This window comes from Coregonus clupeaformis, chromosome 13, assembly GCF_020615455.1.
Source record: "Coregonus clupeaformis isolate EN_2021a chromosome 13, ASM2061545v1, whole genome shotgun sequence".
NCBI classification, from domain to species: Eukaryota; Metazoa; Chordata; class Actinopteri; order Salmoniformes; family Salmonidae; genus Coregonus; species Coregonus clupeaformis.
Window position 1 is genome coordinate 17602050 of NC_059204.1, and position 276339 is coordinate 17878388.

At 43.4% G+C, this 276339-nt stretch overlaps 11 protein-coding genes and 1 non-coding gene across 28 annotated transcripts; 9 read left to right on the top strand and 3 right to left on the bottom strand.

Annotated features, from left to right (window-relative positions):
- The first annotated feature begins 12688 nt into the window (after positions 1–12688).
- On the top strand, positions 12689–31378 carry LOC123492245 (DNA-directed RNA polymerase II subunit RPB11-a-like). Its single transcript, XM_045224616.1, has 3 exons — positions 12689–12840; positions 31013–31102; positions 31192–31378. Exons 1-3 carry the CDS (start codon positions 12689–12691, stop codon positions 31376–31378), a joined length of 429 nt encoding a protein of 142 aa, XP_045080551.1.
- A 3274-nt stretch (positions 31379–34652) lies between these two features.
- On the top strand, positions 34653–37018 carry alkbh4 (alkB homolog 4, lysine demthylase). The gene is made up of 3 exons (XM_041893917.2): positions 34653–34898; positions 35171–35362; positions 35726–37018. Exons 1-3 carry the CDS (start codon positions 34791–34793, stop codon positions 36242–36244), a joined length of 819 nt encoding a protein of 272 aa, XP_041749851.1. The 5' UTR covers positions 34653–34790; the 3' UTR covers positions 36245–37018.
- An 89-nt stretch (positions 37019–37107) lies between these two features.
- Positions 37108–58281, top strand: lrwd1 (leucine-rich repeats and WD repeat domain containing 1). 2 transcript variants are annotated; one of them, XM_041893916.2, is made up of 16 exons: positions 37108–37899; positions 38418–38504; positions 38775–39009; positions 39254–39373; positions 39571–39717; positions 39894–39989; positions 40247–40618; positions 40839–40959; positions 41128–41234; positions 41415–41625; positions 43271–43343; positions 45435–45575; positions 45677–45780; positions 46074–46244; positions 46551–46657; positions 57453–58281. In XM_041893916.2, the coding sequence occupies exons 2-16, from the start codon at positions 38425–38427 to the stop codon at positions 57603–57605; spliced, it is 2238 nt and encodes a 745-aa protein (XP_041749850.2). In that variant the 5' UTR covers positions 37108–37899; positions 38418–38424; the 3' UTR covers positions 57606–58281. The 2 variants fall into 2 exon arrangements, with proteins under 2 accessions (XP_041749850.2, XP_041749848.2); XM_041893914.2 differs by lacking the exon at positions 37108–37899 and having other exon boundaries at positions 37925–38504.
- A 2619-nt stretch (positions 58282–60900) lies between these two features.
- On the top strand, positions 60901–98105 carry bckdk (branched chain ketoacid dehydrogenase kinase). Its single transcript, XM_041893925.2, has 11 exons — positions 60901–61316; positions 63194–63262; positions 63727–63837; positions 66180–66227; positions 68012–68131; positions 68344–68442; positions 72680–72753; positions 82442–82570; positions 84725–84814; positions 95457–95612; positions 96121–98105. Exons 1-11 carry the CDS (start codon positions 61062–61064, stop codon positions 96263–96265), a joined length of 1296 nt encoding a protein of 431 aa, XP_041749859.1. The 5' UTR covers positions 60901–61061; the 3' UTR covers positions 96266–98105.
- A 459-nt stretch (positions 98106–98564) lies between these two features.
- Positions 98565–102814, top strand: orai2 (ORAI calcium release-activated calcium modulator 2). Of its 4 annotated transcripts, none has more exons than XM_041893930.2 (4): positions 98565–98652; positions 100867–100910; positions 101084–101319; positions 101588–102814. In XM_041893930.2, exons 2-4 carry the CDS (start codon positions 100874–100876, stop codon positions 102191–102193), a joined length of 879 nt encoding a protein of 292 aa, XP_041749864.2. In that variant the 5' UTR covers positions 98565–98652; positions 100867–100873; the 3' UTR covers positions 102194–102814. The 4 variants fall into 4 exon arrangements, with proteins under 4 accessions (XP_041749864.2, XP_041749866.2, XP_041749863.2 ...); XM_041893929.2 differs by having other exon boundaries at positions 98608–98696; XM_041893932.2 differs by lacking the exon at positions 100867–100910 and having other exon boundaries at positions 98576–98652.
- On the top strand, positions 98622–204181 carry ap2b1 (adaptor related protein complex 2 subunit beta 1). 6 transcript variants are annotated; one of them, XM_041893920.1, is made up of 22 exons: positions 98622–98696; positions 125871–125925; positions 126224–126329; positions 126644–126779; positions 126904–127149; positions 127447–127637; positions 128325–128546; positions 136434–136554; positions 138531–138626; positions 138834–138949; positions 139345–139510; positions 140145–140243; positions 140361–140620; positions 140836–141031; positions 163767–163808; positions 164283–164429; positions 165339–165484; positions 170788–170917; positions 181670–181754; positions 181951–182037; positions 186044–186198; positions 201956–204181. In XM_041893920.1, exons 2-22 carry the CDS (start codon positions 125889–125891, stop codon positions 202028–202030), a joined length of 2859 nt encoding a protein of 952 aa, XP_041749854.1. In that variant the 5' UTR covers positions 98622–98696; positions 125871–125888; the 3' UTR covers positions 202031–204181. The 6 variants fall into 6 exon arrangements, with proteins under 6 accessions (XP_041749854.1, XP_041749857.1, XP_041749855.1 ...); XM_041893923.2 differs by lacking the exon at positions 98622–98696 and adding an exon at positions 101251–101319; XM_041893921.1 differs by lacking the exon at positions 98622–98696 and adding an exon at positions 125027–125112.
- On the top strand, positions 116249–116344 carry LOC121580394. Its single transcript, XR_006003051.1, has one exon. It is a non-coding gene; the product is annotated as a Z30 small nucleolar RNA (small nucleolar RNA).
- Positions 120259–124990, bottom strand: pex12 (peroxisomal biogenesis factor 12). 2 transcript variants are annotated; one of them, XM_041893927.1, is made up of 3 exons: positions 124591–124990; positions 121793–122331; positions 120259–121677 (listed from the first exon to the last, which is right to left on the bottom strand). In XM_041893927.1, exons 1-3 carry the CDS (start codon positions 124681–124683, stop codon positions 121287–121289), a joined length of 1023 nt encoding a protein of 340 aa, XP_041749861.1. In that variant the 5' UTR covers positions 124684–124990; the 3' UTR covers positions 120259–121286. The 2 variants fall into 2 exon arrangements, with proteins under 2 accessions (XP_041749861.1, XP_041749860.1); XM_041893926.1 differs by having other exon boundaries at positions 124561–124989.
- An 11444-nt stretch (positions 204182–215625) lies between the features above and the next one.
- On the top strand, positions 215626–229733 carry LOC121579380 (ras-like protein family member 10B). 3 transcript variants are annotated; one of them, XM_041893934.2, is made up of 4 exons: positions 215626–215997; positions 217346–217738; positions 224471–224595; positions 228069–229733. In XM_041893934.2, the coding sequence occupies exons 2-4, from the start codon at positions 217445–217447 to the stop codon at positions 228337–228339; spliced, it is 690 nt and encodes a 229-aa protein (XP_041749868.1). In that variant the 5' UTR covers positions 215626–215997; positions 217346–217444; the 3' UTR covers positions 228340–229733. The 3 variants fall into 3 exon arrangements, with proteins under 3 accessions (XP_041749868.1, XP_041749867.1, XP_041749869.1); XM_041893933.2 differs by having other exon boundaries at positions 215626–215989; XM_041893935.2 differs by having other exon boundaries at positions 215626–215980.
- An 824-nt stretch (positions 229734–230557) lies between these two features.
- On the bottom strand, positions 230558–246223 carry LOC121579381 (GAS2-like protein 2A). Its single transcript, XM_041893936.2, has 6 exons — positions 244983–246223; positions 243426–243667; positions 240040–240147; positions 239514–239610; positions 237479–237788; positions 230558–233846 (listed from the first exon to the last, which is right to left on the bottom strand). Exons 1-6 carry the CDS (start codon positions 245338–245340, stop codon positions 232004–232006), a joined length of 2958 nt encoding a protein of 985 aa, XP_041749870.2. The 5' UTR covers positions 245341–246223; the 3' UTR covers positions 230558–232003.
- Positions 246224–246314: 91 nt separating this feature from the next.
- On the bottom strand, positions 246315–252726 carry LOC121579383 (malate dehydrogenase, mitochondrial). The gene is made up of 9 exons (XM_041893940.1): positions 252545–252726; positions 249093–249261; positions 248889–248972; positions 248691–248800; positions 248162–248287; positions 247578–247655; positions 247063–247162; positions 246799–246950; positions 246315–246612 (listed from the first exon to the last, which is right to left on the bottom strand). Exons 1-9 carry the CDS (start codon positions 252608–252610, stop codon positions 246481–246483), a joined length of 1017 nt encoding a protein of 338 aa, XP_041749874.1. The 5' UTR covers positions 252611–252726; the 3' UTR covers positions 246315–246480.
- Positions 251495–265655, top strand: LOC121562618. Of its 5 annotated transcripts, XM_045224271.1 has the most exons (12): positions 251495–251635; positions 253727–253788; positions 261819–261880; positions 261957–262031; positions 262172–262210; positions 262346–262420; positions 262749–262853; positions 262937–263050; positions 263132–263224; positions 264528–264956; positions 265086–265222; positions 265389–265655. In XM_045224271.1, coding segments are annotated over exons 1-12 (1239 nt in total). In that variant the 5' UTR covers positions 251495–251633; the 3' UTR covers positions 265435–265655. The 5 variants fall into 5 exon arrangements, with proteins under 5 accessions (XP_045080206.1, XP_045080209.1, XP_045080207.1 ...); XM_045224274.1 differs by lacking the exon at positions 265086–265222 and having other exon boundaries at positions 251497–251635; XM_045224272.1 differs by lacking the exons at positions 251495–251635; positions 253727–253788 and adding an exon at positions 261369–261629.
- The last annotated feature ends 10684 nt before the right edge of the window (positions 265656–276339 follow it).

Consider the following 276339-nt stretch of genomic DNA (forward strand, 5'->3'; position numbering starts at 1 on the left):
AAACCCTTGAATGAGTAGGTGTGTCTAAACTTTTGACTGGTACTGTATAATTATCAATCAGTAAAGCAGAAGCCAAGAGATTAATAAGAACAATGGTTAAAAATAAGTGGCAAGAGTTGTGGAATAGGGAGAGGAAGGGAAGACACCTGTATAAGATCCAGGAAAAGGTGGGGGGCAGGGAGGTCCTTAGGCCGAGAGAGAAGAGAGGAAAGTGTAGTCACAAGGCTGAGACTGAGACACACAAGGTACATTGAAATTGGTGGGGAAACATCCGACTGGGTGGTGTGATCATTGTCAGGAGGCGATGGAGACAGTGGAACATGTTCTATTTCAGTGCCAGAAATATGTGAGAGAAAGGGAGTGATTGTTATTAGATTTGATGAGTAATGGGGATGAAGAGCCAGGATTAAGTGAACTGCTGGGGAAATCTTCAGGGGATGTAGTATTTAATTATGTATTTCATTTCCTTAGGGAGACGAGATTATTGGGTAGGATTTAGACTTTCACTGTCTCTGGTCCACACTTCAGTCCAGTTGGTGGCGGTAATGCACCTTAAAGTTGGTTGCCAACTGCCATATAAAATCCACAGAAGAAGAAGAAGGTCCCACCAGCTGTTTAGTCCCTCATTCAAGTACTGTGCAGTGTGTGTTCGCTGTTACTTAGTTTCTGCACTCTTGTCTGTAGATAGCTAGTTATCAAATATGAACGCGCCACCTGCATTTGAGTCATTTCTGTTGTTTGAAGGAGAAAATAAGTATGTTTATAAATATAGTTAGCTACTGTAACTTATTACGAGATTGCTTGCTGACGTTTCCCTCAGAACGTTTAGCTAGCTGGCATTAGCTATTGTTGTTACTGAAATCAAATAAAATAAAATTTTATTTGCCACATGCGCCGAATACAACAGGTGTAGACCTTACAGTGAAATGCTTACTTTCAAGCCCTTAACCAACAATGCAGTTTTAAGAAAATAAAAAATTAAGTGTTAAGTAACAAATAAAAATAGCAAATAATTAAAGAGCAGCAGTAAAATAAAATAATAGTAGGGAGGCTATATACAGGGGTTACCGGTACAGAGTCAATGTGCGGGGGCACTTTTGTCTTGATCACGTTGAGGGAGAGGTTGTTATCCTGGCACCACACGGCCAGGTCTCTGACCTCCTCCCTATAGGCTGTCTCATCGTTGTCGGTTATCAGGCCTACCACTGTTCTGTCATCGGCAAACTTAATGATGGTGTTGGAGTCGTGCCTGGCCATGCAGTCATGGGTGAACAGGGAGTACAGGAGGGGACTGAGCACGCACCCCTGAGGGGCCCCCGTGTTGAGGATCAGCGTGGCAGATGTGTTGTTACCTACCCTTACCACCTGGGGGCGGCCTGTCAGGAAGTCCAGGATCCAGTTGCAGAGGGAGGTGTTTAGTCCCAGGGTCCTTAGCTTAGTGATGAGCTTTGAGGGCACTATGGTGTTGAACGCTGAGCTATAGTCAATGAATAGCATTCTCACGTAGGTGTTCCTCTTGTCCAGGTGGGAAAGGGCAGTGTGGAGTGCAATAGAGATTGCATCATCTGTGGATCTGTTGGGGCGGTATGTAAATTGAAGTGGGTCTAGGGTTTCTGGGATAATGGTGTTGATGTGAGCCATGACCAGCCTTTCAAAGCACTTCATGGCTACAGACGTGAGTGCTACGGGTCGGTAGTCATTTAGGCAGGTTATCTTAGTGTTCTTTGTCACAGGGTCTATGGTGGTCTGCTTGAAACATGTTGGTATTACAGACTCAGTCAGGGACATGTTGAAAATGTCAGTGAAGACACTTGCCAGTTGGTCAGCGCATGCTTGGAGTACACGTCCTGGTAATCCGTCTGGCCCTGAGGCCTTGTGAATGTTGACCTGCTTAAAACTCTTACTCACATCGGCTACGGAGAGCGTGATCACATAGTCATCCGGAACAGCTGATGCTCTCATACATGCTTCAGTGTTGCTTGCCTCGAAGCGAGCATAGAAGTGATTTAGCTCGTCTGGTAGGCTTGTGTCACTGGGCAGCTCGTGGCTGTGCTTCCCTTAGTAGTCTGTAATAGTTTTCAAGCCCTGCCACATCCGACGAGCGTCGGAGCTGTGTAGTACGATTCAATCTTAATCCTGTATTGACTCTTTGCCTGTTTGATGATTCATCAGAGGGCATAGCGGGATTTCTTATAAGCGTCCAGGTTAGAGTCCTGCTCCTTGAAAGTGGCAGCTCTACCCTTTAGCTCAGTGCGGATGTTGCCTGTAATCCATGGCTTCTGGTTGGGGTATGTACGTACGGTCACTGTGGGGATGACATCATCGATGCACTTATTGATGAAGCCAGTGACTGATGTGGTGTACTCCTCAATGCTATCGGAAGAATCCCGGAACATATTCCAGTCTGTGCTAGCAAAACAGTCCTGTTGCTTAGCATCTGCGTCATCTGACCACTTCCTTATTAACCGAGTCACTGGTGCGTCCTGCTTTAGTTTTTGCTTATAAGCAGGAATCAGGAGGATAGAATTATGGTCAGATTTGCAAAATGGAGGGCGTGTGTGGAGTAAAGGTGGTCTAGAGTTTTTTTTCCCCTCTGGTTGCACATTTAACATGCTGCTAGAAATTAAGTAGAACAGATTTAAGTTTCCCTGCATTAAAGTCTCCGGCCACTAGGATCGCTGCCTCTGGATGAGCGTTTTCCTGTTTACTTATGACCTTATACAGCTCATTGAGTGCAATCTTAGTGCCAGCATCGGTTTGTGGTGGTAAATAGACAGCTACGAAAAATATAGATGATAAACTCTCTTGGTAAATAGTGCGGTCTACAGCTTATCATGAGATACTCTACCTCAGGCGAGCAAAACCTTGACACTTCCTTAGAGTTAGATTTTATGCACCAGCTGTTGTTTACAAATATACACAGACCGCCACCCCTTGTCTTACCGGAGTCAGCCGTTCTATCCTGCCGATGTAGCGTATATCCCGCCAGCTGCATAGCATGCTGTCAGGCTATGTTTGTGCTTTGCCAGTTATTCATAGCTTCACAGTAGCTAGAGACTCAAGACTAGTTAGTTTACTACTACTATAGCTAAATTCAGCATAAACTATCTAGCTAAGTAGCTGAGAATTCTCAACTCCACGATTATATAGCCGATTAAACCCAACTCCACTATTTACGATGAAGTTGATTAGCTACTAGTGGGCATACTGGAGCTCCGACGTTTTTATAATAAAAACGACTGATTTCAGCACACAAAGAATAGTCCACAACTACACACGACACTGTTATGTGTAATTGCGCACTATTCTTTGGGTGCTGAAAACAGTAGTTTTTATGAAAATGGCAGCTTGTGGTCAGGGAGAAATCCAAACCTGTCTTTAATGAATGGCAGTAGAGGCATAGGTAATGCATTTCTTGCTTTTAGGAAAATAAAAGTAAGGTGTGATATATTAGAAATTGTGTAATACAGTGGGGAGAACAAGTATTTGATACACTGCCGATTTTGCAGGTTTTCCTACTTACAAAGCATGTAGAGGTCTGTAATTTTTATCATAGGTACACTTCAACTGTGAGAGACGGAATCTAAAACAAAAATCCAGAAAAACACATTGTATGATCTTTAAGTAATTAATTTGCATTTTATTGCATGACATAAGTATTTGATACATCAGAAAAGCAGAACTTAATATTTGGTACAGAAACCTTTGTTTGCAATTACAGAGATCATAACGTTTCCTGTAGGTCTTGACCAGGTTTGCACACACTGCAGCAGGGATTTTGGCCCACTCCTCCATACAGACCTTCTCCAGATCCTTCAGGTTTCGGGGCTGTCGCTGGGCAATACAGACTTTCAGCTCCCTCCAAAGATTTTCTATTGGGTTCAGGTCTGGAGACTGGCTAGGCCACTCCAGGACCTTGAGATGCTTCTTACGGAGCCACTCCTTAGTTGCCCTGGCTGTGTGTTTCGGGTTGTTGTCATGCTGGAAGACCCAGCCACGACCCATCTTCAATGCTCTTACTGAGGGAAGGAGGTTGTTGGCCAAGATCTCGCGATACATGGCCCCATCCATCCTCCCCTCAATACGGTGCAGTCGTCCTGTCCCCTTTGCAGAAAAGCATCCCCAAAGAATGATGTTTCCACCTCCATGCTTCACAGTTGGGATGGTGTTCTTGGGGTTGTACTCATCCTTCTTCTTCCTCCAAACACGGCGAGTGGAGATTAGACCAAAAAGCTCTATTTTTGTCTCATCAGACCACATGACCTTCTCCCATTCCTCCTCTGGATCATCCAGATGGTCATTGGCAAACTTCAGACGGGCCTGGACATGCGCTGGCTTGAGCAGGGGGACCTTGCGTGCGCTGCAGGATTTTAATCCATGACGGCGTAGTGTATTACTAATGTTTTTCTTTGAGACTGTGGTCCCAGCTCTCTTCAGGTCATTGACCAGGTCCTGCCGTGTAGTTCTGGGCTGATCCCTCACCTTCCTCATGATCATTGATGCCCCACAAGGTGAGATCTTGCATGGAGCCCCAGACCGAGGGTGATTGACCGTCATCTTGAACTTCTTCCATTTTCTAATAATTGCGCCAACAGTTGTTGCCTTCTCACCAAGCTGCTTGCCTATTGTCCTGTAGCCCATCCAAGCCTTGTGCAGGTCTACAATTTTATCCCTGATGTCCTTACACAGCTCTCTGGTCTTGGCCATTGTGGAGAGATTGGAGTCTGTTTGATTGAGTGTGTGGATAGGTGTCTTTTATACAGGTAACGAGTTCAAACAGGTGCAGTTAATACAGGTAATGAGTGGAGAACAGGAGGGCTTCTTAAAGAAAAACTAACAGGTCTGTGAGAGCTGGAATTCTTACTGATTGGTAGGTGATCAAATACTTATGTCATGCAATAAAATGCAAATTAATTACTTAAAAATCATACAATGTGATTTTCTGGATTTTTGTTTTAGATTCCGTCTCTCACAGTTGAAGTGTACCTATGATAAAAAATGACAGACCTCTACATGCTTTGTAAGTAGGAAAACCAGAAAAATCGGCAGTGTATCAAATACTTGTTCTCAACCTAAAATATTGTCATACAATTCATTATAAATAGAGTTCATACAGGTTTTATAAAACAATAATATACTGTATAAATAGCCTCTAAAATAGTAGCTAGCTAGCACATCGTAACATGCTCATGTGATGGTCTATTAGCCATTACAGGCAAGGAACATACAGAGAAGGAACTGCCAGATTCTCATAATAGGCCGGAAGTAAAGCCGCACTGGGAGCCAAATTTGAAATGGAATACATGGAGCAGGTTGCAAAGAAATTGCATTAAAACACGATTTAAATGTATTTTCGGAAGGGCTGTGGTCACCATTCATGTAATACATTAAATATATACACTACATTACCAAAAGTATGTGGACACCTGCTCGTCGATCATCTCATTCCAAAATCATGGGCATTAATATGGAGTTGGTCCCCCCCTTTGCTGCTATAAAAGCCTCCACTCTTCTGGGAAGGCTTTTTCCACTTGATGTTGGAACATTGCTGCGTGGACTTGCTACCATTCAGCCACAAGAGAATTAGTGAGGTTGGGCACTGATGTTGAGCGATTAGGCCTGGCTCGCAGTTGGCGTTCCAATTCATCCCAAAGGTGTTAGATGGGGTTGAGGTCAGGGCTCTGTGCAGGCCAGTCAAGTTCTTCCACACTGATCTCGACAAACCATTTCTGTATGGACCTCGCTTTGTGCACGGGGGCATTGTCATGCTGAAACAGGAAAGGGCCTTCCCCAAACTGTTGCCACAAAGTTGGAAGCACAGAATCGTCTAGAATGTCATTGTATGCTGTAGCGTTAAGATTTCCCTTCAGTGGAACTAAGGGGCCTAGCCCGAACCATGAAAAACAGCCCCAGACCATTATTCCTCCTTCACCGAACTTTACAGTTGGCACTATGTAGTCGGGCAGGTAGCGTTTTCCTGGCATCCGCCAAACCCAGATTCGTCTGTTGGACTGCCAGATGGTTAAGCGTGATTTATCACTCCAGAGAACGCGTTTCCACTGCTCCAGAGTCCAATGGCGGCAAGCTTTACACCACTCCAGCCGACGCTTGGGCATTGCACATGGTGATCTTAGGCTTGTGTGCGGCTGCTCAGCCATCAAAACCCATTTCATGAAGCTCCCGACAAACAGTTATTGTGCTGATGTTGCTTCCAGAGGCAGTTTGGAACTCGGTAGTGAGTGTTGCAACCGAGGACAGACGATGTGTACGCACTTCAGCATTCGGCGGTCCAGTTCTGTGAGCTTGTGTGGCCTACCACTTCGGGGCTGAGGCGTTGTTGCTCCTAGATGTTTCCACTTTACAATAACGGCACTTACAGTTGACCGGGGAAGCTCTAGCAGGACAGAAATTTGACGAATTTACTTGTTGGAAAGGTGGCATCCTGTGACGGTGCCACGTTGAAAGTCACTGAGCCCATTCTATTGCCAATGTTTGTCTATGGAGATTGCATGGCTGTGTGCTAGATTGTATACACCTGACAGCAACGAGTGTGGCTGAAATAGCCGAATCCACTAATTTGAAGGGGCGTCCACATACTTTTGTATAAATAGTGTACATCAGACGGTATTGAGGAGCTATTTCATAGTTTTTTTTCACAGGTATATTTTCCCATTTCAATCTTATAGCAACCTTATGCTTGGCGTGACTGTTATGAGAAGAGCAGACCATCCATTATGCCTTTAAGTATTTTGATATGAAACCTGGAATAAACATTTAAGCGGACCAGTGCTTCTATAGTGAAGCAAATCTCACATCTGTGCAGTTTGTGAGTGATTTTGTTAGGCTACATTGTATCATTGTTTCTTCTTCAGAGCGCACTGGTGAGCAACAACATAATTTCACTACAGAGACATCGCAAGTCTCTGTATGTTCCTAGGTTACTGTCAGGTGTCAATGTGCAGCGGTAGGATGGAGTCAGCTGCAGGACACAGAACTGAGTAACAGACAAACTTTACTCGAAAAGAAACAATTCTAATTTCCACGCAGGGAAATACACCAGCTCACAGCAGTCATAAGCACAAAACAAAGAACAATCACGCACAAAACCATGAGGGAACCAGAGGGTTAAATAGGGAAATAATCATAACGTGATGGGAACCAGGTATGTACAATCAAGACAAAACAAATGGAAAACAGAAACTTAGATCGGTGGCAGCTAGAAGGCCGGTGACGACGACCACCGATAGCCGCCCGCACAAGGAGAGGCACCAACTTCGGCGGAAGTCGTGACAGTACCCCCCGCCCCCTTGACGCGCGGCTCCAGCTGCGCGCCGACCCCGGCCTCAGGGACGACCCGGAGGACGAGATGCAGGACGATCCGGGTGGAGACGGTAAAACCCCTGCAGTAAGGAAGGGTCCAGGATGTCCTCCACCGGCACCCAGCATCTCTCCTCCGGACCGTACCCCTCCCACTCCACGAGGTACTGAAGGCCCCTCGCCCGACGCCTTGAGACCATGATGGCTCGCACAGTATACGCCGGGGCCCCCTCGATGTCCAGCGGGGGCAGAGGAACCTCCCGTACCTCTGACTGCTGGAGCGGACCAGCCACCACCGGCCTGAGGAGAGACAAATGGAACGAGGGGTTAATACGGTAATCAGGGGGGAGCTGTAGCCTATAACATACCTCGTTCAGTCTCCTCAGGACTTGAAATGGCCCCACAAACCGCGGACCCAGCTTCCGGCAGGGCAGGCGAAGGGGCAGGTTTCAGGTCGAGAGCCAGACCCGGTCCTCACTGCGGTGGCGGTCGGCGCTCGCCTTCTGTCGCCTGATGGCCTGTTGCAGGCGCACATGGGCAGCGTCCCATGTCTCCTCCGAGCGCCGAAACCATTCCTCCACCGCAGGCGCCTCGATCTGGCTCTGATGCCACGGTGCCAGGACCGGCTGTGTCACGATCGTCGTAAAGGAGAGTAGACCAAGGCGCAGCGTGTGAAACGAACATGACTTTATTTAATTAAAGTACTAAATACAAACAAAACACGACTCGTGAAGTCCACGGTTACACTGACCGAATAAGGAACAAAAACCCACAACACCCAAGGGAAAACATACAGTTTAAATATGGCTCCCAATCAGAGACAACCAGCAAACAGCTGACACTCGTTGCCTCTGATTGGGAGTCACATCGTCAAACATAGAATAAAACAAACTAGAATACCCAACATAGAAAATGAACACATAGAAATGAACACACCCTGGCTCAACATATAGAGTCCCAGAGCCAGGGTGTGACAGTACCCCCCCCTAAAGGCGCGGACTGCGACCGCGCCTCAACAAAACCCCAAAACAGGGGAGGGCTGGGTGGGCATTCCTCCTCGGAGGCGGCTCCGGCCCCGGCCTTGACCACCACCCCTCCATAATTCCCCCGTAGCGCCCCTGGTCCGGTCTGACCCCGCTGGCAGGATCTGGACTGGACATTGACGGAGCGGATTGCTTACGCTCCATTGTGGAGCAGCTGACCAGTCTCACCAGGCTGACGACTCGCACCCCGGGCTTGGTGCGAGTAGCAGGAACGGGCTGACCCAGGCTGACGACTCGCACCCCTGGCTTGGTGCGAGTGGCAGGAACGGGCTGGACCAGGCTGACGACTCGCACCCCTGGCTTGGTGCGAGTGGCAGGAACGGGCTGGACCAGGCTGACGACGCACACCGTAGGCTTGGTGCGTGGAGCCGGGACAGGCCGGACAGGGCTGGCGACGCACCCCCTAGGCTTGGTGCGTGGAGCAGGGACAGGCCGGGCTGGCGACGCACACCGTAGGCTTGGTGCGTGGAGCAGGGACAGGCCGGACAGGGCTGGCGACGCACACCGTAGGCTTGGTGCGTGGAGCAGGGACAGGCCGGGCTGGGCTGGCGACGCACACCGTAGGCTTGGTGCGTGGAGCAGGGACAGGCCGGACAGGGCTGGCGACGCACACCGTAGGCTTGGTGCGTGGAGCAGGGACAGGCCGGACAGGGCTGGCGACGCACACCGTTGGCTTGGTGCGTGGAGCAGGAACAGGCCGGGCTGGGCTGGCGACGCACACCGTAGGTTTGGTGCGTGGAGCAGGGACAGGCCGGACCGTACTGGGAACACACACCACTGGCTTTAAACGGGGATCAGGAACGGGCCGGACCGGACTGGCAATACACCTCAGTCCCTCTCGCCGTGCCTCTACGACTTCCTTCCCTCCTCTCGCCAATGGCTCCCGTAACCCGGTGGCCTTCTCTCCTCTTCTCCTATTTCGCCCTGTGGCAGCCTCCTGCTGCCCAGTCGCCCATGCCGTGTGCCCCCCCCCTAAAAAATTCTTGGGGGTGCCTCTCGTCCGTCCGACGATGGCACTGCTGACGCCGCTGCTCCTCTCTCGCCAGGGCCTTGATCCTACCCCAAGGTCCCTTGCCCCCGAGCATGTCCTCCCAGGACCACACTTTGCCCACCTGGGCCATCGCCAGCCTCTCCATCTCCTTTCCTGGCGCTTCCTCCCATGACCAGGCTGCCTGCTCCTGGACACGCTGCTTGGTCCTTGTACGGTGGGTTTTTCTGTCACGATCGTCGTAAAGGAGAGTAGACCAAGGCGCAGCGTGTGAAACGAACATGACTTTATTTAATTAAAGTACTAAATACAAACAAAACACGACTCGTGAAGTCCACGGTTACACTGACCGAATAAGGAACAAAAACCCACAACACCCAAGGGAAAACATACAGTTTAAATATGGCTCCCAATCAGAGACAACCAGCAAACAGCTGACACTCGTTGCCTCTGATTGGGAGTCACATCGTCAAACATAGAATAAAACAAACTAGAATACCCAACATAGAAAATGAACACATAGAAATGAACACACCCTGGCTCAACATATAGAGTCCCAGAGCCAGGGTGTGACAGGCTGATAACCTAATACACACTGAAACGGAGACAGGTTAATGGAGGAGTGGCGGAGGGAGTTTTGGGCATCTCAGCCCAGGGGATGAAAGCCGCCCACTCCCCCGGCCGGTCCTGGCAATAGGACCGCAGAAATCTACCCACATCCTGGTTAACTCTCTCCACCTGCCCATTACTCTCGGGGTGAAAATCTGAGGTCAGGCTGACTGAGACCCCCAGACGTTCCATGAACGCCCTCCAGACCCTCGATGTGAACTGGGGACCCCGATCAGACACTATATCCTCAGGCACCCCGTAGTGCCGGAAGACGTGTGTAAACAGAGCCTCCGCAGTCTGTAGGGCCGTAGGGAGACCTGGCAAAGGAAGGAGACGGCAGGACTTAGAAAACCGATCCACAACGACCAGGATCATGGTGTTACCTTGTGACGGAGGAAGATCCGTCACGAAGTCCACCGATAGGTGTGACCACGGCCGTTGTGGAACGGGTAGGGGTTGTAATTTCCCTCTGGGCAGGTGTCTAGGTGCCTTGCACTGGGCGCACACCGAGCAGGAGGAAACATAAACCCTCACGTCCTTAGCTAAAGTGGGCCACCAGTACTTCCCACTAAGACAGCGCACTGTCCGACTGATGCCAGGATGACCAGAGGAGGGTGACATGTGGGCCCAACAGATCAATCGATCGCGGACATCAGACGGAACGTACAGACGCCCAACTGGACACTGGGTGGGAGTGGGCTCCGTACGTAACGCCCGCTTGATGTCTGTGTCAACCTCCCTTACCACCAGTGCCACCAGGCAAGAAGCCGGTAGTATGGGAGTGGGATCCGTGGACCGCTCCTCTGTGTCATACATCCGGGACAGAGCATCTGCCTTAGCGTTCTGGGAACCTGGTCTGTAGGATAGGGTGAAAACAAAACGGGTGAAAATCATGGCCCACCTTGCCTGGCGAGAGTTCAGTCTCCTCACCGCCCGGATGTACTCCAGATTGCGGTGGTCAGTCCAAATGAGGAAAGGGTGTTTAGCCCCCTCAAGCCAATGTCTCCACGTCTTCAGAGCCTTGACAACAGCTAACAGCTCCCGGTCCCCCACATCATAGTTTCGCTCTGCCGGGCTGAGCTTCTTCGAAAAGAAAACACAGGGGCGGAGCTTTGGTGGCATACCCAATCGCTGAGACAGCACAGCTCCTATCCCAGCCTCGGACACGTCCACCTCTACTATGAATGCCAAGGAAGGATCAGGATGAGCCAGCACGGGAGCCGAGGTAAACAGAGCCTTCAGGTGACCAAAAGCCCTGTCCGCCCCAGCTGACCATTGCAGTCGCACCGGTCCCCCCTTCAGCAAGGAGGTAATGGGAGCCGCTACCTGACCAAAGCCCCGGATAAACCTCCGGTAGTAGTTGGCAAACCCTAAGAACCGCTGCACCTCCTTTACCGTGGTTGGAGTCGGCCAATTACGCCCGGCTGAAATGCAGTCATTTTCCATCTCCACCCCTGATGCGGACAGACGGTACCCTAGGAAGCAGACGGACTGTTGGAAGAACAGACATTTCTCAGCCTTGACGTACAGGTCATGCTCCAACAGTCGACCAAGTACCTTGTGCACCAGGGACACATGCTCGGCGCGTGTAGCGGAGTATATTAGAATGTCATCTATATACACCACTACACCCTGCCCGTGCAGGTCCCTGAAAATCTTGTCTACAAAGGATTGGAAGACTGATGGAGCATTCATCAACCCGTACGGCATGATGAGGTACTCATAGTGCCCAAGGTGGTACTAAATGCTGTCTTCCACTCATCCCCCTCCCGGATACGCACCAGGTTGTACGCGCTCCTGAGATCCAATTTGGTGAAGAAGTGCGCCCCGTGCAATGACTCGGTCACACTGGCTATGAGAGGCAGCGGGTAACTGTACTTCACCGTGATCTGATTTATACCTCGATAGTCAATGCATGGGCGTAAACCTCCATCCTTCTTCACAAAAAAGAAACTTGAGGAGGCAGGTGAAGTGGAAGGCCGAATGTATCCCTGTCCCAGAGATTCTGAGACATATGTTTCCATAGCCGCCCTCTCCTCCTGTGACAGAGGATACATGTGACTCCTGGGAAGTGCTGCGTCTACCTGGAGATTTATCGCACAATCCCCCTGTCGATGGGGTGGTAATTGAGTCGCCTTCTTTTTACAGAAGGCGAGAGCCAAATCGGCATATTCGGGGGGGATGTGCATGGTGGAGACCTGGTTTGGACTCTCCACCGAAGTTGCACCTATGGAAACACCTACACACCTCCCTGAGCACTGATGTGACCATCCCTTCAGAGCCCTCTGTTGCCACAAAATAGTGGGGTCATGATAGGCCAACCAGGGAAGCCCCAACACCACAGGAAACGCAGGAGAATCGATCAGGAAGAGACTAATACTCTCCTCATGACCCTCCTGCGTTATCATACATAGTGGAGGTGTTACCTTCCTAATCAGGCCCGACCCTAAAGGACGACTATCTAAGGCATGTACAGGAAAGGGCACATCAACAGGAACAATAGGGACCCCTAATCTAAGTGCAAATGAACGGTCCATAAAGTTCACAGCTGCGCCTGAATCTACTAGCGCCTTATGCTGGGAATGCGGGGAAAACTCAGGAAACTCTACAGAGACACATGTGCGCAACAGGGAGCTCTGGGTGAGTCGGGTGCTTACTCACCTGTGATGATCCACCAGTGCCCTGCCTGCTGCCGCGACTCCCTGGGGAACCTCCCCAGCACCGACCAGCAATGTGCCCTCTGCGGCCACAGGTGGTGCAGGAAACGGTCCCCCCTCCGGTCACCCTTAGAGCAGCACCTCCGAGCTCCATAGGTGTAGACTCAGAGGTGCTGGGGGATGGAACGGACGGACCCCAATCCGAGCGTCCGCGGGTGGCCAACAGGTTATCCAGCCGGATGGATAAATCCTCCAGCTGGTCGAGGGTAAGGGTGGTGTCCCTGCATGCCAGCTCCCGACGAACGTCCTCCCGTAGACTACACCGGTAAGCCAGGGTCCTGAAGTCCAGTGCGAAGTCCTGTGCTCTCCTCTTCCCCTGTCTGAGATGGAACGAGCGTTACCTCGCCGCTCTTCCCTCAGGCGGATGATCGAAGACCGCCCGGAAGCGGCGGGTGAAATCCTCGTAGTGAACCAACGTTGCGTCTATCCCCCCCATTCGGCGTTGGCCCACTCCAGCGCTTTCCCCGACAAACAGGAGATGAGGGCGGACACTCTCTCGTATCCCGAGGGAGCCGGGTTTGGTGTGGCACAGATAATTTTCAACCAACCTTAACTTGCTGATATTATCGTCTTTCTCGATTCGGCCAAACGTGTATCTTCTAAAACAGGGATGGGCAACTGGCGGCCCGCGGGCTGCCCCTCTTTTGTAGGCCCGTGGACCAATTAAAAAAATAAAGAATACTTGATTTGATTTGTTTTGTTACTCAGTCAGGGTCTCAACTTACTGTTGAGAGTTAGAATAATAGAATACACAAGGTGCAATTTCGAAATTTCGTTGTGCATCAGCAGTCACTCAATTAGCCCATGTCAGCAAAACATTTTTAGATTGCTAAGTTAGTCTAGCGGCCAGCTATCTAAACTCGTAGTAAGCATGGTCAAAGGGTAAGTTATCATATTAAAAACTGCAAACATTTGCCTCCATCCCATGGGAAAATGTAGAATTGCAGGAAATTGACTGTAAAATGGCACATTTTTCTCTCCGCCCCATGGCAAAATGAGTAGAATTGCAGGAAATGTCTTATACAATTGCGACATCTTCTCTCCGCCACATGGCAGAATGTGTAGAATTGTAGCAAACTTGCTTTAAGACTGCAACATTTTCTCTACTCCCCATGGCCAAATGTGCAGAATTGCAGGGAAATAAGTATCTTCGCTGTTACAAGGGGGGCCGCTAAAATGTTTTGCTCGCAAGGTGGGGGGATGGACGCAGACCCTCAAGCCACTGCAGCCCCTCATGAGTTCCAATTGTTGTTGTTGTTGCCCCCACCCCCATCAAAGTTGCCTATCCCTGTTCTAAAATGTCCATGTCCAGTTGCAGGTGGTAGGTTTGAATTTAGAAAATGCTACGTTATTAAAATATATATTTTTGCTCCATGAAGTAATCCAACAATGTGTACGCTGCCATCTTGGCTATTTCAAATCTTCTCTCATTGATCGAGACAGGTGAGTGTTTTCATAACTTGCTGCACTTTGGGGTGGACGCACCTGTCTCAATCAATGAGAGATTTGAAATAGACAAGATGGCGGTGTACACTGTTGGATTACTTCATGGAGCAAAATCTATGATGTAATTTAAAGCTGCAATATGTGTTTTTGGGCGACCCGACCAAATTCACATAGAAATGTTAGTTATAGATCTGTCATTCTCATTGAAAGCAAGTCCTCTGTAGCTCAGCTGGTAGAGCACGGCGCTTGTAACGCCAAGGTAGTGGGTTCGATCCCCGGGACCACCCATACACAAAAAAAAATATGTATGCACGCATGACTGTAAGTCGCTTTGGATAAAAGCGTCTGCTAAATGGCATATTATTATTATTATTATTATTATTATTATAAGAAGTGGTAGATCTGTTCTATGTGCGCTATTTCTATGCTTCCCGTTAAGTTTATTTTCTGCTTACTTTCGGTTTTGTACACCAGCTGAAAATACAATATTTTTAGAATGGAAAATACATTTCTCAGCGGTTTAGATAGTACAATGATTCTCTTCACTATACTTGCTTGTTTTGTCACAAAAACTAAAATTAGGAGAACTATTAGAATTTTAGCAACGAGGAAATGGCAGATCGATTTCTGCATTAAGCACCTTTTTAATAATGGAGCATTTTCTAAATTCAAATGAACCCCCTTCAACTAGACATGGACGGTTAGAAGACATTGGTTGTCTTCCAAGTCGGAATTGAGAAAGTATTGCCAAGTTGAGGTTGGTAGAAAATTCTCTGTACTATACCAAACAGTACCTAACCTGTAACGGCTAATGGAACACCACATTGTAACCGGCTAATCTGCTCACTACTAAAATGTGTAAGCAGACAATAAATGTCTCAATGTTTGTTTTCTTTGAAAGCTGGGAGTGTTATATGATACAATATCAGTAGGCCTACTTGTTGCATTTACAACTTGTCTAAGTCCTATCAACTGATTTCAGCCAGTGTATGGCTGTGAATTGACTGCATTGTTTGTATGGAATGTTGGCATATTGGCAGTATATTATACTTTTTTTTGGAATCATTCCTCTTAAACTGGCTGGCTAGCTAACAAACATACTGTGCAGATACTCTTCAAATTAATTGTTTTACACTATCTTATCACAGCACTGGCTTACCAACTCCCTTACCAAAATGGCTGACCTTTTATACAGACATAAGAAGGTTAATGTCCTTTCTAGTATTCTAATTCCTAATTCAAATGAAATCAAATTGTATTCGTCACATACTTCATAAACAACAGGTATAGACTAACAGTGAAATGCTTACTTATGGGTCCTTTTTAAACAATGCATAGTAAAAAAATAAAAATAGTGAGATAGTGACACGAGGAATAAATACACAGTGAATAACGAATAACAATGACGAGTAAAAATAACATGGCTATCTATATACAGGGTGAACCAGTACCGAGTCAATGTGCAGGGGTACAAGGTAATTGAGGTAGCTATGTACAGTGAGGGGAAAAAAGTATTTGATCCCCTGCTGATTTTGTACGTTTGCCCACTGACAAAGACATGATCGGTCTATAATTTTAATGGTAGGTTTATTTTAACAGTGAGAGAAAAAAAATCCAGAAAAATGCATGTAAAAAATGTTAAAAATTTATTTGCATTTTAATGAGGGAAATAAGTATTTCACCCCTCTGCAAAACATGACTTAGTACTTGGTGGCAAAACCCTTGTTGGCAGTCACAGAGGTCAGACTTTTCTTGTAGTTGGCCACCAGGTTTGCACACATCTCAGGAGGGATTTTGTCCCACTCCTCTTTGCAGATCTTCTCCAAGTCATTAAGGTTTCGAGCCTGACGTTTGGCAACTCGAACCTTAAGCTCCCTCCACAGATGTTCTATGGGATTAAGGTCTGGAGACTGGCTAGGCCACTCCAGGACCTTAATGTGCTTCTTCTTGAGCCACTCCTTTGTTGCCTTGGCTGTGTGTTTTGGGTCATTGTCATGCTGGAATACCTATCCAGGGAAGGAGGTTCTCACCCAAGATTTGACGGTACATGGCCCCGTCCATCGTCCCTTTTGATGCGGTGAAGTTGTCCTGTCCCCTTAGCAGAAAAACACCCCCCAAAGCATAATGTTTCCCACCTCCATGTTTGACGGTGGGGATGGTGTTCTTGGGGTCATAGGCAGCATTCCTCCTCCTCCAAACACGGCGAGTTGAGTTGATGGCAAAGAGCTCCATTTTGGTCTCATCTGACCACAACACTTTCACCCAGTTCTCCTCTGAATCATTCAGATGTTCATTGGCAAACTTCAGACGGGCCTGTATATGTGCTTTCTTGAGCAGGGGGACCTTGCGGGCGCTGCAGGATTTCAGTCCTTCATGGCGTAGTGTGTTACCAATTGTTTCCTTGGTGACTATGGTCCCAGCTGCCTTGAGATCATTGACAATATCCTCCCGTGTAGTTCTGGGCTGATTCCTCACCGTTCTCATGATCATTGCAACTCCACGAGGTGAGATCTTGCATGGAGCCCCAGGCCGAGGGAGATTGACAGTTATTTTGTGTTTCTTCCATTTGCGAATAATCGCACCAACTGTTGTCACCTTCTCACCAAGCTGCTTGGCGATGGTCTTGTAGCCCATTCCAGCCTTGTGTAGGTCTACAATCTTGTCCCTGACATCCTTGGAGAGCTCTTTAGTCTTTGCCATGGTGGAGAGTTTGGAATCTGATTGATTGATTGCTTCTGTGGACAGGTGTCTTTTATACAGGTAACAAGCTGAGATTAGGAGCACTACCTTTAAGAGTGTGCTCCTAATCTCAGCTCGTTACCTGTATAAAAGACACCTGGGAGCCAGAAATCTTTCTGATTGAGAGGGGGTCAAATACTTATTTCCCTAATTAAAATGCAAATCAATTTATAACATTTTTGACATGCGTTTTTCTGGATTTTTTTGTTGTTATTCTGTCTCTCACTGTTCAAATAAATCTACCATTAAAATTATAGACTGATCATTTCTTTGTCAGTGGGCAAACGTACAAAATCAGCAGGGGATCAAATACTTTTTTCCATCACTGTACATTAGGGCTGTCCCAACAACAACAAAATCATGATAGACCGAGAGTCGTCTGTTCTTTCGACCAATCGATTGGTCGAAATGTTCAAACGTGCCTTTTTCTATATATAGACACATCCTATGTGTTTTAATCAAATCCACTATATGCAGTGAGCTTGTCTGATGCTTTAAGCGCACTGATTGAATAAATAATTAAGACACACAATTGACTAGAGGGAGTCCGACCGCAATTGATTTGATTGTGCCGGGCCGGGCTCAGACTTGCTGTGCTGTTTTATTATTTATGTGTGACTAGCAACCGTTGTCTCTCTCCTCCCTGCTGCAGCGACCACCACATAACATCAACAATGTTTATGGCGCTGTCCGTGTTGCTTAAGCTGCAACATAATTACAGCCATTTCTGACTGAGAAGTTATGTTACAGAAATACCTCATTTGTTTAGTAAAAACATTCCCTATTCCCTCAACCCTTGCTCTCTTTACGTGACACATGTATGCATTGCATGCACGTGACCAATAGGGCCTGACGTATAGCATATCATAATCATATAAATAAATTGGTTATAACAAACTCCAAACACCATAACACGTGACAGCAAAATGGATGCAGGGGACGTGACAAACTCGAAACGGGGGAATGTTTACTGGTTGCTCAGGAGGTAAAGGGGAAGTCAGATGTGTGGAATAAATTTGACTAGTTGTAGAAAATACTGGAGATCAAGAAAAATAAGGTAAGGAGCAAGCGCTTCGTGCATATTATGTGTACCAAACAGCTGCTGTTAGATTACAATATAATTTCTCTGACCGTTTGCAGCAATGTAAACAACACTATAAATTATAAGCGTACCAGAGAGTCTAACGTTTTTGTAATTCTTTTTTTGTAAAGCCTTTATTACAGCAAAGACTAAAACCAGTCGCATTCATTTGTGAATGCAATTTCCAAAATAAAATGGTTTATTTATTGCTTATGCTAATTATTCAAGGGTCGCTTTATTTTATTTTAAAACGCTTGATTGCATTTCAAATCATGAATGACTCGTATGCTGTGTGATGACATGAATGATTGATTGATACAGTACTGTAGCTTATATAAGTATTGAAATATAGGCCTAAGTAAGTTATGGTATTAAGACTAAACAGGATGCACTCTTAGGCCGACAGCTCGATGGTGGTTATACAAGGCTGCTATACTAAGCCTACTAATGATAATGACATTACTTATTATTATAATGATGATCATAACAATAATAGTAATAATTATTAAACAGTAAGGACATCAAGAATCAGTAGGCTATTAAACAAACACTCAAACAGGCAACAGAAGCAGGATCTGTCTTATTTCTGTAGATGTATATGGATGATTTATAAAACCAGGCACATTTAACAGTTAGGATATTGATTATAGAGTTAATTAAGTTGGTTTCCTCTCCTCACTTTTCTTAGACAATTAAGACAAAGGCTGTTTTATTGTCTACTAACTCCCCTGCTGCCTCCACCACATTGTTCTCAACACCAATGTGCTGGTTAAGGTTGCTATTATGCACATAGCAACATGGTATAGGAAAAGGCACCAATTCAACAGCGCACTGATGTGTTTCAGAACCGCTTACAGAGACCGCTATCCAATGCGGGAGAAAACGCATCTGTTATAAAATATTCGTTTTATTAGTTTTGCACCGTTGTTCTTACGTAATATAACCATATACAATTTCAGTAGCACGTCTTCGAGTGATGGACTGTGCCATCCCCATGGCCTCCACAATGGATTAGTCCACTCAGACAGACACAAATCATTTTACTGCAAGAAATGCTTAATTCTGCAGGAGTGTTATGATGTATTTTCATAGTGTTGTGGGAACAAGGTTAAATCTATTAGATTGGTGACTCTTGGTGCCGCAGAGTCTGAATGCCAAGGATTCCAGTATGTCGAGGGAGATTACTGGGGTTTATCTTAGAATGATTGATAGATGTAATATACTGACTTGGGGTACAAGTTAATAACATAAAAGAAGGGAGTGCCAACTGATGGTTACCAGATGTTGTTGAAGAAACGTGTAACATTAAGTATATGAACTGAGATATTTCCTTTGTCCAGAGTTCGGATGACAAGAGGCAAAGCACGTGCCGTTTGTTATACGAACCCGGGCAAAGCACGTGCCGTTTGTTATACGAACCCGGTACCGTGTCTATTAAATACTTTGTATTAACTCTCCATATAATTGTTTAAGTACACTGCTCAAAAAAATAAAGGGAACACTTAAACGACACAATGTAACTCCAAGTCAATCACACTTCTGTGAAATCAAACTGTCCATTTAGGAAGCAACACTGATTGACAATACATTTCACATGCTGTTGGGCAAATGGAATAGACAACAGGTGGAAATTATAGGCAATTAGCAAGACAATAAAGGACTGGTTTTGTAGGTGGTGACCACAGACCACTTCTCAGTTCCTATGCTTCCTGGCTGATGTTTTGGTCACTTTTGAATGCTGGCGGTGCTTTCACTCTAGTGGTAGCATGAGACGGAGTCTACAACCCACACAAGTGGCTCAGGTAGTGCAGCTCTTCCAGGATCGCACATCAATGCGAGCTGTGGCAAGAAGGTTTGCTGTGTCTGTCAGCGTAGTGTCCAGAGCATGGAGGCGCTACCAGGAGACAGGCCAGTACATCAGGAGACGTGGAGGAGGCCGTAGGAGGGCAACAACCCAGCAGCAGGACTGCTACCTCCGCCTTTGTGCAAGGAGGAGCAGGAGGAGCACTGCCAGAGCCCTGCAAAATGACCTCCAGCAGGCCACAAATGTGCATGTGTCTGCTCAAACGGTCAGAAACAGACTCCATGAGGGTGGTATGATGGCCCGACGTCCACAGGTGGGGGTTGTGCTTACAGCCCAACACCGTGCAGGACGTTTGGCATTTGCCAGAGAACACCAAGATTGGCAAATTCGCCACTGGCGCCCTGTGCTCTTCACAGATGAAAGCAGGTTCACACTGAGCACATGTGACAGACGTGACAGAGTCTGGAGACGCCGTGGAGAACGTTCTGCTGCCTGCAACATCCTCCAGCATGACCGGTTTGGCGGTGGGTCAGTCATGGTGTGGGGTGGCATTTCTTTGGGGGTCCGCACAGCCCTCCATATGCTCGCCAGAGGTAGCCTGACTGCCATTAGGTACCGAGATGAGATCCTCAGACCCCTTGTGAGACCATATGCTGGTGCGGTTGGCCCTGGGTTCCTCCTAATGCAAGACAATGCTAGACCTCATGTGGCTGGAGTGTGTCAGCAGTTCCTGCAAGAGGAAGGCATTGATGCTATGGACTGGCCCGCCCGTTCCCCAGACCTGAATCCAATTGAGCACATCTGGGACATCATGTCTCGCTCCATCCACCAACGCCATATTGCACCACAGACTGTCCAGGAGTTGGCGGATGCTTTAGTCCAGGTCTGGGAGGAGATCCCTCAGGAGACCATCCGCCACCTCATCAGGAGCATGCCCAGGCGTTGTAGGGAGGTCATACAGGCACGTGGAGGCCACACACACTACTGAGCCTCATTTTGACTTGTTTTAAGGACATTACATCAAAGTTGGATCAGCCTGTAGTGTGGTTTTCCACTTTAATTTTGAGGGTGACTCCAAATCCAGACCTCCATGGGTTGATAAATTTGATTTCCATTGATAATTTTTGTGTGATTTTGTTGTCAGCACATTCAACTATGTAAAGAAAAAAGTATTTAATAAGATTATTTCATTCATTCAGATCTAGGATGTGTTATTTTAGTGTTCCCTTTATTTTTTTGAGCAGTGTACAGTGAGGAAAAAAAGTATTTGATCCCCTGCTGGTTTTGTACGTTTGCCCACTGACAAAGACATGATCAGTCTATAATTTTAATGGTAGGTTTATTTCAACAGTGAGAGACATAATAACAACAAAATAATGTCCTCTGGATGTCCTTTGGGTGGTTAACCATTCTTGATACACATGGGAAACTGTTGAGCGTGAAAAACCCAGCAGCGTTGCAGTTCTTGACACACTCAAACCGATGAGCCTGGCACCTACTACCATACCCTGTTCAAAGGCACTTAAATATTTTGTCTTGCCCATTCACCCTCTGAATGGCACACATGCACAATCCATGTCTCAATTGTCTCAAGGCTTAACAATCCTTATTTAACCTGTCTCCTCCCCTTCATCAACACTGATTGAAGTAGATTTAACAAGTGATATCAATAAGGGATCATAGCTTTCACCTGGATTCAGTGTACATTCATGCTACACACACATCACAACTGCTGCTACCAGACTCTTATTATGATTCCTAAATACTGCACAATTTAAACACTTGCCCCCCAATCCTCCCTTCACGAAAACGTGTAAATATTGGACTATAAATTGTGCCTTCCTGTATTATACTTATGCTAAAATGTTTACTCTATTCTACTGAGCCATTTACTTTATGTTCCTACTTTTATATTTTCTTATTTCTTATTGTTGTTGCATTGTCAAGAAGGAACCTGCAAGTAAGCATTTCGTTGGATGTATACCATGTGTATCCCGTACAAATGACTAATACCACTTGAATCTTGAGATACTCAGCTCTGCACCTCTTTCTAAACCAGCTGGGAGTGTCAGATATTCCATTGTTTTTGCTAAAACATACATTGACAAATACACTGTTCATTTTCACTGTTCAGTGTGTGATGTCACGAGAGGCTGTGTCCTGGAGGGACGTTACATCCCCCTGAGGTGGCTGCAAACCCAGACAGCTATGGCTCCATCTGCTGGTATGGTCGGGAACTCCACCCCTCTATGGCCAATCTTCCCACGCAGCTGAAACAAATGAGGAGCTGATGAGCGGAAGGGTTGGGGAAGGGAAGAGACACAGTCTCCAACCTGGGCTCTCTGGATGACAAGAGTGCTGCACGTCCACTTCCATGAGGAATATAAGGATTTGGAGATACTTACCTTTGGGAAATACTCACCTTTGGATATATGCACCTGTGGAAATACGTGAGAGACATTTGGAAGGACTTTTTGCTGGGTTGGCCACTAGCTGCAACGTGGACTACAGTAAGGCTGGGGAAAAGTTATCTGAGCGAGTGAGAATTATGATTTTGGATGTGGAAGAGACATCCCTGAACTGTTAACCCTTAAAGAGCCACAAGAGAACAGAATTTTGTTATATTTTCGTTAATTTCCCAAGACCTATAATAAAATCCTTGTTTTGTTTGAACCTTGTCTCCTTGCACTACTTGAGCAATCCCGCTGAAAGCTGTGTAGCCTCTCGTGACGTCACAGATGGTGGAGAATACGGGCACGCTCAAGCGTTAATAGTGCATGTCAGAGGAGGATACCGAAGGTTTGATCACCCAGTTTTCCAAGTTGGCCGTAGGCTCCCCGCCGACTGAAATGGAGGACATATTGAAAGCCCTTGTTGCTGGCCAGCAAGCCCAGATGCAAGCAAACGTGGCTCTCTTGGAGGAGCAAAAGAAAGCCAACCTTCTGAAGGCAGAGGAATTGCAGTTGCAGAGACAGAGGGTGGTCCAAAATACCCGCCCAATAAAGGCAAGTGACTTTATATCTAAGATGGGAGCTACCGATGACATTGAGGCATACCTGCATGCATTTGAGGCCACGGCCACTAGGGAAGCCTGGCCCAAGCAACAGTGGGTTGGTCTGTTAGCCCCCTTTCTAACCGGGGAATCGCTGAATGCTGTCCGGGACCTGGGCCCTGACCAGGTTACTGACTATGATGCCCTGAAGTCTGAGATCCTCAGCAGATATGGACTCACAAAGTTTGGTATGGCCCAGCGCTTTCACAGCTGGACCTTCCAACCAGACCAACCTCCTCGGGCGCAGATGCATGAACTTGTCCGAATCGCAAGGAAATGGCTGGATCCGCAGAGGAATACAGCAGCGGCGGTGGTGGAGGCCGTTGTGGTGGATCGTTACCTACGCGCCCTGCCTTATGAGGCAAAACGGTTCATCAGTCAACAGGCCTTGACCACGGCTGATCTGACCGTGGAAGCTGTGGAAAAGTACCAGGCCACAGCGGAGATGCTGAATGCTTCCGAAAAGACCCCAGGAGGGCGGCCCCACCACAAATGGGAAGAACCCGTCCAAAGGACCCCAAGGTCTCGAACCCAGCCACGTCAGGACTTATCCCGGCTCCAGGGGGAGCCAGAAACCAGGCGGGTCCAAGAAGAGTACACCAGGAGGGGGGAAACTCGACAGTGTTACCGGTGTGGGGAGATGGGACATATCTCCTGGCAGTGTGGGAAACCAGCCGATGAACCTATGCCCACTGCGGAGTCCTCCAGCTCAGCACCCACACACCGTTTGCCTCGCTCTTGGGAGTCGTAGATGGCGGCCCAGATCGACCCCCCACCTGCCCGGTAACTGTGAATCACCATGATGTGGAGGCCTTACTGGATTCTGGTAGCCGGGCCACCCTGGTGCGTAAGGATTTGGTGGGCCCAACGTGTCTGACCCCGGGGAAAGTCCTCCCAGTTTCCTGTGTCCATGGGGACACCAGAGAATACCCCATTACTGAACTTACAATGACCAGCACACGGGGAACCATACACACGACGGCGGGGGTGGTTGATTCCCTCCCCGTCCCTGTCCTAATTGGACGAGACTGCCCAGCCTTTTACCCACTCTGGAGAGAGTCTCAGGAGAGGATAACCTGAGTACCTCGGAAACGGAGAGGCAAGACTCATCCTGGGAAGGCTCCGGTGCAATCCTCCGAATTACTCACTCCCGCCCGGGCTCTGATAGGGATGGCAGGTGCCCAGACCGACACAGAGACGGAGCTACAGAATCTGGACAAAGAACTGTCTGGTCTGAAGGGGACCGCTGAGAGGTATCGTTTGTTAAAGCAACAGTTAGACATGAAGACAGAAGAGTTAGATATCCTCCAGGCTAAACTCCAACAGAGCTCCTTCCATAAGCAACAGGAGGAGCTGGAGAGGCTGCGCAGGACCATCGAGGAGTGTGAGGAGACCCTGCGCAGTAGTAAGGAGGTCCAGAAGAAGGCAGAGGAGAAGTACAAGGTGTTGGAGAACAAGATGAAGAATGCGGAGGCAGAGAGAGAGAAGGAACTGAAAGCTGCTCAACAGAAGCTAAACTCTGCTAAAACCAAGGCTGATGCGTTCAGTAAGAAACTCAAGGAGAGACAACAGGAGGCTGAGTCCCTGGTCCTAGAGTTGGAGGAGTTGAAGAGAGAGCAGTCTGGCAAGCACCACGGCAATGCGGACGCCCTCTCCCGGCGTGATGCCTTCTTCGCTGCCTTTACCCCGACGAGGACGTCGGTCCCGAGGAGGGGGATGTGTGATGTCACGAGAGGCTGTGTCCTGGAGGGACGTTACATCCCCCTGAGGTGGCTGCAAACCCAGACAGCTATGGCTCCATCTGCTGGTATGGTCGGGAACTCCACCCCTCTATGGCCAATCTTCCCACGCAGCTGAAACAAATGAGGAGCTGATGAGCGGAAGGGTTGGGGAAGGGAAGAGACACAGTCTCCAACCTGGGCTCTCTGGATGACAAGAGTGCTGCACGTCCACTTCCATGAGGAATATAAGGATTTGGAGATACTTACCTTTGGGAAATACTCACCTTTGGATATATGCACCTGTGGAAATACGTGAGAGACATTTGGAAGGACTTTTTTGCTGGGTTGGCCACTAGCTGCAACGTGGACTACAGTAAGGCTGGGGAAAAGTTATCTGAGCGAGTGAGAATTATGATTTTGGATGTGGAAGAGACATCCCTGAACTGTTAACCCTTAAAGAGCCACAAGAGAACAGAATTTTGTTATATTTTCGTTAATTTCCCAAGACCTATAATAAAATCCTTGTTTTGTTTGAACCTTGTCTCCTTGCACTACTTGAGCAATCCCGCTGAAAGCTGTGTAGCCTCTCGTGACGTCACAAGTGCTACTACACTCTCAGATTTTTTTAAACTAAATGCTAGAATCCTTAGTTGCTACATCCGTTTTCAACTTTTAAATTAAGTATATATACAGTGGGGGAAAAAAGTATTTAGTCAGCCACCAATTGTGCAAGTTCTCCCACTTAAAAAGATGAGAGAGGCCTGTAATTGTCATCATAGATACACGTCAACTATGACAGACAAAATGAGAAAAAAAAATCCAGAAAATCACATTGTAGGATTTTTAATGAATTCTTTTGCAAATTATGGTGGAAAATAAGTATTTGGTCACCTACAAACAAGCAAGATCTCTGGCTCTCACAGACCTGTAACTTCTTCTTTAAGAGGCTCCTCTGTCCTCCACTCGTTACCTGTATTAATGGCACCTGTTTGAACTTGTTATCAGTATAAAAGACACCTGTCCACAACCTCAAACAGTCACACTCCAAACTCCACTATGGCCAAGACCAAAGAGCTGTCAAAGGACACCAGAAACAAAATTGTAGACCTGCACCAGGCTGGGAAGACTGAATCTGCAATAGGTAAGCAGCTTGGTTTGAAGAAATCAACTGTGGGAGCAATTATTAGGAAATGGAAGACATACAAGACCATACAGACATACAGATCTCCCTCGATCTGGTGCTCCACGCAAGATCTCACCCAGTGGAGTCAAAATGATCACAAGAATGGTGAGCAAAAATCCCAGAATCACACGGGGGGATCTAGTGAATGACCTGCAGAGAGCTGGGACCAAAGTAACAAAGCCTACCATCAGTAACACACTACGCCGCCGGGGACTCAAATTCTGCAGTGCCAGACGTGTCCCCCTGCTTAAGCCAGTACATGTCCAGGCCTGTCTGAAGTTGGCTAGAGTGCATTTGGATGATCCAGAAGAGGATTGGGAGAATGTCATATGGTCAGATGAAACCAAAATAGAACTTTTTGGTAAAAACTCAACTCGTCGTGTTTGGAGGACAAAGAATGCTGAGTTGCGTCCAAAGAACACCATACCTACTGTGAAGCATGGGGGTGGAAACATCATGCTTTGGGGCTGTTTTTCTGCAAAGGGACCAGGACGACTGATCTGTGTAAAGGAAAGAATGAATGGGGCCATGTATCGTGAGATTTTGAGTGAAAACCTCCTTCCATCAGCAAGGGCATTGAAGATGAAACGTGGCTGGGTCTTTCAGCATGACAATGATCCCAAACACACCACCCGGGCAACGAAGGAGTGGCTTCGTAAGAAGCATTTCAAGGTCCTGGAGTGGCCTAGCCAGTCTCCAGATCTCAACCCCATAGAAAATCTTTGGAGGGAGTTGAAAGTCCGTGTTGCCCAGCGACAGCCCCAAAACATCACTGCTCTAGAGGAGATCTGCATGGAGGAATGGGCCAAAATACCAGCAACAGTGTGTGAAAACCTTGTGAAGACTTACAGAAAACGTTTGACCTGTGTCATTGCCAACAAAGGGTATATAACAGAGTATTGAGAAACTTTTGTTATTGACCAAATACTTATTTTCCACCATAATTTGCAAATAAATTCATAAAAAATCCTACAATGTGATTTTCTGGATTCTTTTTTCTCATTTTGTCTGTCATAGTTGACGTGTACCTATGATGAAAATTACAGGCCTCTCTCATCTTTTTAAGTGGGAGAACTTGCACAATTGGTGGCTGACTAAATACTTTTTTTCCCCACTGTACCCATTGATTCTTGAAGAATATAACTTATAAATGCCTCATGAGCTTAGTTTAACTGTCGGTACGACCATCCGAACTCAAAATGTAAGCTTGTTTTACTCCAATGTTTGTAAACAATGTAAATGTAAACATACACATTTGATATCATGGATGGTCAGTCGTTGCATCCATAGCTCTGTCTATGAATTTGAGAGTGGTTACATTTCTCAAGCCCCATCTCTTCGTTTTTTTATCGAAACGGGCAGGGAAAACACTTTGTTATTGTTTCATTTAAGGATTCTAGCTTTAAACGGGTACAAACGCTTGTAACTGTAGTGGTACCCTGTAAGGTACGTCCATTGTACCATTAGTTGTAGGTAAATAGTTGTACCCTTGCAGTTCGTACCTTAAAAGAGCCAAAAGTGTACTATATAGTCCACAGGTACAAAACCGTACCTTTAGAAAAGGTACAAATGTGCATTTTAGGGTACCACCACAGTGACAAAGCACTTTTCCTTTTAAGTTGCAAAAAAAGTACTTCTTCTCCATATGAAGTCCCTCACTTGTACACACCATCCCACTTCTGACACCAATGGAGTGAATTCCGGGACAGTCCTGACCGGGACTCGAACCTGGGTCTAGTGATTGTCAAGCCAACATAACCATTACGCCAAGAGGTTTTACCTCCTGACAAGGTCTTTCAGTGTTGTGTGAAAGTCAGTACAAAAATAATTTAAACTCTTTATTGTCACATGCTCTTATGTAAGCCTTTATAAAGACTTCAGAACTGGCAGTGGACATGCTCAAACTTAAATTAACATAACCATAGACCACCTAAACTGGTACAACACTTAAACTCACGGGTGGCCAAAAATAACTAACTGAAAGCCACGCGGATTGGTATTATCTTCGTTGATAAAGGGGATAATAATAGTATAGTATAGGGTCGACGCACAGGGAAGCGAGTGTCTTATCTTAATGGAAAGTGAAGCAAGGAGACAAAGAGAATAAAAAGAGTAGTCAAAATACAACAGGGATTATGAAGCAGTGTTGGAAGGGAGCAGAGTATGAAAGATAACATTAACTGAGGAATATAGGAACTTGTAGCTGAGGTCACTACAGAAATATTACTGACACAATATCGTAACAGATAAACTGAACCATAAATGAAGCTACTACAGCAATTGATTGTTAATGTTGTTAAGTTAGTTTTTAAACCCTATGATAGAGGTAAATGCAGAAAGCTTTTTGAGAATGGTTTTTATTTGTTGTCGGGAGAATTTCCAGGTGTTGATCTGCGGGTGTTAGCAACTGGGGCTCGCTGAACGTGAGCGAGATATAAGTGTCATAATGGGTTAAATGTGGTGTACCCGGATCACTGGTTGCTGCGAAAAAGGAGGAAGTCAAAGGGGGGTGAATGTTACCGGTGTGGAAGGGCTAGCTAGTTAGTGGTGCGAACTAGTAGCATTTAGAGTGGTGACGTAACTTGCTCTGCGACCTGGAAGTAGTTGTTTGCCTTGCTCTGCAAGGGCCGCTGCTTTTGTGGACCGATGGATAACGGTGCTTCGAGGGTGACTGTTGTTGATGTGTGCAGAGGGTCCCTGGTTCCAGCCCATGTAGGGAAGGAAGCAAAACTGTTACATTGATGCTGTTGACCTGAATCACTGCTTTAATTGATAAGATTATATGAAAGAGATTGTTTTACCAACCCATGGCGGCATAGGATAACATAGTAATTAAAGTGGCATACCTGTGAATAGATGTTTTGTTTGTTTTGACTAGAACTTCACAATAAATTGTCACCTGCTAATGTACCGTTAGATGGAAAGTCAGCGGTAGAGGATAATAGATATTGTAGATGGTTTTTTGTATTAGAAGGAAAGTAGGTTAATTGGGAGATGAGAAATGTTGAATTGGATTGTTTGAAAAAGGAAAGTAGGTTAATTGGGAGATGAGAAATGTTGAATTGGATTGTTTGAGTAGACTGGTATTAAAATAATGCTTTCTAGTTATGTGAATGCAAATATGTTAGTAAGTAGTAGTGGTTGGTGGATAGAATTTACTAATGCCATGATTTAGTAAGAGAGTGAAAGAGAGTAGTGCTCGTTGGGCTATATTGGGATGTAAAGGATGCAGAGGGTCATGTGAAGCAGATGTCTGAATAGTGAAATATGGAACGTTCTTTGACAATTTTTAATTATTATTATTAAATTCTATAATTTGTTTAAACAACAGTAAGTTATGCAGACAGTTTATTAATTCTAAAAACGATAATCTGTTTCTGGTACGTTGAACAATGGGAGGTCGTTTTTACTATTAAGCTGATGAAGAAGTAAACATTATTTTGTAGCGAAATGGTTAGCGAAATGGTTAGCGAAATGGTTAGCGAAATGCTTGTGCTTCTAGTTCCGACAGTGCAGCAATATCTAGCAAGTAATATCTAACAGTTCCACAATAAAAACCTAATACACACAAATCTAAGTAAAGGAATGGAATAAGAATATATAAATATATGGATGAGCAATGTCATTATCACAGTGGCATAGGCTAATATGCAATAGATAGTATAGAATACAGTATATACACATATGAGATGGGTAATGCAAGATATATAAACATTATTAAAGTGACTAGTGTTCCATTTATTAAATTGGCCAGTGATTTTCAAGTCTGTATGTAGGCAGCAGCCTCTCTGTGCTAGTGATGGCTGTTTAACAGTCTGATGGCCTTGAGATAGAAGCTGTTTTTCAGTCTCTCGGTCCCAGCTTTGATGCACCTGTACTGACCTCGCCTTCTGGATGATAGCGTGGTGAACAGGCAATGGCTCGGGTGGTAGTTGTCCTTGGTTATCCTTTTGGCCTTCCTGTGACATCGGGTGCTGTAGTTGTCCTGGAGGGCAGGTAGTTTGTCCCCGGTGATGCGTTGTGCAGATCGCACCACCCTCTGGAGAGCCCTGCGGTTGTGGGCGGTGCAGTTGCCGTACCAGGCAGTGATACAGCCCGACAGGATGCTCTCAATTGTGCATCTGTAAAAGTCTGTGAGGGTTTTAGGTGACAGGCCAAATTTCTTCAGCCTCCTGAGGTTGAAGAGACGCTGTTGCGCCTTCTTCACCACACTGTCTGTGTGGGTGGACCATTTCAGTTTGTCAGTGATATGTACGCCGAGGAACTTAAAACTTTCCACCTTCTCCACTGCTGTCCCGTCGATGTGGATAGGGGGGTACTCCCTCTGCTGTTTCCTGAAGTCCACGATTATCTCCTTTGTTTTGCTGATGTTGAGTGAGAGGTTATTTTCCTGACACCAAACTCCGAGAGCCCTCACCTCCTCCCTGTAGGCTGTCTCATCGTTGTTGGTAATCAAGCCTACTACTGTTGTGTTGTCTCTGCAAACTTGATGATTGAGTTGGAGGTGTGCATTGCTACGCAGTCATGGGTGAACAGGTAGTACAGGAGGGGGCTGAGCATACACACTTGTGGGGCCCCAGTGTTAAGGATCAGTGAAGTGGAGATGTTGTATCCTACCTTTACCAACTGGGGGCAGCCCGTCAGGAAGTCCAGGACCCAATTGCACAGGGCTGGGTTGAGACCCAGGGCCTCAAGCTTAATGATGAGCTTGGAGGGTACTATGGTGTTGAATGCTGAGCTATAGTCAATGAACAGCATTCTTACATAGGTATTCGTCTTGTCCAGATGGGATAGGGCAGTGTGATGGTGATTGCATCGTCTGTGGACCTATTGTGGCGGTAAGCAAATTGAAGTGGGTCTAGGGTGACAGGTAAGGTGGAGGTGATATGATCCTTGACTAGTCTCTCAAAGCACTTCATGATGACAGAAGTGAGTGCTACGGGGCGAAAGTCATTTAGTTCAGTTACCTTTGCATTCTTGGGTACAGGAACAATGGTGGCCATCTTGATGCATGTGGGGACAGCAGACTGGGATATGGAGAGATGAATATGTCCGTAAACACACCAGCCAGCTGGTCTGCGCATGCTCTGAGGACGCGGTATGCATTAAAGAATGGTCATTTTTACAAGTATCGACTGATACCGACTCAATGTAGTCAGAGGTACACTCCGCCAAAACTCATCGCCTTTCAACTCTATTGAGTATCGTGGAGTTGAGAATTCTCAGCTACTAGCTAGATTGTGTACCTGCCATTGCCACTGAATATGAATCTGTAAGTGAAATACTCTTACTAAGAATGTTTTTGTTTCTAGAATCACAATCATCAAGGACACAAAAGTCCCTAACGCCTGCCTCTTCACGTTGAACAAAGAGGATCACACATTTGGTAACATCATCAGACAGTGAGTTCAACTATTACATTTCATTGGGTTTTTTGTGCAATAAATTATAATTGTAAACTCTTCATAACTTAATGTTCTTGTTTTTGCAGACAACTTCTGAAGGACCCCCAGGTGCTCTTTGCTGGCTATAAGGTCCCTCGTTCTCTGGAGCACAAGATTGTGATCCGTGTTCAGACCACACCAGACTACAGTCCTCAGGAGGCTTTCACTAATGCCATTACTGACCTCATCAGTGAGCTGTCGTTGTTGGAGGAGAGATTTAGGGTGAGTACATGATACATTGTCTGTGTATTTCGTGGAACAGTTCTAGTGTAGCGGACTGTCAATATATGATAACATTAAACAGTTGAAGTCGGAAGTTTATATACACTTAGGTTGGAGTCATTAAAACTCATTTTTCAACCACTCCAAAAATGTCTTGTTAACAAACTATAGTTTTGGTAAGTCTGTTAGGACATCTACTTTGTGCATGACAGAAGTAATTTTTCCAACATTTGTTTACAGACAGATTATTCCACTTATAATTCACTGTATCACAATTGCAGTTGGTCAGTAGTGTACATACACTAAGTTGACTGTGCCTTTAAACAGCTTGGAAAATTCCAGAAAATGCTGTCATGGCTTTAGAACAGGGGTGTCAAATGTAGGCCCGCAAACGGGTTTAATCCGGCCCGCGAGATGATTTAAAAATATATATATATAAAAATGCGCTGCAATTTTTCAATAAAACAAACTGCTGTTCCAATTGCGTCCACTGGATGGAGCAATAGCAATTGTGTTAAGCAAGCAAACTGTTTATACCGGGGCAGAGCAAGTAGGTCAAGCACGTGCAGCCAATGAGCTACTTTGTTTTGCCCGCGATATTTATTACGGCTTCTACTTTTAACATTATGTGCTTTGGCACCCTTATTGCCCCAATATGTCTCTGTCAAAAAAGAGAAAAGTGGACGTAGAGTGCAGAGTGTTCCAAGAAAAATGGTCATCCTATTTAATCACGGAATTGAATGGGAAAGCTGTATGTTTGGTGTGTTCAGAGCATGTTGCAGTGCTGAAAGAATATAACCTTCGTCGCCACTATGTGAGTCTTCATGCCGACAAATATGACAACTTTCAAGGACAGCGGAGATGAGAGAAGGTGAATGAACTGTTGGCGGGTCTGAAGAAACAGCAGTCTGTGTTTACTCACAGCCGAGACCTCAGTGACGCTGCAGTGAAAGCTAGCTACCTCATTGCTAATGAAATCGCAGTGGCTTCAAAACCATTTAGTGAGGGTGAATTTGTAAAAACATGCATGATGAAGGCAGCGGAGATTGTGTGCCCTGAAAAGCGGCAGGCTTTTGCAAATATCAGCCTGACAAGAAACACAGTTGCAGACAGGATTTCCGATCTTTCAGTGGATTTGGACAGCCAGTTGAAGCAAAAAGTAAAGTCATTTATTGCGTTTTCGGTTGCAGTTGATGAAAGCACGGACATTACAGATGTTGCACAACTGGCCATTTTTTCATCCGGCGGAGTTGATGACACATTGACCGTCACCGAGGAGTTCGTGGAGTTGGTGCCGATGACAGATACAACGACAGCAGCTGATATTTTTACCGCACTCGTCGGGCGCGCTGGACAGGGTCGGAGTGGACTGGTCCCGCGCTGTCAGCCTGGCTACAGATGGTGCGCCCTCAATGATCGGGGAAAAAAGCAGGCGTTGTGACAAAGTTCAGAGAGAAAGTGCAATCTGCAAATGGAGGACGTGATTTTTTGACTTTTCACTGTATTTTGCACCAGGAGGCTTTGTGTTGCAAGTCATTCAAGATGGATAACGTCATGAAGGTGGTCATCCAAACTGTTAATTTCATCCGATCCAGAAGCCTGAATCACCGTCAGTTTAACAGCCTTCTCAGAGAGAAAGACCACATCTATGGCCTGCCATACCACACTGAGGTAAGATGGTTAAGCCGAGGTGCTGTGCTGAGGCGTTTCTTTGATTTACGAGAAGAAATTGAACAGTTCATGGAAGAAAAGGGCAAACCAGTGTTAGAATTTCATTCCGCAGAATGGATGCCGGACCTTGCATTTATGGTGGATGTTACAGAGCACCTGAATAACTTGAACAAACAGCTGCAAGGGCGCAACAAAGTTGTATTATGACAGCATACGTTCTTTCAAGTTGAAGCTGTCATTGTGGGAGACGCAACTTGCCGGTGGTGATGCAGCTCACTTCCCCTGTCTGAAAAATGTGTGCGCGACCCAACATGTGGCAGACATGAAGCGGTTCAAAGATAAAATAACGGGACTGTTACGGGAGTTTGAGCAACGCTTTCAGATTTATGTTTATATGTTTTTATGTTGATGTGCTATTGTTTTTAATTGATTTTATTTTATTTGTATATTTAACCTATTCTTGACTCTGTGGTTCTTGCACTTGTTTGGGGAACAGGATTTCATTATTTTTATCTACATTTCTGCCTGAGAAATGACACCCTGATATAGTTCTGTGATCTGTGATATACTTCTGTGAATCACTGAGGCATTGTGTGTTTGTGTGTTCTTTGTCCTCAGAACTTTCAAATAACTTGAGGTGTTTTATGATTAATAGTGATGTTGTGCTTTTGGACACTGTCCTCAGGCTCCAGCTTTATGTTTATATGTTTTTATGTTGATGTGCTATTGTTTTTAATTGATTTTATTTTATTTGTATATTTAACCTATTCTTGACTCTGTGGTTCTTGCACTTGTTTGGGGAACAGGATTTCATTATTTTTATCTACATTTCTGCCTGAGAAATGACACCCTGATATAGTTCTGTGATCTGTGAAACAGTTCTGTTAATCACTGAGGCATTGTGTGTTTGTGTGTTCTTTTTCTTTAGAATTTTCAAATAAACTTGACGTGTTTTATGATTAATAGTGATGTTGTGCTTGTACTATTTTGGACACACTGTCCTCAGGCTCCAGCTTTATGTTGTATGTTGATCGTATTAAAACAAAGAAAACAATCTGAAGTTGTTGTTTTAAAGTTATATATACCATGATTTTTCCGGTCCGGCCCACTTGGGAATAGATTTTCCTCCATGTGGCCCCTGAGCTAAAATGAGTTTGACACCCCTGCTTTAGAAGCTTCTGGAAGGCTAATTGACAACATTTGAGTCAATTGGAGGTGTACCTGTGGATGTATTTCAAGGCCTACCTTCAAACTCAGTGTGATTTGAAACTGAGCTTCTGAGATCATACTGTGGTTTGGTTCATTCAAAACAGAAGCACATGTTGTTGAACTCATTCGAATCCAATACTGTACTGTAGTTATAACCAGCTAAAAGTTGACAAGCATGGTTTAAAACTATTTCATGGAAATATTTTGCATGATATTAATTGCTGTTAAATGTTTTCGTTTTGCAATGCCCAACATGCTGCTTATTTGGCCCTATATTGTCTGAGAATAATTGTTTGTTATGTACTGTAAGGTTTGTTTTTGTTTTTAAATAAATCATTTTTATAATATTTATTCATCCCTTTTACAGTCTTACAACGCCACTATAGCAAGCATTAGTGATTACAAAATGAGACACTATTGTGAAAAGAGCAAATCAACATTTTATTTATTCTACTGTATTTTATGCATTTTGCCTTGCGGAACTTAATGCATTTGATGTTTTTGCTACGTCCTGTTTTGGTGGGACACGTAACGTGATCTACTAATGGCGACGGAAATTGATAATGGGAACTGTGGTTGTAAGGGAATTCGAACTTGTTTATTATGTGAGACTGTGAATGGAAATGGACTATTATCGGAGAATGGTCAACCGGTAAGTCTGTGTTCACTGAAAAATAGATAATGTAAATAAGATCCTGTTCAGTTGCTAGACACAGAGCTCTGAAGCAAACGCCGGTAGCCAGCTAGCCCCCCTATCTGCTCTCCTCTGACTGAGCACTGTCAACAAATACATCATAAAATAGCTAAACAACAGTAATAAGAATTATTACGTATTACTGTTTAGCTTTATGATGTATTTGAAAAGCACTTATTACAGCACTGACTTCATGAATTCCCTTAAACAGATTTGTTGACTTTCTTTAGATACGACACGATTTTATTTACGACCCATTGCTGAGACGAGCTGTGCGCAATTATGGTGGGCAGCAGCTGTCTTTTCCCTTCCCTGGAATATTTTTATGGGACAACTTCATATCAGAAGAGGAGGAGAGTGAGTTGATAACCAATATGGACCTTAACGCCTGGAGAGAGTCACAGTCTGGTCGACGGAAACAGGTTTGTTGTCATCTTCCGTTTGCTGCAAGTTGTTAATAGCAAGATTACGCAATTTTGGCAAGTGAATAGGGTCTGGCAGCATGAGTTGCGCAATCATCTCTGACATTTACATTTTAGTCATTTAGCAGACGCTCTTATCCAGAGCGACTTACAGTTAGTGAGTGCATACATTTTCATACTGGCCCCCCGTGGGAAACGAACCCACAACCCTGGCGTTGCAAGCGCCATGCTCTACCAACTGAGCTACAGGGGACCCTGACAATGGCCAGTGTTTCACTCTTTATCATGGGAGGTACCCTTATTAGCAACCATTCACTCCTAACCAGAAAGAATAACCCACTTTAAAAATAAATGTCTTTACAGGACTTTGGGCCTAAAGTGAACTTCAAAAAACGTAAAGTGCGTCTTGGTGGCTTCTGCGGCCTGCCTGCGATCAGCCGTAATCTGGTGCTGCGGATGTCCCAGGAGCCGGTCCTAGCTGGGTTTCAACCAGTGGAGCAGTGCAACCTGGATTACCACCCCCAGCGTGGGTCTGCCATTGACCCCCACCTGGATGACAACTGGCTGTGGGGGGAGCGTCTGGTCACCGTCAACCTGCTCTCAGACACCACTCTCACAATGTCCCTGGAGGAGGGCCTGACAGAACTAGGAAAGGGGGAGGTCCGGGTGTCTGTTCAACTTCCCCGCAGATCCCTTGTGGTGGTATACAGCGAAGCACGTCACAGATGGAAACATGCCATCCATAGACATGACATCCATGAGCGCAGGGTGTGCAGTACCTACAGGGAGCTGTCTGCTGAGTTCTTGTCTGGGGGAGAGGAGCAAAATGTGGGCTCCCAACTGCTGGACATAGCTCTGAGCTTTGAGGGTACACCGATATAGAGAGAATGTAATAATCACAGTTTCAATTTTTTCTATCTTATGTCCTGCACCACCCACATTACAATGTGACTCGTTGGTTGACTGAAAGCAGCCTCTATGCACTCTATTTTGACATGCTTTGGCTAAGCATGGCAGAATACAGTTGGATTGTTTGATTAATTTAACCGTAAAACTCACAGTTCTTATAACTATGTAATAACACGATGACACGTTGTACTGCATTTCTTGCTTGGAATGTGTATTTGAGTGTATTTTGTAAAATACATCTCAGACCATTGAAATACTATGTATTGTAGTGATTGGCTATTGCATTTGTGGATACTCACACTGCTCTCAGGGCAGGTCTGCCGGTTTTGACTAGCAGAAGTGACTTTTCGTAACAGGTTAGGATAATTTATGTAGCAGGTTAGGAGAACTTACGGGTCAGGTTAGGAAAATAGTTATCTAAAATTGTCCCCTGACGTGACTCGAACATATCTAGCTACAACCAGGCCTGCCCTGAGAACAGTCTTGGTTTCCACTAATGCGATTCTGCGCGCATGTTATTCATGTGTGGTTCTCATCGCCCAGTTACAGTTTGGGAATGTTATAAAGTGTTGCACCCAGTGTTGGGGAGCTAGTAGACGACTCAAGGTTTATGACATGGACAACGTAATATTCAGTTTCTGCCAGAGCGTCCTATTCACAAGACTTAACTAATATTGCAAGTTACTGCATTGTATGAGTGTATGTTTCGGCTGTCAAATGAGGACATTAAACTTGACCATCTAGCTATCTTTGCAGCCCTTTCACTAGCCATTGGTCATGACTCAGTTCCATTACATTACACATAAGAGTCATTGGACGAAGGCGTCTTCTCCACGGGTAACTTTTGTTAAGAGCCCGGACGCTCAATCTGAACATTAACACGCTTCGCTTGCGGTACAGTTTTCGAAGCAAATTGACCTTATTTTTTAATATCAGCGAGAAATAATTTTCAAAAAAACAAAAGGTTAAATGTATACACCCCTTGATAGGGTTAGGGTTCCCACACGGCAATATCTTCGTGTTACAGCTCTTGTTTATGGAATGCGCCGAACACCTGTGTGTAAGCGTAACTCGGGAAGTGTAGTTTCATGGGATGGAGGCGCCCATAGTTGTATGGATCTGTGCATAACTGCTACAGTAAGTGTAAATTTTTTATTTTAACGATTCTTTCTCGTTGATGAAAGATCAGGGACATATGTTTCGAAAGCCGTATCGCAAGCAATGATTATTGACGTTTCTAAACGTTAAAACACAGCGTCGGGATTGTAGTTTACATGAGCCAGTCGTGGGCAAAGCTAATGGCTGAAAGCTGTGGTTAGAAGGCAGAATGCCGCCTACCCTTTCACCTTACTAAGTCAAACCATGACAGTACTAAGATCCTGATAACTACTAAGATCCTGATAACGGTGATGTTATCAGGATCTTCTCAGGTAAATTATTTTTTGGAGATTTTCTATTTTATTTACTACCTTAAATAGGTACTTCATTGTTTTTGTTTTTTAATCTACTTTGCCACACTCAATATGGCGGCCCTCCGGCTCCTACCGGATGGAACGTTGATGAATACCCATGTGACTGGCTTGTCAATTTTTTTCCCGGGTAAATTACGGAGATTCCTCTGTGCACAGGTACGTAGAGCTTATACTACTATATATAAATGATCTAGTTGAATTAACTGCTTTAGTCATAATTAAAACATAAAAAGAATGATAGTTATAACAGCAATTCCTGACATTATTTGAATAGCAATGAGCTTGAGTGAACGTGGCATGAGCGTAAATTGGCAGCTATCGTTTTCGATAGTATCATTGTGAAAAGTGTTCAGTTTCACATGAGTTTTTGTAACAAAACAAAAACATTTAATTAACTGTTAATGGATGCACGGCCTTTGTAAATTTTGGCACACCTAATTGTCTTTGCAAAGTACAGACGTCAAACAGTGATGCAAATATCTGTTGCTCGAACTTCCACAGTATCGTTCCACACCATTGTTCTATCTTGACTCATCGTGTGGTCTCTCACCAGTTGTTCCTCACGTTTAAGTTTCAATCACCTTTTACTGCAGATGATAGTCACGCCCCTAGATGTCTGCGACCATACATACTCTACATATGACCAAACTAGCTTTTACTCTTTGCTTGTACAGGCTAGACATGGAGAAAATAACAAAGAAACTATTGCTGGAGAAATGCACTCCAAAAACCACCAAACTGGAACAAATAAAGACACTAAAGTAAGTAAAGGCTGGTTCCTCTGTAGACTGGGGAATGTTATCAAACTAGGAGTGGAGAATGGCTTTGTCAAAGCAAAATGTATGTCTGAAGACCATGTTAAGTCGTTTTAATGGATCTGTATTTTGTCTCAATCCTATGGGAACCGTTTTTGAGAAAGAGCAGAACTACTTTAATACCTTGTTAGAGAAATTATGTTATTTAGGCCAGGCATGTCTATTTTACCATTTTGTCTGGTGTTGCTAGTACTGACCCAGTGCATCCCCATAAAGTCTCTCCAAGCTCGGTCTGAAGAGCAGTGACCTGCCTGTCCCCCTGCTTTCTCACCTTCGCTGTCTGGAACAGTTGGACCTGTCTGGGAACAGACTTCAGGAGATGCCCCCGGGGCTCTTCCTTCCCTCCCTACGCACTCTGGACCTGACCAACAATGAGATGGAGGACGTCACCACTCTGGACACACTGACCACCCTGGAGGAGCTGAGGACGGAGGACAACCTCTACGTCACTGTGAGGATCCACTGCTCTGTTTCTCTCCTTTTATTCTGCCTTCAGTCACTGTTGCTCTCATTCTCATTGTATGATGTTTGTTTTTCTCTGATAGTGTTGTAACGCTCAAACTCTGTTTCTTTGTTTACCAATTCCAACTGTAATTTCTGTCACCTTTTCAGTATGCTATTTGTCATTCTCATATCTCCATTTTACTAACAATGACTGCCCATTGGAACGCATTGCTAATGCTTGTGTCTCGCAGGTGAATGACGACTACAAGCTGATGATCCTCCTGCCAAAGTTGAGGATTTACAATGGGAAGGATATCAGCACTGCAGCCAACCACATACGCTATGTCAACAGTGAGAACCTCAGGAAGAGGGTATGAGCCACTGTGTTCAAATTCATTCCAAAACACTTTGCCCTTGATTTGTTTGCCATTTACCTGCTGTTCTTACCTGATAAAAATGGTAATTATATAATAAGCTTTTGTCTTTCATCAAACAAGCACTGTTATGCATCATTTGCGTAAAAGTAGTTACCAATTCCGTAGAATTCTTTGAAATATTTGGTTTCTAGGTGTTAGCAGTATGGGAGACCAGCTTCTCTCTCCCTGACCACCGAACAACAGAGAAACTAGCCACTGTGGAGAGGGATTTTGTCAATGCGGTGCGTCATAAGGTGAAATATGGCCCCAGCTCTCTGACTGACTACACAAAATGGAGGGTAGGTTTTAACTGCTTATTACATTTATCTTGTCCTCATAAGGACAATGATTTTAGTTTATCGGAGTACATACCCCAAACTGGAACCATGTATATTCTCTCACTGGTTTATGACATTGCCTCTTAGGTTTCTGGCATTGTCTCATTGGTTTCTGACATTCTATCACTGGCTTCTAGGTGGAGATGATAGCTAAAGAGCACCTTCGCTCTTTGACTGAGCCAAATGATGAGGACAGAGATACAGAGGAGCCTGCTGATACAAACAAGAACTGTGTAAGGATTTAGTAGTCATTACTATAAGCACCCTGCTCTGAATTATTTTCATAGAGTTTATGTTCAAATGGTTGTTATTATTTAAGCAGGTCTTGTTATAAGTGCTGTGTTTGGATCATAAATAAATATTTGTAATAGATGGTAAATAGCTAAATGTAGCTAAATAGCAAAAGTTTACGGACAAAGCTTTTACGTAACTGTTAGATTAATTGTGCACCTTTCCTTTATGATAAGATGCATTTCCCCATGTTTTTCAGAGTTTTCCTTTCCCAGCCAAGAGGAAGCGTTCCGCCTCGGCTGCCGAATGCGATGTAACCCTAACCCCTCAGAAAATAACCAGAGCGAGTGTTCAAGCGGTGTCCAGCCATCGAAGCACCCCTCACAAGGCAGAGTGGCCCACCAGCGCCACTGCAAGGCCCCATAAGGCAGCACAGACCCCAGCCACCCGCACCAGGGTCCAGTCCAAAGTTCTGGTGACCCCCAGGAAAGGCCTGAGAGAGCAGCAACATCAGTCCAAAGAAGACATGCCACAGGCCAAACAGACCCCCACCCCTACCAAGTCTGCCAGGCAACAGCGGTCCACAGAGGTCAACGAGACGCCTGGGAAAGTAATCTGCACCAAGTCTCAGGTATGATTTTCTAGTCTTGGTTTTTTGTTGGTATAGCACATGCTAGTACTATGCTCAATAAAGATTCGGTGTGACTTTAGCTGGAGACTTGATGGTTGCTCATTATGCGGACATTAACTCCTCATTGATTAACACAGGAACTCACCCATCAATCCATCCCCCACCCTGTCCACTGTACCCCCGTTATCCTCCCCTCCATCTCCCCTATCATTCATCACAGGAGCCAGTGAGTCTGCAGCCTCTTCATGTCCTGCAGTGTCACAGTAAACAGGACAGCCCTGATGACTTTAGCACCCAGCTGTGGGCCTGTTCCTTCCAGCCCCCGCTAGACCGCTATGGAGGTGAGTCCTGTCCTTCAATGGGGTCTGAGTGTGTTTGGAGGGGGGTGGTTACAAGGAAATTGAGAGTATAAGTTGGAGAAACATGCAAACATGATAAGCTCCACAGAAACGGCGTTAAAGAAAATCTGCTCTAGCAGACCCTGTGTTCTTCTCCCTGTCATGTTGCAGATGTGAATGGTGCGACTCGTATTGTGGCAACGTGTGGAGGAGAGTCTGTGTGCCTGATCGACTGTGAGACGGGACTAGTTATGAAGAAGTATAAGGTCCCTGGTGAGGTCAGTCCTGCTTCTGCGCATGTACCATTTTTCCTGATAGGGCCATTTAGCTTGGTAGAAAACATCATACTTTATCTCACTATTTTCTCGTTTATCATGCACATTCCATGTTAGAAAACTATAAAATAAATTGTGAATGAATGGGGATAAAAAATTCAGATGTATAATTCCACCCCTCAGGAGTTCTTCTCTCTGGCATGGTCAACTGTGCTGATGTCACGAGAGGGCAATGGTGGCATGCGGCCCTGCAGTATCCTGGCGGCAGGGGGGAAGCGAGGCCTTGTGAAACTGCTTCACCCCAGCGCCAACATGGCGTACGGAGAGTTCCGAGCCAGCCGCAAAGCCCTCTCCATCCTCCGCTTCAGCCCCCGCCAGGGCAACTTCCTCTTCAGTGAGTGGCCACTTCCTGTTTATCTTCTACACTGAACAAAAATATAAACGCAACAATTTAAAAGATTTCACTGAGTTACAGTTCATATAAGGAAATCAGTCAATTTAAATCAATTAATTAGGCCCTTATCTTTGGATTTCACATGACTGGGAATACAGATTTGCATCTGATCACAGATACCTTAAAAAAAAAGTAGGGGTCGTGGATCAGAAAACCTGTCAGTATCTGGTGTGCCCACCATTTTCCTCATGCAGTGCGACACATCTCCTTCACATAGAGTTGATCAGGCTGTCGATTGTGGCCTGTGGAAAGTTGTCCCACTCCTCTTCAATGGCTGTGCGAAGTTGCTGGATATTGGCGGGAACTGGAACACACTGTTGTACATGTCGATCCACAGCACTTCCAGGAATTGTGTACAGAACCTTGCGACATGGGGCCGTGCATTATCATGCTGAAACATGAGCCGATGGCAGCGGATGAATGGCACGTCAATGGGCCTCAGGATCGATACAATTCAATTGTGTTCGTTGTCCGTAGCTTATGCCTGCCCATACCATAACCCCACCGCCCCCATGGGGCACTCTGTGTACAACGTTAACATCAGCAAACCACTGGCCCACACGACACCACACACTCTGTCTGCCATCTGCCCAGTACAGTTGATACCAGGATTCATCTGTGAAGAGCACACTACTCGAGCGTGCCAGTGGCCATCGAAGGTGAGCATTTGCCCACTGAAGTCGGTTACGACGCAGAACTGCAGTCAGGTCAAGACCCTGGTGAGGATGACGAGCATGCAGATGAGCTTCCCTGAGACAGTTTCTGACAGTTTGTGTAGAAATTCTTTGGTTGTGCCATCACACAGTTTCATCAGCTGTCCGGGTGGCTGGTCTCAGACTATCCCGCAGGTGAAGAAGCCGGATGTGGAGGTCCTGGGCTGGCGTGGTTACAGTGGTCTGCGGTTGTAAGGCCGGTTGGATGTACTGCCAAAATCTCTAAAACAACGTTGAAGGCGGCTTATGGTAGAGAAATGAACATTCAATTCTCTGGTAACAGCTCTGGTGGACATTCCTGCAGTCAGCATGCCAATTGTATGCTCCCTCAATTTGAGACATCTGTGGCATTGTGTTGTGTGACAGAACTGCACATTTTAGTGTCCTTTTATTGTCCCCAGCACAAGGTGCACCTGTGTAAGGATCATGCTGTTTAATAAGCTTCTTGATATGCAACACCTGTCAGGTGGATGGATTATCTTGGCAAAGGAGAAATGCTTACCAACAGGGCTGTAAACAAATTTGTGCACAGCATTTGAAGAAAATACGCTTTTTGTGCGTATGGAAAATTTCGGGGAAGTTTTATTTCAGCTCATGAAACATGGGACCAACACTTTACATGTTGTGTTTATATTTTTGTTCAGTGTATTTTATCTAGTGGTCTTATAAGCTTAGTTGGTTAGAGCATAACATCATGGTTGTAGGTTCTATACCCCAATAGAAGGGTCAAAAGGCGCCAAACTGCACGTACTGAGGTGGTACAGTACCTGAACTCTGAAGTCCAATTGAAGTCCCTATGCTAAATAAGTGTGATGTATTGTGATATGTTGTATGTATGCTCCCTCGTTCAAACCTTCTATTTTTTCCCCCAGCTGGGTCGTATGATAAAAATATATTAATGTGGGACATTGGCGGAGTGGACAGCGAGTACAATTTCAAAGTCATGTGAGTTTACTCTGACAGTTGTTTATATCTGGGTTTTTGTTATTGTGGGCAAATTTATTTTGTTCACAAGTTTTGAGTCTAAATGTATCACAATGTTAACAAAGTGGACACACTTCAACATTGTCTGTGACATTATGCTCAATCAGAGTATAATGTTTACATATTTTTGCTTTACTCATCTCATATGTACAGTGCCTTGCAAAAGTATTCATCCCCCTTGGCGTTTTTCCTATTTTGTTGCATTACAACCTGTAATTTAAATGGATTTTTATTTGGATTTAATGTAATGGACATACACAAAATAGTCCAAATTGGTTAAGTGAAATTTAAAAAATAACTTGTTTCAAAAAATTCTAAAAAATAAATAGCGGAAAAGTGGTGCGTGCATATATATTCACCACCTTTGCTATGAAGCCCCTAAATAAGATCTGGTGCAACCAATTACCTTCAGAAGTCACATAATTAGTTAGATTGCACACAGGTGGACTTTATTTAAGTGTCACATGATCTCAGTGTGTATATATACACCTGTTCTGAAAGGCCCCAGAGTCTGCAACTCCACTAAGCAAGGGGCAACACCAAGCAAGCGGCACCATGAAGACCAAGGAGCTCTCCAAACTGGTCAGGGACAAAGTTGTGGAGAAGTACAGATCAGGGTTGGGTTATAAAAAAATATCTGAATCTTTGAACATCCCACGGAGCAACATTAAATCCATTATTTACAAAAATGGAAAGAATATGGCACCACAACAAACCTGCCAAGAGAGGGCCGCCCACCAAAACTCACGGACCAGGCAAGGAGGGCATTAATCAGAGAGGCAACAAAGAGACCAAAGATAACCCTGAAGGAGCTGCAAAGCTCCACAGCGGAGATTGTCCATAGGACCGCTTTAAGCCGTACACTTCACAGAGCTGGGCTTTACGGAAGAGTGGGCAGAAAAAAGCCATTGCTTAAGGAAAAAAATGAGCAAACATGTTTGGTGTTCGCCAAAAGGCATGTGGGAGACTCCCCAAACATATGGAAGAAGGTACTCTGGTAAGATGAGACTAAAATTTAGCTTTTTGGCCATCAAGGAAAACGCTATGTCTGGCGCAAACCCAACACCTCTCATCACCCCGAGAACACCATCCCCACAGTGACGTATGGTGGTGGCACCATCATGCTGTGGGGATGTTTTTCATCGGCAGGGACTGGGAAACTGGTCAGAATTGAAGGAATGATGGATGGCGCTAAATACAGGGAAATTCTTGAGGGAAACCTGTTTGTCTTCCAGAGATTTGAGACTGGGACGGAGGTTCACCTTCCAGCAGGACAATGACCCTAAGCATACTGCTAAAGCAACACTCGAGTGGTTTAAGGGGAAACATTTAAATGTCTTAGAATGGCCTAGTCAAAGCCCAGACCTCAATCCAATTGAGAATCTGTGGTATGATTTAAAGATTGCTGTACACCAGCGGAACCCATCCAACTTGAAGGAGCTGGAGTTTTGCCTTGAAGAATGGGCAAAAATCCCAGTGGCTAGATGTGCCAAGCTTATAGAGACATACCCCAACAGACTTGCAGCTGTAATTGCTGCAAAAGGTGTCTCTACAAAGTATTGACTTTGGGGGGGGATGAATAGTTATGCACGCTGAAGTTTTCCGTTTTTTTGTCTTATTTCTTGTTTGTTTCACACAAAATATTTTGCATCTTCAAAGTGGTAGGCATGTTGTGTAAATCAAATGATACAAACCCCACAAATCCATTTTAATTCCAGGTTGTACGGCAACAAAATAGGAAAAATGCCAAGGGGGGTGAATACTTTCGCAAGCCACTGTATATACTGTATTCTGTTCTACTGTATTTTAGACTATGCCACTCCGACATTGCTCATCCTAATATTTCTAATATTTATGTATTCCTTAATTCCATTATTTTACTTTTAGGTTGTGTGTATTGTTGTGAATTGTTAGATATACTGCACTGTTGGAGCTAGAAACACAAGCCTACACCCGCAATGACATCTGCTAAACATGTGTATTTGACAAATAAAATTTGATTTGATATCGGATGTCTCTGCCCTGGTGTTAACACATTTTATGGCCCAATAGTCAGCTGTTGGTGTTGGAGACTACCTCCACACCCCTGCACTTCTGCTTGCCCCCCGCCACCCCAGACACACACCTCATCGCTGCCTGTGAGGATGGGCTGCACAGCTACAACATCCAGCTCAACAAAGACACCAGGAAGAGGTGATCCATAGTGTGTGTCTGTGTCTGTGTGTGCCTGCATTGAGAGACATTGAAAGACTGCTGCCTGAGCGTCAACTCACGGTCTTCTTTCCCCTCCACAGGTCTGAGGAGATGGAGATCACATTCCCTGTGTATGAGAAGAAAGACAAGGACCATGACTACCACACCATCGATGGCTTGGGATTCCTCACAGACGACATCGTCGGTGAGTCAACTGCTCCTGTTTTGATCTGACACTGGCCCTGTTATTAGATTGTCTTTTAGGACTTTGGTCAATTTTATTTTACTTGACTGGAATTCAATAAACTTTATTGATCCCTAGTGCGGGAAATTGGGTTTGTAATTTGAATAAATCTAGTATGGGTCGATCCATTGACAAGCGCTAACCCTGTAAATCATCCCTCCCCCTCTCTTTACCCTCCACATCTCTCCTTTCCCACTGTCCCTTTCCTCCTCTTCACTTTCTGTCCATCTTTTCTATCCCTCTCTCCCTCTCAGCCTCTAAGAGCCACATGCAGGGCTCGATTTACCTGTGGAGCTGGAATGACACGCGAGCCCAGTGCCCCAATAATAATAATAATAATAAGAAGAAGAAGTGTGCTGTGATCCTGGCGGAGCTGCAGTGGTCCAGCACGGACATCCCCTACCTGTCCCTCAACACCTGCCCCAGTGAGTCACAACACGTCACAGCGTGTCACAACAACACGGCAACATGTCACAACACAGCATTTTATAGCATGTTCCAGCATGTAACTCTTTCAGTCAAGACCATACTGTGTATTGATCGAACCCACTGTCTTAAAATTCCTATACAGACATGATGACACAATTGAAGGAATCACCCCCACAACCGTTGACTATTCCTTTAAATTGTGGGACACAACACACAAAGAACACAGAAAAAAAGTTTTCATCAAGACCCTTACTGTATTAAACTGTTCAATGTGAATGAGAGTGTATGTTCTTCTTTACCAGGTAAAGGCTACGTGGTGTGTGGTGACGAAAGAGGGAGACTGTGGACGTACCATGTAACAGACCTCAAGGCCAACTTTAGGCGTGGCAAAACAATTCCTGCCACAGAGGTACTTATTAGTGAAACTACTTATTAAAGTGATAGTTTACTCCAAAATAAAAATGTGTCAGATAGGTTTCAGACCTTAAAAGTGGTCTACTGTTGAGATTAATCAAATCAAATTGTATTTATCACATCTGCAGAATACAACGGGTGTAGACCTTACCGTGAAATGCTTACTTACAAGCCCTTAACCAACAATGCAGTTCAAGAAATAGAGTTAAGAAAAGATTTGCAAAATAAATTAAAGAAAAACATAAAATTATAACACAAAATAACAATACTGAGGCTATATACAGGGGGTACCGGTACCAAGTCAATGTGCGGGGGTACAGGTTAGTCGAGGTAATTATCCATGTCCTAGCCATCTGTTGTGAAGATCCAGCTATATGACTCAATCCTAAATAAATGGGAAAGATGGTCACCATCTAACTTGAGCCATATTGAACAAAATATTGAGCCACTCCAGGGTTTCCGTTAACCGGTTAATTGTCCAGGAGAAGAAGAAAAAATCTCATTGCAAAATAATAATGCTTTTTAGCTTATTCATTAATGGAAATATCAGTCGATGGAAATACATTTGACTGGTAATGCTTATCGGTCTATAGTTACATTTGCATAATTTAGTGGAATTAAATTGGCACGTGGGTACAGTATATTTGTTATGTATATTATTTTTCACACGCGTACAGCATACAGAGAGCCTTTTGAGCAGAAAATCTGTCAGACAGTGAGAGAACTGATGCTACAGCATCTCAAACAGCAAATGCATAGGCAACGGAAGGCAGGCTTCATCAGCTTGTCACACACCACTTTGCAATAAGATGGAGGCAATATGTATTTTGAAAACATATACTTAACTGTTTGAAACCTGAAGGTTTTAATACATATTATGAGGCATGTCTTACCTTGCTTCAAAATAGCCTAGCTAAAATCAGATCATATCTGTGGAAGCAATTGTTTTATATCAAATGTATTTCAGTGTCCTGTAGCCAAAGGCACAATCCTTATTTTTTGGGGGGGTAGATCAGCTTTAATATTGCAGATTGTAGCTTCCATCAATGTCATTGTCTGCATAATTTCCAATCCCCCATATATTTTATTGGTGTATATACAGGTTTTTAGACATACTTGCTAATTTATAAAAAAAAAAAAAAAGCACCTTTAGCAGCGATTACAGCCTTGAGTCTTCTTGGGTATGACGCTACAAGTTTGGCACACCTGTATTTGGGGAGTTTCTCCCATTTTTCTCTGCAGATCCTCTCAAGCTCTGTCAGGTTGGATGGGGAGTGTTGCTGCACATCTATTTTCAGGTCTCCAGAGATGTTCGATCAGGTTCAAGTCCGTGCTCTGGCTGGGCCACTCAAGGACATTCAGAGACTTGTCCTTAAGTCGCTCCTGCGTTGTCTTGGCTGTGTGCTTATGGCCGTTGACTTGTTGGAAGGTGAACCTTCGCCCCAGTCTGAGGTACTGAGCGATCTGGAGCAGGTTTTCATAAAGGATCTTTATGTACTTTGCTCTGTACATCTTTGCCTCGATCCTGTCTAGTCTCCCAGTCCCTGCCGTTGAAAAACATCCCCACTGCATGATGCTGGCACTACCATGCTTCACCGTAGGGATGGTGCCAGGTTTCCTCCAGATGTGACACTTGGCATTCAGGCTAAAGAGTTCAATCTTGGTTTCAACAGACCAGAGAATCTTGTTTCTCATGGTCTGAGAGTCTGTAGGTGCCTTTTGGCAAACTCCAAGCTGGCTGTCGTGCCTTTTACTGAGGAGTGGCTTCCGTGTGGCCACTCTACCATAAAGGCCTGATTGGTGGAGTGCTGCAGAGATGGTTGTCCTTCTGGAAGGTTCTCCCATCTCCACAGAGGAACTGTAGAGCTCTGTCAGAGTGACCATCGGTTTCTTGGTCACCTCCCTGACCAAGGCCCTTCTCCCCGATTGCTCAGTTTGGCCGGGCGGCCAGCTCTAGGAAGAGTGTTGGTGGTTCCAAACTTCTTCCATTTAAGAATGATGGAGGCCACTGTGTTCTTGGGGACCTTCAATGCTGCAGAAATGTTTTGCTACCCTTCCCAGATCTGTGCCTTGACACAATCCTGTCTCGGAGCTCTACGGACAATTCCTTCGACCTCATGGCTTGGTTTTTGCTCTGACATGCACTGTCAACTGTGGGACCTTATATAGACAGCTGTGTGCCTTTCCAAATCAGGTCCAATCAATTGAATTGAATGTACCACAAATGGACTCCAATCAAGTTGTATTAACATCTCATGGATGATCAATGGAAACAGGATGCACCTGAGCTCAATTTAGAGTCTCTTAGCAAAGGGTCTGAATACTTATTTAAATAAGATATTTCTGTTTTTAATTTTTAATATATTTGCAAAAATGTCTACCAACCTGTTTTCGCTTTGTCATTATGGGGTATTGTGTGTAGATTGCTGAGGATAATTAAAAAAAAAAGATTTTAAAATAAGGCTGTAACGTAACAAAGTGGAAAAAGTCAAGGGGTCTGAATACTTTCCGAAGGCACTGTGTATGTATGTATGTACGTACAGTACCAGTCAAAACTCATTCAAGGGTTTTTCTTTATTTTTACTATTTTCTACATTGTAGAATAATAGTGAAGACATCAAAACTATGAATTAACGCATATGGAATCATGTAGTAACCCAAAAAGTGTTAAACAAATCAAAATATATTTTATATTTGAGATGCTTCAAATAGACACCCTTTGCCTTGATGACAGCTTTGCACACTCTTGGCATTCTCTCAACCAGCTTCACCTGGAATGCTTTTCCAACAGTCTTGAAGGAGTTCTCACATATGCTGAGCACTTGTTGGCTGCTTTTCCTTCACTCTGCGGTCCGACTCATCCCAAACCATCTCAATTTGGTAGAGGCCAGGTCATCTGATGCAGCACTCCATCACTCTCCTTCTTGGTCAAATAGCCCTTACACAGCCTGGAGGTGTGTTGGGTCATTGTCCTGTTGAAAAACAAATGATAGTCCCACTAAGGCCAAACCAGATGGGATGGCGTATCGCTGCAGACTGCTTTGGCAGCAATGCTGGTTAAGTGTGCCTCGAATTCTAAATAAATCACAGACCGTGTCACCAGCAAAGCTCCTCCACACTATAATACCACCTCCTCCATGCTTTACGGTGGGAAATACACATGCGGAGATCATCCGTTCACCCACACCGCGTCTCACAAAGACACGGCGGTTTGAACTAAAAATCTCAGATTTGGACTCCAGACCAAAGGACACATTTCCACCGGTCTGATGTCCATTGCTCGTGTTTCTTGGCCCAAGCAAGTTTCTTCTTCTCAAATCAAATCAAATGTTATTGGCCACATGTGCCGAATACAACAGGTGCAGACATTACAGTGAAATGCTTACTTACAGCCCTTAACCAACAGTGCATTTATTTTTTATTTGAAAAAAGTAAAATAAAACAACAACAAAAAAGTTTTGAGAAAAAAAGAGCAGAAGTAAAATAAAATAATAGTAGGGAGGCTATATATACAGGGGGGTACCGGTGCAGAGTCAATGTGCGGGGGAACTGGCTAAATGAGGTAGTTCAAGTAATATTTACATGTGGGTAGAGTTAAAGTGACTATGCATAAATCATTAACAGAGTAGCAGCAGCGTAAAAAGATGAGGTGGGGGGGCAGTGCAAATAGTCCGGGTAGCCATGATTAGCTGTTCAGGAGTCTTATGGCTCGGGGGTAGAAGCTGTTGAGAAGTATTTTGGACCTAGACTTGGCACTCCGGTACCGCTTGCCGTGCGGTAGCAGAGAGAACAGTCTATGACTAGGGTGGCTGGAGTCTTTGACAATTTTGAGGGCCTTCCTCTGACACCACCTTCTTATTGGTGTCCTTTAGTAGTGGTTTCATTGCAGCAATTCGACCATGAAGGCCTGATTCACACAGTCCCCTCTGAACAGTTGTTGATCTCTGTGAAGCATTTATTTGGGCTGCAATTTCTGAGGCTGGTAACTACTAATGAACTTATCCTCTGCAGCAGAGGTAACTCTGGGTCTTCCATTCATTTACATTTACATTTTAGTCATTTAGCAGACGCTCTTATCCAGAGCGACTTACAGGAGCAATTAGGGTTAAGTGCCTTGCTCAAGGGCACATTTACGTCATTTAGCAGACGCTCTTATCCAGAGCGACTTACAAATTGGTGCATTCACCCTATAGCCAGTGGGATAACCACTTTACAATTATTATTATTATTATAATTTTTTTTTGGGGGGGGGGGGGGTGGTAGGATTACTTTATCCTATCCCAGGTATTCCTTAAAGAGGTGGGGTTTCAAATGTCTCCGGAAGGTGGTGAGTGACTCCGCTGTCCTGGCGTCGTGAGGGAGCTTGTTCCACCATTGGGGTGCCAGAGCAGCGAACAGTTTTGACTGGGCTGAGCGGGAACTACAGTGGGGAAAAAAAGTATTTAGTCAGCCACCAATTGTGCATGTTCTCCCACTTAAAAAGATGAGAGAGGCCTGTAATTTTCATCATAGGTACACGTCAACTATGACAGACAAAATGAGGAAAAAAAATCCAGAAAATCACATTGTAGGATTTTTTATGAATTTATTTGCAAATTATGGTGGAAAATAAGTATTTGGTCAATAACAAAAGTTTCTCAATACTTTGTTATATACCCTTTGTTGGCAATGACACAGGTCAAACGTTTTCTGTAAGTCTTCACAAGGTTTTCACACGCTGTTGCTGGTATTTTGGCCCATTCCTCCATGCAGATCTCCTCTAGAGCAGTGATGTTTTTGGGGCTGTAGCTGGGCAACACAGACTTTCAACTCCCTCCAAAGATTTTCTATGGGGTTGAGATCTGGAGACTGGCTAGGCCACTCCAGGACCTTGAAATGCTTCTTACGAAGCCACTCCTTCGTTGCCCGGGCGGTGTGTTTGGGATCATTGTCATGCTGAAAGACCCAGCCACGTTTCATCTTCAATGCCCTTGCTGATGGAAGGAGGTTTTCACTCAAAATCTCACGATACATGGCCCCATTCATTCTTTCCTTTACACGGATCAGTCGTCCTGGTCCCTTTGCAGAAAAACAGCCCCAAAGCATGATGTTTCCACCCCCATGCTTCACAGTAGGTATGGTGTTCTTTGGAAGCAACTCAGCATTCTTTGTCCTCCAAACACGACGAGTTGAGTTTTTACCAAAAAGTTCTAGTTTGGTTTCATCTGACCATATGACATTCTCCCAATCCTCTTCTGGATCATCCAAATGGACTCTAGCAAACTTCAGACGGGCCTGGACATGTACTGGCTTAAGCAGAGGGACACTCAGGATTTGAGTCCCTGGCGGCGTAGTGTGTTACTGATGGTAGGCTTTGTTACTTTGGTCCCAGCTCTCTGCAGGTCATTCACTAGGTCCCCCTGTGTGGTTCTGGGATTTTTGCTCACCGTTCTTGTGACCATTTTGACCCCACGGGGTGAGATCTTGCGTGGAGCCCCAGATCGAGGGAGATTATCAGTGGTCTTGTATGTCTTCCATTTCCTAATAATTGCTCCTACAGTTGATTTCTTCAAACCAAGCTGCTTACCTATTGCAGATTCAGTCTTCCCAGCCTGGTGCAGGTCTACAATTTTGTTTCTGGTGTCCTTTGACAGCTCTTTGGTCTTGGCCATAGTGGAGTTTGGAGTGTGACTGTTTGAGGTTGTGGACAGGTGTCTTTTATACTGATAACAAGTTCAAACAGGTGCCATTAATACAGGTAACGAGTGGAGGACAGAGGAGCCTCTTAAAAAATAAGTTACAGGTCTGTGAGAGCCAGAAATCTTGCTTGTTTGTAGGTGACCAAATACTTATTTTCCACCATAATTTGCAAATAAATTCATTAAAAATCCTACAATGTGATTTTCTGGAATTTTTTTCTCAATTTGTCTGTCATAGTTGACGTGTACCTATGATGAAAAGTACAGGCCTCTCTCATCTTTTTAAGTGGGAGAACTTGCACAATTGGTGGCTGACTAAATACTTTTTTTTCCCCACTGTATGCTTCCGCAGAGGAAGGGAGCCAGCAGGCCAGAGGTGGATGAACGCAATGCCCTCGTTTGGGTGTAGGGACTGATCAGAGGCTGAAGGTACGGAGGTGCCGTTCCCCTCACTGCTCCATAGGCAAGCACCATGGTCTTGTAACGGATGCGAGCTTCAACTGGAAGCCAGTGGAGTGTGCGGAGGAGGGGGTGACGTGAGAGAACTTGGGAAGGTTGAACACCAGACGGGCTGCGGCATTCTGGATGAGTTGTAGGGGTTTAATGGCACAGGCAGGGAGGCCAGCCAACAGCGAGTTGCAGTAATCCAGACGGGAGATGACAAGTGCCTGGATTAGGACCTGTGCCGCTTCCTGTGTAAGGCAGGGTCGTACTCTTCGAATGTTGTAGAGCATGAACCTGCAGGATCGGGTCACCGCCTTGATGTTAGCGGAGAACGACAGGGTGTTGTCCAGGGTCACGCCAAGGCTCTTCGCACTCTGGGAGGAGGACACAACGGAGTTGTCAACCGTGATGGCGAGATCATGGAACGGGCAGTCCTTCCCCGGGAGGAAGAGCAGCTCCGTCTTGCCAGGGGTTCAGCTTGAGGTGGTGATCCGTCATCCATACTGATATGTCTGCCAGACATGCAGAGATGCGATTCGCCACCTGGTTATCAGAAGGGGGAAAGGAGAAGATTAGTTGTGTATCGTCAGCGTAGCAATGATAGGAGAGGCCATGTGAGGATATGACAGAGCCAAGTGACTTGGTGTATAGGGAGAATAGGAGAGGGCCTAGAACTGAGCCCTGGGGACACCAGTGGTGAGAGCACGTGGTGCGGAGACAGCTTCTCGCCACGCCACTTGGTAGGGAGCGACCGGTCAGGTAGGACGCAATCCAGGAGTGAGCCGCGCCGGAGATGCCCAACTCGGAGAGGGTGGAGAGGAGGATCTGATGGTTCACAGTATCAAAGGCAGCAGACAGGTCTAGAAGGACAAGAGCAGAGGAGAGAGAGTTAGCTTTAGCAGTGCGGAGAGCCTCCGTGACACAGAGAAGAGCAGTCTCAGTTGAATGACCAGTCCTGAAACCTGACTGGTTTGGATCAAGAAGGTCATTCTGAGAGAGATAGCAAGAGAGTTGGCTAAAGACGGCACGCTCATGAGAGCCAGTTTCATCATAGCACTTGATGGTTTTTGCGACTGCACTTGAAGAAACTTTCAAAGTTCTTGACATTTTACGTATTGACTGACCAAATAGGGCTGTCTTCTGTATACCCCCCCATACCTTGTCACAACACAACTGATTGGCTCAAACACATTAAGACGGAAATAAATTCCACAAGTTAACTTTTAAGAAGGAACACCTGTTAATTGAAATGCATTCCAGGTGACTATCTCATGAAGCTGGTTGAGAGAATGCCAACAGTGTGCAAAGCTGTCAAGGCAAAGGGTGGCTATTTGAAGAATCTCAAATAAAATATATATTGATTTGTTTAACACTTTTTTTGGTTACTACATGATTCCATATGTGTTATTTCATAGTGATGTCTTCACTATTATTATACAATGTAGAAAATAGTAAAAAATTCAGAGAAACCCTTGAATGAGTAGGTGTCAACTTTTGACTGGTAGTGTACATATAAATACATACAGTGGGGAGAACAAGTATTTGATACACTGCCGATTTTGCAGGTTGTCCTACTTACAAAGCATGTAGAGGTCTGTAATTTTTATCATAGGTACACTTCAACTGAGAGAGACGGAATCTAGAAAATCCAGAAAATCACATTGTATGATTTTTAAGTAATTAATTTGCATTTTATTGCATGACATAAGTATTTGATACATCAGAAAAGCAGAACTTAATATTTGGTACAGAAACCTTTGTTTGCAATTACAGAGATCATACGTTTCCTGTAGGTCTTGACCAGGTTTGCACACACTGCAGCAGGGATTTTGGCCCACTCCTCCATACAGACCATCTCCAGATCCTTCAGGTTTCGGGGCTGTCGCTGGGCAATAAGCACTCCAGGACCTTGAGATGCTTCTTACGGAGCCACTCCTTAGTTGCCCTGGCTGTGTGTTTCGGGTCGTTGTCATGCTGGAAGACCCAGCCACGACCCATCTTCAATGCTCTTACTGAGGGAAGGAGGTTGTTGGCCAAGATCTCGCGATACATGGCCCCATCCATCCTCCCCTCAATACGGTGCGGTCGTCCTATCCCCTTTGCAGAAAAGCATCCCCAAAGAATGATGTTTCCACCTCCATGCTTCACGGTTGGGATGGTGTTCTTGGGGTTGTACTCATCCTTCTTCTTCCTCCAAACACGGCGGGTGGAGTTTAGACCAAAAAGCGCTATTTTTGTCTCATCAGACCACATGACCTTCTCCCATTTCTCCTCTGGATCATCCAGATGGTCATTGGCAAACTTCAGACGGGCCTGTACATGCGCTGGCTTGAGCAGGGGGACCTTGCGTGCGCTGCAGGATTTTAATCAATGACGGCGTAGTGCAGGGTTCTTAAATTCCGGTCCTGGAGGGCCGAAACACTTCTGTTTTTTATTTCTACCTGGTAGTTAATTGCACTCACCTGGTGTCCTAGGTCTGAATTAGCCCCTGATTAGAAGGAGAGGATGAAAAACAGAGGTGTTTCGGCCCTCCAGGACCGGAATTGAAGAACCCTGGCGTAGTGTGTTACTAATGGTTTTCTTTGAGACTGTGGTCCCAGCTCTCTTCAGGTCATTGACCAGGTCCTGCCGTGTAGTTCTGGGCTGATCCCTCACCTTCCTCATGATCATTGATGCCCCACGAGGTGAGATCTTGCATGGAGCCCCAGACCGAGGGTGATTGACCGTCATCTTGAACTTCTTCCATTTTCTAATAATTGCGCCAACAGTTGTTGCCTTCTCACCAAGCTGCTTGCCTATTGTCCTGTAGCCCATCCCAGCCTTGTGCAGGTCTACAATTTTATCCCTGATGTCCTTACACAGCTCTCTGGTCTTGACCATTGTGGAGAGGTTGGAGTCTGTTTGATTGAGTGTGTGGACAGGTGTCTTTTTTATACAGGTAATGAGTTCAAACAGGTGCAGTTAATACAGGTAATGAGTGGAGAACAGGGGGGCTTCTTAAAGAAAAACTAACAGGTCTATGAGAGCCAGAATTCTTACCGGTTGGTAGGTGATCAAATACTTATGTCATGCAATAAAATGCAAATTAATTACTTAAAAATCATACAATGTGATTTTCTGGATTTTTGAAAATTACAGACCTCTACATGCTTTGTAAGTAGGAAAACCTGCAAAATCGGCAGTGTATCAAATACTTGTTCTCCCCACTGTACATGCATACATACACACGTGTGTATGTATACATGTATATATTTTTTTATTTATTTTCCACTAACCCTACCACTCCTCCCCTAATTGGAGTAAACTAATGAACAACAACACTTAGGCTTCCACATCAGCTTATACATACCATATACATTTTACGGACACAATCTATTTTACAATAGTTATTTTGATTTTAGTCCTACCCTCAACCTCTCATCTATTTCTGATGTCCATCCAGTTTGATTTCTGTTTGCCGTATTTTTTTTGCTGTGCTGTTTTACAAAAGTTCTGAGCCTATATACATTTTACGGACACAGTATATTTTACATGAGTTATCTTGTGCCAAAGGCACAATCCTAGGCATATTAGCAACCTATGGTAGTTGTTGCATATTCGATCTTCCCTCCTTTCCAAATTTCGAATGGATATATTAATCTGTCACATGAAACCACTCGCATGTTCGGTGACCTTTTGACAACGTTGTTTTCCCGCTAATTGTATTATGGAACAGACATTCACACATAGTCTACTGCCTTGTGCACATTGCTGCCCTTATAATGTGAAGAAATAATAGTTTATCAAAATTTTAAGCTAAATGTTCAGATCTGTTCCATCAGGCTCATTGCTTTTTAACGTTTGTTTTATGTAGCCTAGGCCTACTGGTTGTATGAATTTGGGATCTATCTTCTGTTTGGAATAGGCTTTTTCTTTCTCGACAAGCTGACCAATAGAATAGGTAAACTTTTCTACTATGGGGGATAGTAGATTTACATAGGCTAGTGATCTTTCTGTCTGTTCCTGGTCTTGTTGGCTGAGGAAAAGTAAATGTGGACAGTTATTCTAACGTCTTCAAAGTGGACATCAGAATTTGGTATGAAGCTCATCGTTGCATCCTCGACTTGCGTGTTCTGTTAATAAGGATTATCATAATCCAGCGTTTCCCAAACTCAGCCCTCGGGACCCCAAGGGGTGCACGTTTTGGTTTTTGCCCTTACACTACACAGCTGATTCAAATGATCAAAGCTTGATGATTAGTTGATTATTTGAATCGGCTGTGTAGTGCTAGGGCAAAAACCATAACGTGCACCCCTTTGGGTCCTGAGGACAAAGTTTGGAAAATCCTGCCATAATCTAAATGTGATTTCTGTCATTCTGAGCACCGTGGGTGGACGCCCTAATCAGGTTACGCACCCAATACATATGGGTCTGGTAAATTTCTCAAATGTCCGGTAAATTTAAAATGCTGCCGGTCAAATATCCAGCGCCACATTTTCCTAACGGAAACTCTGAGCCACTCGTAGTGGGCAATTGACAGGCGCTACTATGGCGCCCTTCATCTTTCCCACCAGTCTACAACCAGTCAGTCTTCAGTCATAATTTCTCACTGAAATGATATTCTGGGTGTCATCAAATGTTTTCCATGTAATTAGACTACCTTCTAATGAGCCGTTTGGGGCTTTGCAGATCCTGGAATGGCCGTTACCTGTGAGGAAAGGACAGGGCCCAGTGGAAGGTCCCGCTATCAACAGTGTGGTCATGGACCCCGAGCTCAGATACCTGGTGGCCCTCAGCGACAAGAACATGGCAGTGGTGTGGAGAAGAACGGAGTCTTCCTGAGGACCAAACACAACTTCTCCTGGGTTAATTTTTCTCATGTTCACTGATGGGTGTAAATACGGGTAGGTTTTGCTAGTATCACTTTAACCTATCAAGACTGGCCTTTCAGGGCAGTGATGATCAGTAAGGAAAGGAAGCTTATTCAATGCCATGGGAATTGGCTTGGACTTGCCCCTTTCTGGTTGACCTCGCTCTCTACTGTTGACTTCTCACCTTACCACTTGGCTGAAACGTACCAGCCCTAATTTCAACTCCCCTCCTCGCCAGCATCTATTAGATCTAGTCTATTTTGATGCAGAGATGAGAATGAGATATTAATTGTACTGAAGATTAATAAGAATATACATATACTGAAAGGCATGTGTGATGGCTGTACAGATTGTGGATGTATTTGCATTTTGTACGTTTTAAAAAATATATATAATTGTACTATTCATTTAGATTAAACATCTAATGTGAATTTTATAGTTTCATATTTTTTTAAAAACAAATTATACATATCAGTTTATCCACTGACATGGAAACGTATGATCAAAATGAAAACCTAATGTGTGTTTGACCTGTTTCAACCACAATGCATGATTGTACATGCAGATTTTAATGGCCTTTTTGAGGGTTGATGGATATGAGTTACATTAAGAACATCTGCCACATTAAATGTGATTGTTGTCCTAAATTTCAATTGTGTAGTGTGTTTTTGTATACGGCTGCAGCTATACAGGCAGCCCAATTCTGATATTTTGCCACTAATTGGACTTTTGACCAATATGATCAGATCTTTTGCTAATAATTTGGCACAAGATCAGAATTGAGCTGCCTGTGAAGACCAGCCTAATGCTGCGTTCATAACCAAGTGGAAAGGTGGTAATTGCCAGTTGTGAAATTGGATGCATTCGCATGCATGGAACTCCTTGATAAATGCTGTTTGGTTAAATAACAAACAAGCTGAGGCAACCATAAACTAAAAGTACAGCTATCGTGCTCGCAAAGAAATTATAGTTTTCAAAAAACATTAGATTGCTTTTGATAAATGTTTTGTTGCATTTAACTGCCGGAAATGCTATTATGTAGGGCTTTTCCTTAATATGTGATGTCAGAGTTCAGCATGTGGGAGAAGTCGGAGCTCAGGGATGATAGCCGTTCAACTGGATTTTTCCCAGTCTTATGTGGTACATACCACCTTCCCACTTGTAACTCCATTCTTGGAATACATTCTCCATTCTTGGTATATGTATATAGGCCAACACTTTTGTAATTTCAGTGTATCTATTCTAGGGGGAAACCTAAACCCGTTGACTGGTGCATGAGCAATTTCTTAAAGCACATATCCCCTTGTGGCGAAATGTGTCAAACTATTGAGATGAGACTATAAAAATATACCTCATTCAATTTACACTGCTCAAAAAAATAAAAGGGAACAATAAAATAACACATCCTAGATCTGAATGAATGAAATATACTTATTAAATACTTTTTTCTTTACATAGTTGAATGTGCTGACAACAAAATCACACAAAAATTATCCATGGAAATCAAATTTGTCAACCATGGAGGTCTGGATTTGGAGTCGCCCTCAAAATTAAAGTGGAAAACCACACTACAGGCTGATCCAACTTTGATGTATTGTCCTTAAAACAAGTCAAAATTAGGCTCAGTAGTGTGTGTGGCCTCCACGTGTCTATATGACATCCCTACAACGCCTGGGCATGCTCCTGATGAGGTGGCGGATGGTCTCCTGAGGGATCTCCTCCCAGACCTGGACTAAAGCATCCGCCAACTCCTGGACAGTCTGTGGTGCAACGTGGCGTTGGTGGATGGAGCGAGACATGATGTCCCAGATGTGCTCAATTGGATTCAGGTCTGTGGAACGGGCGGGCCAGTCCATAGCATCAATGCCTTCCTCTTGCAGGAACTGCTGACACACTCCAGCCACATGAGGTCTAGCATTGACTTGCATTAGGAGGAACCCAGGGCCAACCGCACCAGCATATGGTCTCACAAGGGGTCTGAGGATCTCATTTTGGTACCTAATGGCAGTCAGGCTACCTCTGGCGAGCACATGGAGGGCTGTGCGGCCCCCCAAAGAAATGCCACCCCACACCATGACTGACCCACCGCCAAACCGGTCATGCTGGAGGATGTTGCAGGCAGCAGAACGTTCTCCACGGCGTCTCCAGACTGTCACGTCTGTCACGTGCTCAGTGTGAACCTGCTTTCATCTGTGAAGAGCACAGGGCGCCAGTAGCGAATTTGCCAATCTTGGTGTTCTCTGGCAAATGCCAAACGTCCTGCACGGTGTTGGGCTGTAAGCACAACCCCCACCTGTGGACGTCGGGCCCTCATACCACCCTCATGGAGTCTGTTTCTGACCGTTTTAGCAGATACATGCACATTTGTGGCCTGCTGGAGGTCATTTAGCAGGGCTCTGGCAGTGCTCCTCCTTGCACAAAGGCGGAGGTAGCAGTCCTGCTGCTGGGTTGTTGCCCTCCTATGGCCTCCTCCATGTCTCCTGATGTACTGGCCTGTCTCCTGGTAGCGCCTCCATGCTCTGGACACTACGCTGACAGACACAGCAAACCTTCTTGCCACAGCTCGCATTGATGTGCGATCCTGGATGAGCTGCACTACCTGGGCCACTTGTGTGGGTTGTAGACTCCGTCTCATGCTACCACTAGAGTGAAAGCACCGCCAGCATTCAAAAGTGTCCAAAACATCAGCCAGGAAGCATAGGAACTGAGAAGTGGTCTGTGGTCACCACCTGCAGAACCATTCCTTTATTGGGGGTGTCTTGCTAATTGCCTATAATTTCCACCTGTTGTCTATTCCATTTGCACAACAGCATGTGAAATTTATTGTCAATCAGTGTTGCTTCCTAAGTGGACAGTTTGATTTCACAGAAGTGTGATTGACTTGGAGTTACATTGTGTTGTTTAAGTGTTCCCTTTGTTTTTTTGAGCAGTGTATATCCTCATGATACACTAATTACATGGAGAGAAACAGAAAGTAGAGGCTCTGCTATTTTCTTTTTTCTCTTTATTTTGCTCAACTGGGGACTTGTGGACTATGCCAAATTAATTCTGTATAAACAAGTATGCATTTGATACCTATTTATATATATATATAAAAATGTTATAAACCTATTTAATAAACATCCTTTGACATGGAAAAGAACATTGTGTACTCTTCTTGCTCCGTCAGTACCAGTAGGTTGTGGGAGTGGAAATACGCTATTCCCGCCTCTCGTCTCTGGGATTGGTTAAACCAGCACGTCTTCTGACAAACACTGTTGCAGACTGGTCAATCTCTTCGTAAAAAGACCATTCTGTACTCTTCATGAGACTATAAACGTGCCTTTGTGCACGATAGCAAGGGTAACCTAATATAATGGCCTGTTGAGACAGCAATAATTTTAACAATCTCAGAACAGGACTCTGTTCTTGTAAATTGATTTTCAAAATGCGTCGCAGAGTGACAGGTACAGTGTTGGATATGCTGGGCTGTGGTGGTGGTGGTAGTGGTACTATCACGAGCCCGAGGGTGAGCAGGCTTTTGCTTGCCCCCATCACGAAAACAATCACCCCCACCTCGACAGACAGCGAAAGATTTCGTTCTACATCTTCAATACAGGGATATACAGAACTGGCACGAGAGAGGTCCAAAACCGTTACGTCGTTTTACAACCAGTCTGCAATCGATGTCTCCGCAGAAAAGGTAAGGAAATTGTGTAAACCAAACTATGCCATTCTTGCCCAGGCAGTACTAAGCCGCAGCACTGCATGGCCTTAACAGCTAGCTAACTATTTGTAGCTAACGTTAGCTAGCTCAGCTAACCAGCGTAACTGGAACCTCTGTGTGTTTAGTGCTTTAACTAGCTTGCTACAGTAGCTGGTGAGAACACAGATGGTTAGCTAGAATCGTTGGTAAGAATGTTTGTAACGTATGTACACACTCATGTATTCCTTTGGGGTAGATATTCTGCTAGCTACAGTAGCAAGCAACTGTAACTACCACCATGTGAAATTATGACAGCAAAAGTGCCAGGTTTGCTTGCTTGTTAGCCTAATGAAGTATTATTAAAATATTGATTTGTTAATTTAACTACCTAGCTAGTAACGTTTGTGTTTAGTAGGAGTGAACAACACGGGTATTTGGACACACAAGGGTCAGTCCAAGGTCAGTAAATTGACCTAGACAGAAATTAGTCAGGGATGTAGACAGTAAATTATATGAGAGGGGAACTAGGCAGTACCCTACTTTTTCAAGTGCTTACCAGAGAAACTTAAATATTAAATATTTATAATTCACCAGATCATAAAACGACTGAGAAAATCCATAACAAGGTCATGTGGCTGCTGTATTAGTGTGTGACTGCAGCTAGCTACCTACATAGTTTTTATTCCTATTTGACTAGGTAGTGGGAAATCTGTAGGGCATTCATTCACGCAAATAGTGCCACCATTGTGCTGACAATTACCAATCCTTATGTAACTCATGTCCCAGACATTATTTGGCACCAACTGCCCAGGGCCCACATTTTTTATGATGGTTACAAACTATTTTTGTAATTAGTTGAAGCTCATTATTAAACCAGTGACACTGCCTCCTCTCAAAGGATTCCCTTTGTCTTGCTGTACTATGGAACATTTCATAATAAAATAAAACCTAAAAGATGGATTAGAAGTAGCATAAGCCAACTTAATGCTACAGATCAAATCGGCACATTTCAGACATGGAATGCAAAAACAATGATAATAAAACCTGAAATATTTACTACACAACAAACATAAGATAAGGAAACAAAAGAAGGACACAAACTGAACGACTAAAAAGCACCCTAAGGAAAAGCAAAGCTAAAAATATTGTGTTTTAAGGTCTCTTTTAAATATGTCCAGTTTCGTCCCCCCTCAGGTTCTCCGGTAGGCTATTCCAGAAGCTGATAGTTAAAAGGCCAGAGGACCTGAGGGACCTACTGGGTACATCACTTAAAAGCATGTCTGATATGTATTGGGGTGCACAATTGTGGATTGATTTAAAAACCAATAGAAGAATCTTAAAATGTAATTCTAAAACTCACAGGCAGCAAGTGCAGAGACCTTAAAACCTGCGTAATGTGTGCTCTCCGTCTGGTCTTGGTCAGTACCCGTGCTGCAGCATTCTGTATGTTTTGCAGTTGACCAATGGCTTTCTTGGGTATACCAGACAGGAAAGCTATTTTGGTCACATTCAACATTTTGTTCAGAATTTTTTAAATAACACCTAGATGTGATTACCATCATACTGAAGGTGACTTGGTAAGGGTTTCTCTCTCTCAGTAGCACACTGCAATCAGTCTCAGTTCCAGTTGAAGACTGGACATATTTTCTACTTTTGTCTGCTAAATGACTAAAATAGAAAAAATGTGATTGCATGCCAAAAGTAGAAAATATGTTGTTGGGGAAACTCATTGTTTTTGGGTGATTGGGTTCTTGTGTCCTTAATCCTTATCTCATGAATTCACACTAAAGAGTTGTCTGCTTGTGTCCACTGTATCAAATATTGTAGGCCTGGTTAAGTGGATTTCCTCAACTGTTTTTCTCCTCTCTCCGCAGGCCTCAGTCCGACTGACACCAGCCACCTTGCTCTACGCTGGGAAGTCTCCGGATGGACACCACATCCTGGTAACTGACCACTCTGTCCAGTCATTGTAGCATATTTTATGGTTATTTCTCGTTATAATAGGCCTTATACATGCTTTGTCTTTGGGATTGATGACTGCTTTGAAGATTACTTGAAAAGTGATACATCTTGATACACACTCTTTTAAGTGGTCTATAGAGAACACAATTTGTCCGATATCAGTCTTTTTACTGTATGCTGCTTTAGGAATGTCATCTTGAGAGAAAAGGTTTACGTGTAGCACTTTATCACTGGAAATATCATTTGATAAGACTATACTACTCTAAATAACCTGGGTCATGTCTGAAGATGTCTGATTTTTCTATGGTGTAAAACCGGTTTGACTGGTAGTGAAGTTCAAAATTCAAGGGGATTCCTTTATTAGCCTGGTCATTGAGATCACTTTGCCTTGCACTGTGTTGTCCACGTTGTCTATACGTCTCACCCTTCCACCCTGTGTCTGTAGAGCAGTGCCAAGTACCTGCACAAGGAGTTGCCTGTGCGAATCGCCCACCGTATCAAGGGCTTCCGCAGCCTGCCCTTCATCATTGGCTGCAACCCCACCATCCTGCAAGTGGTGAGTTCCTTCTGTTTTGTGTGTGGTTTTTTTCTCTCCGTTTCTCCCTCTTGATGTTGAGGTCTCTCTGTGATGCTTCTCTCTTTGTCAACATGTCTGGTTTACCTTTCTGGTGCAGTAACACGCCTGTGCGATTTGCCCAACTTTCGGGACAATCCTCTCATTCCAATCATTGGGCATGTATGGGAGAGGAGGGCGCCAGAAACGGCATTGAGTCCGTGCCAATGTGCTCATCAAAATACACTGAGTATACAAAACATTAAGAACACCTGCTCTTTCCATGACAGACTGACCAGGTGAATCCAGGTGAGTTATGATATATTATTGATGTCACTTGTTAAATCCACTTCAATCAGTGTAGATGAAGGGGAGGAGACAGGTTAAAGAAGGATTTTTAAGCCTTGAGACAATTGAGACATGGATTGTGTTTGTGTGCCATTCAGAGGGTGATTGGGCAAGACAAAGTAGGGTGTTAGGTGTCTGGCGCACCGGTTTGTCAAGAACTGCAATGCTGCTGGGTTCTTTCAGGCTCAACAGTTTCCCGTGTGTATCAAGAATGGCCCACCACCCAAAGGACATCCAGCCAACTTGACAACTGTGAGAATCATTGGCGTCAACATGGGCCAGCATTCCTGTGGAACACTTTCGACACCTTGTAGAGTCCATGCCCCGACACATTGAGGCTGTTCTAAGGGTAAGGGGGGGGTGAAACTCAATATTAGGAAGGTGTTCCTAATGTTTGGTATACTCAGTGTAGACTGAATCTTTGGTAGGTTCTGACAAATACCCAGTAAAAATGCACAGACTACTACGGAAAGCTCCAACCAAGTTTATTCACCCAGAGGGTCAAACAGCTAAAAAGACAAAAACATATTTACACAAGCACACACATTTATGGCTTCCTCCTATGCTGTGTCTCCTCCTTACACCTCTGGACAGCCAATACTTCTCTGTTGCTAGACAGGACTTTAGTGATGCCTGTTCTTTCTCACTTCATCTGACCTGACCTCAGCCCAAATTCCTCAGTCCTCCCCAACTCAAGGCTGTCCTGTTGACTTGTACCAGACTGTGGCCCTCCTCCTTTCCCTAGGATACCTGATGTCTAACCATAACATGTTCTGACACAATGTAAATCTCCTGCATTCCCCTCTCTCCCTTATTGACATGATTTAAAGATCTTTCAAGCTTATAAGTCCGAACGCATCACCTTGAACAGTCATTCATTGAGAATGCACTTGTTACAAAACAGTAGAGCAGGGCAATATGGACAACAATCCATATCTCAATAAATTGCTTGAATTGATGCGATAACTATAAATAGACCGTTAAGTTTATAACATTAATGTGCACCACAGTTTTTTTGTATTATTATCATTTAAACTACTACTACTTGTTTAATGGTTGTAGCCATCAATTGTCCCATTAACAATCACCCATATTGGCAAAATATTTTCTAGTATAGGCTACTTATCGTAATGAACGATATCAGCAAAATGCCTGCAATGTATGGTCGGTGTCGATCATTTCCGGTTTATTTTCCCAGCTCTACACAACACCCTGCTAGCATTTATTAGCTAAGCTGCATCTCTTAGCTTCCTACATTTGTGAGATGGGCTTCTTTATTATGTAACAAACGAAGCCCCCTCACTCTATGCCTATGGAACTGTAATCAATTCGATTAAGTCATTAGTCTATCAGCATACAACATTTCGGCCTGAGAACTAAGAGTTATCCTATAGAGCTAGAGTTGATAGGCCATCTGTGACATTGGAGGTTTTCCTTTGTTCTTTAGCTGCCATGTGCAGTGTTAAGCTTTTTCTACTCCTCCCTCTGTCCTCTTCTCTCTTCCCATGGCCTATTTACCTCATGTAAGCGTCTTTAAACTGGATGAACTTTTACCTAGATTTTTCTCCCACATCACGAGGTGCTCTTTTGTGCTAATGAAATGGTACCTGGAATGATCAGCCGTACAGAAGCATGTATTTTCTCAGAATATTCTCCTTCCAACTAATAAATAAGAATTGCAAACAAGTGTGTGGGAAATTTCATATTAGTAGTTGTTAGACTGTACTTATTTTTTATTTTTTAGATGTGGTAATATTATCCATTCACTTGAACATCTATTCAGAATTTAAGCAGTTGTGCATTTGATACATATTGGAAGACTAGGCTATAATCCTTTTAAGAAACATCCTCTGTTCTTGGACTACAGGCCAGGACACATGTACACCCATGGGATGTGTTGGGGCCCACTTATGGGAGGAGGGGTTCCTCCTCTTACCTAACCGAGTGCTCAGAGGGAATTCTAACCAATACCCCTTGTCTATTTCCCTCTCCTGCAGCATGAGCTCTACATTCGAGCCTACCACGTGTTGAGCGACTTCCCAGCAGTGAGTAGTCACAAACAGCCACACTGAGAGAGGGGTTGGGTTGGCCAAGTTCAAATGCTTGACCCCCAGGGCTTTCATATTTATCTCTGTCCCAGTCTCTGTGGAACTGGAGAGGCTGTCAGACTGGCCTGCACACAACTCCTCCAGGCTGACTAATGTATTTGTTTGTCTGAAAGTGTCATTGCTTGGATGAAAAGTATAGTATTTTGAATGGATCTTTTGATTCTATAAGAGTTATTTTTACAAGAATTGCAACAAATACAGCTGAGATAAAAATGACAACACCTTAGGGTGAACAAAACATAGGTCACTGTCATTTCCAAGAATTTCCCCTTTCCAAGAAAAGTAATAAATGGTATACGGAGGATCGCTACTTCTAGACTACATTGCCTTCGGAAATATTCAGACCACTTCCCTTTTTCCACATTCTGTTACGTTACAGCCTTAATCTAAAATAGATTTTATTTTTTTATTTTATTTATCCTCAGCAATCTACACACAATACCCCATAATGACAAAGCAAAAACAGGTTTTAGAAATGTTTGTATTCAGACCCTTTGCTATGAGACTTGAAATTGAGCTCAGGTGCATCCTGTTTCCATTGATTATCCTTGAGATGTTTCTACAACTTGATTGGAGTCCATCTGTGGTAAATTCAATTGATTGGACATGATTTGGAAAGGCACACACATGTCTATATAAGGTCCCACAGTTGACAGTGCATGTCAGAGCAAAAACCAAGCCATGAGGTCGAAGGAATTGTCCGTAGAGCTCCGAGACAGGATTGTGTCGAGGCACAGATATGGGGAAGGGTACCAAAAAATATCTGCAGCATTGAAGATCCCTAAGAACACAGTGGCCTCCATCATTCTTAAATGGAAGAAGTTTGGAACCACCAAGACTCTTCCTAGAGCTGGCCGCCCGGCCAAACTGAGCAATGGGGGGGGGGGGGCCGATGGTCACTCTGACAGAGCTCCAGAGTTCCTCTGTGGAGATGGGAGACCCTTCCAGAAGGACAGCCATCTCTGCAGCACTCTACAATCAGGTCTTTATGGTAGAGTGGCCAGATAGAAGCCACTCCTGAGTAAAAGGCACATAACAGCCTGCTTGGAGTTTGCCAAAAAGCACCTAAAGACTCCCAGACCATGAGAAACAAGATTCTCTGGTCTGATGAAACCAAGATTGAACTCTTTGTCCTGAATGGCAAGGGTCACGTCTGGAGGAAACCTGTCACCATCCCTACGGTGAAGCATGGTGGTGGCAGCATCATGCTGTGGGGATGTTTTTCAGACTAGTCAGGATCGAGGCAAAGATGTACGGAGCAATGTACATAGAAATCCTTGATGAAAACCTGCTCCAGAGTGCTCAGGTTTACCTTCCAACAGGACAACGACCCTAAGCACACAGCCAAGAAAACGCAGGAGTAGCTTCGGGACAAGTCTCTGAATGTCCTTGAGTGGCCCAGCAAGAGCCCGGACTTGAACCCGATCGTACATCTCTGGAGAGACCTGAAAACAGCTGTGCAGCAACGCTCCCCATCCAACCTGACAGAGCTTGGAAAAAGTGAAGGGGTCTGAATACTTTCCGATGCACTGTATATTTAGTTATATCTTTTTAATGGTTGTATGGGTGTGTATGTATATAAACAGTTGATTCCAGTCAGTTCTGTAAGTGAATTTTACTCTAGTGTCCAATTCATCTGATAGGAATGGAATTCATCCCAACTCTGATTTTGATAATGGTCAGATTCGATCTGATTTCACTCTGCATCGTCTGTTTGTCAGATCAAGGACCAGGAGATGGAGGCTCGCTACAGTAAGCTGGTGCAGCAGCTCCTGGACGACCACAAGGACGTAGTCACTCTGCTGGCCGAAGGCTTCAGGGAGTGTCGGAGGCACATTCAGGTAATGGCCATATGCACATATAACGTCAACAGATTCAACTCATTGACTTTCCCACATGAACTGCTGTTTTATCATCTTGCTGCTGGAATGGATCTTGATGTTGCAGATGTTACAAGTTGGTTGTTGGAACTATGTGTTTTGTAATGTGACCGTAGGATTTAAAGAATGGTGTATTCCTTGCCTTAAGAGTGTTGTTTGTATTTATGTTTCAGGATGAGACCCTGGTCCGTAACTTCCTGGACACCACCCTCACCTCCCGCCTGGGGATCCGGATGTTGGCCACACACCATCTTGCCCTGCATGAAGAAAACGTATGTCACTCATCCACCTTCTAGTCATTAATTGCTAACAGACTAAAAACTGTTATTACTGAGAAAAGGAACATGATATTATTACATTTTTGTTATAGGGCAGTATTATAATTTGAAGAGGCAAAGCATACTCAGAACTTGTTTATTTTCACACTATAAACAGGTGCCCACCAGTACATGAACCCAACGTTTCGGCCTGGAGCCATTGACAAGGGCGTGCTTGCATAAATCCAACCTGTCCGCCACCCATACTTTTAGTTTGGATTATAAGTATAGTTTCCTGGGTTCTCTCCAAATATCCATACACACACACTCTAGCATACAGCAACATGTGAACACTCTAGCCCCCCAGTGCATTGACATGCAGTGTAACTCCTGATTCCAGATCTTGCACCACTCATGCGAGCTAAAATAAAAACTAAACGCATGAACTGGACAAAGCCATTATTATCAGTGCAGCCTGCTGGCCCCATGACTTTTACTAGAGCCCAGTTTGTATCCTTATTTTAACCACTGATGTGCTGTATTGTCACGATCGTCTGAGGAAGCGGACCAATACGCAGCGTTGCGAGTGAACATAATGACTTTATTAAATAAAGCAACCACGAAAAAACAACAAATGACGATAGTGAAGTCCTCTGTAACACTGACAGAAACATGGAACAAAAACCCACAAACAAACAGTGAAACACAACAGTATATATATGGCTCCCAATCAGAGATAACGAGCCGACAGCTGACACTCGTTACCTCCGATTGGGAGTCATTGACCAATCACCACTAAACACAAACAAAATGAAACTCACCCAACCCCAACACCACCAAATGAAATACACCCTGGCTCTAACACACAGTCCTGGAGCCAGAGTGTGACAGTACCCCCCCCTAAAGGTGCGAACTCCGGGCGCACCAGCATACAGTCTAGGGGAGGGTCTGGGTGGGCGTCTGTCCACGGTGGCGGTTCTGCCCCTGGTCGTGGTCCCCATCCCACCTTAGTCACCACCCGCTTCCCTAGCCTCCTCCACATGACCACCCCCCAACTAAACCCCACTGGGTTAAGGGGCGGCACCGGACTAAGGGGCAGCACCGGACTAAGGGGCAGCACCGGACTAAGGGGCAGCACCGGACTAAGGGGCAGCACCGGACTAAGGGGCAGTACCGGACTAAGGGGCAGTACCAGGCTGAATGGCGGATACTGGCTGGAGCGGCTCTGGTGGCTCCCGGCTGGTCGGCTCTGGCGGATCCCGGCTGGACCGGCTCTGGCGGATCCCGGCTGGCGGCTCTGGCGGATCCCGGCTGGGCGGCTCTGGCGGATCCCGGCTGGGCCCGGCTCTGGCGGATCCCGGCTGGACGGCTCTGGCGGATCCCGGCTGGGCGGCTCTGGCGGGTCCCGGCTGGGCGGCACTGGCGGGTCCCGGCTGGGCGGCTCTGGCGGGTCCCGGCTGGGCGGCTCTGGCGGGTCCCGGCTGGGCGACTCTGGCGGATCCCGGCTGGGCGGCTCTGGCGGATCCCGGCTGGACGGCTCTGGCGGATCCCGGCTGGACGGCTCTGGCGGATCCCGGCTGGGCGGCTCTGGCGGATCCCGGCTGGCTGGCTCTGGCGGATCCCGGCTGGGCGGCTCTGGCGGATCCCGGCTGGGCGGCTCTGGCGGATCCCGGCTGGGCGGCTCTGGCGGATCCCGGCTGGGCGGCTCTGGCGGATCCCGGCTGGACGGCTCTGGCGGATCCCGGCTGGACGGCTCTGGCGGATCCCGGCTGGGCGGCTCTGGCGGATCCTGGCTGGGCGGCTCTGGCGGCTCATGGCTGGCTGACGGATCCTGGCTGGACGGCTCTGGCAGATCCTGGCTGGACCGGCTCTGGCGGATCCTGGCTGGGCCGGCTCTGGCGGATCCTGGCTGGACGGCTCTGGCGGATCCTGGCTGGACGGCTCTGGCGGATCCTGGCTGGGCGGCTCTGGCGGATCCTGGCTGGACGGCTCTGGCGGATCCTGGCTGGACGGCTCTGGCGGATCCTGGCTGGACCGGCTCATGGCTGGCTGACGGATCCTGGCTGGGCGGCTCTGGCAGATCCTGGCTGGACCGGCTCTGGCGGATCCTGGCTGGACGGCTCTGGCGGATCCTGGCTGGACGGCTCTGGCGGATCCTGGCTGGACGGCTCTGGCGGATCCTGGCTGGACGGCTCTGGCGGATCCTGGCTGGACGGCTCTGGCGGATCCTGGCTGGGCGGCTCATGGCTGGCTAACGGATCTGGCTGCTCATGGCTGGCTGACGGATCTGGCTGCTCATGGCTGGCTGACGGATCTGGCTGCTCATGGCTGGCTGACGGATCTGGCTGCTCATGGCTGGCTGACGGATCTGGCTGCTCATGGCTGGCTGACGGATCTGGCTGCTCATGGCTGACTGACGGATCTGGCTGCTCATGGCTGGCTGACGGATCTGGCTGCTCGTGACTGGCTGACGGATCTGGCTGCTCATGGCTGGCTGACGGATCTGGCTGCTCATGGCTGGTTGACGGATCTGGCTGCTCATGGCTGGCTGACGGATCTGGCTGCTCATGGCTGGCTGACGGATCTGGCTGCTCATGGCTGGCTGACGGGTCTGGCTGCTCATGGCTGGCTGGTGGTGCTGGCTGGGCGGCTAGCGGTGGAGGCGGACCCCAGCCTCGGATTGCAGTCATCACCTCCAGCAGGGCGGCTCCCATCCGCATGAGCCGCTCCTGCCCGTCACGAACCCGAGCCTCCAGTCCAGCATAGGCTGCGTCGGCTCCTGCTGATTCCATAGCAGGTGTATGATTCTGTCTGGCGGAAGGCTCTAGCGGCTCCCGGTCTGGCGGACGGCTCTGAAGGAACAGGCCGGGCTGGGCTGGTGACGCACCCCGTAGGATACGTGCTTGGAGCAGGAACAGGCCGGTCCGTGCGGAACACACACCACTGGCCTTAACTGGGGATCAGGAACGGGCCGGACCGGACTGGTAACACACTTCAGTCTCTCATGCCGTGCGACAACAACTTCCCTCCTCTACTCGCCAATGGCTCCCGTAATCCGATAGCCTTCTCTCCACATCTCCCTGTGGCAGCCTCCTGCTGCCCAGGCGCCCAAGCCATGTGCCCCCCCAAAAAAATTTTTGGGTAGTACTCCCCGGGCTTCCAGCCTTGCCTCCGTGCTGCCTCCTCATATCGCCTCCTCTCGGCTTTAGCTGCCTCCAGCTCTTCACGAGGGAGGCGATATTCTCCCGGTTGTGCCCAAGGACCCTTACCATCCAGTATCTCCTCCCATGTCCATGAATCCTTTATGGGTGGATATAAATCCTGTGTAGGTGGATCCTGTTGCCGCTTGACACGCTGCTTGGTCCTTTTTTGGTGGGTTTTTCTGTCACGATCGTCTGAGGAAGCGGACCAATACGCAGCGTTGCGAGTGAACATAATGACTTTATTAAATAAAGCAACCACGAAAAAACAACAAATGACGATAGTGAAGTCCTCTGTAACACTGACAGAAACATGGAACAAAAACCCACAAACAAACAGTGAAACACAACAGTATATATATGGCTCCCAATCAGAGATAACGAGCCGACAGCTGACACTCGTTACCTCCGATTGGGAGTCATTGACCAATCACCACTAAACACAAACAAAATGAAACTCACCCAACCCCAACACCACCAAATGAAATACACCCTGGCTCTAACACACAGTCCTGGAGCCAGAGTGTGACATGTATGTAGCCCATGCTGCCAAATAACTGGGTTGTCTCTGGCAGCAATAGGCTCCAGTGACGTAAGTGGCTGGTGTGAGTGCCCCAGTGGGCCTCAGAATATTTCCATATGACCCAGTTATAGGGTCTATATATAACATGGTGGTGGTCAGGATGATGAAGCATGTTTGACAGGTCTGGAGACTCCCTGACTCAGGGTAGCAGTGTGTTAGTTAGCCGCCTAATACCTGATACCGCTGCCAAGATTGATGGTTTTGTTACCCAACAACACTTAGGCCTAAATCACTCACGCTATTTGTTGTAATCAACTCCTTTCACGGCTCAGACTTGGATTCTTTCTGGAACATCGGTCAAATGACTGGCTACTAGTTTGTGAGATTACTCGTCCTATTGTGCTAATACATTCTGACTATAGGACTACATTGCACATTGACCCGAAATTTGGCAAACCATCCTCTGTTTAGCATGTCAGCAATAAAGCTTGTGCATCTCCTCTTATATACCTTTCATCTTTCTTTGCAGCCTGATTTTGTGGGCATCATCTGCAGGCGACTTTCCCCCAAAAAGATAATTGAGAAATGGGTTGATTTTGCAAGGTGAGTGGTGTGTTACGTTACGTTATTATATTGTTGGTTTAGAATAATCTCCCACTACTTCTGGATTAGAATATAGGTCACTCTTCTACACTGAATACAAATATAAACGCAACATGTAAAAGTGTTGGTCCCATGTTTCATGAGCTGAAATAAAGGATCCCAGAAATTTTCCATACGCACAAAAAGCGTATTTCTCTCAAATTATGTGCACAAATTTGTTTACATCCCTGTTAGTGAGCATTTCTCCTTTGCCAAGATAATCCATCCACCTGACAGGTGTGGTATATCAAGAAGCTGATTAAACAGCAAGATCATTACACATGTCCACCTTGTGCTGGGGACAATAAAAGGCCACTCTAAAATGTGCAGTTTTGTCACACAACACAATGCCACAGATGTCTCAAGTTTTGAGGGAGCGTGCAATTGGCATGCTGACTGCAGGACTGTCCGCCAGAGCTGGTGCAAGATAATTTAATGTTCATTTCTCTACCATAAGCCACCTCCAACGTCGCTTTAGAGAGTTTGGCAGAACAGCCAACCAGCCTCACAACCGCAAACCATATGTATGGCGTCGTGTGGGCGAGTGGTTTGTTGATGTCAACATTGTGAACAGAGTGCCCCATGGTGGGGTTATGGTATGGGCAGGCATAAGCTACGGACAACGAACACGATTGCGTTTTATTGATGGCAATTTGAATGCATAAAAATACTCTGACAAGATCCTGAGGCCCATTGTGAGGCCCATTCTTTTATTTTTATTTTTTATTTTAAGGTACGTGAGGGGAAAAAAGTATTTGAACCCCTGCTGATTTTGTACGTTTGCCCACTGACAAAGACGTGATCAGTCTATAATTTTAATGGTAGGTTTATTTGAACAGTGAGAGACAGAATAACAACAAAAATAATCCAGAAAAACGTGTGTCAAAAATGTTATAAATGGATTTGCATTTTAATGAGGGAAATAAGTATTTGACCCCTCTGCAAAACATGACTTAGGACTTGGTGGCAAAACCCTTGTTTGGGAAACAGAGGTCAGATGTTTCTTGTAGTTGGCCACCAGGTTTGCACACATCTCAGGAGGGATTTTGTCCCACTCCTCTTTGCAAATCTTCTCCAAGTCATTAAGGTTTCGAGCCTGACGTTTGGCAACTCGAACCTTCAGCTCCCTCCACAGATTTTCTATGGGATTAAGGTCTGGAGACTGGCTAGGCCACTCCAGGACTTTAATGTGCTTCTTCTTGAGCCACTCCTTTGTTGCCTTGGCCGTGTGTTTTGGGTCATTGTCATGCTGGAATACCCATCCACGACCCATTTTCAATGCCCTGGCTGAGGGAAGGAGGTTCTCACTCAAGATTTGACGGTACATGGCCCTGTCCATCGTCCCTTTTGATGCGGTGAAGTTGTCCTGTCCCCTTAGCAGAAAAACACCCCCAAACATAATGTTTCCACCTCCATGTTTGACAGTGGGGATGGTGTTCTTGGGGTCATAGGCAGCATTCCTCCTCCTCCAAACACAGTGAGTTGAGTTGATGGCAAAGAGCTCGATTTTGGTCTCATCTGACCACAACACTTTCACCCAGTTCTCCTCTGAATCATTCAGATGTTCATTGGCAAACTTCAGACGGGCCTGTATATGTGCTTTCTTGAGCAGGGGGACCTTGCGGGCGCTGCGGGATTTCAGTCCTTCACGGCGTAGTATGTTACCAATTGTTTTCTTGGTGACTATGGTCCCAGCTGCCTTGAGATCATTGACAAGATCCTCCCGTGTAGTTCTGGGCTGATTCCTCACCGTTCTCATGATCATTGCAACTCCACGAGGTGAGATCTTGCATGGAGCCCCAGGCTGAGGGAGATTTACAGTTATTTTGTGTTTCTTCCATTTGCGAATAATCGCACCAACTGTTGTCACCTTCTCACCAAGCTGCTTGGCAATGGTCTTGTAGCCCATTCCAGCCTTGTGTAGGTCTACAATCTTGTCCCTGACATCCTTGGAGAGCTATTTGGTCTTGGCCATGGTGGAGAGTTTGGAATCTGATTGATTGATTGCTTCTGTGGACAGGTGTCTTTTATACAGGTAACAAGCTGAGATTAGGAGCACTCCTTTTTAAGAGTGTGCTCCTAATCTCAGCTCGTTACCTGTATAAAAGACACCTGGGAGCCAGAAAGCTTTCTGATTGAGAGGGGGGTCAAATACTTATTTCTCTCATTAAAATGCAAATCAATTTATAACATTCTTGACATGTGTTTTTCTGGATTTTGTTGTTGTTGTTCTGTCTCTCACTGTTCAAATAAACCTACCATTAAAATTATAGACTGATCATGTCTTTGTCAGTGGGCAAATGTACAAAATCAGCAGGGGATCAAATACTTTTTTCCCTCACTGTATCTGTGACCAACAGATGCATACAGTGCCTTGCAAAAGTATTCATCCCCCTTGGCGTTTTTCCTATTTTGTAGCATTAGAACCTGTAATTTAAATGGATTTTTATTTGGATTTCATGTAATGGACATAAACAAAATAGTCCAAATTGGTGAAGTAAAAAAAAAAAAAAAAACTTGTTTCCAAAAATTCTAAAAAATAAATAACGGAAAAGTGGTGCGTGCATATGTATTCACCCCCTTTGCTACGAAGCCCCTAAATAAGATCTGGTACAACCAATTACCTTCAGAAGTCACATGATTACTTAAATCTTTTTACATTTTTAGTCATTTAGCAGACGTTCTTATCCAGAGCGACTTACAGGAGCAATTAGGGTTAAGTGCATTGCTCAAGGGTACATCGACAGATTTTTCACCTAGTCGGCTCGGGAATTAGAACCAGCGACCTTTCGGTTACTGGCACAACGCTCTTAACCACTAAGCTACCTGCCGCCCACATGTGTGCAATCTAAGTGTCACATGATCTCAGTATATCTACACATGTTCTGAAAGGCCCCAGAGTATGCAACACCACTAAGCAAGGGGCACCACCAAGCAAGCGGCACCATGAAGACCAAGGAGCTCTCCAAACAGGTCAGGGACAAAGTTGTGGAGAAGTACAGATCAGGGTTGGGTTATAAAAAAATATACAAAACTTTGAACATCCCACGGAGCACCATTTAAATCCATTATTAAAAAATGGAAAGAATATGGCACCACAACAAACCTGCCAAGAGAGGGCCGCCCACCAAAACTCACGGACCAGGCAAGGAGGGCGTTAATCAGCTTCATTAAATAGTACCCGCAAAACACCAGTCTCAACGTCAGCAGTGAAGAGGCGACTCCGGGATGCAGATCTTCTAGGCAGAATTGCAAAGAAAAAGCCATATCACAGACTGCCCATCTTAATTTTTTCTTTTTATTGGCCAGTCTGAGATATAGCTTTTTCTTTGCAAATCCTGCCTAGAAGGTCGGCATCCCGTAGTCGCCTCTTCACTGTTGACGTTGAGACTGGTGTTTTGCGGGTACTATTTAATGAAGCTGCCAGTTGAGGACTTGTGAGGCGCCTTTTCCTCAAACTAGACACTCTAATGTATTTGTCCTCTTGCTCAGTTGTGCACCGGGGCCTCCCACTCCTCTTTCTATTCTGGTTAGAGACAGTTTGCACTGTTCTGTGAAGGGAGTAGTACACAGTGTTGTACGAGATCTTCCGTTTCTTGGCAATATCTCGCATGGAATAGCCTTCATTTCTCAGAACAAGAATAGACTGATGAGTTTCAGAAGAAAGTTCTTTGTTTCTGGCCATTTTGATCCTGTAATCGAACCCACAATTCCTGATGCTCCAGATACTCAATTATTCTCAAGAAGGCCAGTTTTATTGCTTCTTTAATCAGCACAACAGTTTTCAGCTGTGCTAACATAATTGCAAAAGGGTTTTCTAGTGATCAATTAGCCTTTTTAAAATGATAAACTTAGCAAACACAACGTGCCATTGGACACAGGACTGATGGTTGCTGATAATGGTCCTCTGAACGCCTATGTAGATATTCCATTAAAAATCAGCAGTTTCCAGCTACAATAGCCATTTACAACATTAACAATGTCTACACTGTATTTCTGATTAATTTGATGTTATTTTAATGGACAAAAAAATTGCTTTTCTTTCGAAAACAAGGAATTTTCTAAACTTTTGAACGGTAGTGTAGATGGGCTTTTGTTCCACCTTATCTGTTAGCAATTGCATCAAAAGCAGATTTTGATTACATTTGAGTAGGAGACTCAAAGGGTGTTAAGTTGCTGAAATGTATGGACTTCTAACAAACATCCCAATGCCTACAATTTATTTAGCATTTTAGTTCCACTTGAGAGTTTTTGCAAACATAAACAACTGGAGAAGGGGCAAGGACAAAACCAAAACAAGAGATGGGATAGGCAGCCCAGCAGACAATCTAGCTACCCCTCTAGACAAATTGATTTGCACTGGAATTATTTTGGGGGGAAAAACCCACACCATTTACAGTACCCTGAGATGTCAATGCCGGCATCATAAAAAGTATATCTTGCCTTAAGAAAGACATGGTAGCAGTTCTATTGACAATATAAAGGTTGTCATAAAACATCATAGTAAGGTGCAGAGCGTTCGATTTGCCTGCTGGAGTGGCAGGGAGACCCCAGCTCTGCTAAAACCATTGACAACTGCATGCTGTTTTCAAGGGATTGCCAAATAAATGTAAAAGAATGTTGGTTGTAGTATGAGCACCTCTTGAAGAGCATATCAGAACTTCCGATTATTCCTTGCAAAACATTTGTGCAAATGTAAGTTCTGTCATAGTTATTTCTCTCGATTCTAAGATGTTGGGGGGGTTATAAGCTGACATAAATAATGGTTTTAAGATGGTCATACCATGGATCATTTAGCTATTTGATTTAGAATTTTAGGTCCACTTTAGATAGATATATAAAAAACATAATGTATACCAATTTTTATATATTTATATATAGTACCAGTCAAAAGTTTGGACACACCTACTCATTCAAGGGTTTTTCTTTATTTTTACTATTTTCTACATTGTAGAATAATAGTGAAGACATCAAAACTATGGAATAATGTAGTAACCAAAAAGGTGTTAAACAAATCAAAATATATTTGAGAACCTTCAAATAGCCACCCTTGTGCCTTGATGACAGCTTTGCACACTCTTGGCATTCTATCAACCAGCTTACCTGGAATGCTTTTCCAACAGTCTTGAAGGAGTTCCCACATATGCTGAACTGCTTTTCCTTCACTCTGCGGTCCGACTCATCCCAAACCATCTCAATTGGGTTGAGGTCGGGTGATTGTGGATGCCAGGTCATCTGATGCAGCACTCAATCACTCTTGTTCTTGGTAAAATAGCCCTTACACAGCCTGGAGGTGTGTTGGGTCATTGTCCTGTTGAAAAACAAATGATAGTCCCACTAAGCCCAAACCAGATGGGATGGCGTATCGCTGCAGAATGCTGTATTAGCCATGCTGGTTTAATGTGCCTTTTAATTTTAAATAAATCATAGACAGTGTGACCAGCAAAGCACCCCCACACCAGAACACCTCCTCCATGCTTTACGTTGGGAAATACACATGCGGAGATCATCCGTTCACCCACACCGCGTATCACAAAGCCACAGCGGTTGGAACCAAAAGTCTCCAATTTGGACTCTAGACCAAAGGCCACATTTCCACTGGTCTAATGTCCATTGCTTGTGTTTCTTGGCCCAGGCAAGTCTCTTCTTATTATTGGTGTCCTTTAGTAGTGGTTTCTTTGCAGCAATTAGACCATGAAGGCCTCACACAATCCCCTCTGAACAGTTGATGTTGAGATGTCTGTTACTTGAGCTCTGAAGCATTTATTTGGCTGCATTTTCTGAGGCTGGTAACTAATGAACTTATCCTCTACAGCAGAGGTAACTCTGGGTCTTCCATTCCTGTGGCGGTTTCAAAGTTTTTTAATTTTCCGTATTGACTGACCATCATGTCTTAAAGTAATGATGGAATGTTGTTTCTCTTTGCTTATTTGAGCTGTTCTTGACATATGGACTTCGTCATTTACCAAATAGGGCTATCATCTGTATACCCCCCTTTTCTTTGGGTAGGCACAAAACTATCTCCATACTTCCATTACATTTTTTCGTACCATTTACCTTCAGACGAGTCCTGTGACATTTGTGGGGGTCGTAGAGCAAAATGTGAGAATCTCCCTTTTTCACAGTTTGTAGCCCAAACGGTTTGGACGCTACAAATAGAAGTACCGACTTCAGACGAGTCCCGTGGGGGTCGTAGAGCAAAACATAGGCCAAACCGTTTGGCCGTTTTCGTGAGCAGACCGATTTTGGGGATGTCTCGTGGTCTGACAAACACCGCTGTAGCTCAGCCACCTTCCACCGCAGATGTGGAAGGCCACCATAGGAGGATGCATTGGATTGAGACGCAGCCCATGCACTTTTGAAAAGTGGTTGACATCTGCAAGTAGCCTATGTCTCTGAGTCTAAACTCATCCTGGTGAAGTTCTGTCTGATTAGGCCTACTGTCATTACTGCTATAGCTGACAAGCAACTCAAACAATTTAGAAAGAACTAGCTAGCTAGTTTATCCACTGAAAGTTAGATAACCTCATCCACAGGCTATTGCGCACAGCACATCTAAGCCTCCTACATCAGTGATTCAAAGTTGGCCTTAGTGGGCGTGACCATATAATTCTATGGGACTGACCTTACAGAGTAAAGTATTTGTTGTCATTTAATGTTAGCGAATCCCCCCCCCCATGACAACCCGGGGCACGCCCCACAGTTTGGGAACCACTGTGCTAATGTATGGGGTAGGGGTAGGTGGAAGGTGTTTTGGAAGGTAATTGGTTGGTAGATTAAACAGATTTAAGCCAATGCCAATGCGCCTGGAGTTTCTCCCAGTCTTTCTGTATTGGCTAACGAAGGCCAAGTTTGACACGTTGGTCCACCAGACTCTTCACGCAGTTAGGCGGAAGTGTCTGGGAACGAGATTAGCTGTTAGCTAGCCAAATTGACGTGATCTGTCAATGTCTGTATATAGGTGATTTTCAGAAGTAATCGTGATTAAACAGTCTTAAAATCAATTTTGAAAAGGGTATAATATTAGCTAGCTGAGGTATGTTGTTTGGGGAGGGAAAAAAAGTACATGACTTACCATAAGGTTTAGGTACTTTACAGAGTTTCAAGCTTGCAAACATTATTTCTAGCTGCGATACATGGGCAAATGTGTCCTTCTGCTGCTTGACAGGCAAAGCCCACAATGGATGGAAAATGTACCTAAACCACAGGTGCCTGTCAGGTATAGTACACTTTTTAAAATTCTTATTTTATTTAACTAAAATATCCAATTAAATGGTGGCCAATATTGAGAGATGGAGATGTACTCCACCTGTGTTTTACGCTGTAATGCATTGGAGCAGGCTGCATGCTTTCCACCCCCCCAGCTGGGAATGGAATGTTTGAAATCGACTGAAATATGATATTGATAACGGCCTATAAGCTACTAGGCTAACGCCACTGTTTTCCACTGGCTCTGTGTCAGGGTCTTCTCAAGGTCAAAGTCATAATCACAGTTCTGTGTGGCACAACGAACATACCCAAATAGTGTCCACTCATACTCACTCACATACAGAGGGAAGCACACTCTTCACAAGCCTCTATGTGCACTTGTTGTCCCAGTTCAGCCTCTCTAGGAATGTGCAGCTGCTCTCGCTCTCTCCATGTCTCACTCTTTCTCTCTCCTGGCCCTCTTCTCCCCCTCCCTCAACCTCTTTCCAGCCACTGGATTCTGGCTGCATCAGAACAAAGGCACTAATGCAGATTTTCCGAGTCAAAGGTGGCAGACCCTGATTCAGCAAGCTGTCCTTTTCCTCTACATGTAGCCCTGTGTTCAGAGACCCCCTGATTTTAAAGAGCAGACCAGTTATGAGTCTCCTTTTAGTACTGATCAGCACATTAGAGCAGACAGGATCTCTTTCCTTGAAATATGTGGTCAATAACTAAGATGCAGACCACATGTTGTTTAGGCACAGTGTGGACTGTCAGTGCGATATGGGTAAGAGAATATAGTGCAATTTTAAAATTGATTAAGTTTATATTTTTTGTCACTGGCCTACACATAATACCCCATAATGTCAAAGTGGAATTGTTTTTCGAAACTGTTACAAATTAATTAAAAAGGAAAAGCTGAAATGTCTTTAGTCAATAAGGATTCAATCCCTTTTGTTATGGCAAGCCTAAAGAAGAGTAAAAATGTGCTTAACAAGTCACATAAGTTGCATGGACTCACACTGTGTGCAATAATAGTATTTAACATTATTTTTGAATGACTACCTCATCTCTGTACCCCACACATACAATTATCTGTAAGGTCCCTCAGTCAAGCAGTGAATTCCAAACACAGATTCAACCACCATGGAGATTTTCCAATGCCTCGCAAAGAAGGGGATCTATTGGCAGATAGGTCAACAACAACAAAAAATACAGACATTGAATATCCCTTTGAGCATGGTGAAGTTATTAATTACACTTTGGATGGTATATCAATACACCCAATCACTACAAAGATACAGGCGTCCTTCCTAACTCATGTGCCTTCCTCTCGAAGGAAACCGCTCAGGGATTTCACCATGAGGCCAATGGTAACTTTAAAACATTTGGAGTTTAATGGCTGTGATGGGAGAACTGAGGATGGATCAATAACATTGTAATTACTCCACAATAAATGACAGAGTGAAAAGAAGGAAGCCTGTACGGAATATAAATATTCCAAAGCATACTTTCTGTTTGCAACAAGGCACTAAAGTAATACTGTAAAAAATGTGGCAAAGCAAGTAACTTTTGGTCCTGAATACAAAGTGTTATGTTTGGGGCAAATCCAATACAACACATTACTGAGTACCACTCCATGTTTTCAAGCATAGGGGTGGCTGCATCATGTTATGGGTATGCTTGTAATCGTTAAGGACTGGAAATTCTTTTCCAGGATAAAAAATTAACTGAATGGAGCTAAGCACAGGCAAAATCCTAGAGGCAAACCTGGTTGTCTGCTTTCCACCAGGCACTGAGAGATTAATTCCCCATTCAGCAGGACAATAACCTAAAACACAAGGCCAAATCTACACTGGAGTTGCTTACCAAGAAGACGGTAAATGTTCCTGAGTGGCCTAGTTTTGACTTAAATCTACTTGAAAATCTATGGCAAGACCTACAAATGGTTGTCTAGCAATGATTACTTCTACAAAGTATTGACGGAGGGGTGTGAATACTTATGTAAATTAGATAATTCTGTATTTCATTTTCAATAAATTTGCTGAAATGTCTAAACATTTTTTCACTTTATTATAGGGTAGTGTTTGTGTCGATGGGTGAGGAAAAAACAACAATTGAATCAAGTTCAGGCTGATACACAACAAAATGTGGAATAAGTCAAGGGGTATGAATACTTTCTGAAGGTATGAGAATTGCGAGAATTGCGAAATGATTCATTCGCTCAAACTACCCATGTGTAGGCCTATTCATACCTAGAAAGTCACATATGTAGTCCTCATCTTGCAAATCCCCCTCACGGTATAAATAAATGATAGGCTATACTTGTATAAATAATCTTTATGCAAATACAGTTGAGACCTAAAGGTTAGCATGTGTCTCCGTACACAATCGTGTGTGTGTAAATATGAACATACAGTATTATGCATGTTTCCTTATGGCTCCCTCATGTCTTTTGCAGGCGTCTGTGTGAACACCAGTACGGTAACTCCCCGCGGGTGCGTATCAACGGCCATGTGGCGGCCCGCTTCCCCTTCATCCCTCTGCCCCTAGACTACATCCTGCCAGAGCTGCTGAAGAACGCCATGAGGTACCAAAACACTTTCTCCTTCTAACCAACAAACTGACACCATCTCAGTCACATGAAATACACCTTGTGAGTTGTTCTTGTTCATCACCAAACAGAAATCTCACACAGAAATGTGTAATCAAACCAACATTGCATTTCAGACATGGTGTAGCCAACATTGTGACACGTCACAGTCGATGTAAAACAGGGCCTGCGACACGTCTGCTGTCCGTCACCTGTCAGTCCCCAAGCCTTCGTAACGGGGACTTTTAGAATGATCTATGACCTTATGTCATGACAATGGTCTGTAATAACTGAGCCAGCAGATGTAGGCCAGTAGTGTTTTTCTTGCATGGGAACATTGTATAGCCTAACAGGCCTAAGATGGAATCTTAGGGGGAGGGGCTCTGCTGGTTGTCATTAGTTGGTGTTATGTAAGAGTTCTGGTAGCTCCTCTGACTGGTTGTGTGTTCATAATTTTTTTTAGTGTGTGACTCCCATAGTGCTGCAACATGTACAATATATAGGTGATCTATCCCCCGTTTCCCTGCTTTTCTGCCTGTCTTCCGCTTTTATCTTGAAGTTCTTGGCTCAGCTGAAAGTAGGTCAAATGTATGTTGTTAAGGGATACTTCAGGATTTTGGCAATGAGGCCCTTTTATCTACTTCACCAGAGTCGGATGAACTTGTGGATACCATTTTTTATGTCTCTGTGTCCGGTATGAAGGAAGTTCGAGGTAGTTTCGGGAGCCAATGCTAACTATCAGATACCAATAGACTTCCAGTCAATGCACTAACGCTAATTAGCAATTGCGCTAACGAAGAGACATAAAAATGGTATCCATGATTTCATTTGGCTCTGGGGGGTAAAATATCCCTTGTATCCCTTTCGTGCTATTTGACTTTTCCTGGTAGTCAGCGGTGACAGCATCTGTGGGTCCAGCTAATATATGATCTGTGAATGGAAACATGAGGATCTATTCAATGTATAGGCCTAGTGGCACATTACAAGTCAGAGTTGGAACTCTTGCCCAGCCGGGTAGCCTACATTTTGTTACGTGTGCTTTCCTGAAGCACAAATCATTGTCTATTGTCTTCAATGGCAGGTATTCATCTTTCTTGTCTTAAATCATTATGATAAAACGGTATCTTGAAGCTTTTTGTACTCAAGACATGAACGAAAGTTGGGCATTTCATTTTATCAGGAAATGTTGATTGGCCACAACTTCAACCACATAGCTAGCAAACAAATATTGTCACAATGGCCCTTTTTTGGGGGGGGGTCACGCCTCCTCGAATCCCTCCCACTGGTAACTCAAGCCCCCTAGAACCCCCTGCCCATCCACCCCACTGTCCTTTCTCACCATGGCAGTGACCTGACTGTGCAGGCCCCAGACCCCATCTTTCTTCTGGAACATTGTGTCCTTGGCAGGAGGTCTTGGCCCAAACCCAACTGCGTTCCTTCTGGACTAATAGGGGTGAATCTGAACTTTGAATGCGAAAGGGACACTGTTGGTGGTGTTGCACAGCCAGAGAGAGCGCCCTTGAGAATTTAAAATGGAGTTTGTGGTTGTTCCCTGGTAGTTTTAAATAGCTTATTTCCCTCATCCCTTTTCCCTTATGACTTATTGTCTGACAGGACATCAGACTCCACGATAGCCATTTTACGACTATACATAACTAAATCCCTAGTATGACCTCTCCTCTAGTGAAGTATTAAGCAGTGTGCTACTGCTCTTGTAGCCTGGTTGCCTGTTTAGCTAACATTCCACTCCTTGTCATATACCACAGGCTACTGCTCTTGGTGGTCAAATGTTGCCCTGGCACTCTAACTTGTGAGAGGGTTGCTAGGTTGTGTGTGTGTGTGTGTGTGTGTGTGTGTGTGTGTTAGCAGACAGATGTGTGTTCAAATAAGATTCTAATCAGCCATTAAATCCAATGAGGAACATTTTCTATTCTTGGAGCCCTTTGCAGACAGACCATTCACTCTGACTCATGTTCCTCGTTCCCAGAAAGCTGTGTTTCAGTGTGCATGATCATTACACAAGTGTCATCTACCAGTGAATCCCTCAACAATCCTGCTAACAGATTCTGTGTCAGGTCACTTTAAAGTCCACAGAGGCTAATATCCTCACTCTGCCTGCCCTTGACCTCCCCTCTACTTGTGTCCCCACAGGGCCACCATGGAAAGCCACCTCGACACGCCTTACAATGTACCTGATGTCGGAGTCACCATCGCCAACAACGACGTGGACTTTATCATCAGGTGAGTGGGTTACCTTCGGCACACTACGTGGGGATCTTTTACCTCTATCTACTCAAGACTCTGGGCTTAGCTGTTTGAATGGGAAACCTGACACCTCATCAGGGGGAGTGTTTCTAAGCTGCACTCTTATAAGGGCCCAGTGTGGTCGCCATGGGAACAGGGGTTCCGGTCCACGGTGAAAGCACCATCAGGAGACTTCTGCTACTCTAGTGCCGTGTTTAAGAACCGTAAATGGATGTTAACACTGATTCTAGTATCCTGATGGCTAATGTCCAATCGCTGGAAAATAAACGTTGAACTCTGATCAAAGCTTTAATCGCAGAGGGACATCAGGGAATGATGTGTCTTTGTTTTTACTGAGACGTGGCTTACAGACAATACACTCGACTCAGCGATTCAACCAGACGACATCTCCATACTCCAAATGGCTTGAACGGCGGCTTCTGGTAAGTGGGGGGGTGGGGCTTTATGTTTCCTCAAACAATTCCTGGTGTACCGAAGATGGAAACATCGAGCTCCTGTTCCCCCCAGATCTGGAGTTTGTTGCTAAAAAACCCTGGATGAACAGAGATATCTGTACAATGTTGAGAGCCCGTACTGCAGCATTTAATGTCAGCAGAATGAACCCAGATGACTCGCGACACATAAAAGGCAAGCAGGTACGGGCTCCGCAAAGCCATTGGGGACGCAAAAAGACAATAGACTCAAACTTGAATTGATGTTCGATAACTCCAACTCGTGTTGCATGTGGCAAGGACTACAGACTATCACAGGCTACAAAGGAAAATCCAGCTGTGTGGTGCCCACCGACGCCTCCCTCCCAGACGAGCTTAACACCTTCTATGCTCTCTTCCGAGCCATCCAGGAAGACCAGATGCTTTCACTCTCTGAGGCTGACTTGAGGGAAAACTCTTGAGTGAATACTCACAAAGCCGCTGGTCCAGATGGCATCCCCTCAATGTGGGCTGACCAGCTTGCAGGCGTCATCTCGGACATCTGCAACCTGTCCCAGGCTGTAGTCTCACCTGTTTTAAGTGGACCACCATCATTGCCCAAGAAAAACAAGGTGACGTGCCCAAATGACTATCGCCCCGTCACGCTCACCTCTGTCATCATGAAGCACTTCGAGGCTGGTCATGACCCACATCAATTTGCCTACCGCTCCAACAGGTCCACGGAAGATGCCATTTCCATCGCTATTCCCAAGGCCGTAACACATCTGGACAAGAGGAACACCTATGTGAGAATTCTGTTCATTGACTACAGTTCAGCATTCAACACTATTTTTCCCTCCAAGCTTGACACCAAACTCCAGTCCTGGGTCTGGACACCACCCTCTGTAACTGGATCCTGGACTTCCTGACAGGCAGACCACAGGCTGTGAGGATTGGCAACAACACCTCCACACTTGTTCTTAACATGTGGGGCCCTCCAGGGGTGTGTCCTCAGTCCTCTGCTCTACTCCCTGTTCACCCACAACTGTGTGGCTTTGCACGACACCAACTCTATCATCAAGTTTGCTGACGACACCACGGTTGTAGATCTAATAACCAACAAAGACAAGTCAGCCTATAGGGAGGAGGTAAGTGAACTGGCATTGTGGTGTCAAGACAACAACCTCTCCCTCAACGTCAGCAAAACAAAGGAGTTGATTGTTGACTTCAGGAAGCAGAGGAGGAAACATGGCCCGATCCACATCAATGGGACTGCAGGAGAGAGAGAGAGAGAGAGTCACAAGTTAAGTTCCTCGGCGTCCACATCACCGAAGACTTGTCATGGACCAACAACACCACCACTCTTGTCAAGAGGGCGCATGCCTCCCTGGATCCTCTCCAAATACTACCTCTGCAGCACCGAGAGCGTCCTGACCGGATGCATCATGGCCTGCTACGGGAATTGCTCCGTCCACGACCGCAAGGCCCTCCAGCGGGTGGTGAAGACAGCCCATTACATCACTTGGACCGTGCTCCCACCCATTAAGGACTTTACTCAAAACGGTGCCTGAGGGAGGCACGCAGCATCAAGGACCCCACACACCCCAGCCACAAGCTGTTCTCTCCCTTACAGTCAGGCAGACGGTATCGTCGCGTTAGTTCTGATACCAACAGGCTCAGAGACAGTTTATATCTACAAGCCATCAGACTGCTGATCACTTGAACTGGACTGACCACCTGCTCTGATTCTCCGCACCTTAGCACACATGCACTCACTCATGCACACACACACACACGTGTGTGTATATGTATGTGTATATATTTATGTGTATACACATACAGTTGAAGTCAGAAATTTACATACACTTAGGTTGGAGTCATTTAAACTAGTTTTTCAACCACTCCACACATTTATTGTTAACAAACTATAGTTTTGGGAAGTTGGTTAGGACATCTACTTTGTGCATGACGACACAAGTAATTTTTCCAACAATTGTTTACAGACCGATTATTTCACTTATAATTCACTGTATCACAATTCCAGTGGGTCAGAAGTTTACAGACACTATGTTGACTGTGCCTTTAAACAGCTTGGAAAATTCCAGAAAATGATGGCTTTAGAAGCTTCTGATAGGCTAATTGACATAATTTGAGTCAATTGGAGGTGTACCTGTGGATGTATTTCAAAGCCTACCTTCAAACTCAGTGCCTCTTTGCTTGACATCATGGGAAAATGAAAAGAAATCTGCCAAGACCTCAGAAAAAAAATTGTAGATCTCCACAAGTCTGGTTCATCCTTGGGAGCAATTTCCAAATGCCTGAAGGTACCACGTTAATCTGTACAACAATAGTATGCGAGTATCAACACCATGGGACCACGCAGCCGTCATACCGCTCAGGAAGGAGAGACGTTCTGTCTCCTAGAGATGAACGTACTTTGGTGCGAAAAGTTCAAATCAATCCCAGAACAACAGCAAAGGACCTTGTACACGTTTCCTCCAGCATCTTCACAAGAGTATCTATATCCACAGTAAAACGAGTCCTATATCGACATAACCTGAAAGGCCGCTCAGCAAGGAAGATACCACTGCTCCAAATCCGCCATAAAAAAGCCAGACTACCATTTGCAACTGCACATTGGGACAAAGATCGTACTTTTTGGAGAAATGTCCTGTGGTCTGATGAAACAAAAATAGAACTGTTTGGCCATAATGACCATCGTTATGTTTGGAGGAAAAAGGGGGTGGCTTGCAAGCCGAAGAACACCATCCCAACCATGAAGCACGGGGGTGGCAGCATCATGCTGTGGAGGTGATTTGCTGCAGGAGGGACTTGTCACCCCCTTTGGCGTTTTTCCTATTTTGTTGCATTACAACCTGTAATTTAAATTGATTTTTATTTGGATTTCATGTAATGGACATTCACAAAATAGTCCAAATTGGTGAAGTGAAATGAAAAACATAACTTGTTTAAAAAAATTCAAAAAAATTAACTACGGAAAAGTGGTGCGTGCATATGTATTCACCCCCTTTGCTATGAAGCCCCTAAATAAGATCTGGTGCAACCAATTACCTTCAGAAGTCACATAATTAGTTACCTGTGTGCAATCTAATTGTCACATGATCTGTCATATGATCTCAGTGTATATACACCTGTTCTGAAAGGCCCCAGAGTCTGCAACACCACTAAGCAAGGGGCAACACCAAGCAAGCGGCACCATGAAGACCAAGGAGCTCTCCAAACAGGTCAGGGACAAAGTTGTTGAGAAGTACAGATCAGGGTTGGGTTATAAAAAAATATCAAACTTAATGTCTGGCGCAAACCCAACACCTCCCATCACCCAGAGAACACCATGTTTTTCATTGGCAGGGACTGGGAAACTGGTCAGAATTGAAGGAATGATGGATGGCGCTAAATACAAGGAAATTGAGGGAAACCTGTTTCAGTCCTCCAGAGATTTGAGACTGGGACGGAGGTTCACCTTCCAGCAGGACAATTACCCTAAGCATACTGCTAAAGCAACACTCGAGTTGTTTAAGGGGAAACATTTAAATGTCTTGGAATGGCCTAGTCAAAGCCCAGACCTCAATCAAATTGAGAATCTGTGGTATGATTTTAAAGATTGCTGTACACCAGCGGAACCCATTCAATTTGAAGGAGCTGGAGCAGTTTTGCCTTGAAGGATGGGAAAAGATCCCAGTGGCTAGATGTGCCAAGCTTATAGAGACATACCCCAAGAGACTTGCAGCTGTAATTGCTTATGCACGCTCAAGTTTTCAGTTTTTTTGTCTTATTTCTTGTTTGTTTCACAATAAAAAATATTTTGCATCTTCAAAGTGGTAGGCATGTTGTGAAAATCAAATGATACAAACCCCCAACAAAATAGAAAAAATGCCAAGGGGGGTGAATACTTTAGCAAGCCACTGTAGATGACATCATGAGGAAGGAAAATTGTGTGGATATCTTGAAGCAACATCTCAAGACATCAGTCAGGAAGTTAAAGCTTGGTCACAAGTTGGTCTTCCAAATGGACAATGACCCCAAGCATACTTCCAAAGTTGTGGCAAAATGGCTTAAGGACAACAAGGTAAAGGTATTGGAGTGGCCATCACAAAGCCCTGACCTCAATCCTATAGAAAATGTGTGGGCAGAACTGAAAAGGCATGTGCGAGCAAGGAGGCCTACAAACCTGACTCAGTTACACCAGCTCTGTCAGGAGGAATGGGCCAAAAATTCACCCAACTTATTGTGGGAAGCTTGTGGTAGGCTACCCAAACGTTTGACCCAAGTTAAACAATTTAAAGTCAATGCTACCAAATACTAATTGAGTGTATGTAAACTTCTGACCCACTGGGAATGTGATGAAAGAAATAAAAGCTGAAATAAATCATTTCACATTCTTAAAATACACTGGTGATCCGAACTGACCTAAGACTGGGAATCTTTACTAGATTAAATGTCAGGAATTGTGAAAAACTGAGTTTAAGATGTATGTAAACTTCCAACTTCAACTGTGTGTGTGTGTGTGTGTGTGTGTGTGTGTGTCTATATATATATATATATATATATATATATATATACACATACACACAGTATCTCACAAAAGTGAGTACACCCCTCACATTTTTGTAAATATTTGAGTATATCTTTTCATGTGACAACACTGAAGAAATTACACTTTGCTACAATGTAAAGTAGTGAGTGTACAGCTTGTATAACAGTGTACATTTGCTGTCCCCTCAAAATAACTCAACACACAGCCATTACTGTCTAAACCGCTGGCAACAAAAGTGAGTACACCCCTAAGTGAAAATGTCAAATTAGCCATTTTCCCTCCCCGGTGTCATGTGACTCGTTAGTGTTACAAGGTCTCAGGTGTGAATGGGGAGCAGGTGTGTTAAATTTGGTGTCATCGCTCTCACACTCCCTCATACTGGTCACTGGAAGTTCAACATGGCACCTCATGGCAAAGAACTCTCTGAGGATCTGAAAAAAATAATTGTTGCTCTACATAAAGATGGCCTGGGATATAAGAACATTGCCAAGACCCCGAAACTGAGCTGCAGCACGGTGGCCAAGACCATACAGTGGTTTAACAGGACAGGTTCCACTCTGAACAGGCCTCGTCTAAAGATGATGCACAAGAAAGGCCGCAAACAGTTTGCTGAAGACAAGCAGACTAAGGACATGGATTACTGGAACCATGTCCTGTGGTCTGATGAGACCAAGAAACTTATTTGGTTCAGATGGTGTCAAGCGTACAAGTACAAAGACAAGTGTGTCTTGCCTACAGTCAAGCATGGTGGTGGGAGTGTCATGGTCTGGGGCTGCATGAGTGCTGCCGGCACTGGGGAACTACAGTTCATTGAGGGAACCATGAATGCCAACGTGTACTGTGACATACTGAAGCAGAGCATGATCTCCTCCCTTCGGAGACTGGGCCGCAGGGCAGTATTCCAACATGATAACGACCCCAAACACACCTCCAAGACGACCACTGCCTTGCTAAAAAAGGTGAGGGTAAAGGTGATGGACTGGCCAAGCATGTCTCCAGACCTAAACATTTACAATTACATCATTTAGCAGACGCTCTTATCCAGAGCGACTTAAAAATTGGTGCATTCAACTTATGATAGCCAGTGGGACAACCACTTTTTATATATATATTTTAAAAAATGATGTGGGGGGGTAGAAGGATTACTTTATACTATTCCAGGTATTCCTTAAAGAGGTAGGGTTTCAAGTGTCTCCGGAAGGTGGTCAGTGACTCCGATGTCCTAGCGTCGTTGGGGAGCTTGTTCCACCATTGGGGTGCCAGAGCAGCAAATAGCTTTGACTGGGCTGAGCGGGAACTGTGCTTCCGTAGAGGTAGGGGAGCTAGCAGGCTAGAGGTGGATGAACGTAGTGCCCTCGTTTGGGTGTAGGGTCTGATCAGAGCCTGAAGGTAAGGAGGTGCCGTTCCGCTCACAGCTCCGTAGGCAAGCACCATGGTCTTGTAGTAGATGCGAGCCTCAACTGGAAGCCAGTGGAGTGTGCGGAGGAGCAGGGTGACATGAGAGAACTTGGGAAGGTCTAACACCAGACGGGCTGCTGCGTTCTGGATAAGTTGTAGGGGTTTAATGGCACAGGCAGGAAGCCCAGCCAACAGCGAGTTGCAGTTATCCAGACGGGAGATGACAAGTGCCTGGATTAGGAACTGTGCCGCTTTCTGTGTAAGGTAGGGTCGTACTCTGCAAATGTTGTAGAGCGTGAACCTGCAGGATCGGGTCACCGCTTTGATGTTAGCGGAGAACGACAGGGTGTTGTCCAGGGTCACGCCAAGGTTCTTTGCACTCTGGGAGGAGGACACAATGGAGTTGTCAACCGTGATGGCGAGATCATGGAGCGGGCAGTCCTTCCCCGGGAGGAAGAGCAGCTCCGTCTTGCCAAGGTTCAGCTTGAGGTGGTGATCCGACATCCACACTGATATGTCTGCCAGACATGCAGAGATGCGATTCGCCACCTGGTTTTCAGAAGGGGGAAAGGAGAAAATTAATTGTGTGTCGTCTGCGTAGCAATGATAGGAGAGACCATGTGAGGATATGACAGAGCCAAGTGACTTGGTGTATAGAGAGAATAGGAGAGGGCCTAGAACTGAGCCCTGGGGGACACCAGTGGTGAGAGCACGTGGTGCGGAGACAGATGCTCGCCACGACACCTAGTAGGAGCAACCTGTCCGGTAGGATGCAATCCAAGAGTGAGCAGCGCCGGAGATGCCCAACTCGGAGAGGGTGGAGAGGAGGATCTGATGGTTCACAGTATCAAAGGCAGCGGATAGGTCTAGAAGGATAAGAGCAGAGGAGAGAGAGTTCGCTTTAGCTGTGCGAGAGCTTCCGTGACACAGAGAAGATCAGTCTCAGTTGAATGACCAGTCTTGAAACCTGACTGGTTTGGATCAAGAAGGTAATTCTGAGAGAGATAGCAGGAGAGTTGGCTAGAGACGGCACTCTCAAGAGTTTTGGAGAGAAAAGAAAGAAGGGATACTGGTCTGTAGTTGACATCGGAGGGATCGAGTGTAGGTTTTTTGAGGAGGGGTGCAACTCTCGCTCTCTTGAAGACGGAAGGGACATGGCCAGCGGTCAAGGATGAGTTGATGAGCGAGGTGAGGTAGGGGAGAAGGTCTCCGGAAATGATCTGGAGAAGAGAGGAGGGGATAGGGTCAAGCGGGCAGGTTGTTGGGCGTCCGGCCGTCATAAGTCACAAGATTTCATCTGGAGAGAGAGGGGAGAAAGAAGTCAAAGCATAGGGTAGGGCAGTGTGAGCAGGACCAGCGGTGTCATTTGACTTAATAAATGAGGATCGGATGTCGTCAACCTTCTTTTCAAAATGGTTGGCGAAGTCATCCACAGAGGGAGGAGGAGGATTCAGCAGGGAGGCGTAGGTGGCAAAGAGCTTCCTATGGTTAGAGGCAGAGGCTTGAAATGTAGTGGTAGAAAGTGGCTTTAGCAGCGGAAACAGAGGAAGAGAATGTAGAGAGGAGGGAGTGAAAAGATGACAGTTCCGCAGGGAGTGTAGTTTTCCTCCATTTCCGCTCGGCTGCCCGGAGCCCTCTTCTGTGAGCTCGCAATGAGTCGTCAAGCCACGGAGCAGGAGGGGAGGACCGAGCCGGCCGGGAGGGTAGTGTACATAGAGAGTCAAAAGATGCAGAAAGGGAGGAGAGGAGGGTTGAGGAGGCAGAATCAGGAGATCGGAGGGAGAAGGATTTAGCAGAGGGAAGAGATGATGGGATGGAAGAGGAGAGAGTAGCGGGAGAGAGAGAGCGAAGGTTGCGACGGCACTTTACCATCTGAGTAGGGGCAGAGTGAGTAGTGTTGGAGGAGAGCGAGAGAGAAAAGGATACAAAGTAGTGGTCGGAGACTTGGAGGGGAGTTGCAGTGAGATTAGTAGAAGAACAGCATCTAGTAAAGATGAGGTCAAGCGTATTGCCTGCCTTGTGAGTAGGGGGGGACGGTGAGAGGGTTAGGTCAAAAGAGGAAAGGAGTGGAAAGAAGGAGGCAAAGAGAAATGAGTCAAAGGCAGACATAGGGAGGTTAAAGTCACCCAGAACTGTGAGGGGTGAGCCATCCTCAGGAAAGGAACTTATCAAGGCGTCAAGCTCATTGATTAACTCTCCAAGGGAACCTGGAGGGCGATAAATGACAAGGATGTTAAGCTTGAATGGGCTAGTGACTATGACAGCATGGAATTCAAATGAGGAGATAGACAGATGGGTCAGGGGAAAAAGAGAGAATGTCCACTTGGTAGAGATGAGGATTCCTGTGCCACCGCCGCGCTGACCAGATGCTCTCGGGGTATGCGAGAACACATGGTTAGACCAGGAAAGAGCAATAGGAGTAGCAGTGTTTTCTGTGGTAATCCATGTTTCCGTCAGCGCCAAGAAGTCGAGGGACTGGAGGGTAGCATAGGCTGAGATGAACTCTGCCTTGTTGGCCGCAGAACGGCAGATCCAGAGGCTGCCAGAGACCTGGAACTCCACGTGGGTCGTGCGCGCAGGGACCACCAGATTAGAGTGGCAACAGCCACGCGGTGTGAAGCGTTTGTATGGCCTGTGCAGAGAGGAGAGAACAGGGATAGACAGACACATAGTTGACAGGCTACAGAAAAAGGCTACAATAATGCAAAGGAGATCGGACTGAAGTGAACTAAACATCTGGGAAAGCGAGAGAGCGGGGCCTCCCTCACTTACGTTTCACTGAAACACTCAAATATAACTCTCCCAACTTCCACTTTAGAAATTATAATTGTTGTAAATTACAGCGGTTCAATGTTTTCTAGGAATAGACTCTAACTTAGTTTATTCAGCTAGCTAACTTCCGTGAAAACCGTCCAGGGCACCGAATCCTATGATGCCAACTAGCATGCCAGCCTCCAATAACACGGTTTAGCACCAATACTCGGTTACAACAAACCACCATTGTGTTAACACGCCAAGCAGATCATTCATGTCCGTGTCTAACGGACATCTGTGGGGCATCCTCAAACGGAAGATGGAGGAGTGCAAGGTCTCTAACATCCACCAGCTCCTTGATGTCGTCATGGAGGAGTGGAAGAGGACTCCAGTGGCAACCTGTGAAGCTCTGGTGAACTCCATGCCCAAGAGGGTTAAGGCAGTGCTGGAAAATGATGGTGGCCACACAAAATATTGACACTTTGGGCCCAATTTGGACATTTTCACTTAGGGGTGTACTCACTTTTGTTGCCAGCGGTTTAGACATTTAATGGCTGTGTGTTGTGTTATTTTGAGGGGACAGCAAATTTACACTGTTATACAAGCTGTACACTCACTACTTTACATTGTAGCAAAGTGTCATTTCTTCAGTGTTGTCACATGAAAAGATATACTCAAATATTTACAACAATGTGAGGGGTGTACTCACTTTTGTGAGATACTGTGTGTGTGTGTGTGTGTGTGTGTGTGTGTGTGTGTGTGTGTGTGTGTGTTATATATATATATATATATATATATATATATATATATATATATATATATATATATATTACACACACATTCATATACATTCATGCTACCAGAATCGTAATATACTGCTCAATTTATACACTTGCCCCCTATTCCCCCCTTCCACAATACACATGTAAATATTGGACTATAAATTGTGCCTTCCTGTATTTTACTGCTAAAATGTTTTCTATTCCACTGCCATTTACTTTGTTCTAATTGTTGCATTGTCAACGGAACCTGCAAGTAAGCATTTTGTTGGACAATGTATACCATGCATATCCCCGTACCTACGACTAATATAACTTGAAACTGAGCCTAAAATGTTTGACCACCACAGATTGCAGAACAGGTCAGTGTATTAAGTGCTTTTGTACTCTAGTCATTCCCAAATGTATTTACATAAGGTGGGCATATAGGGGAATACAAGACCAAAGGATGATACTGGCTTTTGACTAAGTCGTCTAGATGTGTGCTAGCGTTAGGTTTAAGTGATTAGTCAGTTTGCCATTCACCACCAAGAATGCACAGGGATGAAAAGAATTGCAATCACCAGAACATGCCAGAAATGTCTGCCCTCTCTTTCTTTGGTTTGAGTTGTCCTACTTTGAACAAATGTTCAGCATCATACTACTGTGTCAGGGATAGTGTTCATGTTCACAGTTCATGTTAGCTTGTTGTGTAACCCTGGGCTATCCTCCATCTTTGTCAGGATCTCAGACCGTGGCGGTGGAATCCCCCACAGGATCCTGGACAAGGTGACAGACTACCATTACAGCACAGCTGAAGAGAGCAACCAAGACCCTCGCATGAACAACCTCTTCAACACCATGACCAACAGCGGCCCTCAGTCCGGCCCCATGCACGGGTGAGTAAGACTGGAATACCCACTGTTTACTGCATCGGTTCTTACTCTCATAATGCAGGGTTGAATTGACTGCCTGTGTGCCATGGAATGCCAATGTAAAGTAAAATGGTCAATGGCACACACTTCTATTCCACTGATTCCATTCCTCTGATGTTTGCGAAGCAAGTGACAAATACAATTTAATTTGATTCACATGGGTTTACTTCATCTTATGAATTATTGAGACTTGGAGGGGAATGGATATGGAAGTAAAAACAGTTTTATTTGAACTGTTCTTTGCTGGTAAGTAGTCATGGAGTTGACACCTACGAAATACGTCCTTAGAGCAATTATTTATCTTGCGACTGTATGAGGGTAATGTTTACATAAGCGTTTAGCATCCCCAAACGATTTATACACCTTTTGCTTTCTCTAGAAGGAGGTCCTTGCATGTTGCAATTCATGTTAATGGCGCCAGTTTACAAAACTCCAGAATATTAACGTATAAGAAAATCTGTGTACCCGTCAGGTTTGGCTTCGGGCTGCCCACCTCCCGGGCGTACGCCGAGTACCTGGGTGGCTCCCTATCCATCCAGTCCATGCAGGGCATCGGCACCGATGTCTACCTGCGCCTGCGCCACATAGACGGCAAGGGAGAGAGCTTCCGCGTCTAAGATCACTTGCTGCTTAGCCCTGGAGACCATGGGGAGGGGGTGGCGATACAGTGAGTACAGAGGGCCTCAGCCATTTCAACATTAGCCTGGACTAGTCTACAGTGATATAAGTTGCCAGTTGGCTCCTCACAACTCACCTCTACAAGTTTCCTTTTTTCGCCTCAAGACATTAAATGGGCTAAGATGGTGGCCGAGTTGGCGGCTTGGCGCTCTCACCTTTTTTTGTTTTGCATTTCCCTGTGTCGCCCATCTTTTCAGCATTGTGAGTTTTTTAAAACTCTTGAGCATACAAGTCATAAACAGAGCATGCATGGTGGTTAATGTTGATGTTGTTACTGTGGTAGAAAGGAAATGGAAAAAAACTTCAGCCTTAAAGAAGTTAATTTGATCTGCCTGTAAGTTACTGGTGTTGCATATAGCCTCTGCAAATCTAAAGAGACTAAAGAAGCAGGGAAGAGAGGTCTCTATTTACACACTCCAGTGGCTACTATCGGAGTTTGGATGAAGCTGCCCTCAAAGACCTTCTCTTGAATCGCTTGTGGAGGACACCATGGAGGAAACTGCCAAAACACCAGTCGAACAACACTTGTGAATTGATTTGAAGAAAAAAAGCAGAAAGAACTGTTCAGTAAACTCTTGGTTCAGCGCCATTTTGTCAAGCGCTCAGGCAAGGTCACGAGTAGATGTTCAGTTGCCTTACTGTGTGTGTGATGCTGGTCCCTACGACGACGTGTTAACTTAACCATTAACACTGTTCAATATGATCTTTATCTGCAATGCAATTTCACACTCGTATCACGTTAGTCAATCTAATATAGAATGATTATAAATACTTTTTTTTGGGGGGGGGGGGGTCGCTCATCACTTGCTGTGTCATAAAATACCTGTACTAAAGTTTTTTTTGTTTGTTTTTGTTGTTTTTTTGCTTTCAATACACTGGAAGAAGTAATGTTTATATTCATGTTTTGCTTATTTATCTGCAGAGAAAGTGTTAAATAAGTCAATATTTCAGAAGTTGCTAATTTTCTTTTGAAGGCATTTGTTACTGAACACATTCCCAGAAGGGTCAATATGTTTTATCAAACTTTTGATACCTTACTTTGAGTATGGTGGACATTTAATGTGCATGAATTATCCAGATATATAACTTCACCTGCTGGCATAAGAATGCTGGGAATTGGCATTTAAATCCTTAAAAGTATACACATCAGTGAGGAACATTCGCAACGTTTCACCTCGCTAAATATACCTCTGGTGATTAACAGACGTTCCCTGTGATTTATACGTTTTGGGATGGGACTGGGTAGAGAATATTAGGCTCTTTCTAACATGAGAATTCCTATTGGCTAGACTTCAGTCACCTCATGAATGATGTGCCCTGTCCAAATCTGCCCCCTGCTTGCAAAGAGATGAAGCCTGACAAATAAAAATCAGCATAATAGATTGAGTTATGACTTGTATTAGCAGTAAAAAGTTATGTATAATTTAATGCTCATTTTACATGACTTTATTTTTGGAAGTATGACTTACTGAAGTGAACTGTCATCTTTATTTTAATTTTTTTTTTGGGGGGGGGACTTTTCTTGAAACATACTTGTCATACAGGTTTTGTGTTAATTTTATTTTGATCAACACTGTTTTATGGTCATGAAATGAAGGCTTCCACACCATATTAATGTTTAATTTCCTTCTTTAATACTTGGCCAAATTATGGAGTGGGGTTACTAGCAGTATGCACAGGTATAGATTACTTTGTCTGATTTTTTTATGTCTGTGTATTTGAACATTGTCATTGTTAATAGTTTTCTTGGGCATTATTAAAATCTCTTCATGGGTGGAATTGGACGTTTGTTTGTGTCTGTGTGTGTGTGTGAGAGAGAGAGAGAGAGAGAGAGAGAGAGAGAACGATATGACTGGATTGAAAGAGTGACTGACAGGTGCACCTGCATAGCCAGCCGCCGCCTCCTTTTGAGAGAACCATTTTGAATTCAATCAAATTTGTGACTGCGTCCAAACTGAATGAGGTGAGCAATACTAGAGAACCAGCGCCAGTCCACATAACGAAGACCACCTCATTTATCAAACTTTAATCCAGGGCAATTTACAATTATTGTAATTCATACATGTATCCTGTAGTCTCATTCATTGTATGTGAGGATCACATTTTGGGTTATTGAGGTGATCTAGTTAATTCCTAACGCCTTCTGTAAATTGTTTATATGGCTCCACTTTGTTAATTGTAGCCATGTTCTCCTCTTGGGATGCAGATGTCACGTGACCAGAAGGCTCCGGGCGGTGAGGGAACGATAGCGGTGAAGTCTGTCTAAGCAAGTTACCGCACTGCAAGGGTTTTCATCACCCTTTAATATTCACCGAAGTTCGTCAAGGTTTGTGGATGCATTAATAGGTCAAAGGACGTCTTGGCAAAAAGGTAAATATGTCAATCGTGTAGCTGTCTACTGAGATTGTCCATAATTTAGCCAACGCGATTCTAGCCAGAGTGCCCGGAAGTCGCATCGTCTTTATTTTCTGAGTAGCGGTAGCGACACCGGATTGCTGGACGATTGAATGACCAAGGAAATAAACATTTTGTTGACACTAGGTTGCACTTGTTTTCTTTTTCAGGTGGCTTGTTTGCTAGCTAGTTGACGTTCCACGCTTGGTTGATACTTGTTAACTAACCAGGTAGCTATCTCGACTAGTTAACTAACGTTTACGCGAGATATTTACCAAACCGGCTGGATTTTTAAAAATGTAGCTCCTACGTTGCACAAAACGCTGTCGATTGCGATACATTCATACGTTTTTTCTTTTTAGGTTTGCAAATATACTTGCTTGACTGTGGAACGGTAACGAACAACTGTAATTATCGCACATACTATTCTCAGTTACATTGTAACTTGAGCAGAACGCTAGCCCGTGACGTCAATTTGGCAAGATCATAATGCAGACTCCTTGAGTATCATGCACAAAATTAATTAGCTATTCATAATTTGACCAAGTTGTAAATAATTTACCTACGTAGGCATCAAGGTCGTATCAGGTTGAACTTTCCTGACAAGGATGTAGCAATATCTACACTCAAATGTAAACGCAACATGTAAAACAATGCCACATGTCTCAAGTTTTGAGTTAGTATGCAATTGGCATGCTGACTGCAGGAATGTCTACTAGAGAATTAAATGTTAATTTTTCTTCCATAAACTGCCACGTTTGAGAGAATTTGGTAATACGTCCAACCGGCCTCACAACCACGTGTAACCACGCCAGCCCAGGATCTCCATAAATCGGGCTGCTTCACCTGCTGGATCGTCTGAGACCAGCCACCTAGACAGCTGATGAAACAGTGGGTTTGCACAACCAAATAATTTCAGCACAAACTGTCAGAAACGGTTTCAGGGAAGCTCATCTGCGTGCTCGTCATCCTCACCACGGTCTTGACCTGACTGCAGGTTGAGAACTTCAAGTTCCTTGGTGTCCACATCACCAACAAACTAACATGGTCCAAGCACACCAAGACAGTCGTGAAGAGGGCACGACAGAACCTATTCCCCCTAACGAGACTGAAAAGATTTGGCATGGGACCTCAGATCCTCAAAAGGTTCTATAGCTGCACCATCGAGAGCATCCTGACTGGTTGCATCACTGCCTGGTATAGCAACTGCTCGGCCTCCGACCACAAGGCACTACAGAGGGTAGTGCGTACATCACTGGGGCCAAGCTTCCTGCCATCCAGGACCTCTATACCAGGCGGTGTCAGAGGAAGGCCCTAAAAATGGTCAAAGACTCCAGCCACCCTAGTCATAGACTGTTCTCTCTGCTACCGCACGGCAAGCGGTACCGGAGCGCCAAGTCTAGGTCCAAGAGGCTTCTAAACAGCTTATACCCCCAAGCCATAAGACTCCTGAACATCTCATCTAATAGCTACCCAGACTATTTGCATTGCCTCCCCCCCCTCTCTTTTACGCTGCTGCTACTCTCTTTATTATCTATGCATAGTCACTTTAATAACTCTACCTACATGTACATATTACCTCGACTAACCGGTGCCCCCGCACATTGACTCGGTACCAGGACCCCCTGTATATAGCCTCGCTATTGTTATTTTACTGCTGCTCTTTAATTATTTGTTAATTTTATTTCGTATTATTTTATTTTATATTCTATTTTATTTTTTTGTGTGTTGTTTCTTAAAACTGCATTGTTGGTTAAGGGCTTGTAAGTAAGCATTTCACTGTAAGGTCTACACCTGTTGTATTCGGCGCATGTGACAAATCAAATTTGATTTGATCTACTGAATTTTGCTCTTCCCGGAGTACTGCCTGTGCATTTTACCAGTAACCCTATGGTCTCATGGGTCTTCTTAAGTACCCCCTTGTGGATAGGCCAAGTACCCCCAGGGGTCCTAGTACCCCTGGTTGGGAACCACTATTCTAGTATGTATGTCTAACACTGGCATTAAACTCTTAGCTAACAAGGATGTAACCCTGGCACTTTTTGCTGCAGCAGGTATTATGGCACAACCAATATTTTCAAGCACTCACTGCTAAATATTTTGTGTAGCCAATGTTTTATTTCTATTTTTTTGCTCTCAACTGTAGATAGGTGATGAAAGCCACTCATAAAACAAGCAAAGCCCAGCCAAGTGAGTAGCCTAGGTTCAGATATATCTCCAGAATTCAGCTGTAGTGTCTCATGTTGGACCACACTGTCAAATTGGCCCACTGATGATAAACATGAAATCTGGGAAAAATCTAAAATCATTCTCTTTTTGTTTTATTTCCTTTATTAACATTTTAATCCGTTCTTGTACGCTAGTTGCCATGAGCAGTGAGCTGAACGTGCCCATGGGCTCCCCAGCCCCAGGGGGCTCTGAGCAGATGACGGAGGGTGGAGGGATGGACTACAGGGACTGGGTGCGCCGCAGCTACCTGGAGCTGGTCACCTCCAACCACCACTCTGTGCAGGCCCTGTCTTGGAGGAAGCTCTACTTGAGCCGGGCCAAACTGAAAGCCTCCAGCCGCACTTCTGCCCTGCTCTCTGGCTTCGCTATGGTGAGTCACCCAACAGTTTTTCAGGGATAATAGCAGGGCTAATCCCTTCAAAGTTGTTTTTAAACTCAATTTCCCTGGCAGTCTGTACGCTGTATCCCGTATCACTGGAGACAAACATTTCTCTGATAAACCTCTTGAGGAAAAACCTCACTCACTCCCAGGCTGCTATTAATAGCATGTTAACCAGTCTGAAAACCAGGTAGCAAGCCCTCTCACTGTGGACTGTGGTGGTGGACTGTGATAGTGATGGTGTTATGTGTCGTGCTAGGTGGCCATGGTGGAGGTCCAGCTGGAGATGCAGTACAACTACCCGCGCATGCTCCTTATGGCCTTTAGCGTGTGCACTACGGTGCTGGTGGCTGTGCACCTGTTCGCCCTGCTCATCAGCACATGCATCCTACCCAACGTGGAGGCAGTCAGCAATATCCACAACCTCAACTCAGTCAGCGAGTCACCCCACGAGCGCATGCACCACTACATCGAGCTGGCCTGGGGCTTCTCCACTGCCCTGGGCATCCTGCTTTTCCTGGCCGAGGTGGTGCTGCTCTGCTGGATCAAGTTCCTGCCTGTGGACTCTAGTTCCACCAACCAGGTGGCGGTGGCTGCCGCCGAGCTGGCACTATCCAAGCTGAACTGTAGCGGCCCCGCCGTGCCGCCCAAGCCCACCCCTCTCCATGGGCATAGTGGCTGGCAGGCAGCCCTGGCCTCCACCATCATCATGGTGCCGGTGGGGGTGATCTTTGTGGTATTCACCATCCACTTCTACCACTCGCTGGTGAGCCACAAGACAGAGCGCCACCACAAGGAGATCGAGGAACTGCACAATATTAAGGTGCAGCTGGACGGGTGCGAGAGAGGCCTACAGGCAGTGTGATCTCTTAAGCTTTTCTCTCTGTGCTCTTCCTGTCCACTCTCAATGCCTTCTCACATTGTTGAGAAGCACCAAAATTCCACTGAATAAGTGGGAGGATTAAGGATTTCCTTATCCCTTATTTATCAAGCACCCGTCCCTATTCAGCCTCTAGCCTGTTCATTGTTAGTGCCTTCCTTAAACTTTTTGGCAAAGAGCCCCAAAACTCCACTTAATGTGTGGGAAGTTTAAGGAATTCTCAACACTACTAAATTATGGAGGTCAAAGTTTATAGTATGTTTGTTTGATTTGGAAAAGAATATCTTGTCTCTGTGAGAGAATATCTTAAGTGCTATTTTGTTAGTTGTTCATTTGTGCCATCTCTCCACATTTCATAAAGGAAGTGGTGTCAACCCTCCCCTCATGTGCTTAACTTGTTCTCACAAGGCTGTTATTGTGGTCATGCTAGGCTATAATCAACACTGAGACCGGAGTTGTAAGTAGATGCAGAAGCTGGTGGAAACAGAAGTCCATTTACTTTTGAAGTTGTTCATGCTGCACCAAACAGTGTGTAATGTACACTCCCCTCCGTATGTACACTGAACAAAAATAACTGAACAGAAATATAAACACAACATGCAACAATTTCAAAGATTTTACTGAGTTACAATTATAAGGAAATCAGTCAATTGAAATAAATTCATTAGGCCCTAATCTATGGATTTCATATGACTGGGAATACGGAGATGCATCTGTTGGTCACAGATACCTTTTAAAAGAAAGTAGGGGCGTGGATCAGAAAACCAGTCAGTATCTGGTGTGACCACCGTTTGCCTCATGCAGCACGACATCTCCTTCGCATAGTTGATCAGGCTGTTGATTGTGGCCTGTGTAATAAAAAATAAATAAATATATATATATATTTTTTTTACCTTTATTTAACTAGGCAAGTCAGTTAAGAACAAATTCTTATTTACAATGACGGCCTACACCAGCCAAACCCGGACGACGCTGGGCCAATTGTGCACCGCCCTATGGGACTCCCAATCACGGCAGGTTGTGATACAGCCTGGAATTGAACCAGGGGGTCTGTAGTGACGCCTCAAGCACTGAGATGTAGTGCCTTAGACCGCTGCGCCACTCAGGAGCCCGTAATGTTGTCCCACTCCTCTTCAATGGCTCTGTGAAGTTGCTAGATATTGGCGGGAACTGGAACACGCTGTCTTATACGTCAATCCAGAGTATCCCGAACATGCTCAATGGGTGACATGTCTGGTGAGTATGCAGGCCATGGAAGAACTGGGACATTTTCAGCTTCCAGGAATTGTGCACAGGTCCTTGTGACGTGGGGCCATGCATTATCATGCTAAAACATGAGGTGATGGCGGCGAATGAATTGGACGACAATGGGCCTCAGGATCTCGTCACGGTATCTCTGTGCATTCAAATTGACATCGCTAAAATGCAATTGTGTTCGTTGTCCATAGCTTATGCCTGCCCATACCATAACCCCACTGCCACCATGGGGCACTCTGTTCACAATGTTGACATCAGCAAACCGCTCAGCCACACAAAGCCATACACGCGGTCTGCCATCTGCCCGGTACAGTTGAAACCAGGATTCATCTGTGACGAGCACACTTCTCCAGCGTGCCAGTGGCAATCGAAGGTGAGCATTTGCTCACTGAAGTCGGTTACGACGCAGAACTGCAGTCGGGTCAAGACCCTGGTGAGGACGACGAGCACGCAGTTGAGCTTCCCTGAGCCGGTTTCTGACAGTTTGTGCAGAAATTCTTTGGTTGTGCAGCTGTCCGGATGGCTGGTCTCAGACAATCTCGCAGGTGAAGAAGCCGGATGTGGAGGTCCTAGGCTGGCGTGGTGACACGTGGTCTGCGGTTGTGAGGCTGGTTGAACGTAATGCCAAATTCTCTAAAACGACGTTGGAGGGCGGCTTATGGTAGGGAAATTAACATTACATTCTCTGGCAACAGCTCTGGTGGATATTCCTGCAGTCATCATGCCAATTGCACGCTCCCTCAAAACTTGAAACATCTGTGGCATTGTGTGACAAAACTGCACATTTTAGTGGCCTTTTATTGTCCCCAGCACAATGTGCACCTGTGTAATGACCATGCTGTTTAATAAGCTTATTCATATGCCACACCTGTCAGGTGGATGGATTAACTTGGCAAAAGATAAATGCTCACTAACAGGGATGTAAACACATTTGTGAGAGAAATATGCTTTTTGTGCATATAGAACATTTCTGGGATCTCTTATTTTAGCTAATGCAGTGCTTCTCAATTATTTTCTGTTGCGCCCCCCCTAGGAATAAGTAAACATTTCGCGCCCCCCAACTCTCCGCCGCAACTGGAAATAGTATCATTTGTCTATGAAATTGTTCAAAGTACACCTCTGCATAACATTGTATCCTTATTAACATTAAAGAAAATAAAAATAAAATAAAGAAATATAGATCAACTTACAACAAATAATAACTTTATTAACATTGTTTTTTAGTCTGTAACAGAAAAGACTTAAAGTGCATCAATTAGCCTGAAATTTGCCTTATTTAAACTGTAAAAATTTTTTGACCATTTGATACTGAAAAATAAAATATAATCAATAAATAATAATAAATTCAAATTGATCAGCAACATGAACTCAGGAGCCCAATATATGAAACACTGACCTATAAAACAAAAATGAATAAAACCATTTGTGCTGATTTTTTTTTTAGCAAAATGAGGAAGTCAGGATTAATGGCAAAAGGCACGTTTGTCTTTGAGTTTATCTACCAGCTGTTCTTTAAGATCGTTAGCAATGTCATTTATACGCAGGGACGGCTTGTTCAATAGGGCGATATGGGCGACGCACTGCCAAACGGGAAAAGGAAGGGATTTTTTTTCTAATCAATTATAAAAAAATTAAAAAATTATTTAAAAAAATTATAAATTTATAAAAAATTATATCACGGCAACAGCAGTTATCAGTGTTCACGTCTGATCTGACAGCCACTAAATGTCAAATCAGGCTAAAGTCGTGCTTCAAATGGCCCCGCCCGTTTTTTGGGCGATTTCAGTCAGGTTGAAAATCGCCCAGAAGTCTCTCATAGCCTGTCATGTAAAATCTATTTGTTTCACATTTCAAAGCTTTCAATACATTCTCTATGGGTGTCTGTGGGCTTGCACTTACGCGCTTTCGTCATACATAACGTAACCACGAATGAACGTAACTAAGAAAAGACCAGGTAGCAGCCTCAATCAATTCACTACTACTATCAAAATGGCTAGGCTTCAGTCCAACTCGATTGTGTCTTTGAAAGAAGTTCCTTTTTGTCGGCGAACAAATGAAGATAAATTGGCAACGAAACAATTAGGACCTCCCAGACCAAATGTAATAATTCAACAGGTTTCTACTAAAGGCGGAAAGTCCTACACCCGAGGATTTTCCAAAAATTGGTACGAACGAAAAAAGACATTGCCACTCACTCAACTGGATGACGAGGGATACAGGCTAGCTGTCCGCCGCCACAACGATGAGGTTAGTGTTGATAATCACAAGTTTACTGGATGTGGATATGGTGTAATAAAGGCAGTTTATTCAGAGGTAAATATATCTGGAATCGCGTTCACGGACCCGTTCGTCAAACTCTTAGGGAGCTATAAATTAAGCCCCATTACTTACCATATCAGATAAGAGAAATTGCTGCAGCTACATATATTTTACATCCTGGCCCTACATAGTTCACTATTTGCATCACTTACCAAAATATTAGCGTTTGCTAGCGAAGAGATTTGTTGTGGCAAATGAACTTGGGCTGGGAATTGCCAGGAACCTCACGATAAGATATATGCATCAGCATTGCGAGTCTCATGATTCTATACGTATTGCGATTCGATACTGTGATTTTATTGCGCACCATATGTCTGTTGCAGAGGGATCAGAAAGCCATGAGAACGAGTTTTGATCAGTCATGGAAATAAAAGTGCTGAAAACTAATTGGCTCCCAATGTGAAAAGATTGAGAACAAGCTATGAAGGAACAATAATGGTGTTTTGGTGCAGGTACAGCCAACTAGCGCTAAAATATTGCGATATTGTCAATACAGTATATCGTAAAGTATCACTATGTAACTCGATTTATTTCACCCCAATCCCTCAAATTAACGGTAAATAACTGAATTGTTTGCCCCACATTTAGCTAAGATGATTAGCTAGCCAGCTAAAATGTTTTATTTAGTTAGCAGTCGCATCTACAATAGTTTACTGTCAATAACATGTCTCCAAAAATGACGTGGTGTCTCCAATTGTGTTGACATTTTACAATTGCAATGCGCATCCATGAGTATCCACTTTCTGTAGCTCAGCTGGTAGAGCATGGTGCTTGTAACGCCAAGGTAGTGGGTTCGATCCCCGGGACCACCCATACACAAAAATGTATGCACGCATGACTGTAAGTCGCTTTGGATAAAAGCGTCTGCTAAATGGCATATTATTATTATTATCTGAAGAGAGCCCCGAAACATTGTGTGCAGACATTTTATGCAATAAATGAAGTAGGTTCAATCTAGTAGTTCTGATCTTCTGATTGGTCCTGATGAGTTGGGCGAGGTCACCTCCAGGCTACTGTCACTGTTGCATTGGCTCTGAGTCGGGTTCTCTGTCTTCAAATGTTCAGCCTAAGAGAGGGGATTTTTGTGTGTGTGTGTGTGTGTGTTTAACAGTGATGATGTGTGTGTGTGTGTGTGTGTTTAACAGTGATGATGTGTGTGTGTGTGTGTGTGTTTGTGTGTGTGTGTGTGTCCTCAGAGCAAGAACTCGTGAGTTGGAAGAACTGAGAGGCCTATGGCGTGGGTGTTGTCCTTGGCCACCTGCTGACAAGGCTGACAAGATAGGACCCTTTTGTCCATTGTTATTGGATAGGAACAGAACTTATAACCAGCTCCTGACCTAAATAGATCTTAGCACAACATTTTACTCAACATATCATATTCCATATTCACTATAACAAATATATTTACTACGACATTAGCAAGAACCGCCACATCCTCAGCCGGCTAATCCAGTGTGTGAAGTTTTGCGGAGTGTTTGAGTTAGCTTTGCGAGGCAAAGATGAAACTGAGGGCTCCACCAACCCTGGTAAGCCAACACTTTTGAGATCAGTCAATAAATGCTTCTGGTATTGACTTATATGCTGCCCCTGTCTTCATGTTGTTGCTGGACATATCTTTTTTTTAAATGTGTGTAGGTCACCTAAATCATCAGAAAAATTGCCCCTCCTGAGAATTTTTTCAGGAGCCGCCACTGTTTATACGTCTGGCGACAGTGTCATTGGACAGAGGGATAGTTTTTATTTTTGCAGCACTTGCGTCATCCAGCATGACAGAGACCATGTCTAATGCTGCAGGCAGTATCAGCTCCTCTGCTTTGGAGTGTTTTTTTTTGCACTGAGCAATTTGTTACGCCACCTTATATGATGCTAACAGTGCTCGCTGGTTTCCTGAAGTAGCATTCACAAAGCGGGACGATTGTTGGCAATATTCGGCATGTTTTCGCTGAAAAAACTCAAGCGGCTTATCAGCGTGATTGGGGTGTAATGTATTTAAGTGACGCCTTAATTTATTTGCCTTCATGCTGTCCGCTGCCAACATTTTTAGACACAGTAAACATACCGGTCTTTCCTCTTCTCCCACCGTAGTCACAGTGAAGCCAAGCGCTACATACGCTTCGTCATATTTCCTCGTCTTAGCTTTCGGGAGACTTACGTTTGTCTCATTATCTCCGTCTCTCTCCGCCTTTCTTTTCATCCCTGTTAGATATGTTTCCATGGCGTCTCTTAAGGGTTTGTTATCTGCACTTCATATCTCCTACTCTGTGCTTTTGTTCGGTGCAAAAAAAAACTACTCCCTGCGGCAAAAAAAAGCATGTTCCCCAGGGTCACACGCGCCCCCCCGGCATCGCTCCGAGCCCCCCCAGGGGGGCGCGCCCCACTATTTGAGAAGGACTGAGCTAATGAAACATGGGACCATCACTTTACATGTTGCGTTTTATATTTTTGTTCAGTCTATTTGGAAAGTGAAGCAACTTTTTATTTGTGGGGGGGGATTTGTTTAGTATTTGGTCCCATAATCCTAGCACTCAATGATAACATCAAGCTTGTGAGACTACAAACTTGTTGGATGCATTTGCGGTTTGTTTTGGTTGTGTTTTCGATTTATGTTTTGCCCAATAGGAACTGAATGGTGAATAATGTATTTTCATTTTGGATTCACCTTTTATTGTAAATAAGAATAGGTGTTTCTGAACACTTCTACATTAACGTGGATGCTACCATGATACTGATAATCATGAATGAATCCTGAATAATGATGACCGTGCATGTTTTGTTGTAGCCTCTGAATGGCATCTTACTTGTCATTATTCATGATTCTTCTTAATCATGGCTTTATCAGGATTGAGATACAGTGAGATGTTTTTGAACACTTCTATCTACTCACTTTAGAAATACATTTACTCCAGTCATCATTCAAAACAACCCAAAACACACACAAAATACGAGTTTGTAGGATCACAAACTTGATGTAGTCATTGTGTGCTAGGATTATAGGACCAAATACTAAACTTTAGACTACTTTAAAACACTAAGTGAATTTTGTCCAAATACGTAGGACTTTGTCAAATGCGGGGACTAGATGCTTTCATTTATTTCTAAACAGTAAAACAGATATGCATGAATATACCCTTAAATAAAAGGTGGCATTCTGTTCTGTTGCCTCACATGAAACATTTGATCTCAAATCCAAAATTCTGGAGTATAGAGACAAATTTTAAATGTTAGCTTCACTGTCCAAATACATACGGAGGGGAGTGTATCGCCGTAGGTGACAGCAATAGGAGCACACATGCTGTGTGTGCAGACATGCTTTGGGGAATATGTTAATTTAATCTGCATTATAATCCATATCTTAAAGAAATCCCACCCAGGCCTATAAACTGTAAGTCAGTTCTTCGGCTACTCTATGGTGTCAAAGATGGTGCCACGGTGCCTCAACGTTAAGACTTGTAATCTCATATGAGTGAAAGACTGCTTATATTTATTTTAAGTTACTGTTAATGAATGTTAAAATAAAATACTACCTGCCCACACAGCAAATTAATATTGTAGTTACAATTCATTTGCTCAGCAAAGTATAGTTTAGTGAACTCACATTGGCTTATATAATGAGACAGCATAAAAATGGACAAATAATAGAATTGCTACATTAAATGCATATCCACTTTTATATCCATTATATTTTCTTTACTATGACATTGGCAAGCACAAAACATATGGAATTGCCTGGTTTGCTTCTGTTCTATTCCAAACAGTGACATTTTTATACTTATATGAACATATTTACAATAGGATTCTTGCAGCAGAGAGGGTGCTTATTGTTATTTTTACCATGACTTTTTATGGAACAGTGTCGACTAGGATTAAAATTAGGGTTATTAAATATATTGCATATGCAATGAACCAGGCACGGTGAGCATTGCTCAAAACGCTTATTGAATATTTGAAGTCTTCAAGCTTTTATTGGTGGGTTTGAGTGGTAAGCTATGTATGAAGAATGTAAATAGTCAACCGTTCCAATTCTCTTTAATAAATAAGATTGTCTCTGCTTGAAGGAAATAATTGTTAGAAATTAAGATAATATTTCAATGTTTTCTGACCAAGAATCTCATTTTTTCACTGTGGTGGGAAAAGACAAAAGTGCACTTGTAGCCCTGAAGTTTGTGTTGAATGTCTCTGGGTCAATACTATAAAATGAGTCTTGTATGTCAGGTGTCTGCAATCTTGTCAATTAACATGTTAAATAAAGACATCTTAGTTTGTTGATATTTCCTTGCCCTACTCTCTGCATACAGTGAGGGGAAAAAAGTATTTGATCCCCTGCTGATTTTGTACGTTTGCTGATGATCAGTCTATAATTTTAATGGTAGGTTTATTTGAACAGTGAGAGACAGAATAACAACAACAAAATCCAGAAAAACGCATGTCAAAAATGTTATGAATTGATTTGCATTTTAATGAGGGAAATAAGTATTTGACCCCTCTGCAAAACATGACTTAGGACTTGGTGGCAAAACCCTTGTTTGGGAAACAGAGGTCAGATGTTTCTTGTAGTTGGCCACCAGGTTTGCACACATCTCAGGAGGGATTTTGTCCCACTCCTCTTTGCAGATCTTCTCCAAGTCATTAAGGTTTCGAGGCTGACGTTTGGCAACTCGAACCTTCAGCTCCCTCCACAGATTTTCTATGGGATTAAGGTCTGGAGACTGGCTAGGCCACTCCAGGACCTTAATGTGCTTCTTCTTGAGCCACTCCTTTGTTGCCTTGGCCGTGTGTTTTGGGTCATTGTCATGCTGGAACACCTATCCACGACCCATTTTCAATGCCTTGGCTGAGGGAAGGAGGTTCTCACCCAAGATTTGACGGTACATGGCCCCGTCCATCGTCCCTTTGATGCGGTGAAGTTGTCCTGTCCCCTTAGCAGAAAAACAACCCCAAACATAATGTTTCCACCTCCATGTTTGACGGTGGGAATGGTGTTCTTGGGGTCATAGGCAGCATTCCTCCTCCTCCTCCAAACACGGCGAGTTGAGTTGATGGCAAAGAGCTCGATTTTGGTCTCATCTGACCACAACACTTTAACCCAGTTCTCCTCTGAATCATTCAGATGTTCATTGGCAAACTTCAGACGGGCCTGTATATGTGCTTTCTTGAGCAGGGGGACCTTGCGGGCGCTGCAGGATTTCAGTCCTTCACGGCGTAGTGTGTTACCAATAGTTTTCTTGGTGACTATGGTCCCAGCTGCCTTGAGATCATTGACAAGATCCTCCCGTGTAGTTCTGGGCTGATTCCTCACCGTTCTCATGATCATTGTAACTCCACGAGGTGAGATCTTGCATGGAGCCCCAGGCCGAGGGAGATTGACAGTGCTTTTGTGTTTCTTCCATTTGCGAATAATCGCACCAACTGTTGTCACCTTCTCACCAAGCTGCTTGGCGATGATCTTGTAGCCCATTCCAGCCTTGTGTAGGTCTACAATCTTGTCCCTGACATCCTTGGAGAGCTCTTTGGTCTTGGCCATGGTGGAGAGTTTGGAATCTGATTGATTGCTTCTGTGGACAGGTGTCTTTTATACAGGTAACATACTGAGATTAGGAGCACTCCCTTTAAGAGTGTGCTCCTAATCTCAGCTCGTTACCTATATAAAAGACACCTGGGAGCCAGACATCTTTCTGATTGAGAGGAGGTCAAATACTTATTTCTCTCATTAAAATGCAAATCAATTTATGACATTTTTGACATGCGTTTTTCTGGATTTTGTTGTTGTTATTCTGTCTCTCACTGTTCAAATAAACCTACCATTAAAAATATAGACTGATCATTTCTTTGTCAGTGGGCAAACGTATTATGAGCTGATTATATCTTGTGACGACCTAGGCTGTGTTTACACAGCCACCCTAGGAACCGAAATCAGATTTTATTTTGTCCACTGTTTTACATGTGCCCCATGTCAGATTTGCGCATTCACACTAATGTAGTCCCTGAAGTAGAACACGGGAGGATCGGGTTTGTATCAGGATTCAAATCCACATATGGAGGGCTGTGTTTACACAAGCAGCCCAATTCAGAGTCATGTGTTTTTTTTTGCTGTTTACACATTGGGGAAAAGATCAGATAGGTGTCAGATATGCAAATAATTGGCAATAGATATGAATTGGGCTGCCTGTGTAAACACTGCACTAGTTTACAAGTTATACAGATAAGCCAATTCTCAGATCCTTCAAGTTAAGACAGGCCATGCCCCATCTAATTTGACCATCTTCCCTTACATAAGAATATTTCTGATGAGCTGCCAACAAAATGTTCCACTTTGTTACTTCCAGAGCTACTTTAAAGGTTCCAGACAGTTTGGATATCTTAATAAGAATCAGACTTATTGTATAGGTGGCATCTCTCAAATTTCAAAAGGCACTTGCACATCTGAGCTATCTTTTTTGCAGGTGCATGGTAACAATTTGAATAAGATGAGAAAAAAAAGATGAGACAAAAAAAGATCCCAGCATACTGCTCTTGCTAGTATCAATTCTCTGTAATCTGCATCAATGGAAATTACTATCCTTGTATCCTTTTAAATGGGCTGTGTACTCCTAATAACCTCTGTCTTAAGATGTATTACTATAGTAAACACACATGACACTCACACTAAAGGTATGAATTATCCTTTTATATTTTCTTTCAGGAGTAAATTATTTCAACCACTATATGGTGTTAAATACCTCAATTTGAGAATACAGATAATGAATCAACAAGTTGTGCACAACCACTAAATTTGTCTAACCTAATACCTTTGGAGGATTTTACTTGCATGAAACAGTTCATCACTGATGAATTATTGCAGTCTGAGGTCCTTGATGTCCATGTAGCTATAGATGAGTAGGCCAGTTGAATCCCACAACAGAAGCTCCAACACAGGTGCCAAATCAAAATGTATTTGTCACATGCGCCGAATACAACAGGTGTAGACCTTACAGTGAAATGCTTACTTAAAGTCCTTAACCAACAATGCAGTTAAGAAAGAATACCCCCCAAAAAACACAAAAAAATACAATGTAAAATAATACGAAATAAAAGTTACAAATAATTAAAGAGCAGCAGTAGAAATAACAATAGCGAGGCTATACAGTGGGGGGAAAAAAGTATTTAGTCAGCCACCAATTGTGCAAGTTCTCCCACTTAAAAAGATGAGAGGCCTGTAATTGTCATCATAGGTACACGTCAACTATGACAGACAAATTGAGATTATTTTTTCCAGAAAATCACATTGTAGGATTTTTTATGAATTTATTTGCAAAATAAGTATTTAGTCACCTACAAACAAGCAAGATTTCTGGCTCTCACAGACCTGTAACTTCTTCTTTAAGAGGCTCCTCTGTCCTCCACTCGTTACCTGTATTAATGGCACCTGTTTGAACTTGTTATCAGTATAAAAGACACCTGTCCACAACCTCAAACAGTCACACTCCAAACTCCACTATGGCCAAGACCAAAGAGCTGTCAAAGGACACCAGAAACAAAATTGTAGACCTGCACCAGGCTGGGAAGACTGAATCTGCAATAGGTAAGCAGCTTGGTTTGAAGAAATCAAATGCACTCTAGCAAACTTCAGACGGGCCTGGACATGTACTGGCTTAAGCAGGGGGACACGTCTGGCACTGCAGGATTTGAGTCCCTGGCGGCGTAGTGTGTTACTGATGGTAGGCTTTGTTACTTTGGTCCCAGCTCTCTGCAGGTCATTCACTAGGTCCCCCCGTGTGGTTCTGGGATTTTTGCTCACCGTTCTTGTGATCATTTTGACCCCACGGGGTGAGATCTTGCGTGGAGCCCCAGATCGAGGGAGATTATCAGTGGTCTTGTATGTCTTCCATTTCCTAATAAATGCTCCCACAGTTGATTTCTTCAAACCAAGCTGCTTACCTATTGCAGATTCAGTCTTCCCAGCCTGGTGCAGGTCTACAATTTTGTTTCTGGTGTCCTTTGACAGCTCTTTGGTCTTGGCCATAGTGGAGTTTGGAGTGTGACTGTTTGAGGTTGTGGACAGGTGTCTTTTATACTGATAACAAGTTCAAATAGGTGCCATTAATACAGGTAACGAGTGGAGGACAGAGGAGCCTCTTAAAGAAGAAGTTACAGGTCTGTGAGAGCCAGAAATCTTGCTTGTTTGTAGGTGACCAAATACTTATTTTCCACCATAATTTGCAAATAAATTCATTAAAAATCCTACAATGTGATTTTCTGGAATTTTTTTCCTCAATTTGTCTGTCATAGTTGACGTGTACCTATGATGAAAATTACAGGCCTCTCATCTTTTTAAGTGGGAGAACTTGCACAATTGGTGGCTGACTAAATACTTTTTTCCCCTACTGTATACAGGGGGTACCGGTACCGAGTCAATGTGCGGGGGCACGGGTTAGTCAAGGTAATTGGGGTAATATGTACATGTAGGTAGAGTTATTAAAGTGACTATGCATAGATAATAAACAGAGTAGCAGCAGCGTAAAAATAAGTTAAACAATGCGAAAAAACACAAAATAGCACGGTTGGTTAAGAGTCCATAAAATGCCAGCCATCCCCTCCGGCGCCATTTCTCCTACGGACATTACGGCAGCCATCCCCTCCGGCGCCAAATCCTACTCCATAAATATTTCAGGTTACAGAGGTACATTGTGCTTGAACCTTTTAACACTTGTCTATAAACGTCAATATCAAACTGTACTTGACTTTACAACAACTTCATTTATTAACTGTAATATTATTACCGCTGCCCATCACGGAGCAGCATCCCTCAGGATGCACGTGAATGCTACCTGCCCTGTATAGCTAGCTACACCATGCAAGCTAGCTGCACAGACAAAAGTCAAATTCCCTTTGTGTACAATTCTCATATGACCTAAATGTCTGTGGCATATTGGTTATGTGAACGTCCAACATAATTTATAGTGTGTGGTATTTCATAACTTTTTCTTACCTAGCAAAGAATTAAGGCATTTTAGTGAGCTGGAGCGGTAGCTGTCTGACTCAACAGCATTTGCAGATTTCGTGAGCATAATGCCTGCATGCTAAAGTAAGATTAAAGAACTGGTCACGACATTCCGAGACCACCCTGCCTGTGATACACTGGACTGCTCATTTAGTTAGGGTTACACTTGCATGTCTCAAGAGGGCCAGATGATATATAAAACATCCAAATTGCTCTTCTGATGATGGGCAGGGAGGAAGAAGCGAAGCGAGAGGGATAACTAGGCCCAAAATCTGTCTTCTGCAACAGGTAGTGTTTTTTACGCTCACCACGTGAGTTTTTGTATGGGGGTCAATGAGTGTCGAATTTGGTTAACAAAAAAATGAGTTGCTTATATGCTCGAATAGACATTTCGTAATGCTTAAGTTGTTACGAGTGTACTGATATAGGGCACATGACATCCCGGCAACATTGAGAAAAAATTGGAGTTGTGCCTGTTGTTCACACGCGTATCTGCTCTCTCATTGGCTAGAATGGCCCCACCTGATCTTGCCTCCTCCCGACTGCCTTCCATTTTTGAAGACATGTCTTTTCATAGAGAGGTCACTTGAGTATCTGGTCAATATAATGGATAATCTGTGTGATGGGCTACATTCTCCTTAAAATTATTGTGATTGTCCAATCCTGGCCCTGGTTTGTTAAATTAAACAACATTTACAGCTGTTTAATCATTGCACGAATTTGACAAGTAATTAATTGTCTCAAGTGATAGCCAATAGAACACCCCAGCACACATGGAGATTACCTAGCTAATCAGGTTAGTTTACTTAAAATAATATTTCACAACTTGTATTCTTTCTCTTACTACAGGAAGGACAAGGCTCTATTTCTTGTCGTTTATTACAAGGCCTCTGATTATTAAGTCTTTGAAGTAGCAAAGAGGATGAGACTAACTGGGTGTTTTTATGTTTTTACTTTTGACAAAGCTGCCAGTAGATCTTCAACAATGGAGTGGTTAATGTTTTCTTGTAAAATGTGTCTAGAAACAGTTTATTTTGGCGTAATGTCTGCAATTAAGTTCCTGGTTTTTATCCTAATGAGAAAATCAACAGGCATATAGCATGGTCTTCTGAACCTATGCTGCAGCTTTGATGATGAAATGAAGAATTTCCTGACTCGGTATTGACACTCAACAGTGTCACTGACCAAAGTGTGATTGATTTTAATATTTTCTCTGAGCTGTTATATCTAAATGTGCGGTTTGTGACTTCCTACAAATACCTAAATGTGTGTAATGGCTGGTTTAATCTCATCCTGATGATATTCTGACTAGAACAGACTTGTTTTCTATTTTTTTAAATTGCAGAGGGATATTCGGGACTTGGAACGAGTTCCCAAATGTAACTTTGCAACCAATGGTATGTAGCCCACAGACTAGATCCTTAGTTTCCTGAAGTCACCCTGGCCCATTTATCCTCCGGATAATGTTCCCATTAGGCTTTGGTGGGACGCTATGATGAGATGAAGCATTTCCTGACTTGGTATTGTCACCCCAGGGTGTCACTGATCAAGGTGTGATTGGTTGTAATCTTCTCTCTGAGCTGTTAAATCTAAATGCCCTCTGAAAGCGTAACTGATGTGGGGTGAGCCTGGGGTGTATTAATTAGTCTGACAATGTTGCAAAATGTTTTGCAAAGGAAACAGTTTACTCCAAACTGAAAACATTTTGCTACAAAAAAGAGATTTCTATTGGACAAATTCAGGTAGGGATCCCTCCCAGTTTCGTTCTGTTTGGTTTCTAGTGAAAACAACCCTGGTGTGCCATCTTAGAATTGTATTTCCATATGTCCTACCATCCTACTACACAGTAGTGTGGATTTTATGGGTTGAACCAAAACAATGCAAAGTACTTTGAGACTTTGTACTCTGCACACTTGTTGCTCGGTTGACGCAAATCTTTTTTGGCATCGAAGGCCCCCACTTGTCTACCATTTGCATAGATGGGAATCAGTTTAACCCTTTACTGCCAGTTAACTGGTCGGTGGACATTTGGAATGGATGGCTGTATACTCTAATATGGTGTTGTCTTACGTTTCAGAAGTTGTATATATGTATAGCGGACGTTTTACAGGCTCCTTATCAATTATGCTCTGCATTGTTGGAAATTGACCCGTAAGTAAGCATTTCACTGTTAGTCTACGAAGCATGTAACAAATAAAATGTGTTTTGAGCTGGATCCATCTGACCTGAGGTGCATCACATTCTCAAGACTAGGCCAGCGTCCAAAGGAAATGGCCTTTGTCTCTACTCTAAACATAGACTGGGCCGGACTCCAGAAACTTTTGAGCTGATGTTTTAATGAGTGAGCTGGATGAGAGGCCATATCCCCTCTATCATATTAGCTGAACTCTCCAGCCAGACCGCAATCGATCACATTCACCTAAATCGGCATGTTGGTTGTGACCTGTTTCTAAATTTAATTTATTGCAGACGTTTAAAGGGATACTTCGGGATTTTGTCAATTAAGCCCTTTATCTACTTCTCCAGAGTCCGATGAATTCATCGATACCACTTTTATGTCTCTGCATCCAGTATGAAGGAAGTCAGAGTTAGTTTCACGAGCCAATGCTAACTAGCATTAGCACGATGACTGGAAGTTTATGGTATCTACTAGCAATTGCACTAAAGCTCGTTAGCAACTTCCTTCAAACTGCACGCAGAGACATACAAATGGTATCCACAAGTTTATCTGACTCTGGGGAAGTAGATAAACGGCTTCATTGCCAAAATCCTGAAGTATCACTTTAATGAAAAGTGCCTGTTTGAACACCAAGTAAATATATATATATACACACTGAAAAATATATAAAACTGTCACGAGAATTGTTCTCAATGATTGAAGTCAAACACTAATTAAATCTTTGAATAATTCCCAGAGGGGTAAATCTCTAGGTTAAATTAATTAAACAAAGACCCCTTAATTGCAATGGTCAGTAGGTTTATTCATTGAGAGCGCTCTGAAAATCATACAATGCACAACGTTTTTTTATACCTCTACTACGCCCCTAAGTGGGCCAATGAGAAAGCTCCTAGCCCATATTTAGGCAATTGTCACATTTCTCTGTAAGCTTGCACAGCAACCAGTTGTCTCTTCCTGTACTGGTTTCAGAAGACACAACTACTCTGTTGCTGGGCAGATATGCATCTTATACAGGCACATACGGTGGGGACATGCTTCTCAGTGTCTAGTTTTACATCCTGTTTTCTGTTATCGGTTTCAGTTGCTTTCCGCTTGCATAGATCTAAAGATAAGCCAAAGCCTTTGTTTTACTTCTAACTAAGCTTAACACATTATTAGATTATAGTCTTATTATTCTTAATACATTTCACAAAGTGGAGTGTAATAATTAGTAATTACCAAATTATTCTATCAAAAACGCAACATGCAACAATTTCAAAGATTTTACAGTTCATATGAGGAAATCAGTCAATTGAGAAATTCATTAGGAAGTAATCTATGTATTTCACATGGCTGGGAATACAGATACTGTACCGCCGAAAAAAAATGCTAAAAAGACCATTGGGCATCTTGCCAGAATTCAAACAAAATTAGCACAAGTAATAGAGAATTTCCATGGAGGCTGCTAGCTAAATATGCTAACGAGCGCAAATGAAAATAAACTAATTGCAAAGACAGACAATCCAGCTCAAAGTTATACATATAGGTAGGAGCTACCAAATGTTATTTTTGTTGAGTTTGGACATTTACAAGCGAATGTGAATGAGAGACATTGTGCAAATGAACAAAGTTTTGAGGCACGCTTGTCTGAATGAAGAACGGTACTGGCTCTGAAGCAGCATGCCTACACCTGTGTGGAGTCAGGGATTCGCTAGGGCAATGGGCCTGCCTGCTCTGTGTCGAGTCTGGGATTCGCTAGGGCAATGGGCCTGCCTGCTCTGTGTCGAGTCTGGGATTCGCTAGGGCAATGGGCCTGCCTGCTCTGCGAAGATTGTGGAGGAGCAGAGAGGAGAAAAAACCCAAGCAAATCAAAAGATAGCAGTGGTAGCTGTACAGATAACTCATCCAAAGGTCCTTGACTTCTAAAACACGACAGAAAGCTTACACAATATGATGCCCCGTCACCTTAGAGTAATTTGCTTAGATAACTAGCAAGTTAAACTTAGGGGTCACGTTAACGCAGAATTCTTCATTTTTCACACCGAAAAAATATATAAAATGCATAAGTCTCTTGCTGCGTTTTGTAAACGCAGATCTAAAATGCTTCTTATTGTAATTTTTGTTCTGCATCAGACTAATTTTGTGCTCAGTTGCACTTCTCCACTCCGATGACAATTCACGAACGGCATTCAATCAACAGACAGCACTGACAATGTGTAGTTACTTTTCTCGGTGTAGCCAGCCTACTTTTCTCAGGTAAAATGCAAGATTAACTTTAAGCAAAACATTAGGAAATGTAGCTGGCTACATTCTTTCTATGATACACATTGGAAATATGATGGCCATGCATCGGTTTTGCAAAAAAGACCTTGCTTTTTCATTGTAAGCTATTTTACTTGTGTGGCAGCCAGCCAAATAGCGTTGCACTTCTGTTGTCATCTGATGAAAATGAAGCTATTTTCTGCCGAATGTGTTGCACCAATGTATTTTATGTGAAGGAAAACTATAGTTGCACGTCCATGATCACTCTTGAAACAAATGACACTTGACTTTCAATATAAAACGCGACCCCTGTCAATACACAGCTGGACTCGCCTGCAATACATTAGGAAATAAAGCAGATCGCATTAATTTCACCTGTCACATTATTTTACAAGTTGACTGCAGGCATTTACTTAAAGTAGTGGGCGGCAGGTAGCTTGGTGGTTAAGAGCATTGTGCCAGTAACCGAAAGGTCGCTGGTTCTAATCCCCGAGCCGACTAGGTGAAACATCTGTCGATGTGCCCTTGAGCAAGGCACTTAACCCTAATTGCTCATGTAAGTCGCTCTGGATAAGAGCATCTGCTAAATGACTAAAATGTAAATGTAGTTACAAATATTAACATTTATTGAACAACTTAAAATAGTTTCAACGGTATTGGCGGCACTGAAAACCATCCCTTGGCTATTTCCAAATACCCCGGTATAACCCAAGCCTATTGGATGCACTGCCAAATTCTCTAAAATGACGGAGGCGGTTTATGGTAGAGAAATGAACATTCAATTATCTGGCAACAGCTCTGGTGGACATTTCTGCAGTCAGCATGCCAATTGCAGGCTCCCTCAAAACTTGAGACATCTGTGGCAAAACTGTACATTTTAGAGTGGCCTTTTATTGTCCCCAACACAAGATGCACCTGTGTAATGATTATGCTGTTTAATCAACTTGATATGTCACACCTGTCAGGTGGATCGATAATCTTGGCAATGGAGAAATGCGCACTAACAGGGATGCAAAAAAAATTGTGCACAAAATTTGAGAGAAATAAGCTTTTTGTGCGTATGGAACATTTCTGAGATCTTTTATTTCAGCTCATGAAACATGGGACCAACACTTTACATGTTGTGCTTATATTTTTGTTCAGTATATATTTGTCCAGGCCTCAATTGTGCCTTGACTAGCACCATTCATTCTCGCTGTCAATAATTCTGTTATAATAGGAACTGTATTCACTGGTTAAATGAGTATTCAAATGGTTGTTGCCATGTTAGAGAAAAAAGTATAATTGCAGCAGTGATGCCTGCCAGCAGTAATCTTCTCTGATTGAGAGATTTAAGGGGCTATCATCGTTAAGTAACATAGATGGAAAGCACTGAATATTTAAATGCATGCACTTCGAAATTAATTTTGTAACTTTACCCCAGAAGCATTTACCTCCCACATCATATGAAGGAATGCGCCTACCTGATTTAGGGGACACAGTGAACAGTTGGAAGTTGGCCAATTTCATTGTAAAGTGTTTCCTTGGTGTTAAATACAGCCTGTGAACAAACTTAAAATGTATAAATTGATGGTTCGGATTACGGGATGACAAGGTCATATTTTTCCCATACTCTGTTCCAGTTAAAGCATGGTTCAGATTCAATTAACTCTGTGGACCATACTTTTTTAATGGCTAGCTCAGAATGAGCTTTCCTAAAGTTGTTTATATATTATAGAGATCAGTCCTTTCAGGAGGCCTCATAATTGATTGATAAATCCCATCATTGGATGTTTCGGTAGTTGGGTTTCCCAAGGGGAATAGCTGACCTAAGTTGTAAATATAGGAAAAGGGAGTTGATATTGAGATAAAAACAGCTGCATTGGGCCTTTAAACTATCATAACTGCTAGGGATATGTTTACATTTACATTTTAGTCATTTAGCAGACGCTCTTATCCAGAGCGACTTACAGTTTTTTTTTTATACTGGCCCCCCGTTAGTGCCTTAAATTATTTACAAATGGTCATAAGGGATATAGTCAATAACTAACTAATCAGTTACAGTATAAATTGTCATTGTGACATGATTGTCAAAGTCCCTCATGGGAATGGAAATAAGATTCTCTCTAGCTCTCTGGTGAGTAAATCTTGATGAGATGATGAAGTTCAGTGGGGTACCCAGTCATCGGACATCTCTGGTTGGCTTTGATGTAGACATAAATACAGCGGTAACAGAAGACAAAACCAGAGGTGGAGAGAACGGTATCATTGGTGCGGACCTTGCAGCAGAGCGGACATACTTTGCTCTGTCTGGTCAGTGGTTGTTGGTCCTGGAGGTGGATGGGAGGGGGTGGTGTGGGATGGGAGGTCAGGGTCTTGATGGTGCTCTGGTTCTCTGAGGAGTACCACCACTCGAGGAACTGCAGGAAAAACACTCCCAAGGAGAGACTAGTGGAGAGGGACAGAGCCACACCCCCCACCACTGTCGACGTCAGCCTCCGCAGCCTCTCACCAACACTGGGAAGAAAGAACAACAGAGGGAAGTATGCTTATAGGCTAAATGCTTTAAAAGTGAATAAAGCTCTTTGAACTCGGGGTCCCTTGAGACAGGATGTCCCAATTTCATTCTTACCTTGAGCCGATGGCCGTGGAAGGGGTGGCTGGTTTGAGGTCCATATTTGTGATGTCATGTCCTGTGAGGTGAGCCAGCCTGACACCTGCCAGCCACAGAAATGGTGAGTGGGTCTTGGCTAGGCCAAACACATACAGCAGCTGCTGGCAGAAGACCCAGCTGTCCCAGCCCATGCTGACATAGGGGTAGGATGCCAGGAAGGCCCTGTACATCCTTTGCAAGGGCGTCTGTGGTAGGCGGATGGAAAAATCATCCTCGTCCCTCTGCTTGGCCAGTACCTGTTCCAGCTTGGCCCTCAGGTAAGGAACGAGGGCAAGCAGGATCAGCGAGCACCAGTGGTGTTTCCCATGCAGACCCAGGTGAGCTGGCCGCTCGCGCCCCGAAGCAGCAACGCGCTTTAGGCTGTAAAAGTTCTCAGAGAATGAGGCGCTAGTCCGTGACAGAAAATGGTGCTGAAGCAATACGTCGAGAACAGCGTGAATCTCGTCAAATCTCCGCCAGAGGAATCCGTAGCGAGAGGGGTTGGACTCAGCCAGAACCTGAGGTAATAGTTGAGAGAAGTTAGTTGCATCATATCAAACTTGAATCATACATTAATATCAGTGCAGCAAAGTCAGTATATGGACACCACGTATTAAAAAGTCATACAAGGTCTAATACAAACTATTTAACACATCAAGTGATCCAACATCATAATGCTATTTCTGTAGTTTAGTAGGATACCTTGATGGGCCAGCATTCTCCAACTCACCTGCACAAATACACTGCTCAAAAAAATTAAGGGAACACTAAAATAACATCCTAGATACGAATGAATGAAATAATCTTATTAAATACTTTTTTCTTTACATAGTTGAATGTGCTGACAACAAAATCACACAACAATTATCAACGGAAATCAAATGTATCAACCCATGGACGTCTGGATTTGGAGTCACCCTCAAAATTAAAGTGGAAAACCACACTACAGGCTGATCCAACTTTGATGTAATGTCCTTAAAACAAGTCAAAATGAGGCTCAGTAGTGTGTGTGGCCTCCACGTGCCTGTATGACCTCCCTACAACGCCTGGGCATGCTCCTGATGAGGTGGCGGATGGTCTCCTGAGGGATCTCCTCCCAGACCTGGACTAAAGCATCCGCCAACTCCTGGACAGTCTGTGGTGCAACGTGGCGTTGATGGATGGAGCGAGACATGTCCCAGATGTGCTCAATTGGATTCAGGTCTGGGGAACGGGCGGGCCAGTCCATAGCATCAATGCCTTCCTCTTGCAGGAACTGCTGACACACTCCAGCCACATGAGGTCTAGCATTGTCTTGCATTAGGAGGAACCCAGGGCCAACCGCACCAGCATATGGTCTCACAAGGGGTCTGAGGATCTCATCTCGGTACCTAATGGCAGTCAGGCTACCTCTGGCGAGCACATGGAGGGCTGTGCAGCCCCCCAAAGAAATGCCACCCCACACCATGACTGACCCACCGCCAAACCGGTCATGCTGGAGGATGTTGCAGGCAGCAGAACGTTCTCCACGGCGTCTCCAGACTCTGTCACATGTGCTCAGTGTGAACCTGCGTTCATCTGTGAAGAGCACAGTGCGCCAGTGGCGAATTTGCCAATCTTGGTGTTCTCTGGCAAATGCCAAACGTCCTGCACGGTGTTGGGCTGTAAGCACAACCCCCACCTGTGGACGTCGGGCCCTCATACCACCCTCATGGAGTCTGTTTCTGACCGTTTGAGCAGACACATGCACATTTGTGGCCTGCTGGAGGTCATTTTGCAGGGCTCTGGCAGTGCTCCTCCTTGCACAAAGGCGGAGGTAGCAGTCCTGCCGCTGGGTTGTTGCCCTCCTACGGCCTCCTCCACGTCTCCTGATGTACTGGCCTGTCTCCTGGTAGCGCCTCCATGCTCTGGACACTACGCTGACAGACACAGCAAACCTTCTTGCCACAGCTCGCATTGATGTGCCATCCTGGATGAGCTGCACTACCTGAGCCACTTGTGTGGGTTGTAGACTCCGTCTCATGCTACCACTAGAGTGAAAGCACCGCCAGCATTCAAAAGTGACCAAAACGTCAGCCAGGAAGCATAGGAACTGAGAAGTGGTCTGTGGTCACCACCTGCAAAACCAGTCCTTTATTGGGGGTGTCTTGCTAATTGCCTATAATTTCCACCTGTTGTCTATTCCATTTGCACAACAGCATGTGAAATGTATTGTCAATCAGTGTTGCTTCCTAAGTGGACAGTTTGATTTCACAGAAGTGTGATTGACTTGGAGTTACATTGTGTTGTTTAAGTGTTCCCTTTATTTTTTTGAGCAGTGTATATCAGCATGTGTGCAGGCTTTTGTTCCAGCCGTTTAAAATAATCAACCGTTGTTGGATAAACATGGTTTATAGTTTCTTACTGGGGTGTATTTATTACGTCTTTCTTCGGAAACAGTTTACCGTTTAAGAACCAAAAGGAACGGGGAAGGTCCTACCTGAATTTGTCCAATAGAAACTAATTTTGTTGCAAAATGTTTACCGTTTGGAGTAAACTGATTCTGTTGCAAAACGTTTTGCAACAGACGAAACGTTATGCAACAGACTCATTTTTACATTAAATTTTAGTCATTTAGCAGACACTCTTATCCAGAGCGACTTACAGTTAGTGAGTGCATACATTTTCATACTGGCCCCCCGTGGGAAACGAACCAACGGCGTAATGAATACACCTCAAGTGTCTGCTGATGTAGCAAAAATTACAGGGGTGAGAAAATATCGTCGAACCTTCACAGCGTGTCGCAAGGCGGGTCTTACCGCACCCATCAGGGAGTCCTGTGCCAAGACCTCGAATATCGACGGTCTGTCGTCTGCAGCTGCAGTTGTCAAATGTGCACCACGTTCCGCCATGGCTGGTGACTTCAAACACGGTTGGCAAAAGGCTTAATGACCTAAATAGTTAGCCAAGTTGGCTACAGTGACCGCGAGTGAAATTAGTAACGTAGTTCGCTTGCTTAGTAGTTTACCACTTTATACTACACAAGTTCAACAAATATAAATAGCTAGCTACATCAATTTCCACTGATGAAAATGGGACAGCCAAATCATAAAGAGGCATAGCTAGCTACCCTGATTTATTTAATTCAAACGTTACTGTTGAGCTGCTGGTGTTGTTTTCGTGTTTCTTTCACCTACTTCGTGCCCCTCTGTAAAGATAGTCCGGCTATTTCCGGTGGAAATGAAATGTAATCCGGTGTTACGCCTTTCTAGCTCCGACGCACTTCACTCATTTTGTTTTTCCGGGAGTGCTATCTTTCCACGGCTAGCTATTCCTCTGCGGTAATCAAGGAGTAAAAACATCTTTCCAATTGTGGAATAACGTCACATTTTCTTATTGAAATTACCACAAAACAAGTCTGTACCTTTCAATTTGTAATTATGATTTTTTTGTGTGTGCCGTTTTTACGTTAATGCTAACTAACGTTAGCTACCTAAATGTACAGAGGCCTCACATCCCTAGCCAGCTAACGATAGCTTAGTATGACAGATGTTTTCCCTCCTCCACTGGCCTGGGGTCACACGCAAGACAATATTTGCCTTGCCATTTAAAATACTTGGCTCTGTTGTTAGGTTAAGCTTGCTGCATTTATAATAGCTAGGCTATTGACCAACCTGTTTTTTCACTTTATTATAAAAGGCAGTAAACTGCCTTCAAAACTAGAAAGCTAGCTAGCTAGTCAGTTAGTTAGCTAGTGAAAGTGACGCTGATTGCTGCTGTCGTGACATCCAGCTATTGTCTGTCATGGGGTGCTGTAATATTTGTGCTTTGCTTGTTATGTCTCATTCAACTGTATAAAACATATTTAGAAGCCAAGATTATATATATATATATATAACTATAATTATTAGCAATGTGTCGTCGTAGCCTCTAGGCCAGAGGTGTCGCGTCAAACACACGCGCGGGGGTCCCCATCAAGCCCGCAGATGGTTCGAGTTAAAAAAACGTTGAGTTTTTTTATTTAAATCACTACTTCACTGAGGCCTATTATATGTGTCCTGTCCTGTGTCCTCTAATGCTGGATATTTCCCTGTAACAGATTTGAAGAACATCAACAATGACTGACTCAAAATATTTTACAACAAATAAAAAAGGTGAGTCTTAAAACGATTCTTGGTATTGTCTTCTTCAATGACACATAACCCCCTTGATCAAGAGTGCATGCCTATCATTAGGCTGGTGTGAACAATATTAAACAGTGCAACATAACTCTTGATGGAAATAGATTGGCTCCTACTCTCCTCACAGACAAAGAATGTATGAAATTACCACTAAACTGTTCATGATAAAACTGACAACTGAACTGACAGCTCTACCAGTGTTGCTGGATGAGAGTATCATTCTGTTGTCACACTGGACTGTCACTAACATTGCATCTGTATCCTGTTACAGGGGAGATCTTTGAGCTGAAGGCAGAGCTGAACAATGAGAAGAAGGAGAAGAGGAAGGAGGCAGTGAAGAAGGTCATTGCGGCTATGACTGTGGGCAAGGATGTCAGGTACAGTACAGCTGATTGCATCCTTTGACAGTTCTGTGTGTTGACCTATACATCCCTCTGACATTATCTAATGACATGGTGTCTGCAGCTTCTGCTCTCCAAACACTGTTCAGCAATTACTTTTACTTTAATGTAAAAGAGACTGCCTACTTGCTATAGTTAGCAAGTTATGTATGATAATCTCTATTATTAAAAATATTTAAATGCAAAATGTTCTAACTTGATATGTAGAGTTATAATTGCCTCCCTGTCAAAATATTGTGAGTTATAGTGATGAGCTAACATTGACGATGTCCTATCCCTCTGTCCTTTAGCTCCCTCTTCCCAGACGTGGTGAACTGCATGCAGACTGACAACCTGGAGCTGAAAAAGCTGGTCTACCTGTACCTGATGAACTACGCCAAGAGCCAGCCCGACATGGCCATCATGGCTGTCAATAGCTTTGTCAAGGCAAGGCCTTTTATTTTTTGATACATGGTTTTCCACTTGCTTTGGCTTTTAACATATTACACAGCCTAGCCATTACAATACTGCACTTCCCTACCCATAGATATCTTACCTCTCTCTCCCTCAGGACTGTGAGGACCCTAACCCCCTGATCCGGGCCCTGGCCGTGCGCACCATGGGCTGCATCCGCGTGGACAAGATTACAGAGTACCTGTGTGAGCCGCTGAGGAAGTGTCTGAAGGACGAGGACCCATACGTGAGAAAGACGGCAGCAGTGTGCGTGGCAAAGCTCCACGACATCAACGCCCAGATGGTGGAGGACCAGGGTTTCCTGGACTCCCTCAGGGACCTCATTGCCGACTCCAACCCCATGGTATGTAAGGCTGGCAGTAGGCCCCTAGGCACAACCCAGACTATGTACATATCTGTGTGTATATCATATCTATGTACATACATGTCAGGCGAAATTCTCAGACTTTTCTTATACACTTCATTCGTGGGCCTGGGGTAATTTAAAAACAGCCTGTAAGGGTGTTTTTCCAAGACCTGTTTCAACAGAGTTAGTCATGATTAATACTATTTCCCCTATGAAAGGCTTTGCTCACCATGCCAGACAAGACCGAGTACATCATGTTTTCCTAATCACTGGCCACTGTGTCTGAACCTCCAGGTGGTGGCCAACGCGGTGGCAGCTCTGTCTGAGATCAGTGAGTCCCACCCCAACAGCAACCTGCTGGACCTCAACCCACAGAACATCAACAAGCTGCTGACGGCCCTCAACGAGTGCACCGAGTGGGGCCAGATCTTCATCCTGGACTGCCTGTCCAACTACAACCCCAAAGACGAGCGCGAGGCCCAGAGGTACGCACACACGTTTTGTCGGCCCTTCAAACAAATAGATTAACTGAGTTAGTTCTGAAAACTTTTTGGATTTTCCATTTAAAAAAAATAGAAACTAAACTTAAAGCTGACTTAGTTGTCAGAGTAACATATTTGCAATACTCATCCAAGTTTTGTTTTGTGAGAACTTTTAAATGTTTGTTTGCAAATGTCTAAATCCTGCTTCATGGTACTATGCTGCCCAAAGGTCTTGTGAAATTTATATTTTCTTCTACTTTATGGTTGCCAGCCAATACATTTCTCGTCTTAGCCACACCAGTGCCACATACAAGGGAAACAAACTGAGACATTGCTGTGCTCCACTGTTTATATGCCCTTGCTGTTTGTTTAAATGTGGTTACACAGTATCACATCAATCATTCTAAATAGGGTCTAGAGATGCACAAACTTGCATATATTCATCCCAATATGTAAATAAACATACAGACCACCAGATCCGTATAATTGCCTTATCAAAAAATACAACAAGTAGTTATCTCCTGTGCTGGTAGTTGTGATAAATCTCCACAATAAGTCCTGTGGACTAAATCTTTATCAGCTGCTGCGTTTGTGCATACATTCACTTGTTATGGTGTTGTCAACTTTTAATGACTTTGTAATATATGGATTGCACTAATAAACCTGTCTGTCCTCCACTTTCTCTCCCAGCATCTGCGAGCGGGTCACGCCCCGTCTCTCCCACGCCAACTCGGCGGTGGTGCTGTCGGCTGTCAAGGTGCTGATGAAGTTCCTGGAGCTGCTGCCCAAGGAGTCGGACTACTACAACACCCTGCTGAAGAAGCTGTCCCCACCGCTGGTCACCCTTCTCTCTGGGGAGCCAGAGGTCCAGTATGTGGCCCTCAGGAATATCAACCTCATCGTCCAGAAAAGGTCAGGGGGCAACTTGCTGATAAATACTTTATTGTAGGGCTGGGCGATTTTACGATTGCATCGTCTATCGATGATGTTTGACAGCCATTGTCTATGGTGACGACATCGTGATGTTCAAACGATGTTGTAGCATATTTGAACTTGACTGCACAGCCGGTGTCTGGCAGCACACAACAGCACAGCGCAGTGAGCACACAGCAGGGCAACATGCCCAATGGCCCATTCCCTATTTGCCATATTTAGTATTTATTAGGATCCCCAATTAGCTGCCGCCGAGGCAGTGGTTACTTTTCCTGGGGTCCAAACAGGAAACAACATAACAAATCAAATACATAATATACATAGCACTACATTTACATCACAATTTAGCCATTCAGCAGACGCTCCCACCCAGAGCGACCCACAGCTAGTGCATTCATCTTAAGATAGCCAGGCGAGACAACCACATCTCACAGTCATATTCCAACCACGTATCACATACATAATGCAAAATACAATACAATACAATATGCATAAATATGTCAGTGTCTCTTCACAATCCCTGTCGTGCCGTAAGGTGTTCTTTTATCTGTTTTTTTAAATCTGTTTTCTTTTGCTAGCTTGAGTTACCTGGGGTGGCAGAGAGTTCCATTTAGTCATGGCTCTATTTAATACTGTGTGTTTCCCATCCTCTGTTCTGGACCTGGGGACTGTGAAGAGACCTCTGGTTGCATGTCTTGTGTGATACCGATGAGTGTCCGAACTGTGTGCCAACTGCTTGAACAGACAGCTTGGTACCTTCAATACATCAACACCTCGCACAAAGACCAATAGTGATGCAGTCAATCTCTCCTCAACTTTGAGCCAGGAGAGATTGACATGCATGTCATTGACATTAGCCCTCCGTGTACATCTAAGTGCAATACGTGCTGCTCTGTTTTGGACCAACTGCAATTTGCCTATGTCCTTCTTTGCCGCACCTGACCACACAACTGGACAGTAGTCCAGGTGAGACAAACTAGGGCCTGTAGTACCCGTCTGATTGACCTAGATATCAAGAAAGTAGAGCAACGCCTTATCATGGACAGACCTCTTCCCATTTTAGTAACCATTTGAGTCTATATGTTTTGACCATGATAGCTTGCTATCTAGGGTGACACCCAGCAGTTTAGTCTATTCAACTTGCTCAATAGGCACATTATTAAATAATAGATCCAGATGATGCTTTGAGTTTTTTAAATATTTTGCATCAGCCAATTGCTAGTTACCCATTCTAAAACTGACTGGAGCGCTATGTTAAGGGTGTCAGTTATTTATTTTACTGTTGCAGCCGACGTGTATTCTGCTGAGTCGTCAGTGTACATGGACACAGGCTTTATTCAAGGTCAGTGGAAAGTCATTAGTAAACACAGAAAACAATAATGGTCCAAGCCGGCTACCCTGCGGTACACCACACTCAACCGAATTTGCATTAGAGAGGCTTCCATTAAAGAAAACCCTCTGTGTTCTATTGACTAGGTAACTTTCCATCCATGATAAGGCAGAGGATGTTAATTCATAACACCTACGTTTTTCCAGCAATATGTTATGGTCAATGACATACACATACAAATGACAACATCATACAAACATCAACAACATCACACCAACCCAGACCCACTAGCACACATCCCCATCTCCAGCGCCCGCATCACTTTCCGACACATGGCCTGAAACGGCACCATTTTTTTCTTGCCGTAGCCCACACACTTTCAATATTTTAACAATAAATCATTAGATTTTTCCATCGTGTTAATGATGGCGGTTTGATTGATTTCCACGTTTTTAGTATACGTTTTTTCAAGATGAGTGATGAGAAGAGAATCGTCCAACCCATCGGGTATCTCACTACACCCATGTATGCCATGACTTGAAATATGCAGACAGACGGATTAAAAGTATGTTTACATTGTAATACTTCTGACAGCCAACTTTCTAGCTCCACCCACAACTTCTGGACTTTATAGCATTCCCAGAAAGCATGGATTATTGAGTCATTATTAGTATTACACTTAAGACATGACTCTGCCGTTGTGCTGTAGAATTTGTACATTTTGTCTCTTGTATAATAAATTCTACACATTAGCATATACTGGATTAAGTGTCCATTTTCATTAACTGTAATTTCGTTAGTTATGCTCCAACTTTCCCTCCATCTAGTGCCAACATCAGTTCTTTTTAAGTCTTGGCTCTAATAGTTTATATATTTTTTTCTAAGAGATTGTCAGTTGGATATGCTCTCTGCAATGTTTTGTATATTTCCCTTATCATATGAACATCCTTTTCTGACTCAAATAAGATTCCCTAAATTTGCTAATCTTGTCAACAAAAAAGTTTATGAAGTGGTTGGCAATATCAAAGGGTTTTGTTATGATGAAGGGTGGAGCTGAGTTAGCTGCCTAAAATTTCATTTAAGGTACTCCAGAGCTTTTTACTATCATTCTTTATATCATTTATCTTTGTTCCATAGCCTACATTTTCAGTACATACAGTACCAGTCAAAAGTTTGGACACACCTACTCATTCAAGGGTTTTTCTTAATTTTTACTATTTTCTACATTGTAGAATAATAGTGAAGACATCAAAACTATGAAATAACACATATGGAATTATGTAAACTCAGCAAAAAAAGAAACGTCCTCTCACTGTCAACTGCGTTTATTTTCAGCAAACTTAACATGTGAAAATATTGGTATGAATATAACAAGATTCAACAACTGAGACGTAAACTGAAGAAGTTCCACAGACATGTGACTAAAATAAATTGAATAATGTGTTCCTGAACAAAGGGGGGGTCAAAATTAAAGTGACACACCGCCCCAGACCATGACGGACCCTCCACCTCCAAATCGATCCCGCTCCAGAGTACAGGCCTCGGTGTAACGCTCATTCCTTCAACGATAAACACGAATCCGACCATCACCCCTGGTGAGACAAAACCGCGACTCGTCAGTGAAGAGCACTTTTTGCCAGTCCTGTCTGGTCCAGTGACAGTGGGTTTGTGCCCATTGGCGACGTTGTTTCCGGTGATGTCTGGTGAGGACCTGCCTTACAACAGGCCTACAAGCCCTAAGTCCAGCCTCTCTCAGCCTATTGCGGACAGTCTGAGCACTGATGGAGGGATTGTGCGTTCCTGGTGTAACTTGGGCAGTTGTTGTTGCCATCCTGTACCTGTCCCGCAGGTGTGATGTTCGGATGTACCGATCCTGTGCAGGTGTTGTTACACGTGGTCTGCCACTGCGAGGACGATCAGCTGTCCGTCCTGTCTTCCTGTAGCGCTGTCTTAGGCGTCTCACTGTACGGACATTGCAATTTATTGCCCTGGCCATATCTGCAGTCCTCATGCCTCCTTGCAGCATGCCTAAGGCACGTTCACGCAGATGAGCAGGGACCCTGGGCATCTTTCTTTTGGTGTTTTTCAGAGTCAGTAGAACGGCTTCTTTAGTGTCCTAAGTTTTCATAACTGTGACCTTAATTGCCTACCGTCTGTAAGCTGTTTGTGTCTTAATGACCGTTCCACAGGTGCATGTTCATTCATTGTTTATGGTTCATTGAAAAAGCATGAGAAACCCTTTAAACCCTTTAAAATTAAGATCTGTGTTTATTTTGATTTTTACGAATTATCTTTGAAAGACAGGGAAAAAGGAACATTTAGTAACCAAAGAAGTGTTAAACAAATCAAAATATATTTTATATTTGAGATTCTTCAAATAGCCACCCTTTGCCTTTATGACAGCTTTGCACACTCTTGGTATTCTCTCAACCAGCTTCACCTGGAATGCTTTTCCAACAGTGTTGAAGGAGTTCCCACATATGCTGAACACTTGTTGGCTGCTTTTCCTTCACTCTGCCGTCCGACTCATCCCAAACCATCTCAATTTGGTTGAGGTCGGGTGATTGTGGTGGCCAGGTCATCTGATGCAGCACTCCATCACTCTCTTTCTTGGTAAAATAGACCTTACACAGCCTGGAGGTGTTTTGGGTCATTGTCCTGTTGAAAAACAAATGATAGTCCCACTAAGCCCAAACCAGATAGGATGGCGTATCGCTGCAGAATGCTGTGTTAGTCATGCTGGTTAAGTGTGCCTGGAATTCTAAATAAATCACAGACAGTGTCACCAGCAAAGCACCCCCACACCATAACATCACCTCCTCCATGCTTTATGGTGGGAACTACACATGCAGAGATCATCCGTTCACCCACACCGCGTCTCACAAAGACACGGCGGTTGGAACCAAAAATCTCAAATTTGGACTCCAGACCAAAGGACACATTTCCACCGGTCTAATGTCCATTGCTGATGTTGAGATGTGTCTGTGACTTGAACTCTGAAGCATTTATTTGGGCTGCAATTTCTGAGGCTGGTAACTCTAATGAACTTATCCTCTGCAGCAGAGGTAACCCTGGGTCTTCCATTCCTGTGGCGGTCCTCATGAGAGCCAGTTTCATCATAGCGCTAGATGGTTTTTGCGACTGCACTTGAAGAAACTTTCAAAGTTCTTGAAATGTTCCGTATTGACTGACCTTCATGTCTTAAAGTAATGATGGACTGTTGTTTATCTTTGCTTATTTTAGCTGTTCTTGCCATAATATGGACTTGGTCTTTTACCAAAAAATGGCTATCATCTGTATACTCCCCTACCTTGTCACAACACAACTGGTTGGCTCAAACGCATTAAGAAGGGAAGAAGTTCCACAAATTAACTTTTTAGAAGGCACACCTGTTAATTGAAATGCATTCCAGGTGACTACCTCATGAAGCTGGTTGAGAGAATACCAAGAGTGTGCAAAGCTGTCATCAAGGCAAATGGTGTCTATTTGAAGAATCTCAAATATAAAATATATTTTGATTCATTTAACACTTTTTTGGTTACTACATGATTCCGTATGTGTTATTTCATAGTTTTGATGTCTTCACTATTATTCTACAATGTAAAAATAAAGAAAAACCCTTGAATGAGTAGGTGTGTCCAAACTTTTGACTGGTACTGTATGTGGTAGTTAGACTATTAACATAATGCAAGAGAACAATGTAGATTGTAGAAAGAGCAGCGAGCACCAAAGCAGCGCGAAATGTCAGATAGGGCCTAACATGTTTTTTTCCCCCCTCTCCAATGTCGGGTGATCATGGGCCTTTTCCGTTGTCTGGCTTATTGTTTTAATATCTTAATTTCCCTTTTTCTCCCCAATCCCCATTCAATTTTAACTTGGCATAGCATACTCTTTCATTATCAACCATCAAATGAATGTTTAGGCCTAACAGAGTTCCATCTCAGAAAGTTGTTTGCGAATAGCCTAAATAAAAACATAGTATAGTAATAATGAGAGAGAGAATAAACAATTGCAAGATAAACTAATCGAATAGGAAGTTGACCAAAGTGTAGGCAAAATAGATTGTGCTGTCAGAAACTTCCTCCATGCAAACCAAATAGCCAATAATATGCTATAGCCTACACATAGGCTACTTCAATAAAAGTTACAGTAGGCTAAATGTTACTTTTACAAGTTAAACTTATAAACTAATATTGTCAGTGTTTATTCGTGTCCTTGAATTGCGCTATGGGCAATCGAGCATAAGCTCCCACAGCAGCACTTTCAATAAGCGGGAACAAAACATAAATGAATGATGAGTCGGTGTCGTAGTTGTCTCACAAACAATTTTAGTTTGAATAGCTTACAAATTGTGCATTTATATAAAAGTCAACAATAGTCAGATAAAACAAATTATTATTTAGCCTATAACATTCTTTATAATACTTAGGCTAAGAACGAATAGGCCTATTATCCTTAGGCAATGCCTTTTGCCTATCGAAATGTAAAAATTCAAAATATACTATCCGATATAACAAATGATTATTAATACAATTCTTTATAACGCTTAAAAACGAATGAACATTGGCATAGGCTAAAATCTAATAGGACTATTAGGATATGCCTATCGAACTGTACACATCTTAAATATAGGCCTAGAAGTTACAAAATAAATAAATTAGCCTAAACAAAATAAGAATGAAAGTAACCTAAATGAGTGCAAAAAAACTAACAGTGCAAATAAGTCTTAGTAAAGTACAATGAGGAACCATTAGGTCTAGTTGTTTTTTACCATGTCTTAGTCCTACCTAAAGGTTTCTGGCAAGGAACACCAACATGTTCACCTTTTCTGCCCTAGAGAAGCAAACTCAGGAGGATGATGGACTTGTAAATGTTGACAGAGGTTTGTAGTTTGTCCATCCTTTGCCCATCCTTTGCCCTGATAATCTTTTTGCGTATTCTGCAAGTGACTTCGGTCAGAACTGCCAATAGGCAAAGAAATTATTTATTTCCCACCAGGTCAGCCATAATTTTTTTTCTGATTTAGCGCAAGGCAGGCTATACTATAGGTACTAAGTGAAATCCCATCCCATCCCTTTTTTTTTTTTTTTTGCAGACAAACTGTCAAAGTAGCCTAATGGAAGAATGTTGCAAATGCGCTTACCCAGATGATCAAGATTAAATAACAATAGCCTACACTTGATATGGCTATAATATTCATTTTTAATAGGTAGGCTAATATAACTGATATCTGAGTATTTTTATGGACAAGAGAGAAACATAGCCCTACCAATTTGAAAACCTAGACTAGCCTCCAAGGGATCAGGGCTGGAACAGAGCCATCCAAATGTAGTTTGCTGATGTCAACGTTGTGAACCCCATGGTGGCAGTGGGGTTATGGTATGGGCAGGCATAAGCTACGGACATGAAAACAATTGCATTTTATCGATGGCAATTTGAATGCACAGAGATACCGTGACGAGATCCTGAGGCCCATTGTCGTGCCATTCATCCGCCGCCATCACCTCATGTTTTAGCATGATAATACACGGCCCCATGTCGGAAGGATCTGTACACAATTCCTGGATGCTGAAAATGTCCCAGTTGTTCCATGGCCTGCAGACTCACCAGACATGTCACCCATTGAGCATGTTTGGGATGCTCTGGATCGACGTGTAGGACGGCATGTTCCAGTTCCCGCCAATATCCAGCAACTTCACAAAGCTATTGAAGAGGATTGGGACAACATTCCACAGGCCACAATCAACAGGCTGATTAACTCTATGTATTAGGAGATGTCGCGCTGCATGAGGCAAATGGTGGTCACACCAGATACTGACTGGTTTTCTGATTCACGCCCCTAACTTTTTTATTTTAGGGTATCTGTGACCAACAGATGCATATCTGTATTTCCAGTCATGTGCAATCCATAGATTAGGGCCTAATGAATTTAGTTAAATTGACTAATTTCCTTCTATGAACTGTAACTCAGTAAAATCTTAGAAATTGTTGCATGTTGCATTTTTTAATTTTTGTTCAGTGTATTTCTTTTAAATTGTTGGACATAAAAGACTGTAAAAACACCAGCAGGTCAGCTCCAAGTGATTTTAGTTTTGGAAATCTGTTCCAAAGTATTCCCACGCATAATAGAGATATATACTGTATGTGATCGTATACAAATGCAAGCAAGGTTTGAAATTATTATGTTTTAGTCAAATATTATATCTGTTTCGGCTTCTTACGGTCAATTTGCAGTCCTGACCATCCGCTCAAGAAAATATCAGCCCACGGCTGAATCTAGTTAATTATCCCTTGTTTAGCCCTTTCTAAATTAATCCTTCAGTGATGTGGAATGTTTGATGTTAGATAAGACTGTTTCGTTAAGATGTTTTGGCACAATGTTTTAGTTTTGTGCCATCCTCACTTCCTTGCCACTAGATGACAGCATGTATCTTCCTATGTACCCTTCCCCTCTCTCAGCTCTGTTGGTTCAGATTAGGACCAGATGGATAGATCGATGTTCTGTTCCTATAATAAATGTCATCTCTACTCTTTAGGCCTGAGATCCTGAAGCAGGAGATCAAGGTGTTCTTTGTCAAGTACAATGACCCCATCTACGTAAAACTTGAGAAACTGGACATCATGATTCGCCTGGCCTCCCAGGCCAACATAGCCCAGGTACCGCTCATGGAACCCCATACCTCAGTCAATGGAAGTCTACAATGAGTGTACAAAACATTATGAACACCTTCCTAATATTGAGTTGCACCCGCTTTTGCCCTCAGAACAGCCTCAATTCGTCAGGGCATGGACTCTACAAGGTGTCGAAAGCGTTCCACAGGGATGCTGGCCCATGTTGATGCCAGTGCTTCCCACAGTTGTGTCAAGTTGGCTGGATGTCCTTTGGGTGGTGGACCATTCTTGATACACAGGTGAAACTGTTGAGCGTGAAAAACCCAACAGTGTTGAAGTTCTTGACACACTCAAACCAGTGTGCCTGGCACCTACCAGGGTTCGTATTGTCATGAAAATCCTGAAAAAGTCATGGCATTTTTAAATGGTGTTTTCCAGGCCTGGAAAAGTTTTGGAGAATCTGAAATGTTTTGGAAAAGTCATGGAAATTGTTAATAATTTCTGTTGATGTAATTTATTTAGGCACAGTTAAATATTTTATCAATCAAATATAATCAACATATTAGCCAGGATCGGTATGTATAGTGCAAGACAAGTGGGCCGTTGCTCAAGGAGTGAGAGACAGTCGGACATTGCATCAGCAGGTAGGCCTATAAAATATAATAGAGAACAGATTACATCAATGATGGTCAACCATCCTCCAGGAGAGCTTATGGGTGTGCAGGTTTTTATTCCAGTCCCTCTCTGACAAACCACAGTTTAGAAATGAACTGCTCAACCGGACCTTGATAAACTGGCCCTGATGTGTTTGAGCAGGGCTTGATCAAAAGCCTGCACACCCAGTAGCTCTCCAGACTGAGGGCTGACCACGTGTTTTATACAGTTGCCTAACAGGTGTTCTACTTTGTGGGGGGGTTAAGTACCTTGTACAGTGACAGGAGATGGTACATGGGATCAGAGAGCAGCCTCCCAGTGTCGATACCACATTACGCTTTTTTATAAGTACATAGAGATGCCAACAATTGTTGGCCATGGACATTTGGTTAAAGGTCATGAAATTCCATCTGTCAAAATGTGTATAAACCCTGCTACTACCATTCAAAGGCACTTAAATATTTTCTTGCCCATTCACCCTCTGAATGGCACACATACACAATCCATGTCTCAATTGTCTCAAAGCTTAAAAATCCTTCTTTAACCTGTCTCCTCCCTTCATCTACGCTGATTGAAGTGACATCAATAAGGGATCATAGCTTTCACCTGGTCAGTCTGTCATGGAAAGAGCAGGTGTTCCTAATGTTTTGTTCACTCAGTGTATATTAGGGTGTTCATTTCTCATGATTTACTGTACATCATTATATACTTAGTCACTCTACACAGAAAACTATCGTTGTACCATTTTGGTGAAGCTAGCTCAGTACTGTGTATGTTTATTTTTTATACTGTATATGTTTGACTTATAATAATGGTATTGGCCCTCAGAAATATAAAGTTTTGTTAACATAACAACATGGCCCTCAGAAAGCATAGCTTATTCAAAACCCGACTTCCATCCATCTGTTCAGCCGCACCTCTATATCGAAGACTAATTTCAACAGATACGTTCATATCCCAATGCTTCACTCCTAATCAGTCTTAGCTGGTGCTCTGAGGGGCATCCTGTCAGACGATGCCTTAATGAACACATGTTTTAGATAGCGGATGTGTTCGCTTCCTTCGCGGTTAAGAGCCGAGATAGCTGTCAGCGTGATTGACAGCTAAGGCAGGCTCAGACAAGCTCGCTGTAAATGAGCCATTACAGTCCAACAGAGACACACTCCCTGGATAAACACTGTCTATGAGGGAGGCTTTGGTAGCTTCTCTGACTGGCCTTGGGTAGCTTAGCCTTGTCTGCGTACACAATTTACTAACCTCAACCTTATCTCCTCAACCTATTCGCTTACAGTGTCAAGATGTTTGCTTGTCCTCACAACGTGTGTTTGTGTCATGTTTTTCACTCATATGCCCTGCTCTCTCCCCAGGTGTTGGCTGAGCTGAAGGAGTACGCCACCGAGGTGGACGTTGACTTTGTGCGTAAGGCAGTGAGGGCCATCGGACGCTGTGCCATCAAAGTGGAGGTTGGAATCTGAGACACCATCATAGACGGACACACAGAGGATCTCTGATCAATGTCTATCTGAAATTCAGATTTTATAGCTGTTCCATAAAAGTGCCATCCAATCCTATAAAGTTGTTTGAAGGAGTTTAAACGAGGTACTTTGGCCACTGTGATTTTTAAAAATTTTGGGTCAGTGTTGACTCTGTTCCTGTTGTCTCCTTTTTAGCAATCTGCTGAGCGCTGTGTTAGCACCCTGCTGGACCTCATCCAGACCAAGGTGAACTATGTGGTGCAGGAGGCCATCGTGGTCATCAGGGACATCTTCCGCAAATACCCCAACAAGTAGGTGTCCTTTTTCCTCCGTTCCCGATAATTATCAATGAAGTTGGAGATTTCTTTCCTCATTCTTTTCTTTTGTTTTTCAGTAGGGGCTATACTGCCCCTGTCTGTCTATACAAGACCTTTTGTTTTTCAGTAGGGGCTATACTGCCCCTGTCTGTGTCTATACAAGACCTTTTGTTTTTCAGTAGGGGCTATACTGCCCCTGTCTGTCTATACAATACCTTTTGTTTTTCAGTAGGGGCTATACTGCCCCTGTCTGTCTATACAATACCTTTTGTTTTTCAGTAGGGGCTATACTGCCCCTGTCTGTGTCTATACAAGACCTTTGTACATCCCCAGGCCCAGACGGACACTAGTATATACCCTGACCCTTTGTATTCTTTCTCTCTCCTCAGGTATGAGAGCATCATCGCCACACTGTGTGAGAACCTGGACTCTCTGGACGAGCCAGATGCGCGCGCCGCCATGATCTGGATCGTGGGCGAGTACGCTGAGAGGATCGACAACGCCGACGAACTGCTGGAGAGCTTCCTGGAGGGCTTCCATGACGAGAGCACGCAGGTCAGTTGTCCCAGAGCACTCAGGTCAGTTGTCCCAGAGCAGATTACTCAGGTCAGTTGTCCCAAAGCACTCAGGTTAGTTATCCCAGAGCAGAGCACCCAGGTCAGTTGTCCCAGAGCACCCAGGTCAGTTGTCCCAGAGCACTCAGGTCAGTTGTCCCAAAGCACTCAGGTTAGTTATCCCAGAGCAGAGCACCCAGGTCAGTTGTCCCAGAGCAGAGCACCCAGGTCAGTTGAGGTCAGCAACCCTGGTCCTCTGCCCAGTTTCTAAGCTACCTCTACCCCCAGGACACTTAATATAAATCTGTTGGTTTCATTTTACAATCTTAATGCCAGATTGCCTGGATGATGCGTTTGGGACTTTTACACCCTGCCAGAAATTTAACTAGGGCAAAAACTGGATTGGATATGGTTATAGCTCCAACTTGCCCTTGTATGTAATTTCTGCTATATTGCTTTCATTAAAGTCATGTTTTCAGTTCTACACATGTGCCTTAGGGATAGGGGCTAGGAGTTGATTTGGTCCAGCCCTAACAGTAATAACCTTTTATCTGGGTTTGGCAGCTACTTTCACTATTTGAGCAGATATGAGGTTGGGTCAGACCATTCACAGCCTTGGGGGTGTGTTGTTTCAGGTCCAGCTCACTCTTCTCACAGCCATCGTTAAGCTTTTCCTCAAGAAGCCCTCTGAGACTCAGGAGCTGGTACAGCAGGTCCTCAGTCTGGCCACACAGGTGAGACACACACATACACACACCAACACGTCTCCCTCTTTTTCTTCAAACTGTCCCAAACTTAAACTCATCACTGTCTATTCTCAGCTGTGATTCCTCCCCCTTGTGTCCTCCTAGGACTCCGACAACCCTGACCTGCGTGACAGGGGTTACATCTACTGGCGCCTGCTGTCCACCGACCCGGTGACTGCCAAGGAGGTGGTCTTGTCCGAGAAGCCCCTGATCTCGGAGGAGACAGACCTGATTGAGCCCACCCTGCTGGACGAGCTCATTTGCCACATTGGCTCCCTGGCCTCCGTCTACCACAAGCCCCCCAACGCCTTCGTGGAGGGAAGCCACGGCATCCATCGCAAGCACCTGCCCATCCAGCACGGCAGGTGAGACACAGTTACCAGGAAGTTACTCAGTTACCAAAGTCCCAGGAAGACACACTCAGCTAACCTCCAAACAACACGTCCCTCCCCATCTAGCGCAACACATAGGCAATCATTGCTTACACACAAATACCAACATCTGCTCCCCCATATAAATGAAATAGAATATTCATTACGTACTGTATATCTATGTGACCTCCTCTCTTCCCACCTCTCAGCATTGACACAGGCGAGAGCCCTGTGAGCGCAGGGCCAGCAGCCCCTATTGAACAGGCCCAGTCAGTCATCCCCTCCCAGGGAGACCTGCTGGGAGACCTACTCAACCTGGACCTGGGTCCCCCCGTCAACGTGCCCCAGGTCTCCTCCATGCAGATGGGTGCTGTCGACTTGCTGGGCGGAGGCCTTGACAGCCTGGTGAGTGAGAGATACATACACACACAATTGCAAACAACATGCTCACGTAAAGGTTTATTTACAGTTGAAGTCAGAAGTTTACATACACCTTAGCCAAATACATTTAAACTCAGTTTTTCACAATTCCTGACATTTAATCCTAGTAAAAATTCCCTGTCTTAGGTCAGTTAGGATCACCACTTTATTTTAAGAATGTGAAATGTCAGAATAATAGTAGAGAGAATTATTTATTTAAGCTTTTATTTCTTTCATCACATTCCCAGTGGGTCAGAAGTTTACATACACTCAATTAGTATTTGGTAGCATTGCCTTTAAATTGTTTAATTTAGGTGAAACATTTTGGGTAGCCTTCCACAAGCTTCCCACAATAAAGTTGGGTGAATTTTGGCCGTTCCTCCTGACAGAGCTGGTGTAACTGAGTCAGGTTTGTAGGCCTCCTTGCTCACACACGCTTTTTCAGTTCGCCCACACATTTTCTATAGGATTGAGGTCAGTTCTTTGTGATGGCCACTCCAATACCTTGACTTTGTTGACCTTAAGCCATTTTGCCACAACTTTGGAAGTATGCTTGGGGTCATTGTCCATTTGGAAGACCCATTTGCGACCAAGCTTGACTGATGTCTTGAGATGTTGCTTCAATATATCCACATAATTGTCCTTCCTCATGATACCATCTATTTTGTGAAGTGCACCAGTCCCTCCTGCAGCAAAGCACCCCCACAGCATGATGCTGCCACCCCTGTGCTTCACGGTTGGGATGGTGTTCTTCGGCTTGCAAGCAACCCCCTTTTTCCTCCATACATAACGATGGTCATTATGGCCAAACAGTTCTATTTTTGTTTCATCAGACCAGAGGACATTTCTCCAAAAAGTAAGATCTTTGTCCCCATGTGCAGTTGCAAACCGTAGTCTGGCTTTTTTATGGCGGTTTTGGAGCAGTGGCTTCTTCCTTGCTGAGCGACCTTTCAGGTTATGTCGATATAGGACTTGTTTTACTGTGGATGTAGATACTTTTGTACCTGTTTCCTCCAGCATCTTCACAAGGTCCTTTGCTGTTGTTCTGGGATTGATTTGCACTTTTCTAGCCAAAGTTCGTTCATCTCTAGGAGACAGAACGCGTCTCCTTCCTGAGCGGTATGACGGCTGCGTAGTTCCATGGTGTTTATACTTGCGTGCTATTGTTTGTACAGATGAAAGTGGTACCTTCAGGCGTTTGGAAAATGCTCCCAAGGATGAACCAGACTTGTGGAGGTCTACCATTTTTTTTCTGAGGTCTTGGCTGATTTCTTTTGATTTTCCCATGATGTCAAGCAAAGAGGCACTGAGTTTGAAGGTAGGTCTTGAAATACATCCACAGGTACACCTCCAATTGACTCTAATGATGTCAATTAGCCTATCAGAAGCTTCTAAAGCCATGACTTCATTTTCTGGAATTTTCCAAGCTGTTGAAAGGCACAGTCAATTTAGTGTATGTACACTTCTGACCGACTGGAATTGTGATACAGTGAAATAATCTGTCTGTAAACAATTGTTCGAAAAATTACTTGTCATGCACAAAGTAGATGTCCTAACTGACTTGCCAAAACTATAGTTTGTTAACAAGAAATTTGTGGAGTGGTTGAAAAACAAGTTTTAATGACTCCAACCTAAGTGTATGTAAACTTCCGACTTCAACTGTATCTCTGCTGGGATGGTGGGATTGTAAATCTAGTCCATGAGGGATCAATAGGACAGCACTCTTCTTATGTTTTATTGTGCCATGAACAATGTGGACAGTATAGTCTCCTTTTAGCGTGGCTGTCAGTGTGCATTCCCCGGTCTGAGTTGAGCTGAGATGATGTAGGGCCTCCTGGCTGACATAGCGATGGTGGTGTATGCTGAGCTGTGGCCACAGAGATCCACTATGTCAGTGAGAAGCCTGTCTCCCTGTCCCTGATTGATCTGCCAGACACTGGTACAAAGAGGCAGGCAGGGCAGGGACGTCACGATGATTCACAGCTTCACACTGACATCTCAATACAGCAGAGACACGAGGCGAGGAAGTTTGGTCTTAATGGTACAGGGTGGTAGCGTCTTGTCAGGTTGTATGTTGCTAATATTATTGCACTGTCAAGATAGTTTTTGGCTTTATGCAGATTAGTTGTTTTGGTTGACAAGATGGTGCATATTAATTAACATTTCAGTTTTTACATCTAAAACGTCCTAGTTAGCCAGCTGTAAAAAGCAAATTTCCACCCATGGTGTAACAATGTGATAATGATTTGAGTGTGATTTGTCATGTGGGTCTTGTTGTTTTATGACTGCTCTGGAATGAGCAGCGGCTTTTTGGGAAGCTCTATTAATGTCTCTTATGTTTTAGGGAGACCTCCTCCTCTTGACAGACAAAGTCATTATAGCTTTTTAATGATATTAGCTGGTGATTGTGTTCTCAACCCTAGCCTGAAAGGACAGCCGCAGCTGTTGTTCTACTCTACTGATAGGGAAAGAAATGGTGTCAGACTGTATACATATACAAAATAGTGTTGTAGCTTGTAGTGTTGTTCAGAAAGGAAACACAATGTATTCATTTAACCATTTATTAGAAAGTAAATGACAATACATTAGGTCTTGGCATTAGGCTCTGCAGTTTAAGGGTAGCTCATTGCCATAGCAATTAGGGGTGTGAACGATTCAACGAAATTAGGACGTTAACGTTAAGGAAAAATCTCTAACCAAACAACTGTTTTCTTTCTTGTTTTTTTCCCCAAAAATTTAAATCACAGTGCAGTTATCACAAAACTACCACAAACAGGTCCCGATCATCATCATAAGGGAAAAACCTAAATTAAAAAAATACCCAACGCAACAGTGCTGTAACGTTAGTAGGAGATATGCATCTTTCAAATTATTTGCCACGAATATTAAGCACGTCATCGTGGTTAAATTGGAAAAATGACAGAGAAAGGCAAGCGACCGCGGCGAACAGCCTGCTCTGCCCGAGTCAGTACAGTATAATTGAGTCTGCTAAGCTGTGTTTTTAGCTGACCCAACAAGTACGGACTGACTGTTGGGAACATGTCTACAACTTCATCAGCAAGCTGTCAAACTATCGTAAATAAGTGACAAGCTACACTTAGTTTATCAGTGCAGTGACGAACATCCTTAACTAGCTAGCTAAAATTCCATCCCTGTGTTTGTCAGTGAAGCTAGTTAGAAGCAGGCAGGCTACAACAAGCTAAATCAGATGATGAAATCACTGACGGCCAATATACTTGCACATATTTTGTGCAGGAGTAGAGAGATGTTTTTGTTTTTACTACTGTAGTGTCGAGTTAATGTTGCTAATTATGCTGTGTGACCAAGGAGGACCCGCTGACGCTGTATTTTTATCATAAGGTTTATTCATAACAAAGGGTTACAGCGTCGATTTACAGATACCTGCAGATACCCGGAGAATAATTGCCCCATCTGTAATATGATTATTCTGTCATCCTTTCTCCCAACTGTGGTATATATGCTATGTAATCTGATATGGGTGTTCCCTACAGACCAATCCCAGGAGGACACCTAACAGACTTCCTATTCTATGGTGTGTCACTCTAAAACCGCTCCCTCTAAAACTGAATAAACATCCTCTCAGGTTCCACTTGAAAACATTAGGAAAGTCATAATTCTTCATACACTACATATTCCCCCCTTCGAGACTAACTAAAAGTCTCGAAACCAAAAAAGAATAGGATTATGACAAGTAACAATTTCTCTTATTGATTATCTTTAACAATAAACCCAAAACACTTTTCTATGGAGTGTAAATACCTTTCTATGAAATATGAACAAATCTCCATGGAGTGTGAATACATTACTATGAAATATGAACAAATCTCTATGAAGTGTGAGAGCGAAAAACCTGTCTGGCAGCCTTCTTTCCAAATATCCATCCATCAATCAAGACAGTAAAATTCTCTCACGGCCCCTCTGCCCCAGGCAACCACTTAAGTACTCCAGATCAATTCATAAATCTTTATCAATGCATTTGAAACTATGTTGCAATTAAATACACATGAAAGCCTCAGCAAACAAAATACTATCCAAAATGTCCACACTCAGGCTGGTCGACCCATCGGACCCTACTGTGGATTCTCTCTATCCCTGCCTAGACTCCATATCCCTAAGCATTCACGAAATAAACAAAAACATCTGAGATCCCCACATGTATCCAATAACAGCAAATATCATTCTACAAAAATTAATACCTAATACAGAAAGAATATGACACAAATTATGTATTACACATGCAAATATGTCTATATTTCATTGCAGACACTGGAATGTAGTCCACTACACTTCATCTCCTCAGCAGTGTCGACTTCCAATGCATCTTCGATGATGGAATCGGAACCTTTCCACACCTTCCTTGTTCCATTTCCTCCAGTCCCTTCATATTCTCCTTTCATATTGTCCCTTCATATTGTCCTTGTTTGAGTATTTCAATCTCTACATATTCTCCCAAATGCTTCTGGAAGAAAAGAAAAGACCAAACAGTATCTTTTGCAAAACAACACATTCAAATTAAAACATCAATAACTAAGAATATAAAAATGATATATAAAATGAATCTAAATGAATCACATTCTATTCCCCCCTTTGATTCATAACAAAATACTAAAATCACACTAATATTGAAACCTCTTTGATATCTATCTATCAATACTCCTTTGAGTCTTGACAGAAGGTTAAACCCTCTTATCGTTTCGTTTGCAAAACCCCTCAAATTATAGTTAATATTATCTATGTTATCTTCCCAAAATTTTACACCATACCATGGAAAAATCCCCACTTCTCTCTTAGACTTATCCTCCAATTATAGGTTTCCCAGACTATGAAACTTCTCTCTTTCAGAATCAGATTTATCTCTTTCCCTGTGCTTCCCCTCTTTTAATTTTAAAAACCTCATATGGAAGCTTCAACTTCTAACAATATCCTTTCCATCCATAGGTAAGAATATATACTCTCTCACCACACAAACCCCTAAATAACTCTAAAATTCCCCCATAGTCACATTATCATTCAAAACTTCTCTCCACATGAGAGGAATCTCACCTCTACACATTCCTTCTCTCACATCTACAAGGAAATGAGCTTTATCACTCATCCTAACCCTAATAACAGTATTTTCCTCTAAAATTGATGCTGAAGCGATTGGCTCCCTTGTAATCAAATGTGATATATTTATAGCTTTAATAACTGTCAATGTTGAAGGAGTTAAATTGCTTCTCACTGTTGTTATAATATACTAAAGTGTTGATGTCATTGTCGTTGTTTCATCTAGTTTCCCCAAAGCTTTGAACTCTTTACTTGTATTTCCATCTATCACCACTAGTGTCACTACGTTCACTCAAAGTCCTAACTCTAATCCCTCACTTTCAAACTTTTGATTATAAAAAATACACTTACAATTACCTTGATCTTCCTGCTGGGAATTGTAAATATAGATACCCAATCACCCTCAATCTTCTCTTATCATTCAGCAACGCATACTTTCTCAATGCAACTGCTCCTAACAGATCTAAACTCCTACCATATCTATCTTCTCACTAAACTCTAAATTTCCCTTCACCACTGTTCTCTCTCTCTTACTACTAACTTTGAAACTTAGCTTACTGTCCTAGAGTTCCTTCAACCCTAGTTTTCCTAACTTTTTTTAATCTAATCTTTTCTCCTAACTCCAGACAGCCGTCTGGTGTACATCTTATTGTACAGTTCAACTTACACAATGCTTCTCTTCCCAACAATGTAATAGGTATATGTTCTGATACCAGTATGGGTTTTTTAATTTTCTTGATTTTTATAGCAGAGCTCAATTGGTTCCTTAAGAGTAATCAGCTGTTTTACTCTCTCGAATCCCTATCCTAATTAGTTAATTTTACATAGTGAGATGTGTAACCTCTTCAGACTGAACACAGATAAAAGCTTTTCCACTATCCACCATCACTTCTCATAGTCCTTTGTTTTCACTTCAATTGTTGGATATTTTCCCTAATTGGTGCTACCAGCTGACACCCCCCTTCAGATCTTCTAGGCACTCCTAGAATCCTTGCTCCTTTAAGGGTTCACCTGTCCTCCAGATGATCTTCACTTGCTCCTGTATCTTCCTCTGAAATTCCCTCTTTCCAGAAACTATCTATGGATATGAAACACCTTGTACCACTAGTTGTGGCTGGTACAATTGCATTTGACCTTGTTCAGTTGAAGCTATGGCAGTGATTGTTGATTTGGTGCACACTGATTCTTCATAACCAAAGCTTTTCTTCTCCTTCTTCTTCTCCCCCCAGTTGTATTTGATCAAGTTTTCTGAGAGTTTCTTGGTCCTGTTCTTTCTTGTTGTTTACATATCGGTATTCTTCAAAAGCTTATATTCTAAATTCTGTCCTCGAATGATCACCTTCCATCATCTTCTTACTTGTGCTCTCTTTCCTTTCCTCAATGTATTCTTCTCCTCCAATTCTTGGGATCCTTTTCTCAGCAGTTTTTTCTTCTCTTCTGTATCTTCAGCTTCTTGAGTTGTTGTTCCGGTTCTCTTTGTCTCTTCTAAATTATTCCCCTTATCCAGGCATAATACACTTCAGTCTATATCTCTTTCTATTTCTTCTTTACTAATCATTGTTGGATAAAATCCTCTTGAATATGAAGCACCTTTAATCTCCAAGTCTTCATCTTTGTCTTCATCTTTCCGAACCTCATTCTTCTCTTAGTTTCCAGACATCTCGGTTTTTTCTTACTTCTGGAGTTTTCTTTTATCTTTATGGTCGTTTCTGCTTCTCCTCTCTCTATTATTCAATCACTTTCATCATGTTGATGACGTCAGGGTTAAGATTCCCTCCACTGGCTATGGTTGTTCAATGTCAGGCCAACTTTTATTCCCTTTTCCAGATAACCTTTAGTTAATGGTATTGCAATGTTTACTATTTTCAACTATATCAACAGGTGTAATTACTTTCATAGTTCTGATGTCCTTTTTCCCCCCATGTAACAACTATTTTATATTCCTTTATTGTAAATTATTTCATTATTTTAGACTATATAGCCTATGGCTTCCTCCCTATTTTTTCTCTTTCTAATTATATATATATATATATATATATATATATATTTTTTTTCTCTTCCCCAAATTAATTAATTAATCAATTAATTTATTCATCCATTTATTTATTTATTCATTTTATTTTACCAAATTATTGATTAGTGGCAATCTTACCACATCCAATCAGGAAATTAAATGAAAGTAGTCAACTTCAGAGCAATCCAAAAAATAAAGACTTCTAATCCTACAATACTCATAAACCCATTGCTTAATAAGCACCCAATTATCCTAATTTTACAGAATAATGTCAGTACTTGATTCCCCCACACAACTCTAATCAAACCCACTCATGCACAAAAACTCCAAAATGCATTTTTTTTTTTCATCAATTGATCAGTCTTTTGCCAAGTCCTTGTCAAATTGTCATAACATCAATTAAGCTAGGCACACAACATATTCTTTATGGGAAGGTAGGTTTTTGTAAATAAAACAGTACTAGCCTTGATTTTTTTGACTTGATCCTGTCGCAGCAGACTCTGTCGCATCACACCCTGTCGCATGATGTACACGTCAGCACTTCCGCTCTCTCTCTCTCTCTCTCTCCTCCCTCTTATGTCTCTCATATGACAAAAGAACAAAGAAACAGACAAGAATTTAGCAGTTTATGCAGTCACTGAGTTATTACAACATTCAATATTCCTCCAGTCACATTCGCGCTAAGAATTAACTCAGGAATCGTATAAATAGCTCAATAACATTTTTTATTTTATTTATTTAATTATTTTTATTTTTAATCCGTCAACATCTCTCTCTCATTTATCAATTCAATAGGTCTCAAGAAAACAGTTTCATCGTCAAACAGCCGATGTAACAACCAGAATACACTATTAGCCTCTAAATGTTCTCTTCTCTTTGTTCCTTCGTTCGTCTGCGTCTCCCCGCAGCACAGTGTAGCAGAGGAGTGGCATATTTACCCCTACGTCACTCTAGTGTCATAAAATCACACGCATGCGCAGTCCATTCATCACTACGATTTCACAGTGCAAGGAGCTCTCTCCCAGCTCTCTCCACGCTAGGCAACAGAAAGTTAACAGTCCCGCTGTATTTCCTCTCTTTTACCCCTCATAGACAAACAATAACACTTAACAGAGCTCACACTATTCTAAAGACAATTTTGGAGGCTCGATCCATTCCAATGGACCCCCAAGGTAAAAAATTAGCATGTAGCATGTATCATTTTAGCAATTAGCATGTAGCATGTATCATTTCAACCTCCGCCGTGTCGTAAAATTCCTTTGTTTCTAAATTTCTGCTACCACGATGTCCCGCCGGAAATCTAATGAGCCGTCACATCAAACAAATGATTCGTCAACCACAAGCTGAGCGGTAACATACAATCAAAATATACCACAGCCTCAAGCCCCCTGGACTTACCTACTCCACCTAACGTGTTATAGGATTTTTGGCCCATCATAATGATCACCTCCTTAAGAGGACTGAGCACGCCCCCATTCTCATCGACGGGGCTGTAGTGGAACAGGTTGAGAGCTTCAAGTTCCTTGGTGTCCACATCACCAACGAACTATCATGGTCCAAACACACCAAGACAGTCGTGAAGAGGGCACGACAAAGCCTATTCCCCCTCAGGAGACTGAAAAGATTTGGCATGGGTCCTCAGATCCTCAAAAATTATACAGCTGCACCATCGAGAGCATCCTGACTGGTTGCATCACCGCCTGGTATGGCAACTGCTTGGCCTCCGACCGCAAGGCACTACAGAGGGTAGTGCGTACTGGGGCCAAGCTTCCTGCCATCCAGGACCTCTATACCAGGCGGTGTCAGAGGAAGGCCCTCAAAATTGTCAAAGACTCCAGCCACCCTAGTCATAGACTGTTCTCTCTGCTACCGCACGGCAAGCGGTACCGGAGTGCCAAGTCTAGGTCCAAAAGACTTCTCAACAGCTTCTACCCCCAAGCCATAAGACTCCTGAACAGCTAATCATGGCTACCCGGACTATTTGCACTGCCCCCCCACCCCATCCTTTTTACGCTGCTGCTACTCTGTTAATTATTTATGCATAGTCACTTTAACTCTACCCACATGTACATATTACCTCAACTACCTCAACTAGCCGGTGCCCCCGCACATTGACTCTGCAACGGTACCCCCCTGTATATATAGCCTCCCTACTGTCACTTTATTTTACTTCTGCTCTTTTTTTTCTTGTTTTATTTTTACAAAGCCTATTCCCCCTCAGGAGACTGAAAAGATTTGGCATGGGTAACTAAGCTACACTTAGTTTATCAGTGCAGTGACGAACATCCTTAACTAGCTAGCTAAAATTCCATCCCTGTGTTTGTCAGTGAAGCTAGTTAGAAGCAGGCAGGCTACAACAAGCTAAATCAGATGATGAAATCACTGACGGCCAATATACTTGCACATATTTTGTGCAGGAGTAGAGAGATGTTTTTGTTTTTACTACTGTAGTGTCGAGTTAACGTTGCTAATTATGCTGTGTGACCAAGGAGGACCCGCTGACGCTGTATTTTTATCATAAGGTTTATTCATAACAAAGGGTTACAGCGTCGATTTACAGATACCTGCAGATACCCGGAGAATAATTGCCCCATCTGTAATATGATTATTCTGTCATCCTTTCTCCCAACTGTGGTATATATGCTATGTAATCTGATATGGGTGTTCCCTACAGACCAATCCCAGGAGGACACCTAACAGACTTCCTATTCTATGGTGTGTCACTCTAAAACCGCTCCCTCTAAAACTGAATAAACATCCTCTCAGGTTCCACTTGAAAACATTAGGAAAGTCATAATTCTTCATACACTACATATTCCCCCCTTCGAGACTAACTAAAAGTCTCGAAACCAAAAAGAATAGGATTATGACAAGTAACAATTTCTCTTATTGATTATCTTTAACAATAAACCCAAAACACTTTTCTATGGAGTGTAAATACCTTTCTATGAAATATGAACAAATCTCCATGGAGTGTGAATACATTACTATGAAATATGAACAAATCTCTATGAAGTGTGAGAGCGAAAAACCTGTCTGGCAGCCTTCTTTCCAAATATCCATCCATCAATCAAGACAGTAAAATTCTCTCACGGCCCCTCTGCCCCAGGCAACCACTTAAGTACTCCAGATCAATTCATAAATCTTTATCAATGCATTTGAAACTATGTTGCAATTAAATACACATGAAAGCCTCAGCAAACAAAATACTATCCAAAATGTCCACACTCAGGCTGGTCGACCCATCGGACCCTACTGTGGATTCTCTCTATCCCTGCCTAGACTCCATATCCCTAAGCATTCACGAAATAAACAAAAACATCTGAGATCCCCACATGTATCCAATAACAGCAAATATCATTCTACAAAAATTAATACCTAATACAGAAAGAATATGACACAAATTATGTATTACACATGCAAATATGTCTATATTTCATTGCAGACACTGGAATGTAGTCCACTACACTTCATCTCCTCAGCAGTGTCGACTTCCAATGCATCTTCGATGATGGAATCGGAACCTTTCCACACCTTCCTTGTTCCATTTCCTCCAGTCCCTTCATATTCTCCTTTCATATTGTCCCTTCATATTGTCCTTGTTTGAGTATTTCAATCTCTACATATTCTCCCAAATGCTTCTGGAAGAAAAGAAAAGACCAAACAGTATCTTTTGCAAAACAACACATTCAAATTAAAACATCAATAACTAAGAATATAAAAATGATATATAAAATGAATCTAAATGAATCACATTCTATTCCCCCCTTTGATTCATAACAAAATACTAAAATCACACTAATATTGAAACCTCTTTGATATCTATCTATCAATACTCCTTTGAGTCTTGACAGAAGGTTAAACCCTCTTATCGTTTCGTTTGCAAAACCCCTCAAATTATAGTTAATATTATCTATGTTATCTTCCCAAAATTTTACACCATACCATGGAAAAATCCCCACTTCTCTCTTAGACTTATCCTCCAATTATAGGTTTCCCAGACTATGAAACTTCTCTCTTTCAGAATCAGATTTATCTCTTTCCCTGTGCTTCCCCTCTTTTAATTTTAAAAACCTCATATGGAAGCTTCAACTTCTAACAATATCCTTTCCATCCATAGGTAAGAATATATACTCTCTCACCACACAAACCCCTAAATAACTCTAAAATTCCCCCATAGTCACATTATCATTCAAAACTTCTCTCCACATGAGAGGAATCTCACCTCTACACATTCCTTCTCTCACATCTACAAGGAAATTAGCTTTATCACTCATCCTAACCCTAATAACAGTATTTTCCTCTAAAATTGATGCTGAAGCGATTGGCTCCCTTGTAATCAAATGTGATATATTTATAGCTTTAATAACTGTCAATGTTGAAGGAGTTAAATTGCTTCTCACTGTTGTTATAATATACTAAAGTGTTGATGTCATTGTCGTTGTTTCATCTAGTTTCCCCAAAGCTTTGAACTCTTTACTTGTATTTCCATCTATCACCACTAGTGTCACTACGTTCACTCAAAGTCCTAACTCTAATCCCTCACTTTCAAACTTTTGATTATAAAAAATACACTTACAATTACCTTGATCTTCCTGCTGGGAATTGTAAATATAGATACCCAATCACCCTCAATCTTCTCTTATCATTCAGCAACGCATACTTTCTCAATGCACTATTAGCCTCTAAATGTTCTCTTCTCTTTGTTCCTTCGTTCGTCTGCGTCTCCCCGCAGCACAGTGTAGCAGAGGAGTGGCATATTTACCCCTACGTCACTCTAGTGTCGTAAAATCACACGCATGCGCAGTCCATTCATCACTACGATTTCACAGTGCAAGGAGCTCTCTCCCAGCTCTCTCCACGCTAGGCAACAGAAAGTTAACAGTCCCGCTGTATTTCCTCTCTTTTACCCCTCATAGACAAACAATAACACTTAACAGAGCTCACACTATTCTAAAGACAATTTTGGAGGCTCGATCCATTCCAATGGACCCCCAAGGTAAAAAAATTAGCATGTAGCATGTATCATTTTAGCAATTAGCATGTAGCATGTATCATTTCAACCTCCGCCGTGTCGTAAAATTCCTTTGTTTCTAAATTTCTGCTACCACGATGTCCCGCCGGAAATCTAATGAGCCGTCACATCAAACAAATGATTCGTCAACCACAAGCTGAGCGGTAACATACAATCAAAATATACCACAGCCTCAAGCCCCCTGGACTTACCTACTCCACCTAACGTGTTATAGGATTTTTTGGCCCATCATAATGATCACCTCCTTAAGAGGACTGAGCACGCCCCCATTCTCATCGACGGGGCTGTAGTGGAACAGGTTGAGAGCTTCAAGTTCCTTGGTGTCCACATCACCAACGAACTATCATGGTCCAAACACACCAAGACAGTCGTGAAGAGGGCACGACAAAGCCTATTCCCCCTCAGGAGACTGAAAAGATTTGGCATGGGTCCTCAGATCCTCAAAAAATTATACAGCTGCACCATCGAGAGCATCCTGACTGGTTGCATCACCGCCTGGTATGGCAACTGCTTGGCCTCCGACCGCAAGGCACTACAGAGGGTAGTGCGTACTGGGGCCAAGCTTCCTGCCATCCAGGACCTCTATACCAGGCGGTGTCAGAGGAAGGCCCTCAAAATTGTCAAAGACTCCAGCCACCCTAGTCATAGACTGTTCTCTCTGCTACCGCACGGCAAGCGGTACCGGAGTGCCAAGTCTAGGTCCAAAAGACTTCTCAACAGCTTCTACCCCCAAGCCATAAGACTCCTGAACAGCTAATCATGGCTACCCGGACTATTTGCACTGCCCCCCCACCCCATCCTTTTTACGCTGCTGCTACTCTGTTAATTATTTATGCATAGTCACTTTAACTCTACCCACATGTACATATTACCTCAACTACCTCAACTAGCCGGTGCCCCCGCACATTGACTCTGCAACGGTACCCCCCTGTATATATAGCCTCCCTACTGTCACTTTATTTTACTTCTGCTCTTTTTTTTCTTGTTTTATTTTTACTTTTTTTGTTAAAAATAAATGCAGTGTTGGTTAAGGGCTGTAAGTAAGCATTTCACTGTAATGTCTGCACCTGTTGTATTCGGCGCATGTGACCAATAAAATTGTATTTGATTTTTAAAAAAAAATTTTTTTTAAAAAAGAGGGTTTCCGTAGATTCACAGCGGTTCTAAGTTACACACATATTCCTAGGCCTTATTCCTCTCAATTCTTCTTGAACTTCATTCAAGCAAAATATCCCTATAGACACTCCCCCCCTTTTGCGTTGTTTACCAGCGCAAACAAATTTAGAACGGACTCCTATCTCACAGCACATCAGCAACGCACACACGCAAGTTCTTTAACGGTGCATTCTTTCAACGCACACACACAGACACACGAACTGACCAGAGCCCAAAGTTGAGAGCAAACTCACCCTTATCTGCCTCTGGAGCTAGAGTCAGCTCGGCGCCCATGAATGAAACGCTGAGGAAAAACGCAATACCTTCCAAATCCTCGCCGCCATTTTGTAGTGTCGAGTTAACGTTGCTAATTATGCTGTGTGACCAAGGAGGACCCGCTGACGCTGTATTTTTATCATAAGGTTTATTCATAACAAAGGGTTACAGCGTCGATTTACAGATACCTGCAGATACCCGGAGAATAATCGCCCCATCTCTAATATGATTATTCTGTCTTCCTTTCTCCCAACTGTGGTATATATGCTATGTAATCTGATATGGGTGTTCCCTACAGACCAATCCCAGGAGGACACCTAACAGACTTCCTATTCTATGGTGTGTCACTCTAAAACCACTCCCTCTAAAACTGAATAAACATCCTCTCAGGTTCCACTTGAAAACATTAGCAGTCATAATTCTTCATACACTACACTACTTTCTCACAGTCTATCAGAGTATGTGTCTGTCTGCCCCAGTTCCCGTGTTTCATTGCGAGTGAGTCATGCACAAGACAGATTGCGGGAGACAATGCTCGCGAATGGATTTAGAATTTTCTATTATTGATAAGTGACAGTTGGGACGCCGAGTGTGCATTGTCTCAATGCTCATTTTGGCCAAAACACTTGCAGACTCGAGTGATCACTATTGAACACAACAGCAAGTGGTCACTTGATAAAGGGCTTAGGGCCAAGTATTGAGATTCAGCCTATGACTGCTGTAGATAGAACTTAATTGCCCCCTAGCGGTTATACGCAATAGGACCACAATACGCCCATATTATGCATTGTGAATTCACATGGAATTTTATGCATTTTTCTTAGCACTGAGGTGGGAAGTCCCTGCCCGAGTTGTTCATTTGTTAGCTGACATTTTCAAGAGACTACACCTTCAATTGAGAAAAACAATGTGTAAGCTCAACCATGAGGAATCATATTGCCCTAGATACACCACCTCACTCCAAAACTTTTTCCAAAGAACGGCATTATCCAGGCCAGGGCAACTGTAGTTTGGCGGGGAGTTCAAAGTAGCGAATTAGAGGCCGCGTAGAGCGGGGCCTCGTCGTGATAAGTGATTATTCCGACTGTCTCGCTGTGCTCCTCATCCATCTTGGTTGGCGCTCTCACATTTTAAAGGGCTTCCAATTAAATCTTAATTGGACAGTCATTAAAACTGCAGTGTCGGAGAGGCCAATCGGGGACATCTTACCGTTGTGCTGCTACACAGAATGTTTAAACCGCTCTGCTGAGTAATTACAGTGGGGAGTGAAAGCTACTCTCTTGCCTCTTTGATCAGCCATTCTGCAGGCCTATTTACTGTAAACCCATTTGACCAATTAATGGAATCGATATGGGTTTTAATGAAAGGCAAAGAGCCCTGAACTGAAACAGCCCTCAGTAGTTACAGTTTAGCACTGATAAAGTCAAAGGGCACCCTGACCTTCTCGCAGTCAGAGCCTGGGTTTAAATACTTATGTAAAGGATATTGTGGCTCCAGATTGAACATAGAGCAATAGTTTTATTTGCTATATCTTTGTAAAATAGAAAATAAAAAATCAGGCCTAAGCTGAATGTGGGGCGATTAGGGATGTAACAATTCACCGATATGCATCGGTCCCCGTTCAAATGTTTAAGATATGAGTGCATCGGTCCCCGTTCAAATGTTTAAGATATGAGTGCATCGGTCCCCGTTCAAATGTTTAAGATATGAGTGCATCGGCCCCCGTTCAAATGTTTAAGATATGAGTGCATCGGTCCCCGTTCAAATGTTTAAGATATGAGTGCATCGGTCCGCGTGACCCCAAACCGATCCAAATGTAGCATGCTTCGGTCAGGAAATCAATTCAAACGTTACTAATCGCCGGTTCACACATTGTTCTTGCTCAAATTAATTTTTGTTCTACCTTCTGAAAATAACTCATATTTTGTGACAACTGTGTCCTCTCCTTCAGTGTTGAACTAAGCATGTATTTGCGTTGCCAGTCATTGATCTACAAGTCATTTTGCATGCCGAACAACCCCAGGCAATATCAGTAGCCTAGTCAAGCTTTGCACGCTGACCAACGAGAGGTAGGCCTATTCCTGATCTGGCACATCTGCGTGTCACCTTCAGCATTCAAATGTTTGTAAAATGGATTGGCCTTGTCTTTTAAGTTATTGTTCTGCTGAAAGGTGAATTAATCTCCCAGTGTCTGTTGGAAAGCAGCCTGAAGCAGGTTTTCCTCTAGGATTTTGCCTGTGCTTAGCTTTATTCCATTAATTTTTTTCCTAAAAAGACTCCCTAGTCATTGCCGATGACGAGGATACCCATAACATGCAGCCACCACCATTCTTGAAAATATGAAGAGTGGTACTCAGTGATTTGTTGTGTTGGATTTTCCCCGAACATAACGCTTTGTATTCAGGACAAAAAGTTAATTTCATTGCCACATCTTTTGCAGTATTACTTTAGTGCCTTATTGCAGACATAATGCATGTTTTGGAATATTTTTATTCTGTACAGGCTTCCTACTTTTCACTCTGTCATTTATGTTAGTATTGTGGAGTAACTACAATGTTGTCCACCTTAAGTTATCTCCTATCACAATTATTAAACTCTAACTGTTTTAAAATCACCATTGGCCTCAAGGTGAAATCCCTGAGAGGTTTTCTTCCTCTCCGGCAAGTGATTTAGGAAGGGCGCCTGTATCTTTGTAGTGACTGGGTGTATTGATACACCATCCAAAGTGTAAAATTAATAACTGCATCATGCTCAAAGGTTTAAGCACATTTTTACTCCTGAACTTATTTAGGCTTGCCATAACAAAATGGTTGAATACTTATTGACTCAAGACATTTCAGCTTTACATTTTTTATTAATTTGTAAAAATGTCAAAGAACAGAATTCCACTTTGACATTATGGGCTAATCCATTTTAAATTCAGGCTGTAACACTTTTTGGGAAAAAGTCAAGGGGTGTGAATACTTTCTGAAGTAATTTTTAGGGTAAAGTTGATCATTTCATAACGATGACAGCAATAACCTTTTTGCTACCTGCACTGCATGGTCAAAGTGGAAGTACGAGCTCACTGCAAGTCAGTCAAAACTTTGAGACGGGGGTGAAATCTAAAGTTTTCATATTTTTGAAAGATAATGATACATTACTAGCTCTCACACTTTTAATCTACAAAAATGACATTAATTAGTGGGTGGGTGATGGTGATTTCAAATTAAAAGTGGGGGGGGGGGACAAAAGGCAAACATTTAATTTAGAATGGAAAATGAATGTGTCTATGCAACAAATGTTAGTAGAACCGAATCGTTTCAAACTAAACATATCTTTCCTGTATCGTATCGGAGCCCATGTATCTATACTGAACAAAAATATAAACGTGACGTGCAACAATTTCAAAGATTTTACTGAGTTACACTCCATAGAAGGAAATCGGTCAATTTAAATAAATAAATTGGGCCCTAATCTATGGATTTCACATGACTGGGCAGGGGCGTAGCCATGTGTGGGCCTGGGAGGGCATAGGCCCACCCACTTGCGAGCCAGGACCACCCACTTGCGAGCCAGGCCCAGCCAATCAGAATGAGTTTTCACCCACAAACAGAAATACGCCTCAGCACCCCCCCTCCCCCTCCTCAGACGATCCCACAGGTTAAGAAGCCGAATATGGAGGTCCTGGGCTGGCGTGGTTACACGTGGTCTGCGGTTGTGAGGCCGGTTGGGTGTGACAAAACGGCACATTTTAGAGTAGCCTTTTATTGTCCCCAGCACAAAGTGCACCTGTGTAATGTTCATGCTGTTTAATCAGCTTCTTTATGCCACACCTGTCAGGTGGATGGATTATCTTGGCAAATGAGAAATGCTCACTAACAGGGATGTAAACAAATATGTGCCCAAAATTTGAGATAAATAAGCTTTTTGTGCGTATGAAAAATTTCTGGGATCTTTTATTTCAGCTCATGAAAAATGGGACCAACACTTTACATGTTGCGTTTATATGTTTTTGTTCAGTATAGATACGTATCGAATTGTCTTGAAAGGGAAAGATACACATCCCTAGGGGCGATCAAGATTTAACATTGTTATAGCCTTTGAAAATTGAATATTACATTTGAATGCAGAGTATCAAATACAACTTGCAATACTTTACCTGCAATCAAAATATATTATTAATGTCTGTCAAGTGTCTACCCTGAATTCCCCTATGGGCTTGTTCCTCAAAAGACACCGTTTTTGAATCACCAGCAAGAAATTATGTGGAAATACTCCTACACAAAATGCAGTGCGATGTAAAATTAGTAGTCTTTCATTAAGACCCTCATCGTTTTCCCTGTATATTTACTACCCGGTTGTCATCTACACATTCTGTCGCGGCAAAAGCAATACTTTCTCCCTCCGAAACTGGGAGAGTGAGTAAGATTCCGATATTCTGAAGTAATTGGATTTAGGAGCGGCTGGGCACTCCTGGGGAATGGCAGGCTGCTCTCGTTGGGGAAGTGGAATGGTATCAAGGAACTGCCTAGGATCCTGTTCACTCCAATTTCCCCTTACACGGAATGACATATTCCCTCTTAAGAGGACCTAAACCCAAGAGGACCTCCTTAGGGAGTGACTTGAGTCATCATGGCATTAGACATTTATACTTGGACCGTTGAAGAAACTAACCAATGCATCATCCTGGGCCAGATGTAAACAAATGGACAGAAATGAGAATAGGCATATCCTATATGAGAGCTGGAATAAACTGATAAGGGTTTCATGGTAACTCATGAAGAACCACAAACCCCAGTCTTTATTGTAGTCATCGGGGGGATATTGCATCCTTTCCCTACACCTCCAGTAACAGCCCTATATCACTACCCTCTACACCAGATAACTAGCCTGTTCATCCTCATGTCATTCCCTATTACAGCTTTCTGGGCCACTGTAAAAGGAGTTCTGATGGTTGATTTAACATATACGCCACTTCACAGGACAGTTGATTTAACATATACACCACTTCAGAGGACATTACCTCTGTCCGCTGTCATAACAGTGGTATTGAAGTGTGACACACTCAATTCAGACCATTTTATACATCCAAGCAAGGGTTGGGATTATGCCAGGTAAAGCACCCTGCCTTTTAAGTGTTACCTGCCCAATGCCCATGCCATAGAAATATAATCTCGTTCTAGTTCTGTGGCCCATACCTTTGAACATGCTCCGATACCCACTGCAGACAGACAGTGTTACTAGTGGTTTGAGGCTGCATTGCCAGACAAGCTAGACAATGGCCTGCTGTCATTAGAAGGGCAAAATGGGGGGAATGATTAATGCGACAGAAAGGGCTGAGTCAGCGCCCTGAGGCTGAATATTAAAGCTGACCTTCTGGATGAGGCGGCTGAGCCAGGTTAACCTGACAAGAAGTCGAAGTCCCGTGTGGTAGCAGTTTTTCAATGCACATTGACTGGGTTCTTCTCTTTAAGATGCACTATGCAGAAATGCTCCACTATTTCCTGGTTATAAAAATTGTAATAGTTCGCTTAATTTCAGTTTATGTGTAGAGAATCATTGTACCATCTACACCGCTGTGAAATACAGTACTTTTCCATAACAAAAAATATTGTATTGTTTGAAGCTGGTGTACAAAAACGAAAATAAAAGACGTGAAAACTAAACTTAAGAATGGGAAGCATAGAAGTAGCACACCTAGAACAGATTTACTGCTTCTTAGACTTGCTTTCAATGAGAATGACAGATCTATAACACACATTTCTATGTGAATTAGGTCTGGTCGCCCAAAAACTTACATATTGGAACTTTAAACCTGCCATTATTAGACCTCTCCGAGACTGAATTACATATTGGGTCAGGCTTTTCACTGAAAACTTAATTTCTCTGAGGTGACACCCGCTGAAATTGCGAAGGACTAACACAAATTAAATGTGACAGTTAAAGGAAAAATCCACCCAAAACCACATATTTCCTTCACTTGACAGTGTTAAATAACACGTGAGAACAATATTTTTTGTGAACAAATGTTTCATTTTGCCGTTATAATAAGGTTTGTAGCAACATGGAAAATCATTGTGGAAATCTGTTGCAGCTCAAGTCGACTACAAAATCCACAATAAAATGCTAGCTAGCGAACGTTGCTACACACAATAATACCAAAGACAATATCAGCATGTAACGTAGCTAGTTAGCTGTAAAATCGCCTATACAAATGCACTGTCAATTAATAGTGTACAATCTCATGTTCAACCTGCAGATCGACGTGCTTCACAGAGTGGAGTCTTACATTCGCAACGGCATATATACTTTTAAGGAGATGGGAAACGTTGCCCATGCTACGGCAATGGGCCGTGCAGTGCATTCTGGGCGATTCTGGGACAAAGAGTGCTCTCCATCAAGGAGTGAATGTGAGTCTATTGGGCGCTAGCTCAAAAACCCAACATTAGCACGAATTTCATCAACAAGAAGTACAATATTACAAATCTTTTCCAAGATGTGAGATAATTAACTTGCTATCTGTAGTATCGTATAGCTTTAGAATCGTGACATTACGTACTTTCTTGACATATACACTGATTTGCGTGACGATTAGCTTAGCAACCATGTGACGCAGCATGACAACGTGAATGCTGCTGGTTGGGGTGTTATACGTTCCTTCATTCATTCGATTCCTATCTCCTTTCTATAATATATCTGGCAACGGCACCATGCAATGCACCCTGGACTAAAGAGGCAGACAAATATGAAAAGTTTGCTAGACCCTCCGTTAAATTACAAATTTATCGAGGTAGGAGTAATGCAAAAATATGATCAATGGCTCATTCGAGAGAAGACATCCTCCCGAGTTATGACATCGGTCAGTATTGAAATCTGACATGTATGATAGACGTTTTCGCGATCTAAAATAATATTTCTATTAACTTCCAGTATAGTGAGAGCGACTTTATCACCGTGCTATGTCATGCCGGCCGGATTTCTGCCTGCTTGAACGCCAATAACTGAGATACACATGACAACGTGAATTGACCCAGGGAATCGATAGAACATCACTCAAGAGATGCACAAAAACAATATAACATTCAAAATGGGTGAACCTTTTCCTTTAACTGCCCCATTAAGATTTTAAAATGATCGAACTCATTCAACAACAAGGTTGGTGAATAACTAATGAATTGCAGATAAATCTAGTCCGCATTGAGTGGCACTGCAGATGATGTAGAAATTCAGTTGGTCTAAAAGAGTCTCTCTAGTCTTGAGACGTGGGCTAGAATTTTAGCACTTTTGGATCTCAACGAGGGAGTGAACAGTCTGAAACTGCGATTCGAACCAAGACATTTTTCACGAGATATTAAAACATGTTTTCAAGAGCCTGAAACTTCCCTCTCCGGCATTATTTAAATTAGCTGTCCTGTTTTATATTTAGCATTCATAAAAGGCCCTTGTATCGTCAGTATAAAACCTTGGCAGTATTTCCTGACACTTATCTCCCACTTCAATAGACTTCTCCAACTCGGTGACAATCATTGTCTCTCGCCACTGGGCAAAAGCTGGTATTTCAACCCTGGGAGAATATCAGGAATATTCATATGCTCGAAAAAAAGAATATGTCTGTGTGAGGGTGAAGTGAGACAATATTGACTAGTGAGTCACTCATGACTATTCTGCCAGTTCCCCTTTGTAGGTTTAGAAGTGAGGTTCAATTCAGCCTTGTTGACGAAGACTCCCAGAGGTATCTTAACATAACACTGTGAAAAGGCCACAGCAGACAGCCATTTTGTTCTGAGTGGTTCACCTTCAAAAGAAACCACATCCTCAAGGGAGGCCTGAACACACAATGTACTTTTGTGCAAGCTCACTAAACTAGGTATCTACTCAGTCTGGATTGATAATTATTGAGTGAAATGTGGAAAAAACAGTTTGTCAAACCAAAGTATTGTCCACACCTGTGGTACAATGCTGGGATCAAACATAAGGAGACAGTTAATTGATTTCACTTCATTGTAATGATGGATGTGTTTGAAAGTGAGAAAGAATTATATCCATTTAGATTCCCGAAGTCAAATATCCTCAAGTTGTCTTGAACATTGCTTCTAACATTGCTTGCACCAATGCTTTTCTATCTGCCTTTTAACGGCCCAATACCAGCGTGTGATTTGTGCCTTGCTGTGTCTCAGGCTATAAAATTGTTTTATGGTATTCCAGTCTCGCTATGAGGCTGTCAAGGTCATTTCGCACTTCTCACAGTCACAATGCATTTAACTAAAAGTGGCAGGTCTCAAAGGAAGTTTTGTCCTGAATATCGCAATGGTTACCGTTACATACAGTGAGGTCCGGAATTATTGGATCCCTTGATAAAGATGAGTAAAGAAGACTGTATAAAACAAATAATACAAATACTGAGCTATATTGTATGGCAAAATCTTTTTTACAAATTATATTGAAAACTGGGGATACAATCAATTTGACCCCTATCTTTTTGGAGAAAATAAATACTACTTGTTAAACAAAATATATTTCTCTGAGCAATTTTATTAGTATAAAAGAATATAATTGTTTCAAAAAAACATTTTGTATACAGTATAGCTCAGTATTTGTATTATTTATTTAATAGTCTTTGTAGCTCATCTTTATCAAGGGATCCAATAATTCCGGATCCTACTGTACATCATTAAATTTTTTCAACTAGCCTTTTAGATGGATATTTTGCGTCTTGAAATACAAAAGAGATGCTTTTAGAGATCCTTATTAGAATGCATATTTTAATATTTTGTGTAGACTTGTTGTTTAATTGCTTTATCTTCCACTTCCCTGTGAGAATTCAAAGCTAAAACTGGATAGGTGAAAGGAGCCCAATACCGGCTTGCTTTTTGACTGTGTGAATTCTCAAATACGTGTATCTAATGTATTTCGCAATGAGCTATTCTTCCATCTCAATGTTCATGTTTCGGCAAGGTTTTCTTGTCTGCTGACTGACTGATGCTCTTCCCTGATAACCATTTCACTGTGACAGAATTACTATCTTCATAATAACCTTTTGACATATTCTGGGCAGTCTATGGGTTGAACTGCTTTTGGGGAATGGGGTTGGGGATGGGTTGCTATTGCTAAGTACCTCTCTCTCTCTGTCCTTGTCTGTCTATCTCTTGTGTTTGGATGCGGGTGCTGAATATGGGTCCTCTCTCATGTAGCTCGGGGGAGACCTGGGAGGAGGTGTTGGGGGAAGTCCAGCAGTAAGTGAGCCCTTCAGTTTGTCCATCCCTGTCTGCATGCTGCATGCTCTTAGAGGTTCTAACGGGAATCAAAATGTAACTGCCAAACACTTCAAAGCTGGACAAACTATTATTTTCCCGCACACTCTAGCCTCACCTTTGACCTTGCTTGCCACTGATGGGGGAAAAAATATAACGTATTCCATTGGAGGATTGCTCAAATTGGGAAATCATAGGCTGAAATTCTAGGCTTTAGTGAATGTGCTAAATCAATTGACAATCATAATCATTGTCTTTAAAAACAAATCACAAAAAAAGGTGTCGATCACCATTAGTATTTGAAACTCACTCATTTGACAACAATGATGAGTTTGGAACCTTCGTCTTTTTAGTCTTCAATTAGGTCGCTAGAGGACCGTCGTCTCGCAGATAAGTTACATTCTGGATTCATAGTTGTGCTGATGTCCTGTGTGTCTGTGTGTGTATGTGACTCAGGTGGGACAGAACTTTATCCCCTCGTCAGTTCCCAACACGTTCGCCCCATCGCCGACTCCTGCAGCACTCAGCAGCGGCCTCAACGACCTGTTTGAGCTCTCCACAGGCATGGCCATCACCACAGGAGGCTATGTTACCCCCAAATCTGTGAGTACCCCTACCCACACCTAAACGCTTATGTTGATGTTCAATACTAATGTTAGCAAGAACTAAATGCTAATATTAATGCTATATTTTAATAATGTTCATGCTATATGCTAATGTTAGCACTATGTTGGGATAAAGTAGATTTTCATCGCTAACTGAGTTATTACACCAGCAAGGGCAGAGAATAAAGCTCAGATAAAGCAAATTGAAATGCTAATGCTAACAAATTAGCACCTAGCAAACAGAGAAATACATACATTTACATTTACATTTACGTCATTTAGCAGACGCTCTTATCCAGAGCGACTTACAGGAGCAATTAGGGTTAAGTGCCTTGCTTAAGGGCACATCGACAGATTTTTCACCTAGTCGGCTCGGGGATTAGAACCAGCGACCTTTCGGTTACTGGCACAACGCTCTTACCCACTAAGCTACCTGCCGCCCTACATACAGAACCTTGAGCCCTGCAGCAAAGTCACTCTTCATGTAGGACAGTGTATAAATATAGTTATGACGTTGTTTGGTAGGGGTGAGTTAAGTCCAAGTTAGCATCAACTGGCTCCACCCTAGATTCCTGTTCAAAATGGGTCATTTATATATATCATACAGTTAAGTCATGCAGAAGAGGCTCACAATGTCCTCGCTGTGGTATGTGCACTGTTAATTGGTATGTATTGCAGCAGGACATAGCATCCTTCCCAAGGTATCCATCTTAATTTATGCCCTCCATTCTCCATCTCCCTTTGTGTCCGACTCAATTCAATGAAGGGGCAACACAGCACAGACACGTGCAGTAGTGAGTCATGTTGCCATTTTCAAATGACCTTGTGTGCTCTCTCTGCTCCTAGGTATGGGTGAATCGGTTTGCATGTTCATATTTCTTTATGTAAGGTCTATCTCTTCCCCCAGGTATGGCTGCCTGCAGTGAAAGCGAAAGGACTGGAGATCTCAGGCACATTCTCCCGCCGACAGGGCCAAATGTACATGGACATGACCTTCACCAACAAGGCCTTGCAGCACATGACCGACTTCGCTATCCAGTTCAACAAGAACAGGTGAGAGAGGGGGCGACTGGAATCAAATCCTAGATGCCATCTCCTGCCATTGTGCCCTTAAAACCCCTTAAACTGCACTGTGGCAGAGTCTGACCTCCAACTTCTCTGTGGGTGTGTGTACGTGTGTCTCTTGGACTTGGGATAAAGAAGCAAGACAATATCTCAGCTGTACTAGCAGTTAAGGTCTTCTGTGGCCTCACTGTAAAAAAAAAAATTTCGCACCAACCTTGTATTTAGTTGCTCCAAGCTTGTCGTGACTTTCCATTCACTATAACCATGGCCATTCACTGTTATCATGGCCATTCACTAAACACATTGTTAATAGATAATAGGCTAGTTCTCAGTAACGATCCACTTAGTTAAGGGATATGGCCGTATATAGTCATGTACTTCGCAAAAATAGTTCAATGGGTGTAAATGTTAGTCACAGTCCCTGGGCATACATGTTATGTTATGTGCACTCAGCTCCTTAAGTTGATACAGTATGGGAGTATACTGTATGATAACTAAACACGACCACTACTCTAAAATGCAGTGAATTGTCAAGAGCAGACTTTATATTTAGCTCCATTCACCTGAAGCTCTTATTAACCCTTTACACTTGTAGAAATTGGCTTATATGGATAGGGCCAAATTGAAATTTCTATAACAGAAGAACTTTAAAACCATGACCATGGTAGCAATTGAAAGAGAACACTTTGGCGATTATGGGGAAATTGTTAGACCAAAGGTGAGGACACAACAGTTCACCTGACAAGACTGAATCCAAACGTTACACTGTTGATTTTATGTGCATTTTGCATTTACTGTACTTTTTTCAGCATTTGCCAATAACAAACCTGAAAATACTCTGGATACATTCAGTAACATAAGAATATTAATTGAAATTTTGGAGTAGGTGCAAGATAGGAAAAAACTATTACAAGGGTTTGAGTGAGAGGTCTAACTGGTGTCTCAAGTGGCCAAACACCTCTCCAAACTGGGCACAGTTCTTAAGTAATTTCAATGCACTTTTATGACTCAAGGAAAGAGCCTTCAACAATACGTTTTTTATTTGTATTTATTTTAGCTCTCCTAGCTTTGCCATTGAGAAACTGAAGCAAGCACATTTGTATTTTTTTGTTTGGAACACAGCCCTGCGTCCCCACCATCACACAATTACTGTTGTTAAAAAAATATTCCATTATAAATCACGTTCTGGGTCAGGTGGGCATCATTTGAACGTTTGTTCTATTGCCAATATGGCTAGCTAAGTTAGGCTTTCAAAAGGCACTTCAGACAAACGGATTGTAATTTTGATACGCCTAGAATGGAGTCATGAGTGCATTCAAGTGCGTGTTCCACAGCAAATGTTCTTCACAATATGAAATACATAGGCTCATTCTGTTCAGGACAACCCAGCATGCCATCCTTGTAACCGTGGATCAAACGTAGTGATCATAAACGTTGATACTGTAAATTACATGAGTTTTTAAATATGGAAGGAAATGTGAAGTGCACATTTGGACTCAGGGGTATAGTTGTGGAAAGGGCTATGACTCATGTAATTTTTAAATGGTGTTTTCCAGGCCTGAAAAAGTTTTGGAAAATCCTAAAAGTTTAGGAAAAGTAATGGACATTCATTTAATAATTTCTGTTAATGTCATTTATTTAGGCACAGTTAAATATTTTATCAATTAAATAAAAATCAACGTATCAGCCAGGATCGGAATGTCACTAGCACATCTGTGTTTGTGCATATTTTTTCTTTTTTTTATTTTTTCTTTAACCTTTATTTAACCAGGTAAGCCAGTTGAGAACAAGTTCTCATTTACAACTGGAACCTGGCCAAGATAAAGCAAAGCAGTGCGATAAAAACAACAACACAGAGTTACATATGGGGTAATTTTTTTTTACATAAAGTCAAAAAAAATACAACAGAAAATATATATACAGTGTGTGCAAATGTAGCAAGTTATATCACCTGCATAGTGCAAGACGAGTGGGCCGTTGCTCAAGAAGAGAGAGACAGTCGGACATTGCATCAGCAGGTAGGCCTATAAAATATGATAGAGAACAGATTAATTCGGTAACCAATTCAAAACATACAGTGTCTTCGGAAAGTATTCAGACCCACATTTTGTTAGGTTACAGCCTTATTCTAAAATTGATTAAATTGTTTTTTTCCCTCATCACACAATACCCCATAATGACAGAGCAAAAACAGGTTTTTAGAATTATTTTCAAAAAATATACTGAAATATCACATTTACGTAATATTCAGACCCTTTACTCAGTACTTTGTTGAAGCACCTTTGGCAGGGATTACAGCGTCGCGTCTTCTTGGGTATGACGCTACAAGCTCGGCACACCTGCATTTGGGGAGTTTCTCCCATTCTTCTCTACAGATCCTCTCAAGCTGTCAGGTTGGATGGGGAGTGTCGCTGCACAGCTATTTTCAGGTCTCTCCAGAGATGTTCGATCGGGTTCAAGTCCGGGCTCTGGCTGGGACACTCAAGGACATTCAGAGACTTGTCCCGAAGCCACTCCTGCATTGTCTTGGCTGTGTGTTTAGGGTCGTTGTCCTGTTGGAAGGTGAACCTTCGCCCCAGTCTGAGGTCCTGAGCACTCTGGAGCAGGTTTCCATCAAGGATCTCTCTGTACTTTGCTTTGTTCATCTTTCCCTCGATCCTGACTGGTCTCCCAGTCCCTGCCGCTGAAAAGCATCCCCACAGCATGATGCTGCCACCACCATGCTTCACCGTAGGGATGGTGCCAGGTTTCCTCCAGACGTGACGCTTGGCATTCAGGCCAAAGAGTTCAATCTCGGTTTCATCAGACCAGAGAATCTTGTTTCTCATGGTCTGAGAGTCTTTAAGTGCCTTTTGGCAAACTCCAAGCGGGCTGTCGTGCCTTTTACTGAGGAGTGGCTTCCGTCTGGCCACTCTACTATAAAGGCCTGATTGGTGGAGTGCTGCAGAGATGGTTGTCCTTCTGGAAGGTTCTCCCATCTCCACAGAGGAATTCTAGAGCTCTGTCAGAGTGACCATCGGGTTCTTGGTCACTTCCGTGACCTAGGCCCTTCTCCCCCAATTGCTCTGTTTGGCCGGGTGGACAGCTCTAGGAAGAGTCTTGGTTGTTCCAAACTTCTTCCATTTTTAAGAATGATGGAGGCCACTGTGTTCTTGGGGACCTTCAATGCTGCAGACATTTTTTGGTACCCTTCCCCAGATCTGTGCCTCAACACAATCTTGTCTCTGAGCTCTACTGACAATTCCTTTGACCTTATAGCTTGGTATTTGCTCTGACATGCACGGTCAACTGTGGGACCTTCTATAGACAGGTGTGTGCCTTTCCAAATCATGTCCAATCAATTTAATTTACCACAGCTGGACTCCAATCAAGTTGTAAAAACATCTCAAGGATGATCAATGGTAACAGGATGCACCTGAGCTCAATTTTGAGTCTCATAGCAAAGGGTCTGAATACTTATGTGAATAGGGTATTTCTGTTTTTTATTTCTTTATACATTTGTAAAATTTTACTTTGCCCTTATGGGTATTGTGTGTAGTTTGCTGAATATGTTTTTTTCTTTAATCCATTTTAGAATAAGGCTGTAACAAAATGTGGAAAAAGTGAAAGGGTCTGAGTACTTTCCAAAGGCACTGTATATTGTATCCTCTAGTTAACTGTTTAGTTATTATTGACATACATTAATGTATTCGTCATATCCCAAAGAACTTTCAACCGACACTCGCGGTTAAGGTCATACAAAGTTTATTTACTTTTTTGATCGATTCATGTGATTAATTCAAATGATTATTTTTGGCAAAATGAACGATTCACTTTGCCATTGTATTAGTTGTGATTCGGTTCAATCGCAGTGAATCAGATCATGTGAATCAAAATAATAATTTGTGAATCGTGAACATTATTTCTAGGAATAAAGATTAGATGCAGCCTTTCTTTTGGATTATGTGGCTTCAAAACTTGTTTTGTAGATACTTCCAGTTGATATGAGCATCCAATGTATGGGACATTGCAACTCAATAGATAGTCAGCCTGCAAAGTAAACACTTCTAATGTAGCTATGATAAATATGACTAAACTAGAAGGGTACATTTCCTGAAAATGTGTGGGCTTTCTTTAGGTGAATAAAAAGATTTGTAGCCTACCATAGCCATTTGATCTTTGATATATTGAATGAGCAAATTATTTCAAAAGGCATAGAATGTATTTGGTTGTAATGTTGCAATGTTTTACATCAAGGGTGGTCAATCCTCCAGGAGAGCTAATGGTTGTGCAGGTTTTTATTCCAGTCCCTCTCTGACAAACCACAGTTTAGAAATGAACTGCTCAACCGGACCTTGATAAACTGGCTCTGATGTGTTTGAGCAGGGCTTGATCAAAAGCCTGCACACCCAGTAGCTCTCCAGACTGAGGGCTGACCACGTGTTTTATACAGTTGCCTAACAGGTGTTCTACTTTGTGGGGGGGTTAAGTGCCTTGCTCAATGACAGGAGATGGTCAATTACATTTTACATTTTAGTCATTTAGCAGACGCTCTTATCCAGAGCGACTTACAGTTATTGAGTGCATACATAAAAAAATTTTTAAAAATCATACTGCCCCCCCGTGGTAATCGAATCCACAACCCTGGCGTTGCAAACGCCATGCTCTACCACCTGAGCTACATCCCTGCCGGCCATTCCCTCCCCTACCCTGGACGACGCTGTGCCAATTGTGCGCCGCCCCATGGGTCTCCCGGTCGCGGCCGGCTACGACAGAGCCTGGATTCGAACCAGGATCTCTAGTGGCACAGATAGCACTGCGGATCAGAGAGCAGCCTTCCAGTGTCGATATCACATTGCGCATATTTTTTATAGAATTTGTCCTTAATTGACTTAAAAAGATTCACTATGCAGAAATCATTCCGGCGTTTCCTGGTTGATAAGATTATAATAGTTCGCCTAATTTCAGTTTGTGACAAAACAAGCAAGTGTAGTGTAGAGAATCATTGTACCATCTAAACCGCTGTATAATATATTTTCTATAATCAAAAATATTTTATTTTCAGCTGTTTGAAGCTGGTGTACAAAACCGAAAGTAAAAGACTCCACAACAAAACTTAAGAATGGGAAGCATAGAAATAGCGCACACAGAATAGATCTACCACTTCTTAGACTTGCTTTCAATTAGAATGATAGATCTATATCACACCATTTCTATGTGAATTTGGTCATGTAGCCCAAAAAGTAACATATTGCAGCTTTAAATAAAGGTTAAAAAAATGTTTTAAATTATGGTGTTGTCTTTCTGTCTAGTTTCGGAGTGATCCCCACCACACCTCTGCCCATCCACACTCCACTGATGCCCAGCCAGAGTATTGACGTTTCCCTGCCTCTCAACACCATTGGGCCAGTCATGAAGATGGACCCACTGAACAACCTACAGGTAAACTCCTATACAGTGCATTCGGGAAGTATTCAGACCGCTTCCCTTTTTCCACATTTTGTTACGTTACAGCCTTATACTAAAATGGATTCAATAAAAAAAGCCCCAATCTACACACAATACCCCATAACAACAAAGTGAAAACAGGTTTTTGATCATCCTTGAGATGTTTTTACAACTTGATTGGAGTCCAACTGTGGTAAATTCAATTGATTGCACATGATTTGGAAAGGCACACATCTGTCTATATAAGGTCCCACAGTTGACAGTGCATGTCAGAGCCAAAACCAAGCCATGAGGTCGAAGGAATTGTCCTTAGAGCTCCGAGACAGTATTGTGTCGAGGCACAGATCTGGGGAAGGGTACCAAAAAAATTCTGCAGCATTGAAGGTCCCCAAGAACACAGTGGCCTCCTCCATTCTTAAATGGAAGAAGTTTGGAACCATCAAGACTCTTCCTAGAGCTGGACGCCCGCCAAACTGAGCAATTGGGGGAGAAAGGTCACGGAGTTGACCAAGAACCCGATGGTCACTCTGACAGAGCTCCAGAGTTCCTCTGTGGAGATGGGAGAACCTTCCAGAAGGACAACCATCTCTGCAGCACTCTACCAATCAGGCCTTTATGGTAGAGTGGCCAAAGGCACATGACAGCCCGGAGTTGGAGTTTGCCAAAAGGCACCTTAAGGACTCTCAGACCATGAGAAACAAGATTCTCTGGTCTGATGAAACCAAGATTTAACTCTTTGGCCTGAATGCCAAGCGTCACGTCTGCAGGAAACCTGGCACCAACCCTTCAGTGAAGCATGGTGGTGGCAGCATCATGCTGTGGGGATGTTTTTCAGATGCAGGGACTGGGAGACTAGTCAGGATCGAGGGAAAGATTAACGGAGCAAAGTACAGAGAGAGATCCTTGATGAAAACCTGCTCCAGAGCGCTCAGGACCTCAGACTGGGGCGAAGGTTCACCTTCCAACAAGACAACGACCCTAAGCACACAGCCAAGACAACGCAGGAGTGGCTTCGGGACAAGTCTCTCTGAATGTCCTTGAGTGGCCCAGCCAGAGCCCGGACTTGAACCTGATCGAACATCTCTGGAGAGACCTGAAAATAGCCGTGCAGCGACGCTCCCCATCCAACCTGACAGAGCTTGAGAGGATCTGCAGAGAAGAATGGGAGAAACTCCCCAAATACAGATGTGCCAAGCTTGTAACGTCATACCCAAGAAGACGCAAGGCTGTAATCGCTGCCAAAGGTGCTTCAACAAAGTACTGAGTAAAGGGTCTGAATACTTATGTAAATATGATATTACAGTAATTTTTTTGGCAAACATTTCTAAAAACATGTTTTTGCTTTGTCATTATGAGGTATTGTGTGTAGATTGAGGATTAAAAAAATAAATAAATCAATTTTAGAATAAGGCTCTAATGTAACAAAATGTGGAAAAAGTCAAGGGGTCTGAATACTTTCTCAATGCAATGCATACATAGGGCTGTGACGGCCATAACATTTTGTCAGCTGGTAACTGTCATGCAAATAACAGTCGGTCTCACGGTAATTTACCGTTAATTAACACACATTTAGCATCTCCGGTCTTCCACGCATAGCCTACAAGCCACTGATGCAGACCTTTGGAATATCTACATTATTTAAAGTCTAATAAATCCATTTAATGTAGCCTACACCATCACAATAAATCAATTATTTATTTTAGGCAGGTCTAAAGAAGCGTTATGATATGAAGAAAATGTAGCCTATTTCAGAAGAACAGAATAGCATATTCTGAGTCGTCCTTATGTTAGGCCCTGATCTGGCTATGCTATATGGCTGTTGGCTACACTAGTTAATTTAGCAGACAAGATTTGATTATAATTCCTGTGGCATTATTTTATAGTATGAAGAATACAATTGAACATAGCTGAATAAAATAGAAAGGACATTTCCCCCAAACGATTTCCAAAGGAGTGCGCACATGCGGCTACTCTGTGTTGAGTGGTTAACAAAGTGATAATTTGAAACTGGTCCTATATGCTTAGTTTAGACTTTAGTTGTGATACAAACCTTAAGCTATATGTTTTGATTTCAAATACATTCTAAGGCTGCATGATGCGAAGTCTCATGAAAGGCTCTGCTCTGTTTGTTGCGCAGGCTGCACACACTTTATCAGTCTCTCATTCACAATTTGACAAGCACTTGATAACATTCTTACCCATCAGACTATTCTTAATGTAATCTGTTCTTTACATATAGCCTACTAATATACTGTACCTTCTGGTTACGTAAAGCATTCTAGGCATGAGCAACCTACCTGGTCAAAAGATATCATAATTAGTCAGTCTCACCTGAATGCTTGGCTTCTCATGATAAAAGAGAGAAATAAGAAAGCTTAGGCAAAAGATGATCCAAAATACTTTTTATTGTTGGAAGTTTTTGCTGCAAGGCCTTTTTCAAAAACGTTTCATTACAGAAGATACCACATGGTGTTTAGTATAAGGCATATACAGTGGGGGAAAAAAGTATTTAGTCAGCCACCAATTGTGCAAGTTCTCCCACTTAAAAAGATGAGAGAGGCCTGTAATTTTCATCTTAGGTACACGTCAATTATGACAGACAAATTGAGGAAAAAAAATCCAGAAAATCACATTGTAGGATTTTTAATGAATTTATTTGCAAATGATGATGGAAAATAAGTATTTGGTCACCTACAAACAAGCAAGATTTCTGGCTCTCACAGACCTGTAACTTCTTCTTTAAGAGGCTCCTCTGTCCTCCACTCGTTATCTGTATTAATGGCACCTGTTTGAACTTGTTATCAGTATAAAAGACACCTGTGCACAACCTCAAACAGTCACACTCCAAACTCCACTATGGCCAAGACCAAAGAGCTGTCAAAGGACACCAGAAACAAAATTGTAGACCTGCACCAGGCTGGGAAGACTGAATCTGCAATAGGTAAGCAGCTTGGTTTGAAGAAATCAACTGTGGGAGCAATTATTAGGAAATGGAAGACATACAAGACCACTGATAATCTCCCTCGATCTGGGGCTCCACGCAAGATCTCACCCCGTGGGGTCAAAATGATCACAAGAACGGTGAGCAAAAATCCCAGAACCACACGGGGGGACCTAGTGAATGACCTGCAGAGAGCTGGGACTAAAGTAACAAAGCCTACCATCAGTAACACACTACGTCGCCAGGGACACAAATCCTGCAGTGCCAGACGTGTCCCCCTGCTTAAGCCAGTACATGTCCAGGCCCGTCTGAAGTTTGCTAGAGTGCATTTGGATGATCCAGAAGAGGATTGGGAGAATGTCATATGGTCAGATGAAACCAAAATAGAACTTTTTGGTAAAAACTCAACTCGTCGTGTTTGGAGGACAAAGAATGCTGAGTTGCATCCAAAGAACACCATACCTACTGTGAAGCATGGGGGTGGAAACATCATGCTTTGGGGCTATTTTTTCTGCAAAGGTACCAGGACGACTGATCCGTGTAAAGGAAAGAATGAATGGGGCCATGTATCGTGAGATTTTGAGTGAAAACCTCCTTCCATCAGCAAGGGCATTGAAGATGAAACGTGGCTGGGTCTTTCAGCATGACAATGATCCCAAACACACCACCCGGGCAACGAAGGAGTGGCTTCGTAAGAAGCATTTCAAGGTCCTGTAGTGGCCTAGCCAGTCTCCAGATCTCAACCCCATAGAAAATCTTTGGAGGGAGTTGAAAGTCCGTGTTGCCCAGCGATAGCCCCAAAACATCACTGCTCTAGAGGAGATCTGCATGGAGGAATGGGCCAAAATACCAGCAACAGTGTGTGAAAACATTGTGAAGACTTACATAAAACGTTTGACCTGTGTCATTGCCAACAAAGGGTATATAACAAAGTATTGAGAAACTTTTGTTATTGACCAAATACTTATTTTCCACCATAATTTGCAAATAAATTCATTAAAAATCCTACAATGTGATTTTCTGGAATTTTTTTTCTCTTTTTGTCTGTCATAGTTGACGTGTACCTATGATGAAAATTACAGGCCTCTCTCATCTTTTTAATTGGGAGAACTTGCACAATTGGTGGCTGACTAAATACTTTTTTCCCCCACTGTAGCTAGGCAGTCCATGATCTTTGGGCTTCCTCTCGCTTTTTAAATGTTCCTGTTGACACAGTAATCAAAGCTAGTCAGGTTTAGTGATGGGCATGAGTAATCGAGGACTTGAGTACTCGAGCAAACGTCAAAGTTCGATCTTTAACCAGAGACCAATTTATTTTCAAATACAGTAAAACTATTTGGTGGAATGTGCTATGTGGCTGCCCGAATGGGCAAGTGAAATTTTGTCTTGAAGACAACGTTAATTTCCTTTGATTCTAGTGTTACATTTGTACATGTGCATTTGCGGGGCACAACAAAAAAGAAACCAAGCCAAGCATCACACCGTTCTTCTCCCTAAATTCCCTTTCCCCTCAGTGTTTCCTTCACTCAATTGCGTTCCAACTGCTCCGTCCACACACGAGTGCTGAGTGCACGCACAAGCTCCCGTTAGGCCTACAGAAATAAATGCCTTTAAAAACTTATCTAACTGATGGGATACACAAGCTATTACAACGAGCTGCAGTTTTGGAATAATTGCATCCCGTCTATTTTCCACTTAAGCTACACTATATGTGGTCCTCTGTAGCTCAGCTGGTAGAGCACGGCGCTTGTAACGCCAAGGTAGTGGGTTCGAACCCCGGGACCACCCATACACAAAAAAAATTATGCACGCATGACTGTAAGTCGCTTTGGATAAAAGCGTCTGCTAAATGGCATATTATTATTATTATTATTATTATGTACAAAGGTATGTGGACAAATTAGTGGATTCGGCTATTTCAGCCACACCCGTTGCTGACAGATGTATAAAATCGTGCACACAGCCATGCAATCTCCATAGACAATTGGCAGTAGAATGAGCTCAGTGACTTTCAACGTGGTACCGTCATAGAATGCCACAATTCCAAAAAGTCTGTTTGTCAACTTTTTTCCCTGCTACAGCTGCCCCGGTCAACTGTAAGTACTGTTATTGTGAAGTGGAAACGTCTAGGAGCAACAACTGCTCAGCGGCGAAGTGGTAGGCCACACAAGCTCACAGAACGGGACCGCCGAGTGCTGAAGCGTGTAGCACGTAAAAATCGTCTGTCCTCGGTTGCAACACTCACTACCGAGTTCCAAACTGCCTTTGGAAGCAACGTCACCACAATAACTGTTTGTCGGGAGCTTCGTGAAATGGGTTTCCATGGCCGAGCAGCCGCACACAAGCCTAAGCTCACCATGCGCAATGCCAAGTGTCGGCTGGAATGGTGTAAAGTTCGCCACCATTGGACTCTGGAGCAATGGAAACGCATTCTCTGGAGTGATGAATCACGCTTCACCATCTGGCAGTCTGACGGACGAATCTGGGTTTGGCGGATGCCAGGAGAACGCTACCTGCCCGAATGCATAGTGCCAACTGTAAAGTTTGGTGGAGGAGGAATAATGGTCTGGGGCTGTTTTTCATGGTTCGGGCTAGGCCCCTTAGTTCCAGTGAAGTGAAATCTTAACGCTACATCATACAATGGCATTCTAGACAATTCTGTGCTTCCAACTTTATGGCAACAGTTTGGGGAAGGCCCTTTCCTGTTTCAGCATGACAATGCACCCGTGCACAAAGCAAGGTCCATAAAGAAATGGTTTGTCGAGATTGATGTGGAAAAACTTGACTGGCCTGCACAGAGCCCTGACCTGAAACCCATCAAACACCTTTGGGATGAATTGGAACGCTACTGCAAGCCAGGTCTAATCACCCAACATCAGTGCCCGTCCTCACTAATGCTCTTGTGGCTGAATGGAAGCAAGTCCCTGCAGCAATGTTTCAACATCTAGTGGAAAGCCTTCCCAGAAGAGTGGAGGCTGTTATAGCAGCAATGGTTGGACCAACTCCATATTAATGGCCATGATTGTTTAGTATAGTTAACAGAGAGATGAGCTGGAGGATTCAGCCTTCAGCCCACACATGGCCGCCATGCCGAGGGCAGTAAAGCGTGCTAGAGTGATTTGAGGCCAAAGTGTTGGATTTAATGCGCTCCACCACCACAGGACTGCAACCAGCTGGAAAATGGACTCCAGCCTTCAGTGCCCCCGCACAAACTGTTAATAAACTGTACTCACAAACATACATATACTGGAGTCATATTCTATACTTCACATTAATGTATCTTGCAAGATTGTTATTTAAGCTCACAATTGTATGGAAGTGTTGTAACTCTAGGGGTCACAGGAACACATTCCCATAGTGTGACTGTCATAAGACAGGCTGATCTCTCTCTCACCATGTTCACCCCCACAGACCGCCTTTGCCCAACAGGTCAACCAACCTTCATATATCATGAGTAAACCTTTCAGGAATCAGCAGGGAAGGGACTGATGTTTCTGCTCTTACGAGATAGCTGACCGAGTGTTCACTATGAACGATCTATAAACAAAAGGAAACAGTCACACTAGCTTGAAGGAAACGTTTGAACTCTGACCCCTCAATGGGTTCCTCAGTTCAACATCCCATGATGTTGGGTGGGAAAACACCCAACTCCCTCTCACAAGAACTTTCGTAAACACACATACAAACGATAAAGTATTGACTTTATCCCTATTCTTAAATACATTTGAAGTTATGACATATTACGTGAATGTATTGTTAATAAATGTGTGTACTTTTGTATTTCCATTCTGTAATTGCAATATTGTCACAATACATGTTAGTGCATATGACACCAACTCAGTGGCCTTGTGGTTAGTGTCCGCCCTGAGATTGGAAGGTTGAGAGTTCCATCCCTGGCCAAATCATACCAAAGACAGTAAAAATGGAACCTGATGAGTCTGCTTGGCACCCAGCATTAAGGAGATAGATTGGGGGTAAGGCCCTGCAATAAACTAGCGTCCTGTCCAGGGGGTGTACTTGTACATCAAGCTGCCTCACACTAATGGCTCGTGCAAGGCTACTTACTTTACTTACATATTACATATCTGGTATCATTGTGTTCTAGAATATAAGACAAACACTTTGGCAACAATTGCATATGTATAATAAGGGTGTGATAGCCTTTTAGAAATAATATCTTATTTGCTAGTCACTCTTACTCAGAGGGATGGAAACTCTCCATCACCCATGATCTCTGACGCCATTGTAAAAAAAAAAGTCACACCCACCCTAATAAAAACTGCTCCCTGGCAGTTGGAAAGGCAGTTGAAAACAGCCAAAAGACAGACGGACAAATTGGAAAAGACCGGTCAAAAAATAAGACAGACTAAAAACAGAGGAGGATCTGTTCGGGCGGGGCCGTGCTACGGCTCCCCAACTACAGACGAATGGAGAATTGAATCAACTCGGAGAAGAAAGAGACTTGTCTTGCAGGAGGGAGAGAGGAGAGTAGGCATGGCAAAGAGTTGACAGTTTTGGACAGACCTGTTACACTTTGCTTGGTCACCTTCATACCGTGTGCTGCGACACAAAGCTGGCTGCACCAATAGACTGTACCGAAGAGAGAGGGGGAGAGAACTCAACCATTGGTTTAATAAATATATTACAGCGTTCTCTATTTCCTCGACTATTCGGCATTGCAAAATGATAATCTTAATCGAGCAATCATAATCTTTGTTTCTTTTCATTGTGTTTTTTAGCGTAACAATAAATCCTATCTTTATAAAGAAGTGTGGTTTTCTCTTGCTTTGACAAATGCTGGCTCTAATACAATTAAATACCTTACGTATCCTTTAAGATTGTTGATATGTGACTTGAAGAACGGAGGCTAAACTACTAATCAGAGTTTCAAGTTAATTGTTCTCTTTGAATAAAAACGATTTCTGGTGCCCTCAACAACGTGTGATGTCACGAGAGGCTGTGTCCTGGAGGGACGTTACATCCCCCTGAGGTGGCTGCAAACCCAGACAGCTATGGCTCCATCTGCTGGTATGGTCGGGAACTCCACCCCTCTATGGCCAATCTTCCCACGCAGCTGAAACAAATGAGGAGCTGATGAGCTGAAGGTTTGGGAAGGGAAGAGACACACTGAGGGAGTGTGTGGGGGGGTGAAGAGACACAGTCTCCAACCTGGGCTCTCTGGAAGACAAGAGTGCTGCACTTTTTTTATTTTTATTTTATTTCACCTTTATTTAACCAGGTAAACCAGTTGAGAACAAGTTCTCATTTACAACTGCGACCTGGCCAAGATAAAGCATAGCAGTGCGATAAAAACAACAACACAGAGTTACATATGGGGTAAAACAAAACAAAAATCAAAAAAATACAACAGAAATACAATTAATATACAGTGTGCAAATTTAGCAAGTTATGGAGGTAAGGCAATAAAATAGGCTATAGTGCAAAATAATTACAATTTAGTATTAACACTGGAATGATGTGCAAGAGATGATGTGCAAATAGAGATACTGGGGTACAGATGAGCAAAATAAATAACAATATAGGGATGAGGTAGTTGGGCGGGCTAATTTCAGATGGGCTGTGTACAGGTGCAGTGATCGGTAAGGTGCTCTGACAACTGATGCCTAAAGTTAGTGAGGGAGATAAGCGTCTCCAGCTTCAGAGATTTTTGCAGTTTGTTCCAGTCATTGGCAGCAGAGAACTGGAAGGAATTGCGGCCAAAGGAGGTGTTGGCTTTGGGGATGACCAGTGAGATATACCCGCTGGAGCGCAGACTACGGGTGGGTGTTGCTATGGTGACCAATGAGCTAAGATAAGGCGGGGATTTGCCTAGCAGTGATTTATAGATGGCCTGGAGCCAGTGGGTTTGGCGACGAATATGTAGTGAGGACCAGCCAACAAGAGCGTACAGGTCACAGTGGTGGGTATTATATGGGGCTTTGGAGACAAAACGGATGGCACTGTGATAGACAACATCCAATTTGCTGAGTAGAGTGTTGGAGGCTATTTTGTAAATGACATCGCCGAAGTCAAGGATCGGTAGGATAGTCAGTTTTACAAGGGCATGTTTGGCAGCATGAGTGAAGGAGGCTTTGTTGCGAAATAGGAAACCGATTCTAGATTTAACTTTGGATTGGAGATTCTTAATGTGAGTCTGGAAGGAGAGTTTACAGTCTAACCAGACACCTAGATATTTGTAGTTGTCCACGTACTCTAGGTCAGACCCGTCTAGAGTAGTGATTCTAGTCGGGTGGGCGGGTGCAAGCAGCGTTCGGTTGAAGAGCATGCATTTTGTTTTACTAGTGTTTAAGAGCAGTTGGAGGCTACTGAAGGAGTGTTGTATGGAATTGAAGCTCGTTTGGAGGTTTGTTAACACAGTGTCCAATGAAGGGCCAGATGTATACAAAATGGTGTCGTCTGCGTAGAGGTGGATCTGAGAGTCACCAGCAGCAAGAGCGACGTCATTGATATACACAGAGAAAAGAGTTGGCCCAAGAATTGAACCCTGTGGCACCCCCATAGAGACTGCCATAGGTCCAGACAACAGGCCCTCCGATTTCCCGCACGTCCACTTCCATGAGGAATATAAGGATTTGGAGATACTTACCTTTGGGAAATACTCACCTTTGGATATATGCACCTGTGGAAATACGTGAGAGACATTTGGAAGGACTTTTTGCTGGGTTGGCCACTAGCTGCAACGTGGACTACAGTAAGGCTGGGGAAAAGTTATCTGAGCGAGTGAGAATTATGATTTTGGATGTGGAAGAGACATCCCTGAACTGTTAACCCTTAAAGAGCCACAAGAGAACAGAATTTTGTTATATTTTCGTTAATTTCCCAAGACCTATAATAAAATCCTTGTTTTGTTTGAACCTTGTCTCCTTGCACTACTTGAGCAATCCCGCTGAAAGCTGTGTAGCCTCTCGTGACGTCACAAACGTTATTAATTTGAAATAGTAGGCTAATTAATTAAGTCACCAATTATCAACAACTATTTGACCACTAAAGTTTCTACAGAACTAAGACGCTTCACTGGAATATCTTTCTGTAAATCTGGTCTCAAAAATGGAATACATAGCGCTTTTAAAGCTCTGTAAATTATTTGGTAATATGCATAAGAGCATGTAGGCCTATATAATAATATAATATAATGGCAATGTATGACAGCTACTCAGCTATCCTGGAATGCAGCCCATCCGTCAGCAGACTTTATTAGTTTCAGTCAGCTCATTCTCACTGTTCAGTGGCTCAGAGAGAGATGGAGCTGGAAACTATTCAGCCCAAAGAACCCTAGTGGACAGGGCTCTCCAGCTGATACAGCCATTTTGTGTGTGTGTGTCCTCGGTGATGCCGGCCTGGGTCTGGTCTCCTGCTAATGTCTATTCATGAACAGAGTAGGGACAGGACTACCAGCCGATGCCGAAGGGTCACTCTCCATGAGGCCAGCCATGATAATCAAGTTCAGAGAGAGCTCAGAGTGCCCATGAGGGCTGTACTCCATTAGTTGGAGAGTCCAACAGCCCAGACACTTGATCAGCTTCAAGCCCTCACCACCCACACTCACAAATAGAAATGTCTCCAGTCTTACTTCTGTTTAGACATGACACACTGCATGAAAATTTCAACTGCACTTTTTCTTATTTAGAGCAATTCTATATTTAAAGTTGTCTGTCTCATCTGTGTCGCATATGCTCAAAAGTGTTTGAGGACTTCCATTCCATATGTCCATATCCAGTCACCTCTAGTGCACATGGCACTACGGCACTGACTGATGTCATATTAACGTTGTCTTTCGTCCACAGGTGGCTGTGAAGAACAACATTGACGTCTTCTACTTCAGCGGGCTTATCCCACTCAACATCTTCTTTGTGGAGGACGGCAAAATGGGTACGTGTGTCTGGAAGCAAGTCACAAACACTCAATATCCAGGTCATTACCATAGCAGTAGACTCATTATCACCAAAGAGTTTGAAGAGTTTTAGACCAACTCGAGGACCCTTGGTCTAAAACAACCTCTTCACAGGAAGTAGCTCCCCGCTCAGTGCTGATGTCACTCTTCTTTTGTTCCCTGCATCTGCCTCAGAGCGACAGGTGTTCTTGGCCACCTGGAAAGACATCCCCAATGAGAACGAGCTGCAGTACCAGATTAAGGAGTGCCACTTAAACGCAGGTAGGTCTCCTTACATCTATGGATGAAAGCTATATGTACATTTGAACACAAACATATGTTTTATGCAGCATGTGGGAAAAAATAACATATCTCTAACCATGATATGTACTCTAAGGGCTGACACAATTTAAATCGGGGTTTTCCACTGCTCCATGGTATAAAAACACTGATACAGCTCTGGAATTAAAATGTATACTGTGTGCTCAATGTCTATCATCAGAGCTGTTCACGCTGTGCTGTTGAATTTGAACCTTGGTGGCTATTCTCGTCTCGAGTGTGATTCAGTCTTAAAGCGCTTTGTGAGGACATAAGGGTTGATCCACAATGCCGCTAACATTTGTGGATTAAACACACACCACTTAGTCATCTACAGTAACCAGGCACAAACACAAATGATAAAAAGGCCTTTGAGGTTCTGAGTCTCATCAACAATCTATCTGCCTGTATTCCTCTTCTATCTTGTTTATGTCAGAGGAGCTTTGTTAGGTGATATTGAAACTGGAGCTTAGTGTGGTTTTGAACACTTCATTGTGTTGAAGTTAAATGGGATAAGATCTTTGTCCTCTTTTTGAACTGCTGCGAGTACAAGTGAAGGACATCGTCACTTCGTGTTGGTGTTGTTTCCTATCGATTGAGTGCTGGTGATTCAGTGGAAGGAGACGTAATTTGATGAGGAGAGAGCATGCAGAGACGGATTAAATGCATGAAGAGCTCTCTATGCATCCGTCTATCTGTCAAAAGTTCTACTTATTTCAACTTTTGATGCACTTAATAAATTATGGACAAATTACAGATGGTCGTCTGCATCATCCGTCAACATATGATCCCCATAAAAAAAAAACTTTCCCCATTACATGCTTAGTTACATGCTTGTGTGTGCTTGTGTTCAGTGACTTGGTGGTGTTTTTGTCATTCTAATATATATGTTGGTAATATATCAGGCCTATTGTCCTCACAGAGCTCATGTCTGAATCACAATTACCACTATCCTCTCCTTTCACTGATCTAACATGTTGAGCCAACTACAGGGCAGATAGAGGGCAGTTATTGTTTTTGGAAAGTAGTATCTGGAGGGGAGTAGCTTTAGTTATTGTTTAGTCCACATGCAAGGTCTGATTTACCAACATGGACAGGTGACCACAAGTGACCTTTGAAACCATCAAACCACAAAATCATCAAATAATTTCCTAATTTGTGTTCAAGACACTGAAGGCAGTTGATCAAACACTGAGAGCTCAGGGCATTGGTTTAAAATAGCTGCTACAGGTTGACTTGAGAACCAGATGACATGACTAGGGGTTTTAAGTGGTAGTATTCATTGGTGGAATTGGCCTTTTCCTCTAATCCTCTGGCTGTGTTGCAGTAACCACAACATCACCGCCTTAGGTTCCAGGGTTACACACCTGCCTACAATTTATTTGGCAATATCTTTCCACGAACACCTACAGGAACACATGTGCACACACATACAGATTCATACACACATTCTCTCAAACACACAAATGCACACACTCTCATTCTCTCCATATTTCAGCATTTCCATTCCAATAATCCCTCATCCTCCTACATCACTCTGAGGTCACAAAGTATTGACCCTCTCCTGCCCCAGGTTACAAGAACAGCTCTGCTCATGCATGCCCTCACCTTGGCTGTGATAAGCAGCTTTGGAGTGTGGAAATTAATGGAATGATTGGAGGCTCTTTTCATGTTCGTCGTCACTGACACACTGTGAGCTAAATACAGTGTGAGAGGAAGCTGTGTTCTATAAGCTTTTTTTAGAGAAATGCGTTTTCTGGGAAAGGGGTTCTTGGTTTGATTAGTTATTTGTACTTTCATTTCCAAACCTAGTGAATTGTTCTATAGGTAGCTATTGTAAATTCAGACTGAAACTGTGAATCTTTCTCATCTTCAAGATAATGGTAGAGCAGTGGCATTCAAACTTTTTCAGCAGGGACCCCATTTTTTTCCCCCACCCCAAATCTAATGAGACAACTTTAAAGTGTAAATTTGTATATTGTCCCATACAATAATCTGTACTCTGCGTGACATGCAATACTCCATTAGCCTCATTTAAAACAAGGCTCTTTCCACAGCCACTGTAGAACCATGAGTCACTAATGGTATAGCATTATGGTATACTAATGGTATGACTGGTATAGCAAATACGAAACGTTTGTTACCAAGTAGGCAATGTACTAGCTAGCTAATGAGGGTAATCTCGCATCACTTTAAATGCTTGAATTGTGCTTTTGATTTTAGTGTATATCACATTTGCCCAGTAATCAGTGTTTGTCTCTCTTCTTCATTTGAGGACATAGAATGTCATTGCGATAAAGGGGTTGGATGGTTTCAAAGGCTGTTATTAGAATACAACAGGCATCCTTTCTGCCCTTAAAAATACTATTCAACAATTCACTTTTTGCCTTGAAAATGACAAGCCACTATCTGGCCACACAAAAATACGAACACCACTTAAGTTGCCACTCACATTCAAACAAAGTGGGGTAACAAAAAGCAGACATCTTCTATCTATGACTGACAAGTGTTGCTCGAAGGTAAATGGTTAGAGCAGTATGGGGTGGGAGCCTTGCCCACTAGAAGCCTCCCTGCAGACTATAACCTAATAAAGCCAAGTCGTACAGGAAGCTGTTCCACTGCGCTGTAGGGGGGATGAACTTCTCTTTTCCACTGTCACTAGTCCTGCCTCTTTCTTTTTTTGACACTTATTTTTCTCCTTCTCTCCACCCACCACCTGCCTCTCAGGACTGCTTTCAAGGCCCTTCGCCTCACCTCTCTCCTCCCGCTTTCCCTGAAGGAGACTTCACACAAGCTCTTTAATGATAACCCACTCCATGCCCTGTTGCCCCAGACAACAGAGTGACTAGGGACTGAGAGTGGTGGCACTGACCAGTGCTCAGGACAGGACCTACAATGGGACATGTAGGTCCATTGACCTATGGTTTTAAGCCTCTTAGACCTAGTGTCTAGTGCCATCCCCAGATCTAGATGTGAGATCTGGAAGTTGTAGTAGCTACTCCCTGTAGTGACAGTCCACAATAAGGGTGCAGCATATAAGCTAGGTTACATCCTCGACGTTCAATGTATCGCTTGAAAGTTCACAGCACTGTTAGAAGTTACCCTAGCTCTGTTCCCCTTCCTCAAAGTCCGACTTAGATTGTGACAAAAAAATTATCGGACTTAGAAGCACAATGGAGGGACTAAGCTCCTGCAATTGTATTAGCTGAGCTGCTCCCCGCTGCCAGTAGTTAGCCAGGCTCACAGAGAAACCATTAGAGTTGCCTTAAAGATACAGATTGACTGGGACAGCGGAATAGGCAGCTGATGTAGGTCATGGAAATAGAATGATTTATCAGGCAACGTGTGTAGTCTAATATGAGTCAAGAGCAGCTAATAGCCTAGTTGTTGGTTTTTCACATACTGTAGGATATGATAAAGCTATTATTAATATTCAAAATGTTGTCTTACATGAAATCAATTTTCATCTCTATCTTGTTGTATTGAGTCCTTCAATTCTAGTTTTTAGATGAAGCTGCAAACCAATAATTGGAAACTGTTCCTAATCCGTAGACTAGAGAATGAAGCATCCGAAAATTAAGCTACTATTGTACAATACCTCAGTCAATCGATAACTCCCCTCTCAGTTGTGTATGTCTAAATGAGTACTGTAAGTACAAAGAATGAATTTGAACTGCTGAACTGCAATACACCAGAGAATGAACTTATCCAATGTGCACTTAACAGTAGTCAACCTTAGAATACAGGCCTTGGGGCTGAGCTTTGCCTATGTAGCACTGATTTCCACCTAGAGTTCAAAAATTCCCTTATTTTTTTTATTTAATTTTAGCATTTTCAATTGAAGGATTCCCTCTCAGCTTATTCCCTCATGAATCCAGAAATCCTTTAACCAGGATCCCCCACAGCCCCCCCCCCCCCAAAAAACTATAAACGACTATATTCCTGACTCGTATGTAATGTGGCCTTGCAGACACGGTGTCGGGGAAGCTGCAGAACGACAACATCTACACCATCGCCAAGAGGAACGTGGAGGGCCAGGATATGCTCTACCAGTCCCTCAAGCTCACAAATGGCATCTGGATCCTGGCTGAGCTCCGCATCCAACCTGGCAACCCCAACTACACGGTAAGATACCCGCCTAACCTCAACCCTCCTAATTCAGAACTCACACATATTGTAGAACGTTTTTGTCAGTAAAGGTCTGAAGTGCCAAGCAGAAGTTTTGTCCTCCAGCTGAACATACCCCAAAAGCCCAGACAGCAGCTTCTCTATACTCTCTTTTAATGATGTGCATGCTACATCCAAGAGGGAGTACAGTGGTACCTAGAGATGGTTTATGGAAGTAATGAAAGTTATCGATCTTCTTTGTTTTACACACACCCAGCCGTATCCTGTTCCATCATCATGTGTTTGAAGGAGCCTGTTCATCATCTAGGGCTTATTGGGAATGACCTGTCATCTGGCAGCGTAATGGCAGGCCTCTGCAGCAGATGTGCTGCTTGGTTAACTTTTGCTCCTCTAGATTGGCCATGAACAAGGTCAAAAGCCCCATGTAGCACTGCTAATAGCGCCTAAATGCAGGCTTCATCAGGTCCATCAAGTGAGACGTCCTTAATTGATTCCTTTCTTAGCCATTCAAGGCCAAACAATCTCCTGATGAATGTATTCAGGTGAGGTCAATCCAAAACATTACATTTTATATTGCGATTTGTCTTACTGGAGTCAAGTGCTTTCTTTTCCCTAAGTTATAGTCCTGTACTTTTTCTTCCGAACGGATTATGTAACACATGGTTATGTCACCTCAGCGGCGTCTCTGACAACTCAAAAATCAAATCAAATCAAATGTATTGGTCACATACACATGGTTAGCAGATGTTATTGCGAGTGTAGCGAAATGTTTGTGCTTTTTGTTCCGACAGTGCAGTAATATCTAGCAAGTAATATCTAACAGTTCCACAACAAATATCTAATACACACAAATCTCAGTAAAGGAATGGAATAAGAATATATAAGTATATGGATGAGCAATGTCATTGTCAGAGCGGCATAGGCTAAGATGCAATAGATAGTATAAAATACCGTATATACAGTGGGGAGAACAAGTATTTGATACACTGCCGATTTTGCAGGTTTTCCTACTTACAAAGCATGTAGAGGTCTGTAATTTTTATCATAGGTACACTTCAACTGTGAGAGACAGAATCTAAAACAAAAATCCAGAAAATCACATTGTATGATTTTTAAGTAATTAATTTGCATTTTATTGCATGACATAAGTATTTGATACATCAGAAAAGCAGAACTTAATATTTGGTACAGAAACCTTTGTTTGCAATTACAGAGATCATACGTTTCCTGTAGGTCTTGACCAGGTTTGCACACACTGCAGCAGGGATTTTGGCCCACTCCTCCATACAGACCTTCTCCAGATCCTTCAGGTTTCGGGGCTGTCGCTGGGCAATACGGACTTTCAGCTCCCTCCAAAGATTTTCTATTGGGTTCAGGTCTGGAGACTGGCTAGGCCACTCCAGGACCTTGAGATGCTTCTTACGGAGCCACTCCTTAGTTGCCCTGGCTGTGTGTTTCAGGTCGTTGTCATGCTGGAAGACCCAGCCACGACCCATCTTCAATGCTCTTACTGAGGGAAGGTTGTTGTTGGCCAAGATCTCGTGATACATGGCCCCATCCATCCTCCCCTCAATACGGTGCAGTCGTCCTGTCCCCTTTGCAGAAAAGCATCCCCAAAGAATGATGTTTCCACCTCCATGCTTCATGGTTGGGATGGTGTTCTTGGGGTTGTACTCATCCTTCTTCTTCCTCCAAACACGGCGAGTGGAGTTTAGACCAAAAAGCTCTATTTTTGTCTCATCAGACCATATGACCTTCTGCCATTCCTCCTCTGGATCATCCAGATGGTCATTGGCAAACTTCAGACGGGCCTGGACATGAGCTGGCTTGAGCAGGGGGACCTTGCGTGCGCTGCAGGATTTTAATCCATGACGGCGTAGTGTGTTACTAATGGTTTTCTTTGAGACTGTGGTCCTTGCTCTCTTCAGGTCATTGACCAGGTCCTGCCGTGTAGTTCTGGGCTGATCCCTCACCTTCCTCATGATCATTGATGCCCCACGAGGTGAGATCTTGCATGGAGCCCCAGACCGAGGGTGATTGACCGTCATCTTGAACTTCTTCCATTTTCTAATAATTGCGCCAACAGTTGTTGCCTTCTCACCAAGCTGCTTGCCTATTGTCCTGTAGCCCATCCCAGCCTTGTGCAGGTCTACAATTGTATCCCTGATGTCCTTACACAGCTCTCTGGTCTTGGCCATTGTGGAGAGGTTGGAGTCTGTTTGATTGAGTGTGTGGACAGTTGTCTTTTATACAGGTAATGAGTTCAAACAGGTGCAGTTAATACAGGTAATGAGTGGAGAACAGGAGGGCTTCTTAAAGAAAAACTAACAGGTCTGTGAGGGCCGGAATTCTTACTGGTTGGTAGGTGATCAAATACTTATGTCATGCAATAAAATGCAAATTAATTACTTAAAAATCATACAATGTGATTTTCTGGATTTTTGTTTTAGATTCCGTCTCTCACAGTTGAAGTGTACCTATGATAAACATTACAGACCTCTACATGCTTTGTAAGTAGGAAAACCTGCAAAATCGGCAGTGTATCAAATACTTGTTCTCCCCACTGTACATATGAGATGGGTAATGCAAGATATGTAAACATTATTACGATAGTATAGAATACAGTATATACATCTGCATTGCTTGATGTTTGGGGTTTTAGGCTGGGTTTCTGTATAGCACTTTGTGACATCTGCTGATGTAAAAAGGGCTTTATAAATACAATTTGATTGATTGAGTATATACATATGAGACGAGTAATGCAAGATATGTAAACATTATTAAAGTGGCATTATTAAAGTGACTAGTGTTCCATCTATTAAAGTGGCCAGTGATTTTCAAGTCTGTAAGTAGGCAGCAGCCTCTCTGTGCTAGTGATGGCTGTTTAACAGTCTGATGGCCTTGAGATAGAAGCTGTTTTTCAGTCTCTCGGTCCCAGCTTTGATGCACCTGTACTGACCTCGCCTTCTGGATGATAGCGGGGTGAACAGGCAGTGGCTCGGGTGGTAGTTGTCCTTGATTATCTTTTTGGCCTTCCTGTGACATCGGGTGCTGTAGGTGTCCTGGAGGGCAGGTAGTTTGCCCCCGGTGATGCGTTGTGCAGACCACACCACCCTCTGGAGAGCCCTGCGGTTGTGGGGGCGGTGCAGTTGCCGTACCAGGCGGTGATACAGCCCGACAGGATGCTCTCAATTGTGCATCTGTAAAAGTTTGTGAGGGTTTTAGGTGACAGGCCAAATTTCTTCAGCCTCCTGAGGTTGAAGAGACGCTGTTGCGCCTTCTTCACCACACTGTCTGTGTGGGTGGACCATTTCAGTTTGTCAGTGATATGTACGCCGAGGAACTTAAAACTTTCCACCTTCTCCACTGCTGTCCCGTCGATGTGTATAGGGGGGTGCTCCCTCTGCTGTTTCCTGAAGTCCACGATCATCTCCTTTGTTTTGTTGACGTTGAGTGAGAGGTTATTTTCCTGGCACCACACTCCGAGAGCCCTCACCTCCTCCCTGTAGGCTGTCTCATCGTTGTTGGTAATCAAGCCTACTACTGTTGTGTCGTCTGCAAACTTGATGATTGAGTTGGAGGCGTGCATGGCTACGCAGTCATGGGTGAACAGGGATTACAGGAAGGGGGCTGAGCACACACCCTTGTGGGGCCCCAGTGTTGACGATCAGTGAAGTGGAGATGTTGGGTACAGGAATGATGGTGGCCATCCTGAAGCATGTGGGGACAGCAGACTGGGATAGGGAGAGATTGAATATGTCCGTAAACACATCAGCCAGCTGGTCTGCACATGCTCTGAGGACGCGGCTAGGAATGCTGTCTGGGCCGGCAGCCTTGCGAGGGTTAACATGTTTAAATGTCTTACTCACGTCGGCCATGGAGAAGTCGAGCCCACAGTTCTTGGTAGCTGGCCGAGTCGGTGGTACTGTGTTATCCTCAAAGCGGGCAAAGAACTTGTTTAGCTTGTCTGGCAGCAAGACGTCGGTGTACGCTACGTGGCTGGTTTTCCTATTGTAGTCAGTGATTGTCTGTAAACCCTGACACATACGTCTCGTGTCTGAGCAGTTGAATTGCGACTCCACTTTGTCTCGATATTGACGTTTTGCTTGTTTGATTGCCTTGCGGAGGGAATGACCACTCTGTTTGTGTTCTGCCATATTCCCTGTCACCTTGCCATGGTTAAATGCGGTGGTTCGTGCTTTCAGTTTTTCGCGTATGCTGCCATCTATCCACGGTTTCTGGTTAGGGTAGGTTTTAATAGTCACAGTGGGTACGACAGCGCCTTGCAAAAGTATTCATCCCCCTTGGCGTTTTTCCTATTTTGTTGCATTACAACCTGTAATTTAAATTGATTTTTATTTGGATTTCATGTAATGGACAGACACAAAATAGTCCAAATTGGTGACGTGAAATTAAAAAAATTACTTGTTTGAAAAATTATACAAAATAAATAACGGAAAAGTGGTGTGTGCATATGTATTCACCCCCTTTGCTATGAAGCCCCTAAATAAGATCTGGTGCAACCAATTACCTTCAGAAGTCACATAATTAGTTAAAGAAAGTCCACCTGTGTGCAATCTAAGTGTCACATGATCTGTCACTTGATCTCAGTATATATACACCTGTTCTAAAAGGCCCCAGAGTCTGCAACACCACTAAGCAAGGGGCACCATGAAGACCAAGGAGCTCTCCAAACAGGTCAGGGACAAAGATGTGGAAAAGTACAGATCAGGGTTGGGTTACAAAAAAATATCAGAAACTTTGAACATCCCACGGAGCACCATTAAATCCATTATTAAAAAAAATTGAAATAATACGGCACCACAACAAACCTGCCGAGAGAGGGCCGCCCACCAAAACTCACGGACCAGGCAAGGAGGGCATTAATCAGAGAGGCAACAAAGAGACCAAAGATAACCCTGAAGGAGCTGCAAAGCTCCACAGCGGAGATTGGAGTATCTGTCCATAGGACAACTTTTTTTTCCACCTTTATTTAACCAGGTAAGCCAGTTGAGAACAAGTTCTCATTTACAACTGCAACCTGGCCAAGATAAAGCAAAGCAGTGCGATTAAAAACAACAACAACAACACAGAGTTACATATGGAATAAACAAAACGTACAGTCAATAACACAATAGAAAATCTATATACAGTGTGTGCAAATGTAGTAAGTTATGTAGGTAAGGCAATAAATAGGCCATAGTGCAAAATAATTACAATTTAGTATTAACACTGGAGTGATAGATGTGCAGAAGATGATGTGCAAATAGAGATACTGGGGTGCAAATGAGCAAAATAAATAACAATATGGGGATGAGGTAGTTGGGTGGGCTAATTACAGATGGGCTGTGTACAGGTGCAGTGATCGGTAAGCTGCTCTGACAACTGATGCTTAAAGTTAGTGAGGGAGATAAGTGTCTCCAGCTTCAGAGATTTTTGCAGTTTGTTCCAGTCATTTGCAGCAGAGAACTGGAAGGAATGGCGGCCAAAGGAGGTGTTGGCTTTGGGGATGACCAGTGAGATATACAGTCGGGAGAACAAGTATTTGATACACTGCCGATTTTGCAGGTTTTCCTACTTACAAAGCATGTAGAGGTCTGTAATTTTTATCATAGGTACACTTCAACTGTGAGAGACGGAATCTAAAACAAAAATCCAGAAAATCACATTGTATGATTTTTAAGTAATTAATTAATTTGCATTTTATTGCATGACATAAGTATTTGATCACCTACCAACCAGTAAGAATTCCGGCTCTCACAGACCTGTTAGTTGTTCTTTAAGAAGCCCTCCTGTTCTCCACTCATTACCTGTATTAACTGCACCTGTTTGAACTCGTTACCTGTATAAAAGACACCTGTCCACACACTCAATCAAACAGACTCCAACCTCTCCACAATGGCCAAGACCAGAGAGCTGTGTAAGGACATCAGGGATAAAATTGTAGACCTGCACAAGGCTGGGATGGGCTACAGGACAATAGGCAAGCAGCTTGGTGAGAAGGCAACAACTGTTGGCGCAATTATTAGAAAATGGAAGAAGTTCAAGATGACTGTCAATCACCCTCGGTCTGGGGCTCCATGCAAGATCTCACCTCGTGGGGCATCAATGATCATGAGGAAGGTGAGGGATCAGCCCAGAACTACACGGCAGGACCTGGTCAATGACCTGAAGAGAGCTGGGACCACAGTCTCAAAGAAAACCATTAGTAACACACTACGCCGTCATGGATTAAAATCCTGCAGTGCACGCAAGGTCCCCCTGCTCAAGCCAGCGCATGTCCAGGCCCGTCTGAAGTTTGCCAATGACCATCTGGATGATCCAGAGGAGGAATGGGAGAAGGTTATGTGGTCTGATGAGACAAAAATATAGCTTTTTGGTCTAAACTCCACTCGCCGTGTTTGGAGGAAGTAGAAGGATGAGTACAACCCCAAGAACACCATCCCAACCGTGAAGCATGGAGGTGGAAACATCATTCTTTGGGAATGCTTTTCTGCAAAGGGGACAGGACGACTGCACCGTATTGAGGGGAGGATGGGTGGGGCCATGTATTGCGAGATCTTGGCCAACAACCTCCTTCCCTCAGTAAGAGCATTGAAGATGTGTCGTGGCTGGGTCTTCCAGCATGACAACGACCCGAAACACACAGCTAGGGCAACTATGGAGTGGCTCCGTAAGAAGCATCTCAAGGTCCTGGAGTGGCCTAGCCAGTCTCCAGACCTGAACCCAATAGAAAATCTTTGGAGGGAGCTGAAAGTCCGTATTGCCCAGCGACAGCCCCGAAACCTGAAGGATCTGGAGAAGGTCTGTATGGAGGAGTGGGCCAAAATCCCTGCTGCAGTGTGTGCAAACCTGGTCAAGACCTACAGGAAACGTATGATCTCTGTAATTGCAAACAAAGGTTTCTGCACCAAATATTAAGTTCTGCTTTTCTGATGTATCAAATACTTATGTCATGCAATAAAATGCAAATTAATTACTTAAAAATCATACAATGTGATTTTGTGGATTTTTGTTTTAGATTCCGTCTCTCACAGTTGAAGTGTACCTATGATACAATTTTACAGAACTCTACATGCTTTGTAAGTAGTAAAACCTGCAAAATCGTCAGTGTATCAAATACTTGTTCTCCCCACTGTACCTGCTGGAACGCATACTACGTGTGGGTGTTGCTATGGTGACCAATGATCTAAGATAAGGCGGGGATTTGCCTAGAAGTGATTTATAGATTACCTGAAGAGTGGCCAGAAAAAAAGCCATTGCTTAAGGAAAAAAATAAGCAAACACGTTTGGTGTTCGCCAAAAGGCATGTGGGAGACTCCCCAAACATATGGAAGAAGGTACTCTTGTCAGATGAGACTAAAATTGAACTTTTTGGCCATCAAGGAAAACGCTATCTCTGGCGCAAACCCAACACCTCTCATCACCCCGAGAACACCACCCCCACAGTGAAGCATGGTGGTGGCAGCATCATGCTGTGGGGATGTTTTTCATCGGCAGGGACTAGGAAACTGGTCAGAATTGAAGGAATGATGGATGGTGCTAAATACAGGGACATTCTTGAGGGAAACCTGTTTCAGTCTTCCAGAGATTTGAGACTGGGACGGAGGTTCACCTTCCAGCAGGACAATGACCCTAAGCATACTGCTAAAGCAACACTCGAGTGGTTTAAGGGGAAACATTTAAATGTCTTGGAATGGCCTAGTCAAAGCCCAGACCTCAATCCAATTGAGAATCTGTGGTATGACTTAAAGATTGCTGTACACCAGCGGAACCCATCCAACTTCAAGGAGCTGGAGCAGTTTTGCCTTGAAGAATGGGCAAAAATCCCAGTGGCTAGATGTGCCAAGCTTATAGAGACATTCCCCAAGAGACGTGCAGCTGTAATTGCTGCAAAAGGTGGCTCTACAAAGTATTGACTTTGGTGGGGATGAATAGTTATGCACGCTCAAGTTTTCTGTTTTTCTGTCTTATTTGTTGTTTGTTTCACAATAAAAAATATTTTGCATCTTCAAAGTGGTAGGCATGTTGTGTAAATCAAATGATACAAACCCCCCAAAAATCAATTTTAATTCCAGGTTGTAAGACAACAAAATAGGAAAAATGCCAAGGGGGGTGAATACTTTCGCAAGCCACTGTATACACTTCCTTATAAACCCACTCACTGAATCAGCGTATACGTCTATATTATTCTCAGAGGCTACCCGGAACATATCTCAGTCCGCGTGATCAAAACAATCTTGAAGCTTGATTCCCATTGATCAGACCAGCGTTGAATAGTCCTTAGCACAGGTGCTTCCTGTTTGAGTTTCTGCCTATAGGAAGGGAGGAGCAAAATGGAGTCGTGGTCAGATTTGCCGAAAGGCGGTCGGGGGAGGGCCTTGTATGCAGAGCGGAAATTAGTGTAGCAGTGATCCAGTGTTTTTCCAGCGCGAGTGCTACAGTCAATATGCTGATAGAATTTAGGTTGCCTTTTTCTCAAATTTGCTTTGTTAAAATCCCCAGCTACAATAAATGCAGCCTCAGGATATATGGTTTCCTGTTTGCATAAAGTCCAGTTAGGTTCCTTGAGGGCCATCGTGGTATCGGCTTGAGGGGAGATACACGGCTGCAACAATAACCGAAGAGAATTCTCTTGGGAGATAATACGGTCGGTATTTGATTGTGAGCAGTTATCAGCGGTGAACTCGTCACCGTCTTGATCTCTTCTCTCTTTAACAGGTCTCTATGGCTCATAGTGTAAATGTATAGGTTGTTGTCCGGGAAGGTCTGTGAGCTCAGCGGTCAAGCTGAAGGCTCTTTAGAAAACAAACAGTGTAGCAGCACACTCATATTTCCTGGCCATAAGGAGTGCTGGTTTTCATACATCAAATAAAACCATACTCATTGGTGGATGATATTCCATTTGTTGGCTGTATTAATTGTAAATTAACACAGCGATAGCCTTCTGTCCTCGCCAGATCAACTGTCTATCAGTATTTTGTTATTGTTATTCTTCAAGTAAAGCACCTGTCAAAAGCTTGATAGCAGGGGGTGTCACAACACCTACAATTTTGATTATTTGTGTTATACATTAGCAACAATTCTTATGTTCATGTGAAGCTCCAGGCAAAAAATGTCAGCAGCAGTAAGCCATGGAGGATTCCCAGCTCTGACCGTCCCTATGGCAGTGCTTACCCACTGGTACTTTCCACAGTGGAACTTCAGTGCTGCTGTCCCCAACTGTCAGAGGCTGCTGTGTTCTGCCTGCCACACTCTCTCTGACTGCCTGGCTGGGTGACTACATTAATCCCCAGATTAGTGCCTCCTCACCCTGATTGTTTTACAGGCAGCTGTTCAGGCACTGGTTGCTCCCTGGCTTGATTACCTGTGCTGTGCGTCCCCTCGAGGAACAGCCTGTTTGGCCTGGCTGGCCATGCTGTTAGTCTCCAGCTAATTGATTCATAATGGGAATTCAACCCAGGGTCTCCTCAGAGCAGTCGCTCTGCTGCTGCCTGTGGATAACAGTGGGATAGGGTAGATTAGTTAGGCTCTAGAAAGAGAAAAGTTCCTGGGGAAACTTAATTTGCAAGCAAATAAATCTTGCTTGTGACCAACTGGTTTCAAAGCCGGCTCTCCTATGGGTCAAAAGGAGAGCCCATCAAAGCAGTTGAGAACAAACACTTATCCTATGACATCAGGGCAGTGGAAGACTGATAATAGAAAGTGAGCTATTGTGATGGCCATGGCTACATTTTTTCCCCCCATACATACACTACCGTTCAAAAGTTTGGGGTCACTTAGAAACGTCCTTGTTTTCGAAAGAAAATACATGTTTTGGTCCATTAAAATAACATCAAATTGATCAGAAATACAGTGTAGACATTGTTAATGTTGTAAATGGCTATTGTAGCTGGAAACGGCAGATTTTTAATGGATATCTACATTGGTGTACAGAGGCCCATTATCAGCAACCATCAGTCCTGTGTTCCAATGGCACGTTGTGTTTGCTAATCCAAGTTTATCATTTTAAAAGGCTAATTGATCATTAGAAAACCCTTTTGCATTTATGTTAGCACAGCTGAAAACTCTTGTGCTGATTAAAGAAGCAATAAAACTGGCCTTCTTGAGACTAGTTGAGTATCTGGAGCATCAGCAGTCGTGGGTTCGATTACAGGCTCAAAATGGCCAGAAACAAAGAACTTTCTTCTGAAACTCGTCAGTCTATTCTTGTGCTGAGAAATGAAGGCTATTCCATGCGAGAAATTGCCAAGAAACTGAAGATCTCGTACAATGCTGTACTCCCTTCACAGAACAGTACAAACTGGCTCTAACCAGAATAGAAAGAGGAGTGGGAGGCCCCGGTGCACAACTGAGCAAGAGGACAAATACATTAGTGTCTAGTTTGAGAAACAGACGCCTCACAGGTCTTCAACTGGCAGCTTCATTAAATAGTAACTCTGGGATGCTGACCTTCTAGGCAGAGTTGCAAAGAAAAACCCATATCTCAGACTGGCCAATAAAAAGAAAAGATTAAGATGGGCAAAAGAACACAGACACTGGACTTTTTCTTTGCAACTCTGCCTAGAAGGTCAGCATCCCGTAGTCGCCTCTTCACTGTTGACGTTGAGACTGGTGTTTTGCGGGTACTATTTAATTAAGCTGCCAGTTGAGGACCTGTGAGGCGTCTGTTTCTCCAACTAGACACTCTAATGTATTTGTCCTCTTGCTCAGTTGTGCACCGGGGCCTCCCACTCCTCTTTCTATTCTGTATAGATCCAGTTTGCGCTGTTCAGTGAAGGGAGTAGTACACAGCGTTGTACGAGATCTTCCGTTTCTTGGCAATTTCTCGCATGGAATAGCCTTCATTTCTCAGCACAAGAATAACTGACGAGTTTCAGAAGAAATGTATTTGTTTCTGGCCATTTTGAGCCTGTAATCAAACCCACAATTGCTGATGCTCCAGATACTCAACTAGTCTCAAGAAGGCCAGTTTTATTGCTCTTTAATCAGCACAACAGTTTTCAGCTGTGCTAACATAATTGCAAAAGGGTTTTCTAATTATCAATTAGCCTTTTAAAATGATAAACTTGGATTAGCAAATACAACGTGCCATTGGAACACAGGACTGATGGTTGCTGATAATGGGCCTCTGTACGCCTATGTAGATATTCCATTAAAAATCAGCTGTTTCTAGCTACAATAGCCATTTACAACATTAACAATGTCTACACTGTATTTCTGATCAATTTCATGTTATTTTAATGGACAAAAGAATTGCTTTTCTTTCGAAAACAAGGACATTTCGAAGTGACCCCAAACTTTTGAACGGTAGTGTAGGTAATACACAGGGGTTAATTCATTAGACCCTTGCGCAATAACTGCTGTCCAAGGTGGTTGTGTTCAATCAACAGTTAATGTCAACCTTTGTGTGTCCCTGAGGACAAGTGTAGGGCTTTGTGCTCCAGTCTATACACACCATCATATACATACAGTTGAAGTCGGAAGTTTACATACACTTAGGCTGGAGTCATTAAAACTCGTTTTTCAACCACTTCACAAATTCACTTGTTAACAGACTATACTTTTGGCAAGTCGGTTAGGACATATACAGTGGGGGAAAAAAGTATTTAGTCAGCCACCAATTGTGCAAGTTCTCCCACTTAAAAAGATGAGAGAGGCCTGTAATTTTCATCATAGGTACACGTCAACTATGACAGACAAATTGTGAGAAAAAAATCCAGAAAATCACATTGTAGGATTTTTAATGAATTTATTTGCAAATTATGGTGGAAAATAAGTATTTGGTCACCTACAAACAAGCAAGATTTCTGGCTCTCACAGACCTGTAACTTCTTCTTTAAGAGGCTCCTCTGTCCTCCACTCGTTACCTGTATTAATGGCACCTGTTTGAACTTGTTATCAGTATAAAAGACACCTGTCCACAACCTCAAACAGTCACACTCCAAACTCCACTATGGCCAAGACCAAAGAGCTGTCAAAGGACACCAGAAACAAAATTGTAGACCTGCACCAGGCTGGGAAGACTGAATCTGCAATAGGTAAGCAGCTTGGTTTGAAGAAATCAACTGTGGGAGCATTTATTAGGAAATGGAAGACATACAAGACCACTGATAATCTCCCTCGATCTGGGGCTCCACGCAAGATCTCACCCAGTGGGGTCAAAATGATCACAAGAACGGTGAGCAAAAATCCTAGAACCACACGGGGAGACCTAGTGAATGACCTGCAGAGAGCTGGGACCAAAGTAACAAAGCCTACCATCAGTAAGACACTACGCCGCCAGGGACTCAAATCCTGCAGTGCCAGACGTGTCCCCCTGCTTAAGCCAGTACATGTCCAGGCCCGTCTGAAGTTTGCTAGAGTGCATTTGGATGATCCAGAAGAGGATTGGGAGAATGTCATATGGTCAGATGAAACCAAAATAGAACTTTTTGGTAAAAACTCAACTCTTTGGAGGACAAAGAATGCTGAGTTGCATCCAAAGAACACCATACCTACTGTGAAGCATGGGGATGAAAAACATCATGCTTTGGGGCTATTTTTTCTGCAAAGGGACCAGGACGACTGATCCGTGTAAAGGAAAGAATGAATGGGGCCATGTATCGTGAAATTGAGGGAACGAAGGAGTGGCTTCGTAAGAAGCATTTCAAGGTCCTGTAGTGGCCTAGCCAGTCTCCAGATCTCAACCCCATAGAAAATCTTTGGAGGGAGTTGAAAGTCCGTGTTGCCCAGCGACAGCCCCAAAACATCACTGCTCTAGAGGAGATCTGCATGGAGGAATGGGCCAAAATACCAGCAACAGTGTGTGAAAACCTTGTGAAGACTTACAGAAAATGTTTGACCTGTGTCATTGCCAACAAAGGGTATATAACAAAGTATTGAGAAACTTTTGTTATTGACCAAATACTTATTTTCCACCATAATTTGCAAATAAATTCATTAAAAATCCTACAATGTGATTTTCTGGATTTTTTTCTTCTCATTTTGTCTGTCATAGTTGACGTGTACCTATGATGAAAATTACAGGCCTCTCTCATCTTTTTAAGTGGGAGAACTTGCACAATTGGTGGCTGACTAAATACTTTTTTTCCCCACTGTACTATGTGCATGACACAAGTAATTTTTCCAACAATTGTTTACAGACAGATTATTTCACTTATAATTCACTGTATCACAATTCCAGTGGATCAGAAGTTTACATACACTAGGTTGACTGTGCCTTTAAACAGCTTGGAAAATTCCAGAAAATGATGTCATGGCTTTAGAAGCTTCTGATAGGCTAATTGACATCATTTGAGTCAATTGGAGGTGTACCTGTGGATGGATTTCAAGGCCTACCTTCAAACTCAGTGCCTCTTTGCTTGACATCATGGGAAAATCAAAAGAAATCAGCCAAGACCTCAGAAAAAAATTGTAGACCTCCACAAGTCTGGTTCATCCTTGGGAGCAATTTCCAAATGCCTGAAGGTACCACGTTCATCTGTACAAACAATAGTACGCAAGTATGAACACCATGGGACCGCGCAGCCGTCATACCGCTCAGGAAGGAGACGAGTTCTGTCTCCTAGAGATGAACGTACTTTGGTGTGAAAAGTGCAAATCAATCCCAGAACAACAGCAAAGGACCTTGTGAAGATGCTGGAGGAAACAGGTACAAAAGTATCTATATCCACAGTAAAACGAGTCCTATATCGACATAACCTGAAAGGCCGCTCAGCAAGGAAGAAGCCACTGCTCCAAAACCGCCATACAAAAGCCAGACTACGGTTTGCAACTGCACATGGGGAGAAAGATCGTACTTTTTGGAGAAATGTCCTCTGGTCTAATGAAACAAAACTAGAACTGTTTGGCCATAATGACCATCATTATGTTTGGAGGAAAAAGGTGGTGGCTTGTAAGCCCAAGAACACCATCCCAACCGTGAAGCACGGGGGTGGCAGCATCATGCTGTGGGGGTGATTTGCTGCAGGAGGGACTGGTGCACTTCACAAAATAGATGACATCATAAGGAAGGAAAATTATGTGGATATATTGAAGCAACATCTCAAGACATCAGTCAGGAAGTTAAAGCTTGGTCGCAAATGGGTCTTCCAAATGGACAATGACCCCAAGCATACTTCCAAAGTTGTGGCAAAATGGCTTAAGGACAACAAGGTCAAGGTATTGGAGTAGCCATCACAAAGCCCTGACCTCAATCCTATAGAAAATGTGTGGGCAGAACTGAAAAGGCGTGTGCGAGCAAGGAGGCCTACAAACCTGACTCAGTTACACGAGCTCTGTCATGTGGAATGGGCCAAAATTCACCCAACTTATTGTGGGAAGCTTGTGGAAGGCTACCCGAAACGTTTGACCCAAGTTAAACAATTTAAAGGCAATGCTACCAAATACTAATTGAGTGTATGTAAACTTCTGACCCACTGGGAATGTGATGAAAGAAATAAAAGCTGAAATAAATAATTCTCTCTACTATTATTCTGACATTTCACATTCTTAAAATACACTGGTGATCCTAACTGACCTCATACAGGGAATGTTTACTAGGTTAAATGTCAGGAATTGTGAAAAACTCAGTTTAAATGTATTTGGCTAAGGTGTATGTAAACTTCCGACTTCAACTGTATATATTTATATTTCGGACTCTGACGTTGCTCGTTCTGATATTTCTTAATTCCTTTATTTTCATTTTGGGGGATTTGTGTGTATTGTTTTGTATTTTTAGTTATTACTACACTGTTGGCGCTAGAAACATAAGCATTTTGCTGCACCTGCGATAACATCTGCAAAATATGTGTACGCGACCAATAACGTTTTATTTAATTTGGTACATAAAGTACAAAAACATTATTGTTGCTAAGTCGCTGAAAGATTGCACCTAGCGAAGACCTAACGGATTTTCGAAATGGTCAGGGGCTGCTTTTGTGGGGCCAATTTATTGACAGATTCCTCTCATACAAATACCTTTGGGACAGCATCAGGGCCTGTCATGGAACAGTGAGAACATATGGACCAGGCCATAATAACAGGAGAATGTCTGACTACGTACTAGTATTTATTAATGTTGTAGAGTTTGTAAAGAGGAAGTATGGATAGAAAGTGAGACTTCTAAAAATACATCTGTGGAATAAAAAAAAAAAAGGAAAAGTGAGTAGTGGTGGTAAGATTTTTCAATTAGTCGGACTTAATTAGGCCACTGTCAATAGAAACTGAAAGATGCGGATGTTAAATCTGGTCGAAGGAAAATGTATAATACTTAGATGCATTAATTTATTTAATATACTTTGTAGGGATACTCAATAACACAATTATTATATATTATTGTATTATAAACTGGGTGGTTCAAGCCCTGAATGCTGATTGACTGAAAGCCGTGCTATATCAGACCGTATACCACGGGTATGACAAAACATTTATTTTTACTGCTCTAATTACATTGGTAACCAGTTTATAATAGCAATAAGGCACCTCAGGGGTTTGTGGTATATGGCCAATATACCACAGCTAAGGGCTGGATCCAGGCACTCCGCGTTGCGCATAAGAACAGCCCTTAGCCGTGGTATATTGGCCATATACCACAAACCCCCTCGTGCCTTATTGCTTAATAATATTATTGTGTTTACATTAAGTGTCGGGGTGAAAAGAGTTGCAAAGCAATTAAACTGTTGTGGAGAAGGTGAAATGTTCAGAGTTATTGAGCTGAAATGTAACCTATAGTTGTACATCAATCTGTATATTTTCCTGTCCTCTCTTCCAGCTGTCCTTGAAGTGCAGGGCTCCTGAGGTGACCCAGTATGTCTACCAGGTGTACGACTCAGTCCTGAAGAACTGAACTCTGTCCATCGACTCACCACCCTCCACTCCACACATCTACCCAAGAACAAACAGCAGCTTTTAGCGTTTTAGTCATTTATTATTCCACTCCCTCATTCCTCTCCACCATCCTTACCTCCATGGGAGAATGTGACATCCCCAGTCCATCCTAAACTAAATGTCTTACTGTCGTAAAACGTGGTTGATGGTGAAGCTCTCCAAAAAGAAGAAGAAACATTTAATATTCTCTAAGCAATCGCCCCACCTCTTTGTACTGTATTGCCAATATTGGAAAGTGTAATATGATAAATGTTTTTGTGTCTATTCTTTTTAATGCTTTTTCTGCTTCCGTGGTTCTTTTCATACTTTCCCAACCATTCCACAAGAGATACTCCATTGAGTGCCATCTACCAGGCCTTCCTGGGGCCGACGTTGCCAGTTGAACCAGTTGCTGTCTCCATGATTTAGCAAGTACCATTCTGAGCCAATATGGCAGTCGTGAGAGGTGAGAGCAGGGCCAGAGAACGTGAAATCGATTTTAATGCATTAGTGGATTTCATTCTGTTCTCATTTTAGTAACCACTATGATAAACCACTATTTATGGTAGCTATTATTTTGTCTGCTCCCATATGCCATTCATTTTTTACTGATACTTGCAGGCAGCTGATCATTTCATGCTTCTCATCCCTTTTCTGATTGCTCGACCTGCCGCAGCAATCAAACACCGCTATAGTCATTCCTAGATTGTCATTCCTAGATTTCCAATAATCCATGTCCCTTTGCTGGTTTTGTGTTGCAGTATTAATTAATATGCCAATTGTGAGTGTGGAATGAGTTGTCAATTCTGTAATGCTGTTCTCATCTTACGTTGATTCCAATGAGATAGTATGCTTTATTCTTTATATGTAAGATTGTTATTGATATTCCATTTGCAGCTGTTCATCCAAACAAAACTAAACCCCAAACCCTGGGTCAAACTCAATGCCAGGGTCAATATCAGTTGATATTTTGCTTAGTAGGGAACAACCCCATACTGTCATCAATTACATGCATAGTGTTTGTGTTATAATGCAGTTAAAACCACCTCCCTGACATTGCTTTATCCTAAACATGGAGGATATTTAGTGCATGCAGGCCACCTAAAGGACCAGGGTCACCCCCTCTATGATTATACTGTGCAGTGACGTGGTGTAGTTTGTAGACGTGAAGTTCTGTACGACTAATGAAAGATTATTATATTACTACCAGAATAAGTGTGCTTGAAATCCATAACAGAAAAACTGTGGCGGCATATTCCAGTAATGTACCAAGTCCTCATGTGGAAAGTGATCTAAAGAAGTGATCTAAATAAGTTTTATTTATAAATGTATACAAACTGATGTGATTTTAATATGCCATATCTCTATGACCATTGTTGTTAGACCTCTGGTAGTTGAGCTCAAACATTTTAATCATTTTATTAATCATTTTATTTAAGCCAATGTAAAGAGCAGTCTCAAGGGTACCAGTTGTGTTTGTGACTTTAGCTTCTTAATTTTATTGTTGCCATACATGCTGATATGCCTGTGAACCTGCAATAGAAGTAGTGTCCAATGCTTCCAATAAATCTTAGAGGTCTGTTTTCCTCACTCTCAAAACGACACTTAGCTACTTGGGAAGATCTTATCTTTGGCCACAATTTGATTGTATGTATCCCCAGCAAGATGTTGGGTAACACTTTATTTGGATTGTCCATCTAGGATGCTCTGCAGACTATCAGTAACATTTCAACTATCTACTAGCCCTAGCTCTAACTCTAAACGTAACCCTTACCCTAACACTTATTCTAAACCTAACCGTAACCTTAGCAAGTAGTTGCTTATCAACATAGTTTGTTGATAGTATGAAAATACGGACTAAAGTGTGACCAGATGTTGTTATAAAGGTGTATTTGGGTCTGGCTTTCCCACCCAGAACTATGTGTGAGAAAAATATTTAATGTACTTACTCGTAAACCCAGCAACGAGGAATAGGCCTACATAACAGCTGTAGTAAGAAATAATCTGACAACTGAAATGACCGTTTTTCGCCTCTTCTCCTCAAGCTAGCCTGTTGATCCTGCATCACTCCTCATCCCCAACTTGTCACTGTATCCTCTCTTATTTCAATAAAATGTCTGTTATAAACCTATGCAGTGCCAGATGTTTCACTGTCATTTGTTCACAATCCATAATCAGCCCAAAGGTAATATGACCAGCATGAAGCACAGCCAAAGGCAGGGCCAGCGTTATGGGCGGGCCCTAGGGGGCCTGGCTACCCTACCGTACCTCCTTGCCTGTCCAAATAAAATATTGATCATTTATTTGACCGAGACGTGCGCTGACAGAAAGACTTGTCAATCTAAAATTGAATCGTAGTACACCGGCTCTGACACTCGTCGGATGTGGCAGGGCTTGAAAACTATTACAGACTACAAAAGGAAGCACAGCCGCAAGCTGCCCAGTGACACAAGCCTACCAGACGAGCTAAATCACTTCTATGCTCGCTTCGAGGCAAGCAACACTGAAGCATGCATGAGAGCACCAGCTGTTCCGGATGACTATGTGATCACGTTCTCCGTAGCCGATGTGAGTAAGACTTTTAAGCAGGTCAACATTCACAAGGCCGCAGGGCCAGACGGATTACCAGGACGTGTACTCCGAGCATGTGCTGACCAACTGGCAAGTGTCTTCACTGACATTTTCAACATGTCCCTGACTGAGTCTGTAATACCAACATGTTTCAAGCAGACCACCATAGTCCCTGTGCCCAAGGACACTAAGATAACCTGCCTAAATGACTACCGACCCGTAGCACTCACGTCTGTAGCCATGAAGTGCTTTGAAAGGCTGGTCATGGCTCACGACACCATTATCCCAGAAACCCTAGACCCACTCCAATTTGCATACCGCCCCAACAGATCCACAGATGATTTTTATTTATTTTTATTTCACCTTTATTTAACCAGGTAAGCCAGTTGAGAACAAGTTCTCATTTACAACTGCGACCTGGCCAAGATAAAGCAAAGCAGTGCGATTAAAAACAACAACACAGAGTTACATATGGAATAAACAAAAACAAAACGTACAGTCAATAACAATAGAAAATCTATATACAGTGTGTGCAAATGTAGTAAGTTATGGAGGTAAGGCAATAAATAGGCCATAGTGCAAAATAATTACAATTTAGTATTAACACTGGAGTGATAGATGAGATACTGGGGTGCAAATGAGAAAAATAAATAATGTAAATAACAATATGGGGATGAGGTAGTTGGGTGGGCTAATTACAGATGGGCTGTGTACAGGTGCAGTGATCGGTAAGCTGCTCTGACAACTGATGCTTAAAGTTAGTGAGGGAGATAAGTGTCTCCAGCTTCAGAGATTTTTGCAATTCGTTCCAGTCATTTGCAGCAGAGAACTGGAAGGAATGGCGGCGTTGTCTTTGGGGATGACCAGTGAGATATACCTGCTAAAACGCATACTACGGGTGGGTGTTGCTATGGTGACCAATGATCTAAGATAAGGCGGGGATTTGCCTAGAAGTGATTTATAGATGACCTGGAGCCAGTGGGTTTGGCAACTAATATGTAGTGAGGGCCAGCCAACGAGCGTACAGGTCACAATGGTGGGTAGTATATGGGGCTTTGGTGACAAAACGGATGGCACTGTGATAGACTACATCCAATTTGCTGAGTAGAGTGTTGGAAGCTATTTTGTAAATGACATCGCCGAAGCCAAGGATCGGTAGGATAGTCAGTTTTACGAGGGCATGTTTAGCAGCATGAGTGAAGGAGGCTTTGTTTCAAAATAGGAAGCCGATTCTAGATTTAACTTTGGATTGGAGATGCTTAATGTGAGTCTGGAAGGAGAGTTTACGGTCTAACCAGACACCTAGGTATTTGTAGTTGTCCACATATTCTAAGTCAGACCCGCCGAGAGTAGTGATTCTAGTCGGGCGGGCGGGTGCAAGCAGCGTTCGATTGAAGAGCATGCATTTAGTTTTTCTAGCGTTTAAGAGCAGTTGGAGGCCACGGAAGGAGTGTTGTATGGCATTGAAGCTCGTTTGGAGGTTTGTTAACACAGTGTCCAATGAAGGGCCAGATGTATACAAAATGGTGTCGTCTGCGTAGAGGTGGATCTGAGAGTCACCAGCAGCAAGAGCGACATCATTGATATACACAGAGAATAGAGTCAGCCCGAGAATTGAACCCTGTGGCACCCCCATAGAGACTGCCAGAGGTCCAGACAACAGGCCCTCCGATTTGACACATTGAACTCTATCTGAGAAGTAGTTGGTGAACCAGGCGAGGCAGTTATTTGAGAAACTAAGGCTATTTAGTCTGCCAATAAGAATGCGGTGATTGACAGAGTCAAAAGCCTTGGCCAGGTCGATGAAGACGGCTGCACAGGTACTGTCTTTTATCGATCGCGGTTATTATATCGTTTAGGACCTTGAGCGTGGCTGAGGTGCACCCATGACCAGCTCGGAAACCAGATTGCATAGCAGAGAAGGTACGGTGGGATTCGAAATGGTCGGTGATCTGTTTGTTAACTAGGCTTTCAAATACTTTCGAAGGGCAGGATGGATATAGTTCTGTAACAGTTTGGATCTAGAGTGTCACCCCCTTTGAAGAGGGGGATGACCGCGGCAGCTTTCCAATCTCTGGGGATCTCAGACGATACGAAACAGGCTAGTAATAGGGGTTGCGACAATTTCGGCAGCTAATTTTAGAAAGAAAGGGTCCAGATTGTCTAGCCCAGCTGATTTGTAGGGGTCCAGATTTAGCAGCTCTTTCAGGACATCAGCTATCTGAATTTGGGTGAAGGAGAAGCGGGGGGGGGGCATGGGCAAGTTGCAGCAGAGGGTGCAGAGCTGGTGGCCGGGGTAGGGGTAGCCGTAGCAAAATGCTTGTTGAAATTCTCGATTATTGTAGATTTATCAGTGGTGATAGTGTTTCCTAGCCTCAGTGCAGTGGGCAGCTGGGAGGAGGTGCTCTTAATCTCCATGGACTTTAGTGTCCCAAAACTTTTTGGAGTTAGTGCTACAGGATGCAAATTTCTGTTTGAAAAAGCTAGCCTTTGCTTTCCTAACTGATTGTGTATATTGGTTCCTGACTTCCCTGAAAAGTTGCATATCGCGAGGGCTGTTCGATGCTAATGCAGTACGCCACAGGATGTTTTTGTGCTGGTCAAGGGCAGTCAAGTCTGGGGTGAACCAGGAGCTATATCTGTTCTTAGTTCTGAATTTTTTGAATGGGGCATGCTTACAGTGGGGGAAAAAAGTATTTAGTCAGCCACCAATTGTGCAAGTTCTCCCACTTAAAAAGATGAGAGAGGCCTGTAATTTTCATCATAGGTACACGTCAACTATGACAGACAAATTGAGATTATTTTTTCCAGAAAATCACATTGTAGGATTTTTATGAATTTATTTGCAAAATAAATATTTAGTCACCTACAAACAAGCAAGATTTCTGGCTCTCACAGACCTGTAACTGCTTCTTTAAGAGGCTCCTCTGTCCTCCACTCGTTACCTGTATTAATGGCACCTGTTTGAACTTGTTATCAGTATAAAAGACACCTGTCCACAACCTCAAACAGTCACACTCCAAACTCCACTATGGCCAAGACCAAAGAGCTGTCAAAGGACACCAGAAACAAAATTGTAGACCTGCACCAGGCTGGGAAGACTGAATCTGCAATAGGTAAGCAGCTTGGTTTGAAGAAATCAACTGTGGGAGCATTTATTAGGAAATGGAAGACATACAAGACCACTGATAATCTCCCTCGATCTGGGGCTCCACCCAAGATCTCACCCCGTGGGGTCAAAATGATCACAAGAACGGTGAGCAAAAATCCCAGAACCACACGGGGGGACCTAGTGAATGACCTGCAGAGAGCTGGGACCAAAGTAACAAAGTCTACCATCAGTAACACACTACGCCGCCAGGGACTCAAATCCTGCAGTGCGAGACGTGTCCCCCTGCTTAAGCCAGTACATGTCCAGGCCCGTCTGAAGTTTGCTAGAGTGCATTTGGATGATCCAGAAGAGGATTGGGAGAATGTCATATGGTCAGATGAAACCAAAATAGAACTTTTTGGTAAAAACTCATCTCGTCGTGTTTGGAGGACAAAGAATGCTGAGTTGCATCCAAAGAACATCATACCTACTGTGAAGCATGGGGGTGGAAACATCATGCTTTGGGGCTGTTTTTCTGCAAAGGGACCAGGACGACTGATCCGTGTAAAGGAAAGAATGAATGGGGCCATGTATCGTGAGATTTTGAGTGAAAACCTCCTTCCATCAGCAAGGGCATTGAAGATGAAACGTGGCTGGGTCTTTCAGCATGACAATGATCCCAAACACACCGCCCGGGCAACGAAGGAGTGGCTTCGTAAGAAGCATTTCAAGGTCCTGGAGTGGCCTAGCCAGTCTCCAGATCTCAACCCCATAGAAAATCTTTGGAGGGAGTTGAAAGTCCGTGTTGCCCAGCGACAGCCCCAAAACATCACTGCTCTAGAGGAGATCTGCATGGCGGAATGGGCCAAAATACCAGCAACAGTGTGTGGAAACCTTGTGAAGACTTACAGAAAACGTTTGACCTGTGTCATTGCCAACAAAGGGTATATAACAAAGTATTGAGAAACTTTTGTTATTGACCAAATACTTATTTTCCACCATAATTTGCAAATAAATTAATTAAAAACCCTACAATGTGATTTTCTGGATGTTTTTTCCTCATTTTGTCTGTCATAGTTGACGTGTACCTATGATGAAAATTACAGGCCTCTCTCATCTTTTTAAGTGGGAGAACTTGCACAATTGGTGGCTGACTAAATACTTTTTTCCCCCACTGTATTTAAGATGAAGTATTTAAGATGAAGAGGAAAGCACTTCTGAAGAACATCCAGGCATCCTCTACTGACGGAATGAGGTCAATATCCATCCAGTATACCCGGGCCAGGTCAATTAGAAAGGCCTGCTCGCTGAAGTGTTTTAGGGAGCGTTTGACAGTGAGGGGTGGTCGTTTGACCGCGGAGCCATTACGGACGCAGGCAATGAGGCAGTGATCGCTGAGATCCTGGTTGAAGACAGCGGAGGTGTATTCAGAGGGTAAATTAGTCAGGATGATATCTATGAGGGTGCCCATGTTTACGGATTTAGGGTTGTACCTGGTAGGTTCCTTGATCATTTGTGTGAGATTGAGGGAATCTAGTTTAGATTGTAGGACGGCCGGGGTGTTAAGCATATCCCAGTTTAGGTCACCAAGTAGTACGAACTCTGAGGATAGATGGGGAGGCAAGCAATTCACATATGGTGACCAGGGCACAACTGGGGGCTGAGGGGGGTCTGTAGCAAGCGGCAACAGTGAGAGACTTATTTCTGGATAGGTGGATTTTTAGAAGTAGAATCTCAAACTGTTTGGGCACAGACCTGGATAGTATGATAGAGCTCTGCAGGCTATCTCTACAGTAGATTGCAACTCCGCCCCCTTTGGCAGTTCTATTTAGACGGAAAATGTTGTAGTTTGGAATGGAAATTTCTGAATTTTTGGTGGCCTTCCTAAGCCAAGATTCAGACACTGCTAGAACATCAGGGTTGGCAGAGTGTGCTAACGCAGTGAATAACTCAAACTTGGGGAGGAGACTTCTGATGTTAACATGCAAGAAACCAAGGCTTTTACGGTTACAGAAGTCAACAAATGATAGTGCCTGGGGGGTAGGAGTGATACTGGGGGCTACAGGGCCTGGGTTAACCTCTACATCACCAGAGGAACAGAGGAGGAATAGAATAAGGATATGGCTAACGGCTTTAAGAACTGGTCTTCTAGTGCATTGGGTACAGAGAAAGGGGGCAGATTTCCGGGCATTATGTACAGACAAGGATATGGAAGGATATGAGTACAGTGGAGGTACACCTAAGCATTGGGTAACTATGAAAGAGATAGCATCACTGGAGGTACCGATTGAGCTGGTCTCCGCGTGTATGGGGAGTGGGACAAAGGAGCTCTCTGAGGCCGGTTGAGCTGAACTTGGGGCTCTACAGTGAAATTGTATAATAAAAACTAACCCAAACAGCAATAGGCTAGGCATATTGACATGGGAGAGAGGCTTAACGCAATCACAGGTGTTATTTGAGAGGGCTAAGACAACAACTGGTAATGGCGACGAAAGTTTGGGCTGAGGCTAAACAGATAAACAGGATGGGGTACCATGTAAAGGAACAGTCCAGCAGGCATTAGCTGTGTAGATGAGAGATCATAACGTCCAGTGAACAGCACTAAGTAAGTCCGGGAGCAGATCGTAGGCTGCTAAAGCACAGGCGAGCAGGAGGCACGGCTGTTGATTGCACGTGCTAGCGGGCCGGGGCTAGCAGATGGATCTTCGTGGTCGTCGCAACGGGAAGCCTGTTGAAACCACATCAGACGATTACGTCGGCAGACCAGACGTGATGGATCGGCGGGTCTCCGTGTCGACACTAGGAGGTCCCGTCCGGTTGACAGAGAGGTAGATAGACGGGAGATGGGCCTGGCTCGAGGCTAGCTCAAGGCTAACTGGTACGTTGGGAAGTGGATATTAGCCAACAACAGCCATTCGGTTGCAGCTAGCTAGTTGCGATGGTCCGGTGTTAAGGTCCAGTGATTCCGGCAGAAAATCTGATATGCTCTGAGTCGATAGCACGCTGTGCAGACTGGCCGATAATTGTCCAGGCTAGAGCTGGCTGGTAGGTAGTGCAGGCCACGGACAGTGGTGAAGTGGTGAAGACCGCTAACGGTGGCTAATAGCAAGTAGCTAGCTGGCTAGTTTCAGCCGTAGGTTCTTGATAAAAATAAAGAAATAATAGAATCCGTTCCACATTGGGTGAGGCGGGTTGCAGGAAAGTATATTTAGTTAAAGGATGGAAAGTGAGAGAGAAATATATACGAATTAAAGACAAAAAAACGGGCTATTTACATGAGGACACAACACAATACACGACCGCACTACTACACCATCTTGGAATAAATGATGCAATCTCTATTGCACTCCACACTACCCTTTCCCACCTGGACAAGAGGAACACCTACGTGAGAATGCTGTTCATTGACTACAGCTCAGCTTTCAACACCATAGTGCCCTCAAAGCTCATCACTAAGCTAAGGATCCTGGGACTAAACACCTCCCTCTGCAACTGGATCCTGGACTTCCTGACGGGCCGCCCCCAGGTGGTAAGGGTAGGTAACAACACATCTGCCATGCTGATCCTCAACACAGGGGGCCCCTCAGGGGTGCGTGCTCAGTCCCCTCCTGTACTCCCTGTTCACCCATGTCTGCATGGCCAGGCACGACTCCAACACCATCATTAAGTTTGCTGACGACACAACAGTGGTAGGCCTGATCACCGACAACGATGAGACAGCCTATAGGGAGGAGGTCCGAGACCTGGCCGTGTGGTGCCAGGATAACAACCTCTCCCTCAACGTGATCAAGACAAAGGAGATGATTGTGGACTACAGGAAAAAAAATAGGACTGAGCACGCCCCCATTCTCATCAACGGGGCTGTAGTGGAACTGGTTGCGAGCTTCAAGTTCCTTGGTGTCCACATCACCAACGAACTATCATGGTCCAAACACACCAAGACAGTCGTGAAGAGGGCACGACAAAGCCTATTCCCCCCCAGGAGACTGAAAAGATTTGGCATGGGTCCTCAGATCCTCAAAAAGTTATACAGCTGCACCATCGAGAGCATCCTGACTGGTTGCATCGCCTGGTATGGCAACTGCTCGGCCTCCGGCCGCAAGGCACTACAGAGGGTAGTGTGTACGGCCCAGTACATCACTGGGGCCAAGCTTCCTGCCATCCAGGACCTCTATACCAGGCGGTGTCAGAGGAAGGACCTCAAAATTGTCAAAGACTACAGCCACCCTAGTCATGGACCGTTCTCTCTGCTACCGCACGGCAAGCGGTACCGGAGCGCCAAGTCTAGGTCCAAAAGGCTTCTCAACAGCTTCTACCCCCAAGCCATAAGACTCCTGAACAGCTAATTATTGACCCGGACTATTTGCACTGCCCCCCCACCCCCACCCCCCTCTTTTACGCTGCTGCTACTCTGTTTATTATTTATGCATAGTCACTTTAACTCTACCCACATATACATATTATCTCAATTACCTCGACTAGCCGGTGCCCCCGCACATTAACTCTGCACCGGTACCCCCCTGTATATAGCCTCCCTACTGTTATTTTATTTTACTGCTGCTCTTTAGTTATTAGCTTTTATTTATTTTTTACTTAACACTTACATTTTTCTTTAAAAAATGCATTGTTGGTTAAGGGCTTGTAAGTAAGCATTTCACTGTTGTATTTGGCGCGTGTGGCAAATAAAATTTGATTTTATTTGATCTCTGATAAAGTATCCGAGAGAGTGAAACAGTGCACCTCTATCTCTGTACTTGTAGACCATGTATCTGATGCTGTCTGGAAAAAATAAGTATGGCAGACAGCATCAGATACAATGACTACATACAGTGCATTCAGAAAGTATTCAGACCTCTTCACTTTTTCCACATTTTGTTACGTTACAGCCTTATTCTAAAATGGATTAAATTGTTTTTTTCCCCATCATCAATCTACACACAATACCCCATAATGACAAAGCAAAAACAGGTCTTTAGACATTATTGCAAATGTAAAAAATAAATAAATAAATATGACATTTACATAAGACCCTTTACTCAGTACTTTGTTGAAGCACCTTTGGCAGTGATTACAGCCTCTAGTCTTCTTGGGTATGACGCTACAAGCTTGGCACACCTGTATTTGGGGAGTTTCTCCCATTCTTCTCTGCAGATCCTCTCAAGCTCTGTCAGGTTGGATGGGGAGTGTCGCTGCACGGCTATTTTCAGGTCTCTCCAGAGATGTTAGATCGTGTTCAAGTCCGGGCTCTGGCTGGGCCACTCCAGGACATTCAGAGACTTGTCCCGAAACTACTCCTGCATTGTCTTGGCTGTGTGCTTAGAGTCGTTCTCCTTTTGGAAGGTGGACCTTCGCCCCAATCTGAGGTCCTGAGCACTCTGGAGCAGGTTTTCATCAAGGATCTCTCTATACTTTGCTCTGTTCATCTTTCCCTCGATCCAAACTAGTCTCCCAGTCCCTGCCACTGAAAAACATCCCCACAGCATGATGCTACCAACACCATGCTTCACCGTAGGGATGGTGCCAGCTTTCCTCCATACGTGACGCTTGGCATTCAGACCAAAGAGTTCAATCTTGGTTTCATCAGACCAGAGAATCTAGTTTCTCATGGTCTGACAGTCCTTTAGGTGCCTTTTGGCAAACTCAAAACGGGCTATCATGTGCCTTTTACTGAGGACTGGCTTCCGTCTGGTCACTCTAACATAAAGGCCTGATTGGTGGAGTGCTGCAGAGATGGTTGTCCTTCTGGAAGGTTCTCCCATCTCCACAGAGGAAATCTGGAGCTCTGTCAGTGACCATCGGGTTCTTGGTCACCTCCCTGACCAAATCCCTTCTCCCCCGATTGCTCAGGTTGGCCGGGCGGCCAGCTCTAGAAAGAGTCTTGGTGGGCCCAAACTTCTTCCATTTAAGAATGATGAGGCCACTGTGTTCTTGGGAACCTTCAATGCTGCAGAAATGTTTTGGTACCCTTCCCCAGATCTGTGCCTTGACACAATCCTGTCTTGGAGCTCTACGGACAATTCCTTCGACCTCATGGATTGGTTTTTGCTCTGACATACACTGTCACCTGTGGGACCTTATATAGACAGGTGTATACTTTCCCAATCATGTCCAATCAATTGAATGTACCACAGGTGGACTCCAATCAAGTTGTAGAAACATCTCAAGGATGATCAATGGAAACACGATGCACCTGAGCTCAATTTCGAGTCACATAGCAAAGGGTCTCAATACTTATGTAAATAGGGTATTTCTGTTTTGTATTTTTTATACATTTGCAAACATTTCTAAAAACCTGTTTTTGCTTTGTCATTATGGGGTATTGTGTGTAGATTGATGAAGAAAATGTTGTATTTAATCCATTTTAGAATAAGGCTGTAACATAATAAAATATGGAAAAAGGGAAGGAGTTTGAATACTTTCGGGAATGCACTGTAGGCCATCTCTGAGTTCCATGTGATAATTTATTTAGCCGCCAATGGATCACGGTGTCCATATAGCAAAGGTTGGTGCTCTTGCATCAGTTGAATTTGAACTTTCAGATTTGTATGATTAACCACGTAACAATAATTTTGAGAAACTAAAACGTTATTATTGAAATTACAATGTTCCATGAAATTGCGCATATAAAAATAATAACTGGCACACAGATCGTTAGAAATGGTAGGATAAATTGTAAGCTTCCCCAAACTCATGAACTGTCTATGGTCTTTAATATATCAATCAAATGCCCGTCCAACTGACAAGTTCTAGCTCAGGCCCTGGCCAAAGGCCAACTACAGCAGTGCATAATCTCTGTGCGGTTAGTCAATAGATACTCAGAATACAGAGTGGCTCGCTTAGAATCAAAGCTTATTTCACTTGGGATGCTACTGATGTTTCCATGTCAGTCTGAATCAGTATTTATTTATTTGTATAATTTTTTTTAACTGCTGAATGTCTGAGAGAAAAGCAAGCACAATGGAAGTTACACAGTCTAGAGACCTGCATTGTCAGTGTTGGAAAACGTGTTTCTCACTGGACTGCCAACTCTTTACATCATCTGTATTGTGGGGATGGGGAAGAAATCTAGTTTGAACTTCAGCAATTAGCAGAGCTATATATAGGCCTAGAAAATATGGCTCTGGTAATTAGTTGCTCTAATTCTATTTAAAATATACAATAGAACTTAGTCACATCCCCATTGAGTGTCAAGGTATATATTGTTGTAAACTCATTGGAAAAAGTCTGAGGCCAAAAAACTCGTAATTCACATGACCTTGTACCCTCATTTCAAGGCCAAACTGGATCACAGAACAAGATCCAACAATGGTATGTGTTTGCAAGGTGTGAGGTAGGTGAGTTCACATTAACTGGCAGGCTACATCACATGAAATTGCACCTGCATGCATTGTAAATGATTGTGAGAGGTGACGTGGCTAGACAGGTATGTGGCACGAGGTTACTTAGCAACAGGGGCAAAATATACTGTTGCTAAGAAACAGCCTCCTTACTGCCAATAGGGTGCAGTGTACACATGTTGCTCAAGCATTCGAGTTCATACTTTAGATTAGATCGCTTGCGCGCACAAAAACATATTCAGTTCAGATGAAAGATGAAAGATCAATCATTTCTTCTGATGTAAAAGCCCCAGGCATTGTGTAGAATGTTATTTTTAATAGTCTTTAAAAGGCAAAGCGCGCTAGCATGTGTGCGTAAACTACGCGTAAAATATTGCCGCGCGCACAGTGTCCCCAAATACCCTCAAAACTCCAACAGTGTTTGAATTGAGAATTTTAACAAGAGATATCCCTATCACTCAAATTTCAGATACCTTTCTCTGACAAGTCTCTGGCAACCCTTTTCATTCTGGGGCGGACCGTACCTTTCCCTAAAATGCTATATTTTGGCTGTCAGTTGTTAAACACTGTTGGCACAGCAGACGTGATGTGATGACCCTACGTCTATAGACTATTACACACTTTAAGGTCTCACCCCGAAAGTAGGCTAGTCTTTGACGAAAGCAGCCTGCATGAATTACGTGGATGTACTGTAGGCTTGTGATTTTTGCTGCCTGCAATATATGACGGGCGTTTAGACCGCGTGTCATCTCTCCACTAGCGAGAGAGTAGGTTGAATCTTTAGGACTCTTCACTGTATCCACCTGAGACAGTTATCTGTCAGTAAGAAGCCAACGAATGAGGTTCTACACACATCAGCATCACCGCAGGTGTATCTGCAGCAGCACGTTGGAATCTACACATCGTACCGCATCGGCACGGCACCATACCTGTGCGCACCGTAAGCATGTACTATCATTTCTAATCATATTCTACCCATATGGAGTTGTTTAGAGTTACAGCTACAAGGTGGTCTATTTAGATTCATTTTATTCTTAATTTTTACAGATCTACTTGCTTATATTCTCACAAAGTTGGAATGTAAGTCTCATGTATACGTTAATTTTTGCATTTCATGAAAGCCTATCAGCTTACCATAAAGCCTATCCAAAGATGGTGTCATTTGTTTTTTAATATGTGATTGTGCTATTTTGCCTGATGAAATAGACTACTACTGTCATTTTATAACCCAATATTCATTCCATTTTTTGCATTGAGTTTCTATATAAATGGATGATTATTTATTTGCGCAGTCCCTCATGTCTGTTGCGTTTAGTTTTTGGATGATAGTGTTACATTAAATATTAGTCTATATATCGATACATGTTCCACTTTACAAAGTTGACCTCGTTTGAGGTCATTGCTGTACAGACCACTACCATTTATCCCACTAGGTGATGTGCTTGTTCTATGTTGTTGTGCATCTACTGTAAGGGAAACTTAAAGGGGCAATCAGCAGTTGCTACATCAATTTTTGGACTTATAAATAATGTATATGTACCCATTGATTCGTGAAGAATATAACTTATAAATGCCTCATGAGCTTATTAGTTTAACTGTAGACCCGCATCAGAACCCGAAATATGAGATTGTTTTACTCCAATGTTTACAAACAAAGTAAATGTAAACAAACACTATATAGCCTCAAATCATGGTTAAAACTATAATTTTGATATCATAGATGGTCAATCCTTGCATCCATATCTCTGTCTATGAATTTGAGAGTGGTTACATTTCTCCAGCCCCATCCCTCTGCTTTTTACCGAAACAGGGGCAGGGACATGCTTTGTTATTGTTATTGGTGATTGCCTATTTAATTTGGTTCCATTTGTTAGAATGGCAACTTTTTGGGATGGTGATTGTTGTCTTCTAAAAAATGAAGTTGATGATGAAACTGCAGCTTCAGATATAGACTTGGTCAAATTTGGTGAGGTATATTAGAGTAATGCATCTTGGAGATTATTGTAGATGTGTTAATTTTGTAGATTACTCATTAAACGTTTTAAACTATCAGGGGTAATGATGTGATGTCCTAATAAGCACACAGCATCTGTCATTAATGGGGTCAGTGCATGTAGGTCTTCTAAAAGCAATCTTAGTCTCATTATTTCATCTTCCCAGAGTGTCCTTGTATATACGATTTCTCGTTTTAGTTGGTTGCTTAGCAGCATAGTGCTTTTGTTTCCCTTTTGTAGATGAATGAAAGGCATGCAGTGGTAAAAAGAACCCCTCCCCCCCTTCTCTCCCTCTCCCCCAGTGTGATAGGGGGTGTTGGTGGTCTATGAATGTGGCCGAGCGTGCCCCCCACCACCACACCTGCCTGTGCCCGTGGGGACTATGCGCTGCACAACCCTGAATGCACTGGCCGGTGGTTTGCGAGAACAGGGAGGGGGATGGAGCGGCAGCAGGGGGTCGAGGGGGGCGAAGCATGCCACCTCCCTTCCGCATCGCTGTGATGGGGGCGCAAGGCGTGGGCAAGACTGCCATCGTGCAGCGCTTCCTCCACGATGACTACAGCGAGGCGCCCGCCCCTGCAACCATCCGCGCCCGCCGGGTCCACCTGTCTGCGGCTGTGCTCAATGGCCACGTGCACGACCTGCAGATCACCGACTATCCTGCCATCACCATCTTCCCCGGGAACTCACTGCAGGTACCCACTAAAGCACAACAGTGATGGGAACTGATGTGTGTGGCAGGTTAGACATTGTAGACAGGTGAAAGGTCCAGTTTAATGTTATGACATGAGGAGAGGAAGCCACTTCCGCTTTGATGCTGTGTGTGCCCTACTTTGATGCCTCACAGTCCCTTTTATCTAAACACACACACACACACACACACACACACACACACACACTTATCTGAAAGTGTGTAGTCAGCAGCTTTGTCATTGGGGTAGAAAATAGGACAAACTGCTCTCTGTATTCACCTGGGATGTCACATAAAAGGAAGAGAGCTGTTTTATCTCTACTCAAGTTCAAATATCTGATATTCTCAGATGAATGTATTATACAACACAGGGCTCTCCTGAGAACATTGTTATAAGAGGGAGAAAGTAGATGTGGTTATGACTGTCCAGAAGATACTGCTAAAGCAGCTTTCAGTGTTGTAGTACTCGAGACCGGTCTCGAGACCACATATTGAGTGTCTCGGTCCTGTCTCGGTGTCGAACAGTGAGGACTCGTAATTTCTTCCCGAGACCAGCCGAGACCAGCGGAGTAAAAAACTCATAATTATCAGCTTCCATTCAGGCAGGGCATAAAACAGCTTCGCCAGGCCAAGTATATACACTCCTTTCTTGAAACATTAATATCTTAACAGCCTTTATATCTATTATATACATGTTTGCGCTGTGGCGAACCTATAGGCCTTCAGTGTGTGACAGGTTCGTGATTTTGAAACACAAAGGGCCAGTGGTGTAGTAGAGGGTACGCGCAGGTATAAACCGTATACCCACTTTTTTTCAGTGGGCATTGTTTATACTCACTTCTTAATCCCTACTGATGCGTATCAAAGTAGTGTTGTGGAGGTATACGATTTATCAGTTACGTAGTACAATAGAGAAATCATTCACAAAGTAGCCTACACAATCGCAAAGCACGTGACATATATTCACATTCGCGCCAAACACAGTCTAGTTTCAACGGAATATCATCTGCGGCAGCAAGAGTGTGCAGCTCTCAACTGGTTTTGGCGTGGAGCAGCTCACAGAAGAATGACATCGGTAGCGGTTAGGGTAGGAAAGACGTTTCAATTTATGATATCTACCAGTAAATACTAAGGCAACAATGGGTATGTAAACCAGGTATTGAAAAAGTTTAGTCCGAAGTGTTGGTTAGTTGGCTATTGGTGATGTGCATTTGTCATCATGCACTGTTTGCATCAGGGGCATAGACATGGATGGGCCTGGATGGACAGAGGCCCACCCACTGGGGAGCCAGGCCCTTACAGGCCCACCCAATCAGATCGATGTGATTTAAGCATTGTTGTGGACTTAGACCATCACATTTTTGTCATTTTTCTATTTTAAAAAAATGTGATTTTGAGAGTGAAAATCTGAAAAATCTATAGGAAAACTCATAAGAAACTAAGGATTTTTCCTTCGCTGGGTGGGCCGTTTGGGAACTTTTTGGCAAATTTAGAGTATGCCCACTTCTCCAGGCACAACTACACCACTGCATAGGGCCGATGGAAAGACAACAGTCACACACAGCATGATGTTAAAGGATAACCAGTCCATAAACTCGTACATAATAAGCCAGTAGGTACCAATCATAAGAATACAAAAACACAACCATTAAGCATTTCCCAATCTAAATGTACAACTATTACTTCCCATTGCAAAAAACATTTTATGTTTAGCACTCAAAGTAACCAGTGACCTAAAGTTTAAAGTGGAGCTGACAGCGTTTTAACTACTTTGCAGATATGAAACAAAAAACAATATAATATCAGTACAAAATATCAAATTCCCTGTTTATGCTACACAACCAACTTTATAAGGAGGTTTTAAAAATAGGTTATATTTGACTCACAGTTCCATGATGTACACTAAGGCATTGTTGGCAGAATAGATGGATGCAGTTAAATGCATGATTAATATAATTCAGCAATACATTTCTGGAGAGTCCAAAAAATATTGCTATCAGGTTGTAAACCACAGCTGGCCTGGTACATTGTTTGCTGCCTCCATTCGGGATGCACTGTTTCAGTTTCAATTACTCAATATTCTGGACAAAAAGGGGCTAATGTAACTAAGGCTGGGAATGTCAATACAATCAAACTAGCAAGGGCAATGATCACAAGTCAGTCATAACGTGGCTAATAGGCTAGCATATCTATTTATGTAGCAAGCTAAAAACACGGAGCCTAATGTTAGCTAGATAGCTTGCTCGCTAGCTGCTAGGAGGATGTCATGTCATGCCATTGGAGGAGTGGGTGAGTGACTGACTTTTTCCCCTCATATCGTTTTTCGGTGGCTATACAGTCGTGGTCAAAAGTTTTGAGAATGACACAAATATTAATTTTCACAAAGTCTGCTGCCTCAGTTTTTATGATGCCAATTTGCATATACTCCAGAATGTTATGAAGAGTGATCAGATTAATTGCAATTGAATTGCAAAGTCCCTCTTTGCCATGAAAATTAACTTAATCCCCCAAAAACATTTTCACTGCATTTCAGCCCTGCCACAAAAGGACCAGCTGACATCATGTCAGTGATTCTCTCGTTAACACAGGTGAGAGTGTTGACGAGGCTGGAGATCACTCTGTCATGCTGATTGAGTTAGAATAACAGACTGGAAGCTTTAAAAGGAGGGTGGTGCTTGAAATCATTGTTCTTCCTCTGTTAACCATGGTTACCTGCAAGGAAACACGTGCCGTCATCATTGCTTTGCACAAAAAGCGCTTCACAGGCAAGGATATTGCTGCTAGTAAGATTGCACCTAAATCAACCATTTATCGGATCATCAAGAACTTCAAGGAGAGAGGTTCAATTGTTGTGAAGAAGGCTTCAGGGCGCCCAAGAAAGTCCAGCAAGCGCCAGGACCGTCTCCTAAAGTTGATTCAGCTGTGGGATCGGGGCACCACCAATGCAGAGCTTGCTCAGGAATGGCAGCAGGCAGGTGTGAGTGCATTTGCACGCACAGTGAAGCAAAGACTTTTGGAGGATGGCCTGGTGTCAAGAAGGGCAGCGAGGAAGCCACTTATCTCCAGGAAAAACATCAGGGACAGACTGATATTCTGCAAAAGGTACAGGGATTGGACTGCTGAGGACTGGGGTAAAGTATTTTTCTCTGATGAATCCCCTTTCCGATTGTTTGGGGCATCCGGAAAAAAGCTTGTCTGGAGAAGACAAGGTGAGCGCTACCATCAGTCCTGTGTCATGCCAACAGTAAAGCATCCTGAGACCATTCATGTGTGGGGTTGCTTCTCAGCCAAGGGAGTGGGCTCACTCACAATTTAGCCTAAGAACACAGCCATGAATAAAGAATGGTACCAACACATGCTCCGAGAGCAACTTCTCCCAACCATCCAAGAACAGTTTGGTGACGAACAATGCCTTTTCCAGCATGATGGAGCACCTTGCCATAAGGCAAAAGTGATAACTAAGTGGCTCAGGGAACAAAACATCGACATGCCAGGAAACTCCCCAGACCTTAATCCCATTGAGAACTTGTGGTCAATCCTCAAGAGGCGGGTGGACAAACAAAAACCCACAAATTCTGACAAATTCCAAGCATTTATTATGCAGGAATGGGCTGCCATCAGTCAGGATGTGGCCCATAAGTTAATTGACAGCATGCCAGGGCAGATTGCAGAGGTCTTGAAAAAGAAGGGTCAACACTGCAAATATTGACTCTTTGCATAAACTTAATGTAATTGTCAATAAAAACCTTTGACACTTATGGAATGCTTGTAATTATACTTCAGTATACCATAGTAACATCTGACAAAAATATCTAAAAACACTGAAGCAGCAAACTTTGTGAAGACCAATACTTGTGTCATTCTCAAAACTTTTGACCACGACTATACACAGCTAGAGAGGCAGGTGTCATTTGGTTAGCTAGCAAGAACTTGAACGACTGTTATACAGTTAGCATATCTCTTGCGTTCGCAAATTCACTCTGGCTATCTACTCCGATTTCAGAGCACTCTCGTCTGAGTGTGCCAGAGCGCAGAACAACTGATGAATGGGGCGGCAGGTAGCTTAGTGGTTAAGAGCGTTGTGCCAGTAACCGAAAGGTAGCTGGTTCTAATCCCCGAGCCGACTAAGTGAAAGATCTGTCGATGTGCCCTTGAACAAGGCACTTAACCCTAATTGCTCATGTAAGTCGCTCTGGATAAGAGCGTCTGCTAAATGACAAAAAAAAAAAAATGAATTTACGAACACGCAACACCTACTGAATATGACCGGTGTCAGTAAACGTAGGCAAAAAAAGTAATAGTTAGTCAAGAACGCTCTAGATAGCATATAATAACAGCCTAACCAGCTCTGTTCTCTCATTTGTGTCTGGAAGTAGCTAGCTAGCAAGCTAGACAACGTTAGCCAGTTAGCTTGAGTGCTTGGTTGGGACAAGCATGCATTGCAGGCAAGCTGTAGAAGGATGAGGAGGCTATAATTCTCCAACGTTTATCAGTGCAATTTTGACGGCCAACTAGCTGAAAAAGTTTGAGAGGGTTTATCTAATGTTCCTTTGTTAGATTTGAGTTCATCTTGCTCTGGCTTGCATTAGTTGTTGTTCTTAATGTTGTTGATGTGCATAACTGAGGGAGAGAGAGCCTACCTTTTCAATGCATACTAATTATCTAAAGTCGCGCTGTTGCAACTGCCTGTAAACACACAGTCCAGTTCAAAGTGAATGATGGCATGCCCGTGTGGCAAATGGCTTGTTTGTATAAAGGTCTACTGTAGCTCTGATTGGCTATAGCGCCCTGGTCTGTGTAGAGGTCCTGGACAAGACAGATGTTTTTATTCTGTTTTATTTACTGCAGTGTCTATTAATTGTCCAAACGCACAGCCGTTTTCCCACTCTATATTGCAGTAGAATTCTCACAAATGCCTTAATATATGTAATTCCCAAACATTCTAAGAATTTATGAAAACGTGAAAATGACCATATCTAAGTGGTCACTTGTCAGAATGTTTTTTAAAAAGTGTCATATTCTTCCTGGGGTGTATATGAACACATTTTAATAAGATTTAATGTTGCTAAAATGCTGTCATTTCCACTTTAAATGTAACAAGTTATTTTCAACGAGATGGCTAACAACAGCAAGCACACTGCAATAAAAAACACAGTTCCACTCACCAGATGATGATAATTTGAAACTTAACTCCTTGTTGAAAGTTATTCTTGAAAAGGGAGAAGCTAACAAATTAGCAACAGCATCCTCTTTGATAACACCTGCTGCCGCTGCAAACTAGCCATCAACAAAAGCTAGCTAGCTAGACCGTGGGAAAACTACTGCTCACTATTGCGTAGTGACCTGTTGGCCTTCAAGAAGGCAGACGTTTCCATACATTGTGGTAAAAACGGTCCCACTCATTAAGTCAAAATGTGATTGGTTAATTCCACTGTCACTCCAAAATGTTGTCCTAATAAAGTTGAATGGCAGATGCCTTTATCTAGCTTCTGATGGCCTAGCCAATGGCTGACTTAGCTAGCTAGATGTATCTCCCCAGAGACTAGCAAAGAAAAATCTTGATTGGATATTTTCTTCTCTTCAGTGTTAACCCTTTCCTTTCCCCAAAAAACTGAAGAGATTAAATCAGAACATTAGAGTGGCTCTATTTTCCCTCAGCATGCATTTTGTCACTATTCTTAATGTCTAAACAATCCATATGTTGTTCTGAAATATGAACACAGAAATACTGGACATTTTGAACTCTTATTATGGTGGTGATTTGACAAAATTACAATCGTGGTCTTGAATTGGACATGAGTTTTTCTGGTCTCAGTCTTGACTCGGTCTCGGACCCCTTGTCCCCCTCCCGGTCTCGGTCTTGACTCAGTCTCGCCCCCCCTCCGGTCTTGGTTTTGACTCGGACTCGATTTGCTCCGGTCTTGGTCTTGAATCGGTCTCGCTTTAGGTGGTCTCGAACACAACTCTGGCAGCTTTGCAGTCATTAAGTCGAGTGAAAATTGACCTTTCAATGCACCAGAGATTTCTCATCATGTCTAGACACGATTTTACAGTCACAGAACAAAATATTGAACTGAAAATGTTCAATGGAACAGAGACTTCAGAAAATGTAATTACTAGTTTGGCTTACTCATTTAAGGAAGGTAATGTTGTTTTGAAGTCAACAGATTAACCACAGTTATGGGTATAACTTCAATCAAATGTCACACTATTGATAATTTATAAGGAAATCAGTGTTTTAATTTGCACTGGAGAGGTGCTTGAGGTGTTTTTGAAAAGCTATGCAAGGCAAGCACTAGCTTGCAAACAATATTTCTCACAGTGAGGAGCCAATCATAAAGCAGAAATTAAAATGACAAAAGAGAGCAGATTGTGTTTTGGTCATATTGACCAGAGAGTATGCTATGTTGCAAGTAATTTCAGCAAATGAACTAGACTAACATCATTCTGAAAAAGTTTACAAAAGCTGTGTGTGCGTGCGTGTGTACAGAATAGGTGAAGACTATTGGTCTCAATGCTACTATTTAAAAGAAAACTCTCCGTCACATTCAAAATGTATAAAACAGTGCTATCTGAGTTTTACCGGACAAAAGGAAAGTTACTTTTTGGTACTGCTGCCTAATGAGAGCCCTCCCCGTGTCTTGTCTCCTCCCTCCTGTCTCCTTCCCTCCTCTTTCTACTCTTCTCCTCTATTCTCTTTTCTTCACTTTTCTATCCTCTCCCCTCCCTCGTCCAGGAGTGGACAGACACCTGCTGCCGAGGCATCCGCAGCGCTCACGTCTACATCCTGGTCTATGACATCTGCTGCTTCGACAGCTTTGAATACATCAAGACAATGCGCCAACAGATCCTAGAGACCAGGTGAGGACACGGCCTGCATGCCAAATAGGGGCCAGCTCTGGCTGGCACCAGCTCTTTGAACTCAGACGTAATTATGGCTCGCTATGAATAGAGCAGCCTGGGCTGCAATCGGCAATCAGGAGCCTCCACCGCCACACTCACATAGAACATTTATTTAACATTTGGACTGAAATCAACATGAGTGGCTCAGACTGCCAGGGTCAAGTGTCTTATAATCACTTCAGCTTCTCTTCACAATCCCTCCATTCATTGTCTTTTTTCTCTTTTGTGTGTTCTTTTGAATTCTGTATTTTTGGGATGTTGTTGGAAGCGAATGCGGTGTGGAATGGTGTGATGAAAAACAGTGCCGAAAAGAGTTTTAACAACACCCACTTTACAGACACTCACAATAGACGCTATAGACACAACATGTACTTGTTACAAAACAAGTATTTCACAGTGGTTATCTTAAACAAGTTGTCACAGTCTGAAAGAACTGTTACCAAGCCAATCTTTCACTGTGGATGAAATGTATCCAGAAACATTAGATGATTTTTTAACAAACCACCCCTCTTGGCTTTTAGCTGAAGAAAATCGATAACCATTCCTTGCGAATCCACAAATCTCATGTCAGTAGTGCTCGCTTGCTTTTCAGGTCGATAAATCTCTCCGAATCCAGGCAGCTGCTAAACCAATTCTGTGTCATATAATTAGTCAAAGCAATTTGCGCAAACCATACCTCCTGGGAGCCCAGATAGCTTTAATCAGAGACTGTGTGTCCTAATAATAGGTTTGGGAAAAGGCTGGTGTTCGTCTTAGACTGATGTCAGTGTGGGATAGTGACATGATGTGACGTTTGGAGGGACGGATGTGTGATACGTGTGTGTACATCAGTGGAGCGGAGATTGATTCTGAGAGCCATTAGCTTGCAACCACGTGTCTTGTCATTGTGAGGCAGCCAGTGACCTTGGTGGCAAACACGTGTTTAATTTATAATGAAATAATCTTCACACCGCCATCTCTCTCGCATGTCTCACATGTCTCGCTCGCACACACACAGAGGGAGAGATGGGTTGTTTAATATAATCTCAAAATCTGCTAATGGGCCAGGGATTAGACTGACAGCTGGTTGGCTGCCTCTCCTAAATCATATGTGCTTGTATTGTAGTAGAGACCTGTTGAAGTGTGATTTTTCTGCAATGTACATACTGTATGTGCTGCTATTGTAATGAAGAAGTTGTCATATCTAATGTATTATAAAATATGTCTAATTTAGTTGAAGTTCTTCATAACACACCATGGTAAAAATGTATCAAGGCATAGGAGTTACTGTAGGTTTGAACCAACCAACCCCCTTGGCCTCAGTTTTGAAAAGTCAATAAGGCTTCCTCTTGAATCCACACGTTCCTCTTCGTGGCACTGAGACGTGAAAGTGGACGTCACAGCTGTTCCAGAGGTGACAGTAGGTGACAAGTGATCTGTCATTGGCAGCAGTGATGGATGTGAGGTGAAGTTGTCCCATCAGCCTGTTGGCTGCTGTCACAGGGTGTGTGAGCATGAGGCCGTCAGTCAGTGCCCACTCTGACAGCGCCACGTTGCCAATGCCATACAGAGGCTAATGGTGTCAGTGACCGGTCCTGTCACAGCCATTAATCTCCCAGTCATACATTTATGGGGTGGGCTCGCCAAGGTATGATTATGCACAAATCATTCGCTTTTTTAGATTTACGTGCTAAAGGTTTTGCAGTACATGCTTGTAAAATCGACATTTGGAGAAGTAGGCTACATTCTTTTGAAATCAATATAAGGAACTGACAGTTGAGGAAAAGCTACTTATTTCCTAGGAAAGAGGGAACTGTCACAAGAACTATCATCATCTTCAGGAGATAAGGGAGAGGAGGGTGACATTCTGGGTCTTATTCACATATATCTGACTAGAGATACAGTGCATTCGGAAAGTATTCAGACCCCTTGACTTTTTCCACATTTTGTTATGTTACAGCCTTATTCTAAAATTGATTAAATTGTTTTTTCCCCCCTCGTCAATATACACACAATACCCCATAATGACAAAGCAAAAACAGATTTTTAGAAATATTTGCAAATGTATCAAATAAAATAAAAACATCCCCACAGCATGATGCTGCCACCACCATGCTTCACCGTAGGGATGTTGCCATGTTTCCTCCAGGCGTGACGCTTGGCATTCAGGCCAAAGAGTTCAATCTTGTTTCTCATGGTCTGAGTCCTTTAGGTGCCTTCTGACAAACTCCAAGCGGGCTATCATGTGCCTTTTACTGAGGAGTGACTTCTGTCCGGCCACTCTACCATAAAGGCCTGATTGGTGGAGTGCTGCAGAGATGGTTGTCCTTCTGGAAGGTTCTCCCATCTCCACAGAGGAACTCTGGAGCTCTGTCAGAGTGACCATCGGGTTCTTGGTCACCTCCCTGACCAATGCCCTTCTCCCCCGATTGCTCAGGTTGGCTGGGCGGCCAGCACTAGGAAGAGTCTTGGTGGTTCCAAACTTCTTCCATTTAAGAATGATGGAGGCCACTGTGTTCTTGGGGACCTTCAACGCTGCAGACATTTTTAGGTACCCTTCCCCAGATCTGTGCCTCGACACAATCCTGTCTCGGAGCTCTATGGACAATTCCTTTGACCTCATGGCTTGGTTTTTGCTCTGACATGCACTGTCAACTGTGGGACCTTATATAGACAGGTGTATGCCTTTCCAAATCATGTCCAATCAATTGGATTTACCACTGGTGGACTCCAATCAAGTTGTAGAAACATCTCAAGGATGATAAATGGAAACAGGATGCACCTGAGCTCAATCCGAGTCTCATAGCAAAGGGTCTGAATACCTATGTAAATAAGGTATGTTTTTTTATTTTTATTTATACATTTGCAAACATTTCTAACTACCTGTTTTCACATTGTCATTATGGGATATTCTGTGTAGATTGCTGAGATATATATATATTTTTTCAATCGATTTTAGAATAAGGCTGCAACGTATCAAATTGAACACTCACCTCAGAAACCCAAGGTTTCAAACAAAGCTCTGTAGGAGCTACCAGCATATTACTTTGACAAGAGGGGGATCTTTGTGATTTTAAACCTTCTCTCGTTTAACTCACAGTTTTTAGATATGTTGCGCCCCTGGTTTTTGGTCATGAATAACTCCAAACAGACACGGCCCTTAATCCTCTCCCTACGTAGACTTCCTGATAAAAAAAGGCTTAAAGAGTCAATTTTGGACAGGGTTGGCAGGGCAGGGGATTTGATAACGCTGCCTCAATAGCGTCAACTATAACTGAGATACAAACCTGTGAGTCAGTCATAGCTAAACCTTGCTTTTATGTGATGCTGTGTTTCTGTTTAAATGAGCACAGAAAAGCAACCAATGTGTGTTGAATACCTCAGGCTTTAGCTGACCACAGGTGTCTTACCTGTCATTCTCAGTGTGTTTTTGTCTCTCTTTTCCTCTCCAGGGTGTTGGGCACAGGCGATATGCCCATCCTGGTCGTGGGGAACAAGCGGGACCTACAGCGGGGGCGTGTAATCCCCCGCCACAACGTGTCTGACCTGGTGAGGAAAAACTGGAAGTGCGGCTATGTGGAGTGTTCAGCGAAGTTCAACTGGCACGTGCTTCTGCTGTTCGGGGAGGCTCTGCGCAGTGTGGGCTGTGCCCGCTGCAAACACGTCCATGCAACCATCCGCTTCCAACGGGCACTGAGAAACGAACGCTGTGCCCTCATGTGATTTACACAGTGACAGTGGGTGGGCACTGGAGTGGCATTGAGGGCCATTGGTACAGTAAACCTCCCTAAGACCACCTGAGAAGTATTGATGGACCACCATGACTGACCACAATGAATGACCACGTTTCTGTCCCATGTGAAGCTACAGTATTAACATATAACAGCCCTCTGTTTTGCTGCTATTATCGGATTTGATCAGGGATGGAGAGTACCACCCTATCCATCTTTGTAAAGTATCTTTGATCTTTTCTTGACTTGGAGGCAGCTAAACCAACCCAAAACCCCTGGTTGTACAATTCTGAACTCGTCCAAGTGCACTAAAGGAACTTTCCAGCATCTGGGAGTCGCTTCAGACAGACAGATTGGCATATGTTGTTTGACTCACCTGGATGTTGATCGATGTATGACATTGCTAATGTAAAAGCCCTGTTTGGAGTGGGATTGAGGCTGACATCTGCTGATGCATTATCTTTCTCTGCTCTGATATGTCTTGAAGGTGCACACTTGATCATATAATCCCCAGAGGTAGCAATACGAATTCCATACACACCAATCTCAAATTTAAAAAAAGCAAAAGATAAAAACTGTCATTCAATTTACGCCAATAGCAAAATACCCTCTCCTTTAGTCCTCTGAAACCAAAACAAACCACCATAGGGACAGTGTCCCACACAGTGTTTAAGCTTCTAGTAGCTTACAAAACACTGAACATTCTCACCAGAGAACTTCTGTTTCATTTACTGAGAAAACCTCACTTTTTACCTCAGTGTTTCCTAGTCTTGGTGAAGCTTTAAGCGAGCCCAGTGAATTTCAAAGTGGATGGTGTGATTCTGTTATATGGAGTAATCCAATCCAGTCCACTTTTACGCTCCACTCGCAAACAAAAACAACTGTGTACATCCTAAATCTACAACTGTAGAAGCACATAAGGGTGTTTATATACATATACCTACAAACACAACTCAGACCAAACCCCTGATATGAGACTTAATAAATATAAGGTCTAAATGTAATAAAATACTTGAGAGGCTAGACGTGGTTGCCAACATATCGGCCTGTTCAGGTTCTCTGAACTGCTAAATACAGCAATAAATGAACATGCCATTCCTGAATCATAGTAACCTTTGGTAAAACAGTCATCTAGAAAAAATGTAGGAATAAGGGGGAACAAAAGGACACACTTGTTCCTATAAGGTTGTATTCAATGAAAGGAGAAATACTGTTAAAGAATACAATGTAGATACAGCTAGCCTACCTGACTATAGCCACTTGTTTGAGTGGAACTAAATTAATATGGTACTATAAGAAGATATTCTTATATTCCCCTGTAGCTCAGTTGGTAGAGCATGGCGCTTGCAACGCCAGGGTTGAGGGTTCGTTTCCCACGGGGGGCCAGTATGAAAATGTATGCACTCACTAACTGTAAGTTGCTCTGGATAAGAGCGTATGCTAAATGACTAAAATGTAAGATAGCGATTCCTTCATGATAGTGACAAACTGCCAGTTGCAGGAGTGTTTTATCTGTTTTGGACCAATCACATTCCATAAGGAGAGCCTCAAATGTCTGTAACAGTCCTCAAAATCAGAACAGAACTACTGTCATGTCCTGTGATTTTAATGAGCCTGTTCCTTAATAAATAAATAAAAACCGGTAAATATGCTGATGAGCTAGCTACCTCTCTGTATGATTATGAAGATGACTTTAAATTGCTCTGTGTTGATGTGAAGCTATAATTACGATGGAGTCCTCAGACGTCCCATTCTCTGGTCTGTTTCATGAATACATCATAATTTGAGCATCCCCTCTTCAATACTCCACAGGTAGGTTTGTCTGGAACTCTTACATGGTCTATAGTACATAGCTAGAGAAACTCGACAGACTATAACAGTCTCATAAAGAGAATTGCATGGTTGCCCTTTACTCCACAGGATAGATGGACTTTTCCCTCCTCCACTGCCTTAGTCATAGACCTGCATAATCTCTTACCCGGGTACTACATCATTACACATTCCAATAGAAATTGAATAAAATGTAATTGAATTTCCTGAAGTCTCTCGCTAAAGGCCCATTCTGATGAGAACCACTAACCTGGCATTTTGAGGTGTCTAAAATATCAGTATTGTATTCAAAGATATCTACTGGAGGGGTATCTTGAACCTGAGGGCATAATAAGAAAATAAACACTAGTTGTGTTGTAGAAGATGTTTTAATGCTGTATTCAAATCAATCAATTGCTCAACAAACTCAATAGGAGCTTGTTTTGAGAAATGAAGTTGCTGAAAAAACAACAAATTGAGTTCATGGCTACTGGATGCTGCTCCCTGGAATGTCCCAGTGTGTATTGTTCGTCCCTAGTACAGCTCATCCCAGTGTGTCAGTCTCGCTGGCCGGCCCACAGCAAGTAGAGGTAATTTAAGGAGTCTTTCTAGTCGAGACTGAGGAGGCGAGGAACGGAACGTGACATGAGTGCGAGCTGATGGCGAACACAGCTGCTGTTGTGTGACGGGCTGCAGCTCTGACAAGGGCTATTAATAGCTCCAGACTTGATCTTCTAGAGGGGTATATAGAAGTCTGCAGGCTGCAGCCATAAACTCAATACACACAAGGTGACTGGGACAGCATCTGAGGCGAAGTAAAGCAATCAAAGGATGCTAAAGTAGTGACCCGCGGAACTGTAAACGAGAGGGTCACTCCTGAGAAGCAGAGGTCAATAAAAAAATTATGCCTTGAACGTTGATAAAAATTGTTTTTATAAAAATCTATTCAAAGTTGATTATCTGTGATTCAGCTCACAATCATGAATCTTTCATTCAAAAAAACAAAAAAACAAATCACTCAGCAAATGAGTTTGTGGCTTCAGCCACCAAAGGTATCTCATGGTGTGTGTGTGGGAGTGTGTTAATGTCTATCTGAGTTTGTGAGTGTGTGTGGATGTGTGTTTGCAGCCTTGTATCAATACAATGGCTCTGAAATTCAGCCAGGCCTCAATACCCGAGTCTGTGGGTCTGGGTGAGGCTGTCTGCTTATCTTCTGTGCTCTGATAGAACGGATCCTGGAGTAACACAGGCAGCAGCTGTGAGACGCTCAGATGTGTCTGATATTAAGGTCTGAATGCTTCTATTCTCCTCGCTCTCCAGCTGCCTCTGTTTATGTGTGTGTTCCTCTGTGTGTGTTGCTCCCTGGTTCACCATTTAAAAAGAGCATTTGGAATGGAGCCGAGTGCTGCTCTGAGGCAAAATTGAAATGGAAATCTGACCTCCCACCAAATAGATTTCCCTTACATATAAAATCACAGGGAATTGAAAACATTCAGCTTTCGGAGAGGGAATAGAGAATTGTGGCGGAAAATTGCTATTTTCTTTTGGAATAAAGATAAATATGATTACCATAGCATTGAAGAAAGAGTTTTGCATTTTGGGTTAAAATAATTTTGTCACACAATGGAGTGCAGTGCACACAGAATAAGTAAAAAAATTGAACCAAAACTGAGCATTATAGTTGAAAACCTTTCTATTTGTTGAAGTGAACGCTCCACTGATTGCAGATCATCTTTCAATTCAGCTTTGACCAAAAATAATATAGTACAGTACCTGTACATTACCATCCGAAGAGAGTATTTTTCCCTTGAGTACTGCAATTGGCTATGGAAGCGAAATGTAAGGGGTTAGACCCAGGACTCATGCTCTGGATCCTCTGCTGTCTCCTGTTTAGGCATTTGCCACTGCCTTAGCGTCACTGTGGCCTCATAGCCATGCTGCCTTTCTGTGGAACCCTGTCTGTCTGCGGTGTGTGTGTGTGATGCTTGTCTAGGTGTGTGTGTCCCCCTTCTCGACCCTCCAAGATCCCCCGCAGGTTGACCCCCTCTGTAAGAGATTGGGGTGGGGATCCGCGAGGGCTTCTTGCCTGGTCTGTAGTCGTGCCTGGGCCAGACTCTGGGCCGGAGCTTCAGCTTGTAGATGGAGGGCACCCTCTCTGGTTTCTTCAAGGTGCTCTTCTGCCTGAAAGACCCGTTCCTTGGTTTCAACAGGCTATCAGGGCCTGTTGCGGTAGTGGCTCTGGGGTCCACTACAGGTGAATTGGCTTCGGTAACCCTGCGCCTGATGCTAATGCTAACTCCATTCCCAGAGTCAGGAGAGGTTGTAGAATCAGCGGGCTGCTCTTTGGACTCGACACTGGTGCCCAGAGAGGACCAGGAGCTGGTCACACAGGCTTTGGCCACTTTGAGGTTTAAGCTTGAGTCCACCACCTCTGTGCTGCTGCAAGTCTCTCTACTGGCTCTAGGGCTGCCTGAGAGTGTGTTCACCCAGCTCTCCACACACACCTTTTCCAGCAGCCTATTCATTTTGGAGAGCTCAGTGATGACTGCATCAAAGCTGGACTCACCTGGATGTGTGGCATCAGAGGCTGAGGTATGTGGAGATGGTTCAGACCCAGCTAGAATTGTACTGAATCCACCATGATCACTCTCAGGGACATTCTGAGATTGTTGGTATCGACCGTTTTGCTTGTGTTTTCTGTCATCTGGGAGGCTGTGGCTGTCATCTAAGTCGACACTGAGCTGCTGGAGGTTGGACAGGATCTCGTGCTCCAGACTCTTGTACAGACTGGCCTCCTGGGCTGGGCTGATGGGGGGAGGGATGGACAGGTAAGCATGGTCTATCGCTCCTTCTCCTGCCCCAAAGACTTTGCCACATAGTTCTGGATGCTCAGGCTCTTTAAGGCTCACCTCAGTACTTTTGTGAGAAGCCTCGTCATTGACAGGAAAGCCAAATGCATTCCGTCTCGTCAGGCCCTGCATTCTCTTGTGGTTGGAGACGCTGTTTAAAAAGCTGTGTGAAGGGTTGGTTGTGCTGTCATAAGGGGTGGGTGTCTTATCTGGATCCCTCCTCAAGTTTCCCCCAATGGGTGTGAAGGGCCTTACTTGGCATTCCCCAGAGGATTCTTCCCAGAATGTTTTGGCTGGACAGAAGGTGCAAATTAAATCGGGACTCTTTTGAAGAGTATCACTGTTTTCAGGCTGCTGGACAGTGATGGTGGGTTGTCTGGGGCAGACAGGGGTATATCTGGCGGGGCTGCAGCATCTGACGGGTGTAGCGGCCCTTGCCATGTCGGGTCCTCCATGCCTCTGGTGTGCAGTACCGGTTGGGGGTTCTGTGCTGTTGCCGCCCAATGTGGAGCTCTGCCTGAGCTTAGAAGCAAACTGAGACTTGGTCCAGGTTTGAGTAAGCCTGTTTTCTGGTCTGGGCTGGGGCAGGGAGGATTGCTGCCCAGGGGACCTATGGAAGACCAGTGGGGTTCTAGGCCTCTGAGCCTGGGGCTTAGCCTTGGGCTGGGGTTGAGGTGTGGAGGAGCGTTGGATGGACCGAGGCAGGCTGCTGGTGAGGCGGGGGGCTTGGGATGAGCGTATGGCCTCTCTGCCTGTCCTCGTGGAAGAGTTGAGTGCTGAGTCATCCTTACTCCCAGACTGGTGGTGCTGGAGAGTGGGTGTGGAGGCACTCTGTCTCAGTCTGAAATAGCACAACAACAAAATCACACACTGTCAAGTTTTGATATGCCTCTGCTTATCCGACCTCTCCAAGGTGACCTAAATAACTACCATCATTCATTTGTTATTGCAAGTTTGCTCATGAATAAGTATATAGAATGAAAGTTGTTTCCAGGCTTCTCTACAATGTAGCCTACCAAATCCACTTCTACATGTGTTTGGGTAATCAAACTAAAAACAAAAGCTGCACAAACAAACAATAAAAGCTGCTTAAATTAATATTATTTAAATTGTTTTACCTTTATTTAACCAGGCAAGTAAATTAAGAACAAATTCTTATTTACAAAGACGGCCTGGCAAGAGGCAAAAGGCCTCCTGTGGGGTCGGGGATTAAACATTTAAAAAAAACATGTAAGACAAAACAGACAGAAGACACTGGCAACAGCACAAATTACAACAGCAAACAAACAGTGGATGTTTTTGTGTGCGTGCGTGTAGGCATGTGTGGTGTGTGTGTGAAGTAAGATGCACACATCTAGCCTAGAGTTTTTCTGCTTTCACCAACTGTCTCAATCTTGTGTTGTTAAATGCAAAAACTGTCATGTAAAAAAGGCTGTCAGAACGCACTATGCTACATCTACATATAAGGCGCTCATAGTGACTCCCTGGTAGACAGCAACTCATAGTGACTCCCTGGTAGACAGCAACTCATAGTGACTCCCTGGTAGACAGCAACTCATAGTGACTCCCTGGTAGACAGCAACTCATAGTGACTCCCTGGTAGACAGCAACTCATAGTGACTCCCTGGTAGACAGCAACTCATAGTGACTCCCTGGTAGACAGCAACTCATAGTGACTCCCTGGTAGACAGCAACTCATAGTGACTCCCTGGTAGACAGCAACTCATAGTGACTCCCTAGTAGACAGCAACACTGAAAATTTTATTAGGATTTTATCGAGACAACCAATATCTTTATTTTATCTTATCATAGACTTTAAAGGTAGAGTCAGCGATATGATGTAGATGCAGAAAGAAAACAGGATAGCGGGTCAATTTACGCAACAACTAAGAGCGCTGAAGCGCAAGGCTCAACTTCTCCGCTGTTTTGGTCCCGTGGCTCCCACGCTGTAAGAGTGTGAAGCGAACATGTGCACATGCGCAGATACGATGTGTGACTGTGTGAGAGCGAAGTCTTGCATCTCGCTCATCTCAATATCTGCGGTGCTGCTCATAGCAACGTCATTTAGCTGTCTACCTTTAAGTGGGCCTATTTAATGCTATTGTGCTGTATTTTCTTTGTGATTTGATGAATGCTTGAAGTTGAACAGCACAAAAACTCAATGTATGCTATGGCCAAAAATGCTATGCATTTTAATTTAAAACAACCACAGTAAGGTATATAATTGTTACACAGAAATTATTTGATAATGAGATAATAATGGCTACATTGGACCTTTAATGTTTAAATTGCTCAGTTTTATGCTATGACCAAAAATGCATAGGCGTAGTTGCTTGCCATGCTATTGTGCAATAGATGAATTCCATGGACAGAAAATGTTCTGCCATTTTAGAATATTTCCTAGCCTGGAGCTTAAGTACGTGGATGCCTGGAAACGAATTACAGAATTTGAGAAATCAAAGCAAAGCAGAGCTGCTACATGAAAATCCAAGTCTACAGAGCCTGCAGGACATGGTTTCAACCAGGGATGATAGACAAAGATGACCACAAATACTTTTTCATGGACAGTCAATGTGGTCCTCTCATATCCTCAAACTAACCTGGAGAGAAGGCCTGTACATCTATGTCAGTAGTTTTACATTCTCAGTGAATTCTGCAGCATAATGCTGAGACTGAAATATCGTGAATAGACTATACTGAACATTTTAATCTAGAGTATATCATACCATTAATATAACCATTTGAAAAACAAAAAAAATCATAATTATGCCCTTTAGTTAATCTGCCCATCATTTCCAATAACAGGCTGCCCACAGAGACCTGGTGGTGTAGTGTATGCTAAAATATGCATCCCTACAATCATTATCCACATAATTATAACTCCAGTGACTGTTTGTGCTCAAGTAAGCCAGCCACAATGTTAATAATACATTGTGGCGGCATTACAAAGTTGATTCATTTTAATTATCTAACATGTAGTGGGGGACGTTAACAGTGAAATGATCCAACACAGAGTAGGTACATTGAAAATGTGAATTGCAATAAAATCGGAAAAATGTAAAACTATGTGCAGCATAGAGGTATTGAGTCATTATCACAATATAACAGTCATGCACGTGCACACACGTTTTAGACAATTCCTGTGCAGATCATGTAATTTCACTCTTTGGAAAAAGCAAAAGAGTAATTTCCATATCGGTTACAAAACACATTTTGCTTGATGCTCATAAACACATCTGTACTGTACTATGTTCACCAACAGTAAAGTGTCAACGGACTCCATTAAAAGTTTACAAATTATTCATGAACATAACAATATGCTACCAGAACAAATTAAACTTAAAATGTACAGACTGACAAACTAAACAATTAATTTAAGCCAACATCCTTTTTCTTGAACAAAAGTAGGTTTATGTGGGCAGCCCTTGGATCTGTACTGCAGTGTTTGCTTTGTTAATGCCTTATACACCTACGGGGCTCTCAGACAAGGCCATAAGGTTCTAATGGTAGGAGGGTTCTGCTCTCAGTCCTCTGTAACATAGAATGGCACTTAACACTTAACTCGGACACTTGTAATGGGTTTATCAACTACAGCAAGGTGCCCTATCTACACTGAGTATACAAAACATTAGGTACACCTGCTCTTTCTATGACGTAGACCGACCAGGTGAATCCAGGTGAAAGCTATGATCCCTTATTGATGTCACTTGTTAAATCCACTTTAAATCAGTGTAGATGAAGGGGAGGAGACAGGCTAAAGAATGATGTTTAAGCCTTGAGACAATTGAGACATGGATTGTGTATGTGTGCCATTCAGAGGGTGAATGGGCAAGACAAAATATTTAAGTGCCTTTCAACAGGGTATGGTAGTAGGTGCCAGGCGCACCGGTTTGAGTGTGTCAAGAACTGCAACGCTGCTGGGTTTTTCACGCTCAACAGTTTCCCGTATCAAGAATGGTCCACCATCCAAAGGACATCCAGCCAACTTGAGACAACTGTGGGAAGCATTGGAGTCAACATGGGCCAGCATCCCTGTGGAATGCTTTAGACACCTTGTAGAGTCAATACCCCGACGAATTGAGGCTGTTCTGAGGGCAAAAAGGGGTGCAACTCAATATTAGGAAGGTGTTTGCTGCTGATGCCAGACAACAAGCGAGGGTTTTTCAACATATTATGTATCCTTTTTGCATCTGTCAATGAACAGGTCATCTTATAATGTAGTTAAATGGCAGTGATCAGCACTAATACCAAGGTCCAGAGGAACCAAGCTGTGTTATTAATGATCCTGTTAGGTTCAGACTGTGTTTAAGGTCAGTGTGGCATTCACTGATTATGTACCCTGGTACTGAAAACCACCCATGAATGTGAACTTACAATCAATTTCAACACCCTCAATGTCCATCATTGTCTTTAATAGCATTTTCATCAATATTACTAATATTTTCATCAATGCCATCACCATTACTCTCTTACCTGTTGGAAAAAATAGTATTCATCTCCCAGGAGAACGGGGGGCCTGGGTCAGGAGAGAGGGACGATCTGTTGGGGGAGCGAGAGGCTCTGAGCCTTGGGTCTGGTGATCGGGAAACCCTGGTCCTGGCTGGCCTCAGGCCCCTGGGGGAGGAGGTGGAGGGGGTCCAGAGGACGGGCTGGAGGGGGGCCTGGGCGTGGCGACTCATGAGCAGCGTGGTAGGCATGGTTGGACCCTGGCCGTCTGGGCGCCCCGGCAACCTGCCTTTGATCTCATGGACCGGCGTGCCCGGGCGCTGGGCCAGCTTATGGGCTGAAGACGGATGGAAGAGAGAGGGATGGAAAACGAGAGAAGAGAAGAAAACAAGGTCATGTCACCAGTGTTACAGGGAAGCTGTTAATATCCCAGTAAATGACCGAGGTGAAAATAAAATGGAAGATACAGGATTCAGCAGCACTCATTTGAATGGTAATCGTTACATAAAGCACTTACGGTGATCTTTTTAGGAATTAAGAACCATTTTTTCCCACTGCATATTTAACATCTATGATAGATCTTATGAATAACAATTAGGTTTATGTTTGCAATGTCAGTGCCTGTCACAATTCATATTTCTGCATTGGAGTCAACTTTTTCCAATCTTTTTCCAACTTTCATCAGCTGAAAGTATAGAGGTTATGCTAATAGTTGCTCCTAATAGAAATGTGTCTATTTATATGACAAAATGACAACCACAGTCCACCGTCCTTCCACTCTGGCGCTCTTGGGGCTTTATTGTACTAGCCAGGTGAGCCAGGAGAGTGAGATGTTACACATAGCCTCGGGAAGATGTTTGGGAGTGGGGATGCTGTAATTTGTTAGCGAACCGATATAGCCGTTGGCTAATACAGGACTAGTGAAGGCCCAGCGAACTACTTTTGTCAGAGAAAAAAAAAAAGTTCAGCACCCTCAGCACCTCTACTTCCCACGGCTATGATGTTACATGCCTTTGGTTAGAAGCCGTCCTTGGAGAGGAGGCCAGCAATGCTTCACAATTACATACGCTACATGACCAAAAGTATGTGGACATATGCTTGTCGAACATCTCATTCCAAAATCATGGGCATTAATATAGAGTTGGTCCCCCCTTTGCTGCTATAACAGCCTCCACTCTTCTGGGAAGGCTTTCCACTAGATGTTGGAACATTGCTGCAGGGACTTGCTTCCATTCAGCCACAAGAGCATTAGTGAGGTCGGGCACTGATGTTGGGCGATTAGGCCTGGCTCGCAGTCGGCATTCCAATTCATCCTAAAGGTGTTCAATGGGGTTGAGGTCAGGGCTCTGTGCAGGCCAGTCAAGTTCTTCCACACAGACCTCGACAAACGATTTCTGTATGTCACTGAGCTCTTCAGTAAGGCAATTCTACTGCAAATGCTTGTCTATGGAAATTGCATGGCTGTGTGCTCAATTTTATACACCTGTCAGCACGGGTGTGGCTGAAATTGCCGAATCAACTAATTTGAAGGGGTGTCCACATACTTTTGTATATATACTGTAAGTGTGACTCAGTAGCGCAAATGGGACCGCAGTCATCTATCCATGCTTCCTTTCCTTGGCCCCTTTAATGTATGTGCTTTGTCAATGCACAATAATACACAACGAGCAGCTCATTCGTCCAATCATGACAAGCGCAATGGTTAAGGTGTGGACTGCCACCTAGTGTGCAGCATGCCCTTCTTTGTATTGCAATATTGAGAATAGCATTGAGTAATATTCCAGGTATTCCACTTCTCCATCCTACTGTAATTATATAACACATACATGTACTCTCTTTGATTCCTTCTAATCTAAATTGCCCCTGTGGGGTTTAATAAAGTTGAGTTGCATTGTTGTATAGTAATGTGGTTAGAGAGTTGTGGGAGAGGAATATTGACTCATATTCTTATATCAGTCAATTTCCCTGGTGGCTGCTCCTGCATTATGTAAGTGATGGTGATGCAAGCAGGTTCAGTCTAGGAGGGGGGCTAGTGAGTGAGGGGGGGTCAGAGAGAACTCACTGATAGAGGTGCAGCGACAGGGGTCATGCTTGTCCAGATAGTGCTCCAGGGTGTCCCAACCTCCACCCACTCGCACCATCACGTGATTACGCAGGATCTGAAAACACATGGACACACACGCATGCACGCCCAAACCATACCTATGAAAAAAAGCACAACTGCAACATTGTATAATTGGTGGGTTAAGATCGTAAAAGTCAGATATGATTCACTCATAATAATGACTGCATAGCATTAAGAATTTCAAAGTCCTCCAGGAGACCTTCAAAGTTACATATATCACACCCCACAGATATCGCACCCCACTTTCTGCCACAGTAAAAAAGCACAAAACAGATCTCTCAATTTTCCACAGAAAGTTCTTTTTTTTTTGCCAGAGAGTGCTGCAGTATACAGGTATATCTGTGATAGATTGTCAGAGTTGAGAAGTGACAGGCACAGAATGAGCTCAGCTGGAAAGAGTGAGCGATTGATGATGAGGAGGAGAGGGAAGAGAGAGTAAAACAGGTGGCGAGGGGAGGCATACCCGAACAAATATGAGGGTGCTGGAGTCCCCCACCCTGTATTTGCCCTCAGACATTTTGACCATGGGAAACTGTGTGGGGCAGCTGCAGCGGCTTATGAGGTACTGGACCTGAGAAACAAACAAACACACACAGGTGAAATCCAAGAGCCGACACTTGAACTTGAACTGTATGTTTTTATACTTTAAATGCTTATGTTGTCTTTATTCTATAGCAAGGGTGACAATTAATTACAGTTAAATTCAAATACAATTCAGTGTCACATCACACACACGGAAACGGACACACACTGCGCTATACAAAGGCAGCCCTACTGTTTCTTCGTCGCCTTACACTATCCAGCTATTGCTTATCTATGCAATATATCAGTGAGTGACTGGATTGAACCCCAGACTTAGATAAATCACTGACTCATCCCGGCAGCTAAGTGCACCCGCCAGGACATTCCCCCTGCTTGTCCTACAACTCACATCTCTGTAGCAACAACAACAAGCCCTCCATCCCTCGACACAGGGTTTTAAGAGAAGATTCAAGTCAATCCTGTAGACTAATTTGACATGGCTATTTCCATGGTCTGTTCATCTTTTCCACTAAAATTGGATGGTCTAATTAATTTCCTCAGATAACTTCATTAAAATGGAAATAACCCCTATATCCCAAACTACCATCATTAGGTTTATCCAACAAAGTCTAATATCATTCAGTGTATAAAACCTCATGAGTACCAGTCCTTTCCCAATAGAGGGAACCAGATCAGTAGTTAAACCAGACTGGCCACATTGAGGGCAGGAGATCTGATCACTGGTTACATCGGGTGATTTGATCATTAGTTACAGTAGACTTGATCATTGGCGATCATGCCAATCTTGGTGGGGGCAAAATATATATATATATATATATATATATATATATATATATATATATATATATATATATATATATATATATATATGGATGCATGCCAGCAAAGCCACTACACAACACTAAACAATACATTAATTGCACTATAACGGTGACACACGGTGCACACAACCTGTTAGGGCCTACATAAAGCTGTCCCAACACCTTCCCACTGCTACACCTGGCTATCAGCGGAGCCTTGTCTGGCAGCCAAACAGTTCATTCAGCCTCATTTACTGCCTTTAAAAAAAACATAGCTGATATGGCTGACTTGCTTAAACAAATGTGGTTTCTACTGACAATTGAGATGTACAAACTATGGCATAAAGAGACGACAAGCGGATTAGAGGCAATCCGTAATTTCGATTAAGACATTAATAAGCGAGCTAGGACGGACGTAGTCAATATAACTATTTGTTCAGCACTTTTGAAATGTACAGCGACAGAATTCAGAACATGGGCCGTTCTTAGTGTTCTCCCTGTATTTCAAGTCAGAACCGTAAAATAAATAAAGGGGGCATATAAGCAGACAATGAAAGCTCTTACAATATTCTATGATGACATTTCTCTGTGCACCACCAAATCAGAACAGTAGGCGAAATTTAGAGGGGAAAATAGACCAAATTATTAGGGTGAGGCACATGGGCTACTAACAGTTTACTACACAACATACACTTAGTATTACTTTCTTAGCTACAGTATACATATCTCCCTGGCATATTACATCATTTATGCAGCAGCATACAAGACATTTTTGGACTCACCTTGTTGTGCTCACTTGAACAGGAAGGTGGCGCGGCAGTGGGCAAATTTTGTCATCGAACTTTGTCATCTAAGTCTGGCATTCTCTGGATTTCTGGTGCTTTCAAGACAACTGGGAACTCGGAAAAAAAACAAGGTCGAATCATGATGACGTCAGTAATCTTCAGGTCGTAGCTCTAGAAAGAGGCCAGAGTTCCCAACTTACAATTCTGAGTTGGATGACCGTTCAAAACTTACTTTCCCAGTCTGAGCTCGTTTTTCCCCGAGTTCCCAGTTGTCTTGAACTCACTGAAGTCAGATTTCCCAGTTCCAAGTTAAAAGTTGTTTTGAGCGAGGCAGAAATCATGCTGGATTAACAGCATGTCCAATGTTGAATGTTTATCATTTTAAGCTTGGAAAAGAGACCCTTAAACCCAGAATTGGGAACACACACCCACTCCACTGAATAGCAGGCTAGTGATTGCTTTGTAATGCTTGCAGTTAGCCACTGATTCCTTCCAAACCACTCATTGTTGAATTTGAAATGTCCAACTTGTTGTGTAATGTTTATGTCCGATGAGCACCGATATGTTTTATCTATAATTTCTCTTCAATATTTATCTTCATATGACAAGGATTAAAAAGTATTGTCCAATAGATTGTGGATTTGATTCATGATGATGACTGCTAGCTAAGATTTTGAAAGTATGTTGGCGGCATGATCAGTCCAATCAAAGCTACTGTAGATATAACGTGATTTGACGTCATTTTATCTGTGGCCAGTGACCTTCAGCCTTCTTGGATAGGCACTTCTAATGTAACTCTATGGCAGCACCCAAGGGGCTTGAATTTTCGAGCTCTACCCTTAGATTTGGCAGTGACATAGTGCCCCATGAGTGACAGAACACTGAGCCAATCCCAGCGCAACTAGAGAACATTACCAACCCCTACGCTCCATATTTTCCGCTGGCTGCCCCACCACCAGAGAAAGCACTGAGCTAGGCTGAAACACCTGCATTTTGGAGCTGCCTTACTCAAGAAAGCAAAAAAGAGACCATGTTTTTACATTGTTTGCAAACTGATATGTGACACGTATTAATACCAAAATAACAGGCAAAACAACCCTTTCTTTGTATTTATTTTTTGTGTGGGGCTCAAAACAGGTGGGGCAGAGCCTGAATGACGGGTCGCCACTGGACTTGATCATTGTAGAGTTCACTACTAATAGTGGTGGATTGATGTAATAACTGGTCACTTAAAATAGATTTGATCACTGATTACAATGACAGATAACATTAGTTACAGTAGGAGATATGTGAACTAGTTGGAATAGTGGATTTACATTTACATTACATTTTAGTCATTTAGCAGACGCTCTTATCCAGAGCGACTTACAGTTAGTGAGTGCATACATTATAATTTTTTTTCATACTGGCCCCCCGTGGGAATCAAACCCACAACCCTGGCGTTGCAAACGCCATGCTCTACCAACTGAGCTACATCCCGGCCGGCCATTCCCTCCCCTCCCCTGGACGACGCTGGGCCAATTGTGCGCCGCCCCATGGGTCTCCCGGTCGCAGCCGGCTACGACAGAGCCTGGATACGAACCAGGATCTCTAGTGGCACAGCTAGCACTGCGATGCAGTGCCTTAGACCACTGCGCCACTCTGGATTTGATCAATGATTATAGTGGAAGATTTGTTAATTGGTTCCAATTTGTGAACTGGTTCCAGTGGTGCAGTCTCACCATCTCATCCAGGTTTTGAGTGTTGGAGGTGCGGCGCTGGGGTTTGGCAACTGGCGGGGTCTCCTCCAGGGGTAGCTCCAGCTCCTCTCTGATCTCCTCCTCGATCTCCTGCTCCAGCTGGATCAGCACGGGGGCGGCCATGCCAAAACGAGAGGCCCGCCGGGCCACTTCCAGCAGACACAGCACAAAGTTCTTCTCATTCTTCCGCAGCACCAGGTCGTCTGTCTCAAACATGAGCACATCTGGAGAAGGAGCGGGGAGAAGAGGGATTGAGTGAGATGTCGGAGGATCTTGAGATGTTAATGCAATACAAAGGGGCAGGAGTTGCCTCATGTGACCCACATGACCAGGAAAACCCTGGGCTCTGAGTTTCCAACTAGACTATCATATTTTCTTTGAATGTTCAAGATGAATGTTCTATCCAGGGATGTGATCATTAGAAAATTACAGATAAAAAAATATAAATACGAGGGACATTTTCATGAGGCCATGTTCCTATGGAGTATGGACTTAGAGCCTCACCTAGTGGTACATTTCCATGTTGCATGCATTCCATCAAACACACTGTGTTGCGCACCTGCCTAGCACACACAGTCCGTTGTAGGCTACTGAATGTGTGCATTCAGAAAAATATATATATATTGTATTTTTTTATACAATGGGCCTAGAAATAATAGAGATGCTTGTCAAGCAGCCATGAATTCAAGAGACTCCATTCATGTCAGTTTGTCACACCTGTTTGCCACTTGACCTGTGGGGCAAGTGGGTACGAATCTACGACAGATAAAGTATATTAATTTACACCGTGGTGGAAAAAGTACCCAATTATCATACTTGAGTAAAAGTAAAGATACCTTAATAGAAAATGACTCAAGTAAAATGTTAAGTCGCCCAGTACAATCCTACTTGAGTAAAAGTCCAAAAGTATTTGGTTTTAAATCTACTTAAGTATAAAAAGTAAATGTAATTGCTAAAATATACTTAAGTATCAAAAGTATAAGTAAAAGTATAAACCATTTCAAATTCCTTATATCAATCAAACCATACAGCACTATTTTCTTATATATTTTTTTTAATTTACGGATAGCCAGGGGCACGCTCCAACACTCAAGACATAATTTACAAAATGAAGCAAGTGTTTAGTGAGTCCGCCAGATCAGTGGCAGTAGGGATGACCAGGGATGTTCTCTTGATAAGTGTGTGAATTATACCATTTTCCTGTCCTGCTAAGCATTCAAAATGTAACGAGTACTTTTGGGTGTCAGGGAAAATGTATGGAGTGAAGTAAAAGTTGTCAAAAATATAACTAGTAAAGTACAGATATCCCCAAAAACGACTTAAGGAAAAATACTTGAAAGTACTACTTAAGTACTTTACACCACTGAATTTACAGCTGTGATACTCCTGAATGACACCGAGAACGGCAATGGTTTCACTCAGTTCAACTATAATTACGTTCAAGCCTTCTGTAGCATATCTGCAATTGAAAAATTGTGGCCAGCAAAAGTAGTTGTCTGTCAAAACATTCATTGCCATTATACAGGCATATTGTCATACCTTTAATATCCATATGCTTTCGACACCAGCTGATGAAATTTGAGATGTTGTCCCGGGCCAGGAAAGTTGCAGGTTGGGCCGAATTTACAAACGTGACACCTGTCGTTGGCAGCTGGATCTGTCGCACCATCCCGTACTTCTGAATGAACTCTCCCGCCACTCGTGTGACATTATTGGCGTGGGAACAGAGGACTGCGCCCGTCTCGAGCGCCTCCACAATGTTGTTCACATCAATATCAATCTCGTACAAATCTCTCAACCATTCTGCCAAATCCTCTTTCATCGCATACAGGTACTCTTCGCTAGACTTGAAGGGCTTGATGCTTTGATTCGTGGCATGATGAATCCCAGTGGACATTGTGAGCAATATCAAATGATGGACACTTCAAGCAGAGAAGTCAGGACATGAGCCAAAACTAACGTGAAAGTATTATCGCAAATGTAATATTTTGCCTCAGCCTGCACCTGGTTCCACTTATTTCATGCGATTTGAACGCGTAGTTAGCTAGTTTAGCTAACGTTACAGTGATTTACAGTGTAAAACGCTCGAATATAAAAAGTTGTTAATTTCAAAAGATGGTAATTAATAAAATTTTCGAAATACAGTCAAAATCAACCTGAAATCTGTCTGCAGTCTACACTTATTTAAGTTAAGTTTCTCTAACTACCCAGGCAGCCAGTTTGTTTTGTAGTGTGCTTCTGTGGTACTCTCCTTGGTTACAAGGTAACGAGCTCATTCCAAACATTCCCATTAACCATTTCACGACCAGTCGTGAAATAGCGCAAGAAGTTCCACATTCCTTCTAAAACGTGTGGTTTAATGTTCTTAAGCGTTTGATTAATTGTTTTGTAGCTGGACCCCACTTGTTACACCTTCCATATAATCTCGGTTAACCCAGAATTAAACCCAGAAGTTTCACATATTACTCCTCATTATTCAAATTAAAATGTATAACTGAATATCATTGTCAGACACTCAAGGTGATACGTTTGGTACATTGGAATTCTTAGTGTACATTTCAACGCCCCCCTCCCCCCTTAACTATTCAAACGTAAAATGTAAATTAGGTTGAGATTTCTTTACACCTTTGAAAAAAGCCACAAGAATAGTTCTGGGTTGATGGGCGAAGACAAAATACTACTTTACACAAACAATACCATGCATAGTTACATGGAGCCTACTTGGACATTCCAGATTGCAAACAGGAGTCATTTGAATGTCTATGTATGAGATACAAAAACAAAAGCAGGAATAAGTGCCATTAAAAATATACTATCTCATGATTCTCTTACAAATCCCTCTCAAACGTACATTGATCCAGAGCAAGATGGTAAGGTCAACTGTTTATTGATAGAGTTATTAACATTTCTGATCAGTTATTAACATTTCTGATAAGAGCTATTTCGTCGTCAGGCATGATGAAACTTGGATTTTGGAGAGGCCCTGGTGCCATTTAAGTGACTGGACAATATAAATAACCACAGATTCAAACCTTGCTCACTTCATGTTAGCAACAAAATCTTCGCCCTTCTTGATGGAGCCCTTCAGCTCACCAATGGCATCAGCCACCAGATTCTCCTCAAAGGCTGACAGCTTGCCCAGGCCAAGGTTCTTCTCAATTCCATGTTTCTAAAAGGGTACAAAAATATTCCTCCTGGTTACCGCTTCAGATTGTCAACTGTATTCAAGAAAGTAGTGTGTCATTCAAATAGGAACCTGAATTAAGTACAAGTACAGAATTAATACATCAATAAGCAGAAGGTGAAATGTCAGTCTCCAACTTTTAACCTGTTTATATGGTGGTGCAGGACTTACCCCGAGGAGGAGTGGTGTGGAGAAGTATTTGCATTCGGTCTCTTCTGACCTTACGTACGCACACTCTACGACTCCATCCTTTCCGTTCATGGCGTCCAGGACAGAGAAGGTGAACCTAGCCCCAGCGTAGGCCATGGACAGCGTAGCAGAGCCTGAACACACATAGGTTAGCCAGTTAGAGCTCATCAGAGTGGTTCAAACATGAGTTATGTTTAAAGGACAGTTCATTGAGAATCAGTCAGTCCTTAGGGTAACACTGCCTACCCGCTCCAGCCTTGGCCTTCACAACCTCAGTGCCAGCATCCTGGATCCTAGCGGTCAGAGCAGACAGCTGGTCAGCTGGGAACTCCACTTTGGGTGTTGCCTACAGAGCGGCGTGTGCAAGGTGTATAGTTATTCACAGGGAAAGCCTTGTTCATGGAGAACCTTATACTATTCCTTTTCCAACTGAATTTTAAAATGACCATGAATTAGGAATTTCTTAAAGCTACAGACTAACAACAAATACCGAATCACAGCCTCCCAATGTAGGACAACTCTCATTCACTTTGATCCACAACCACACCATAACATGTTACAAACACTAGAGGGCGCCATGAAAAAATGTGTCCCCAAAAAGGGGGGTGGCATATCAGATATCAGCTCAAACCCCAAAATAATTGCAATTGCAAATGTGTCTGTCATTTTTGTTATTAGATTAACATTTAGGCCTACTGGTGGCATTGCAAGGCAATCGTTCAGGTATTGGATTTTTTATTTCTGTGAAGAGGTCTTCTTACCTGTGAGATGAGAGGAATAATGGTCTTTCCTGCATGACCTCCAATCACTGGTACATTGACACGTGCTGGGTCAAGGCCCTGCAATATGAAACACCAAACAGTCAGCCATCTTGCCTTGTGACTCATTATGCAATAGTCAATGAGTGGATACTAGCTAGCTAGCATTAGCTGCTGAAAAAAAAAAAATATACTTTTAAAATGTTATGCAGTTGGATCATGGTGACAACAACCAAATATTTAGGTGGAGACATTCCCTACAACATAAGCCTATTACAATACAAACGTTGTATAGAATGCACCCAAGCACATTTTGAGCCTTGCTCTGACCAAACTACAAAGTAGGCAATTTTGAATAGATTTCAATGGTGAGACACCAACATTTCCCCACTCTAGTAGGTGTGAATGTTTTTGCTTTGTCACGCAGTGTATATCTACTCTTCCACAATCATCTGTAAGATACAAACATAACAAGCTTTGTTCCGTTCAGGGTGATACGCCTGTGAACTTTGAGATCACTCCTGTGTGTCAAAGGTATAGAGGGTGAGTATAGGTCCTCAACCCTCTGTAGCTCAAAGATGGCTTACTTTCAGCTCTGCGACAAATGCGTTGGCTCTGACGATATCCAATGTTGTGACTCCAAACACTCTGTTGGGGTTGTAGACACCATACTTTTTCATGACCTCTGATGTGATGGGAATAGTAGAGTTGACCTATGGATTGGAAATAAAACTGTCAGCTATTTCAAACCACATGTTACTATTACTGGCATTTACCTTCTGATGTACACTACACAGCCATTACACAATCAATGGAATATTTAAGCATTCACCGTTGAACAAGATCAAACAAGATCTTGTATCATTAAAGGTTGTGGTGACTGAAGCACCAAAACAACCAGTGACCTAAACAGAGCTGGCATGGAAAATAAATTCCCTTTCAAATTAAGCCCTTGACCCCCATTCCTGAAAGTCAGTGCTACCTTCTCTTTGGCAACAAAAAATGGCTTTTCTCCAACACTAAGGCCTCCGACTGTAGACGTCTGAGCTGCTCTAGAGTAATGTGAGTCGCCAGGAGGTTGAGTTAATCCTGGAGAAGTGGTAGTGGTGTACTCACAGGGTTGGCGATGATGCAAATCATGGCCTCGGGGCAGTTGCGGGCAACAGCATCAGCCAGAGTGGCCACGATGGTGGCGTTGGTGTTGAACAGATCATCACGGGTCATGCCTGGAAGAATTGTATTTTAAAATGTAATGTGTGCACTTCCAATTAAAAGAAAGCATGACGTTCCCATTGTCAACTTGGGTGAATTTACCAGGTTTTCTTGGGACACCAGCGGGGATGACAACGACATCGCAGCCTTTGAGCGCAGCGTCCAACTGGTCTGGACCCATGTAACCTAGTGAATTAATCATGATAGTTAAATTATATAAACCAAAGGGACATTTTCACACTCATTTCACTATACAGTATTAAGACTTTAGTAGTGAAGCTGATGTACAGCAGGAAGGTGTCTTACCAGTAACGTGGGCCCTGGTCTCGATGTGGCTGAGGTCAGCTGCCACTCCGGGGGTGTGGGCAATGTCAAAGAGAGACAGTTCGCCCACCAGAGGACTGTTCTTCAGGAGCAGTGAGAGAGGCTGGCCAATACCGCCGGACGCACCCAGCACTGCCACCTTGGCATTGTTCTGAGGGGGAGAGGAGACAATTTCACTGACTGTCTATCTAATAGGGCTGTCCGGACAAAAAAAATAATATATTGGTCCACCGAGAGTAATCTGTTGGATCGATTGGTCGAAATTTTAAAAGTGTATTTTTCCATTTATAGACACACCCTATGTTTGAATTACATTTACATTTTAGTCATTTAGCAGACGCTCTTATCCAGAGCGACTTACAGTTAGTGAGTGCATACATTATTTTGTTATTTTTCATACTGGCCCCTCGTGGGAATCGAACCCACAACCCTGGCGTTGCAAACGCCATGCTCTACCAACTGAGCTACATCCCTGCCGGCCATTCCCTCCCCTACCCTGTGAATAAAATCAACTATATGTAGGCAACTGAGCTTGTCTGATGCTTTAAGCGCTGCGATTAAAAATGAAGACTGAAATTACTAAAGAGGGAGCCAGAGATCAATATAGCCTAACCAGAAGAGAAAAAAAACTGTTTCCGACCCTTCTCCTCCCGCTGCTGCTGTCCTTCACAGCCGTTACACTCCTGAAGTTGCCGGTAATAGGCTACACCAGCTGTCGGCAACCTTTTTAATTTGGAGTGCCAAGTTATCGTACCATTTCTACTGATCTGCGTGCCAGTTATGATTTTCATATGCACATTTTCATGGAACAGTTTCATTTAATTTATAATAAAGTCTTCATATCTCAAAATCAATGTCATGTGGTTAATAAAAATGATACAAATCTAAAAGTAACTTATATTGCCATTGCCAATATGCAAAAATAGCCTACATAAAGCCAACAAATAAAAACATTGCAGCATGCTCCTGAGTGGCGCAGTGGTCTAAGGCACTGCATCGCAGTGCTAACTGTGCCACTAGAGATCCTGGTTCGAATTCAGGCTCTGTCGCAGCCGGCCGCGACCGGGAGACTCATGGGCGGCACACAATTGGCCCAGCGTCGTCTAGGGTAGGGGAGGGAATGGCCGGCAGGGATGTAGCTCAGTTGATAGAGCATGGCGTTTGCAACGCCAGGGTTGTGGGTTTGATTCCCACGGGGGGCCAGAATAAAAAAAGAAAATAGCCTGATAAAAATAAATATCCTATAAAATCACATCGGCTATGCATGACCTGTCTGCAAGGAACTTGAAACATTGTATCAACTATTAAATTGGCCCTGCCCAAAGCTCATGCTAGCAAACTTGCAACAATATATAAAATATTCTGGGCCCTCAGAGTTTCCTGCCAGTGAGCTCCTGACAAACATACACAGCTTTAGGCTATTTGCGCAAGGGGTAATCAGGTAGTTTTATGACGTTTCCACCGGATCAGAGCATGACATTTTTTCCCCCATTCATGCTGAGTGGTTATCGAGCTGGAAAGATTTTTCAAATAGGCTACGTTGAGGAACTATTGTCATTCTCAATGGATGTAAAAACAGACTTAATTTACTTGCTGTTTGAGGCGAAGAAAAAATTACTTTCAGAAGCTCAACAGTGATGGTGAGTTAAGACAATCAGACATAGTATCAGATCTCCAAATGGGCACATTTCTAAGCCTACATTTGCCCGCAGGCCAGGTAGCCTAGGCCTTCTTCTATGTGTAATCAGGTGCGTGTCCTCCTTACTCAAGATTGACAGGAGCTCTCCAAACAAAAGACAATGAATAAATTGACAACTCGTAAATGGAATGAAATAAACTATGAAATAAGCTCTGCAAACGTGTCCACTCCTACAATGACAACGGTAAGACTGTAATAATAATATATATTGAATGCATTAACAGAAATTACCATAACCAAACAAACATTGTAGATTATAAATTATGGTAATTAACAGTAAATGTACTACTGGTGATAATTAAAATATATTTGCCACTGCTCGACTACAAAAATCTTGGTTGACCAACAGCCTATCAACCTAACGGGGTCAGCCCTACTATCCATGTCATTTGCTGACATAAAATCACACAACCAAACATATTTTGCTGCATGTTTGAAGAATTCCAGCACAAACTATTGTAGAATACAGATGTGCATCTATTACATGCAATAAGCTTGAATGAGACAGACTCAATGGTGATTTTGTAGGGTGGGTCTGTTAGATCATCAAGGTTTATAGTTCAAGTTTCATGTAGGACTCAGTTAATCTTTGCACAATCAATCCTTGTAATTTGCTGATATCAAATAGGTGACAGAAACCTTTCACCTGAAAATGACAACTGTATACCATAAACCATTCACATAAAGGGCAAACGTCAGGACACAATATTTTTGGATTCAACCTCTTGACTATTCATGGTTGGCCACATGGAGATTTAGACCCTCTTCCTAAGAAGCCAGGATTTCGGAGTGGGTGATTCAAGGCTCATTAAGCTGTAGAAAGAATGTAAGCCACCATTACACTCAAATTCACAGATAATCTTTCAACAGCTCTGATTATATTGATAAGGTAAAAGTTATTTATTGATCAATGTTGTGGAATTATACTACTGTATCCTTGGCAATGCCAACCTTCAGGAAAATATTTTACATTGAGTGTGTGTCAAGGATAAAATTAACACATGATTGATGAAACACCTTGGGACAGTTTTGATCAAACAAGTGTAAATTATGGCAGTTTATGTAGCAAAGATTTGTGATGTTATTGTATTGTACACTATCAGTAGTTTTAGTACATCATCATGTGTCTTAAATATGGATTAATTTGCAGAAACCTGAATTGGAAGACACTGGGCCAACTAATCCTCCTAATAATTCATTAACTTGAATGGGCCATCAGAGGTTGTTCACTAACACGTCACGAAGGACAAGTTCGAGATAACTGGACAAAACACTGGTCTGTCAATCAAAGCACCTTTACCATAGTATTATTACGTCACTCATAATTGCTTAGCGCATGCCTTGCCCTTGCCAATCCTAAAAGTAAAACAAGCGTGACAAGTTGACCTTATACAGTGATGTGGAAGCAGCTATCAACCGTTTACACATCCTTGCTAGCCAGCTATTGCTAGATAACTAAATTAAACTAACGTTATAAGTATAGCTAAAGTTGATAACATTGACTCGTTTCAAACAATATAGACCATTCTGCTGTAGACCATTCTGCTGTGGCTCAACTCATGCAAAGTATGTGTGTGACATTGCAAGTTATAACTAGCTACTGTAGCTAGTTAGCTGGCTAACTAATCTGAAAAGCTAGCTGGCTGCCATGCTAGGTAGCTAGCTAGCTAGTAACGTTAGCTAGTTAACTTACGCTACTAGCTATCTCTTAGGTGACAAAACATATATTATTTACCTGTGAGGAGGTGGATAAGCTCCTGGTAGCAATGCAAATTGTGGGTCTTGCAATGCGGGAAAACATGTTGGATAGAGAGGGGTTGGCTATTCTTTATACCAAAAATACAATTTGCTGATCCTCTTCACAGTGACTCCAACGTCCTCTACCTCTGTGGCCGGTCGAAACAGAACGTTTGCAAAAGCTACCTATCTTAACTATCGGGGACAGCCTACTTCCTGTACCGTATGCAGTTTGATTGGTTAAGATATGAAAATGTCCGGTTATGATTGGGCTAATGGAATATCAATCATGCTTTATGACGTCGTGCCCAAAGTGGTCCTCATTGGCTTTCACTTTCGTGATGCATCGATTGGAGATTTTTAGTGTGAAGATGATCAGCTACTGGTTGCAACCAGAGAGGATGGAATGGAAACCTACTATAAAATCTTTGTTGCAATTTATGTACAATGTTTGGCATCATTAATCACATAGGGCTACAGACCCTTGAGCATGTGTTTCATCAGGACTGATACGTCTTGAATGAGACCTGATATACAGTACCTTATTAACTTATTTATCAAGTGTTCATCATTACGTTGTCAGATCCATCATATCGATTTAGTATATTGGGAATCAAGCATCATCCAATTTTTTTTGAATGTCATCTTGAAAGAAACTCAACATGACAAAACTTTCTGAGGGTTGTCTGAGGACTTCTAGGATGCATTCTATTTTTAATGAAGGAATGCAGCACTTCCATGATGTGGATAAAATACATTTGTCAAATAATAGACTTTTGACCATGGACTGTATATACATTTTGACCCATGGGTCAAAATATGGCAATTAACACCAAAACAAAAACCGAACCTTTTTATCAAACTGCAATGGAATATTATGAACAAGTATTTATGTTATGTAGCAGGAGCGAGAGCGAGATAAATAACTTTATCAGGGTCCTGATCCTATGATCCTGCAGTGCAGAGGTGAGTACTATACTCCATGCGCCACAAAAGCCAGGGCCTTGGACGGAGGCAGGTAGAACACTCACATACGCAATGTTACATTATTCAATAGAGAGACGGCCGGTAAACCTGAAGGAAGTGAGTTAGCAGCGGGAGGGTTGCTGGCATGAATATCCCATGTGCAAACTGCCGTTGTTCCCCTGAGCAAGGCACTTAACCCCCAAATCTGTTCCAGGTGCTCTGCGGCTGACCCTGCGACTGTACCCAGCATGTCGTGTCTGTGTACCAGTATGTCAGGTTGGTACTGTGACTGTGCAACAAAAACAAAAAAAAATCAGTGCAAATGGATAAATGAAGTTTTATTTTATTCAATTAAGACAGGAAATGGCAAGGTCAGGGTGTGTACCTTCCACCAGCCACATTCATGTAAAAATGTAACAAGCAAGATATGAGGTAGTAGGTCAGAAATTTACATTTTAGACTATTCCATTGGTCCTTAAGTGAAACTTCCATGCAAAACGAACTCCACCACTGGTCTTGACGAGAAGAAAAAAAGCTGTCGGGGGAGGTTCTCTTCTGCACTGTTCAACCAATCCAGTAAATGCGCAGGAGACGCTGAGGTATAACAGAGAGGAAAAGGAAGAGAGAGGCCCAACTCGGCGGAAAATCTGTCTCCCTCCAGCAGGTGGCGTTTTTTGTTGTTTCGCCCACCAAGCAAGGAGTTTTTGTATGGAAGGTCAATGAGTGTCGAATTTGGTCAACAAAAAAACGAATGGCTTATTTGCTAAGTGAGGTTTATTTGATCTAATAGAAGTTCCGCAATGCTTAAGTTTTTAAGAGTGTACTGATATAAGTAGGACCGTGACATCCCGGCAACTTTGAGAAAAAACACTTTATATCGGAGATGTCTCGAGATGGCAATGCATATTCATGGTATGAGGGTAGTAGCATAGCTTATCTCTCCATTGAATACAGGAGGTTGATGTCAACATTGAATACTAAATTTTTTTTGGAATAATAACATGTATCCACCAATCCAAAGAAAGGATAGGTGGGAGCTAGACAGCCTGCCGTGCCGCTTTGTGGACAACAACTCCCATTGTTAGGGCTGACCTTTACTTTCAACGTAATCTACTCACTTTCACATACACTGTTTGGTCACAGACAGAAGGGGTAACCCTGATTCTGATGACCTGTTCAGTAAGATGACCTGATGACCTGTTCAATGTTATTAATGTCTGCTATGTTTTTGTTTTTTACTGCAGGTTAATACAGCTCAGTTTAATTAAAATTGATGTAAATTCTCCTCATTACATGGTTATATCTATGAAATACAATGTTTATAGAAAATCTTTAAGTGAATTTGAGAATAAACAAAACCAATTTATATGGAAGCCGTATTTGTCTCTTCAACCCCGTTACCATCTTCAACCCCGTTAGCCTAGTCTCAACCCTGTTACATTACAATTTCTGTGATACAATTTTGGAAAGTTTATGAAATATGAATTGAAATGTTTGTTGAGCTCAGTCTGAAATGTTTAGAGCAATCATGAGAATATTGATTTTAGTTCAAATTCTGATACACAAAGTGTCCATTTCAGGCTTTAATATAGCAAAAGTGTGATTATATTTGCAATTATTAATTAGTATGAGGGACATATGATTAATAGGTAAATGTTGATTTTATTACAAGTATCTTTTATAATCATATTCAGACTTCCATATTGTCCATAACAGGGTTGAATACAAATGGTGTCCATATCAGAAGAAAATGGCTGATAATAATCGGTCTTTGATGCCAGAGATGGGAAATGGAGGTTAAATATGTCCTTCATGTCATGGGGTATTTAGAAAAATGATTTATTTGGGTAAAAAATGTAAAAGTGTATATGTACCGGTTTGGTGGAATGACCCACTCCAAGTGCTAATTAAGTCACTTTTGTTTTGAGCCGACTTCGCTGTGGGCTTTGAACGGGCACCTGGCTCACGCCAGGGAGGCAGCCCGGTTCCAAAACGAATGCAATCAACTTTCACCAGGTGCAAAAAGCTCGCCGGGGCCCGATTAATGGATCCCCTCACTGTTACTATCCAAAAGTGGAAGTCGTGGGGGCCTCCGGAGTGGCGCAGCAGTCTAAGGCACTGCATCGCAGTGCTTAAGGCGTCACTACAGACCCGGGATCGATCCCAGGCTGTGTCACAGCTGGCCGTGACCGGGAGACCCATGAGGCGGCGTACAATTGGCACAGCGTTGTCTGGGTTAGGGGAGGGTTTGGCCGGCCGGGATATCCTTGTCCCATCGCGCTCTAGCGACTCCTTGTGGCGGGACGGGCGCCTGCAAGCTGACTTTGGTCACCAGCTGGATGGTGTTTCCTCCGACACACATTGGTGCTTTTGGGTTAAGCGAGCAGTGTGTCAAGAAGCAGTGTGGCTTGGTAGGGTCGTGTTTTTTTAACTAACAAAAAAAAAAAAAAGTGGTGGAAGTCGCTCTTTTTCCATTCCTCCTAAAAACCGGAACATCCGGTTGTTGGGGACTTGGCCAAGGCTAGGCAAATATTATGACTATACTGACAAGATTCAGGTCTCTCAACCCTAACAATGGGATTCGTTGTCCACAAAGCGGCACAGCGGGCTGTCTAGCTACCGCCTATACTTTCTTTGGATTGGTGGATACATCTCATTATTGTAATCCTTGTTTAAATATTCAATGAGGGTTGTTAACGTCAACTGCCTGTATTCAATAGAGAGATGCTATGCTAGCCTCATGTCAAGAATATGCATAGCCATCTCGAGACAACTCCGATATAAAGTGTTTTTTCTCAAATTTGCCGGGATGTCACGTGTCCTACTTATCAGTACACTCCTAACAAATCAAATACATTTTTATTTGTCACATGCGCTGAATACAACAGGTGTAGACCTTACCGTGAAATGCTTACGTACAAGCCCTTAACCAACAATGCAGTTTTAAGAAAATAGGATTTACAAAATATTTACTAAATAAACTAAAGTAAAAAAACTAACAAAAGTAACAATAAAATAACAATAATGAGGCTATTCGGAAAGTATTCAGACTACTTTACTTTTTCCACATTTTGTTACATTAAAGCCTTATTCTAAATGGTTTTGTTTCCTCAACAATCTACACACAATACCCCATTATGACAAAGCAAAAATGTTTGCCTAATTTACTAAAAATAAATAAAGTAAATATCACATTTACAGAAGGATTCAGACCCTTTACTCAGTACTTTGTTCAAGCAACTTTGGCAGCGATTAGAGCCTCGAGTCTTCTTGGGTATGACGCTACAAGCTTGGCACACCTGTATTTGGAGAGTTTCTCCCATTGTTCTCTGCAGATCCTCTCAAGCTCTGTCAGGTTGGATGGGGAGCGTTGCTGCACAGCTATTTTCAGGTCTCTCCAGAGATGTTTGATCGGGTTCAAATCCGGGCTCTGGCTGGGCCACTCAAGAACATTAAGAGACTTGTCCCGAAACCACTCCTGCGTTGTCTTGGCTGTGTGCTTAGGGTCGTTGTCCTCTTTGAAGGTGAACCTTCGCCCCAGTCTGAGGTCCTGAGCACTCTGGAAAAGGTTTTCATCAAGGATCTCTCTGTACATTTTATTGCATGACATAAGTATTTGATCACCTACCAACCAGTAAGAATTCCGGCTCTCACAGACCTGTTAGTTTTTCTTTAAGAAGCCCTCCTGTTCTCCACTCATTACCTGTATTAACTGCACCTGTTTGCCGTTAGTTGTATAAAAGACACCTGTCCACACACTCAATCAAACAGACTCCAACCTCTCCACAATGGCCAAGACCAGAGAGCTGTGTAAGGACATCAGGGATAAAATTGTAGACCTGCACAAGGCTGGGATGGGCTACAGGACAATAGGCAAGCAGCTTGGTGAGAAGGCAACAACTGTTGGCGCAATTATTAGAAAATGGAAGAAGTTCAAGATGACGGTCAATCACCCTCGGTCTGGGGCTCCATGCAAGATCTCACCTCGTGGGGCATCAATGATCATGAGGAAGGTGAGGGATCAGCCCAGAACTACACGGCAGGTCCTGGTCAATGACCTGAAGAGAGCTGGGACCACAGTCTCAAAGAAAACCATTAGTAACACACTACGCCGTCATGGATTAAAATCCTGCAGCGCACGCAAGGTCCCCCTGCTCAAGCCAGCGCATGTCCAGGCCCGTCTGAAGTTTGCCAATGACCGTCTGGATGATCCAGAGGAGGAATGGGAGAAGGTCATGTGGTCTGATGAGACAAAAATAGAGCTTTTTGGTCTAAACTCCACTCGCCGTGTTTGGAGGAAGAAGAAGGATGAGTACAACCCCAAGAACACCATCCCAACCGTGAAGCATGGAGGTGGAAACATAATTCTTTGGGGATGCTTTTCTGTAAAGGGGACAGGACGACTGCACCGTATTGAGGGGAGGATGGATTGGGCCATGTATCGCGAGATCTTGGCCAACAACCTCCTTCCCTCAGTAAGAGCATTGAAGATGGGTCGTGGCTGGGTCTTCCAGCATGACAACGACCTGAAACACACAGCCAGGGCAACTAAGGAGTGGCTCCGTAAGAAGCATCTCAAGGTCCTGGATTGGCCTAGCCAGTCTCCAGACCTGAACCCAATAGAAAATCTTTGGAGGGAGCTGAAAGTCCGTATTGCCCAGCGACAGCCCCGAAACCTGAAGGATCTGGAGAAGGTCTGTATGGAGGAGTGGGCCAAAATCCCTGCTGCAGTGTGTGCAAACCTGGTCAAGACCTACAGGAAACATATGATCTCTGTAATTGCAAACAAAGGTTTCTGTACCAAATATTAAGTTCTGCTTTTCTGATGTATCAAATACTTATGTCATGCAATAAAATGCAAATTAATTACTTAAAAATCATACAATGTGATTTTCTGGATTTTTGTTTTAGATTCCGTCTCTCACAGTTGAAGCGTACCTATGATAAAAATTACAGACCTCTACATGCTTTGTAAGTAGGAAAACCTGCAAAATCGGCAGTGTATCAAATACTTGTTCTCCCCACTGTATGTCTAAAAACCTGTTTTCACTTTGTCATTATGGGGTAATGTGTGTAGTACCGAGTCAAGGTGCGGGCATACAGGTTAGTCGAGGTAATTTGTACATGTAGGTAGGGGTAAAGTGACTATGCATAGATAATAAACAGTGAGTAGCAGCAGTGTAAAAACAAAGGTGGGGGGGGGGGGCATTGCCCCAGTGATGTACTGGGCTGTACGCACTACCCTCTGTAGCGCCTTATGGTCGGATGCCGAGCAGTTGCCATACCAGGCGGTGATGCAACCGATCAGGATGCTCTCGATGGTGCAGCTGTATAACTTTTTGAGGATCTGGGGACACATGCCAAATCTTTTCAGTCTCCTGAAGGGGAAAAGGTGTTGTCGTGCACTCTTGACGACTTTCATTATAGCCACGTCGATGTGAATGGGGGCGTGTTCGGCCCTCCTTTTCCTGTAGTCCACGATCATCTCCTTTGTCTTGCTCATGTTGAGGGAGAGGTTGTTGTCCTGGCACCACACTGCCAGGTCTCTGACCTCCTCCCTATAGGCTGTCTCATCGTTGTCGGTGATCAGGACTACCACCGTTGTGTCGTCAGGAAACTTGATGCTGTTGGAGTCGTGCTTGGCCACGCAGTCGTGGGTGAACAGGGAGTACAGGAGGGGACTGAGCATGCAACCCTGGGGGGCCCCTTGTTGAGGATCAACGTGGCTGATGTGTTGTTGCCTACCCTTACCACCTGGTGGCGGCCCGTTAGGAAGTCCAGGATCCAGTTGCAGAGGGAGGTGATTAATCCCAGGGTCCTTAGCTTAGTGATGAGCTTTGTGGGCACTATGGTGTTGAACGCTGAGCTGTAGTCAATGAACCGCATTCTCACATAGGTGTTCCTTTTGTCCAAGTGGGAAAGGGCAGTGTGGAGTGCGATTGAGACTGCGTCATCTGTGGATCTGTTGGGGCGGTATGCGAATTGGAGTGGGTCTAGGGTTTCTGGGATGAGGGTGTTGATGTGAGCCATGACCAGCCTTTCAAAGCACTTCATGGCTACCGGCGTGAGTGCTACGGAGCGGTAGTCATTTAGGCAGGTTTCCTTCGCTTTTTTGGGCACAGGGACTATGGTGGTCTGCTTGAAACAGGTATTTTGTCGTAGTAAATATTAAAATGTTATAGCTTGGTCTGACTAAAATCTTGTGCATGACCCATTTTAATGTTAGGAGCTTGTTTTCAATCAATGCTGTTCCTATGCAAGAACAATGGACAGAGCCAATATCTTCTCAAGGACAACTCCCACGCCACAGGCCACAATCTGGTTGCTCCCCACGAGACTTTCCTTTGAGAACATACACACATTCACACACACATCTCCATGCATACGCACACTCATCCTCATGCCTCACGAGTTACGCACACACACACACTGCACTTCCTTCTACTGGTCAGAATTGGGCTTCTACTCTGGACAGAGCAGACCCGCCTCCTACGCCTCGGGAACCAATCAAGGGACTAGAAGAAGGACCCCTTCCTTTGTGTTGCATTGTATAAAGTAATGCTGAAAACTCTGTTTTTGATCCCTTTCAACTGTCTCGATAAGAGGCAACTGAATGGGTCCATGCATGTAGCTTGAGCAGTACCAGCTATCTCTGTTGTTTAATAAACTGCCTTTTGCTTAAACATATTCCTCTCCGTCTAGCGTCGTTGGTTCTGTACTTCCTCTCCTGTATGGTTTCACCAACAATTTCAAGCAGGTATTACAGACTCGGTCAGGGAGAGGTTGAAAATGTCAGTGAAGACACTTGCCAGTTGATCCGCGCATGCTCTGAACACATGTCCCGGTAATCCGTCTGGCCCCGCAGCCTTGTGAATGTTGACCTGTTTAATATAATAATAATAATAATAATAATAATATGCCATTTTAGCAGACACTTTTATCCAAAGCAACTTACAGTCATGTGTGCATACATTTTTGTGTATGGGTGGTCCCGGGGATCGAACCCACTACCCTGGCGTTACAAGCGCCGTGCTCTACCAGCTGAGCTACAGAGGACCACCATTCTAGCAAGCTAGCTAACGTTACAACACTCTCATACAAAGTAGCTACTGAGCATATATAACTGTTGATTCACTCAGACCCTCCTAGCTAACTTACCATGCCCATTGCCAAAAACTGTCGTTCCAAGACTGAAGACATCCTCTGATAAACCGAAATATGTAGTGACAGTAAACAAAACAAATGATACTATAATGACAGCAACAATCCCACTCGTGAGCCTGAACTCAGGAGTAAAACTCTTGAACCTCTGAACCATATGTTTTAAAATTATTCGGGATATCATTTTGATGACCAATGCATATTTGTCAAACTAGTACTTGGATAATCAAGCACAATAATCAATCAACTTTTCCTCCAATATTGCGCAACACTTTAGCCAGATTGTAGGTAGCTAGCTAGCTAGCTAGAGGTTCCCACTAGATAACACAGCCACAAAGTACAAATAGGCTATATCGTAAAAATTAATGAAAACAAAAATAGGCTTTTTGGTCTTAATTTAAGGTTGGGCATAAGGTTAGCAGTGTGGTTAAGTTTAAAATCCGAGTTTAAGAAGATGAATTGTAGAAATAGGCGGGCAAGCTTGCTAAGCAAAAACAAATGTACTGGACTACACGCATTTGGATTCGTCACAACCACAAAGTTGCTCAACTGTTGCTCAGATCATCAAGTGCTGCATTTGAAGACACTGCCACCTGCTGACATGTGCCTCAAATGTGATGATCAAAGAGTCCTCACCAGCCATTTGAGTTAGATAGCTAGATAGATTTTATTTGACAGTTATAAATTATGACCAGGGGGAGATACCACCAGTCCAGTCCCATACAAGCCTTTCCTGTGACGTATTATGCGCGCCCATAAAACTGTGACCTATTGTGACGTAACCAAGCATAAATTCACTACATAAACTGTGTTCAGCTTTGATATCATCAGTACAATCGCTTTCTTCAGTAAGGTTGTTTCAGGTGCATAGTCTGCCCTAGCTGACACTGTGCAGAGAATAAATACTACGATTGGAAACGGTTGGATAGACCCGTCCTTGGAGTTTAGAACGTCTGGTAGGCTCTTACATTCTTTGGTCCCAAATGGCACCCTGTAGTGTACTACTTTTGACCTGTGCCCATTGGGCTCAGGTCAAAATAAGTGCAATATATGGGCACTGGGGTGCCATTTGGGACATGCCCTTTATGCGTGTGTGTGCCAGGATATGTTTTGTGCCAATCAATTGATGGAAATGTATCCCTCAGAAAGCAAGATGAATCATAATGATGAGAGAATCAAAAGAGCTTTAAGGCGCCGCCCTTATGTGGTAAATATCAAATATATATATTTTAAAAATCTTCTGTTTTTGTTATCACCTTTTAAATGGAGTGTTGTGTTGACAGTTGAATCCAGTGAGGGTGAACACCCCTGATTCTGTGATGTGGCCAACCGGCAAAGTGCGCAGAAGGCCAAGGCCTGTAAGTCAAATCTGACCTGAAAACAATAACACATAAACATTAGTTATGCTGCATGTACAAACTGCAGTTATCACAGTAAAAGCAAGTGCAGATATCCCTCCTTATCTAACCACATTTGAAATGGAATATTGTCTTGACAGTCTACTTCAGTGCAGACCCCTCAGATCCACAAAAGGCCTGTATGTCACATTCAAATCAACCACATAACAGTAGCTACTTAAATTATTTATTGATAGCTACATCATTTATTTCCAAGTTATTTCCAAGGCCAAAATGAGCAAAAGAGTGTTACATTTTTTCTTTACTGTTCACAGCCAATCATTGTGAGCTGTGGGCAGGAACAGACATCTGGGGATGGATGGGACATCAATCCAGAGCCTCTTAGCCAGGTCAGACATCTCTGCTGTTCCCATAGAGACAGAACAGATAGATCAATCTGTTGATTCATATGGCCATTTTGGTTGGCTTGGTTGAATTGACAATCATTCATTAGAAATGCTAAAGAATCCTATAGTATGGAAAGTATTTAGCCCCATCCCTAATGTTATGGGAGTTGCATTTATTGCATTTCAATACACTTGCATTTTCAATTACCCATAAATTACTCACTACTTGTACAACTATGTTGGATTGCCTAAATATTCAACATTTTCTTGACAGTCAATGCCAGTGTATTCTATGGCTGCCCTAAGTACATGCCTTTGTCTGTCTCCTCAGTCTGGAAGGGTGACTCGGCTGATGGATATAAATTATGATGGGGTGATCTCATCCTCCAACTCTGATGACATCTCTATCTACTCCTTCACTGACTGTGAATCTGAGGTAAGACAGTTGTACACCATGTCTTTGTTGAGTGACATCACTGTAAGGAGAATAGTCTCTGACTAGTTTACTCTGATACACAGTCTGATGATGAGGATCATGAAAGGAGGACACCACCGCTGAAAGTGAAGGATGAGGAGGATGGAAAGGTGGACGACAATCTTTCTCTCCAATCCTTCGATGAGTCAGACTTTCTGGTATGTTCTGCAGCATGTATTTGAGTAACTCTGACTGAATGTGGAGAATGGACTATGACCAACTAGCTCTCTGACACACAGCGTGATAATGGCAATGATGCCTCTGCTGAGGACAGTCCAGGGCCTTCAAAGGAACCACTGAGAAAAGGGGCTTCACTGAAGGACCCTCGACTGGTAGGCTCTTACGTGTGTGTGTGTTAGTGGTGCGCGGGTCAGCTGTTTGTTCAACCGAACCCACCCGCAATTGCTAATAACCCATCCGCAACCGCCCGACTATATGTGATAAAGTGAAAATCTGAGGCCCGCACCTGACCCTAATCCGCAAATATAGAACACCGTCAGAACGATTTCTTAGCAGGGGGTGCAGGATTTTTTTGTGCCTAATTTGGATATGTTTCTGCTTATAATTTCCAACATTTTGGTAGGCTATTTGTTAGTCAACTTGTCTATAATTAGATAGAAGACTAAATAAACCAAAAACGTTTAGGGATCAAGAAGAAAATGCAATAACTCAAGAAAAAAAGGGAAACATTTTCTGTGCAAAATTTCCAAATGACATCAGTTTGACGGGTTGAAAACGACCAGACATGTTTCTGATAAGATTTCAGTTTGGCTTGGATGCACATTTTATGTGGTTGAAATATTATCAGCTTTTATTATGCTGATAAAGCAGTCCCTAGCTGCGCATTCGCATTCCCTCAAGATGCTGAAAGAAATCATATTTCTCCACTGCTGTTCCCGAGTCAAAATAAAGCCTACATTTGGTGTAGCCTATCATTTTACTGCAAGAAATGCTTAATTCTGCAGGAGTTAATATTAAGACTGTGAGAGGTTAAAGATCTACAGTCAGTGTCCAGATTTCAGTTTCCATTTAACCCATCTGAACAGTAGACTGTTATGTGTGATGATTGTGAGGCACTATAGAAATTCGACAGTCACAAGAGGGGGATTCAAATAGGCCTATGGCACGTCAAGGGAACAAACAGCCTGTTTGTTCCCTTGACGTGCCATAGGCCTATTTGAATCCCCCTCTTGTGACTGTCGAATTTCTATAGTGCCTCACAATCATCACACATAACATAGGCACTGCCAACATCCTCTTTTAACACTTCACCAAATATTTTCCAAACATTACTTTTCTGGCCGTCCCTTCTTTATTTTCAACTTTCCATTTCGTAGCTTTTCTCTTATTGAATTAAAGCGTTTGGTGATTGGTGTGTAGTCTATCTGGCGCGCGTCAAGTTATGCCCTAAAGTTTAGGCTTACGCACTAATGCCAAATAGCCTATAGATATAACTTGCACAATAATTATACATTTATGGATTTTTTTATGTATTGTTTTCTGTTTATTCAACAATATTTCATGACCCTAAATCCGCCGCCCTGTGGATATAACCGCGGGACTTCTGGTTATGAGTCAACCCGCGCATCACTAGTGTGTGTCACATCTCAATTGTTTGACCCTATGTCTGTACAGATTATTGTGGCCAAACCCAACATCCCTGTCATTGTTGCTCCGCCTGCTGTGGAGTACTTACCATACCACCACAGCCCTCGCCTGGCCCCAATCACCAACCTGAGCGAGAACGGTAGGAAGCTGCTCCAGAAAATGTCAGGAGTGGCCCCACAGGTGAGAGGAAATACAGAAAGCCCTTGCCTGGCCCCCATCACCAATACAGGAAGCCCTCGCCTGGCCCCCATCACCAACCTGAGTGAGAACAGCAGGAAGCTGCTCCAGGAAATGTCAGGAGTGGCCCCACAGGTGAGAGGAAATACAGAAAGCCCTTGCCTGGCCCCCATCACCAATACAGGAAGCCCTCGCCTGGCCCCCATCACCAACCTGAGTGAGAACAGCAGGAAGCTGCTCCAGGAAATGGCGCAGAAAATGGCAGGAGTGTACCCACAGGTGAGAGGAAACAGGAAGGGGATATTGGCCATATGTCCTACAGTATATCATAACTCTAGATATTGTAGCTCAAGAGTAGAAAATAGCCATAAGCTTATATTACTTTATCTCCTTGTCCAAAATATTCAGGAAGGGAAGGTCAAAAGGAAAAAGGGCAAGGCAAAAAAGCGAGTGAAGCAAGAGCAGGCTAGTAACATGAAGCAGGTGGAAAATGTTGGAGAAAGTAAGGAGGACAAGAAAGAGGAAAAGAAGAGTCTGAGGAAGAGGTGAGGAAATAGAAGAAGGAGAAGTAGAACATAACAAGGGCATTTTTGAGATTTATAGAAATAGAATGAGGTAGAGAATTATAGAAATAGAATGAGGTAGCAGAGAAAGAGCAGCTATCTGATGTGTAAGTGAAAACTACTATTTATTCTCCTGTTTGATTGACAGGTTTCTCCAGTGGCTGCTGCCCAAACTGAGATGTTTGAATAAATAATGGCCATCTACTACTACAACACACACACACACAGATATTTTGAGTATTGCTTACTCCTCCAATACACACAGAAACTTAATTTCAGACACAGGAACTATGTTTAGAAAAATACACATATTGGTCTCGTTCTAATATTTTGAGACATGCACTATTCTTTAAAATAAAAAAACTACAAAAAATGTTTGAAATATGCATTTTCAATAAAGCTTTTGAAATTGCAATTATTTGTGTCAGACTGTTTTTTTGTTCTTCATTAATTACAGCAAGGGAACAATTATTGAGGACTAAAGGTCTTGCTCACATCGGCTACGGAGAGCGTGATCACACAGTCGTCCGGAACAGCTGGTGCTCTCATGCATGCTTCAGTGTTGCTTGCCTCGAAGCGAGCATAAAAGGCATTTAGCCCATCTGGTAGGCTCGCGTCACGGGGCAGCTCGCGGCTGGTTTTCCCTTTGTCGTCCGTAATAGTTTGTAAGCCCTGCCACATCCGACGAGCGTCAGAGCCGGTGAGGTAGGATTCAATCTTAGTCCTGTATTCACGCTTTGCCTGTTTGATGGTTCGTCCGAGGGCATAGCGGGATTTCGTATAAGCGTCCGGATTAGTGTCCTGCTCCTTGAAAGCGGCAGCTCTAGCCTTTAGCTCGATGCGGATGTTGCCTGTAATCCATGGCTTCTGGTTGGGAGTAAAGGTCTCTGTGTGTGGAGTAAAGGTGGTCTAGAGTTTTTTTTCTTCTGGTAGCACATGTGATATGCTGGTAGAATATGGTAAAATGGATTTAAGTTTGCCTGCATTAAAGTCCTCGGCCACTAGGAGCGCCACTTCTGGATTAGCCTTTTCTTGTTTGCTTATGGCCTTATACAGCTCGTTGAGTGCGGTCTTAGTGCCAGCGTCAGTTTGTGGTGGTAAATAGACGGCTACGATAAATATAGATGAAAACTCTCTTGGTAGATAGTGTGGTTTACAACTTATCATGAGATACTCTACCTCAGGCGAGCAATACCTCGAGACTACCTTTAAATTAGACATCGCGCACCAGCTGTTATTGACAAATAGACACACACCCCCACCCCTCGTCTTACCGGACATAGCTGTTCTGTCCTGCCGATGCATGGAAAACCCAGCCAACTGTATATTATCCGTGTTGTCGTTCAGCCACGACTCGGTGAAACATAAGATATTACAGTTTTTAATGTCCCGTTGGTAGGATAGTCTCGAACGGAGCTCATCCAGTTTATTCTCCAGTGATTGCACGTTGGACAATAGAACGGATGGTAGTGGCTGGTTACCCACTCGCTGATGAATTCTCACAAGGCAGCCTGATCTCCGCCCCCTGTATTTCCTTATTTTCTTCATGTGAATGATGGGGATTTGGGCCTTGTCTGGGAGCAACATTATATCCTTCGCGTCGGACTCATTAAAGAAAAAATCTTCGTCCAGTTTGAGGTGAGTAATCGCTGTTCTTATATCCAGAAGCTCTTTTTGGTCATAAGGGACGGTAGCATCAACATTATGTAGAAAATAAGTTACAAGCAATGCGAAAAAACACACAAAATAGCACAATTGGTTAGGAGCCTGTAAAACGGGGGCGGAGCTAGCATGTTGGAGTGAACGGCTGTGTGTGAGAGGCTCCTGCAACTTTTTTGCGAAATAATCTAACCTAACTTACTTTATGGCACTTGTTACAACAAACGTTTCTTTCTAATACAATATTGTAACTTTCTATGTGAAAATGCAGAGTAATAAGCGACTAAAGGACAATAAATCCACATCGGAGGCCTACTCCCCACCAAACAATGAGACAGACATGGCGGAAGGCACAGGTAACAACGTGACACTTACAGAACTTACCCGGGCTTTGGGAGAACTACGTGTTGCTATAGCGGAGGATCTTAAGGCTACTATTGCTGAACTGGACACTAAAATCGAGAGCACCATTCGAACGGTCGCTTCGCAGGGCCAGAGTATTGTGGACCTTGAGAAAGCTTCTGAATTCAACGCTGGTAGGATCGACGAGTTAGAGAAGCTATGACATCATTGCAGGATAGTGTGCAGAGGCTTTCTGTGAAAGTAGTCGACCTGGAGGGCAGATCCAGGCGTCATAACCTTTGCGTTGTGGGTCTGGCAGAAGGGGTGGAGGCGGGCTTTCGCCCCACCGACTTCTTCGCCAAGCTACTGAAGGATGCAATGGGACCGGATGTTTTGGCGTCGGATCCCCTACTGGACCGTGCACATTGCGCCCTTGTCCCAGTGCCTGGACCGGGCCAGCGTCCTCGCCCAGTAATCATCTGTTGTCACAGTTTCAAGACCAAGGATCTTATCCTGTGCGAGGCTCGAATGAGGGGCAACCTGTTACATAAAGGGCACCCCTTTCATGTCTATGAGGATTATGCGCCCGATGTGGCAAAGCACCGCGCTGGCTACAGAGATGTCATGACCAAACTCTACAAACTCCATCTTCGCCCAGCCTTGCTCTTCCCTGCAAGACTAAGAATTACCCCGCCTTCCGGGGAGAAGATTTGGCTCTCCTCGGTTTTGGACGCAGAGAAGTTTATCCGGGAATATACGCCAATCCCCCATACAGGTTAGAGTGCCTTGTCATTGTGTGTTAGGGTCTGCTCATGGACTCGAATCCATACTATACCATAACGGGTGAAACCGTATTAAACGGTCTCAGCAAGGGCTACCAAACATGTAATACGCTGAGCTGACCAATGGAGGGCGGTCAGAGCACTCATTTAACGTTAATTTCACTTTCATTCCGACTGGGTTTTGTCATGATTCTCTAAAGCAGAACCCAGAAGCAGACCAGGACAAGGTGAGTAGAATGAAGGTGAGTATTTATTTACAGATTCAAATGTGGAAGCAGAATAATCCAGGAGATGGAGCGGGCAGCGGAGGTGAGTTGGTGGGAGTGAATAGGCAGATCCGATGATGTCACAGAAGCCACCGACGACCAGGCAGTGGTGGGGTGAATGTTCCGGGAGAATGACTGTAGACAGAGTAAACAAAGGTAAGTACACGGGAAGCAAAAAGTACAAGACAACAAAACTAACTCTAGCAACTTTGAGGCTGATACGCTGACACAACATACTGTTCATGGCTAACGATCCGGCAGGGAATGGATGTCAGGTCAGAGCTTATGAAGTGGAGAGGTGATGATCAGGACCAGGTGTGCAGATAGCTGATGAGATGCAGGTGCGGGTAATAGAGAGATCTCCCGCCTAGCTTCGTCGCCTGGCAACCAGACAGGGTGTGTTCAGGAACCTCAGGAAACAGACTTCAGAACAGAAAACAGGCAACACAGGCAGAAACAGGCTCAGGAAGCGGGATTCATGACAGGTTTAGAGCAATGCCTGTTTGGGAGGCCTTCCAGGTCGGATCATTGACAATTTCGGATGGATATACAGTGGGGAAAAAAAGTATTTAGTCAGCCACCAATTGTGCAAGTTCTCCCACTTAAAAATATGAGAGAGGCCTGTAATTTTCATCATAGGTACATGTCAACTATGACAGACAAAATTAGAAAAAAAAATCCAGAAAATCACATTGTAGGATTTTTTATGAATTTATTTGCAAATTATGGTGGAAAATAAGTATTTGGTCAATAACAAAAGTTTCTCAATACTTTGTTATATACCCCTTGTTGGCAATGACACAGGTCAAACGTTTTCTGTAAGTCTTCACAAGGTTTTCACACACTGTTGCTGGTATTTTGGCCCATTCCTCCATGCAGATCTCCTCTAGAGCAGTGATGTTTTGGGGCTGTCACTGGGCAACACGGACTTTCAACTCCCTCCAAAGATTTTCTATGGGGTTGAGATCTGGAGACTGGCTAGGCCACTCCAGGACCTTGAAATGCTTCTTACGAAGCCACTCCTTCGTTGCCCGGGAGGTGTGTTTGGGATCATTGTCATGCTAAAAGACCCAGCCACGTTTCATCTTCAATGCCCTTGCTGATGGAAGGAGGTTTTCACTCAAAATCTCACGATACATGGCCCCATTCATTCTTTCCTTTACACGGATCAGTCGTCCTGGTCCCTTTGCAGAAAAACAGCCCCAAAGCATGAAGTTTCCACCCCCATGCTTCACAGTAGGTATGGTGTTCTTTGGATGCAACTCAGCATTCTTTGTCCTCCAAACACGATGAGTTGAGTTTTTACCAAAAAAGTTATATTTTGGTTTCATCTGACCATATGACATTCTCCCAATCCTCTTCTGGATCATCCAAATGCACTCTAGCAAACTTCAGACGGGCCTGGACATGTACTGGCTTAAGCAGGGGGACACGTCTGGCAATGCAGGATTTGAGTCCCTGGCGGAGTAGTGTGTTACTGATGGTAGGCTTTGTTACTTTGGTCCCAGCTCTCTGCAGGTCATTCACTAGGTCCCCCCGTGTGGTTCTGGGATTTTTGCTCACCGTTCTTGTGATCATTTTGACCCCACGGGGTGAGATCTTGCGTGGAGCCCCAGATCGAGGGAGATTATCAGTGGTCTTGTATGTCTTCCATTTCCTAATAATTGCTCCCACAGTTGATTTCTTCAAACCAAGCTGCTTACCTATTGCAGATTCAGTCTTCCCAGCCTGGTGCAGGTCTACAATTTTGTTTCTGGTGTCCTTTGACAGCTCTTTGGTCTTGACCATAGTGGAGTTTGGAGTGTGACTGTTTGAGGTTGTGGACAGGTGTCTTTTATACTGATAACAAGTTCAAACAGGTGCCATTAATACAGGTAACGAGTGGAGGACATAGGAGCCTCTTAAAGAAGAAGTTACAGGTCTGTGAGAGCCAGAAATCTTGCTTGTTTGTAGGTGACCAAATACTTATTTTCCACCATAATTTGCAAATAAATTCATAAAAAATCCTACAATGTGATTTTCTTGATTTTTTTTCTCTCAATTTGTCTGTCATAGTTGACGTGTACCTATGATGAAAATGACAGGCCTCTCTCATCTTTTTAAGTGGGAGAACTTGCACAATTGGTGGCTGACTAAATACTTTTTTTCCCCACTGTACTTATATTCCCCCATTTTTGTTTTGTTTTCGTTATTTATTTTTCAATTCTTACATTATTCCTAATACCATACCATGTATTTATTGCTTGCAGGGGTCTGGGGGTGATGGTTGGGAAGTATAGTTGGGATTTTATTTTTGTATAGTTGGGATTTTATTTTATTTTTACCTCTTGTTCGAGGTCGCGCCATGCTTTTTTGGCATCGGCCAGACAATGTGTTTGTTATTTTTATTTTCATTTTTTTTTTCTGTCCTATTTGTGTATGCCTGTAAAATGTGGGTTGATGGGGGGGGTAAAGGTTGGGGAAAGTAGGGGAACAGGGTGGAGAGTAAAGGTGCTTGCGGGGTGGGTTGGATACTGCTCGGGTGTAGGTGCTACATATGCTGATCGTGATGGTTTGGTGCGCTTTCTTACCTTTTTAGTGAGTTACATGTTATGCAGGCCACCATAGGAACTACAAATGAGAGGAGGGCGGGGCTTACATTCACTTCCTGGAATGTCAAGGGTTTAAATCAACCAATTAAGAGAGGCAAGGTCCTAGCCCACTTGAAAGCATTTTCGTCTGATATTATATTTTTGCAAGAAACCCATCTGAAAAACAATTCTCATAACAGACTTAAATGTAAGTGGGTGGGGCAAGTGTATCACTCTAACTTCTCTGCCAAAACGAGAGGCACAGCGATTCTGGTACGGAAAGGAATTCCCTTTCTACATAAAACCACTATTGTGGATAAAGAGGGTCGTTATGTGATCGTAATAGGAGAGATCCACTCTACTTCTGTAACTCTACTAAATATCTATGGGCCAAACATTGATAACCCCTCTTTTTTCAAAAGAGTCCTTGCCCTGATTCCAGATATCTCCCATACTAATCTGGTTATTGGAGGGGACCTTAACTGTGTACTAGACCAATGTTTGGATAGATCCTCTACCCGGCGAACCCCTACCTCCTATTCAAGCGAATACTTGAATACCTACATAAAAAATTCGAACTTATTTGATATATGGAGGATCTCTAACCCTACGAGTAGGGAATACTCCTTTTACTCTCAAGTTCACAATGTATATACTCGAATTGACTACTTTTTGGTTGATGCTAAACTACTCCCCTATACATGTAATGTGAGATATCATAATATTATAATCTCTGACCACAGTCCACTCACCTTCTCCCTGAGATTGGGTGACATCGTACCAAACGAGAGGGTCTGGAGGTTGAATCCTCAGCTCCTCACAGAACCAACATTCTGTGAACATCTTAAAGACCAAATTACATTTTTCTTTGATACCAACGACAACACAGCGACTTCCCCAGCATTATTGTGGGAAACGCTGAAGGCGTATTTGAGAGGCTGTATCATCTCCTTTCAGACTGCCAGGAGTAGGCAAAACAGAAGAAAATTGGTAGAACTGGAGGGACAAATTCACTTACTGGATAGGGAGAATGCTAGACATCCATCTATGGAGAAACATGCAAAAATTATGTCTTTAAAATTTAAATACAATCAGATCCTCTCGGCTAAAATTGCTAAATCTTTTCTCTATGCCAAGCAAAAATATTTTGAGTTTGGTGACAAACCACACAAATTACTCGGCAGACAACATCGAAAAAATGTGAGTGACCGAATGATTCACAAAGTTAAATCTGCATCTGGGGAATTACTCTCCTCCCCCAAAGACATGAATGACAGATTCTGTTAGTTTTATGAGACTCTATATACATCTAAAGTGGATCCTAACCCCTTAATTATGCAAAACGTTTTGGAGGACTGTAATCTTCCGGCCCTGAACCAGGAAGACTCTAACTTCCTGAATAAAGAAATATATCTTGAAGAAATTAGAGAAACAATTAAATCTCTAAAGAGTGGCAAGACCCCGGGCCCAGATGGATACCCTGGTGAATTCTATAAAACATTCAGCAACATGCTCTCTCCCTACCTGCACAAAATGTTGGTTCGGGCCAATGAGGATGGAGCTCTCCCATCTACTTTGGATGAGGCATTTATTACAGTTATACATAAGAAGGGTAAAGATCCGGAAGAGGTAGGGTCATACAGACCAATATCCCTCCTTAATACAGACCAAAAGATTTTAGCAAAAACTCTGGCTAACAGGCTTAGCACTTTAATTGGCAAATTGGTCCATTCGGACCAGACCAGCTTTATCCCTAACAGAAACTAATTCTTCAATCTCAGGCGCCTCTTCAACATTATGTATTCTCAGAGGTTACCTAACGTGGACCTTGCCGTTATATCTCTTGACGACGAAAAGGCCTTTGACCAAGTTGAGTGGCCCTATCTATTCAAGGTCCTACAGAAATGTAATATTGGAGATGGGTTCATAAATTGGATCCAGCTTTTATATAGGAACCCCTGTGCGAGAATACTCACTAACCAATCACTGTCACCCCGATTTAACCTTTACAGAGGGACAAGGCAGGGTTGTGTGCTGTCGCCTATGCTCTTCGCCCTAATTATTGAACCTCTCGCTCAAGCGATCAGATTTCATTCAGCAATACACGACTATAATACTAAAGATACTCTAAATAATATTTCCCTATACGCAGATGATATTCTCCTCTATGTAACAGAACCCCAAGCTAGTATTCCAGCTATTCTTGAGGTGATTAATTTGTTTGGTACCTTCTCGGGATACAGAATAAATTGGAACAAGAGTGAATTAATGCCCATACGGTTGCAAAACACCTCCTGGCTAGAACATCTTCCAGTTAAGTTATCTTCAGAAAAATGTATCTACCTTGGAATTGTAGTTACCAAACAATACTCCTTACTATTTAAAGAGAATTTCCCCTCTCTGATGCAAAATCTCAAGGCAAACATACAATTTTGGAGAACTCTCCCAATTTCTCTGCTCGGAAGAATTAATGCCATTCAAATGGTCTTCCTCCCACAACTGCTCTACCTATACCAGAACATCCCAGTATTCATACCTAAATCCTTTCATAAACAACTGGACTCTATTATCAATCCTTTCATCTGGGATTATAAAACACACAGGATAGGTAAAAAACACCTATGTAAATCCAAGATGGAAGGAGGATTGTCTCTCCCAAATTTTATATTTTACTATTGGGCCGCTAACCTCCGCGCTGTTACGTTTTTGCTGGATGACGCACCCCCGCCATCCAGCTGGCTTAGTATGGAGCGTGAGGAGTGTCACCCCTTCTCTATTGGTGCTGTGATTTTGTCACCTGTCAATCTGGAGATGTCACTTTACCGTAACAATCCTATTATACATAGCACAGTCCGAATCTGGAAGCAAATTAAAGTCCACTTTGAGCTTAGACCAATATCATTCATGCTCCCTGTTGCCAGGAATCCCTCCTTTGCCCCCTCTAACCTTGATAACACCTTTGAGCGATGGGGAGAGTTGGGGATAAGTACCATAGGGGATTTATATATAGGAGGGACCTTTGCTTCCTTTGAGTCGCTGAGGGAAACTTATAACCTTCCCAGAAGTAACTTTTTCAGATACCTACAAATTAGAGACTATGTTAGAAAACACCTCCCAACATTTGGGAATGCTAAACCTTCCATGTTTGACGGATGCATAAAAATATTCCCCACCTCAGACAAACTGATATCTCGTCTATATGACGCTTTTCAATCTGTTAGCGCACCCTCTACTGATGCCATTAAGGCAAAATGGGAGGAAGAACTAGGGACTGACATTTCGGTATGCAGACTGGGAGTATAGCTTGGAGTATATCCACACCTGCTCCATTAACTCCAGACATCGTCTCATACAATTTAAGGTATTACACAGATTACACTATTCCAAAACTAAACTGCATAGGATATTTCCTGATACATCCCCTATGTGTGGTAAATGTCAGGCTGAGCAGGGTACACTACTCCACTGCTTTGCCCTATGCTCTAGCCTGTATGGTTATTGGTGTGGAATTTTGGGGTCCTTTCTGAAGTTCTGGAGACTTCTGATAATCCTGGTAGTGTCCAATTCCCTAAACGGATTAACCAACTCCCAAAAACAACTAATCTCTTACAGTCTCATTTCGGCAAAAAAATTAATCTTGTTGTTTTGGAAAAGGAGGGAAGCGCCCTCTACCAAATTATGGCTCAGCGAATTGGCAAATACTGTACACTTAGAAAGAATTAGATATATTCTGAACAATAAATTATCAACATTTGATCAAATCTGGCAGCCTTTCCTCTCTTACTTGGACCAGTCGGCGCTGTGAATTTATACTTTTTAACGCACTCTCAATTGTCATATTGTAATCTACCTTTGGGCAGCGTGTGCTGGCCCCGCCACCCGAGCAGTCGGGAGGGGAATAGGGTGGAATAAAGGGGGGTATAAGTGGGGGGGTTACATCTACCCTTTTTCTTTCTACCTGTCCCTGTTCTGTATGTCTTGTTTTGTAATATTTGTTTTGTGCCCAGAACTCTGGGTCTTGTTGTTCATGTCTGTTCTCTTATGTTTAGATAAGAACTGTACACGTGTCTTTCATACCTATACACCATTCTTGTGTGTGTTCAATAAAAAATATTTGAACGAGGAGCCTGTAAAACGGCAGCCATCCCCTCCGGCGCCATTACTACATTACTACCAGTGTCCAGTGTCCAGAACGCCATTTTATGAACTTAAGCGTTACGAAACTTCTATTCAATCAAACAAACCTCACTTAGCAAATAAGCCATTTTTTATGTTGTTGACCAAATTTGACACTCATGGCTTACATAGTCATTCACCTCCATTCGAGTTGGGCCTCTCTTCTTCTTCTTCTTCTTAATGATTTGGTTGGCGGATTGCATCCAACTTTTACACATCGATCACACCGACAGTGTTTTTGTGTTTTGGTACACCAGAAGTACATTAATTTCCAACGGAATGCTGCGTGTGCCTTGCAGCATTGCGTTGCAAAGGCAGTTGCAGTGCATTCTGTGTGGTGCATATGTTGGATTTATTGAATGTATACGTAGATGGTTTGAAAGAAATGGTAACAGAAGGTGAATGTTGCACACATATCCAGATGATGCTGCGTTCCATTTTGCACATTTAACACTGTTGGTTTGATCGAGGCATAATAGTGTCATTTACAAAATAGCCTCCAACACTCTACTCAGCAAATTGGATGTAGTCTATCACAGTGCCATCCGTTTTGTCACCAAAGCCCCATATACTACCCACCACTGTGACCTGTACGCTCTTGTTGGCTGGCCCTCACTACATATTCGTTGCCAAACCCACTGGCTCCAGGTCATCTATAAATCACTGCTAGGCAAATCCCCGTCTTATCTTAACTCACGGGTCACCATAGCAACACCCACCTGTAGTCTGCGCTCCAGCAGGTATATCTCACTGGTCATCCCCAAAGCCAACACCTCCTTTGGCTGCCATTCCTTCCAGTTCTCTGCTGCCAATGACTGGAACGAACTGCAAAAATCTCTGCAGCTGGAGACTCTTATCTCCCTCACTAACTTTAAGCATCAGTTGTCAGAGCAGCTTACCGATCACTGCACCTGTACACAGCCATTCTGAAATTAGCCCACCCAACTACCTCATCTTCATATTGTTATTTATTTTGCAAATTTGCACCCCAGTATCTCTATTTGCACATCATCTTTTGCACATCTATCATTCCAGTGTTAATACGAAATTGTAACAATTTTGCGCTATGGCCTATTTATTGCCTTACCTCCATAACTTACTACATTCGCACACACTGTATATATATTTTCTGTTGTATTTTTGACTTTATGTTTTGTTTACCCCATATGTAACTCTGTGTGGTTGTTTTTATCGCACTGCTTTGCTTTATCTTGGCCAGGTCGCAGTTGTAAATGAGAACTTGTTCTCAACTGGCTTACCTGGTTAAATAAGGTTAAATAAAATAAAAACATTAACTATGGGCC

Excerpts from the sequence above, each read along its gene's own strand:
- LOC123492245 (XM_045224616.1), top strand. The coding sequence starts at position 12,689 with ATGTGCCCTCTGCGGCCACAGGTGGTGCAGGAAACGGTCCCCCCTCCG. Across the intron at positions 12,841-31,012 it reads CGTCCGCGGGTGGCCAACAG|AATCACAATCATCAAGGACA; the intron begins GTTATCCAGCCG and ends TTTTGTTTCTAG. Across the intron at positions 31,103-31,191 it reads TTTGGTAACATCATCAGACA|ACAACTTCTGAAGGACCCCC; the intron begins GTGAGTTCAACT and ends TTGTTTTTGCAG.
- alkbh4 (XM_041893917.2), top strand. The coding sequence starts at position 34,791 with ATGGCGACGGAAATTGATAATGGGAACTGTGGTTGTAAGGGAATTCGA. Across the intron at positions 34,899-35,170 it reads TATCGGAGAATGGTCAACCG|ATACGACACGATTTTATTTA; the intron begins GTAAGTCTGTGT and ends GACTTTCTTTAG. Across the intron at positions 35,363-35,725 it reads AGTCTGGTCGACGGAAACAG|GACTTTGGGCCTAAAGTGAA; the intron begins GTTTGTTGTCAT and ends ATGTCTTTACAG.
- lrwd1 (XM_041893914.2), top strand. The coding sequence starts at position 38,356 with ATGTCTGCGACCATACATACTCTACATATGACCAAACTAGCTTTTACT. Across the intron at positions 41,235-41,414 it reads AGTATAAGGTCCCTGGTGAG|GAGTTCTTCTCTCTGGCATG; the intron begins GTCAGTCCTGCT and ends TCCACCCCTCAG. Across the intron at positions 43,344-45,434 it reads GAGTACAATTTCAAAGTCAT|TCAGCTGTTGGTGTTGGAGA; the intron begins GTGAGTTTACTC and ends ATGGCCCAATAG.
- bckdk (XM_041893925.2), top strand. The coding sequence starts at position 61,062 with ATGCGTCGCAGAGTGACAGGTACAGTGTTGGATATGCTGGGCTGTGGT. Across the intron at positions 63,263-63,726 it reads CGGATGGACACCACATCCTG|AGCAGTGCCAAGTACCTGCA; the intron begins GTAACTGACCAC and ends CTGTGTCTGTAG. Across the intron at positions 95,613-96,120 it reads CAGTCCGGCCCCATGCACGG|GTTTGGCTTCGGGCTGCCCA; the intron begins GTGAGTAAGACT and ends TGTACCCGTCAG.
- orai2 (XM_041893930.2), top strand. The coding sequence starts at position 100,874 with ATGAAAGCCACTCATAAAACAAGCAAAGCCCAGCCAA. Across the intron at positions 100,911-101,083 it reads AACAAGCAAAGCCCAGCCAA|TTGCCATGAGCAGTGAGCTG; the intron begins GTGAGTAGCCTA and ends CTTGTACGCTAG. Across the intron at positions 101,320-101,587 it reads TGCTCTCTGGCTTCGCTATG|GTGGCCATGGTGGAGGTCCA; the intron begins GTGAGTCACCCA and ends GTGTCGTGCTAG.
- pex12 (XM_041893926.1), bottom strand. The coding sequence starts at position 124,683 with ATGGCGGAACGTGGTGCACATTTGACAACTGCAGCTGCAGACGACAGA. Across the intron at positions 122,332-124,560 it reads CCTTGCGACACGCTGTGAAG|GTTCTGGCTGAGTCCAACCC; the intron begins GTTCGACGATAT and ends CTATTACCTCAG. Across the intron at positions 121,678-121,792 it reads TCCACGGCCATCGGCTCAAG|TGTTGGTGAGAGGCTGCGGA; the intron begins GTAAGAATGAAA and ends CTTTCTTCCCAG.
- ap2b1 (XM_041893920.1), top strand. The coding sequence starts at position 125,889 with ATGACTGACTCAAAATATTTTACAACAAATAAAAAAG. Across the intron at positions 127,150-127,446 it reads TTGCCGACTCCAACCCCATG|GTGGTGGCCAACGCGGTGGC; the intron begins GTATGTAAGGCT and ends CTGAACCTCCAG. Across the intron at positions 127,638-128,324 it reads GACGAGCGCGAGGCCCAGAG|CATCTGCGAGCGGGTCACGC; the intron begins GTACGCACACAC and ends TTTCTCTCCCAG.
- LOC121579380 (XM_041893934.2), top strand. The coding sequence starts at position 217,445 with ATGCACTGGCCGGTGGTTTGCGAGAACAGGGAGGGGGATGGAGCGGCA. Across the intron at positions 217,739-224,470 it reads TCCCCGGGAACTCACTGCAG|GAGTGGACAGACACCTGCTG; the intron begins GTACCCACTAAA and ends TCCCTCGTCCAG. Across the intron at positions 224,596-228,068 it reads CAACAGATCCTAGAGACCAG|GGTGTTGGGCACAGGCGATA; the intron begins GTGAGGACACGG and ends TTTCCTCTCCAG.
- LOC121579381 (XM_041893936.2), bottom strand. The coding sequence starts at position 245,340 with ATGTCCACTGGGATTCATCATGCCACGAATCAAAGCATCAAGCCCTTC. Across the intron at positions 240,148-243,425 it reads CTCAAAACCTGGATGAGATG|GTCCAGTACCTCATAAGCCG; the intron begins GTGAGACTGCAC and ends TTTGTTTCTCAG. Across the intron at positions 233,847-237,478 it reads AATACTATTTTTTCCAACAG|ACTGAGACAGAGTGCCTCCA; the intron begins GTAAGAGAGTAA and ends GTGCTATTTCAG.
- LOC121562618 (XM_045224271.1), top strand. Across the intron at positions 262,421-262,748 it reads ATCCAGAGCCTCTTAGCCAG|TCTGGAAGGGTGACTCGGCT; the intron begins GTCAGACATCTC and ends CTGTCTCCTCAG. Across the intron at positions 264,957-265,085 it reads TGGCAGGAGTGTACCCACAG|GAAGGGAAGGTCAAAAGGAA; the intron begins GTGAGAGGAAAC and ends CAAAATATTCAG.
- LOC121579383 (XM_041893940.1), bottom strand. The coding sequence starts at position 252,610 with ATGTTTTCCCGCATTGCAAGACCCACAATTTGCATTGCTACCAGGAGC. Across the intron at positions 246,951-247,062 it reads GAAGGCCAAGGCTGGAGCGG|GCTCTGCTACGCTGTCCATG; the intron begins GTAGGCAGTGTT and ends ATGTGTGTTCAG. Across the intron at positions 246,613-246,798 it reads CCACACCACTCCTCCTCGGG|AAACATGGAATTGAGAAGAA; the intron begins GTAAGTCCTGCA and ends GTACCCTTTTAG.